Raw genomic sequence first — 285,626 nt, 5'->3', positions numbered from 1 at the left:
ATTTGCTGCTGACCCAAAAGAGGCGGGTTCGATCCCGGCCGCGGCGGCTGGAATTTCTTTGGAGGAGAAATTCTGGAGGCCCGTGTAGACTGCGATTTAAGCGCACGTTAAAGAACCCCAGGTGGTCGAAATTTCCGGAGCCCTCCACTACGACGTCTCTCATAGCCTTAGTCGCTTTGGGACGTTAAACCCCATAAACAAACAAACAAGCAGCACTGTACTTCCCCTTCCCGAAGTGCCGAGTTGCAAGACAAGGCAAGCGCGAACTTGACGCGCATCAAGCCTCCGGCTCTTTGCCGGGTAGTCTGTGATGGACATTTTGAGCAGGACGCAGGCGCCCAATCCGGGACAAGGGGACTTGGCCGACGCACCTCCCCTAATACAATGCAACACTGCTCTGCGTCCATGCTCCTTCCCTGATGACGACGCCGTTGACGATGATCACCTGAACGAGGCTGCTGGAGTTCACTTGCCCTCTTGGCTCACGTCGCTTCGGGCGGCTTTTTCCCTCCGCCCGCGAATTCGGCCCCTAGATCCTCGAGCGGCATTGGCGCCGAACGGCGCGCTAATCCCTAAACTCGTCCTAATCACCCCCGCTCCTCTCTGTGCCCGCGTAAAGTGGCTCTTCTCTTATTGTGCCCGGGTCCCCCTGTTTGCCTCTGTGCGGAGGGGGTGTGTGTATCCTCCGGAGATTTATAGGAATGATCACTATCGCGTCTTTCCCAGCCATCCCCCAGAATCAGTGGAGGATGATCGCCGGTCAGGCCTGTGTAATGCGGTAATTGCTGTTGGCTGAAACGCCGGGTTGGCGGCAGAAGAAGATCATGGGGAGTAGAGGATTGTTGGAGCAAGTATTAGCCGTAGGCGCGGTTTGATGCGGGGTTATGCAGTTAGCTGGGAGGGTCACCAGATTCCTAAGAGTGGGTTTTGCAATTAAAAATGAACTAAACAAAAAAACGGACGAGTGAAAAGGTAAATGTATAAATAATTGTCACTACCAAGTGCCGTTTCACTTAGCCCTCATAAAAAAATCTTGGTTTTCTTTTTAGCACCTATTTTATTCTCTCCCCCCCCCCCCCCCCCAACCCTTTTGGGCCGCCGCGGTAGCTCAGTGGTTATGGTGCTCGGCTGCTGACCCGAACGACGCGGGTTCGATCCCGGCCGCGGCGGTTGAATTTCTTTGGAGGAGAAATGCTAGATGCCCGTGTACTGTGCGATGTCAGTGCACGTTAAAGAACCCCAGGTGGTCGAAATTTCCGGAGCCCTCCACTACGGCATCTCTCATAGCCTTAGGCCCAAACTCTGAAAGCTTCCTTTCCTTAGAAGTCTTCCTAACCTTACGTGAGGCCGCCTTTCCGCGAATGTTCGATGGAGGAAGCCAGCTTATACCCCTGCTACACGGGCGTTTCGAATGCCTTCCAACCGAACGTCATTCGACTTGAATGCCAAACGTGCGCTGCTACACGACGTTTTTGAACGGCATTCGGTTGGAATGACTTTCCAGTCGAAGGAGCTCCGCGGAGACATTCCAGATTTTGGAATGCCTTCGAAACGCGAACACAGCCCGAACCAACCAATAGCCGTCGCCGCCGCCGTCTCTTCGCCCCGCCCACCGCCGCGCGACTGCTTTCGGCTCTGTGGCTGTTCATTTCGATACCCGCTACTCGCTTTTTTCTGCTGTTTGTTTAGCAAATAGTTCGTGTTCCGTCTAGGTGAGTGCTTGCAGATAATAGTACACCAATGAACATTTACCGCGTGAGCATGAAATTTCCCCAGGAGTGCGCCGATGAGGACGACTGCAGTCATACTGCTGTTTACATTGGTTTACATCGCTTCGTATGAACAGCTTGTGCTCGTTTGCAAGACACAAAACGAAATATGCGCTTTAGTTCTATTAAATAATCTCTTCTCTTCTGTACCGGTTGTACGCGTGCTTGTTTACGCAGTGCGACAATCTGTGGGAAGCGCCGACACGATCGCTCGCCTGAGAAACATTTGACAGCCGGGTTGTTGACATCGGATGATCGGCGCTTCTCGCTAATTTTCCCGGCTTCCTCCAACATGCCCAGTACTTTATTTTAAGCTACTTTATCCAGAAGTATGTTTGGTGACCGTTCGCGTTAACTGAAATGGCCTAACTTGTTAGTTACAAGCTAGCGACGGCGACGACTGCTGCTGGCCGTAAAGCACTGCTCGGCAGCTCGTGTCACACCGCCGCTTCCCGTTCATCGTATGCGCGTCCTGCGATGTAAGCAATAGTTGATTTCATGTCCCTGTTGTCAAAACTACACTCGTTGACCATTTGCATTCGCTAAAACTTGTGAATTCATTCTTCACAACCACCGCAATCACCGATCCAACCCTGCGGATTCGCTAGGCCTAGTCGTCGCTGAAGGGAACGGAGTCGTCGTCGACTGAAATTAATTTGGCAAGTGGTTATCGCTATCGAGTGTCCAAGTGTGCACATGTGAAATATAGCCGTTCGTTTCGCTTATTTCCAATACGGATAATGTATAAGCGCGCATGTATTCGCACTGTCCCCTCATCAGCGTGTTTTCGCTCAGCCGCCGAACTCCCGAGGGCATATGAAGGCTGACCGTCCGCCGATCGGATTCGTCGGTGTCGTTTAGCCAAAAAACTTGTCCCACTACAATATTAAAGTGAACTGGATAGTTCACTATAATCACATGATGCTGTTCACCGTGATAGTGCCGTTGTCGGACTAGTGTGACCGTCGTCGTCGTTGTACACTGAAAACGAGCCGAGAATTTCGAATGCGTTTGGAAAGTGCCGTGTAGCACCGCGGGAGTCCGTCGAGTTCGAATGCCATTCCAAGTCTCGAATGCCATTCGACTCAGATGTCATTCGAAAGTACCCGTGTAGCACAGGTATTACTCTGAAAGCTCTCCTCGCCTCTCCTCAAGTAAGGAACGCATGCCGCGTGTCTGGGTTCGAGGGTTCCTTCACATCGGCCAATAGGACGCCGAGTAGGAAGTTGCATTCCCGCGGCGACAACAAACATGGCGGCGCCCTTCGAAGCTGGGCCCCTCGATTCGAACCGAATTCGTCGTCGTTACTGCGTTTTTCAGTGCGTTCGCTGGTCATAAATGGGCCATCGGTCTCTCGCTTCCTCTCATCTCGCCTCTAAGGAAAGTATGAGTGATAAATTTGCCTTATTTTTTCATTTAGATTGGCGATTCAGCCGCTTTTAGGCTTAGGACCATCGGTTTGTTGACAGAAATGGTTTCCGTCCTAACAACCAGATGGCGCCACTAGGCTGAGCTAGGCGGAAAACTCGTCCACCAGATGCAAAGGGAATAGCCACATAAACGTCAATCGTCATGTCATTGCGTCGCTGTTTGCATAAGCTGAATTAAAAGTGGAAATTTGAGAAACGTTGTAACGTCCCGCAAAATACCTGCGTTTAGCGTACGTAAGCATGCACACGCTTATGGTACATTGACAGCGTCGATTTATGCTATTTGCTAGCCATATCTCACGCCACGAGCGGCGACGTGGTGGCCGGGAGGTGTGAACGAGGCAACATTTCGGCGGCGGCGGATTTCGCTCGCTCTCGCCGCCGAATGCCCAAGTGTGACAGAGCCGCACCGCTGCGGAATCTGAACGCAAATTCTTCCTCTGAGTGCACTTCCACTGGATTCACCGCGTCGGGAAGCAACCTAGCCGTTCGAGGATACAGGTACACTTCATCGAATGCGTATTCACAAGCACGGTTAAAAAATTGCGTGCAGTCGCCCGCGTTGCGGTCAGTCTACGCTACCATTTTCTCCCTCCTGCTCAACTGCGCTTACGCCGGGCTCGCGTCCTTGCGCCGCGTCTCGCCGCTCGCGTGAGTGTGCGGAGTCACTTGTGGCAGCAGTGAGGTGAAGCGCTCCTCCAGGGCCAAGAGCGACGTAAGGACGCATGAAGGCAGCTGGCAGCTGCCTCAACTGTGAGGAGGCACCAAGGACGACCTTACTTAGGGCTCCTCAGTAAGGAAGCTTTCAGATTGACATGAGGGCTCCTAACTGCAGTGAAGGCTCCCTTACTGAGGTAAGGAAGCTTTCAGAGTTTGGGGGTTAGTCGCTTTGGGACGTTAAACCCCATAAACCAAACCAAACCAAACCAAACCAACGCTTTTCTTTTTCAGCTTACATAAAGGCGAGCCGCTTCAGTGCGGTCGCTACTTCATTCGTATTAGCAACAGCAAAAGTTCAGCGAATGAGGACACAAAGTGAGGCGCATTCTTGTAGTGAAGGTGAAATCACTCGTGCTTCAGGAGCTTCGTCACTTTTCGCTGGCAGAAAACGTGCCAGAAGCCAATGAGCAACTAAAGGACCGAAAAGGCAAGAAAGCCAGCGGAACCTTTCTGCGAAGCGAAGGGGCCGGATTACATCACACCGTATTTGTGTGGACTTACGCAAATGCGTTAGCGACGTCGCAGAGTGACCGAGTGCCTCATTCCTAAAGCCATGTACTAACCGCATGAGGCGATATTTGTCGGAGACGAAAAGGGCGACAAGACGCGGCGCCATTCGACACGCGATTTCCTCGGTCAAGGACCCTTGTACATGTGTGTGCGCGCCTGTGTGTGCGTGTGTGAGTGTGTGCGCGCGAGCCGACCAGGCGGCTGGCGCCCGAAAGGGGATCCCGTGGCCATCCCCCCCGCGACCGTCCCTGAAACGGGCGGCAGGCTTTGAGGTCGGGCAGCGCGCTTGCCCGTCGCCGTTTTCCGGGAACTCTTTGACTGTCCAAGGTCGGAGAGGCGGGAGCGGCGGCAGAAGAGGGAGAAAGAAAGACTCGGCCCGGCATCGAAGAGCAGTGCTTTGTGAGACGCTCAAGGGAAAGGCCGTGCTTCCAGTCTCTCTGTAAAGTTTTCTTGTTTTACCATTCGGCCAATTAAAACCAGGTGTTAAGTTTTACCGGAGTTCCTTCATTGTGAACGAAACTAACGAACGCGTACGTAGAGCACGTACCCTCTCTCACGTACAATACAAACAATATTCCTTCGCGATGCGTCGCGCGATGACGACGCCGTCGCCCACCGCTGTCGCCGGCGCAAACCGCACGAAGCGACGGGCCTCAGCGTCAGAGCGGCGCGTTTTCAGTGTTGCTCGTCTGCTGCTACTTCAACGTTAAGTCATTTTGCGTTAATTAACGCGTCGAACAACGTTTCTAAGGCTCCATACAGGATGAAACACAATAAAACATTGACAAAATATATGTAGGCAATAATTTTATTTTTGCCTAATAAGCAAAGTCACGTGACATAGAAAAGTGCGCACATTTTTTCCTTCCTTCATGAACGCGCGCTTTTTGCGTCTGCTGGCGGTCTCCCACCCACCCCACCAACGTCGTTGTGCGCGATGGAACGCCGACGGAAACTCGCATTGTTCAGAACCTGCCATGGTGAGGGGTACGTCGGCTGCTGCTCCGCTGAAAAAAAAAAAAAACGACTTTCGCGCGCAAAACGGCTCGGAAGTTGCGCACCCGCAAGACCTACCGTCATTGGCTAGTCTCGAACGCCATTTCCGGGCGATGGGCGAAATTTTCTGCAAACCCAGAAACTGGGCGACGCTATGGGCGACAGTGGTTCGGCGGCCCTCAGCTCATCGCGCGATGCCATCGCGCGGCGTGTCGCCGCGAATTATCGCCTCATGCGGTTAGCGCTTTAAGGTATTTTTATTTATCGGCAGAAGCACCGGCTTTCGTCAAGTTACTTACCTACCGTGATCGACCGGTCACAGCAAGGGAAGCCTGTCAGAAAGAGGAAGAGCTTCGCGAATCCGGTCAGTGTCCCTAATTAAAGGCTGGTTGATGAAGATGCGCTCTGTTTCAGCCATGTCATCGAAACATAGCGGTGATTGCCAGAACAGAACGCATGAAAGAAAAGAAACCAGCTCTAGCCGACTCGATACGATGTGTTCAATATTTTTCCTTACAAGCAAGTTTTACACGTCTATTGGCTGGTAGCCGTCCTGGCGACGTGACGCGATGCAATAATTTTCGCGAAAACAGGGCTTTAGGATGTATGAAATGCTTGAAGGATGCCGGAATAGCGAACTTATTGACAAGATACGCATTTCAAGTAGGAGAATTGCAAAAACCGGTCTCGAGGCCTGAAGTTCCTGAGAGCTTTTACTTTTGGATGGCAGCTTAAACCGACGATGGACGGACAGAATTCTCCGTTCGTGAATTTCATTGCAATGCGCACTGATTTAAAAGCACTTGATTCTTTAAAATACCTGACCATGTCAGTGGTTTTGTAGCATGAGAATCTGCCCAACAAGTACTCCTGTGGTCATAAAAATGCCAGTGGTGAGCCCTGTATCGTCAATGCGCATTTGCCTCAGTATTGTTAGACCCACAAACGTCTCCCCTGATTCCAAGTTATTGATGGAAAGTGTGAACCACAACGCATGGCTCTTCAGTGCATTCTCATTTCTAAATCTTCGCTGCAGTCAGAGCATTGCTAAGTGCTAATGTCAGGGAGCAGGTCCTGTTGTCAAGCGAGGCAGACTGCTAAGCCAGCTGCTGGGATCAAGCATGTAAAGAAAGAGACGCAGGTGAGCAGACATCTAGGCGAGCATAGTTTCGTGCGAATGAGAAAGTATAGGTCAGAAACTTAAGTTTGGGCGGTTCCGGTGCAAGCTAAGAAATGCAGATAAATATATGCCTATTTCATTTTGCATGCACGGCAAACTAAAAAAGTTAGCGAATAATTGCAGCTGCTACAGATAAGAAATCGAGCAATTTTTTTTTCATCAATCAAGCATTATATTAGGCATGCTTGTTGAATGACCACGAGGCATTCGCCTTTGCTCGCTTTGTGAATAGCCGGTCGGTGTAGAAAGTAGTCCCTGGCGGCGGCGGAGGAACTGTCCAAGGCGGCAGTGAGACCTGTAAAGCAGCGGAGGGTGCTAAGAACCTCTAGATCCGTACATGCTGTCACTTAAAACGGAACCTGGCAGCGTTTAATTCTACAACCTCCTCAGGTGAGCTTCTAGCCTAGCTCTGCTTTTCGGGGAACTATACGGTATTGAATGAGATGCCATAGGGCTTAGTGAGGATAGGGGGACAGATCAAAAATGTACAGTCAGGTCCAAAAAATCTGGACAAAGGTTTCTAGTGTACAGGGCAGCCTCCACGGGCCGCGTGGCACTGGACACTCAAAGTAAACGCAAGAATTTCGAATCTTCGGGAACATTCCAGCCGGTTTCTATGAACGTCAGAAATACTCGGTGTGAGCTCAGGAAAGACTTTTATGGGCCAGATTTTGCAGCGATGAGGAAAACTCGGCCATGATAATCGCCATGTTCGTGTAGAATCTCTCGGAACTCTCTAGATTTGGCGAAACTGTAAGTTTAAAATACCCCTATCGAGAATGCCATGAGCAATATCGAAGAGGCATGTGTCTGCGATACTATCTTTCCATACATTTTGTGTATTGGTATTAGGTATAGCTTGCCAAAAATGAAAGCATGATAGTATCGGTATCGAAAATACATTTTTCGTGTATTGTGCTTTCTAACGATGCTAAAAAAAAAATTGGCTGTGGTTTAGCTGTGGGTAAACCTGGAGTGACGCGATAGCTACAGCTGGCCGAGTGGAACTCGCTCAGTCGAATTGCAAAGTCAGTCTTTCACCGCTCCATTACGCTGGGCGTTCCTTCTTCATCTTCGTCCCGGGACGTGGATTCACTCTCTCCCCCCCCCCTTCTGCTGCGCAGTACGTGACGCAGGTCGTGAGTTCGGATCCCACGAGCGGCATGCACTTGACTTTCCTTGTATGTTGTGCAGAATTTTCTCACACCTAAATGATTACGCTACTAATTAAACAGTTTGATTAACAACACACACAAAAAAAACTTGTCGATAATTTCCTGGTTTTGACAGACTGTCAGCTTCTTTCATATGTTGAGACCTGCGTGTGATATGGCTCTTATATAATATTGCAAGGCAATATTCATTTATATCTCCGGGGCCAGAGCAATCAAAGAGGAAAGCGCTTACAACGTAAAAAAACATCCCAATTTACTAGCATTTCCTTTCAGCATACATGACAGGGCGTGTTCTAAGAGTTTAATTGACCTTATTTTAGTGCATTGACCTGAGTTAGAAGGCTACGTTATAAGAAGGCTAACGTGTGCCACTGCGTGAAAATTTACCGGAGTGAACAAAGTTTTGATTATTATTATTGTTATACTGCGCAATTTGCGTTATACCACAGACCCTGCGTTTTGGCGGTAATGTGAAGGCTAAAAAAGCTGTTGGCAGTTAGGTCATGAATTTTCCGCACAAAAATATTCAGCTTTACGATCGCTGACGTCTCGAAAAAAAGTAAATGCAGAAACCTAAGATTCAATAGCATAAAAATTATTTTTTTTTATAACATGGTGTGTGCGAAACACCTAACGGCGAAACAGCGCTGACAAACGGGACGAGAGAAAAAAAAAACAGGCACAAGCGTTGACTAGCAAGCATATGGTTTACTGCACAAAAAAGGCGGCAGTATATAGCAGCAAGGCAAGCCAGAGCAAAGGGAAACAAATGCGGCACAATCAAGATCGTGGCGTTCATCCGGCCGGGAGCTATCAAAACCGACACTGATTAAGAAACGCGAGCTCCTGTGGAAATAGAGTCACCGATGATTGGCTGACACATGACACATATATCACCTAATTCATGCATGTGAAAAGGGCCTGACATTAGGCGTGAGGTCTGACCTTTATATTTGACCATGATGGCGGTCTGATTCAAAACCTCCTCAGAGTAACTACGTTAGTTCGGCGCGAATAATTTTCTATGTATTTCGCGTGTTCGCGTAGTCGCTCATTGACGCACCATCCGGACTCCCCGATGTAAAATCGGCCGCATGACAGTGGAATATTATAAACACCACCAACAACAGTTGACAAATTTCTTTCGGTGTTTCTTCTGACAGGCCTTCTTTCTAATTTCTTGGTTCACTCTCTTGCACAGCCTTGCCAACTTATTACTGGCGGAAAAAAGGACCTTCACGCCGGCTTTGCTCACAGTCTTTTTCAGGATGTGGGAGACTTACTGCACGCAAACGTGCAGCGTGCACGCAAACCTTCTGAATTCTGCTTTCAGCTAGTATTCACTATGCTACGCTTGATAGGATCTTTATCGGGTAGCTTGCAGTGGCAAGCCTGGTGACCTGCGCATCAAAGCTGGCTTCGGTTTTCCGCACGCAAGACTTATGCAAGTTTTTGCTATCCCGCGCTTAACTATCTTAGAGTGGGGCTGACCGGAACGGTAAAAGGCTCTTCCGGGAGCGCAGGGAGTGCACCAGCAAACGTGGTCGTACAATAGCACCAGTTGCAGATCTGAAAACCTTAATTTGCTATCAGTACAAAACTCTGTGGTCAATTTTAAACTATTAAGTACAGTACTGAACACGTCAGAAATCTCAGCAACAGTTTGTTGGGCGTCACCTTTGCTATAAAAAACTAAAAAGTTATCAATATAATCCATAACTTTAACAACGGAGCCGTCATCAAGCTTGGCTTGAAGTCGCCTATGACACGAGGCTAAGCGCTTTGCGGCAGGGAATAATACAAGTCCTTAACATGTGCCGGAAAGGCGCTTACATGAGCTGGACACACATTTTCAGGAAACTCCTATACTGTCACAGCCTTTCTGATGAGAAAAGGGTCTTCAACGTGTAGGCATGACAAGAACTTCTGCAGGCAGACTGCTTCCTCGCGCTGCCACGTCGTACCTCATTCAGGCACGATGACACGGAAAGGACAGCTTTCTTTGTGTGTTTTGGCACTGAAGAAGATAGTTAGGTCTGGGCATCGTTGACAGAAGAAGCTACTCTTGAAGAGCCGGCGCGTTCACAAAGCTGAACTGCTTGCTCCTGCACTTTCGACGGCTTCACGGATTTCGTTTCTCTGAAGTTGGCTTGGATTACAGCTTGAGCCTTCTCCTTGTCGACGTCGTTTGCCAGGACAGCAGAACCACTCTCCTTGTCCGACTGTAAGTGCTTGGCGCCAGCGTCTTTGAGGGCCGATACTAGAGCAGTGAGATGGCGCGTGCTTCTTTTCTTGACCTCCTGGGGGAGAGATTCCGCGCCTTCCTTGATAGATCTGCCAGCTTCATCCGGTCTTGCTCTCCTGGCAGCTGTCCTAACAAGGGAGAGGAGTTTCGTTTTGTCGAGTCGCGGTTGCTAATAGTATTGGCCCCAGCATGAGCAGGCTATTCACCTTCAGGTGAAAGGGTTTCCCCAACACGACAGCGTTTTGTTAAAGGTGCAGTGAAGAGGAATCTGAACTTGTCTTTTTGCCTCGGGAACTTGACCTACACGTTCCGAGCTTTCTTAGAAGCTTCTATTTATTGCCCTTTGCGGCCGATTTCCGTAATTAATTCGAATTAACGTCCGGCTCCCGCCTTTCTTTTTAATTCTCCCGCGTACGATGGGCGGAGTCGACCAACGCGTGGAGCGCCTTTCACCCAGTCGCGTGGCGGCTTGCCGCTCTGCTATCGGCGGAGTAATACGTAGTAGTCCGTAGTAGCAAATAGTCCACGCGTATTTTTATTTCTGCGGGCTTATTTTGCGGCTATATTATCTGCGAATGAAACTATTTATTCATGGAAACCTAAAAAACAAAATAAAGCGAAAGCAAAGCCTCCACGGGGCTGGCTGAAAGGCACTCCACGCGTTGTCGACTCCGCCCACCGTACGCGGAGAATTCAAAAAATAAAGGCGGGAGCCGGACGTTAATTCGATTTAATTAGGGAAATCGGCCACAAAGGGTAATAAGTCACAGTTTCTAAGAATGCTAGGAACGTGTAGATCGAGTCCCCGCGGCAAAAAGACAAGTTCAGAATCCTCTTCAGTGCACCTTTAAGGTGTGGCAGATGCTCTCTTCGGCGCAGGAGCCAAGGAAGTACCTGGCGCCACATGAATTCCGCCGTTTTTGAAGCTACACGCATGTCTTGACGGAATCTCCTATTGCCTAGTTCCGGAGGGACGTTGTTTCTGCACACACTGCTGAGGCACTCAGTGCAAAGCCTCACTTGCCACCAGGTTTCGGAGCGTATACGATGCGGCACGTAGGCATAGCGTGGCCTTCCGAAGGCATGAGTCCTCCAAATAAACGAAGAAGGTCCGGAGGCAGATCGGAATTTTTCAGCGAGAACGTGAAAAGACGTGCTGGCATGTGTCTGTAGGCAGAAGGAGATGAGCGAAGGCAAAGGGCAGAAAGGAAAGTTCCCGGTGTACAAAAAATGAATCCAATCAGAGGGCTAATTCGGGCTGGTTGGTTCATGTTGAACGAAGCAACGAAACAGCTCTGACAAATGGGACGAGGCAAAAAAAGCGACACAAGCATTGACTACAAACCATATGGTTTATTGCGAAAAAAGGCGGCAAGCTCTCCTCCCGTTTGTCAGCGCTGTTTCTTCATTTCGTTCAACATGAACCATCCAGCCCGACTTAGCCCTCTTATCGTATATGTAAAACCGTTCAGCAACGACTTCAAAATGGTTATGCAAGAATGAACGCCTGTTACAAACAACTCTGAGTTCTTAATTTCTTTTTTTTTCCTTTCAGGTGTTCGAAACTATAATGTGATCTCTTTACTGATGTATTTTATGGTAGAGTGAATAAAGGTACTTTTGCTTGTTTATAATTCAGTTTCCAGAGACTCAACAAGTTGCATTAAACTACTTGCCTCATGATGATGTGTGCTAAAATTTACCCGTCCTCGAATTAATTAGCCTTTCAGGTGCTTTGTACACAATAGTGCACACAGCAAATGCGCGGCTTTTCCTGAGAGTGTGCCATACCTAGTAGTGATTTGATTCTTTCTGTTGGATTTAGCATCATCTTGTCGCTAATAAGTTTGTGTGTGTGTGTGTGTGTGTGTGTGTGTGTGTGTGTGTGTGTGTGTGTGTGTGTGTGTGTGTGTGTGTGTGTGTGTGTGTGTGTGTGTGTGTGTGTGTGTGTGTGTGTGTGTGTGTGTGTGTGTGTGTGTGTGTGTGTGTGTGTGTGTGTGTGTGTGCCATATAGCGAAAGCAGAAAATATTTAACAAAACAGTGAGCTGGTAGCACGTCACCCGCCATTTTAATGGTGAGATATTTTGCCAGGAATAATATCCTTGATTGTTCGTTCTCAATTTCAAGCGTAAAGCGCTTCTTCGAAACGCAAAGGGACTCCACGATTCCTCGGGTGCTAACTTGACAAATGCACGGAATTTTCACATCCTTGTAAAACCTCACACGCTGGACTTTCGCGCTGGAAAACTATCAAATTCCCTTTCCTGAGGCCTGAATCTACCATTCAGGCCAAAAATTTTTCTTTACATCAAAACTAGAAATGGCGCCTGAAGAGTTTAGATTATAAGAATCTGACATTGTTGGAATTAATTAAATAATCAGGGCGTGATTAGGAGTAGCTACTATGTCGTTAATGAAAGTATTTAGAAACACAGGTCCGAGTACATTCTGCTCGGATACTGCATGCTTGTGCTAATCTTTGCATATTGAATTTCCACTATTTATCGCGAGTGGTCATTTTTATGCTTTAATATGACAGTTAGTATAAGAGCGGCACAACAAGTCCAACTAAATCACTACTGCAGAGACGGCAAATTAGTTCCTCAAGAAAGACATTGTAATAGCCAACTATAACACGACCAATATTGTTAGTTTCTTCAAAGCATTTTAATGTGCTTCGTCGAGTATTTCCATTCTTTTTAAAAGTACAGAATTACTTGCTTTGATGAGGCAAATGTCCAAATCTAAAATAAATGTGTATAAGTTTTTCCTGTCATTCATGTCGCACAACTGCCTTCACACTCAAGGAACACTTTGTGTGCTTTATTTTTGCAGAATAGCTTTTTTTATTTTGGTATTCTGGTTTTTTCAGGAAACAACCCAATATTTTTTTATATATATTTTATTCCGCACACTTGCCATAAGGCGTGATTTAGGTTCGTTGTATACTAAAGAGAACCATGTAAGCTATTTTCTTGCAGAAACCTGAATAGGCTCCTACTCTTATTATTGCCGGTCAGCCACTTCAAGAAAGAGTTGAAAGAACATTAATTCTGCGCTAATCATTAGGTTAATTTTGCGGACTCCATGCTCTGATTTAGTGAGCATTTTTATGACGCTGCTGGCTGCTTCGCACGGCATAAATGTCAAACATGCTCTTCGCGCAGCTGTTCGTTAAAGAAAGGGTGAAGTGAAATGCGTTTGTCTAGGGGACCGTCTTTTAGTCCCTTGTGTCTAAGTTTGTAAACACTTAAATTAATCTCTTTACGAGCTCTTGATTATTTAGTATTCCGTCATTAAGGAATAACTCAAACCGATCGTCCGGCTAACATTCGGCAAGCATTTAAAACTTTTTTTTTTCATTTTCCGCCATAGGAGGTCTTTCGGACGACACCCTTTCATGAAGAGATCTTGTCAACACATATCTGCAGCCTGGCTTGGAGAGCTTCGTCGAGTATTTCCATTCTTTTTAAAAGTACAGAATTACTTGCTTTGATGAGGCAAATGTCCAAATCTAAAATAAATTATAGTATATGAGAATTCATCCTTCGATTTAAGCGTTCATGCATGTCTGCAGATAAGTTTCACTCGAGCACGATTTCGATGTGAACTGGTGCACGATGCCCTGTAAGTAGTCAATGTTCCATGCAATACGCTGCAACGTTCCGGAGGGGTTTCAGGCAACAGTGTACCTTTTAGAGGCAGCACAGCAAACGCAACGTTAAGTGCGGGTGCCCGCCCAAGCGTCCATGCATCATACCTTCGCGCTTCTGCGTGCACAGAAATTCTCCGAGAACAACGTTTGCCTCCGGTCTACTTCGACACTGCGACTGCTCCTTTTATCCTGGGCCAACGGAGAGAAAACACTCCACTGCAGCACCGATTTGCGAGGGCCTAAAAGAGTACTCCCTGTCGGGGATACAGCCACTCAAGGCTTCCACACAATCCGCGGAGATTACGTCAGCGCGCGCAGCAGGGCTGTCAAAACAGAGCCTCACGTGTCAGTCGCGCCTAAGCTTACCGCGGTCCCCAGAAGCACGCGGCCGGAAAGTACACCTCTGCGTGAAGTGTTTCCGCTCGCTGCTCTTTTTCTCTCCTGTTATCGCGCATAATGGCGCGAAGAAGAACGCGTTCGAATCGGGTCCGCGCGAGCGCTGACGCGAGGTGCAACAACATGGCGGCGCGTCGAGGGCTCTCCGGATCGTGCTCAAGTGGCGATTCGCGCCCGCCTAAGGAGGGTCGCGCAATGGACGCCGCCTTTCGAAAAGAGCGCTGCGCGTCGCCAGCGCTGGAAGGGAAGTTGTTTCAGCTGATTCAGGGCAGGGCGCCGCCCCACACAGCCGCTCCGTGCGCAGAAATCGAGAGCGGCGAACAAATAACCTATGCAGCATTCTTTCCTTTTTTTTTACCTTAAATTATAACCTCACAGGAAGCGTGAAGCAAACAAAGATCCCAGAAGAAAAAAAAAATGCGTTACAAATCTTGCAACGCTGGCATTACGAGCGCGGAATTTGAGGGTTGCACTGGGTATTGAATGAATATAGAACACTTGAGAATTGAGCGGGCCGTCGGAATATGCTTTTGATAGGAGGACACTGAGGGTGTGCACCAGAGGGTAAAACGCATGTTTTCTTAGCCTAACTTGATGTGTTCCCCATACATTGCTGCGTAAAACACCTCTTTACATAGGCGTTTGTTTTGTTTGACAGAAATGCCAGGTGCATTCGCTGGAGCGGTACTGTTGTTTTCTCGTTGCTGCGTCAGTCCGCTCCAAATGAACCAGACTTTGCCCTCGACCATTTTCGACATGTTTAAAAAAATATGGTATATGGTGTCACTGTGATAAACTCTCTTCAAGCTGGCTTATGAAGAAAAAAATTTGCCGTGTGGCCGCAAATGATAGAGTTGTCAAGACTAGCAAAAAAAATGTTTGGAGAGTTTATGTACATTTTCCTGAATGAGTATGAATCTCTTTTTAAGCGATTAAACGACCTGGTGCTTTTATACATAATGATGTCAAAATATTTTTTCTGTGTTCTTTCCAAACATGAAACATCGAAAACAGTAAGCCATAGACTGAATTTTAATCATATTTACGTTCTCAAAGCAGTCATTCTATCTATTCCGTCACATTCTGCAAAAGGCAAAGCAGCTTATCAAATGTTTTCGCAATGTCGGGAATGTAAACCACGTCAGAAAAAAGTATAAACTTGTGAAAAATTGCATTTTGCGGCATATCCAGCCCTCAATTATATAGTGACCTGTTCCAAGTAAAAATACGAAAGCTAGCATGTTGCACAAAGCATCCCGTGACATGTATTGCAGAGAGTTTAATGGGTTTTTTTTTCTATTCGAGAGAATAATTTTATAAGCTGAACACCCCTGGCCTACGAAAGTAGATGGCGGCCACCAAAGGAAAGGCGATGGTAACACTTCGATACCCGGTGCTCGCGGCTCTTTTTCCCAACTTTTACCAAGTGCATACTTTTTTTCTGACGGGGTTTACATTACTTGCATTGCAGAAAATGTTAATTGGCTTCTTTGTCTTCTGCAGAATGTGTGAAAATAGTCGCCACTGTGAAAACAAGAAGCTAATTTTAAAAATTCAATTTACTATATATGCTTCTGTAACCTTCTCAGTGTTTCATACTTGAGGAAGAGCGATATAAATGCTTTCGAAGCAGGTGTTTCAGAGAACGCCACCTCCAATTTTTAAACATTGAGGGGGGAACTATGTTGACATAATAAAGTGCGGGGAGGCGAAAGCCTTAAGCGCAGTGTTGCTGCTTGTGTCACTGATGTGTGGTTAAGACGTTAAGCCTCGCCTGTAAGAGTGGAACGCGACAGCGTCTTGCAACGCTGCCAGGGAGTCCACAGAACGCCATCGCCCGTTCGGTTGTACGCCTTGCTCGTCGGTGAATTGATTTTTGAGGAAAAGAAATGTATCTGTCTCGCATATCTGGGTGGGCACCTAAACCTCGCCGTAACGGGAAGGGAGCAAGATGGGAGCGAACGAAGACACCGTATTCACTAGACGCGCCTTTGTTCATTCCAAACCATCGAGCTGGCATGCGGAGTGGTTAGTATGCTCGTCTCGCACTCCGGAGACCGGGGTTCGATTCCCGAACTCGACCTTTTATTTATTTATCTGGCCTGACTAGAAGGGTTAATCAGGCTAATTGGGTAATTAATAAATTAACTAAAGTCAGTCCCACTTACTTGGAGCATCTATCATGATTCGAGTAGCGTGGCCAGTTGTTGCATCACCAAGGGTGCTCGTCCGGGATGAGCAACGGTCTGAAGCTTCGAAGGTTGGGGAATACGAAAAACAAGCAGGTTTAATGGCAAGAAACTAAGACACTTATTTATATAAATTTACAAAAGAAGAGCAAGGAATCAAAATTAAGAGTTCATGACGTCGAGCGACTGGATGAGCCTTTTACCCAGGGCCCAGAGCCACTGGATGAACCTATTACCCAAGGTTCAGAGCCTTCGGGCTCACTTTGGGCGCAGGTTAAATAGCCCAAGGCTCCGCCCTTTCACCAGGCGGCAATTCATCCTGACACAAAAGATCGGCACTACACAACACAGCCAACGAAGACACCTGTTGCAGAGTCCACCCGTGGGAACTGGCGAGGAGGAAACGTAAGTCCACATCTCTGTCGCACTGCGAGGCAACCTTACTGTTGGCAGCTCACGTCCATCGAACACAGGTGTGGCATGATGACGTCGCAGCCGCAGCTGCGCTGGCTTCCTCTGATTCGTTCCGGGTTTTTTTCAGACGAGGGGCACCCTTTCTTCCCCTGTCGTCGGTTGCTTCTCGAAGGTCGTTGGCACCGAGCCGAGCGTGGGGTCATCGTGGGGTCAAACGACCCGTCGAATTTGCCGCTACTGTTGCCGCCACCGTGATCATCCCGGTCGATGAAATCTGCGCCTTAATATCTCTTTGGCTGGTTTACATCCCGGTCATGACACATCACTATACGATCCCTTTAATTGGTTGCATGGTTACTAGCCAAAGAACAATTGGCCCCGTTTGAAATTCGTGCACTGTGACGTCACGACCATTTCGACCAATTTAAAAGCGTGACATTTCTGTCGACAACAACTGCTTACAACGATGAGGCATTAAAGGCTTCCGCCTTAAAATAGGTTTTTTTTCACGTAGAATTCTTTTTCGAGCATGTAATACCAGCGCTGGCGGACGCCAGAAAACAGTCTATGAAACAGGCGAACCAAGTTAGCTAGCTAGTAAAGAGATTGCTAGATTCTAATAGTAAAGTTTCAGAGCATTAGCTCTAATAATCGCATTACTCACGGCAGCGTTAGTGTGAAATACAAGGTCATTCAAGTGGGACCAGTGCACTGGCACACAGACTGCGGACCAGCTAATTGGCGTGGAATGTTCGGAGTGGTATCAAATGACTTGGCACGTTACGGAGCATAAGACTACTAGTCGAATCATAGCCTAGCCTATCACAAGATTCGCACCTACGAACTTTGCTTTTACAAACCGTGAGATCTTTAAACTTGAAACGTCAATTACGGCCAAACTAATTGACGTAGGACATTCGAAGTAGTGTCAAACGACGCATCTTCTTGCGCTGTATACTTCGGCATAAAAAAAGATATCCGGATGTAACAAAAAGTTTGCAAAAGATATAGCGAACATGGTTAATGACGCAATATTCGTTCGATGTTACTAACGCTCGATACTCGTACGCTGCCTCAGCGTTTTGCTCTTTTTGTAGCGAGAGCTACACCACGGCAGCTCTTCGAGCCTTCAGCGTGGCACCCCGTGAGCTCCGTGCGGCGCCGTGGCCTTGAGCCAGTTGGTCACGTAGTGCGGAGCAGCTGCTGCTGCCGGCGGCGCGGCGCGCCAGCGAAACCGAGCTGCAACAGCTGTGCGCATGCGCCGTGCCGAGTGTGTGTGTGTGTGGGGGGGGGGGGAGGGTGAGGGGAGTGGATAGGGGGAAGTGTCGCAGCTGTATAAGTAGGTGGCTGGGCGGAGCTCTTCACTCCATGTTTAACCAGAGCTAAACAACAGCCAGTTTTATAACTATTACCGATAGCCATCTGGTTCCAATTAGAGATTTGTAACCGGCCGTTAGTGTTCGCCATATAACTTTTTAAAATTTTGAGAACGCAGTTACACTTTCCGTTGCAGCACGACCAATATGGCCATTTCTCGAGCCATTCAAAAACTGCGCGCATAGGGAGAGAGCGCTGCGACGTCCATCAAATACGTCACGCCGCGGCGCGCCGGTCACGTGACATTCTCTGCGCCGCCCGCGCTGGAGCAGTAACGTGGCGAGTAGCGGGGAGCACCGCATTGCGGGCGAGGCAGAGATTGTCAAATGGCACGTGGGCCACGTACTGACGCGATCTGACGGACATCGCTGCGTCCTCTCCGCAGGCGCGCTGTTTTCGAATGGTGCAAGAAATGGCCCAAATTGGTTTAGCCACAGCGGCAAGGGTAATCGCGTTTTCAAAATTCTAAAAGCTTATAGGGCCAACACTAAAGGCCGGCTACAAGTCTCTACTTTCAAATCAGGCGCCTACCGGTAACAGGTAAAGCGTTAACTATTAGAATTTAGCTAGTCGCTTTACTTGTACCATGATTCTCCCGTTTTCTGACGTCCGCCAGCCCCAGTATTACTACTCCGCAAAAAGCTTCGCTTTACCTGGCGACCCACGTTTTTTTTTTCTTTAATCACTGACGGGCTTCCCTAAAACGCTTGGTGTATAAAAGCACCAGCTTGGTATTTTATTCGTGCAAAAAAAAATCATAGTCATGCTTGAAATTTTTCATTTTCATATTTTTTTTTTTTGCAACAATAGGTTTTCGTTACCATTTGGAATCTTCGAATAGCGAGCACGGCACGAAACTTTTTATATTTTTTTTGCGAAAACCAAGCTGGGAAAATGTTTCTCACAGTAACACAATATAGTAACACGATTTCTTTTCAAGAATTCGACAATTCGTTCATTGTTAAACTGCGCGAAGGAAACAAGGACAGAGACAGAGACAGAGACATTTCTCCTACCCTGGGCTCTATTCTATGTTCTCTGCGCTCAGTGTGTACGTGTGTTTCTGTCTCTGTCCTTGTTTCCTTCGCGCAGTTTAACAATGAACGAAAAGAACCAACTAGCCCGCCAGAAGACTATTCTTGAATTCGACAATGTTCGAGCGCAAAATCTGGCACATTTGACGTGGATTAATCCAGTTGCTTTCTGCGCTAGGCTCGTAACAAGAAACACGATGCCTTTAGCCCATAGGCCGTTACTTTTACGGCCCCCTGCACGCGTGAGAAACTAGGAATCCACCATCAACCGTTGCTCCCGACACCGTAAGTGCTGGAAACTCTTTTCGATGCCGATATGTTCGTTTCATATTGAGCTACTTTGTCGCAAGTTTTTTTTTTTTCTACTCCTGCGCACTGAAATATAGCATACGTTGTCATGGCAGTAAGGGGGTGTGGAGTAGCAGCAATGAAAAAAAAAAAAACGTAGAAAATGAAGATTGCGCCTCATCGAACCGCCAAACTAACGCACCCGCGCCGTGCGCGTCCCCACATCATCGTAGCCTTTCTTTTTCGCTGTCTTAGCTAACCTAAAGCTCACCTCTATTTATTTATTTATTTATTTGAACATACTGCTAGCCTCACATTTGAGGCCATCGCAGGAGAGGGACATCATATACACTAAAATAACACAGTTCAAGTAAGTATAAACACAAATATAGTTTTAAGTTGACAAAAACACATTACTGGCTTTGGCTAAATTTCTACCGCTCAAACTGCTTCTAATCTGTCGCTTTCCCAACTGCTTTTATCCACTCTGGGGTGCAGCATCGACTTTCCTAATCCTCCCTATTACTCGCCGCACTTATTCCACCCACCAGTCATGAACCAAGCGAAAGAGCATGCAAGAACTGCAGATGCCGGAACTGGTTAGTGTTGAACGTAATTTTAAGTACGTATAGTACCGACTCCGAGCCAGCGGTTGTTGTGTGGACTAGTTGCATTAATTGCGCAGTTTTATCTGTGCTGAGGCGACACTTTTAACAACCCCCAGCAAGCATTACAATTTCCTTACTATTATTAAAGCAGCAACTACTAAGAAGGAAGTGATGCCGCATACAAAGAACATTTTGTGCACAAAATGCTTTTGACTCGTGGTGAAATAAATCCAGGACAAACAGGCATGCTGGACTGATTGTTTAAGGGTGCACAGATATAATATCAACAAATTTCTTGAGGCCGTGTTGGCCCTGCACTGCAAACCTATATTTAACGAATTGCAAGTTCAAAAACAAAAACACTACATCACGTCAGATATTAGCGGAGCCAGCAAGATCCCAGTTGATTCCTGTGGCAGTGCGACATCGATTATTCCTCCGTAAAATGGCAAACGTAGATGAATGCATCGGCACCGTATCGTTGAAGCTCTGTTATGCGTTGTATTTGTTTTTGAGTGTCTGTTTTTTTTTGTTGTTTCAGTTGTTCATATTCGTCAGTTTGCTGCTTTCTGCGCATATTCCTGAACTGTATATATATATACCTGCAATGTTCAAAATGAAAGCGCAGATGGAATTTTAATTACGTGCTTTGTCTGTCCATTCCTGTACCTCTACCGTCTCAGCTCCGTTTAACCTATATAATCCTTGAATCAGCTTGTTTCCATTCGCCCTTTAAAAAACTGTCCTAAAACTGCGGGCGAAAGTTCACTAACGGAAGTCCGATACGCTTTTGCACAGTCCGATGCACTGAGCAGCAAAATCAATAGTGAAGAGGGGCGAGGCGCCGAAATTATTCTAAAACACAAGTTCATTGCACACTGTTGAAGGTGTTGTTCGTAAACACGCGGTCTTGTAAGTAATGTTCTGGCGTTAATTTACTGATAAATGAAAGTACGCATGTTTACCCTCAACTGCGTTCAGGTCACTGGATTCACTTCGCAGGGAATCCAAAAAGTAATATTTTTGCAGTGAGGTGCAAAAGGGCGGTTCACAAGGACGTGAGAAGGCAGTGGGGTTCAGAAGGACGTGCGGGCAGTCTTCCAGTGGCAAAGCTTATGCTTTAAGTATAGAATATCCACTGTTTGTTATTCGCTTCACTTCTCCTCCTGTCGCTCTTTCAGCGCAGCATCATGCAGAAAGGAGAATGGCAGGAACGGACACGTTATAAATTTAAAACTTAGCCACGATTATGTGAAAATGCGAGTAAAATTACATTACATTAGGTTGCGATCTCACTTTGCCACTAAGAAAGGTTTCATGTTTCATATGCAGCCGATTCCAGGATTCAGCCAAATTGCGCTGAGGAAGACTGGTCCCTGCAGGGCCAACATAAGGCGAAAATTGGAGGGGACACAAATTCCGCCTTAAGAGTATGACGCGGTAACGTTATTGGGTGAATGCCCAAATATGCGGAATTGATTACTCTCGACTCTACATTGACATATCCCTGGGAGTCCTCATAGCGCTCCTCGCGCAGTGGTGCAGCGGTGAAGAGATCCGCCACTGCACCGAGATGGCAGGTGCTCCCACCGGTGGGGCTTGCGCGACCCAGGTTGCTCTTCCGGACGATCAATCAATAACTTAACTGCCACCTGCCACGGTGGGCAGTTTGCTCACTACCCGGTGGGCAGGCTGTGATGACTCCACAAGGTCACGTGACCTAGGCGGCCCACCTAGGTTTCTTTTCCGGAGATTTTTCTCTCACAGTTGCGATGCCGACGACCACGAATCGCGATTTTTTTTTTGTAGCTATCGCGGTTGAAATACACCCAGCTGAAGAGTCCAGTGGGGTACAGCTGAAGACCTAAGCGATAGATGCCCCTTAATCTCTCTCTCTTAAGTCTCTTAATCGTCTCTGAAAGCCGTCTCTTTAATTAAATCTCTTAATCGTTTTGAGAGTGCAGAGCCTATTCCATATTATATTCTCTTCTGAACCAAGAGTGAGCGCAGCATTAAGTTTGCACTTCAATTGGAGTGAAATGGGGTGGCACTTTAATCTAGACGCAGGAGAGTGATGCATCCCGTGTACTCTGGCTGTACACATGTTTCACGCTCCATGAAACTCTAGACAAAAAGTCCGCCACTTCCATAAGTTGTGATCATGGAAAGCGGGGAATAGCTGTGTTCATATACAGGGTGTTTCACCTAAGACTTTCTGCAATTTTTAAAAATAAGCTATTTGAGTTAGATGCGCGCTTTTTCTGGCATAGCATTGTCAGTGGTGTAGTACATCATAATTCAACTAAGACGTGCTAACTAGCAGGCTTGTTAACCAATATTTAATAGTTAACTTTTAAACTATTACCGTTGGGCTCCTTAATTATTGAGAGGCATGCAGCCCACCGTAAGTGATGTCCATATCCGTTTTTAGAATTTCGAGAACGCGATTATCCTCGGCGCTGTGTCCCAACAAATTTCGCCTACATCGCGCCAAAATGCATGCGGTTTGAGAAGCTTTCAGGCAAAGCAACCTCTCCAGTGAACCTAACTCGTCGAAATAGCCAAAATGTGTTGGGTCACAGCGCCGAGGATAATCGCGTTCTCGAAATTCTAAAAACGGATATGGACATTACTTACGGTGGGCTACATGCCTCTCAATAATTAAGGAGCCCAACGGTAATAGCTTAAAAGTTAACTATTAAATATTGGTTAACAAGCCTGCTAGTTAGCACGTCTTAGTTGAATTATGATGTACTACACCACTAACAATGCTATGCCAGAAAAAGCGCGCATCTAACTCAAATAGCTTATTTTTAAAAATTGCAGAAAGTCTTAGGTGAAACACCCTGTATATATTTCTAGCTGGAATCGACATTCTGCACTGAACAAGTCACGTCAAGCCATCTCCAGCTGAAAAGACGAAACAATGCATGCGCATCTACACGCTCTCGACTCCAATTTTGTAAATAATTACACGAACGGCTCTTGTGGGCAGTCAACACAGCCGTCGCAGCACCCTGAAGTCTTCGTGAAAAAAAGATCCTGCGGACATCGGGAAGGCCGAAGTTTGCATATGTCTTCACATAGGTGTTTACGTTATTATAGGGAACCCAAGTTGAACCGTATGTCTCGAGTAAATGTCCTAGAAAGACGCTGATCACGTGACGACGCGGAGACGTCGCGATTAACGAATGCAAAGAAGCGAGTACGGCTGAGCCGCGCTGGTGGCCGTCAGAATTGCTAGAAGTCACACAGGTGGGAATTGAGTGCTTCAGCCCAGATGTTCATATGCGCACGAGTGTGAACAATGGAGTCGGCTCTCTTTCAGACCTTCGGCGCTTAAGTACCACGTGGCTCACACACGTTCAATCCTGGCACAGAGCTCTGTAAGCCGTCTTCCGACAACAGCACAAGCAGCGCTACGGTAGTTCGCAAAGGAAGGGAAAGCACGCAGCAGACGAGGACAAATCAGAGCCTGCTCGCATTAGCTTAAATGAGGCGAATGAAAGAGAAAGAAAAAGGGGAGGTCTCAAACATTGAAGCCGGGCCTGCATGTGCTGCCTCCGACGTCGCTTACACAGAGTGGCACGCGACCGGAGGCGCGGTAAGTTTAAAAAGCGATTTGGCGGGCGCGTACACAGCGCTCCAATCAGTTAAACAGCCCTCATTGAAGATGCAGCGGCCGTCGTCCCGCCCTGACTGCGACCGGCGCCCAGATGCACGGGCCAACTTGGCGGCCCCGCGTAATCTGCGGGGCAAACAGGTCTCACCCGCGGCTGCTCTTTTCCTGCCGCCCTCCGTTCGCTTTTCGCTTTTTTTCTTTCCCTCGCGCACCACCTCTGGGACCGTCCTCGCGTTACCCCGCTTGGTTCGGTCCGCTCCCTAGTGGGGGTACAACACCGGCGCGGAAGACGGGCGTCGAACGCGCCGCGAGGTTCTGGCGTTCCGATCCGCGGGGTCGCCGCTAATCGCCGGCTGATGGTCCACGTGCGGCGGCGCGGTCGCGTGCGCTTCCGAGTGGCGCACGCACAGGCCACGTGCCCGCGTCACTCGGGCGACAGTGGTGGCGTAGGCCGCTGTCGTCGGCGCGATCTTGCCGCGACGAGAGAAGGCCCCTGGCTCGCGAGGGCATCTGCAGCCTCTTCTTCCTCCTCATCCTCCCTTTCATTTTCATGACGTTCACGTGTTCCCATTGTCCCGGTGTTTAGACAGGTCGCGTGTCTTCGCGCTGTAATCCGCGGGGAAAGAAAAAAGAAACTGACGTAAAGAAACCTTGGCCAGATTTATATCGCGTATCGCTCGCCACTCCCGCACCCGTCAACGCGTCGCGTGGCTCACCCTTCTGTCGCCCGGCTTCGCTTAAATTTCCTTCGCCCGGAATCCTACCCCGGATATTTTTCCTTTATTGTCTTTCAGCCCTTCACGCATGATACTCTTTGTTTTAAGTTTCACTCGAAAGTGCGCCACCATTCGAGGTGCTTACGCTACAGCATTTCTTTTCACAACTCCTTTTCCTATATTTTTTTTTCATATGGATCGCTCTCTCTCTCTCCTCCCCGCTTTGTCTACCTGTCGCCCCGAGCCCTTATGCAATCCCGGTAAAACGCGCCGGATTTGCGTCGGATTACGGCCGGGCGCTGCCTGCGCCGGGTGCCCCTAAGCCGCTGACCGAGCTGCGTCGGAGCCCCGGGATGTGCGCGGAATCCCCTCGGAGACGCTGCGAGCTGGGTGGCTTGGCCGCGCTTCTCGCCGCAGCCGACATTGGATCGCCGCTTATCGACGGGCGAAGCAGTCATTCCAAAGCTGATTGGTTATATTCGCAAAAAGAGTTGCATGCGATAGATCGCCCCGTCTTGTCTTCTCTGATCTCCGCCCCCCCCCCCCCCCCCCCCAAACCCCCTCTTTTTACTTTTTCAAGTGTCAGTGAGGACATGTAATTTAAGAAAACGTACTCAATTAAAACTTGCTGCTGGGTGAGTTGGTGCGCGTCGTTTTATGTTGCGCTAACGTTTAGCGAAGAAAACGTGGCTGAAGCAAACATTGCGGGCGTAACCACAATAGTACGGGCCCGATCAATCAGTCCAGGTGCGCTTTATTTGATTTATCGATCTCACAGAAATGAGATGGGGAAAGGCTGGTGCGCGCCTTGCATACACGCGTACTATCACCTGCATCTGTTCTAAACTTGAAGCTCTGCATATCTGATTACTCAGTTCTAGTAAATGCGAGATCACTAAAAGAAACTAAGCCATACAAAACCATTGAGAGCAACAGGATAACCTTTATTCCCCAGCCTATGTCAGTGTGCTTTGCTTCCGGACGGGGTTAGCCCATGAACTCCTTCGGCCACGAGCCTGGCGCGCTGCATGCTCCTGCCAGGGCTTGCGTTCAGGCCTGGGATCGGTGCGGCGCTCCTGCTGTTAGAAGAGTTTATAGGGACCGGCTGGACTCGGAAAACACGAAACGTATGTATGAGGTGATCGATATCAACCGTAACGGAAAAGAGCCTTCATGAGAAAATTACTGATGGACTACACAGGTTTGCCCTGTTCTCGCGGGATACATTTTTCTCTGCTTGTACCTGGGGTGGTGCCACGAACGGAGACTTGGGCCAGCTGTGCTCGTTTTCGGGGCTTCTAATATAATCACTCCGTGAAGGAACTGGATTGCCATCCGGCTCATAGCCAACAACGAATATAAGCATGTGTAGATGAACAAATAAAAAGGTCAACGCATATTGGAATAACCTGCACTTGGTGTTGCAAGCGCAGGCGTGGCGGCACAACGGCTTACTTTCGCCGGGCTGCACGAAAAGTCGATGCCAGGATGGCGATGCGCCCTGAAGCGGTGCGCTTGCTTATACCACTCATTCCAAAGATACAGCGTGCGAAGACGACACATAAGGAAAAGCGCATGCTGTGTGTGCTTTTGTGGCGTTGCGCGCTGGTACTTTGCAATGAATCGTTACCAACTTGCCCAGATATCCATACTAGCACTTGTGCAGTCCTCATTCTCATTCTCATCGCATGCACTGCTTCTTAGCCGCACACACACATTGAGGAGGCTTAAGAGCCATAAACAGCCTTGGAAGCATGTCCAAAGCACACATTGCGCGTTAAGTGCTACCATATTTGGTTGGACCACTTCGACACAGCTGGCAGATTCAAAACAGGCGCAAGGCGTAGGATGCGGTGAGTGGGCTTATATAACTGCCTTACTCAAAGGCTTATTCAATGGTCTGAGGGGAGACAAGGCAGGATTTTCGACGCATTCCAGCTGGCTTCGCAGGAAGGTGCCTGGAAGATGATGCATGAGGCTCAGAGTTTGGCCACTAAGATACTGTCGTTTAAAAGACTGCTTGAATTCTTGTAGAAAATTAATGTCGAAAATAAATGTTCAGCACAGTTGAGCGATTCCACTCAGAAAGATGACAATATTTACCCGCAAGCACGCTTCACGTACAGGTGCGGACATAGGTAAATGCATGATTCCGTTCCAAGTGCAACCACACCTTCCCTATCGGACATGAAGAAACGCTATAATTGTCCATGAGAAATCACATTCACGTCCGCTACCAGGCCAGCACATACCAAAGCTCCTAGTTTTAATTAGGCAACGTGTGAAAAACGTTACAAGACACTAGCGTGCTCCACTTACTTTTGCCCTCGCCTGTACGGTACACACGAAGCAAAAGTTTTCAAAATCAACGAGCGGCGCTCGAGAGCACCGTGCCACACGGTCTATCTGCCGAAGAGACGCTGTTTCAGCGAATCGCCCCGTAGAAGGTGACATACGTTTCATAGCTGCGCAAAATGCTAACAATATTTATACGCCAAAGCAATCCCGCCGCCAAGCGTAGATAAACAGTTCGTTGTCAACTACTTATTGCCAAATATTTGTTCAGTCAGAGAAGGGACAATCTGCTTGGATTATGTAACTTGGGCAGATAAAGGTAGCATCGAGTTTGTTTCGATGTTTTGAGAATTCTGCAGGAAGCTGGGAGGCTGAGCCGATTGCATTGAGCCACGATCGCAAACCTGCCTCTGCGCTCCTCGTCGCATGCGTCGAACCTGCAATGATGGCTGCGCAGAAGCGAGGAGGAAAGACGACAGGAGCCCGTGACCTGCAGAAGCTTCTTGCGGCTTCCGTCTCGCTCCAACTACAGCGCGCCGCCGGAGGAAGACACAAAGTTGGACGCGCGAGACGTGAGGGCGAGAGTGGCTGGGAGACCGCTCGCGATCCCCAGACTATAATCCCTTCCGGACGTTATGTATGCGGGCTCCCCGAAGCGAAGGACACGAAACGCGGCAGCTATCGCCCAGAGAGGAGGAGCAGAACGCCGGGCGAAGGAAGGAAGGCGCATTTGCATACGACAGGCGTCCGCCGCCAGCGGCTTTCGGCTGTATCCAGCGCGAGCGCAGGAGAGAGCGCGGGTTAGCGCGAAAACGGCACCGCTGCTGCCGTTGTTTTCGCGCGAGAACGGGAAAGAGCGCGAGAGAGACGAGCGGGCTGCGGTCCTGTAACTGTCTCCCCGCGATGAGGACAGCCCAGTGGACGCGTTGTCTCCGGGAGAGGAGAGCACCGGTGCGCTCTCTTCCACGCTCCCCTACTTCTCCGGTCTCATGGTTTCATCGTCGCCGGTCGCAGCCACCTCCTGAGACCGCCAGCACAGACGCACGCACGCGCTCGCGCGCGCATAGATACGCGCAGGCAGCGCCGCCTTTCCCCGTTTTGTGCGTCGGTGACCGCGCGCTCCAGATGCGTCGCGAGTCCGCGGGGAGGAGGGAGAGGCACGCACGGATTTGGAGGGCAAACAAGAATCTCATTACGCAGCACCGCCGCTGCAAATCCCCCGCGCGGGGTTCTCGGGCACGCCGGCCGCGGGCTTTCCCCTTTCCCCCACTCCCTTGTCCTTTCCCTTTATTCCCGTCCTCCCTGTTTCGCCCGCATCCCTACAGCCCGGCGCCACCACGCGACGCAAGGAGAGACAGCCGAGGGAGAGAAGGGCTACAAACTGCCACGCGCGCTCTGCGTGTCGCTAATCCAGGCCCGGGGACGACGTGCCCGCAACGCCATGCGAGGCAAGCTGACGGGGGAGGGAAGACCGGGCCTGTCGCGCTCGCCTCTTCCCTGTCGCGAGCTGCGCGCCGCGGCCGCTCCGCTAGCGAGACGACGGCGACGCCTCGTGTCGCGCTGTTGTCGGTGGCGCAAAAAGTTGCGAGGGACGCCGCGCGGAGGCGGTGGCGCCGCGAGCGCCGGTGCGCTCGCGGGCTTCACGTCCGGCGCGCGGAAGTCCCTTATCTCGGCCCACAACTTGAGGATCTCTCGTGTTGATGTTTCACTCTTCTGAATAGTGCTGTTTAGTGGTCCGCAACTGCGAATACGTGTTAGTATCGCGCCTCTGTGCGGAGGGCGGCCTATTCGTTGTCGCCAGCAATAAGACAGAAGAGCAGTTTTTTACGCAGAAAAAATGTACGTATACCGAAACGGGCTTCTTAATGCAGTCAGGCTGCGTCAAATTATAAAGCGTTCCAGTGACTCCGCTGCGGCGGCGGCCGAGCACGGGAGTGAGAAAGAGTGAAAATTCTCATATATTCGTAGTTTGAAAAATATTCGTCCTATTCCGCGCCTCTCGCCTGCACGACCACAAGAGCGGAGGACTAGCTTCACCAACTGATCTAACCGGGATGACTCTCAGGAAGATGTCAGAATCCCATCGAATTCACCAGCAGCATGAAACGATTGCAATCTGTTGTGTTTTAGAAGAATCGTCAGGGGTGCAGTGCACTGCAATACCTGATGTGAAGTGATCTTCGTCAGAACTGAACTACGAATCCACGCACATCCCCGAATTTTCCATGGAACACTGCCTGAATAGATTTCTCTCTGTCCCTGCTACGAAGGCAAGCGCATTGGATTTTCCAGCATGTATTTGGCGTCATAAGGGCATTAAGGACGCACGTGGCTCGTTGCTGAAGTAGAAGACGTACTCTGCGCCGTAATAAAAAAGAATAGGCAAAACCAGCCCTAACAAGGCTGTCAACGTTAGGGCGTCTGCTGCTGTTTCGTTGAACGGTGTATGTAAACGTACAAATTATTGCCAAATTTTTGCTTCAATGTTTTTTAGCCCAATAGTTTAAGATTATACTGTTGCTTAAATATTGAACATTTTTGTGGCTTCCCTTTCTGAAATACTGGAAACATTGGCACCTTAAATTGCCAGGGGATTTAATCTCTCCTAAAAGTGCAAAAAACGTAGTGCCACTTTTAGTGCGTATATAATGGTAGCACGAGCAACGATACCGCACTAATGTACAGATTTGGCCAGAACCGTAGCTGCAATGTGTTGCCAAGGACGAGGCACCTCAACCCAAAACAAGAACGAACGAGAGGTTTAGCCACTCTTTCTCACATATAACAGATTTCCTGAAAAGCAGTATTCCATTACAAAATATACATACAGTTTCAACTAACGGCTTATTGAGATCTTGATGAGTCTATAACAGTTCAATAGAAAATTAATTTTTATTGAGCTCGTTTGTTAAAACTTCAAAGCGTTCTTTACTGATAAAAGTCACGAGGGAGCCAGTTGTCTTCGACTCTTCGCGTCAAATGAATTCCAATTCAACTGGGTCAGCAGAAAGCCGATTGCCACCAGTTAACTGGATAACTGGATATCAGTTAATTTCGCAGGGCGATACATTCCCTACAGCTTAATTATCATGGACCGGTGAATAAAATGCTTATCATTAGTGTTAAAGGTAGAATGGTGAAGCAATATTTATGGAACCTTGACCTAAAGCCTCAAAACATTCCTGTAAAGCGGGAAAAAAGCGCTCCAGAAAGGCAGATGTCTACTTTAAACATCGACTATAAGGGCTGCAATATACTTTTTCTTCCACTATTCGAGCAGCAAGGACGCACTACAACTTACATAAGTTTGCAGTTCAACCTCTACGTTTGTTCCAACAACTCATTTTGTAAATGGCGCCAAAATTAATGCAGAAATCCGTGCTTACTAACATCTGAGCAAGAGTAGTTAGTGCACCCATTATGGACTGTATACAGGCCTGAGCACGGGCTTAATGTTTCTGAGTAGCTGCGTTGGCTGTAGTCTGTGCTATATGTTGTTATGCCGTCTTCACGACCTTGCAGTTACTTTCTACTTACAGGTTGCTTATGGAGGGTGTTTACTCTCACATCTGATGGTTCTGGTAACGTTACCTGGAAGTGTCAGCGATAGTTGCGCATATAAATTGTTGGCTTCGTTGATACTTAAGAAAGGATTATGCGGGTAGTTTCTGAAAGGTAAACATGCAGATATGGCATCTGCTTGACTTTTACCCGAATAAATAGTTTTATATCATCTTGGTATTGGTAACGTTTAAGTAGCGGGATACATTCACTTGGGTCAATTACGTTTCAGTTGAAACGCAGTGTGCATTTTTTTATGTAAACTCAATAAAAACAGTCATTAAAGAATCTATTCATTCTAATTAACTGTATTGTGTGAAGTCAGTAGCCTCTTATATAAGCGCGATGGACAGTTTCGTAAGGATTGGCATGATACGCTATAGGCCTTTCACAAAGACGTCGAACGGAGCCGCCGTCTTCGATACTGGGCTGCGAGAGACCCCGGCCAGCATCTTCCTGTGCGCTTCTCCACCGACTAAAAACCAGCCACTCCGAGGGTCATGAACGGGTAAACTGGCCAAGACGGCTGTACACGAGGGGCCAAATATCATTGTGCCGAGCTAGTGGAAAGACTTCCCTTACCTGCGCACATAATGTTTATACACTTCTGATCGGTCGTTGCGAGTACCTCACGTTTTCGATTTGGCGCCGATCAGCACGGGATGGCCTTACAATGCCCCCCTCATGTCTAATAGACGATATGCGAAATGCGCAGCGCCATCTCTCGGCGCTCCGAGAACTAAGTCCTCCATGCTGGCACGGTACAGAAAATGAAACCGCTGCCCAGCGTTGGGTTAAAACGGCTGCGCTTCGTTTGGAAAATAAAATGCCGATGCAGTGTTGCGCTACCCTCTCCACTGTGAAAAGACACTACGATGCGTGCCAGAACTAGGTACGTTCCAGCTTTTCGCTTTTCTATTTTTTTACTCCGTCCCAACGTTTTAGTAACACAAAACGCCATGTGAGGTATCATGTGTCAGCACGCGGATCAGTGCACAGCTTTCGCTTTCTGCGCTGATTTTTGACAAATCTCTCGAGGTGATTTGCGTTTAAATTAAGATAAGGACCACAGCCTTTGTTGTCTCTGATCAAAATTAGAAGCCGATTTCGTGCATTTATCAACTCTCCGGTCGGGAGTGAATTATATAGACGCATACTTGAACAACGTAATAGAGAAGGTAATTTTTTTGAGCGGGCCAATCGCTCGTGCCGTGGCGAAATAAGTTCACTCGAAGAACCATATGCCGATTACTGCTTGGTTTGCTACGTGTTCAGTTAAGTTTTTCCCGTGTTCAATTAGTTTTAGAAGGGCGAGCAAACTATCTGGACCATGCGCATATGTTATGCGCGTTAAGGAGTCTGTGAAGCAAGACACCCTACGTATAAAAACTCAGGTGCGAATGCTTTATTTCTTGAGGATTCCTATACCTTCGATATCTGCGGCGACGAAAATCTAAAAAAAAAAGAAGCGAATAATATAGCTACTTTATTATGAAGGAGGGACGCATTTCTAAGCTAGAAAGTACGTGCAACAGTGTTCTGAAAACGCTTCAGGCCATCAGATTTTATTATCGTTGTGGCAAGCTCCAACAGCTTGCTTCGCAACAAAGCCATTTGTCCAAGTTTGGGAGTAAGCTAATTAAGTTTCGGAAGCAACCGAACATGATAATTTCGCCCCTGCACACACAGCTTGACCGCTTGACCAGCGTATCGAGTCCGTGCATGCACCTAGAGCTGTAGCATCTTTCTCTAATCAAGCCGCCGCGGTGGCTCAGTGCTTATATGAAAAAAAAAGCTGCGTCTTTGCTTACAATATTTTGAATTATATGTGCATGCCTACTTTCCTCTTGTTATTGTCGACTGACTGCGTCTTAAGCAGGACGCGGTTTCAACGAATTGTGGCGAAAATCAACCGACGCCGGGCTCTGAAACGGTGACGTTGAAAACCGCGGATGCGCATTGCACATTACAGTAAAGGAATCGAATTACGCAGCTGGTCGAGGGTCTTGTGTGATTACACTGCAATGCACAAAGCTCCTGGCGTCGGCGCGAACGAAAGTTCGCACTGTCACTGAAGTTTGTCAACACACGTGCGCACTCACCGCAAAATAACCGCTCGCTACCCTACCAGATGAATTCGCGTTCACCTGGGAATAAAATAGCCATGATAATGCGTGATGCTTGAACTGGCGCTTTAATGCGAGCATTAAAACGACAACAGCACACGGTCACGGTTCGACTTTCCAACCCACTTTCGAGTGCCGATTATTGCGATCATCAGCGCCAGACTTCAAGCGAAGCTGAGGACGCGGTAGGAGTAAGCTGGCGCTTATTGAAAGCACCTACATTTGGTCAAAGATAAGCTGTGAAAACAACGCAGCAGCTGAAGCTTGCCTGTTGAAATCCACTCGCAAGAAGAAAGTACGCATAGCAAACGATGCACCATCTCGACGAGCTCGACCGTGCCAAGATGGAAACAGGAAGTTACATGTGGGCGCGGTGTTGCCAGACCGCCAAGCAATTTCGCATATTTATTTATTTATTTATTTAGAACATACTGCAGGCCTACAGTAGGCCCAAGCAGGAGGGGCGAATACATAATATATGCAAAAAAGAACAGGTTTAGCAAATATGAAAAATGTTAAATACAAGTTGTAACACAAAATACAGCAATAAATACAAGGCTCAGATGCAAAATACAAAAAGTAAACGTAGAAATAAATGGCTCTCAAATTAAATGCTGTGAGGAAAACATAGAGTCAAAAGAATCAGCTCTGGTTAAGAGATCTGGCGGACACCTGTTCCACTCCTCAATGGTGCGTGGAAAAAATGAGTATTTAAAGGCGTTAATCCTAGCACTGTAAGGGGTTAATGATTGTGTATGATGATTTCGTGTTTGGCGCGTAGTGTTAGGTTTGAGGAAGGGGTCTGCATTCATAGACAGTTTATGGTTTTTTAGTAAGAAAAGTAGTTTCAGTCTTTGAATTTTCCGCCGCAGCTGTAATGTTTCAATACCGTGAGTTCGCATGAGGGTCGTTGGTGAGTCAGTTACACGATACTTTGAAAAAATAAAACGGACGGCTTTGCGTTGAATCATTTCAAGGGCCTCGATGTTACGTTTAGTGTAGGGATCCCAGACGGTGCACGCATATTCTAGTGATGGTCTTATTATCGAAAAGTAGGTTAATTTTTTAAGTTCAGGTGGGGCAAGTTTTAGTTTATGTCTAAGAAAGCAGAGCATATCGAAAGAAAGCATATCGTCTATTTGGTAATTTGTCCAGATTGTATTGGCAAAGAATCAGCTAAATAAACGCGAAACTTGTCTATTATGCCGTTAAAATTCAAGAGAACGGGGCAATACAAAACTTGCGTGGACACTTTGGCAACTAAAGTGTTGAGAGGCGAAAGCCGAGGACACTATGCCGCGACGACTTCCGGTGGATGTGACGTCACACCGTTCCCGTGGCTATTATCGATACCCAAATTGTACATCTTTCAGAGATCTGAAGTGCTAATTACGCTTAATTATACATTTCTCCATTTTGTGACAATTTTCACTATGACGTGGCGACTTCCGGTCGATGTGACGTCACACCGTTCCTGTGGGTATATCGACGTCCGCGCTATTTAGACGCAATTTCGACGTTTTTGCCTATAATTAATGAACTAATTAACCTACAGTCAAAAACTTGGCTTCTAGGTTTATTTTTTTCTCGTCTATCTGAAGCAATCATTGCTTTTCCTCTATCTTTTTTAGTTGCCGAGTTGAACGCGTGTGACACGCTTTGTTAACGGATGACAGTATGAGCCATTAAAGGCTTTTTCCTTAAAAGCTAAGTAAATGCTGACTTTAAAGCATCTTCCGCTCGAACAGCGCGGACCATAAGCATTTTCATGTACTGCTAATTTCAAGAAAATGCGCATTGTGTAAGCAACTTCTAACGTTTAATCTCGGAAAGGCTTGTGTTCGAAAGCAAAGAAAAGTAAGCTTCTGCCATCCGCTACAAGATGATAATGTCGCTGTTTTTGTATAACGCGCTGTCGCATCAAAGTGTGGAAATAACCTTCTTGTAGGTGAAGTAATTCTCGAAGTGACACTCACAAGCGCATTCAGGCGACGATAATGCTTCTTACCTCGCCCAAGGCGCGGTAAACTGAACCTCGTCATACGAAGAACGTCTGCCGTCGCTTTAGAGAGAGAAAAAATAAATGCTATATAACTCTTTGGCGTAACCTGTAAATGAATGGACGGCGATGTGACCTTTCCTGCTTAAGTACCGTGTTTCTTGGAATGCAGGGAAAAATCCCTATATTTTCATCACCCCGGATTACCTGGGCTGACTGGTCTAAGCTCCGGTTAACTATTGGAAAATTGTAAAGTACTGTTGAAGGTAATGGTTCCTTCTTCCGATACGTAGAAAAATCTTTCAAAGTTTTTCCATCGTTTGCATCGAGCAGTTGAGACTGCGATAAAAAAACCAATGAAGAACGCTTTTGACGATCGCAAAAACATTAATAGCAAAAAAAAAGAAAAATGCAAGCTTGCGAAAGGGAGATCTGCGGGTATATTGATTGTTGTCGTGAAATCTTGCAATGCATGAAAAAAATTGCGTTCATGAACTCTTTCCGTACAAAAGTGCTTTTGTCCAGAATCGTTGGATATGTTTCTGACCGCCGGAGCGTTGCGGCTCATACCGAGTGAAACTGTAAACGTGTGCCATGCCTCTGTTCGATCATACAGCTTGCCAGCTGATTGGCGTTTTTCCTTTTTTACCTATTTGAAAGTGAAGAGTCATCGCGTGCGCAAAAATTTACTCATTGACTTCCTCACACGACTTGGCACAATCAAGCTGGGGTACCATGTTTGCAACACTTGCTCATTCTTCGCAGAAATGTCTTCGAAGTTTTTCTTCTTTTCTTGGAGGAGTGCGGGAGGACAATATCTCAGTTATTTGTTAAAGATTAAATGTTATTTTATACCTCTCTTTCTTAAAAGACCCGTCATACAGGATTATCATAAGAGGATTCAGGGCACACATTTTCAGCTGTTTCATGTTCTTTTTTCCTTCATCTTTGCTGAATAGTTTGCTAATATTCGCAGCTTGTAGTTTTGTAGTTCACCACGATCGGCTTTGTTTCGTTTCCTGAGATAAACGGCCCTTCTGCATTGTCAACCTCACAGGCCGTAGAGGACAAAGATCCATTGTGGAGTAAAAAAGAAATTAAAAATGCCGCAGCATGAATTTTCATTGGCCAAGCACTAACCATTGGTCATGCTTCGCCCGGCCACGTTCGCCGGCCAGGGACCGCCAGGCATCTCCCAATGCTCCAGAAGCAGGACTGGGAAGGTTACAGGCAACGTGTCTGAATGAAAACACATCTCTTGACGTTTCGTGAGATCACTTGTTGGCGGGCAGTGTATATAATTCGAGATTCGAAACTGACTATGGACGGTGCGCCGAAAAGGAATTCACTGACTCAATTCAACGACGTTGAAGGACGCCTAAAGAGTTGCTCATTGGAAGCCTTTCTTCGACTTAATTTTACCGCGCGGAACACTGTACACTGTGTTCTGTGTGCTCCAGACGAGCGCGTGCCCTTACTGAGCAATGGCAACCAATGCCCTTACTGAGCAATGGCAACTGTCTCAGCATTCATTTGCAGGTAAAAATATTGGGCCAAATACGTAAGCCGGCTCCATATAAACCAACTCTGCAAGGTGTTACAGGGGGTGCTCGCACGAATACGTATGTTCTTGTGCACAAACACACACACACGTCCGGGGTTACTCTACTCAGCTAGGTCAATGCGGCATATACCGCCCATAAGTAATCACCCCTAGCGAGGACACTGCCCGTCCCGGGGACATTACACGCCTCCTCGCAGCAGCGACCGCTGTTCGGGGAGAGTGTTATTGCAACTTTATATCGCGACGTCTCCGTATACGCGCCATCTCGCTCAACTCTCTCCCTCGGTGCGTGCGCGGTGATGAGGACGAATAGGAAGTGCGCGCTCCACTGAGCAGCTGAAGGCTGGAAGAGGAGGTGCCCCCCCTTCCCCGTCGAGGAATAACTTGCGCTCCATGGAGTCCCCATACGTGCACCGCGGCGCGGGCGCACGTTGCGGGAGACGTCAGGCGTGCCCGCTCGCCGACGAAGGGACGTCATCATTTATGAACGCATCGTTTAGCCGCTCCCCACCACGCTTTGTCTTTGCCGCCGAGGCGTTTATCGGGAAAAACAGTTCCCTTCTCTCCGCTCAGGCTGAGACCAATGCGCCGCTGCATGCGCGGTGACGGTTCGCTATCGTATATATGCGGGCAGTCGAGCGACCGGTCTCATCGCGCACGGGCTGACAGATAGCTAGCTCGTCATGTATGTTTAACCAGCGAAAATACGGATTCTGCGCTTCCTTAGTTGCAGATGGCCTTGCTTACTCCGCTATATTCAGACGCCGATACCTTGGACCCGCGCTGAATTTGATAGCGCTTCTGTTGAACCGAAACCATAGTAGTGTTCATTAATCTGTTTGAGACAGTGGAATCTGACAGTAGACAGTTGAACACATACCTCTAGAGGGTCCTGTTATTTTCCAGCAGTTTTTATTCAAATCATCTAGCGTCACCGCGCGAATGTAGCAAGTATACACGCACTATTTCGAGTTAGATATTGGTGGGCAGAGAACTGTCTCGCGGCACAATCACTTGGCTTGTTTGTATACTCAGGGGATAATCCTTTGTGTCAGGTCTTCACTGGTGTTATGTCCAGCTCACCTCCCAATATTGGATTATCACAGCGGAAGGCATCCATATGATTGTATACTTTCTGTGCCGACCATCTACTCGTATGCAACCCCCCTCCCCCCCCCCCCCCGCCCCATAATGAGATGCAGCGTTTTCCCGCTATTTCCAATTTCCGACGGATTAATTTCACCTGGACTGTTTTTCAGATCCTCTTGGCACTCGGGGCTGGGCGTCCCGAGAATGTTCTTTATGTATTCTCTGTTTACAGCAATGAAACGGCGCGAAAAACGGGGCAGGAAGACAACAAGTGACGAACACAAAGCCGATGTCGCCGTGTCACCGAGGAAAATAGTAAAACGGTGTGAATTGCCACAGTTCACATTTTTAGTTTGAGGGTTAATACATGCCAAAAACAGAGGTAAAACAAACAAAAACCCCGGTACTATAACGCAAATAATCAATAGCGTTCACATTTTCTTACATCTGCCGGTAGCTTTATCGCCTTCGGCACCACAATATCTAAATGCCTCAGGAAGTAAAACGTCTCCTGCTGATGGCACACACAAAAAAAGAAAGCTAATTGAGCAGAGCACAACGCAATGTGCTGGTGGTAGTTAAAAGTGACACACGAGTGCATTTATGAGCATGACATTTTATCGTGCGCCCCAAGTTACAAGCTAGTCGTAAGTCTGATAACGAGCGGCCATTCGCCCAGCAACGCTTCCCACCCCTCTCTAAGAGCAGCTTTTTGTGGCTGTGCCACAGATTACACATCCGAAGTTGCACCACCTTTGTTATTTATACTTCCCTCCGTGTTCGAGTAGACTGCTCTCCAGCAGTGCATAAAAATGAGAAGATGGCATACTCGCTCGTGCACTAAACAAGACTGTTTATGTCATTAATGGAAGCCGCAGCGCCATGCACACCTCATTCGTTATTTATTCTTTAAGTAACGATACTTTCACCGATCTGTTGTTTCCGCCGGCTTAGCTACGCCAAATACACTGCGCGCATCTTTCATGCAGGCGCGTACAGAGCGCACGGCTCCAAAAGGAAGTTTAGAGTAAATGAGGCTGCCTGATGTAGGCGCGGTCATTAAGGGTTACGGACACCCAGATTTTTCTCAGTATCTTCTTTCAATGGAGTGATACGCAAGACATTACTAAATTGGAGCAACATGTGTAGTTTACTTATTGCAGAAAAATAATTAACGGCTGGATCTATCCTTCCACAAAGTTTCGGTTTCAGTAACCGAACGGTGACTGTCGAAAGTAGAGTCGAGGTTACTCGAGACGCACTAAAATTGCTATACAATCTACTTTCCTCGTATTACTTCTCTCCGACTCATACGTGTATAAGCCTGCCCCAGGAGCCAAAATGACAGAAAGTGAACAAACAGCTCTCATTTCTAGGTATCTACTTGTCTCACGTCACCTCAAACCTGCTGGTGACTGCATAGCCATCGTCCAGCCACTGAAACCGGAAGTACATAGGAGAGGAAGGCGAAGCGTAAATAAATTACCGGCGTAACGAATTCCCTATGATGGTCCATGCGTAAGAACCACTCCTAAAGAAACCCGCCCAGAAAAAACCTGGTGCCCTTTTAAAAGAGTCAAGCAGCGCCGATCTCGGTGACGCTGAGAGCTGTCGCCGCCTGCCATGTTCTTGCTGAATCTGTTCGGCGCCAGTTGTGTGCGCTTCACCACGACCAAAGTGAAGCGGCATAGGATACCCGTGCTACGAAGTGCAATCAGTGCGGCTATATGAGCGCAGCGCTGCTACCTAGCTAATTTGGATGAATATGACGGGCGCGTGAGGGAAGTTCCAGGCCTTTCCCTGCCCTCTTCCTGGAGCTCGGAGCACAGCCGGCGTTATTTTTTCCGCTCCGGAGAAGGCTTCGATGGCGTACCAGGTCGCGGGTAGGGCAACAGTGGTAGCGAAGCGAAGGCACGTGCGGCTCTCCTTCGGGGACCATGGCCGTCCTGCGTTGCATCGGCAGAGGAAATGCCCGGAGGTACAGGGCCGCCCGCGAGAATGCGCTCCCGCGGCAACCTCGGGGGCCGACGGCAGTTTCACGGCTAATGGAACGATCACGGGTCGCCAAGGAGGGGACGCGGCCAGTGCCGTGGGGAGAGGAATGGGCGCTCCCAGATTTATCTTTCCTCCATCTCCCTCCGCCTATCCGTCCATCGCTGCGCCAGCGTTCGCCGAGACCGGAGCGGCGGGACCATGCGTAGCCAATTAGGGATTAGCGCAGGAAGGAGCGCGCTGTGCCTGTCCCTCCGCGTGGTTGCTCGCTTGTGTGCACATCTGTCCGACTATTTATATGCCCGGCACAAGCGCCGAAACAAGCCCGCGCAGGAGGAGGAGAAGGGCCCCGTGCGAGACGGCTCGCCAGACGAGAGGAGCGCTTCCCTCCTCCCCGCCGCCTTCTCCCGTTCCCCCAAGAAAAGGGACGCCGGGATTCGACCGACGCTCATTTCGTTGGCTCGTTCGCGTTCCCGAGCGCGAAGGTAGAGCCGGGAGCAGAGGGAGCTTGGCGTGATATGGCGGGCTGGCAGAAACAACGCGGGCGTCCCCGTCGTTACGCTCATTGGAGTCGCAAGTTTTATTTTCCCGATGGGGATGGGCCTTCTTTTCTCCCCTTTTCGCCTCTTTCCTCCCCAATTTCCCCGCGACATGCCTGCAGTAGTCTCTTCGTGCTCCTCCTGGTCGCCCGCTCAGCCGCTTCGCATGTACGAGTCTCGTGGCCTGTGTACCTTCCTTGGCGGCTTCCTTTTGTCGTTCGCCGTTCCCCGCCCCGTAATGGCTGCGCTGATGAGATTGTTGCCGATGATGGTGATGATGATGGTTGCCGAGGTGATTGCGTCGCACGCGTCAGTTTTTTTGCGCCTTCTTCCCGGATTCCCTTTTGTCTGGACGCTGCGTGTGCTTTTATTGTAGACAAAGAATGGCGATGGAGTGCATGTGCTTTTTTCTTTCAGTTCAGGCTCCAATCACGATCCCCACGTTTCGCTGTAGGTACAGCAGCACAGCAGGATACTCCCTGGCCCGTGGGCTTCTAATCTTCAAATGACAAAACTTTAGCGGCAAAAAAGCCTCCGCGGGAACAGAATTTACACCGGACACTTGTGGTAGGGGGCTGGAATTTACATGGGAGGCTAATACCTTCTTCGGACTTTTTGTCAGTAATACGAAGGTATGCGCGATGCGTGCACGGGGATCAGTGTTAAAATAGGGGCCACCAAAGGTATGAGGACGATAAGGAGTGCCTCGCCCGCGCGCAAGCACTGCTCCCGGGCGTGCTTTAGCGCTGATTCCTGAGCACATGCATACGTGAAAAACAGAAAAGAAAACCTGCAATGCAAATACGCATAGTGTTAAGGAACCGAGCGGTATTCATCAAAGAAGTGGCTTCTTCTCAACGAATCCCCCGTGGCTGTTCTCGTCGCGTGAGTCGGGAAAATGATAATACAGAACGATTATTAGCCATGTTAATCGTACTTTATTTGCCACGCAGGGCATTCAGGTAAGCGTAGAGTTCATGAAATGAAAACAGCCACGCATGTATATAATATACACAATGTACACACACACAAACACTTATGAAGGAAGTCAATAGTTACCAAACGCAAGGAGCATAGGGGAATTTTTTTTCGTGATGTGGATCATTGGAAAATTACCACTCAAATATTTTCGCTTATTTATTTCTTTTGAACATGTTGCGTCTTTATGCAGACATAAATAGGGAGGATTTCGCGCGTTTTCTTCGCGAAACACTTCGCTTCGCAGCCTGATTGAGGCTTCAAGTACGACGGGTCGCCCATGCTTCGTGCATCGGTCGCTGTTCACTGCAGCTGCAGAACTGCTCACGCTACTGGGCCTGGCATTCAGATGGTATGGCGAGCAGAGAACATGGCATCCATCGGTTAATATATGCGCGCTGTTGCTCCGCGTTGAAGTCTCATGCACGATGCAGTGCTCCCCATACATCTTCCACTGGTGGCTTGGGAAATCGAACCTTCACGCAAGTGACTATATATTAAGGCGAAAGCCTTTCATGTCTCATCGTTGTAAGCAGCAGTTGTCGACAGAAATGTCACGCTTTTCAATTGGTCGAAACGGTCGTGACGTCACAGTGCGCGAATTTCAAACGGGGCCAATTGTAGCAATTGCACCATGCAACCAATTGAAGGAATCGTATAGCGATGCTCCAAGTAAGTGGGACTGAGCTTAGTTAATGGCTTAATTACTCAATTAGCCTAATTAGATTTTCTAGTCAGGCCATATAAATATATAAAACCCAGTAGGAAATTCGTCGAGGTTGGGAATCGAACCCCGGTCTTCAGCGTGCGAGACGAGCATGCTATCCACTCCGCCATGCCAGCTCGAAGGTTTGGGGTGAACAAAGGCGCGTCTAGTGACTAGAGTGTCTTCGCTCACTCCCATCCTCCTCCCTTCTCTTCCGCCGAGGTTTAGGTGTCCTCCGAGATTTGAGAGACAGATACACTCCCTTTCCTCAAAAACCAATTTACCGACAAGCGAGGTGTAGAACCGAATGGGCGATGGCGTTCTATGGACTCCTGGAAGCGTTGCAAGACGCTGTCGCGTTCCAGTCTTAGAGGCGAAGCTTAACATCTTAACCACACATCAGTGACCACACATTAGGTCAAAAAAGTGCCCCCCCCCCCCTGAATTTTGACGAATGTCCACCGAGATATGTGAGACAGTTAATGCGTAATTTCCTTTCCTCAAATACAATTTTCATGTTGTTCATTACGGGCCCTCTTTCTCTTCTTTCACTCCCACTTCCTCCCATCTTCTAGGGTGCGGTTCAGGTGTCCACCGAGATGACAGAGAATTACTGCGCCATTTCCTTTCCTCAAAAAGCGTTGCGTTCAAAGGGCCAGGCATCGCGCCGAACTGGTGGTGGCGTTCCGTGGACTCGCTGGCAGCGCTACAACACGCTGTCGCGTTCCACTCCTAAAGGCGAAGCTTAAGCGTAATAAATTAGCAGTTAATTAGTAGTGATGCATTAATCAGTAATTAACCATTAATTAGTCCCAAAGGTTGGTTTTAGAGGCGACCGGACGGACTTCTGTATACAAAAAAAAGAAAAAGTAGAAACAACAATTTTTATTTACATTTTATTTCTAGAACAATTTTTGTGCGTTTCTTGTTGAAAAATAAAAGGCAAACGATATAGATGTTATACTATAACGCTTGCCTTGAATGTTAACGGTTACGTGAGCAATATTCATTTCGATGCCAGGGAAAACAGGTTGTCGGATTAGATATCCCGCCATGGTGGGTCAGCAAGGTCAAAGCACCTGTCCGGGCATTTCACGAGCCCGGTTGGCGGCCCCCTTACAAAAATTGCTTTTGTGATTCTTTAGAAAGTCTTTCAAATTTACTCATTAAAATGTAATGAGTTTCTTTTAGATCTGTATGGAATTTTTGTCCAGAGTTTCAATAACTAATTGGCCACCGCATTGTTATAGGAACACGGCTAACGTCCTTTAAAAGAAAAACTGTAATGAGTTGGTTTAGAAACTCCTTGAGGAGTCTCTTTAGAAACCCTTTTGAGCGCACTCATTTCATTGTAATGTGCTGCTTTTGAATCTGTATAGAATTTGGCTACAGTGTTTCAATAACTAATTGGCCACCGCATTGCTATAGAAATGTGGCTAATGTCCTTTAAAAGAAATTCTGTAATGACTTGCTTTAGAAACTCCTTGAGAAATTGTTTAGAAATTCTTTTGAGTGTACTCATTTCATTGTAATGTGCTGCTTTTGAATTTGTATAGAATTTGGGTACAGTGTTTCAATAACTAATTGGCCACCGCATTGTTATAGGAACACGGCTAACATCCTTTAAAAGAAATACTGTAACAACTTTCTTTTGAAACTAGTTATATGAATTTTACGTAAATCCATTGGAATGCATTTATTTCATTGCAATGTGATGCTTTTGACACTGTATAAGATCTGAGTAATGAGTTCCAATAACTAATTGGCCACCACATTCCTATAGAAGCCCAGCATGTACAATGTAACATATATGTAACCACTGATTGCTGTAAGCATGCAAGAAATCATACAGAGCAACAGCACACGACATACAATCAACTAACTTTATTTCACTTAGCAACTTTTACAGCAGCTTATGGAATTGAACGTTTGCAGCTCCTGGCGAGCCTTAGTAATTAGCAGCATTTATGATGAAACTGATAGGAGACATGGCACACGAACAGTACGAGCACATTTTATTTTGAGACAATCAAGTAATTTTAGATTCATTTTCTGCGCCACATGTGCAACGAAGATCACACCTCAAAGAGAGTATGTTTTCACGAAAAAACAGTGGAGTAGCGACTCAAACAAATACTGCCTAGCCTTCTGCCTTCAACAGCTCTGAGTATATGCCTGCCTTAATTTTATTCACTTATGCCCTACATAAGGTACACAATGTTAGTCGGAGCCACAGCAAAAGGCTAGCTGCATGTTCATTCTGTGAGAATTAAAAGTTAGAAAGCACTGTATACCTTTATGTAGTATTCTGAAAGGATATCATTTACAGCTGTCCTAAGGATTGCGTGCACAGCAGAGTGAATATGATGAAGGAGTCACAATTGTTTTGAAGAGGACACGTGAGATCTACTTTCCAGAATTAAACTGCCTCTTGTTAAAACAGTACACGCACCTAATTTTGGTGGCATGCTTTCTTCTCCACAGTAATGTGGAAGACACTACTACGCATGGATCACCGGGTGGTATTCAGCTGCAAACTATAAATAATTTATAATTGAATTTTTCTCTCATGCTGTTACGGTTTCAACATCCGAACAACGAATGTAACGTTAACGTGCCCTTATAGGTCACATGAGGCATGAAAAAACAGCAAATTGCTGCTTCTTCATTTGTTGTCATTCCGGCTGTTGAGGCTGCTTGGCTTTAGCATTGTAGCACATTAAAAGGACAAAGCAGTGATTATATCAGTTTCTTCATGTCTCCTAGACCTGTAAGCACACTTTGATGTCACAGTGATCGTTCGGCTGTTGAAACCGAAACAGCATGAGAAAGAAATTGAACTGGAAATTATTTAGCGGGCATACTAGAATACCACATAATAATCCATGCCTTACGAATAATTACAAAGCAGAAAACATGCACCCAAAAGTTAGGTGTCTGTACTCCTTTGAGCAGGAATAAATTCTTAATTCAAGCAAGACGCAAAGTACAAGAATGACAAAACAAAGTACATTATTCATCTCTACTCTACATGACTAAAAATCGTCCCATGAGGATGCAAATTTCAAGGAGTACTTTACGTCTGATACTGAGCAATAATGAACCAGATAGCCATCCTGCATATTACCGTTTGCTACAAGGACGTGCCTTTGTTGGCATTTTAATTCAGACTGGTTTGCACTACTCGCTATTAACCACAAAAAAGCTGTACATCAAATCTCTGACTGTGCCAACAAAAGAACTGGTTTCTTTCATTACATATATGTAACTTGTGTTTTCCTACATTGCTTCACATGTACAAATTGATCCAACCATAGGGAATACAGGGCGGCCAGAATAGGATGCTTGACAGTTGGCTGCTCAATAGTCCTTGTTAGGTGACAACATAAGCTGTGAATGTCATCTGTTACAGCCCCCTTTCTTCACTCAACTGCTGCTGTCCACAGGCAACTAATACTATACCTATGCATATGCTTTCCTGAGCTGAGTTTAAGTGTTGCCTGGATTCACAATGGTCAGCTTGCCCAACAATCTAAGAGACCATCATAAGCAGGCTGCAAAATTCACTGCTAAAGAAAGCTATGATATGCTGCAGTAATCAAGTGAACTGAAAAAAAGAAAAATGAGAAGAAAAGCTATATTCGGTTCTTGAGGAGAAACAAAACAAATATTTCGAAAACCAATCTATTTCATTCCTTTGTAGTAAATAGTAAGGAGGATAAATGTGCTGGGATATTAACAACCAACTCAAAGCACACATTTAAAATATGCAAATGCTTGATACAAGATCTGACTTCCTAACTATGCTGGTATAGACATATTTAGTTTAGAATTCATATCTTTTAATTGAGTGCATTATTCTGAAAATAAAAATTGGTCAAAAGGAGGCACTGTTGGTTCATATTGGCACTTCCATCTATTCTTTGGATGTGATCTTCATTGTGCATATCCCACAGTACAATAATTCAACTGCATAGATACCAGCATTTCCATTCATAAACTGCTGATCACTTGCAGTAAGCCAATGATGTGACATGGCCGGTAGATTATTAGGTGCATCATTCTTGTCTGCGCAGAGACGAGGAGGTGTCAGGTAGGCACCACCCATGCTTGCCAGTCTGAAGTACCCAGATGTCTGCGTATAGGCCAAAGAAAAAAAATCAGTCAGTGAGACCTAGCACACAACTGCTTTCACACTAATGCAAACAAAAGCATCAATCAGATCAGAATCTACAAGCAGTAGTACTCTAGTGATCTAGCTTTGAAGAGTACTAACAGCACAATATAGAAAGTATATGATTTCAAAATAAATGGCATGTACACTTCGAAAAGAACTATAAACACCACCCAGCTGTGACTGATACTGCTGCCAGACTAGAACATTTCATAAGAATGAATAACTATTACATTAGCCTGTAACAGTATTCATCTAATACATATTTATTGCCACTATAATGCAGAGACAATCACAATCACTTTTTTTAGAGAACTAATTCACCTGTCTTCTGTGTTTTACAAGTGACTGATTAATTGCAGTAAGTAAATTAGGTGCAGTGAAAACAGAACAGCTGTCACTCAACCTCAGTAGCTCACAGGCAGCACAAAGCGTCTACATCTGAGTCTCGGGGAATGGCTACTCAAACACAGTAATTGCACTCACTAAACATCTGACAAGATGGTGATGCCGACGATCCCCTCGTTAAGCAAAGGGATGGATTCTGATCCTGCTGCATTTAGAAAACTTTTCACTTCCCTGCTCCACTAATGCTGGATTGACACTGCTGAAATAGTTGTAGAAAGATATTAAGTGCGTTAACAATGTCACATAACTATTTTAAACTGCTAGCCAGTATAATCCATTGCATCCATATAAATGACTCCATTCAGTTACATAAATTAAAAACTCACGATATCTCTAGCACTCTGGTAGCGAGATCAATAAAGCTATATTCCAGTTACTGCAGAAAAGCAGTGAAATTACAGCCAGGCAAATGAATCAGCACCAATACCACAGACATAACAAAACACAATATAAAATAATAAGCTTTTTACAGCATGACACTACAGTGCAAGTGGGAACATCTCGGCCAAATCCAAGTCTCAGTACTTCTCTCTTTGATAAACTCTGGAGAAACCGCATGCGTCACCATAAATTCCTTCGAAATAAAATTATTTCAAAGCATAGTCGAAAACATCATGCGCAGTTTGCGATGTTACAGCCGTAAGTGTGCAATTCATTTTTGCACCAGTACGAAGTATGCTTGAAATGCAAAAAAAAAAAAAACCAAAGCCAGTGCCCACAAACACTCTATGAGCGAATAACGCCGGAAAGAGATTACCAAAAGTTATTTTCGCGGCGAAACTCATCGGCAACATTCCTCTTGCATTTGACGTGCGCAACTCTAGTCGGTTGTAGCTACATCGTCATTCCACTTCTAGGCACTGAACGGCCTGAGTACTGTGAGCATTTGTAACGTGGACTCGGCAGACCATGTTTTGTTCAGCTTGGAATTATACCCTGTACACACGCACACATACAAGCACGAAAAAACTAAACGCCGGGAACTGAGAAGCATACGTCGTTCCAACACAGTGCTTTCCGCTCGTTGGTCCCAATCATCGCAATAATGAGCACAACGATATCATGAGAGTAAAAACATGCAACTGTACTCCATGTCACAACTTCGTCGCTGCGGAGAGGAAGTTATAGGCGCGAAGCGACGGTTTCCGTGGCTGTGTGACAGGTTCGCGGTCACGTGCAAACAGCGCACTTGCGGAAGCCGTTGCATGGAACTCAAACTTCTACTGCACTCCGAAGAAGTTGTCAGACAACACCCAGCAGCATTTACAGCACTTCACGCACCCCAGTACAACATTTTGGCAGAAAATTTCAAGAACTGTACTCACATTCGTAAGCAATCACACAAGGCCGTTCGTTCTTCCACGTTGAGGCCGGCATTGTCACGGCGTGGTGCAGGGCACAATACGACGTCCAATATCTTGAGAAGAACTTCAGGTGCTTCAGAAGGTCTTTCGAAGCGCGCAGGTCACGCACCAGTTTTGTAGCACATTCGAAAACCACAGCACGAAAACACCACACAAGGCGCAACAGCAACAAAAAAAAAACTACGCCCGAAACGCCACCCGGCCGGCCGGCCGGCAACAAAAAGAACATGGCGCTGCTGCTGACGACTTTGGGATTGGACTGGATTGGCTTCGGTGTGACTTTTTTTTATTTTTTGCCGCTGCTCGTGGACGGAGTTTCGGTTTCTGTTTCCTTGGGAGAGCCGGTAACTCTGTGGTGCGAAATTAATTCTGTGTGGCAGGACTCATAATTAGAAGTGCTGGCATTTCTACCAACGTGGTTCTAGACGCATCTCCCTCCTTGAGTCGAGGATCGACTATCAGACTGCGCGGTAGGCGTCCGCATGAAGCGCGCGCACATCTGCTCGGACTAGAAAAGCCAGCATTGCACCTAACATAGAGTTAATACGCACCTAACGACTAAATACTCAAGGTGGGGCCATGCCAGCATGGTAAAGGAATTTTCGTCACACAGTGAAGTTGAATTGTAGGCCTGATAGCTGGTCTGTTGCAAAATGTGGGAAGCGCTTAAAACAAACAATATTTATTCATTTATGTCTACAGATACTAGCGAAGATAAAAAAAGCACGTTAGGAACATAATCTTAATAATGGGCCTGTTTACTGTAGCGGCTGCCCGTCTCAACTACAGGCTTACTCTTTTGCAAAACTCACGAAGTCAGCCTCTCTTTACAGCGGAAGGGGCTTTACCATTGAGGTTTTTTTTTTTTTAAGAGGGGGGGGGGGGAGTGGCAGAAATCGGGTGCAGCGCTGGAGAAATATATTGTCCGAAAAATGTCGCGCGCCTCTTGTGCACGCTTCTGCCTTGTGTTGTTGCGGCGATAAAGGAATTAGGCGCAACTCTGTCAAGCCGTCAAATGAACCGTCACCACGCTGCAGTCGCGACGGAACGGTGAAACGCAGCTTTGCCAGGCCTCAGTGCTGCACCCAACTCCCGACCCTCGCGAGCCGCAACGCCATGGTAAAAGTGTTTTTGCGATGCTGGAAAGGTGACTTACGAAGTTTTGGAGAGGTTCTGCTAAAACTGCACCGAATTACTGTCGCACAGTGCGTCGTGTGCTTGGTCGGCAAACATTGCTCGTGGTAGAGCACGTGCGCAGCGTTTATGCTATAGACAGGACGCTACGGGAAGAAGGCCCATTTTTTCGCCAAAAAAAAAAGGAAACAACTGGTGCAGACACAAATCAACAAGAACTCGAAAAAAGGCGAATGCAATGACAACGATGTACAAGGCTACTCCTATTCATGCTCATTAGTCAGTAGTGAGAGCTGATCATATTTTGTCTTTCAATGAGGAAAAAAATATTCGTTACAGGTATTTGTACGCTTTGTTGATCCAGTTTCTGGAGATTTCAAGTGATCGTAACGGCGGTGAGGTTGTTTTTTTACTCAAGAAAGCAAACGAATACATTGCCGCTGTGTTCTGCCAAATTTTTCTTGAGATCGGTCGTCGATTCAGAGGTGCCTTTCGAAAATTTAATGTTATATGCTTGTGTTGAATTATTTCTAGCTTGCTGATGTGCAGTTTGATTTAAAGATTTACCGCCTTTTAGAGCGAATTGATATAGTGAAAACTGCGAACAATATCTATAAAATTTGGCTTAAGAAGTCTTACGGAGAGAATGCAACAGATTCTGTTTTGACTGCGAAAGGAACGAATTCATTTAGCGAAGGCACGAAACAAGCTCTAAAAAATTTGACTCATTTTGAAGCGATACCGAGCCATTTCTATAGAAGTTATTTTGACTGCCAACGAAGCGAGTTCATATAGCGAAGGCACAAAACAAGCTCTGTAAAATTCGACTCATTATAAAGTCTTACGGAGGAAATTCTATTTAATTTGTTTTGACTGCGAAAGGAGCGAGTTCATATAGCGAAGGCATAAAACAAGATCTATAAAATTCGACTCATTATAAAGTCTTACGAAGGAAATTCTATTTAATTTGTTTTGACTGCGAAAGGAGCGAGTTCATATAGCGAAGGCACAAAACAAGATCTATAAAATTCGACTCATTATAAAGTCTTACGGAGGAAATTCTATTGAATTTGTTTTGAACGCGAACGGTGCGACTTCATATAGTGAAGGCACGAAAGAAGTTCTATAAAATTTGGCTCATTATGATGTCTTACTGAGGAAATTTTATTGAATTTGTTTTGACTGTGAACGGAGCGAGTTCATATAGCGAAGGCACAAAACACGATCTATAAAATTCGACTCATTATAAAGTCTTACGGAGGAAATTCTATTGAATTTGTTTTGACTGCGAACGGAGCGAGTTCATATAGTGAAGGCACGAAAGAAATTCTATAAAATTTGACTCATTATAAAGTCTTACGGAGGAAATTCTATTGAATTTGTTTTGACTGCGAACGGAGCGAGTTCATATAGTGAAGGTACGAAAGAAATTCTATAAAATTTGACTCATTATGAACTCTTATAGAACCAATTCTAAAGAATCTCTGTTGACTGCGTACAGAGCAAAATTTTATAGTTAGGTCTCGTTAAAGAGTAAATAGACTACTTAATGAGCTGACTCGATAGACAGCGAGTTTCTATAGAGATCCTTTAGAATCATTAGGCTCTCCATACATGTTCAAAAGAAACTCGACATCCATTTTTGTAAGGGCCTTCATTACTCAGTTCGGGGAAGGGGGTTTGTTCCACCCTTGGCCCCCTCCGGCAAGGCGCTGGTCGGCGCGCCTTGTGCAGCCAACAGAAGGCATGATACCCGCGCTGGCCTCGCTGTGTCTCGTGGTGGGATAGGTGGTAGTGGTTTATTTTAAAGAGAAAATAAAAAAGGTGAAGGAAAAGAATGTTACCGGCCGCGGCTGTTGCTACCTAATATCTTAAGCACCCGAGCTGCAGCCGGCAGAGGGGAAAAGGAAAGGGAGGATAGAGGAGCGATAGCAAGAAAGGACAGGGGAGAGCTTTGTACACCATTTATAAAATACAAAAGTAATCAAGTACGCGCCGCTTGCGCGGTAATGTCCAGGCTCTGTTCGAAAATAAGTGCGCGCGAACGGCCGCTGTGCACAGTCATTTACAGAAAACGACAAATTGTACGTAGCGTCCTCTCTCTAACTAACCGCGCGCGCGGCACACTGCGCTAGCGGCCGGGGTGGGGCGAGGTAGCACCCACGGAGCGTTCATGTCACGCGTGCACTACCTGGCGAAGAGCAAGCGGGAAATCAAGCCCGCCTGCTCTCCCGTGGTGGGATAAAGACATGAATGCCTGGCTCCCTGCCGCCCCGACGAGGTCGCTGGACACCGCAACCGCAGGGGAATGGCACCGCCGTCGTCGCCGCCGCGCCGGCGCCAAGGCGCGACAACGGTGGGGGCCCGGCAGGACTTTACGCCAGGAATTTTACTAGCAGAACCTGTAGAACGTAGAATTGTGTTAAATAGGACAGGCGCTAAAGGCTGTTTCACATGGTGCGACGCGAACGAAAAAATACGGCCCGGTCGCACTGTCGTTGCGACGGTAATCGCAGCCGCCGTTTCACATGCCAACGATTTCAGTCGGTGCCATCGGCACTCTACCGTCGGTGCGGCCTTTCAGTGGCCAGAAATCGTTTGGCTGCAATAAATGTAAAACATCGTGGCAGGCGTTGATTTCATAATCAAGGGTAATTATATTGAGCCGTGATGTATTATAATGTTCAATAAAACGTTTTCTAGATTTTTTGCCTTTGTTACCAGATCCGCAAAGTCAGCAAAGTGTTGCGAGCGGGTCGGCCTCCGGCGCGCGATCTTTGACGCCGAGTATTCAACCGCGGCACCCTAGAGGGACCGTTCTAGCCTCCGTTTCTTTCGCTATGGACCTGTCAGTAGCGCAAATTAGTCAAAATAACGCCGACGCCAAATTTCGACAGTTTCCCTTCCATCATTTCCTGTGATGTCGCTGAGCTGCTATTGGCTGACTACTGTGACCATCGCTGCGATCGCACCGACGCTGCGGCAGTGCGACCAACTTGTTGAAACTCTGTCGCAGTGGCCCCGCGACGAGAACGACGCGCATTTCTGTCGCACACCGGCAGAAATCGCACCATGTGAAACAGCCTTAACACGGTGAACGTACAAAGTGGGGACTACTTGACTCATCACAGACGCAAAAGCTTTCCAGTTAGCCCGAAAACGGACGTTCGGGAAGATGTGCAAGGGCTTTTTTTTTTGCGGGGGGGGGGGGGGGGGGGGGAGGCGACTGCCACCTCCGTCCCCTCTTGGGACCGCCACTGGGAGGGGATCCAAGGTGGCTGTCCCAGGGGTGCTTTGCATACGCGTTACAGCTGCGCCCTGCCAAGCTACTGAGAGGCTTGTTGCCTTTGCTTGGGCTATACAACTTCGGTGCATTAAAAAAAATGGCTGTGGCTCAACTTGGTTAAGCCGGGAAATCACGAAAGCAATACCCATGGCTACGCCCTCGCTCACATGATAGTCGTGCTGTTGTGGTGCTTGTGTGAAACTTGTTGTATACCTTGGTGCTGCTGTGGTGATCACTTGGCTATTCTATGTACAACTAGTAGTGAAACTATAATCGCTGCGGCTGTGAGGATATACTTGGTTGCTGGTGATGTTAATGCAGACTGTAGAACTGCTGTTCCTGCACTGGCTACAACGGTATGCTTGGCACTCATGGTAAGTGTCCTGGTAAATCCAAGGTACACACTAGTCACACAAGAAAACACATTGTTACAGTGGTTAATCGGTTTTGTTCAAGCCAATAAACACACTTCGGTGGTCTGTGAAGGAGTGACTCTTCACTTGTACCTCTCTTATTGAATACCGGTCTGCGTTTCTGTAGGCGACCAAGTCCAAACTGCTCCCCCATTGAGTAGTTGATCTTGGCTGCTGAGGGCATAGCATGAGGTAGTATTTTTCGTCCAAGGCCATGATGAATTTGGTGTCTCTTCTTGGGTCCTTGTTGAAATCACCAGTGCATATGAGCATTATTTTATCGGTGCGCTTCGGCAGGCCGTTTGCCAGGGTTTTGAGTACAGCATCGTCTCCTGTTTGCGTGAGATGTAGACACCAGCCACAACTAAGTCCAAAGCATTCACTTCAATACACACTGCTTCCCCATCTTCGGTAGGCACTGGGGGTGTCACTACGGTTGCTTCCAAGGGTTGCCTTACGTATATGCATACCCCTATGTTTCTACTTTGGTTATCGCGCCTAGCCCCCCCGACAAAGTTGAACCCACGTATGCAGGTGGGAGTATCCCCAGAGCACCCTGTCTCAGTGAATACTAGCACATGAGCTGACATTAAGAGTGTATCTGTGGCTATGTCGAGTTGATGCGCTGCAATGGATCTCACGTTCAATGTGACAACCGTGACCTCACTGTTGGCGATTAAGTCTTCACAACGACTGAACGCAGTGACCAACCTATGCTTTTCTAGCCTATCAAATTCTGCCACGAGAAACTTGTCGGGATTAGGCCCCTTATGGGTGAACTGTCGGCATCCATCCTTGTTTGTAAGATATAAGCCTTGTAAACTCGTAGCACGACTCAAGGCTACATACACCAATTTGTGGGGCTGGTTGGATGCATACTCGTAGAGGATTGCATCGAAGGTTCCACCTTGCGACTTGTGTATGGTCATTGCACTGGCAGGTATTAGTGAGTAATCAATGAGTAATTACTCCCTTAGTATTAGTGGAAACTGCGTCCGCTTCACCGACATATGTTTGACCAGCTTTCCTTTCAATTGGAACTGCCCCGTGGTCGTGGCCGCCGCGATCTGCTCCGGCGGCGGCGCGCGCCGTTGCTCAAAAGCGCGCTTCGATCGCGGAGGCCACGCCGTGGTGGCACCGGTGGCACCGCCGCGGCTTGCGACGGCGCGAGTCGGTCGCCCTTCTCTTCGGCGTGACGTCACAAAGCACCTGTTGCGCTCCTAGCGGAGAGCGCAGGCGTTAGGCGCCGGTGGTGGCACCGCCGCGCCACGGCAAAGGCTGAAAGTGCAAGTAGTAAAGCTTTCGCTTAAAAAAAAAAAACACCGCTTTTGAGGCGCTCTGATACCAGACCGACGCGATGGCATAACAAACACTTGCCATATTCTTAAATAGCAAACGATGGCGGTCCTCTTGCGAGAAAAGTCTGCAGAATTCATGCGTGCGATTTGTATGTGTGTGGACATCAAACTGAGGAATTTTTTTCCAGATGAAATTTGCCCTCGGGTGTAGTTACGGCAGCGCTGGCCTAAAGCTGACGATTCTGTGCACCGTCGCCCGCATCGGCAATGACTGAGCGGCGGTGCTACGCCCCGTGAACTCCCTTCGCCGTCTGCATCGCTTTTGTACAGAAAACAAAGGAGATTTTAACCAATACGAACGGGCGCCGAACATACTTGCGGCCAAAGTCAGAATAAAATGTTGGCCGATCGCAAAAGGAGGGTGCACTGGCAATTAAAGAGAAGCACTAGCTGGTCCCACGCGGAGTCAACAACCAATTTGGCATGTCTCGGCCCGGTGATTACACTCATAGGCGCTTCTTCAATACGAAGACAAGCAAATTTGCAACTGGCGCGAAAGGCACCGCCCAAACATAAGTTGAAAGTAGCTTGCGTCTTAGTGCTAACCGAACAGCAAATGATGTCTGCTTGTAGCGCAGAGCTATGAAAACAGTTGCGCAGCGAAGCTGTCCTCATCACAAGGCGGAAAAAAATGCAAGTAAACGCTTTCTCAGCGCATACGCGATTGGTCCGCAAAGCCAGTTGCAAAAGAGCCGCTCTACATCATCCATGGAAACCGACCAGCCGCATCGGCGGTCCGGTGGGCGGAGTGAAGTGAAGACGACGGGGTGAATCGACTTGAAGTAGAGAAGGCGTACTCTTCATGAATACATTGTTTGCACTGACGTCATATAGGGGCCACCATGTTAGGGGCCAGAAGCTCGGTGTGAATATGCGTGTTTTTCTGCACTGCCAACATGCACTGTCATGAGATCGAATGCGTGTGCTAAGCTTGCAGGTAGCTTGCAGAATGTGCCCCAACGGCACTTCTTGTCAGTCGGTGCGTGGCCTGACATGCGAAAATCCTAATGTGACCGAAGTTTCTAGCAGACGTCATTGGTGACTTCGCAGCGACAGAAACACAAGTTTTCATTGAAGGAGTGTTCAAGTGTTCAAATTAGTCGTACAGATTTTTCGCGACTAAACCTTGAGGTGCGACTGTGCGGAATGTGCTGCTTGATTATACAGCATGACAGACATTATTTACGTAACAAAGCTCAACGAGAAGACGAGTAAATAAACAAATCAAATTTCTCATTTTCATTTTTAGTTTAGGGCACAATATGCGATGAAATATCGAAGACCTCCGACATCGAAGGTGAACAAAGTTTATAAAACTGTTGAATCCGCACCGTGCTTTGAGATATGAAGCGTATAGATATGCGCGCGTGGCAGCTCGTTAAAAGAGGAATCTGAGCTCGGCTCTCTACCTCGGGAGCTCCACCTGCACGCTCCGAACATTCTTAAAAACTCCAAGTTATTCTCCTGTGTGGCCGATTTTCCTATTAAATCCAATCAAATGCCCCGGCTCCCGCCTTCTTTTTTTTCTTTTTGAACTCACCTTCGAAAAGAGGATGAGTTAGCCGGCGCGCGTAAGTTCATTTCAGCCAGTCGCGTGGCGGCTTCGCTTTCGCTTCATTTTTTTTTTTTAGGTTTACGTGGATAAACAGTTTCAGTCGCAGACTACATAGCCACAAATTAGGCCCACTGAAGTAAAAAATACGCGTGGACTGCTTTGCTTTCGCCGATCGCTACGCATCACTCCGCCTATGGCAGAGCGGCTGGCTGAAAGGCGTCCCACGCGTTGGCCGACTCCTCCTATTTTCGGAAGTGAGTTAAAAAAAAAAAAGGCGGGAGCCGGGAAGTTCAGTTCGATTTAACATGGATATCGGCCGCACAGGACAATAATTCGCAGTTTATAAGAATGCTCGTAGCGTGCAGATCTAGTTCCCGCGGTAAAAAGACGAGCTCAGAATTCTCTTTAGTGCACCTTTTAGGTGACATTCCGCGTGACATATTGAAAAAATGGCGCCGCTGCGCGGGGTACTGTCATGGCAGTAACGTCAACCATCTGCGTCTTCAACCAAAAAGGTGTAAACTGCGTCTGTATTTGATTCAAGCAACGCTCATTTTATCAATGCGCAACATGTGAAAGCGCTGGATACATCGAAGCACGACGCCGATTCTGAAATTTTGAAAACTGCGCTATACAACCTTGCCCCCTAGAACTAGAAATAAAAAGTTAATCTGTTATTTCTACTTAATTGTCAGGCTTTTCATTGCACTCTGTCACATCTGTAATGCGCTCCTTAGCGCAATATCAAACTAGAGACGGCATCGAAGCATCTTTCACAGCTTTTATATGAAAAATCTATACTGTATAATCAAAACAGCCGGTATATTTGAAAGTCAAAACAGCAAACACCGCCTACAAAGTGAATAGTGTGTTCTCTCTTGGTGTTGTTCACGACCAGCTTTGTCAGTATTTCAAGTTATCTGCAACCATCCATGTCGTGCTTGCCAGCGTTTTCGCCCTTTGCGAATTGTAAAGCCGAACACAAACTATTTTTTTTTTCTTTTAATAGCGTAAGCTCAAAGATGTGGCTGTCACTAAGCCCCCCCCCCCCCCCCCCCCCCCCTGTTTTTCTTTATCTCCGGAAGCTTGCTAGGGAAGGCGGGGATGGGTGAGGAACCAGCTCATATTTTCTCAATGCAGCGAAGATGTGGACACAAGAATGTCACCTACACAGCGCACTTGTGTTGCTTCTTTAGCTCGCGCTCAGAAATTCCTGCTTCTGCCACGAATTCGTCCTTCTCGCAGTCGCTGGCGTGGAGAGCGCAACTCCAACCCTTGCCCTCTACCCCTCTTCTACCCAAGGTAGTCTGTTCCCGAGATCCACCGTAGTGCTTTTCCCATGACGAGCCGATTAGGTGCTCAGACTCCAGTGAAAGTCACTGATGTGTTGACACCTCGCCACGACGTCTGCTGACCTCGGCGCCACTGTTTCCCGTATTCAGCCACCCCTGAGCGTGGGAAAGGCTTCCTTTTTCATTATATCTGCGGAAGGGTGGGGACGAGAAAAACCCCTCAAACTTGTCTCGACGACTGCCGCTGGCTTGTAGGCTCTGGGCACCTCGAATTCTTTACGTTGACGGCTGTCTTTCATTGACCTAAAGTGGCGCCTATCTAGGGGTGCTTTTTTTTTATGGTTTCGTTTTTTTTTCACCTCTTTCTTTTGCCGCTTTGCTGTTCGGTGGTGGTGGTAGTGGTTTATTTAAAAATAAAAATGTGAAGCAAAAGAGTGTTGCCGGCCGCGGCAATCGCTATCTAATATCTTAAGCACCCCAGCTGCAGCTGGCGGAAATGAAAGGGAAAGGGAGAGGATAGTGAGGAGAAGTATAGAGGGGAGCGACAGCAAGAAAGGACAGGGGAGAGCTTTGTACACTATTTACAAAATACAAAAGTATTTAAGTTCGCGGCCGCTTGTGCGCTGAAGCTTGCACATAAGCAGCCTCGTTACTTCAGGTGATAAGTTTAACACACCCTGCTGTGGTCTCGAAAATTTGTTGAGCAGAAAGAATATCCCCAGTAATTAAAGGGGTCTCGGCTGCTTTGCAGGATTGATCGCAATCGCATACCATGAGTTGCATACCACGTATGCTAAACTGCGTCATTTCTTAGGCTGGAATAGCTGGCAGTACTGATTCTATAAATATTTTTCACCTTCGTGCTGTCAACCAGATCTCCGCATGTCTTTCGTTTTTCATTTCTCTAAACCTTTGCATGTTGCCTCACAAAGGAACAGGAATTTACACCTTACAATTATTGCTTTCATTTTTTGCAGAACGCCCCTACGTCGCATTTAAATATAAATACCACGCAGGAGGAACAATGCCAGAATTTTTTATTCATTAACGCCGTCTGAAAAACAAACACATAGAAGTCGGTTAGCTTCGAGTGAGCAGAAGCTTTCTTCGCAGCGCGGCAAGCGTTTTTAAAACGCCGAAGACCATAATTTAGTGTCTCCAACATGCGTGGGGCAAAATATTCCTTCCTTCTTTTAGTTTCACCACTCACGACATTTCCCTTTCATTTCATAGGAACAAGTAGGCGCACCGGACTGCAGCACTTTTATACTGAATAGCTGCAGCAATCAGCACGCAGGCGGCGCTGGGTAGAAAAACTGTCAAAGTTTGCCTAGTGTATCATTTTTCACGGCAGTTCTTCTAATAGATCCTGCCTGCTGTCAGGCAATGGCTCGTTCATTACTTTCTTCGCTAGCACAGATTCATAGAACGCCGAGTAGATTGAAACCCGTATGGAAGGGAACGTCTATAACAAACAATAACATCATCAGACAAGGCCCATGCGTTCTCGACGTTGAGAAACATCAGTGGCGCGGATGAAATGCGGAGCCAGCACCGCAATGTCCCTCACGGGTGTTGAGGTTTATTTTATTAGTGAAAATCCTCAGATTTTGTTTCTTATTTATTCACGTGGTTGCTCATTCGAAAGTTATATATTATAGCAACTAGATTTGCCTTGATGAAGAGCCAGCTGGAAGAGCTCATCAATGAAGGACTTGTATGCGCAATTTCTTACAATTGTATATGTGCTGGGCAAAAAAAAAAAAACAAATGGGGCTGGGGATAGCAGGATACCTGCATTTCCGCTTCAGAGGCTTAATTGCGCTCTGTATGTGAAGCTTTCGGGCTGAAACTACTAATTGCCTCCAATTCTTGACACGCGAAATGCGCAGTCGAGTTGAGGATACCACCGTGACTGTCATAAGGTGCATCTTTTGTACCAGACACGAACAGTCATGGGCAAAAGTTTTCGGGAGGTGGGTTCACGAAAAAGAAAATGATTTCTATGCGACCGAGCAAATGAGAAAAAAAAAACAAAAAGCATGGGAGCACAATGCGACCAGCGTGCTCCCTCCCGTGGAAAAAATGCCAGCTTACTGAGCAGCGAGGCAACGCAGGAATTGATCTTTCCCGTGAATCCGCATCCCTCAATTGTCCATGGCTATGCATCATCAAGATGTAAACACGCTTCTGTTTTCCATCAGCTTTCAGGTTTGAGCTTTACAAAGCCTCCTCGCGTGTTGCCGTCCTGCTTTGGCAGCCCCGCAAGGTGTGACATGGCGTGGTCACTTCTTCGCAGAGCGGACAGACGGCCGTATAGGCTGCTGGGTGAATTTTGCGAATTTTGCACGCGTAAATTAGGGTAAGTGTTCGTCTGGAGACGCCTCCGAGCGGTTACCTGCTAGTTTTGTGAGCCGGCTGTGAGGTGGCGGTAGGCCCATCCTCCATCCTGAATGTTGTTGCAACCTACCACTATATGTAGGAGCCCCTGGTCTGAGTTCTAGCAGATCGATTAGTGTATCCTCGAGCTACAGTATCTGCCGCGCAGTTCCCAGCCAGGCGTATCCTGGTGTCCACATCGCTTGGTACTCGCCGATGTCGGCCGTGAGGCCTTTTCGCAGGATTTGGAGGGCTAGCTTGCTGGTCTTATCCCTAAGGTAGTTCCACTAGTGACGCCTATTGGAGAGGGAGAGAGTTGCTGCTGTTTCAGTACAGGGACCTAGAGAAGGGACTCGGCCAATCGCCAGAGAAGGCTTCGCTCGATTCCTACCTACGATTCCAGCATCTGGGCGCTAAAAGCTCGAATCAACTTACCCTGTTTAGCCTCGCACCTTAGGATAGCCTGTCTTAAAAAAATAAAATTTTCCATTCTTTGCCTTTTGATATCCAGCACATAAAAGAGCCCACCGCACCGGCTGCTCCAGCCACCGTAATGCAGTATATCTCACAAAAGCCCATGCTACAGCTTTGCAGCAGTAATTCTTCCTGAGCACAGCACGAGCCTGGAATGGCCTGCCCATCGAAGTTGCAACCACTATCGACCCACTAGCAATCAAGCGGCTCATCGAAAACATTTCATTGTAATCTTTATTAAATTTGTTTGCCTTGTAACTCCCACTCCCTCATGTACTGTGTCAACATGAGATCCTCGAGGAATCAAATAAACAAATAAACGTTTTTCATTCATTCATTTCCATCAGCTTTCGTTCGTTTCTACAAATACGATGGCCGAGTTTGATACGAAGACCTCGGTGTCAGCTCGACGAGCTATTCCACACGTTCGCTCAGTTCAGCGCAAAACTGGGCCGCAGAGCAGCGTGTCCGTGCCCGGTGTGTTTTCACGCGTGCGGACGTGACGGCGCACGGTGCGGCGCGCGGCACGGCGGTTATATGGCCCTGTGGCAACCGCTGTGTTGTTCTTTCGGTCTCGCTTGTTATCGCTGACGAGTGCAGGGCCATAAATTGTCCCCCGAATAAAATGTGGCCCCCGGGGAGCCCCGCGATAGGAGCCGCGAGGGTGCAATCGCGCCTATCTCTTATACAACGGCGACGACACGAGGACAGCACGCCCCGTCGCAGCATATGGCAGGGCCCACGTCGCCGCTTGCGCGCGGCTCCGAAGCACGACGTGCCCGCGCGCTGCAGCGCGTATACGAACAGCGCTCGCGGAGCACATATGCACTCCGTCAGAGAGAAACAGGAAGAACTGAAATAACTGCAGCCCTATAGCTCTTACGACCACTGATTTGTCCCTGAAAAGATGAAATGTTAGTTAGTTAGTTTATGGGGTTTTAACGTCCCAAAGCGACTAAGGCTATCAGAGACGCCGTAGTGGAGGGCTCCGGAAATTCCGACCACCTGGGGTTCTTTAACGTGCACTGACATCGCACAGTACACGGGCCTCGAATTTCTCCTCCAAAGAAATTCAACCGCCACGGCCGGGATCGAACCCGCGTCTTTCGGGACAGCAGCCGAGCACCGTAGCCACTGAGCCACCGCGGCGGCAAAAGATGAAATGTGGCTGGTAATCTCATTGAGCGACTAATGGTTGTGGCTGAAGACCCACAGAGGACTAACCCCAGCGCCCCTTTTAGCCCTTTCTTGCTGATTTCATACTGAAACGATTGGCTGTTTGTGCGCGGATCTTCCGCACGTTTCGCACCCCTCTGCGCGTGTTGAGTTCACCGTCGCAATACACAGGGACACTTTTAAACGCCAGCGCTTATCCGGATTCTAAGAATGGTGTTCTTGGGTGACGAGGGGCTGTCATTCCTATAGCGAAAGCATATACCTTCGGGGAGCTCCAAAACGCCCGCCTTAGCCAAAAGTAACCAAGCAACAGTGTTTCTTTTTCTACCGTATTGTGGAGCCCTTGCGGCACCTCTAAAGACCAATAAGCTTTGAAAGACGAGGACCAGGGCTCTCCTTACTTTGCGGAAGTTTAGAGCTCAAGGCGTGCCATAAGTGCTTCTCTATACACAGCTAAGAAGCAAACATCGTTGTCTGTTTACTTTTGGCTAAGACGGCCGTTTTCCAGCTCCCTGAAACCAGTCACACAAATGCATCGATGAGCACCACGACGCCATGGCCCAAATCCAGATTGCTTAGTCGCTGGCTATAACGCGGATCAAACCGCTTCAAAAATAAAAATTGGAGACACATAAGCTCCGCCTTAACGGTATGACGTGATATGCAGAAATGGGCATACTCTACTTTACATTCATGGATCCCTGGGTGTCCTCATACCAGTCCTTCCGTAATGATGCAGCTGTTAGGGGAGGCGCCCCTGCCCGGTGGGGCTTTGCGACCCACTCGCGACCAGTCACTAATTTAGCTGCCGCCTTTCATGGTGGTCCGTTTGCTCACAATGCGATGGGCAGGTTTTCATGCCGCCACAAGGTCACGTGGCCTAGGTTGCCCACTTACCTCCTAAGTTGCTTCTCCGGGATTTTTTTTTTTGTAGATTTTTCGCTAGCGTTCAACGAAGAGGACGCCGGATTTTCTGCAGAACAAACTCCTTAACGTTATCGCGTTACAATTAACTAAGGAACAGCTTAGGAGATTTTACAATATCTTCCTGCAGAAAAAGGACTCACACATACGTGACCGTCTGCGCGGTGCAGCAGCCTGTGAAGGTAATATCGCTCGACCTGGACCGTTAGGGACTCTTGCTGTAGGTTACGCGCACATTGCATCTATAAAGCAAGCTCGGACATTTTTTTTCCCGGCTATAGCACAATGAATTCTGAACGTTTCATGGCTTAAGATATGCCACATAACATTCTGTTTTACAATACACAAAAAATAAATTTAAAGACTGGCTTGGGCTTGTTGGCCGTATGTATCGGCGTCCCCCAGCGAGAACAGACGAGTACAAAGAAAAAAAAAACAACACGATATAGCACAATGAATTCTGAACGTTTCATGGCTTAAGATATGCCACATAACATTCTTTTTACAACACACAAAAAAATAAATTCAAAGACTGGCTTGGGCTTGTTGGCCGTATGTATCCGCGTCCCCCAGCGAGAACAGACGAGTACAAAGAAAAAAACAACACGATAGCTGCGCTAGGGCTATATACCGAATTCAAACTGAAAAAATGTAGCGAAAAAGACTGCGAGCGATTTTGTGCAGATGCATCTCCGACATTTAGAGCAAGCTGTGGTCGGCTAAAGCGATGACAGTTCCGTAACGGTTAGTTCGGGCGCGGCGTTCTGGGAAGTTCAGGCATGGCACAAGCCAGGCGGCTTTCACCTTTCGTTTTGCTTTCCGCTGTTTTCGCTACCGGCTGAGAAGGAGCGAGGGCTTTGCCCTCTGAAAGTGTACGGCGGCCTTTGATACTCCAGGGCCAACGGGGGCGACGAAGTCATGGCAGTGACGGGAAAAAGATACTGAGTGAGTTCCTGAAAAGAGAACCGCAATCCCGCCTGTTGTAATGCTTAGCTAACGTTCGACATAATGTCAAAAATAGAAACGCTAAGTGCCTCAAAGCATATACTGTAGAATGCGTGTAAAGCCTTTTTCGTGACGTCATTCAGAATGAGAGCAAACTCGCGTCTCACTTTTCCCTTTCGAGGCAGAGGGTGTGAGCGTAAGAAGAGAATGACCGCATCAACTCAGTATCGCAGCCAGAAAAACTATGCGCTATCGTTGCGCACTTGGAACGCGGGACTGTCTGTTAGTGTTAAAATTTCTAAGGTGTTAAAAATTTTGCTAATAAATTGCCGTCTTCCAAATGATGGATTTAAAACTGCGCGCAGGTGGAACCCACGCGCTGCGTTTCGAAGGCATTTCAAGTCGAATGTCTGCGCCTTCATCCGTCGGCTCGAAAGATATTTTAGCCGGAGACCTTTGCAAAACAGGTGCACAGGACTGACAGTTGAGTGGAATGGCATTCGATTCGACGATGCTTCCGAATACCATGTAGCCCAGGTATTATACAGTACTTTGGCTGACGTCGGGCTACACTGTAAAAAAAAAAAATGCTCCACAGTACAGAGAAACCCGCTGGTAATGCGTTGCCGGAGGGTTTTCCGCAACATGAATACAGCGACTCCGTCTGACGGTTGTCACATTCTTGGTAACGGAAAGCTACGCTATGCTATGTACGAGAATGAAATCGTTTTTTTGCAACGAATTCTTCTGTTGTGTCCTTATTAAAGGTCCCGTAACGTGTATGCATACTTCCTCCGTTCACTTCGAAGTCATCTGATCTAGAACGGAAATAATCTGCATTGTAATTACGCACCTGTAGCCCAACAACACACACTCCGAACACCTTTGTTGCTTGTAAATCGCTCTCTTTTGCCTCTCGCACGTGCACGATACAATAATGGAAAAGAAAAGACAGCGATCATGGGTAGAGAAACATATTGTCATTGGTGGTATGTACAGGAATAGGAGTCCTCATAAACAGATATAACACAGAAGTCAGAACATGATTGAGTTGAACCATTCAAGTTCCTGAAGCAAGTAAGCACTATTTACAGAGTGCACTGGCAGTGACCCACTATCGACAGCGCGAGTCACGATGACGGCCCCCACGCAGACTTCCACTTCCCGGCCATTTTTTTTTTGTTACGAAAGCTTGCGATCGTTCTTGCCCTATCGACGCGCTTGGAATGCATGTGTAAGGACAGAAGGTGCATACAGTTTGTCAGCGTTTCCCTAGAGGGAGAGATGGGGTCATGGTCACGCGAGTTTCTTAAAAAGAAAGTCATCCACCGTGGCTATATATGCTGGGAAGAAGAGGTTTATTTATTTGGCTCGGCAAGTGCTGGGCCGAAAACGTGCCTTCTGCCGCACTGTCAATGAGTGAGGCTGAGTTCTTGCGCAAATGGTCGACATATTGCATCGTCCTGCGCGGCGGTCGAGTGTCGGCTTTTTTACTGCCTTACTGACGTGCCAGCGCTGCGTCCCTGCGCATGTGCTTGACTTATCAGAGCATTGAATTCAGCAGTTTTTTTGTATATTTTGTTGACATTAGAAAAAAATAAACTTCTCTTTCTATGCCGCTGACTCGGCACCTGCGCCGCGATGCCCTCCACTGCGCGCAGACGAAACTATTATAATAGTGCGTTTGCCACTTCTCCAATAAATTTAACGCGAGTTAAGTTGCTATGGAAACATTTGCAGCATTTCTTCGAGGTTTAATGCGCGAAAGCATTACTGTCTCTGACGAAAACAACAAACAAGCCTAGTCTCATTCGCATCTTCAGGTTCAATTTAATCTTACTAGAGTCTTAACCATCGCTAGCCAATAAGTCACCTGCGCGAAAGAAAGTACACAGGAACAAGAGAGAAAATTAAGATTGAGACTGGAACCAAGGCTGCATTCGAGCAGTCTTATCCAAACCTTGCCCAGATTGGTCCAACATGGCTGCCTGGCGCATGGCCCTCCTCGAGATGCTCGCTTAGCACCGGCTGAATCGCGAACGTGTGTTTCCCGGCAGGACGAATCCTCTTGGCAAGTTCCGCCAGAAGCAGCGGCAGCGGCGTTCACGCTTGGGGCGGGACGGCATAGCCTTTCTCGCCGCGGTTTCTCGCTCCGAGTTTGAGCTCCCGACGAGTCGGAACGGCGTTCTTAGCGCCGAGCTGCAGGTGATGCTGGCGCTCAATTTTTGTGCCTCCGGCTGTTTTCTGATCACTGCCGTAGATATGAGCGGGGACCACAAGACCACCAGAAGCCCCACAGTACGCCGAGTAGCTCTCGCCCTCCCCCGTCGCAGCAGAGATTGGATGCGGTAAGCTTATTGTTATCCTGTATCTTTCCCTCGCGAGTTTTATTGCCTCTTACTTTCCTTGTCTGGGCGCGTTCTCGCACGCATTTTAAGTAGCTGCGCGGGCCGAACAGCTGCTGTATGCACGATGTCTCAGATGTGCACCTGTTTTGCACGTGCTGAACTGCGAGCGAACAGATCCAAAGTAGCGCGAAGGTGTCGTTCGCCGCGAATAACGTTTTGAGGCGTGAGCAGTTCGTGATTTTGTTATTTGAAGTCGACGACGTGTGACTGTGTGATGGTCACTACACTACACTATTCGTGTGCGCTTGCGAGTGCGTGCGATTCCGCGTATGACATTGGCGTGAAGCTAAAGTTAACAACCTCGTTTTCTTCCCAGCTGGCCGTTGCCTATAGCCAGCCACGGGAAGTCCAAGGCGGCTTCTACGCTGTCGCCGGCTTTCCGCGCGTCGTGGTTGCTGTTCACGGCGCCTGTGTGTGGATACAGGCTCCCTAGCCGCATGTCAACCGCCACTTCTGCCGCTCCATAAACGCGCAGCTGACGGCTGAAAGCCACTGCCGCATCCACGATGTCGTCACACGGTGGATGCGCAGCACTCACGGCACGCGGATGCTGGCAAACAGCAGCGTGGTCCAACGCTTCGACAGTGGTGTTTGCACCGGCGTGCCACTCGGAGACAGCGGACACCCATGCATGCCCTGCTGATGACGTCGTTCCGGACTGCGGACACTCCCGGGAAAAAACGCTACAACGCTGCACGCGCACGCACGGCAATGAAGAGGGTGATTGTGAAGTAAGTCTTGCCGATCCGGTCGCAAGCGAGTTTCGCACTTTGTGTACACGCCGTTGCTTGTACTTTGTGTTGCTTGTAAAGTGTTGCTTGTACTTTGTGTACAAGCAACACTTTTCTCGCCGCAGGTATCGATCTTTTTATGTCGTTCAAGAAATAAGGGAAATATACTTTCTTCTTTGTTACTTCTAAGATATCTTGCCTTGGAGCGCATGAATTCCCCTGATGATTTCGCAATGTTTTTGTCACAATTGCTGCCAAACCAACAGTGAAACGAAGCATGCTTTATTTTGATAGTTTACAGAAGGAAAAATTTGAATGCCAAAAAGGTAGAAAAGCACAAAAGAAAGAATGTATTGCCAAAAACAATCAAAACACGTTTAATGCTTTACAGCATTTCGGTAAAATATATTAACCTTGGGTACGAAAGACAACTGAGCCTTCAAACAGGGCGCTTCACGCTCAGAATGATATATGTTGCTAGCACATTGCTCGTAGAGCCGCCGCGGTGGCTCAGTGGCTATGGTACTCGGCTGATGACCCGAAAGACGCGGGTTCGATCCCGGCCGCGGCGGCTAGAATTTCTTTGGAGGAGAAATTCTAGAGGCCCGTGTACTGTGCGATGTCAGTGCACGTTAAAGAACCCCAGGTGGTCGAAATTACCGGAGCCCTTCACTACGGCGTCTCTCATAGCCTTAGTCGCTTTGGGACGTTAAACCCCACAAAACCAAACCAAACCATTGCTCGTAGAATTAAGGAATTGTTCCACATGAAACCTCTGTACGCTGGGGAATTCCATGCTGATAAGCACTGATTGCTTCTGGATGAAATGGTTGCAGGACATCGCAGAGATTTATGCTGAACATATATGACAAAACTACTCAGTGATAGCACCTGCAAGTAAAAAAAATTCTGCTGTAACGCCTGATATGTACATGACGCGTTTAAAAAAAAACATATCAGCGCACTTAATTCTTAATAACATTTCGTTAAGTGTGTTAATGTTCGGCACAAAAAAAATGTTGAATCTACTAACACTCGTCTTTAGGTTCAGTTTGGCCTATAAAGCCCGGGCGGCACAAGTTAGAATAAGTAATCAAGGTACATATAAACGGATGTCGTGTATGCAGAGAAAACCCGTACACTTTAGTATGGCACGCTGTTTCAAGAAAGCATAGAAGTAAGGCGACAAACACCACCCAGTAGTATGGTATTGCACTCATGTGAAATCTACACATGATGTCACGTGCTAGAAAAATACAAAACGAACTGTAATGTCTTCACATATAAACAGTAACAAAAAAACTATAAATACACTTACTGCTTCTCAGCGCTTCATATATGTTAACCTTTGGCGATAAAAATCATTGAGTTTCTTTCCCCCTTCAAGAGCTGTAGATAGTGAGACAAACACCGAGCCTTTACTTCCTGTATGGGCAATATGCCTAATTATTGTGCGTTGATTACAGTGAACACAAAAACATTCTGAACAGGAAAAAGAAGCGCCACCTAGATTTATCCTAGTGTCTTAATATTCTAATTTCTTCCTTTTTCAACTCTATCGCAAGCTTTCTTATCGCTTACTTGAGGCTTTGCTTTTCAAGCTGGAGGATTTCTTCCTCCAACTGCGCTTTGTGCACTTGTCTTTCTCGCTGCACGTTGAACCTCGAGTGCGCATTTGCGGCTGCTATAAGTGCATCTTCCGCACGGCCAAATTTATCTATTATAGTCACAGCATAATCGCAGATGCCTTTGCAGGTGTCAGCAGCATGTGCTACTTTTGCTGCTGTGGTTAGCTCAATTTCTACGGCTGTTCTGTTTGCTTGCAGCAGCGTGCGTTCCAGCTCAACGCTGCTCCTGTTGAGCTGAATGGCCTAGTGGGCTTGGCTGTGCTGGCCGTGCAGGCTGAGGCATCAGTGTTGCATCTGCCTGCTGAGTGTGGAGCTGCCTGGTTGCGGTGGCTGCTCCCTGCCCCCTCTCTGCATGGATCTTGAACTGCTGCTTACAGTTCATACTTTCCCGTCCAGCTCTGTTAGGTCAAAGGAATAAATCACAGTGGGCTCATGTCCTTCAATTCTATCCAGTGTTATTGCCATGTTCGTTGACCAAGCGACGCAAGGCCGCTCCAGTAGCCCTTGCCTCCTTCGCGCATACAAGCCGGCCGCTTCCAAGAAACTAGCACGGGTCGGCCGATTCCACGAAAACTAGCAGGGACGACACCCGACCCCTACAGCCCCGCCGACTGACCGTCTGCACTCCCATAGCACTCCCATAGCACAGGAAGTGCTTTCTTTCACACACACACACTCTCTCTCTCTACTGCAATAAACCTTTCAGACTCCACCCAGCAACCGTGTTGAGAAGCTCCTCGCATGCGGGGCTAACAGTTATCACAAATTGCGCAGCAGAAACTTTAAAAAATTATGTAGCACCAGTCGGTACACGGTGCCACCTTGTTCTATAGTGACTGTCACAATGACTGTTGGTGACTGAAGTTCACTGTGCCGAGACAGCCATTATATTTATTCGTCCAGGTTTACACCATCTGGCATGCCTTCGGACACCATAGGGTTCCCAAGGCCGATGATGACCCTGACAGCCTCCAGCAAGGCTGGCAGCTAGTATTCATTGCGACCTGCGCCTGCCCATATTCACACACGTTGTTCTAGGAATCTCAAACAGGATTTTTATTGGAATGCTTAGCATTACGAGGAATAAGCTATAAAATGCAGCACTCAGTTGGCGCAGCAAATATTCTGTATTGTAAACTTTATTCGTACACATATAAATGTCACACGCAGTCTCATAGAAAACTAACTCATAGGGGTACCAATTACGCATTTCAAACACCAATTTGTGATTCCTGTTGCGCTAAGGGTTGTTTGTGTTATGCTGATTGCACAGTTTTCATCAGTACTTTTTCTTTAATCCAGGACCACATGCTAAAGTCCTCTGCCTCTCCGATATTTTTGTTGCCTGCGTGTAATGCTCAGACAAGTATTGCTATGCATGTTACTATTCTGCTTCACTTCATTACGTTGCTGTATAAATATTCACTGCTTGTTTTTCCTATTTATACACTGCTCTACAATAAACTTTCCTTGTGTGCAGAGCTGCAATGTTGTGTTGTGGTTCATGTGCATTGACTGCCTAGAGTGGCAGTCACTGGTCATGCACTTGCAGTGAATCATGAATGTAGGACAACAAATGCCTTAAAATCTGCTACCCAGGCCAACATACGTAGGCGTTGCAAGTGGAAGGATAGCTCTGGGCGGATATAGATGTTGCCGGACACACTTTGTTGCTTTTCCTGCTTTATGAGAGTTGGAAGGAAAGGAGAAACATTTGACTAGTTTTTAGCAATTTGCTATACATAGCAACTTAATTAGCGATCATGTCGCATTTCAATGTTAAATCTTTGACGTTAGAATCGTTCAACTTGGACAAATAAACAAGAAGAATGTATTCTATGCCCACAACTATTTCGTACTTGCCGGAATGCAGGAACCTAAAATAAACGTGAAAAAAAGGTGCCTGCTACCGCTGCTCATGACTGTCAAGCTCGTTCATGAAACCGACGTAATAGCATGAATGCGTACGACGCCGCTTTCGAGGAAGTGCGGTGTCCATGTGCTGGGACGATTCAAGCGCACCTTGTTTCAGGCGGACGCGAGTGCCTGGAACTCTAGTACAAAGGCTTCGGGCGAACAGCGACGAAGCTGCAGGTGCATTCGAAACAGCGCAATGACTACAGCAACGAACGCAACGGATTTTCTGGATGAACCCCTTGAGTGCGATGCAACCAAACACTCGCTTTCTGTCCTGAATGCAGGTGCAGCAAACGGCATGTTGTGTACTCAGTCACATGTTATGTCATGATAATCTTATACGTCCACAAAATGAGCAGCAGCGATCGCTAATGCAGCAGTATTTTCGCTGTAAACAAAACAGATGGCAAGAACACTTATCGATTTGCCTCTTGTGCTGGCTTCAGCACTGATTATCCGCCTTTAGCTGCTGCTTCAAGTTGTGCACACATTTTTTTTAAAGTTCTTGAGAACTGAGTACTTTGGCAACGTCTGCCCATGCCTGCTCGCAGTTTTTTATTATTATTTTTTTGTGACAGCCGAATTACATTTACTAAACAAGGTCGTACATTCTCACTCGATTTGATTTGATTTGATTTATGGGGTTTAACGTCCCAAAGCGACTAAGGCTATGAGAGACGCCGTAGTGGAGGGCTCCGGAAATTTCGACCACCTGGGGTTCTTTAACGTGCACTGACATCGCACAGTGCACGGGCCTCTAGAATTTCTCCTCCAAAGAAATTCTAGCCGCCGCGGCCGGGATCGAACCCGCGTCTTTTGGGCCAGCAGCCGAGCACCATAACCGCTCAGCCACCGCGGCGGCCATTCTCACTCGAATGCTGGCACTTGAGTCGCTTGGCGTGCGGTTGTGAGATCATGCTTCAACGCTGAAATTTTCGCGTGAGTTGCTGTTTAAAGAGCGCGGCAGTTTGGCCGGATGTTGACAGCGAATTGCGTTCAGCAATCAATTGGACAGCGCGAATTACGATCGCAGTCGCGTCTCACGTCGGGAGCATTCCGCGCTTGATTCCCAGCCGACGGAGTGATTCCCGGCTGCCGGACAGTCCAGTCTTATTTTAGGCTTTGATGAGACTATGTACGAGGGACGCCTCAATAAGTGTGTGCGCTAGAACTTTTATATAAAGCGGAAATTGAGTGCACCAGTCATTCAGCGCCTCCCAGCGAAACGCGACCGTTGCGATGACTGTCGATCTTTATCAACATGCATGATAGCCCTGTGAAAGCAAATATGTGTTTCACTGCACCGTGTATCTAGATACTTTGTCAGTATATGATTATTGGTTGTTTATACGAAAAATAATCTTAGCCAGAATACCTTTCCTCGGAAATATATTCTACTCTTGTCGCAGCTTGAATGCCGGCAAAATGATGTCCCAAGAACAATGTTGCGCGCGTTTTTTTTTTTCTACCATTTCAATATAATCCCTCATTTCAGCATCACAAAACCAGGTGCCAACATGTTTACTTCTTGTGTTTTGTAAATAGTGTACATAACACCCCGTATAACTTCTCTCTATCGCTCGCCTCTTTGCTTCTCCTTGCTGTCCTCTCCCTGTCCCGTGTATTTCCGCCGGCCGCATGCAGCTTAGGTTCTTAACATATCAGACAGCAATTTGCGCGCCCGGCAATATTCTTTCCTTCCTTTTTGTATTCTTTGAATAAACCACTCTGCTGCCGGAACGAGAGCAAAAAAGCCGGCTTCACAGTGAGGTGCCAACCGTCAGAGGCAGCACACTTAATTGAACAGAGTTGCGGACGTTTTGTTGAACGCGGTGACAATACCGCTGAAATCCCACTCTCGACTTGTTGGCAGTGCGTCAGCAAATCAGAGGCCAAATTCCCAAATGTGTTCGCTCGCTAGAACGGTGCATAATCGGCCAGCACTTTCATTGTATGCGCGAAGCTACCAGGACATCTCAAATAAGGAACGTGAAGTCCATATCTTCGGTTACATAGTTATAACGAGGTGTGATACTCAATGTTGGTCGCAAGAGACGCTCACGTTGGCATGTAACGCCCCCTGTGATTCCGAATAGCTAGCTCCTTTATTATTATTATGCGCCTTCTTGATATGTCTTGGAGTCCATAAGCCTGTGGATTGCCAAGAATTATTAGTAAATTAACTTCTTCCACTTAGACGAGATGGAGAAAAAAAAGTAACCACGTTAAGGAGCCCTCTTGAACTTGAAACATTGCAGGTGAAACGATGGCTGTTCAATGATTCTAAAAAGAAAACTATTCCCTAATCCATATTCGGAGATTATGATGATCGACAGTAATCGGAACTGAAAAGCGGAGGATCAGCCTCGGCCGCTTTCCTCTTCACCCCCTTTTACTGTCCTCGATTTATTTTTCTGGCCTTACATCCTGCAAACGTAAGCACGCTGTCTAGATTTACGTCTTTAGAGCTTTTATCTGGTATGTAATTTCCTTATTTATCGTGCACATCCCACTCCTGCTAACGCCTGTACTTCAAAAATAAATAAACTAAATAAAATAAGCACCAAAACCCAATACTTAAAGATAACCTTGCCGGTTTTGCTCCTAACAGGTGTACTGCGTGTTCATCTGTTAGAGAACAGCAATTCTCCATCACGATGGCTGCTGTCGTGAAGCCCTTTAATGTGCATTAGCCTTTGTTCATGAGACGGGGTGTCATTTGTAAGCAAGCAACTATACTTCCCCACCCAATTTTCCATTCCACATAGAGTGGTAGCTGCAAACCACGGCTTTCAGGTCTCTATGGTTGTTTTGCAGCGCGTGTCCAAATCGTCACCCAGCTCTGGTGGCTTACTTTCGTAGATGCGAACTAAATGTGAGGCAGCGTACAACTAGAACCATAATGTTCCTATGTGTAGTTCTTGATGCCGATTTCGTTCATAAAATTTTCGGGCGCGTCCAAGGATCACACTGATAACAATCGCCTCCTTCAACGATGTATTTCGCTGCGCGGTATGCTACGTGCAAACAAATGCGGATGCCCGAGGAGCAGTCGCCGCGAAGGCCAAGTTCAAGCCCACGCTTCCAATATGCTTCGAGCAAAGCGCCAGGACCCCGGTCGGCGCGTTTTCCGCCCGTGTCTTGTGGTTGGCGACCCACTTCCGTAGTCTCCGTTGCGCCCCGTGGAGCCGTTTTCTTGGCGCCAAATAACTGTAATCTGCGCGCAGCAGCGAAACCGAGGAGGACCAGCACGCGTCCGTGGACCCTCCCCGCGCGAGAACCGCGCGCACCTGCGACACCCTCGCCGCGCGGGCCGGGAAACAAAAGCGGGGAGGGAGCCCCGGGCAGAAGATCGCACCGGCGGCGGTCCTGGCATCGAGGCAATCGCGGCGGCGCTGCGCGCGCTCGCTACCCTCGCGCCGCGCTGCGAGCGTCGCCCCCAGTTGTGAGGAAGAGGCGGAGGACCCACCGCTTGCGAGAGGCGGGCTCGCCGCGATCTCGGGGCGTGGCTTCTCCTCGACCAATGAGTTCGCAGAGACGAGAAGCGGTCGAAGAGTCCCCGCCTCTATGTGACGCGGGTTTCCCAGCGTTCCCGGGCGCTGGGTCGAAGTCAGGGGAGGAGGCGGCCAGGCGGCCCCGGCGAGCGAGGCAGCCGTCGAGAAGGAGGAAGAGGAGGGCGCCGGAGGGGAAGGGGCGAAAAAAAGAGGCGGCATGGAGGTCCAGCGTGGCGGCGCGCCTTGGGAGAAGGGAAGAGAGGCTTCGCGTAAATCCCCCCGGCGCGGAGAGACGCGCGAACCGGGTCGTGTGGCGGCGCGGCGATGGAGTCCCTAAGCGACCCGCTGTGCCTGCAGGATCTGGTGGCCGGCGGCGGCGACCCGATGACACCGTCCATGACGCTGGCCACCCTTGCGCCGCCGGTGGCGATGCACCACCACCACCACCATCACCACGCCGCCGCCATGGCGGGTCACCCTCTGGGCGGCGCGCTCAACACGGCCTGCTCGGCCGTGCTGCAGCAGCATCACGACGCCGAGCAGAAGAAGCGAGGTGAGCGCAACCACGCGGCTGGCGATGGGTCTCTCGGGCACCCCGCGCGTGTAGTCTAACCTGTTGATCACCTCTTGCCTGTGAAACAGTGAGCGTTGCATTTCCGAGTGTAATTGCTGAGTCCGTGGCGCCATTGGGCCGAGCGGGCCCTTCGGTTGCAGGAGTTGATAAGTCCGGTGGCCTGGTGTTGCTCTGTGGCTTGCCAACTCCTGCTAGCTGGCAAGGAGCGCGTGTGATGCTATTGCGGGGGCCAAGTACTCGTATTTGGGCTGTTTTCTGCTTCGTAACTGCAGTCTGCATTCGGTTACCTCCTGTTTTGTTCGCCGTACAAGTACGACCAGAGCGTTTGATGACACACGTGGGTTTGGACAGATCATTCGCTCTCATGTCTAGGCAACGCAGTAAAGTCACGTGGACGCCCTCTATCAGATATTCTAAATACCCTCAATGTTTCTAGTAGCGTGATGGCGGTGTTGGCTATCCACACTGTCAGTTTCTAATAGCTGAGCTTACGAAAGGCCTGGCTTTATTGCGCCAGGTCTGTTTACAAGCCCATTCCTGTGACCTCAAGTTCAACCCGTCGGAGTAGCCGGGGCATGTTTCGAGGTGAACCTTGGGCGGCTTCTTTACACGCCGAGTATGAAACAATGTATTTCACAAACAGGATTGGGCTGAAGTGTTTCTCAGCTTAGTCGCGGTGGGCTCCCAGAAGCGGCAATCTCATGATTGCCATCATTCTGGGCGCTTTGCGCCTAACTGCAATGTTCCTTGGAGTCATCTCGGCGCGACGTTGGGCTTATCACTATGTCAAGACAACGCGCTATTCGCTCGTCGCGAGCATGTAGAAACCGTGGCGGTCACTATGAATAGCATGCTGGATTGCAACACGCCACTTGTCGGTCGAGTCGAGAACTGCACGGCCCCTCATCCAATGTACACATGTAAAGGGAGGGGGGGGGGGGGGGGCTATTTGTCGCTTTGGCTGCCGGTGAGCTCAACTAAAGACGGGCCTTGCAGTAGGGTTTTCATGGGCCGGCAGGCGGAATTTTCTTGTGTCGTGTGTCAAAAGCCTGCGATCTGTGAAGCTTTAGAGCAATTGTAACGCTGTAAGTCATTAGGACTTATATCGGACGTCTTTTCATGAGTACGCACTGACAGTTACGGGCATGAAAGTGGCGCATGTATTTGCGTTTAACACGTGATCCCATGCAGAGCATAGAACCTCTTACGGCGCTTTGTCAATGTCGCGCAAGCGCTTCGGCTCGATGTTTCGGGAACTGTTGACTTCCATGAGCGGCGGGGAAATATGTTTAGCTTCACCTCAGTGCCCATGTCTGAAGGCATTACAACTCACACTGTGCTTTTGGATGGAGTGCGCGATGCCAATCTGTTGCCACGGCATAATGCGTTGTCCCCACCAAGCGGCACAGGTCTCATGCTTGAGCAATCCGCGCGCCGTGGTGCGCGGCCGGTATATACCGCGCGTGGTTGTGAGTTAGTCATTGCGGGATCTGTCATTTCCACCCGGGCCTCAAGACGAGCTATGCCATAAGCGCTTGTCTGCAACGAAAAGAGGATGCTTTGCAGGGATAGCAGCACTGCATCTTTCTTTCGCACCTAGTCTCTCTTACTTTTTGTCCCTTCCACACGCTGTTTTCACGGTTCGGAAAAATCGGTAGTTTAGTCGTCATGATAGCTGCAATAACTTTAGGCGAGATTTCAATTTTATTTTTATTTCATAACGTAATTCCTTACGGGATGAAATAACACGACTCCACGACAACATGGAAAGTACAAGTTGGTTTTGTGTATACATCAAAACATCCGTGTACTGCGCCATGGTTTGTCTTCTACTTAGCTAGGCTGTTTATTGAAGTCACTGGAAATTGGACACACTGGCACCGAACTCTGCACAACAGTGCTGTGAATGTGTAGCCGTTAAGCGCAAGAATGCAGCGTTTAATCACTTTGTTGTGTGCAGTCTGAAGCCAGTCGAGACACTCGTATACTCGTACATCATTCATGCTGTAGGAGATCTTTCGTCCTTTGCGGGCTTCGCACCGACGCTTCATCCGCGCTCATTTTATGGGCAGTGAAGCATTTGCACAGTAGCGAGTTAAAATCCAAGACAGAAAAAGCGCAGTTATTTTCGCCACTTATGCCCTTTGGCGTTGTGCCAGATGCACAGAAGTGTTATCTCACGCGACAGCCTCCAAACAAGAGAACGTCGGAACGAGACTGGAGGACGATGGAAAGGATTTGAATGCGAGCATGTTGCCACAAACGGTCGTTTCTATTTACCGCGTTCGAGAGGGGAGGATTCCTACGAGGCATAACTTATTCTCGTGCAATAAAGATGTAAATGGCTCTGACGCATCTGCAGAAGCATGTGGCATCACTTCCAGAGATACCTGGGCTCTCGCTTCTTATATACCAGCGACTTTCGTCCATCGCGGGCATTAACGCCCGGTGCTCTACCCCACTGTGAGTTTATTTCGAAATGCATATTGTTTCTACAATATCCCGATACTTCCCCCGGACGACGAAAGTGAGTGTTAGAATGCGACATAAACCCATCTTGCACAAGCAGCAACAGCAGTACTTGAATCAAGCTGGAAAGCCGGCGACACAACTTTCATTTTGAGAAAGAACTAACGAAGTGTACAGTACGTATGAACGCAACGATTTTGTAGTTTGGAAACGTTGCAATGGCACTGCGGATCACTTTTTCTGGAAAAAAAAGTTATACGCAGTGTTTGTGAAAGCCCGAATCCACTGTTGGTTGCAGGATGCATTAAGGCGTTGGGTATGTTTGCATTGTAAAGCATTTCTATCGGCTTCTGTGACATGACTAATGGTTAAATTACCGGTGGAGAGAAACAAACCTGGCGACAAACAGAAGAGGGTGGAAGGGGGGGGGGGAGCCAGTAAGATGCACAGTTCTGCGCTTGGAGTCAGAAAACATGCTCTCACATAACCTGAAGTTTGTGGTTTGATGCTTTTCAGTTCGGTTTACCTGCACTCTGTAGAACTTGAAGTTTTCTGTTTGATGCCTGGTATCAGCTGTCCGCATGTCAGTGCTTTTGTGTTCGCATTGTACAACTCTTTGTACAACTTTGTACAACAAACTTTTGTACAAACTATTGTGTTGTGCAAGCTGTTCCTTTGTCTTGGATGCTTTCTTTTTTATTGTGGTCGAATCATGGCCGCTGATCAATATTGGTCCTTTCAGTGTGTATATTGCGACACTGTGGCTGATGAATTGCGATGGATTTGCACCTCACCACTCCCCTCATTTATATCTATACAGCCTAGTTCCTAATGCGAAATATTGTACAACGGATAAACGCCTCACAGTAGCATAAACAAAAATAACTTTGGTTCTAAAAGCACACCCGGCATATGTCATCAATGATGTGTGTTGATTCTCGGGCATGCACATCAGAAAGCAGCCTTGAATAGAGCAACGTTTCGCATTGCAAACTGTGGATCGTGGGGTTTAACATTTCGAAGCGACACATGGGTTATGAGAGACGCTCTAGGGAAGGGCGCCGGATTAATTTAGACCGCGGCTGGGGTTCTTTAAAGTGCGCGGACACAGCACAGCACCCGGACGTTTTTTTATTCTGCCTGCGTCGAAATACTGCTGCCGCGGTCGGGATAGAACCCTGGACGTTGGGTTTAGCAGCCGAACTTGCGAAGCCACTAAGCCATTGCGGCGGGTCGTCTTCCCTTATGGTGGCAACGGTGTTTCTCCAAGGGCCCGTTGACGCGATGAAACGCGACTTCTCTTTGAACTACGTGTACTTATTTGCAATCGACGATTACAGAGGCCCGTGCAGGTACGACCAACAAAATAAAAACCCTCCTGTAATACTTCACAGGAATTTCAACAGTTAGAAAGAAAGGTGAAAGTCCCCACCACGCAGGACCTTAGAAATCGGCGGAGTCCGCACAAAGCGGTCCGCCGAAATAGCATAGGTCACTCTCGTGACTTCATTAAATCAACATTTCATCTGGCGAGCTTCCTATTCTGGCGTGCTTTCGCTTCCTCGCACTCAACTCTCTCCCTCGCAATTGCAGGACTATAGATACCAAATATTTGCTTGCGTGTTTTCTTTTTTCAAATGATGTATCAGATATTAAAATACATGGATCACCCCGTGATAGCCTACAATCACTAAATAATTCATATTTGAATTTCTTCTTGACGCTGTTTTGACTTGGTTTCATCAACCGAACGATGGCTGTGACGTGTAGCTGACATTTAGGTCACGTGAGGCATGGCAAACGACGTCAGTATTACTGTTGACACGTCGTTTGTTACCATTCCAGCTCTTCAAGCATGCATGTACAAGTCTTGTAGTGAATTAAAACAACGTACCAGAATTTATATCTCAGTTTTTGTGCATCACGTGACATCAAGGTCAACTACATGTTACAACCATCGTTCGGTTGATGAAACCGAAAAATCATTAGAGAACAAATTCAGTTGTAAATTATTTACCGGTCGTAGGCACATATCACCTGGCGATTTATGTATTCTAATGTGTAACGCATCATTTGAAAACAGAAAGCGCGCGACTAAATATAGGTGTTACACTCCATTAAGGGGCGTGGAAAAACGAAAACGCGTGCCGAAATTTAAAAAATATGGCCCTAAACCAGTTCGGAGATGGATAGCCCAACGGGTTGAGCCGATCCAGGTGGCGCGTCGCCTGGACTTCGCTGTCAAATTGCTTCCGAGGGGCCTGGGCTGTGGCGAGATTATTATCCGCCTGTTGCTTGAGGATGTGGCGCCGCCACGCGGGAGCCTCTAGGAAACAAATTAGACGGCGCGTAGTAGGCGCTGCTCACAGTGCCTCACGCTACTGCATAACTGGAAAGAAGGGACGGAGTGGCGCCAAGTACAAACGAAGACGACCACATGTCAATTGACTAACGAATGCACGTTTTGTGCACGTAAGCCATGAGAATAGCCCGAAAAAGAAAAACTCTTGAGAACAGTGCAAATCGCGGGGCTAGAGCGAGTAGCTTTGTAAACAACCTGCGAGCCAACGGAGAGTTCAGGGCAGATGTCTGCTTGAGTTGATTCCCAATAATGGCGGATTGAATCCCTGTGCTTTCTTTTTTGTTTTTGGAAACGCAACTACACAAGAAGACGCGACATATACACGGACGCGACACTGGCATCCTTAATTGGCGATATGTGGGCATAGTTTTGAAAGACCGGTGCCAGCACGACCTGCTTCTGAGTGTCGTCTCGCTGTAATAGGAGTTCAGGCCAGTGATGACAAAAAAGCCAGAGAGGTCCGAAACAAGCAGCACGTAGGTGCGGAGCGTCGTGCATCAGGCGCATCACGCAAGATGCGCGCAACAGCCCGCGGCCCGTCACTTTTGCACGGAACATTTTTCAAACACGACACTTATGAGTACTCTTGTTGCGCGCATGTCTTGTGCGCTAAAACATTGTAAATCAACGAATGAAAAAGAGCAGAGGAAAAAATGTTACGCTTGTCACATGATCGCCGCATCTCATTGCAAAAGGGTAAAGCCACGGAATTATACACAACCTGAATTTCGTTCTCAGGCCAGTGGATACAATACCACAAGAGGAACATATATCAGGTTAAAATTGGCATGCAGCTATATGACAGAACCTGTATGGAAAAGTCCTACTATACAAGCAATCTGCGCAGGAGAAGGTATCAACTGTACTTGAGGCGCATAAATAATAATTAGCTCAGCTGCACGCTGATCTAAGACTGATGAACTCGGAGATGGTGTTACCATAAAATTGAAGTAGTAGAAATTACCCAAACGGTTCGCGCACAGATGTTCAGAAAACAAACCCTCCTATAAATTATACACAGAGCTAAGTAACAAGCAATGATGGATCAGTTAAAAGCTTAAGCTGCAATACCTTAAAGCACTCGGAGATTTCAAAACCAGCGTTCAGCAGGTTACCTCATATTTCCTCGGTCTGCCGCGTTGCCACACTCTTGCGAACAGCGTCACGCCGTTCGCGCGCTTCCATTGCTACGTTACGTTTTGCTGAGGAATAGTCCATTGCTGAAAAACCGCTGGGGACCTGCGCCGTAGGACAGCTGAATTCCACAGCTTCTCGGTCTTCTGACTTCCTTCACCTTCTGCGGGCCGACGCGCACTGACTGCTCTTTCTGGCGCGAAGCCACAACTTGCACCAGCATACTCCATCACCACTGCTAAATTTTTGCTGACACCTATCCACGAAATTCTCGTGTTGCCCTTTCGTGCTGCCCCGCACCTGCGCAACCTAGAGATGTGGCTCGTTTCGGTTCGTCCGAAAACTGCCGAGCTTTTCCAAAACTGTGCTGCTTTCTACAGAGAGAGTAAGGCAAAAATGCAAGCAGTCAGTCAGTCACTGCAACTTTATTCTCAAATCAGGTAAAAACATCTCCGCAGAGCATACCCAAGTGGACCGACCAGGCTGTCGGTGGAGGACAGGGAAAATTAGGTGTGGTTTGGTCAGCGTTGCATGTGAAAAACATTTGTTCATGAAAAAAAAAATAACACAAGCAAGCACGTGAAAGAAATCAACGCTACTCACAATCAAAATTTGCAAAGCCAGAGATACAGGATGCTGCGGACCACGGCCCATATTTACCAACTGTGTTTTTTTTTAAGTTGTAGCCTACTATATATGGTGCACACAAGGTGGATTCTAAGTTGGGCAGCCACAGCCGGGTGCGCATTAAAACTAGAGCTCCTGTTTCACCGTTTAGATGTACACTCATAAATACTGACGAGAATAGGCTGCCTTCTACTGGTTTTCATCACAGGTTTTCACCCCGGCGCGTTGTCGCGATGCAGTGAGGTGTGTCCGTAGTGAAGGTGTCGGTGTGGACGCACTCCTCGCGAAGCTTCCACGTTGTTTAGCGGCCCACAACTGCCTGAGCCATCAGACAGGCATCTGCCATCGTGATCGAAACGATCGGGATTGAACACTATGCAGATCTAGCGTTGCTGTACGGCCACTTCGGTCGCGATCGAGCCCGATCCTGCTCGACCTCAAGCCGCTTCCTGAAGCGCAGTCGAGGGCTGTGACATCGTCCTCAGAAAACGATCTAATGGAAAATAAAACTGAACCGTGCAGAAAGGTTTCTATAAATGCCATCAAATTATAAAATACATGTTATTCATCCCACGCGGCCCTATTTTCAACATTCGTACCACCTGCCTGGGTAGTAAACAAATATGCACCCAGGTACACGAGCCAGTGGTACGGTGCTTGCAGTACGTTTGTGTTGGCACTTTCTGTAGCTGTATTACAGGCACGGGATTTTTTTTTTGTTTTGTAAGAAGCATTTTTGTTTACGTTTCCTTCATTACAAACGCATTTATTCGCGACCACTTAGACGAACACGTGTGCGTGCAGCGCCGCCTGTCGTTGAGCAGGCCAACTCGACGATCGCAATCGAGGCGGATCGTGCAGCAGCGTCATGTGGAGCTCGCTCGGAACTTCAATCTAGATCGGACTCGATGGGGATCGGAAGTGCCCGTGTGACAGCCGCATAAAGCACCCCTCGGGGAGGGCTGGGAGTATGTAACGATTCTTCGAGTCAGTAAGTATTTAAGCTGGAGGCACAAATTTGGAGGCCTCTCTTTGCACTGTGGCGGCCAATATAGATGCACGTACTTACGGAAGTTTCTCAACAAGGATCGAATTCATACGAACTGCATTAGCCGCTCGCAGCTTTGTTTCGGCTGAAAAGAGAAGCAGTTAATTATGTCTAGCGGAAGTAGCTTTGTTTAGGGTTTTATTTACACGTGCATACAGAAAAATCAATGATAAGTAATAAAGACAGGACTTATTAGGAGAAAGTAAATATTTATGACTTGATTGTGGGCTAGAAAAACCACTCTATTAAAACATTTCGTGTTTTATTACGCATCGCAATGGCAACCAAACAACGGGTACCCGCTAAAGCTCAGCAGGTGGCCATGTCCAGAGGGAATTTTCAAATGTACTGCATTTTATCACTGAGATTTTGCGGTGCGGATATCCTGAGACAAAGCCAAACAACTACGAGCGTTTCATTTGCTGGATACGTCAGACACAGTGAAGCATTTTCGACCGACGCCGCTGCGCAAACTTAAATCCGAGCGTTATAGGCAACCACTCTCTTTGCTGATGTTCGGTTGACGGCGGCTACTAACTCAGATCCAAACGGCGTTTGGCGTCATGCGCCCCATCAAACCACTGTTCCCGTATTTCTCGAAGTGAAACTTTATAGACGGTTTCGACGTTGATAAGCGAACCCGACTACTGATGTTGGTAGTAGTCCTCAAGCGTTTCCGACTACCAAACTTCCGGTATTGTCAGTACCGCGTCTTAAGTTGTACCGCTGCACATGCGGCCGCAATGATGGCCGTTTGTCCTTCCGCGTTCGGGGCCTGCGGCATGCGACACAGACGGCGCTGGTGTAGCTCTTGCAGGCCACAATCGCTGGACGATCGTCCGCTTTAAGGACAATTTATTTTGGTTTAGGTGGCCTGAATTACCTGTGCTAATAGTAAGCTCGCCACCATAATTAACTGAAGCTTCAGGGCCTAACTGAACACAAAGGATGCGGCGCTGACTTTGCAGCAGTTTTTCTTGCTGAAATAGCCGCCACTTGCATGAAATGTGACTCTGTGCTCCACAGATCTATAACTGAATGCAACAATCGTGCTTAATGAATCGAATGTAATATTTGCAGCCGGCTTTCCCACAGCAGAACGCTGAACAGATATGCTCGAGAGCTAATCGCCTCACCGGAGAACACCGCTATGCTCACTTGATACGCCCTACAGAGAGCGCCAGTTGATGAAGTCCAGGAAGGGTGGTCGTGCTTGAGGAAATAAATGCCAGACTATATCGCAAGTCTGTGCCGCTATAACGCATTAACCTGCCCAAGATGACAATGATCCCTGCCTTAAGAGGTTTAATTCAGCATAAATGACAAATATTCATGGCAGGAATCGTGACATGTTCCAGGATATTGAGTAATAAGGCAAACAAGTAAGCAAATTTCTTGTGACACTGATCAATGGAAACTGTATATCTCTGAATGCGTTACAAATGCGTGCCAGACATTCCCTCACTCGTAGTAAATGTTAAAAAGGCCTTACGAGAACAGCATACCGAGCTTACGCCTAGCTGGTTCCTAATTTAGGCGTTTTTTTAGGTCTTATTGCTTGGGTTACGTAATCTCTGAGAAATCGGTGAGCATCGTCAGCGAGCAATCAGCGCGGACAAAAGATCCTTGTTGTGTACTATAGCATAAAGATCTTGCTCAAAGTTAGTGATGCTTAATAATTGATCCCGTGAAAGTGGTAATTAATCACGGTAAAATGTTCCGAAGAAGGCCAGGCCCCAGAAAGTCGGCTCTTTCTATTCCTTGTACAGGATTCGCCCATAATTAGATTGCGGTGTACTCGTCGCAGCTTTGGCGTTTGACTGCTGAGCCCTATAGGCCACGGAGGCTGACCCCGGCGGCTGCACACTGATAGAGGCGGCACGCAAAAAATTAATATGTTGTGCGATATCAGCACACGTTAAAGAATCTGAGGTTGTCAGAACAGTTTCGGAGCCGTTAACTATGACGTCCCTCATAGCCCGTGAGCAGCCTCAGGAAATCGCACTCCGCAGACTACCACACACCACTTCACGTTGCAGTCTGACGGCAGAGCTTTTCGAAACGGCGACATATTAGCCAGTTTTAGAATAGGGGAACCAGTACTATCGATTAGGTAGATTCAGAATAGCGTGGCGCCTGTGTGCATGGGGATAACACTAACGCCCCTCGTGTTACTGTTCTGCGCATGCGCACGGGCTCCATGTTATTCCTGTGCATTCCAGCCCATAGGATCCACCTATCGTAAACTCGCTGCTCTCCCCAGGTTAGGCCTACCGCACGTGCCCGCCGTAAACCCATTTGGATGCACGCGTGCCGCTTTTGCATACATGCCCGGCTGGCTGCGTTATCTCCGGTGCTCGTTATCAAAGAGGCAACTCGAGTGTCGGGGCAGCTCAAGTGGCTTACTTCCGCATATCCGAAGGGATGGATGGTGACAAGGGCAGGAGGGGGAGCGAAGTGCATGGCATGCGACGAGATCAGCAAGGTTAAAAAAAGACTACCGAAACAGCGTAAGAACAAAGCGCCCTGCAAGCTCCAATTCACATCACGCCTGTCATTGTGAGTCCTGTTTGCCCACTCAAACGCCGTGCATGCTGGTCTTGCGCAGAGCCAGGAAGCTCTGAATGCCTCAGTTGACTTCATAGCACAATAGGTGTCCAAGTCTCAAGTGGAGCAATGCCGATCACAGATTCGCGCATTATACTGGTCCGATGATTAGCCCCCTCCCCTCTTCTTGGGGGCCTCCAGTATTCTGGGCGGATAAATAAAGCTATGGTGCCAAGCACTCTGTGCCCACATTACGCTTAATTGTACGGCTGCTGGTGTGCTGCGCCTGTCTTGAACTACTGCTCTTACGCGTTTGTTCTTCTCGTTGTGTGACTGCGAAGACCAAGTATCATAACATATACAGGTATTCATGTGATTCGGTTGGACTCGCCTTCGGCTCCTTGACTCACTCAATTCTTTTCCTCTTTTTAGAGAGAAACAGAAATTCATGCCCTGCGCTGCGTAAGAGATAGTCTAACAGCAGCTATAATTCTAATGGCGGCAGCAAAAAAAGAAAGCGCAACGTCTGGGCCTGTCCGGGATTTGAGCCCGGGACCTCTCGCACCTAAAGCGTGAACACACCCCAAGACTAACGGGGCAGTTTTTCTTTTCTTTACTGCAGGGAAGTACACCCACCTTGAGAGGCTTCAAGCCCGACTTGACCAGGTCGCATTATGCAACCTATCATACACAATCACACCAGTATCCTGCTCTCACTTTGCCTGCACATCAAAATTTCTGGAGACACAGACATGCATCGAGTAAAGGCAGCCAGGAAGAGGTCTATCCTGCGCAGCACATACCCCCGCACCATAGCGCACTGCTCTCTGAACAGAGACTTCGATGAACGTGGTGGTTGTGTGTGGCGATCTGTCATGCGGCTCTTCCACAGGCTAAACAGTCCTATGAGCACTGAAAGATCACACGGAGGGTTAGAACCTGCCATTGTAGGCAAAAAATCTTATAGTATAAAGCGCAATCTCGATGTCCTTTTTAAGAGTCCGTTGAAGATTGTCCGAGAAAAAAAAAAACACGGCATCACTACAAAACTCAAAGCAACGATCAATAGTTTCTGGCTGCTGATAGAAGCTACAGTTCACAGACAATTACACAAAAGTCCCTTTTTCACAAAGCCATGCTTTGACAGTTAAGCTTGGAGTGTGAAGTATAAAAAAAGGCTTTGCGGCTGATTGAACACACATCTGTAGCATCCGCTTTAATGCACTGTTGCCTAGAAAGGAGAGGTACGGCTGCTAATACAACGATACAGGAAACGACGTCTCAATCAGAACTTTTGTCATCTGTCTTCTGGATAGAGAGTCTATACAGAATTCTGAGGTAAACCGTACAGTAAGGAAATGGAATGTGTCGGCGACTTCTTTAAGAAAACTCCCACAAAGGCCCCTCACTCCTATGACCAGTGGGCGCAAACAGAATAGGCAAATTAGCAATTAATCGTCTGTTAAACATAGCTAGCAGGAAGGGATGATTTGCTGTTTTAAAAAAAAGCAAAACCTTGGAACAAGCTGATCAACAAACAAGCTCTGAAGACCAGCTCCACCAGCCTCCAGAGGGAGACACAAATTGTCTCGACGCATAGGGTCCCATTGAGAGTGGCACACTAATGTCGCAAAAATTCCATGCATTGCCTGTATGTACTTTTTTCCTTGCACAATGCAATACCTGCATGGCACAGATAAGCTTCGAACCCAAGAAGATATTGGAAACTTGTGCTGGTGCAAAAATGTAGAGTTTCTTAGATCCCCAAGACTGGGTTTGTCGCCTAACTAACGAGATCTGAGAATCCCCGTGAGGCCCACTATTATGTTACTGATGCAAGGGAACTCCCAAATACTGTAAATATTCGGAGTCCCGCCTGATGCCGCCAAAAAGGCTTGGTTTTGTACCCCAGTGACGTACCCACAACCCCTATGATTTATCAAGGTTAAGAGACGCACCAGAACTCTCACAAAACTGCTGAATTACATAAAAAACCTCAAGCACACTGTTTTTATCAAAGCAGAAAAGGACAACGTCATCAGCATAAACTAAAATCTTAATTTCACATTGAGAGAGTAATATGCCACGAATTGATGTTTCCTTGATGATACTACGACATAGGGGCTCAAGATATAATGCAAATAGCAAAAGCGGTAGCGAGCAGCCCTGTCGAACAGATGTTTTAAGTGGAATAGGTTTGGTAAACTTTTGATTAGCAATCAGTCTTGTAGTAGCCGCTTTCTAACATAGTTCATGGCTTTAAGCAAGACATCATCAATGTTTGCACTCTCTAATACAGCAAACGAAAAATCATGGCGCACCTTATAGAAAGCTTTTGCCAGATCAATCGGAATAAGATCCACTTGACTGACCTCGTCTGACACTGTCTCTAACACGAAAGTGCGATATGAATATGGATTTGGATACTACGGCCTTTGATACCGCACACTTGGTGCGGCCCTAATGAATCTAATGCCAGAAGTTGCAGACGAGAAGAAAAACCCTTAGCAGATATCTTATGATCCACGTTGCATGAAGATATCGGGCGATACCCTTCAGCAGTTTTCAATGGTTACCTTTGGTTAACCAAATGGTTACCTTTCTACCATTGTGTTCTTGTACGGCGAGCTGACTGGAAGTGTATCCATGAAAAAAATTGTGTATATAGAAAACTGGCGCTGGCTTGAATTGTGCACTTAAGTCGTATTTACTGCACTGTGTTTGTGTTGTATAAAAAAAGTCATTGAATTCCCACCCTGTATCGGCCCAAAAAGGGCTAACAGTATAAATAAATAAATAAATAAATAATAACCGATCTGCGTCTGTGCTTTTCGGGATTAGTATGGTGTGACCAGTGTAGACGTGGGAGGCAAAAAGGCCACATAAGCTGTACTGAAAACTGCCAGGTGCTAAGCTAGGCAGGTGCTAAGCTAGGCATAAGCGCTTTATAGAACTCATTATTTAGACCCTCCGGGTTAGGAGACTTCTGAGTCAGCGCTATAAAGAAATGGCCGATTTGACTTCATCTAAAGTAATCGATCCCTCAATGACTGCACGCTGCTGATCTTGAAGACGAGGGAATGCTTCTTTGAAGTTATTGAAATCGGACCCTCTGATCGGGTTACTACACAAAAGAGCCGCATATAATAGTTAAAGAAAGCACCAAGAATACCTGGCGTGTCAGTGTACGTATCACTTCCGCGACAAACTTCTAAAACCTCCTTAGAAAGAGCAGAATGCCTTTCGTCATTAAGCGCGCGGCGAGACGGTTGTTCATTAACGAAACTCATTGTTCGCGACCTAATCAAGGCGGCCTGATATTTTTCTGCGCTAAACTGCTGTAGCAGTGCTTCAATATTATTGATATAATCAAGATACTATCCTGGAACAATTATTTTCAACTCATGCGATTAGTTCAGGGTGCGCTTAAATTCACGAATGTAAAGGCGCTTCAAGAATGTGATCCAAGATGGTGATTCAATAGCAATATTCTTCACCTCTTGCTTAAAAAGATCCCACTTTTGAAAAACAGAGATCTGTACGTGCCCACGTATCTTTGAAGCAAGCAGCTACAGCACGCTGAGAAATTTCATCTGAGAGAGGGAATTATTTAGCTTCCATAGCTCCCACCGCGGTTGGAGAAGGCGCCAAGGATACCCTCCTATCTGAACAGACGCCATGCAGTGATCGCTGAAAAATATCGGCCTCACACAATATCTATGCACAGTAGGCAATGTTCCAGCAGAAACGCTAATCGTGTCAAGTCGATCATTCGAAGAAGATTGAAAATGCGTGAAATGCATGCTATCGCTTTTTAGCCTGTCAATGCCAACAAGGTTGTGCTCACAAACTAAGTCGGTGGGAGCAGCAAAATTGGGGTCATAACGTCAGTGATATAGTGATCGATCCTCATGGTTAAAATACACAATTGAAATCCGCCAGTACCAAAATTTCGACATCCATGCGCAGGAGGTTTGCCAATGACAAGAAAAACACTTTTCTATCTTCCTGCTTTTCAGGCGCATACACAAACAATTCGCACTGCTGACCCGAAACGGTGATGTCACAACATATGGATCGCCCCTCATCATCAGTGCAATACGACAGGGCAGTCATATACCCAGTGTGTTGCTCAAAAAAGGTATGCAGCCTCCAGACAAGCCTGTCGAATGGCTGACGATAATAATATATCGCGGTACAAACATCTCTAGAGCAGTTTCTGTATCCTCATCCGTAGCCACCTTAGTTTCCTCAATTGCAGTTACATTTAACGCTACAGCTTTCAAGCAGGTGCGTTATCTGGTACTGCCGCCATCGATTCCGCAAGCCTCTAACGTTAAGGGCAGCGACCTCAAAAGGTTTGACCTCCACCATTTTTTGTATATGCAATATTAAGCTCCATCCGCCTAGGCGGCGAGTGCCGCCGGCGAAATGGCGGCCTGTTGGGCTGTCATTGCTCTCTTTGTACAAGCCAACCTTCCTTAGCCCTCCGTCACTGATACCTTGCTCGGATCTCCGCTGACACCGAGCTCCGCATCCGCGGGACGCTTCAGAGGCGCGCTGCTGTCCATGGAGAGCTCTGAGGTGTCTGAGGCTCCCGCCCAAGAGTTCAGGAGCACCACAGCACTCGCAGCTCGAAGGTCGGCCGGCAGCTCTTCGCTGACGCCGGTGGTCGTGTCCAGTCATGACACACTACAGAGCAGCGGCGCACCACCGTGGGAGCAGCCTGGTCGCGCATCCGCTGGCTCCTCGGAAACTTGCAGTGGCAGATCTTGAGATACTTCTGCCGGCACAACGCGGCTGTTAAGCCAGCTCAAGATCAGGTGCGCCATGCTGAAGTAGTCCAGAGGCTTGAGGTTGGGAGGTTCAGTATGTGGCGGCTTGATGTCTTGTGAGTTATTAATGGACACTGCTTCACATGGAACCTCAGTGTTGAGCTCTCCGGAAGCGTCCAAAATATCCGAAATGTCCATGATGTACTCTGACACTACATCGTCTTCTTTGGACCAGGAGCCCTGACGTAACCTATCGGCATACGTCATGACACAAGTATCCACTGTGTGACCAAAACGACGACATTGGGTGAATCCCGGCGTACGGCACTGCCGCCTGACTTGTGCAACTCTGCTGCACCGAAGACACAAGTTCATCCGGACATCAGCTCTACGACGTGCGCGATAACCGGCCCTTTAGTTTTGGAAAGTTGAAATTCGTTAACTATTACTTTCATGCTACGTTATTACGGGTGCAGCAGCTAAGGACAAGATGTCTTCAGTAACTGAGATTTTCGCTGCGATCTAGAAGTGAAATAACAATTTTCTTTAATGAAAACTAAGCAGTACCATAGTCCTTCAATATCTTTTTTCTGGTCACGAAACCCCGGCCAAAGTTCCATGTAGGGATAGCGCGCGTCGCTAGAGGCGCGGCTGTCGGAGAGGGGGCACGATGGCTGCGCGAGCCCTGTTTGCAGCGGCTGTAATAGGCTCGCATTCGCTTGGTATTTGTGCTTTCTGGGGATCGGTATTTGTGCTTAGCATGGACGCTACTTTACTGGTTATCAACCGGATGCTTGGCTGCAATATCGAGACACTAAAAACCCTCTGCGATCGGCGGCGGCCGCTAGTAAACCTTGCAAGCGGCTGTTTTCTGACCAACAATTAATGCGCTTATTTTCTTTCGTTGCTTTTCATAAAACAGCGATTTTTGTGCATGGGTCCAGCCTGCGCATTCATTTTCGCAGCAATTCGCCTGCAATGTTACTCTGGAAAGACTACGGCAGTACTAATGAACAAATAATTTAAAAAGGGTGGTAGGTGTAAAATTTGTATGAGTTGTTTATCTAGAATGATGGCCAAGACAATAAATTAGACCACCGCGTGGAATCCGCCTGCAGCCAATAAATAATTTATCATTGAATATCTTCTGCAATGAAGTTTCGGTTTCAGCAGCCGACCGGTGGCTGTGACAGTACGAGTTTCTGCCATATCGCCTCAGGAATAAAAATGCTGCAATGTGATCACGGCTTCATCGTTTAAAATTCCAACTCTTACACTAACCTGCCCCTGAAACCGAAATGAAAGCGACGGAGAGCTATGCTGCTGGAGCGTTTGTATGCGTCACATCACCTCACGTGATCGCAAACGTACTTGTGACGTCATTAACGGGCGTTCTGCGGCTGAAAGCGAAACAAGATTTAAAAAGAAAATTTAAGGTCTTAACTATTACCAAGGGCAGGCAAATTCCTATTTGGGGTTCTTTTTGACTGCTTTGTACTAAAAAAGAAACACAAACAGGCAGAGATTATTCGTGTCTCCACACGTGTGAAGTAAAACTGCAAAGTGCACAGCATTTATCGCAGTGCACATGTAGAAAAGTTTCTGGTGCGTACAGGAGCCAGCGAATACATTTTATGTGCTGCACTGAAGGAGAAAAATTTGGGGGGAGACTTAAGCTCCGCCTTTAAAGGTATGGCGCGACAGCCGTTCCTCTTGCCCATGCGGATATGGACACTGCTTCCTCTTTCACAAGAACCATCATCATGTGGAGAATCGCACGACGTGCATATGCAGCTCTGCTTTAACCAAGCCGTACGAACATGCCTGCGTGGGGTAGCGGTAGCGAGTCTGTCAGGATATTGTGGGCGGCTTGATGTTTGGTTGGCGCCGAAATTATTATCAATCGGGCCAACCTGCCCTGCTCGCGGCTTTCCCGCCACCGCGTTCTCGTGTCGAACAACAAAAACAAACAAACAAACAAACAAATTCTCAAGGCCCAGTGCACCAACGATTTGCAGGTGTTGAAAACGGGGGGGGGGGGGGGGGGGGGGAGAGAGAGAAACACAAATAGATTGATAAGGGACGCGAAGGAAAGCTACGGTCCTAACGAGAAGCCCTCGAAGGTCGGAAATAGTGCTGGGGCATTCGAACGGCCGCCTCCCTTCCCTACATCGTGCACGCGTCCGCTTCCCGGCGATAATCCTGGGGAGGGGGCGGAGTAGCCTTGACCCTCCAGCGTCGCGAGGGGTCAACCGTCCACGCGGGGCAAGGCAAAATCATCGCCGCCGCGGCGCGACATGCCCGCATACAACTGGCGCCGTGGCCACTTCGGTCGCAAAAGAAAAAAGAAAAATAAGGCACGCACACACTTTGTGACAGAGTCTGAATTGAAACCGAAGATCAGACGTTCCATTCCTGTGCAGTTACTAAGAAAAAAATTCAGGAGGCACTTTGACTGTCTACAGTGGCGTAGAGGCGAAAGCGTTTTCCGCACCACTTTCACTGCCTCTGTGGTACTGGTGACGTCACCACTGGATGACGCCACATATAATTAATGACTAATTACTGAATAATGACTAAATAATAATTAACTGCTAATTGATGACGCTTAATCTTCGCCTTTAGGAGTGGAATGCGACAGCGTGTTGTAGCGCTGCCAGGGAGTCCACGGAACGCCACCACCCGTTCGGCGCGATGCCTTGCCCTTTGAACGGAACGCTTTTTGAGGAAAGGAAATGGCGCAGTAATTGACCATTTGCGGTAAACTTTCTGCGCGCAGCCAGCGCCCTCTATAGGCGATTTGGTTTTGGTTGGAAAACATGAGCCGGCCGTGCATTCCCTCGCTGTTGTGCGGCGAATGATGTGAGCTCCTTGCCTCGCTTTTGCAGCGCGAATGAAAATGCCAGCTCACTGCTTGGCCTACGGCTGCACGAATTACTTCATTCAGAAAGGAAGCACGAAGCTCAGGCTCCCGCCCAGCTCGTTTCGAAACGGATATTCCTGCTGTATTTGTGCTTGCTGCCAAGTGCACGCAGCTCGGTCGTTCTACAAGAGTTTTGCCATCGACATACGTGCGTATTCGGTGGAAACCGAATGATATATACTAGTATGAAGACTCACCGTAAATGAAACAATGTCAAGCCGTGCTATCTGAAGAGCGGGAGCACGGCAGAGCGCAACCTCGCGTATATCCGTTCATTCTAACGCTCCTGCGGCCCGTCAGCACTCAAAGCAACGCTCTGCCGTATCAGCACGAGCCATGATTGAGATAGTACAACGGGTCGGTTACTAATCAGTTAAGTGTGCCCAGCAGCAAAATGTGCTTTACGAAGTTAGCACAAACTCCTGCCCTATCAAGAAAGCGTACCAATGACGAGAAACCAACGACAAGGAAGGCCCGTACTAACGACGAACCATGCCGTTGTCACATGAACACCGGTATTCACTGACTGCGCGCACGCGCCAATCCCACGAAATCTTGGTTGTTTGAAGATTCATCATCAAGTTTCTGACGTAACCTTCCTCCTTGAAGGACCAGCCGCGATGAGCCCGGCCAACAGCTGAGGTAGTGGAGTGGAGGTTTTGCCACACATTTCCGGCTACCACGCGAAAAATCTTCGCTCCACCCCGTTTCCAAAAACGCAAATTGGAGGTTCTCCTCCTCTATCATCCTCTTACCTTACCAAACGCTCGTACCCGGCAAAGAAACAACACTAAAACAACGAAACAAGCGCACGAGAACTGCTGAACGCTGCCTTGCACATGTCTGCTCGGGAACAACTTTCCAACCAAAAGTTCTGGTGGAGCTTCCCTCTTTACACGACAGGTGGCGTTCGCTTTTCCGCAAATGGTCAATTCTCTGTTATCTCGGTGGACACCTGAACCGCACCGTATAGAGGAAGGGAGGAAGTCGGAGTGGAAGAAGAAAGAGGGGCCGTAATGAAGAAAATGAAAATTGTATTTGAGGAAAGGAAATTACGCAGTAACTGTCTCACATATCTCGGTGGACACCCGTCAAAAGCGTGACACCTCTGCTGACAAGCTTCTGCTGACAACCTGCTGTCGACAACGATGAGGCATTAAAGGCTTTCGCCTTAATAGAGCGATGGGTCGGCTGCATGGCAGCATTAAAGGCGACGCTTGTAACGTGAGTGGTCGACTGCTCGGTGTTTATATGAGGGCGAGGAGGAAGACGGCCCGTGCGCTTGGCGCATTGCTCGCGGTTGCTCCGATCGCAGCGCTAGTGTGGCTGGTGCCGCCTATAGGAGCCTCTTTTAAACGCCACCGTATTGGCCAATCCGGATTTTCCCGTCACACCGATAGCAACGCCGACACCGGCTTTTCTGCGACACGTGGCCTTATGCTTTCGCGTAAAAGAAGCTCCAGAAAGCAACCCACCATTAAGACGGCCTCACATAGAGCGGCGCAATAGCTGGCACCAGCTAGGTAGCAGAAGCACTGTTGGATGCGTTATAATTCATTTTTTTGTTTATGCCTCGCATTGTTTTCTTTCGTGCCATTGTAATTTTTCGTTTCCTGTTCTGTTTCATGACTGAGTTCTATTTCTCGCATGTCACGGGATCTTTTCTGCTACAAAAACTCAAGGAGGCGTGAAGAGCTTCAACCCGGGACTTTTTGCTCGAGACTGCGGAAGGCACTGATACTGAGAATGCGCTGGCTTTTCCATCGGCTACTAGCTAGTCACTGCCAGTTGTTCTGGCTTTCGAGGGTTAAAACGTTTGGTAGAGTTGTCACCCGGTCTATGCAAAGCCTGTGATAAACTCTGGCAGGTCTGCAGCGAAAACTTTTTTTTAATATGAAACCCAGCGGTTCAAAACCCTGGCAGTGTTTCGCACTGCCAGACGCAGCAACGTCGAGTAGCAAATGGAAAGAGAAAGAAGGCATCGGACCTGAACCTCATAGACAAGGTTGATATTTATTGGAATAGTTGTTAACCGTGCTCAAACGTCATGTACTGTTGCGGACAAAAGCCTCCAGGGCGCGTCATCGGGAACCGAAGTTGATAGTTCTGTGATTAACCGCTAGCTGGAGACCACACTTGTCCAGGTGAAAGTCGGACTGGCGTGCTATGATGTGTGCTACTGATAGCAGGCGATCGCTTACAAACACGGCGGCTATTAGCCAAAATCGCTTCTCGTGCGATCTGGTGAATTTTGTCCCCTTTAATACGTATACGTTTCGCGCTTCCCATAGCTCAGGCAACAGTGGAAGCACAGTTATGCAACACAAGTTTCAGGGAAGCCCTTCACTATTCTTGAAGCTGCCGTGGCGGCTCAGTGGTCGTGGGGCTCGGCTGCTGACCCGAAAGACGCGCGTTCGATGCCAGCCGCGGCGGTCGCATTAGAAAGGAGGAGAAATGCTAGAGGCCCGTGTACAGCGTGATGCACTGCACATGAAACCCAGGTGGTCGAATTATCCGGGGCCCTCCACTATGGCTTTCCTCATAGTTCCGCTTTGGGACGTTAAACCCCATGCATGAAGCGCAATCCGGAATGGACACTAACTTTTTTTTTAAACAAGATCTATTGCCTCAGGGCTGTCTCGTTGCCCTGAGGCAAGGAGACAGCCAACAGTTTACAATAGAGCTATGCTTATCGAAACCAAGCCTGAGGAGCTGGAAATGACTATAGGAATGGCTTGGGATAAGATAAGAAAAAGGCAAAGTCATCGTTATAGTTCCAGACAGGAGCATTTCCGGTCACCCGAGCAAATATGCGGCCAACATTCTTTGCCTCTTTAGCCACGTTCTCTGGCCAATGGACTCGGAGGCCACAGCTCACCGTTTCGCGCTGCGTCCCCCTCGTCTACTGCATTAAAAAACACTCTCGCTGCGGCCAAGTAATACCGGATGATGCTTTGCGATGAGCGATGTCCGCTTCGCCCTTGTTATGTTTTCTGCCAGTAAGGTGAAATATATAAAGGGCCGCATTTCCAAATACGTGGCTCAGTTTTGACAGCAGCGAGTTAGCGAACGCAAAACAATGCTTGAAGACGCGCGCTTTTCAACACGGCACGTGGCGCGCATCTTCTCTATGCCTGTACAAAAGAAGTTCGATTTGTGGTTTTTGACACCATGTGATGGGGCCGTTAACAAGCCCCGAAATGTCAACACAATTTCTACGCTTATCCTTCATCGAAGTGTTGCTGGCCGTGACCGCGATCAAACCCACCACCCTGTGCTCCACAGAGACATCTCTTTTGGTACTGCAAGAAGTGACAAGTCAAAGTGAGTAGGTTGTAATCGGCGAGAGATATTTCGCTACACATGCATGTACAAGATACGCAGAGACACGCCAGCACACAGTTCAACCTCCCCATCGTCTACAGTCGCAGGCGCTCAGTCATGGCCATGGAGCAAGTAATGCTGCGCACGAATTTAACGTGAACGGCAGGACTGACAGAAGTATATATATATGAAGGGCGTTTCTGGACGGAGGTCGTGAGGTAGCGTGTTCCAGTTTTTCTCTGCAAGCCTTGGATTACCGCTCTAGTTCGAAGTGAAAACAGGCATAGGCATTGTGATGTCTCAATTGAACATGGTGTTCTTGCTTATTTCCCTCTTTTGAATTTCACCTTTCGCGTCTAATTTAATCTCAAGAAGAACGAGGAGTCACATGTCCACAAGAGCTCGAAACTATGGATGTATGTTTAGCCGTCTTCATTCACCCATGGGGGATACATGGAGGATGTCGACGTTTTGGGATCTGAATGTTTCTGTGGCGACATTCAAGAAGAGGCGGATAATGTTTTAGGTTCTAGTGTAGCACCGTAAAACCTTTTCATTGTAAAGATGTTTTTTTTTTCTTATCGTTGTGAGCATTTGGATACTGCAAGCGCATACTTGTGATTATAGGGATTCATTAACCACTTTTGCCCTAAATGTGCACGTCCTGTCAACATATGCGAGGTCCTCGAGTAAAGAAACGGATTTCTATGACGCAAATGTCCGGAGAAGAATGTAATTTAGCGCCCCTTTCTCGTTTTTTTCTGCAACTAATCATAAACGGCTGACTCCTGCAGAGTGAAGCAAAGTGAGACACAAAGAGAAAGCTCTTCACTGGAAAACATATATTTTTGCCCCCGCGTAAATGAGTACAGGCATGCAAATTTTGGTTGCATGTTCTTTGTTACACCCTTTGAAGTAATTTATGATTAAATTTCATCTCTCAAGTTGCTTTGGTTGCGATTTTAGCTGCTGATCTGCGATATGACGTCAAATGGGGCTGCAGGTCACATGAGGATAAAAATGTTAGACATTTTAAATCCTGCTTTTAAATACGCCTCTTCATATACAAGTTGTCATTCCTGCTCTTGGGACAGGCTTTACTAAGAAATGAAGTGCATTAAAACGACGAAGCACCATTTTTATGGCAGTTTTTTTTATCCCTTACATGGCTTAAAGTTGAATCTGACACCACAGCCGCTGCTCGGCTGTTGAAGCCGTAGCCAGAACAACATGAAAGATGAAATGCAATTGTAAATAATTTTTAGGGCGTAGGCAAATCCTTGCCGTGGTCACGCATGTACGCTAATGCTTTGCAATCACTGCGGAGATGAAAATGTCCGATCAAGAATTCGCTGACTCACCGACATGAAATTCAGCTTGATAAAGGCAGGGGACCAACAGAGATGTAGGAAATATTTAAAAAGCATGAAATAAAAATACAATCGCGGTCATCGAACTGTGACGCAGCCATTAAAAAAGGGGGGTGAGTAGAAAATTACAGCGTGTGACAGAGGGCAATATGTTACAGATAGAGAAACAAACGAGTTTGCCCCGCTGCGAAAGCAAGAACAAAAAAAAAAACAGTTATTCCTACATTCGTCGGTCAACGGTACTTACTCAGATCCCTGCATTTTGGACGACGAAGTTGCTCTGTCATTGCTGAATTTCGCTGGACATTTGCGACAAAACATTGCATTAAAAAAAATAAACTACAGTGGCAAGAGTGCCGACTGATGACTTGTCCCTATCGGTGTACCCACATCTCTTCGTGAATGCGGCGTTCCGACGGAGTAGATGGGAGAGATTTTCCAGTAGACGAAGCAGTCGTTGAGCGGAAACCTTGATTTTAAGTGCCGACTGATTAAATTAAGGTGTCAGCTAGCATGATAGATAAACACAGGACGCGATCCATTAAAGCACAAAAGCGCACATCTTTACCATTAATGACGTACCAGGTTTCAGCAAAGTCTGCCAATAATCGATACCAGGTTCGTAGCGGACAGATTGGAGCAACTTTGGCGCGCGCAGCGAAGCGGTTAGTCTCTTTTATGTCGATGATTTATTGATACCATTCTTAATTGGTCCGGAAGCATGTGCAAGTCTAAACAAAGCCTACCGATATACCCCGAATCTCAGTGCACTTCTCCGCTGGTCGATTTGGTGCTATTGCCGGTTGCTTACAGTGCATGGACCCGCTACGCTGGCTGGAGGAAATAAGGCGTTTCAAAGCGACAGCGTCAGATCGGACGCCGCAAGAAAATCCGTGCGCGTTGGCACATTAACACAGGACTGGTCGAGAGGGTGGTGACGTCACATGTTGAGCTGTGGAATAAACACGATTAACACTCTAGTTAGATTGAGGCTATGAGGCTGTTGGATGACTGAACCATCGTTAATACATACTGGGATGCACAGTAAATTAATCCTATTGGATCGAACCCGCGACCCTTCGGTTGCGAGTTAGGCAAGCTACCACAACGCCATTGAGGCACGTTGGTTCGTCTTGGTTCAAGAAAGACCTTGCGTGTCTTGTGGTGTATCATGTGGTCTAGAATACCTACTGATGTAAGCTAATAACTGCCTGTAATTAGAAAGGATTACTAATTAAGAAAGGAAGCAGAAACTATCCGTAAACGCCATCGTGTCATACCCTCAAGGTGGAGCTTTAGTGTCCTCTTAATTTTATTGCTGGTGCTCAACACAAGATCGTGTCTGTACTCGCAAACGCCTATGTAAGTGTGGTTTCGATGCACATTAAGCAACCCCGTTTAGCCTTTAGTGGTCGTTAGCCATACGGTATGGAAATGTGTGGCCCGCGTCACGAGTCAATTGCCCCTGTGTAATTCCGAAGCGCTCCTGTTGCACATGGCGCTGCTGAAAATGAGATTATGGCATATTAGTTTCACTGATCGGTAACCGTTGGAGCGCTCTGTGGCGGATTCGGCAACTCTGGCGCGGATTTGGAATACCGCTCTAAATTCACCAATGGAATTTGCTACACGCCAGTGCAGATTGCAAGCCTCAGATAGCCCTGTGTCCTGTGCACTGGAGGACGCGTTGAGTTTTGTTAGCCATGCAGCAACCAAACAAGAGGCCAATTTCTGTTCTTTATGAGCGCCAAGATTCTACTAAGAACACTGACGCAAGCCACAGTTTTAATCATGGCTCTTGACAACAGAAATTACCGCACCTTGTCAAATTTTCGATAGCGTCAAGTGAAGTGCTACGAGTATAATGGCCCAGACCGGACACCACCGTGCTTGCGACCATGAGCGCGCGAGCACCAACGTCTTTAGCTATCATAAAGGCTTGCTGGTACCGTGATTACAGAACTCATATCGACAAGCGACAATCTTCTGTCTTTATTTTCTGTGTTCTACATGGTATACGGCGCTCCATTACAGCGAGATTTGTGCGAGACACTTTCTTCGAAAAAGACATTATCGGCATCGTAGTATGTGCAGGCCGAACTTCGGAGAGCTCTTCGAGTCACTTTCACACCAACCTATTAGCCAGCGGTACACACACAACATTACATAAAACCACCGACTGCGCGTTCATGTTATAGATTTTTTACCGTCGTCTCTTTAGACCCATTCCTTCTGCAACTTCTCAAATTCCTTTCTAGCACAACCACTTGCTTTATGCTCTAGTTAGATTCATGCGTTTGTTCATTTCCGGTGACACATATCGCTATTTAGATAGTGCGTTACATGAGAAGTTGGCAAGCGCTCAACACGGCAGGCTGTGTAATTAGACAGCTTGTTTCGAAGAAGGGCCAAGATTTTGGTTGAATAATGACCTGTTTAGTTTTACGACGATTCAGTTTAGACACTTGTGAGATTACCCGCGCGTTTCACAGTCGGGGATTTTCTGTGCACGCCCGAGCGCACGTGTGTCTGGGCAGGTTCCTGAACGTAACCAAAAAGATCGTACGACAATAACAGGAAGAGGCAAAAAAGTGCCAGCGCAGGCAGTGTCCGACGCTCACCGCGTGTTGCGAGACGACAGTTCAATGGTAATAGCCAAGATCTCCACACTCATGTTGCGAATCCTTAGACAGGATGAGGGTGGAAAAGCTTTTATTTAACCAAAGGTAGGTTGGTATTTTGTCCCAATCTTTTTCTGGCGGTGTCCTTAGTCAAGGACTCCGTTGCCTGTCGCTATCCTGCGCACCAGCTCGGCTAGTGGCTGCTGGTCTTCTGGGTCTGTGCTGGACAGAGCAGCCTCCGAAGAGGAGAAAGTGGTGTGGAGGGTGGGTGGTTGGCCCCCCGGTGGCTCGGGGCATTCCCATAGGGAGAGGAAGTGTGGGTGTAGGGTTGCTGCATGTGGGGCAGTACCCAGGATGTTGCATGAGGAAGAGGTGTTTGTGGTAGTGGTTTAGGAAAGTTTGCGGTTCCCTGGTGCCAGACAATGGCATCCACTCTGTTGAAGGATTTGCATGTGGGAGGTGGGGGTGTCCTTCTCTGCTGTCTGTAATGTTCAATGATGAGTGTGTAAGTTCAAGATCCTGTGGGTGGTGAAGATGTTACGTTGTTCTCTTCGTCTGTAAATCCTCGGTCAGATGTCCTGGCCTCCCCCTGGTGCCATGCGGGTCAGGTCTCGGGCGTGCGCGTGAGCGCGCTCGTTGCCAGGAAAGGAAGCGTCGCCTGGTGTCCAGGCGATTCGAATGAGAGGAAGCGTCTCCGGGGAACAATTTTGTGGGATGTGCCGCTCCTGTTTTGATAACAGAGCGTGTACGCTCGACATGCCGCTTGTGATTCGGTTATGGCTGTCCGGATTTTGAGGTCCTCATTCTCGTGGTCAACAAAGATGCATCGGATTATAAGAGGAATAGATGACTCTTTTGCTGTCCTGCTCGAGCACGCGTATATTGAACCTGAGATTTGTTTGTCTCCGGTCCAGTTCGTGGTCCCTATGCTCATGGCTTCAGGGTTGTCTGGGTAGCTTGCGGCGTCCGTGCAAACGACAAATGGATCTTCTCCAAATTGTCGCTCGAGCGCCTCAATTCGGACTTTCCTCCTTCCCGCATTGTGCTCGGAGTGCATGTTTCTTGGAATTGGTGCCACCTGGATTCTTGCTCGGATCGCAGGGTCCAGGTCTGCTGCCTTTGATGACAGTGGAGTGTTTGCTGATGGGTACCCCAGTTTTTCAAAGGGGGCTCTGCCGGTGCGTGTGTTTCGGACACTGAGTAGTTGACCTGGCCGTTGGGCTTCGATCAGTTCTTTCATGCGGCTGACAGCACCTTGCTGATGAAGACATTGCGTCGACGCGTGTGGAGGGAGTCCCAACGCCGTCTGCCCGTAGCAAGATGTGTTGAGCCGTCTTAGCTCGGTTTGACTGAAGTTGTTATATGGAGCGTGGCATACGACGAGGCTAAGTATCAGAGCTTGGACAATGCTTAGTGTGTCTTTTTCTCGGAAACCACTGCGGCGACTGGAATATGCGTGATTTGAGTTATTTGCTTCTTGAGGAGTCGGCAGTCAAACGGCCGTGCATGCCATACGGTGGAACCATCGCTAAAGTTGGTATGAGAAGGTGAAGGTAAATAATATCGTTCGTCCAACGTATAAACCACAGTTATTTGCCTGGCATCTCTGCTGTGTTACCGTCACATACTCAAACGCGATCCGGAAGAAAGTGCAGTCCATCTCGTCCTCGAGAGTATTTGTAAACATGAGGTGCGTTGCAGAGCTGGAATAACGAATCCCATAGGAACCGTCATAAATGCTAACCGCACTGTTTAAATGGCTACAGCCAGGTTCCCTGGCATACAACTTGACGTGTCACAGGTTTTGCACACGTCTGTGCTTCAAGCCGGGTATATTGCGCCTTTGGTCCCCCTGCCTCCTTTAGCGACGAACAGCAGCCGCTTGTTTCCTGCTGAGCAGCACGTTTGGCGCCATTCGCCGCTTGAATCGCCTCAACGCTCACTGACTTTTCTAAAGGCCTTTGTGACCCATTCGGCCGCCTTCTCACTTTCGTGTGAAGCTACAAAAAGCTGCCGGTGACGACATGTGCGAGCGCCTCTTTTCTCTAGCCTCAAGCCCTGGTTACCTCCGATGTTCCCTTTTGCACTCGGCTCATCCGACTCCATTGTATAAGGCTACAGCTCCACCAAGCGCGTGGATGCGCAGAACTAATGTCTCAGGCGTATGGGATGAAGACTGACGATGAGGACAAGCCCTCATGCACTTTCCCCTCGCAGCCAAATGTGCACTGTAGAAAGAACGTAGCTATAAAGCATCAAGAATAACCACGACGACTAGGGTGATAATGGTTTATGTCCTTCTCCTTTGTGTCAGTGTGGTACAGGCCACACAGCACTTGACTTCACGCAGAAACTGTATACCATAGCGCCCAAAGTGGCGGCGCCTGCTACAAATGCGTCCATTTTTTCGCCAGCGGGCTGCATTGTCTGTGCTACCAGTTCATACATGGCAATATTAAGTTTCACTTCTAATTAATGCCACGAAAACTAGAAGAATATAACTAAATTACATTGCAAATTACTGCTCACAAAAGTTATGCAATACATATGAACTGCTTTCTGAAAATAAATGAACTGGCTTTCAAATGACTTTTTAATTTTCACGATTACAAAAAACTACTTGGACGCAGCTCCTACAGACGCCGTCCGGGCCGTGATCGTTCTCCGAACGCTGCTGCCTCATCGCTCAGCGAGCGCGTCTCGCCACCACGTCCTCTGGTGGCCAGCCGTAACCGAGGGGAAACGTTCACTATAGACGTTCGCTGTTGGGCTAGTTGCTCTTCCGTGATCTTTGATGAACGAGCGCGAAAAGACAATGGGGCGAGTAGAAGGAGGACGACGCGGTCGTTCACGTCGTACGACATTCTCTTACGTGGCAGAGCAGCGAGATTGCGAGACAACTGAGACTCTGTTGTCCTAATTTTGCTCTTACTCCGCTGTTCACTTGCGCCTCATGGAGGCTGTCATGGCGCTCAGGGTAGCGCCATCAGGGTAGCTCGGGGTACGGCGGTCAGTTTGGTAGCGTGTCTGAGCCTTCGGGTTGAGGAAGGACTGAAGCTTTAAAGTCGAGAAAACGAAAACAAAGCGGTTTAATGGCACCTTTACGAACTTATTTAAATACTGAAAGGTTTGAAGAGCAAACGTTTAAGAGTTCATAACGACGAGCGACTGGATAAGCCTTTTCGCAGGGCTCAGACTTTCCATTCCCCCTGAACGCCGTCCTAAAAACCCTTCAGGTCCAGCTTCTCCCTCAGGGTGGAGGTCAATCAAACACATGGCCCACCCCTTCAGGACGGCAGCCAATCAAGCAGCACAGCCATGCAGCAGAACGAATGATGCACAGACTGGCAAGGATTTAGCAGAAGGAGTCGCTCGTGGCCCGAGTCACACCGTGGGAACGGGAGAGGAGCTAACGTCTGTATACTGCAGCAACTGTGGTGCAGGCGGTTTCCTCTCCTTGAAAAAACGTGCGGCCCGTGCGACGCTGCAGGCGTCAACTCAAACCAACGGCGAACTGTCCGCTGCTAACGGGTACGGGTAATGGCTTTATCACCACGTCCCGTTCTCCCGAACGGCCGCCCTTCCTTGCGTCCGACGCTCCGCCGCTGCCCGCAGGTATCCCTCTGCGGGAAGGTCCTACTTACCCGGAGAAGCGTGAGAAGATCCCTCAGGCTTTTTCTGAGCTTGGGGCGCCGTTGTTTGGGATCTTCGGCTAGTGAGACGACGCGTTGCAGCTGTAGTCATAACAAGACGAAGCATAGCTCTGAGCGAGTGTTTTGAGCAATTATATTTTCATAAACAAATAACGCATTCCAAAAAAGCGAAATCCTCGCGAGTGATAGACCTAGACGTCAATGTTTTAAGGCAGCTTCTGAAAGCTAACTGATGATGAAAGTCAGTGGGACGGACTAGTGCTACCCGTGCGTTCGGTACCTCCGCAGTGAAATATGTCCGCGGAACGCAGAGTGGAGTGGACATTCATATCTTGCCTGTAGAAGATATCGGCGATATCAAGCGAAGGATTGCGACTGCACATGTGTCTACGTTGAAACCGCCAAGTTCCGCAACTATAACTGAATTCCCTTCCAGAGATTAAAGTCGCGGGGTCGAATCACAGCCGCTTTTCGATAAGAGCGAAATGCCAAAAACTCTGGCGCCGTGTGCGTTGTCAGTGCACGTAAAAGAAAGCCAGGAGGTCGAAATTATTCCCCAGTCTTCCACAAGGGCATCCCTCATTACTCATGCCCAACTTCGGCACATTAAACACAGCGTACCATATAGTACCAAAAAAAGAAAATGTTTGCATATTTCACACGTCGTATACAGTGTAGTCACGGCGCCGAGCTTTGCGCAAGGTATCAGTGGAAGGGCTACAACTGCTACAGTGCGAAAATTATGCAACATGTTTTGGACGATTATGAATATTGCTACACAGAAGAATACGAAGACAAAGTTTTAAAAATATCGACTTTTTTTTTTGGCCAGAAGATTTTGCTCTTCTGTGTTTTTTCGAATTTTCGCGTCCATATCTAGTTAGGAATAAAGCATGTAAACATGACCGTGTTCATATGAATAGGCATATGCTTGTGTAAAACACTAAGTATTAATATGGCAGCTCTGGAACATTCCTTTCTTGACATACAGGTCATAAAAGTAGACAAAAAAACGTTACTTCAGCCAAGTTTGACAAATTTTAGAAAAAGGACCAAGTTTCTGAAGCAAAAAAAAAAATAACTAGGCGCTGACTACAGTATCCATAGTTTTTCTCTAAAAAGTTTCAGTCATCGATTATTATGATATTTTAATTTATTCACAACCACAGTTTGCTAAAACAGCAGAGGGTTTAGCGCGGCAGTCCACGTCTTTGTTGTCAAATATTTTATGCGCTTTGGAAAAACTTTTTGGGAAAAACCAATTGCAGAACTCTTTATTGTAGCCGTTCTACTGATGCATTTTAGGGCAACACTGCCTTGTTTTCCTTGTTCATGATTATCAGCTTTTAAACCGATAGCGTTACTAGCCTAGCGGAGCCGATTTCGTTGTGTCTGCACGAATGACCTTGAACAGGAGGAGCGGAGCTCCGTAAGTAACCACGTGACATACCACGTGACTGCCAGCAACTGCAGCCGCGCGCTCCGCTGTGGCCGCGGCCACTGCCTATCCAGTGTCTCGCTATAGGCTGAAGCAAGCCAGCCGGAGTCGACGTCCTCGAGAGTGGGCACTCGCAGACGTCGGGCCGAGTCTGATCATCCGGTCGACATTGCCAACCGTGCGAGGGATTTAGAAATCGATGAGGAGCGTAACAGCCGAAACCGATGAAGAGCGGGAGCTTCGAAAGCAAAGGAAAGGTGCATAACTGGCCCTCCGGGATAGTGGACACCTCAGTCGTGCTTTAAGCTACGTGGAGGCAGTGACAGATATCCTCTGCATGTGTGCGAATTGACAACATTGTGGCAGAAACGCAGTACTGAAGTTATATGCCGTGGGCGTTCATTGTGTTCATTAGCGCTGGCGTTGACGACGTTCTAGACTGCGATGAATTTCAGGAAAGGAAGGGCGCATAACTCAGTGAACGCCTCAATCGGGCTTTGAGGTGCGTGGCGGTGGTGCGAGAGATAAACAGCCAGCCGAGGCTTAGGTGTGGATGTCAGCATGTCTAGCCAGGACTAACCACAGCTAAACAGAGGCTTAACCAGGTGATACCAAAGCTTTCGCTTCCATAACCATGCTTAGCTGAGCTAAGCCGTAGCCATTTTTTATTTCAAATCAAATCGCAACTCTGGAGGCTATGGAAACGACTACTAGAAGGTGTCTCTGCACCTACACCCTCATCCCTCCTAATTCCCCAACAGCGGCCGACAGCTATCCCTCCCCTGAAATAAAGGCTTTATTCATTCATTCTTTGAAAAAAGCCTTGAGTGCAACTAAGGAATCGTAAAATCTTGTGTCGGTATGTCTGTGTTTATGTGAAGCGCGAGTAGCTGAGTAGCTGTCCCTTTTATCAGCTCCAAGGAAAGGGCTAACGCCCTGGGCGCAGATCGCTACTCGTCCATGTTTGTGATTTCGCTGGCTTGCTGGCCCAGGCTTTCGAGGTGCCCGACCAGGCAAACCAGAGAGCAAATCCTTTCCGACAAGAAGATGAGTGGCGCACTCTTTCTTAATAAGCGTAATTTGGAAGTAATTAATTACTTATTTTACTAAATTACTGCTCAAAATTAATTCGCTAGATTGCTAAAAGCTCGAGCAGATTAGTAGTACATAACATTACAAATTGCCGGGAAATGTATTTAGATTATTGTATTTTCATTATAGTAATAATTTTATTACTGCCATGTCTGTACAAGTTAAAAAACACAGGCTATGGCAAACTTGGCTGAGATGTGAGGTGGTGCCTGTGTGTTTCCATCGGGCAGATACGATTAGGACGGGAATTATGACAATGGAATTAGCTTCACAATGATTTCTGGACGATGTTCGACTCATGTTGCGGAAAATGGAAGCTTAAAAGTACTTTATGCTTGGAAAGCTCCACGTGCGCTCTCATCCGAGAGCAGTGAAAGCTTGCCCCCCCCCCCCCCCCTCCCCCTTTAGAGAGCCTGAGAGCATACCCACTCCACTGCTTGCCTGCAATACAGAACCACACATGCACGGCGCGTTCTTGATAGCGGCCACACCTCGGTATATATTTTAACATCCTTATTGGTCAGCGGCCCAAGGCATAAGTTTTATGTCACGACGGTCAACGCTTATTACCCCGGAGAAAAGCAGCCATGGAAATAACGCTTTAAGAACTAAAGAATATATTTTCTGCTTTATTACACTGCTCAGACACAGGACATCCTTGGTAGAGATAGTTGTTTGTCGTATACCTGGCATGCATAAAATACCTCCGTCACGTTTTCTCCGCTGTGGGCGAACGCGCAAACGAGAGCGCTTCTTTCTTCCTGTTGTTCCTATTCTTCTCTCACATTTAAACGTATTTCAGTGGTTTTTATCTACAGAGAGCCACTGACGCGCGGTCTCCGGTATGCGGGTGATGCCGCATGGGTTTCTTTGACCAATGGCGGCAAGGAAGCTCGTCCAACGTAGTCTAGAAAGCGTTCCCTTGCAATTTCTCACCTCCACTCCTATCTCCCGATGATGGGCGGGAATCGAAGGGCGCTGCTTAAGTTTCTCGAAATGACCGCAAGTAGCAAGCCTTTGCGGTTACATGCAAGGAGCTGGAGTGTTGAGGCTGCCGCGTGGCAGCCAGGCGGCACGGAGCCTTGAAAGCGCGCCCACCAGCGGAGAAGCCCAGTCGTACTCCCTGCCCGGGATTCCCGAGGAAGGCCGAGCGGCGACGAACGCGCCCCACCGGCTTCATCGATCGAGGCCCACCGGCTTCATCGATCGAGGCCGCTCGGCGGCGCTCTCGGGGCATCCACGCGCCGCTGCTGCGTGCGTGGTGCGGGGCGTCTTTTGTTGTCATTTCGCTACCAAGTGCTATGCTGTGCTCTAGGCGATGGAGGCGAAGACGCTGTCTCTTCAGTGGCTACGGCGCTCGGCTGCCGAGCAAGAGGTCCCCGCGACCGGGGCGGCCGCGTCTCGATGGAGGCGAAATACAAGACACCCGCGTGCTGTGCGGTGTCGATGCAGGATCAAGAATCCCAAGGTGGTCGAAATTAATTCGAAGCGCTCTGCTGAGACGAGTCCACTGTCCCTCTTTACATCCCCTCCTTCGCCCTTTCTCTGGCCCTTTCCAGTCACTGGTTCTTTCCTTTCCCCTTGACCACCCGAGCCAACCTCAGGGCACTGTCTATTTCTTCTTATTTTCGTGTATGATATTTATTTCCTCCTAGCGTTTTTCCACTTACCCGCATTTCTTTGCGGGAGACATCGGAAAGGAGCTTCGCCTGGCTCTGGTTTCTTTTCTACCTTTCTGCAAATCTCTCTCTCTGGTTCGTTTTTAGCGTTGCACGACACGCAGGGGCATGTATTGCGTCGTAGATCGTGGGCGCACTGAAATTGTGTTCATGAAGAGAGGCCTGCATATGTGAAGATTAAATTTTGTGGCCGACGGTAAAAGGATAAAGGATAATTTTTCTGGGGGCTGAAGGCAGGCGGAGGTCGGTCTACAGTGGCGATAGTTTTGGTGGTCAGCACCCGAGCTAAAGGGGTGGAGAGCTGGTTGTAAGGTGGTGTTTCTAGAGTGCAGCTGCCTTTCCCACCGCGTCTTTGAATTTGATTTCGCCGTAGCTTTTTCGTTCCGCGCCTGCGTGGGCTTCTAGTGGCTGGAGGCCTTGTGGATGGTAGTGGTAGTGTATAGCGTGGGGCCCAGGACGTACCCCAGGAAAGGAACACATGGCTCACTGGTCGAGTGTTGGCGAAGAGCAAACTTTTATTGGCGAAATGTTTTAGGGGAAACCCCCAAGGTGGAGTAGATTTGTAATAAGGGAGTAATTACTCATTGGTGTCCGCAGCCATACGGCTACAAAGGAAAGCTGTATAGCTTTCCTTTGTAGCCGTATGGCTGCTCTCGGGTGGATGTCAATGAGCAATTAGTCCCTTATTACGAACGTTTATTATACGTGGACAGAGGAATTTCATCTTTCGGTCACAGGACACTCAAAAGCCAATACGAAGTGCATATCCGCAACAGCAGACACCGACAGGCAGTAAGAGGAAGCCTAAAGAGATAGGCCTCCACCCGCATCACTGCTGTATCTCAATTTAGAGAAGGCGCAAGACATTCTCAGAAACTAACCAAAACCTACAATACAACAAGTATCAATGCTTTCGCAGTAATTTGACACTTGATGACAACCCGTCGCGGGGCTTAGTGGCTTTGGCGTTAGGCTGCTCAGCGGATGTTGAGAACCCCAGGTGGGTTGAATTAATCCGGAACCCTTCATTACAGTGTCCACCATAAACCACGTGTCACTTAGGGACGATAATCCTCCCAATCTGCAAGTTCACACTGGATGCAAGGGGAAGCAGCGCTGCTGTCGTTTTCGACAGCAGCGCTGCTTCGAGAACTGCTGTGCGCCTCCGTAATCTGAGGTGTTAGTGACTGGCTGACAGCCCCTGCGATATAGGGGTCTCGTGACGTCGCTCGGTCGCGCGACTGTTTTCGCCGCGACTGGGCGACCCAAAGTAATCGCGCCATATCTCCATTAGGCGTCGTTGCGCAGGGTGCATGATTCAGGACGATAATTAAGATACCAGTAATAATAATATACCTAGTGACACAAGTTCATCATAAATGTGCAGGCCTGCTGAAGCCACAACTAAGCTTGAAGGACAGTGTTCAGCTGTTTAGAGCATGCAGCGCGAAGATAATGAGACTCATCATCCAGGGATGAAGAGATATATTCAGCACAAAATATAAACCCACAACAACTAAATCAACACGCGTAACAGCTTCGTTCGCAGAACCGCACTGCAGATAATCTGGCAGATCAATTCAAATAAGTACTGAGTCGCATCATTCGTTTTTCTTTTTTTTCCTTGTTGTGCAACTTGTTCAATGAGGCAGCCTGGTTAAGGCTAGTGGGGCAGATAAAGGCCCCAACGCGCCGGCCATATCTTGCGCGCGTTTTGACCAAGACGAAACGGGTCCCTCTGGCGCAACGCTAGTGCAGCGTGGTACTGAATGCGAAGCTTCCTTTTTTCCCCCAGGTATTTGAGCAGAAGCGTTCTGTGAATAACGGTGGCATCAGGCCATCGCGCTCGTAGACCCTCGTAGACCCAATGATCCTAACGAGGTGTAAGAGCCGGAATAAAAACGTCGGCTGGACGGCATAGATTAGTGATGGAGGACTCCCTCACACGCGATTTCACGTCCGCTGCGCGTCCGCTGTCCCTCTCACGTCTCCTGCCAGGGCACACAAGATTCCCGCGCAATCCCTTGTAGTGACAAACGCTTTCTTCGTAACAATCTACGCGGGAGCGCCTTCGGCATATCCAGGCAATTATGCGAAACGTCGATAACGCGTCGTTGGATACATTGTACTACGTGCACAGCCTCACGTTCGTGCGCCCCGTAAACACAGAGGACAAAGGTTATGCAAGTGCGCGATTGCGGTTATTTGCCTGGCGACCGTCCACCAGTGCTGCGGCAAGTCTGGCCTTGGACACTGCGGGCATTCAATGCCACCGTTCGGCTTTGTCTCCTTATCTCAGGCGACAGCCTGCTTGCGCGTGTTTTTGGCGAACGAGATGGCGCTGTTTTTTTCTCTGCGCAGAAATTAATTTTCTCTATACATGTGCCCCTTAACTGCAGGTGTAGCGACTACGTTGAAAAACTGTTGCGTGTGAGATTGAAAGTGCAAACGATGTTGTGTTGACACTGTTAATGCACTGGTCGGTAAAAAGAGAAAAATGTGCCATTCATGTTCAAAGGCACCGACAACTGATCAAAATATTGTATGAGATTAAGGCGGAATGAAAATATCGTGCCCTGCATAGACTGAACCTGCCGTGACATTAACTCCGACGGAAGAATGGATTTATTGACATACTCTTTGAATCGGGCAGGTGGCTGCAGCCACCTTGCTTAGCAAGTTTGTGACTAATTTGTTATTGCCCATACTCAATGTGGAATAGGGACATAAAGAGAAAACCTTGTCTAGCACGTGTCCTAACGTGACTAATCATCGCGTCGCTTAAAGTGACGTGCTCAGTTTTATTGTGTTTTAGGCCAGTTCTGTCACGCTTCCGACTTGTTTAGTTAAAATGACAGTCTGCGGTGAACTTTCGCACTGTCGATGTATTTTACAACTAGCTCACGTATGAATACATGATCTAAGTGTTTTTGTAATTATTCGCTGTTTTAGAGACAAAATGAAAATATTTATTGTAGCCAACATGGTTGCACGGGGTTGAGGGCGAAAAAAGAGGGAAAAAGCTCCTCAAAGGCAACTTTACCAAGCCCGAGGTCCGCGACAATGGCTGCCGGAAAGTGGTTTATTCTTTTTAAATTTCTGTTACATTTCATTCGCTCTTACACTGCATACAACGTGCTTACGAAAAACTGCTCACTCTCGAAACGCGTTGCGCTACTTTTGCGTCATCGAGGCGAACCTGGGACAATGACATTCCACATAGTATGGTGGCCTGCATCGTGGTTTTGTTCGCATCTATTTAGGCAAAATAAACAAGCCACCGTGTTTATATAGGCACATAACAGCTCTGAAGCCACATGCCATGCATGGTGAATAATGTATGGCCAATGCAAAAATTACCTTTTGTAGCTGTGGCCGTATTTATTTTCGCTCTCTCACTTCTGCCGGCGTGTCATCGATATCGCACTCGCTTATCTTTGTTTCTACAGCATCGCGATCCATAAAATAGAACGCTTTGATTGACACCAAAGCTGTTGTTAACAGCACTGTAATACGCTTCTAAACCAACATTGCAGGACCGAGCACTTCGGATCCCAAAAGTTCCGTCGCAGAAAAAAAAAAAAAGTTTCCTGAAAACTTAGTTGTCCATCGCTTTAACCATTTCGCCAAGAGGGTGAGAGCGGCTTGCGGCTCTAGCGAGAGCGTTTCTCGCGACATGTGAGCATTAGGTTGGGAAACGCGTCATAAACGTCCTTCACAGACGTATCGTCGTGTGAGAACCATCGTACTACGTCCAGTGAACCGTTTTTTTATTATTTTGTCTGTTCTTGGGAAGGACACCGCGCATGGCCTTTATACTGTTCCCTTATGAACTGCTTGCTTCACCGAGGCCGTATCAGCGGTTATCTCTGGAGGAAACAGTCTAAAGTATCTGCAGTTTGCGCGCTTTGCACCTACGAATTGCCCTTAAAAAGGGCTCTTGCTGATGTGTTATTACATGCATACGCAGTTTAGCTAGCTTGTTGCTACCTCACTGCTGCAGTATTGCGCATTTATTTTCGCAGTCATCACCGATCGTTGTTTTTTTGCTGTCAGCTGTCCCGCATGGTCCTGGTTACACCGATCGATTATCATTACGCAGCTGGCTAGCATGTGTGTGACTAACCTCCGTTACTCAGCGTTGCAGGTTGTGTTTGTTTGGCCGTAATAAGCCATTCTGTATTGTTGACAAGAGGCTGGCCAAGGGCATTAAAGAAAAAAAAGACTCCATGTTGAGAAACGTGATTGTTACGAAAAGCGATACCGACCCTTTTGTGGTTTTGGTTGTCCTTTTTTGTCGTCCTTAAGAATAAAATGCAGGTCTGAGTGCAATGCCAGAAATTAGTTACTACGCTAATGAATTTTGCACGACATGTCTTCTGGGATGTTCTCTCAATTCGTTACTGCCGTCTCTCTACATACAGAGTCTTCAAAATTAAGCCTCACAGGTTTCTTAAAATTAGCCTTCGAGTGGTGCGTGAAAACTACCACTGCACATAAGTTATACGGCCAGGGGGGACACAAAATGAGACGATAACTGTCATCGTCACACACCTAATTCACAAAAATATAATAAAGGGGCTCTGAAACACCTGAGGAGAGCACATTAACAGGCTAAATCTCTGCATTGCGTTGTCATAAATACCTCAGCCAAATAATACACTTCCAGGCGCAGCACAGAACCCGTAATCACACGTGGAAGTTGGCGAGCCCTTTCCGGAGACTTGTTCATACTCGCGCCCTCCTCCGTCGCTCGCACCTGCATATACAAGTTGAGAGATGGGTGTTGGTTAGGTTCTTTCAGGCGTCAGGCAGCTACCGTGGCCACGGCCAATAAGTCACGTAGCTCCGGCGGGTCAGGAAGCTCCGCCCCGGAGGTGGGGTCGGCGGAGGAGCGCCGACCTTCCAGCGTGCAGAAAGTGACGAGAGGAGAGGGAAAGGCGCGAAGACGCGTAAATTCAAATTTTGACTGCAGATAACTCAGCTGCTACAAAGCGCAATAAAAAATTTCTTGCTGGACGATATTCGTGAAACGGCGTGCTTTAACATCCCAGGCGTACCGCAACTTTATTAGAGCCAATTTCAGAGTCCCTTTAATGAAATTTTCAACTACAGCGGCTAGCGTGAATCTTTATATTGGAAACGTAGAGAGGAGGCCGCATTTCTAGACTACTCCATTTAGTAGAATTCTTCTAGAGCGCGCGTATTCCGAGATATACGCTCCCAAAGTTTCCACTGATTTCGCCATTTAATTACGCATGCAAGGCAGCGGCAGTAGACGCGAAACTCCTTCCTAGTGTGACGCAACTGTTGCGTCGGGTTTTTCTGTCATTTCGATAGCCGAAAGTGAAAGGGAATCAATTGTCAGCTTCACCGGTCGCTCTGTGGCGTTGGCTGACGAGTAGGAGTTTCGCACCTATCCTCGCCGCCTTGTAAACAATTACGCCGATGGAGCTGAAAACTTGGACGCAGATATCTCGGAACACAAGCGTGCAAGAATAATTCTTCTAAATGGCACTGTTTAGGAAGACGAATGCCTCGTAGTTTCCTATATAAAAATGTCCGCTTGTGGCAGTCATTTTTTAAAAAGTTCATTTTTGGATTTCAGTGAATTCAGTACTTGACGATGGCAATTATCTTATTTCGCGTTCTCGTGGCCGCATAACCTCTGCGTAGAGGGGGATTTCACGCACCACTCAGTGCCTAATTTAAAGAAAGATGTAAAGCTTAGTTTGAGCTTCCTGTATATTTACTTCCATGCAGCTTAAACCAGGAGTTCACTGCTTACAGCTTCACTGCTTACGACTGACACTGTATACGAATTATGTGTAGATGAAAGCAACCCACAGCTTGTGTGGTTAGCAGAGCAGACCGACGTACCGTTTCCTCTTACTGGTAGTGGCGTAGACGTGCGCACTTGTGATGAAAGAAATCAGGGGGTGATTAAGGCTCCCGGGGCTTAGCCATCGACTCCACTTCGTTATGTATTAATCGCTTTTTTCTCGTATCCTTTCAGACTCCTTGTCCTTCTACTCATCGAAACGTAAGTCCTTCCAGCTTTCTGCATGTTCCTCGCACACACGCGCTCGAGGTATCACGATGCCTTGTCCTTTGAAAATGGTGGGAAAAACAATTGCCTGGTGATGCCTGATGTGAAAAGAAACAGCTTAACTTAGTGTGATGCGCGCTTCCGCGCTTCGAGAGGCTTTAAGATCCCACATAAAATGTTCAAATACCCCCGCACAGCCACTCAAATCATTTTCATAATGCCCAACGGATACGAGTTGGTGACTGCCCAGATACGAGGGTCGCACCGTATCCTGCTTCGCAATTTGCGTACACTGAAATGGAAGCTGGATCGACTCCAGCTTTGGGGTGTCCCCTAAATACATTGGTCTGAAGTGAAAGCCACAGCTGGCACCAGCCAGTCATGGGCAGAGCTGTCAAAGTTGCTCACCAGTTCAAGCGATGAAAAACTGAGCGAAACTTTCGATACCACACACTGGGCTATCACGGTTGCCGAAGTCGCAAACCGTTCTAACGCGCGAACAGCTTGAAGAGTACGGCTCCCGATTTGATGGCGTCATCTGAAGAAGTTTAGAAATGCTCTGCGCTGGTAGAAAAGAATTTCCCTGGTGGGAAGCAATTATGACGTTCCGATGCACTCTTAGAATTGGTGGAGTGCTATAAGGGCGCCTTTGAATGGAGCAGACGCTGACCCATATTTCACTCCCTTTTTCCTGAATCCCCTATTCTTCCTAAGCCCGAGTGCAGCCACTCTCTATGTAAGAGTGGATCTACTCCTTCTGTTAGGAATCTTCAGAAAGAAAAAAAAGCACTGCTGAGCGGGGAATCAAACCACGAAAGTCTCAGTGGGGATCAGGGCGTGCTATCGCGCGACCACTGCTTTCCCCCTTTTTCTTTTTCATTAAAAACAACTTCATTCACATATTTAGCCATAAGGGTGCACATCGGCCACAGTAGAGAACACAGAGTGAAAACCGTGTTAACATCGCCTGGCCGAACCAGGGAGCGACACATATATGAATGAAATAAACGTCCTTATTTGAATAATTGTTTCACGGGAGGACGGGTAATAGGAACAGAGAAAGTAACTTCGACACGTTGGACACCTGGCTTCAAAACCTTCCATGCCCCTAGCGGCTGCTATGGGCGGGGTTGTGACTGTGCCGACTACAGCGATACCTGAACCGCTTTTGCTGTCGGGCCTTGAACAGGGTGGTAGTGCGGGACCTTCGCCGCAGATTCTTTTGCAGGCAAGAAAAAGTAGTTGACAAGAGTGCGAAATCACGCCTAAGGTGTGAAGGAGGGAGATGTTGGGAAATCAGCTCTTGCAGCGAATGCGTCTTTCGTTTGTGGCCGCCTTTGCCGTCACCGGCGTCCAAAGGGGCGAAACGAACGCGGTATACGTGCTGGCTGCCAGTGGGCGCTTTGAGGCAATGACTCAGTTATATCGCTTTTGATTTCCTCTGCTTCTTTCCCGATCCAAGCAAAGTGGGCATGCTAACCACAATTGCGGTAAGGCGAACCACGGTCGAGAGGAGCTCGCGTCATTAGTTGCGTGACACAGAAAAATTCACATGCCACTTTTTTCATCTTGATTTCGCTGTTTGACCATGTTTGGCAGCCGAGATCCTCATCTATGCATACTATCATGTCAGGTATGGCATGTCGAGTAGAGCCATGGGCCAGCAGACAGCCTCAGGACGTCGAATACTTCCCAGAAGTCCCCCTACAGGGTATCCACAGTCACGACTCCAATAGCCGCAGCGGTGGGGCTGAGAGGTATAGGCAGATTATAAACGACGGTAATACAGGCGTCTTTTCTACGCGTGGATAAAGGTTTGGATGGTTGGTTTGTGGGGCGTAAGGTTCCAAAGCCACTCACGCTATGAGGGACGCCGTAGTGGAGGGCTCCGGGTAATTTAGACCGCCTGGCAATCTTTAACGTGCGCTGACAACTCACACTACACGGGCCTCTCGCATCTTTCCGGTCAGCAGCCGAGTGCCATAACCACTGTGCTCAGCCTGGATAAAACGATAAAAGGAAAAAAAATGAAATGGGGAGGGGGGGGGGGGGGGAGGGGGCATAAAACCGCATCGTTCAAATGCACTTAATATGGTCCAGCAACACAAAGTGCAGCCTTGGAAGAAAATGAGTTACATAAATTCGTCTTTAGCGTCCCTCTAAGCAGTCGCTTATTATGGCAAAGCATGGTAAAAAACATTCGCTATTTATAACGTATTATAACATTCGCAAAAACTTGGTGGGACGCTTAAGCTTCGCCTTTAAAGGCAAGACGCGCCAGCGTTAACGAGTCCCTCATCTGCCCAAGATCCTCAGAGTACTCACACAACCGCCACTCGCAGTATACTGCTACGGTAGCAGTGGTACCGTGACATTTTTCGCTAACAACGCTGACGTCAACGACACCGGCGGTGCAGGATTTTCTGCCCAACGGGAGCCTCAAAGCTCTCACTTTAAAATATCCGGTCTCGTACGTTCGGAAAAGAACACGCCGAATGAATGCCCAGCGTTCGCCCGCGAGCGCTGCGTCGCCTCCAATCGGAGTGTACTCCGTCACCAGTGTAGGACGGGCTTAATCGGCGCTGACACGCTTGTGTACAAAACTGCGAGATAAAATCTCCAAAGCGGGCGCGCGGGGTCTGTGCGGGGTCTCGCGACGCAGGCAGCAGGGCAGCGTGACGCGGGTAAAGATTAGGCGAGCCTGTGGTCCCGCCGCCGCCGTCGCGTTTATCAAGCGGCGGGCTCCGCCGCGCGCTGCGATAGGACGCCGGAGGATACGGTCCAACCTTGGGCTGTCGTGCCGACAACTGTCGTTGCACGTTGCACGGAGCGAAAAGGTATATCGTCTCGTTCATACCGAGCAATTCTGGACACAAGCATTTTTGAATTGGGAAGACTTTATAAACGCAGCTTTTTAATATATTAATATATTGTATAATTGTATAAGATTCCACTATAACAATCAATATATCCGCAGATGTCCCGTCGTCAAGCTTGCATTTTTTTTTGCTATTAACGTTTTTTGCGATCGCCAAAAGCGTTCCCCATTGTTTCTTCATGGCAGTCCTAACTACTCGAAGCGAGCGATGGAAGAACTTCAAAAAGAAAGATTTTGCTGCGCATCAGAATAATTGAACATCACCTTCAATGTTTTCGTAACAGGACCTTACAATTTTCCAATATTCCAAACTTTTGTCCAAGAATGTTTAACATGCAGCGCCCTGCGGTTCGCCGTCTTCCGTGCGAAGCGCGATGCACGCTTTCCTGTAAACTTGTCGGTTTCATCGCTGTTAAGTGGACAGCAACAACTGACATAAGTATTGTCGCCATTATTCTTGGCGTCGTTGAAGAGACGCTGTGTCGAGCTTTGGCTTTATTTAGGAGTGCTACGGAAATAGGGCAGCGTGCAAGCGGCAATGTGCCACTGTGATGCAGGGCCTTCAAAGACCGTAAACCCAATGCACCAAACATTCCTGCGTGTACCACAGTGTGCAGGTATAGTATAGCGCGCGTAAAGGGATTTTCAAATGGTCCATGGCTTCTGCGACGGGATGAATAAAGTTCTATCTTTGGGTTTCTCGGTGCCTCAGACAGATACTACGATGGGAGAGAAAAATTTGGAAGCGTTCTTAACCGCGATACGGTAAGCAACCATGGGGTTCGCCCTTCCATAATTGCAATTCACATGCAAGCTGGAAAGATTCGCAAAGCAAATCTGAGTATTACTCATTTTACAAAGTCGATGCTTGTATATACATCGTTCTTGAACGCGCTCGAAAGCCCCAATACAGAAGCTTTTTTTTTTCGCTACTATCAAAGCGAACCCGTGGCAGGGATCGAACCATCGAACTCGAACGGAGCAGCCGAACGCCGCCATAGCCATTGAGTGACCGCTGCGTGTCGCAATTTCGTGGAAGTTCCCAGCTACCCTCTCATGCAACCACGACTGAGTACTTCGTTTCCACAGCATCCGCCGAATCTTGTGTACACGCCGTAGTGATCGGAACTCTTGTTAAACGTCTGCTTCGAACTGACATGATTTATGACAATAATTTACTGACATGCACAGTTCACGGCGAACGGACAATAGCGTTCAGTAATGAAAATCATTGAAGAAAACGCTGTGTATAGCTGTGGTCATTCCAAAAAACGTGAATTTCTCTCTCTCTCTCTCTCTCTGCCATAATTTCTATAAGCAGTATCCATAAGTTTCATCCGCACCGGCGCATGGACTGGTGCGGCACAGCGTACGCGGTGATGACTGCATTAGAGCGAAACAAAACTGCGCGAAGACGACGGGACGAAAGAAAGGCACGAATACACACACACAAAGCGCAGACTCTTGACTGGCACGTTGACAGTGCGATGAGGTTAACACAGGTAGTTGCCGCTTGTCCCTTGTTCAAAGGAAGAGTGGTAGAGCCCAGAGTAGAAGAAATGTAGAAATACATTTCTTCTAGAGCCCAGAAGAGTGGTAGAGCCCAGAGTAGAAGAAATGTAGAAATACATTTCTTCTAGAGCCCAGAAGAGTGGTAGAGCCCAGAGTAGAAGAAATGTAGAAATACATTTCTTCTAGAGCCCAGAAGAGTGGTAGAGCCCAGAGTAGAAGAAATGTAGAAATACATTTCTTCTAGAGCCCAGAAGAGTGGTAGAGCCCAGAGTAGAAGAAATGTAGAAATACATTTCTTCTACTCTGGGCTCTACCACTCTTCCTTTGAACAAGGGACAAGCGGCAACTACCTATGTTAACCTCATCGCACTGTCAACGTGCCAGTCAAGAGTCTGCGCTTTGTGTGTGGGTATTCGTGCCTTTCTTTCGTCCCGTCGTCTTCGCGCAGTTTTGTTTCGCTCTAATCATGAACCGACTAGCCCAACATCATGTCTTACTTCGATACATGACTGCATTCTTCGCAAGAGGCCCCAGCGGCACGTCAGCGATAACATTCGCTCAACGTGCCGTTTGTATCGACGTCTGCGCTCAATCATTACTTTAATTACCTGACGAAACTCGACCGCCCCCCGCGTTTCACCTCCCCACCGACAGTGGTACACATCGCTCGAAACTTTACAGCGCGGAGCTCCCCTCTGCCCTTCTTTTCTTTTCTTCTCCATCCTCCTTTTTAATCTCCCTACGGCTCCGGGATCGGGGACAAACTGTCCCTGCAACTGCCTCTGTGCCCCCAATTTTTGACCGCTCGGGGAACATTACAGACGCGTTAACTGCCCCCCCTCGCGTTCGTGCTCGACCGAAAACACTATTTTTCTTCTTCCTCACCTCCACGTGAGAAGCGAAAACGCATGCACGATTTTTTTCCCCTGCTCTCGTACGCACTGCTCGTCACTTTTTCGTTTACTTGGGTGTCCATATAGCGAGCGCGGTTAAGGGATGCCAGGCGCCGGCTCCCGTCCCGACCCGCCTGTCAAGTAAGGGCCGAGCAGTGGCGTGTTCAACGAACCCCGAAACACAAGCAACCCTCAGCGACACCACTCACCCCACCTCGTTCCCCGGCGCCCCATGGGAGGGTCAGCAGGCGGGACAAGCCTCTCCCCGGGGACCACGGCCGGTGTCAAGCGCGATCAGGTTGGGCAGGCAGGCGTGCCCCCGGTAAACTCATCAGCGCCCGACGACGGCTCAGGTTTCGCGCAGGACGCGACCGAACGACCGGAGGAGCGCGCAGTCGTGTCCGCGATGCCAGCGTCCGCGATGCAACGCCCACTTCCTCCCACGGTTAATTTTACCTGCGTTCAGTGCTTGAGATTTCGCTGGCGGAAACGCGCTGGGTCGAAGGCTGCTTGCGTAGACTGGGTGGCGCAATAGACTCCAGTAACCTGCGTTTTGTAGTCATGGGAGTAATGTGAAGCTCGAAAGCTGTCGTGGTGTGACAGGGAACGTAGGCTGCAGTGGCCACAAAGGGATGAAATAAAATAACGGTGTCAGAAAGTTGGAACAAACGGACTAAACAGAAAAAAATTGCTGAGGGGATGTAACGTAAAAAGAAGAGAGGATAGCAGGAAGAGAGGAAAGGATGAAAGGAAAACAAATAAAGGGTGAGAGCGAGAGATAGGGGAAAGAAAGGAAGGAAGGAACGATGGAAGAAATAGAAAGAACAAAATAATACCTAAAAAAACGAAAAACTACTGAAGGAAGGAAATGTCCGAAGGTCTCCAGTTGTTTCCGTGGGCAGACATGACAAGGCAGAAAGCGGCTGGAGGCTGATAATCCGGTCTTTTGAACGCCCAGATAGGGGCAGGGGCAATGACCACTATTAGCGCGCAATTGACATCACGAAGTTCAAACCACGCTCCAGTCTTCTGCGAGTCGCGTTCTGTTCTCTTTTTCGCCGCTTTCCGAACTTTCACGGTGAAGCGGCTATAGTGGGAGTTGCCGCGTATACTTTTTCCCCAAAATTTACGGCGAAGCCTCACTTCAAAGATTCAGTACCAGCCAGTGAAACTCGAAACACACTTAGCCAATTGATAAAACACTACCTCGGAGCTCAAGTATGGTTTTGGAGAACAATCTCTTGCTTGGATCAAATATCACACATCTGTTTCAATGAAGCCCTAAGCAGCGATCAGAACAGTAATGCAGTAAATTTTCCAAATGATTGTTTCAACCGCAGCTAGTTAAAAGTTGGAAACGATGGTATAGGGTACGGCATAGGGTACGGTATGGTACGGTATGGTACGGTACGGTACGGTACGGCATGGTATGGTATGGTATGGTATGGTATGGTATGGTATGGTATGGTATGGTATGGTATGGTATGGTATGGTATGGTATGGTATGAGTGGTTATAGTCCCGAAGCGGCGCGTGGGATACGACAGACGATGTAACTGGGGGCTCTGGACTAATTTTGACCAACTGTGATTAACGTGCATTGAGGTTGCACACGTCGCAGGCAGTTTTGCAGTTCGCCTCCATCGACATGCCGCAGCCAGTCTCCCTGAGGACTAAGCCACCAGGCGACATGGCCAACACGAAAGTGATTGAAAAGAAGGGAAATACGTTGCCGTGGGCGGTAGGCAGGGGCAGGCGGGAAATGCCTGCAGTTTATGGTTCTAGTAGCAGAAAGAACTGCCTGCGGCCGAAGTTACGACTCATATACACATGACAGTTTATAAACGGCTAATTACACGAGACCTTACTGTAATGCTGTAACAAAACATAGGAAACCCGACCCCTCGTTGCTGCCGGAACGCCCGGCTGTTGCAGCGTGCAATAGCTACTTCATCTTTTATTTCTTTATAGGCCAATAAAGAACTATAGAAGATTGCACCTTTGGGGCTGTGTGTATTGCAGGCACACTGTCCACCGAGTATTCACTGAAAACGTCAATTAAACTTTGATTCACTCAACACAGCAGCTCCCCGCGACACGCACGTCAATGTGACGAAACCGGTTAACGCAGTACACATGCACCTTACTTCAGCGAGCCTCTCCGACGTTCATGAAGGAGAGGGAAAGAGGAAGCTGCAACGCACGCAACAAGTGAGGTCCGTTGGTTGAAGCGTTATTTGAGGCTTGATTTCAGGCAGGCGCGCTGCCGCCAGGAATTCAGCTGCTGCCGGTACACTGCACTGGGCAACTGGTATTGCGTAAGTGGGGCGTACAGGAGGTTCTGGAGCCCCCTTGATAAGCGCTGCGTACGCCGGAGCGCCTCTTAGCATCATGGCGTATTTTCGGCGATCTTCACAGTCGTTTTACTGAAACCAGTTGTAGCAAACTGAACGTGATTAATCACTGCGACCAGCAGCAATGAGGTTTTATACAGTAATTACAGAAAATAAAACGAATAGAAGCAATAAGGCGGCAAAAAGGAAGCACAAAATGTTTGCGTCAGTGCATGCTTTGAAGAAGACCCGTGCGGCCGGCAACCCCCGACATACAAGCACACTGATCTTGAAGCAGCTTGCATTGCTTAATGTTTGCGTTTGTTTTTCGTGCAAAACCAAACACTGTGCGATGACGCGCGCTGTAGTTGAGGACACTGGATTAATTCCCACAATTTGTATTCCATTATCGCGAACCGAAAACTCGGTACTTGTGAGTTTTTGAATTTCGCCTCCATCGGAATACGAACGGCGCTACCCGAACGGGCTTGGTCTTGGTAGCGATCTCGATAGAACCCATGGTCCAGGGCTTAACAGCGAACAGTATAAGCATTGAGCCACAATATCAGGCAGCGCTTGCATTGTTCGACGAGCAAGTTCTTACGGACAGCATAAGCCGTTTTGCTCGGTTCACGATTCCGGGCAGGTTATTTACAATTGTTACGACCTCTGCCGTCATGCCATTGCGTTAAGGTAATTGACAGGCATGGGCACTATCGAAGATACATGTATATTCGATACTGCTTTTCGATACATCCTGTGTCGGTTGGGCGCTTGTCCCTTTTCTTTTGAACTGGTTTTGCTTGGCATAACCTCTGGTTCGGTGAGGGCTTCCTCTCACATTTTTTTAAACTTTTATGTATTTGTTGAGAGTTTTTCAATAAAGGCTATTATAGCTATGGCTTGTCAGAAATGAAAGTATCGGAGTATCGATATCGAAAAAATTTTTAGTGTATCGTGCATTTTAATGATACTGGCTACTAAAAAGCATGTGCCGCAGATTCTGAGGCTGCTTTGTGTCAGACTTTGCGCCGGCGGCGCTCGCTCAGGTAGCAGAACAGTGAAGAAAGGGAGAGGGAGTATAATTAGAGATGATGCCAGCGCCGTTGCCGCAGTCAGTCCTCATTCTTCTTATGTTCATTGTCTGGCAGATAGAGGACGTATACGTCGCTCTCCTGCGCACTCGGTGACCGAAGAAATGAGGAGAGAGGCTCACTGTTGTGGTGTATACAACACTCTGTCGCCCCATATTTTAGTTTACGGTCATTGCCAGCAGAAATGGACAGCTTCCGCAATTATGCTCCGTGCTTACAGAGCATTTGTTATTTACTTTGTCAGCCCGACAAAGGTCATGCACTCTTCAACACGAGGGTCAAAGGTCTTCAGCACCAACAGCGTCAAACATCTAACGAATTCCTTTCCTCTGCCGAAGCAAGCGCCACAAAAAGCCGTAGTTCTAAAGAGGCATTCGACAAAACTTAGCTTCCTAACTATACCCGCAGAATACTCGAGTCGACACAACTATATGCTTCCCTCATGCGTTGGTAAAATGCACCTTCACAAAACCTTGAGGGGACACGGAAGCACCGCCTTAAGGTTATGGCGCGGTAGCGAAAATGGGCCCCTTCAACGGCCTGGGGTCTTCTTTGCGTATCGCTTCGCAGACACGGCCATTCTTTGCATTCATAGATCGCGGAGAGTCCTCATACAACTCCTGGCGCAGTGCCACTGCACTGGTAGATGGCTGCTTCAAACACTGTTACTGGGGCTTGTGAGACCCGCAGGTTGCTCTCCCCGAGCACCTTCTGTCGACCATTCATTTTTGTAACTGACGGCTACCAGAATGTGTGGTTTGCTCACAGTTTTCTTGGCAGGTTGCCACCTGCCACGGTGGATAGGTTCCGATGACCTCCGAAGGTCACGTGACCTAGGTGACAGGTAGGCTATCTGCTTTTTCGATCCATAACGCCGACACCGGATTTTTTGCAGAATGAGAGCCTTAACGTGATCGCGTTAAAACAGATCACGGCGTCTGCTCCAGTACAGAGGCTTTTTACATTTTAGTATGGCGCATCGTGGGGCTCTGTTGGACGGGCGGTTTCAGCAATTGGTGTAACTTAATTGCGTTAACCAGAAGTAACATCGAAATAACATAGATTAGGAAGATATGTCCTGCGTAGTAAACACTTTCCTCCCTTTATTTTTTTCTTGTTTTCCTTCTAGCTTTATTCAGAGAACGTTCAACTTCAAACGTCTGTTGAACACAGTGCTGGGGGGGAAAACCGTTCGGTGTACCAAGCGTACGGAGCTTGCACCTTTTAGCACATAGCAAAAACAGAGACAACCCGTTAAATGCTGTAGTGCCAAACGAAAAGCAACAGAGAAAACTTCATGTTTATTCGCATGCAGTAAAGTTCTCACAGACAGGTTTGTAGAACTTCAGCGTAAAAGAAAGTTTTGCTAGGCTGCTTGTGGAAGGGACAGTGTAGAAGTAACCACAGTAGAACGCTGTAAGCGCTAAACAAATCAGCTGCGCCGTCAGTGGAGCTTAAAGGAATCCCTGTGGCCGGATTTGTTTAAATCCTTTCAAAAACAGTGTGGTATATCGAATACACAAAGATCCCTGATATCGCCAATTTTTTATTTAACTTAGCTAAACATATCACCACCTTTATTCATAATGGAGATTTCAGCGACGTATCGAAGTATCAACGATCCAGTATGGACTACCTGCATCAGAAATCAGTTTCGGTTTTGTATCTTGTATAGGTATCGGAAATTCTGTTTTTTAGGGTATCGGGTATAGGTATCGAATATACTTTCCTAAAGTATCGTGTCCAGCCCTGGTAATTAGCATCTCCAAACAATGCACTGCATGAGCCGAGTGCAGCTGCTATGAGTGCAGCTGCAGCTGCTCGGTTGAGCGCAAAATCCGAAGCGAGCTCGCATCGACGCCCCGAGGGACCCACGGCCGAGGAAGCAGGAACGGGCAGTGCGCTGCGCTGCCTCCCGCTATATTCGCGCCGCGCCTGAAGAGGTACGCGATAAGACGCCTTATCTTCGGCGGATCGTAAAAATGACACGCCAAAACGACACTGCAGAAGCACACAACTCACGTCGCACACGCGGCGGAGACGGCAAGAGTCCGCAGAGCCCGGGCGCATTCCCAACTTGTCTCGCACCGCGGGACCCAGTTCTCGGAAACGCCGCTAATTGCACTGTTTCGCTGCCCTCCTTGGCCGCACGCACGGCGTGGAGCTAACACCCCCCACCCCCTCCGAGCACTTTGTTTAACGAGTGTGTACACTGCCCCCCCCCCCCCCCCCCCCCCCCCCCCGGTCACTGTTCTTTCCTAGGCCGCAGTCGGTTCGTTAATGGCAGCTCAAACAACGAGAACCTCTGGTCCTTTTCTTTTTTATCCTCGGGCAGTCCTGTCGACTTCCGCCGAAAAAAGAAAAGGGGCGAACAGAAGACCTAAGGCAAAACGAGCTGCCGAGGGCATTGCTCTGCCCCACTGGTTTGCGCCCAAATCGTAATCGGGCAGTAATAAGTCGCGGCCGTCTGCCGCGCTGCATGCTGTTCGTTTTGGCGTATAGTGGAGTACGGAAAAAAATGGGAGAAAGTGAAATTAGTGCGACTGTCGGGGATGTTTCGCTCGCGCCCCGTCGTGCCCCGTTACGATGTGCTGGGGCGATTGTCGCCGGCTTCAGCCAAACAACACCAATTCTCTGACCATCTCGAGGGATCGTCTGCGAAGTACTGTGGTGAGCGAGGGAGCGATAAAGTGTAATGAGAGGAAAGACTGAGAAGTCAGTCGGCGGAAAAATAACACTGGCCTGATATTACACACAAGAGAAAGGGGAATGGAAGGAAAGGAAGACATCGAGTGCAAATCGAAGGTGATGTCATATACTGTCCACGCACAAACTGGCTGACAGTCGCCTCTCGCGAATACATGGCACTCGCGGTCCATGTCTTGTACCAATACAGCCGCATGGCTTACACAATATAGAGGTGTCAATATAGTGAAACAGTATTGCGATGAACTCCGGTTGTGACTGCAGGGGCTTGCTTTTTTCTTTGAGCCTCCCCAGTGAGTGGCACATTTTCCCAAGAGGCGTCATGGAGTTGCGCATCCTGGGATGTGTATATGTTAATTGGCAACCGAGAAAACACAGTGTTGAATGAGCAATAGCGACTCGAAAAACGTTTGGCTCGAAAAGTGATAGGCTTGAACAGCTTGTTGAAGGCTTCAAGCCTGGAGTACTAGTACTCATTCTCATCTGTTTGGAAAAGAAAAAATAGCTGACCCTGCTGATTTAACCTTACCTGCTTTTTGTAATACGAATGTTTGAAAGGAATGCTGAGCACAAATTGAAGTTGGCCTGTGTCAATAGAATAGGCATTATAAAGACAAAGATGCTACTTTCACTGAAAACGGGGATTTTATGAGCTAGAAGAAGCCAAAATTTTTTATAGAGATGTCGCCGTCACCGGCCGACTTCATAAGTTAACTGCGATGTGAGGACACGGTGTCAACACAGATCCCAGAGGAGTCTACGCCGCCATTCGCTTCCGTATGGTGATCACGGAGTTCTCGGGGTAAACAAGTTTGAATCGAGCGGGGAAAATTTTCCGAAACGCAATTTTTGTTGCAATGAATGCGTGCTTTTGTGCTGGGTGGCCACCAATATAGCCGGAAAGAGTCATATAATTTATTACTGGCCAGGACAAAGACAGGAGTATCCCTTTAATGTCGTAGGTAAGCAGGGGAACGTTCTGTCGCGCGAGCAACATCAAAGATCCACAATAAAATTATTGCGGAACGTTCTTACGCATAAAAGTAATCGTTGATGGATGTTCATTTATTATGGGCTTACAGCTCCACGCAAAAGAACACAGACACAAGAATGAAACAAAGCGCGACGCTGCTAAATTCATCGAGAGCTCGAGCACACGCATATATGCGTACGTTCGCAAACTCAGCACATCGTTTCATCTAACCAGCGGAACATTGACAACGGACACCCAGGACTTATTTTGCCCCTCATACAGCGGCAAGGAATTGCACTGCGCATTTGCGTTGTTCCTTACAGCTGAAATCATCTCTACTTCTGTCAAGAAAATTTGCATCTAAAAGCAGTGGGTTTCAAGTGGAGCTCGATCAGTGCGCAAAGTTATGCCGTTCCGAGCCATATTTACTGAGAGGGTCTCATGACAGCAAATCCCAGGAAGTTTTTCATAACTGATCGAGATTAAAAACTCGTTGCAAACAGCGCAGTCTAACCGGGCTTGCAGTTTTCTGTGTACCAGCCAACACGTTACAAGAGCTTTTTCTCTTGATTTGGGGTGCTCTTACTGGATACCGCTAAAAAGAAATGTTATATGCCGGGAAGAACAGAACACAGGACGAGTGGACTACTTTTTTACGAGAATGCCGTAGTACCTACATAGCCTTCAGAATTGATTAGAAGCCCACATTTATTCTAATATGAATGATTGAGTTACTGACTTAATCATTTATTCAATCACTGAAACCTTCATTTAACTCCTATTTGTTTTGAAGAAAAACCCTATCAAACAGTTTGTGAACGAGTTGTTGCATGGCATGAACTTTATTGATGACTTTTTAATTACTTTAACAAAAAAAAGGCAGTTTGTTCTAGCGTGGATTGTTTTATCAACCCTGCAAAAACAAATCTCCTGACTGTCCGATGGACTGTCTTCAGCGTGAACGGTGCTTGCAGTGTACGCAATTTCCATGTTAGGTTGCGCAACAAACGCAGCTTGCGACACATACAAATGAACCGCCTAGCTATACATGCGTTTCTTTCTCAAATTGAGGACCGCGCGCCTGCCGTTTGACTTCGTTCCCGGCGGCCCGTTTCTGAGCACGCGTGTCCCATAATCGAGGAGGAGGCTGCGGAGTGGGCGCTCCTAAAGAGGTGTACGCGCCTTGCAGAAGTGACGCGGATCGAGAAGGGGACAAAGTGGAACAAACTGCCACCTCCTCTAAAAGAGACGGCGGCAGCGTCGAATCTTAATAGCGTCGCTCTCCAATCTTCTCGATGGTAATTCGCACGGCAGGTCCCGCGGCGATTCGTCGCGGGGGGCCCTTTCTCCTTCGGGAGAAAAGGAGTCGGCGCGAGGAGACTTCCATTGTCTCGCCGCTTCCCTTCGCCCGCGACGGCGACGGAGGCGACGACGACCGTTCGTTGCTCCGGCAGAATCGGCTCTTCCCTTCCGCCGCCCTTCCCAGTGCCTGACGCTGCCGCTTCGCGCGTGCAGCGCGAGAGAGAGAGGGGTAGGGCTCGGAACTGCGTGCCCATTTGGTTGCGCGCAACACCGTCAAAGCCCTCTGCGATGCCTGTTCTACGCGTCGCGGTTTCTTTCGGGGCGAGCGTTACCTGCGGGATCCCGACGCGTGTGTGCGGAACCTCTTTCCGGGAAGGTCAAGGGGGGCTACCGAAACAAATCAAAACAGCCGTCGCTGCGTCATAATGGCTGCGGTGCTTCACACTGAACGCAACTGAACGTGGTTTCCACTGAGTGCTAGCTAGGTAGACTTCGCCTGCCCTGCAGTTCCAACAGCTGGCCACGGCCGTTGCCCATGAGACCTGGCAAAACGTGTCTTCGCAGTGCCGTAGCGGGTAGGCCACTGGTTATCGGGACCTCTGCCCAAATTTCGAAACTCAGCCGCTGCGTGCGCAATTAAGCTAGGCGATCGAAGTCGCTGTTTCCGTTGTCCCCGACGCCGCCGCGATCCATCGCGTTTCGCGCATTTCGCTTTCTTAGCTCACGACCTGCTGCGCGCAACTGTGCTGGGCCGTCGGCGCTGCTCCCGTAGGGTTCTCTCCCGCGGCGCGCCATTTGAAGCGGCGCCTCGCAGCGTATATACGAGGCGCCGAATGGAGATGAGAATCGCAGCCTTCCCTCGCCGCACCGGGAGGGCGGCGGCCAATAAACTCCAGCCCCCCCCCCCCCCCCCTCCCCCCTTCGGGCCCGAGTCTGGGCACCAGCGCGCGAGACGCAGTCGATACCATGGGGAAGCTACAGCGGCCGCCTGACAGCGCGCCTCCCTAGACTCCCTGCCTGCAGTTGCCGCCGTCGCTCCCTGCTGCTGGTTCTCGTGGCCCGGGTTTTTATTAAAACGAGGCGCTGCCCCTTCACTGCCGATATTTCTCCTCTCATTTTCAATGGGGAGCTGTTGCTCAGGTGAGCGCGTCCTCAGCCGCTTCACCACTGCCTAGGAGCGCGCCTGTAAACGTCGAACTTGAAGGGGCCGAATAATAGGCAGTTTTGAGCTTCGAAAGAAGTCCCCCGTGGGCTAGCAATGAGACGTTTGTGTTCGATCGCTTCTGATTGATTTTTGGGGCACGAATAATTTGGTTCGCCGTTGAAAAAAAAAATCATTTCGTTAAAAGGAAGAATAAAGGCTGTAGTCAAGGCCTTGCCTCAAAAACCACAGCCATTTCCGTAGTCTATATAGACAGCCAAAAGAAAGGAAAAAGAATGATGTTCCCCGCAGAGGCAGGGCTAGCTTCTGTAAAAGTGCACTTAGCGCATGATTACGGCCTCTCGCGACTATACTTACACGTCTGGACCTGATTTTTGTGGTGACATGCACGTGCCTGCATACACACAGGGCTGGTTTGTGCGACAACGCAGTTACAAGAGCAGGCAGAGCAGTGGTTAGAATTATGCGGGCATATTTAAGCCCTATTGTGGAGACCCCTCACCGCACCCCAAGAAGCCTTGAAGGTCATATAACATGAGCGCTGCGGTTGTTGTCACCCTGCACTATCTAGAGCTTCAGGGGTTCCATGATATACCCACTGCGTGGCTGAAAAGGAAACCACATGGCCTGAAGTTTCAGTTGTGAAGCTTCAGATGACGTAAGGTTAGTACGCAGGAAATAAGCACAGACAGAGGTACAGTAGGAAAGAAATACCGTACTTGGTCATTGATGCAGTACTCCAAGCTTTTAATGCCCAACAATTCTGGTCAAAAGCATTTTTGAATGGGAAAGAGTTTGTGAGCGCAGAGTTTTCGTATACTGCAAGACTTCAGTATAAGAATCACTAAATTCTCAGATCTCCTGTCGGCAGGCTTGCATTTTTGTTTTCTTGCCGGTAATGTTTTTCTGTCGTCAAAATCGTTCCCCATTGGTTTTCTATGGCTCTCTTAACTGTTCCATGCAAGTGAGGGAAACACTACAATAGAAGGATTTTGCTACATATTGGAAGAATGGACAACTACCTTGAATACTTTTATACTAGCACCTTGCAGTTTTTCAATATTCAAAATTTCTGTCCGAGAATGCTGGACACGAGTTACGTCGAAGGCTCTGCTGTCTGGTTAATTCTCATTAATCGTGTGTCCAGGAACCAAGGTTGACAGCTTTGTAATCTTGTTGCTTTTCCTCTTTTTTGCTGCTTGCAGATGCATACGACCGGAAAAGCCCATGTAAGTATATAGTTTGTTTCTGCGCTGTGCACGCTTGTTTAACGCACTGTTTGAACGTGCAGCAAAAAGCGAATCTAACGCAAGTGCTCCCACTGCACGCTTTTAAAGTACGCTTTTTTATCAAATCAAGTTTATTTCATATTTACAGTACATGGTTATGGGGTATATATATATATACAATATATACATAATGAGAATATTGTGCATTGGCTAGCACAATCTCCAAGAACCTATCCCAAATGTGGCTAAATATACGAAATAGAGAGAAAAATTGATCTTAATGTGTTGATTTCTTCTGAAAAATGGGGAAAATTGACTAAACATTACACATTAACGTTTGCGCATTGTGTACCGGGGGAGTATAATGGCGGATACAGCTACAGGTCTTGATGCACGCCTGAATTCAGTGAGAAAACAAAAGTACAGCTCCTATTTGTGGAGCACCGGAGCGGCGTAGATGGGTGTGCTTGTAGATACAACGCACGCCGACGTTAAATTCAAAGCACTAAGACCGAGGACACGTTGGTAATGTGCAATTGAGGAAGTTTTAGATTTAGACGAGCTTAACTGGATCGTATGTGGCAGGTAAACAATGCCAAGTCTCTTTTGCTAGCATTTAAAATGGTGACGCAATGGCCGAATAAATCCGCGACCATGTTCAGGGTTCTCCGCAGCGCAGAGCGCCGGGTTGTGGGCCCGATCATGACGTCATCGACGGCGGTGGTACATTTATAACGCAGAAACACTTGCTCCAAGGAAGAACACCAACGGCACCGAAGGAAAGCTCGCGAAGCGTTATTTGGCTGCATCAGAAGACGCACTGCAGAATGTGCTCGAAGGCAGCGGAAGTCTGAAATCTCACGTACAGTGACTTCATCATCTACCTTCTCCGCACAGCTTCGGTGCAGTGAGGAGAAGCCTGAAGATCATCGCGGCTTTAATTGGCGAATATGTCCGCATCCTAATTGCTAGCGCAAAGAAAAAAACTTGGCATGCTTTATCTACAGGCTTCATACATTCGAATCCTTGAATCTCGTCTAACACTCGAAGGACGTGTCTGGTTCCCTTTAGGGACTCGCACTTGAGAAGCAAATCGAAGAGTCGAAAAATAACTAGATCTGGCTGCGACAGAAGGCGACCTATATACGCTTATTTTGCCGTCGGCTGTGGTATTACCTGGTATTCGTTGTACACGTGCGTTTTCCGTTTGGATGTGGGTTTTCGTGCACACAAACATCTGATGGTAAGTGTCGTGGCACAAATCGTTCCTACTAACGGTTGCTGCACTGCGGACTAGTTGGCATTCTATATCGGTACGTAACAGGCGCGCTGCGATGTTTTGACTAGGAGCACGGGTGCCAAAGTTAAGGGGCAACTCCGGAGGAGTTCCGAAGATTTTAATTTGACTATCGCATTATACTTCTTGCACATCATTGTCTTAGTGACAATAAAATGTGCTTCGAAAGAATGTTACAAACAATAGTAAAACAGCAAAAGACCAGGGGACGGAAACATAAACTTGGTTTCGACGAGGTATGACGTCCCGAGAGACCGACATAAGACGTCACAAATACTGTCACAAAATCTCTGTCATGGCCGTCGACTGGGCAAACTGGCGACTGTGGCAGCTGCTATTAACATTTGTCTGAAATGAACAAAATAAGCTCGAAATTTTGCGCAGAACGAATACCGATGGGCGTGCAGCTCGTGACGTCACATAGGCAAGTCTTCCCGCAAAATTTATCCGGTGCAGGACAAAAAATGAAAATGTTTGCAGCCAGCACGCGGGCCACTTCATCATCATCATTTATTAACCCTTAAGGGTACCGTTAGGGACATTACATAAGGGAGGGGGGGAGGTGGTACAGGGGTGTTCAGCAGTCATACATGAATATATAAATATAGAAGGAATATAGAAATACAGAAAAATATAGAAAATATAAAATATACAATAGAAAAAAAAGTAGAACAAGAATAAAAAAAAACAAAAGTAACAAATTCAGATAATCACGTCATGACAGAGTGTAGCAGAAATATAAACAAAAACAAATTACAACATTGGAAGTAGAACAGGCTGGTCAGTTAGCAGGGCTTGGAAGCTTGCATAGGGTGCAGGAAAAAAAATTTATTTGTCGTTGAGATGGTCGATTAGGAGCTGCCTGAATCTGGAAGGATTAGTCTCAATGACAATGTGTTCGCAGTCCTCTCGTTCCACGTAAAATGCAACCAGAATATGAGCGCCCAGATTTTGGAACTAATCTCCCATTTACGTTTTTGCCGCACGGCCCGATAATTTAACTCGACATTCGTATTTTTATTCTGCGTCCTTCGTTGTATAAGCCCGTTGGCTCTATGCGGTGCGAGCTGCGCAATTTTATTTTCCTTTGTTTTTTTTCCTCTCACGCTAATTTATGCCGTTCGTTCCAGTAGCACGGGCAGGGACACTTAATTTTGTAATTTTTTTTACAGTACCATCATACTCCTTGTGCTTTAGCAAGGAAAGCTCTTAATTCGACCATTCATCTGTTAATTACTGCTACATGAGCTGAGCTCGTACAAAAAAAAAAAAATATTTAAACTCTGCTTCAGATTTGAACGCGCAGGGAAATCATAAATTAGACCGGTAAACGCCGAAACATATCACGCATAAAATAATGTACGCCGAAAAACAAAAACACGAAAGCTGCGTTCTGAGATAAACATCGCAAAAAAAACGCGTCTAATTCTCAAAAAAAAATAAAAACTTAAAAGTCGAACCACTGCCTATAACTGACATGTTGGATGCATTGCCGTGAAGATTTGCTCTGTAACACCATAATATTCCCCAGACACACTCCTGAACTGTGCTATAAAAATATTTTCAGGCAAGTATTAAGCTCGAAAGAGCCAAAATCGTGGGATCACAATATGCCAGGCGATTGCAGTAGGAATAGTGCCATGACCACTTCAAAATAAACATTCAGGTGGCAGTCGCTGCACCAACAGAAGACAGAACTTAACGTTGAAGTTCTTCAAAGCTATCATTCGCAGTCACACTGACATACATCAGAGAAAATATGTTTTTCAGCCCCATTTCCGCCCCAACGGTTGGCGGGTTTTTTAAGGAAAAGTACGCTTCGTCTTTCGAAGCTATCTTTTGAAAATGCAACGATAAATATGCGTTATGAAGCCAGACTACCCGAAGAGGCGCTCTATCCGCCGGATGTTTCCCTGAATAGCGTAAGCGTCTCGTGTAGTCTGTCAAGTCTGCTGCGAACGCTGTATTCCCTCGAAAATATTGCCGTTCAAACGATAGCAAGGTTCACATTGAAGACAGTCCTCAAACAGCACGATAAACGAACTGCGCACTGTAGCAGATGACTAGTACCGTCATTAAACGTGATTAAAGACATTTGTGGCGCTGGCAGATGCCGGCGGGCTTTACCGGAGGCAGCCAGGGGTATCGTCTACGGCGCCGTCTGCTACAGTGCGTGTTTATATTTCGTGCTCTTTCCATGGCGTTTGAGAACTGTTTTTAAAGCGCAGCTTTAATGGGTTAGCGACGCCTATTTCGCTGTGTCTGCACGAATGACCTTGAACAGGAGCAGCGGAGCTCCGTAAGTAACCACGTGACATACCACGTGACTCGCAGTAGCTGCAGCCGCTGCGGGGACCGCATGCGCGTTGCCTATCCAGTGTCTCGCTAAGGACGAAGCAAGTCAGCCGGAGCCGACGTCCTCGGGAGTGAGTACTACACGTATACGTCGGACCGAGTCGGATCATCCGGTCGACATTGCCAACCGTGCGAGGGATTTAGAAATCGATAGGGAGCGTAAATGCTCTAAACGGGCAGCCGAAACCGACGAAAAGCGGGAGCTTCGAAAGCAAAGGAAATGCGCATAACTCGCCAGCTGGGACAGTGGACATCTAAGTCGCGCTTTAAGCTACGTGGCGGTAGTGACATATGTGCGCTGCATGCGTTGGCGTTGACGACGTTGTGGCAGAAACACGGCACAGAAGCTATAGGCCATCGGCGTTCATTTTGGTCATTGGCGTTGGCGTCGACAGCGTTCTAGACTCCGATGATATGGAGGAAAGCAAGGGTGCATAACTGGCTCCCTGTTCCAGTGGACGCCTCAATCGCACTTTGAGGTACAGTCGCGGGCAAAAAATATTAGCAGAGATCATTGGCGATTAGGATTCGTATATCTCACCACGCGGCGCTGCGGTACGCAGACCTGCCTAACGGGCCGTTTCCATGTTTGCAGCGTAGGGGGGGGACGGCATGAAGTAAGCTTTATCACGCGTGCACCGCCCGAGCGTTGAAGTGCCGACCCTACATGACTGTGCTTGCGGCATTTATTTTGGTTCGGTTATTATGAGCTGAGATGGCTTTTTTTCTATTACTGTTTCTTTTTTATGTCCGCGATGGTCTATCAAAAAGAACTCGCGGGAACAATAGATGGTAACGCTGCTTTTAGCCAGTAACTTTGCTGTCCGTGGCAGTCCGCTGAACCCCCATTATACTGTAGAATGGGAACGGCCCGGCACTCTCGTTATCAGCCTCTTCGCCACCCGCAGCACCACGCGTTGTCATTTCGGCGCTCTGGTGTTCCGTCATGTGTGCTAATATTTTTTACTCGCGACTGTACAGTGGTGAGCAGCCTTGTCTAGAGCGCTTGAGCAGTGCGCACTTGGTAACAAAAACCGAAATTAGAGAGCAGCCCCTCATTACAGGGCAAAGTTTTCGTGCCTACTTTGTTTACGAGGCTATCTGGCGCTACTTCCGTGCAAGCGTTGCAGCTGGACCCTAGAGGCTGCCACAAAATCTGGATTTGTTTGCAAGGAAGTGCACCGCCCGAGCGCTCTAGACAAGGCTGCTCACCACTGTACGTGGCGGTGGTGAGAGATATATATGGGCTGAGTGCGTTAGTGCTGACAACGTTGTGTTAGACATTGTGTTAGACACGCGGCACTGCAGCAATAGGCCGCAGGGTGACTTCACGCTGGTTATGCTAGCGTGACTTTCGCCTGCATAACAAGGGTTACCTGAGCTAAGCCGCAGCCATTTTTTCAGGTAATGCTGTCTAGGCTCTCTAGTTTGAACGAGTGTATTAATGAGCAAATCTAGCGGACGAGGAATCATGTCGCATGCAATGTCGGACTACACGAGAAGCTTGCTCGATTCGGGGAAACACCCAGTGGACAGAACGCCTTTTGGGAGCATGGCTGCCTTCATACACACGTTTATCGTGGCGTTTTAAAAAGAAAACTTCGAAATGTCTATACTCTCTCACATTATTCTTCAAAGCAGTCGACAACTGGTAAAAAACAGCCACTTGCATAGGGGACTATGTGAGACGAGAAAAATATTTATGAAAGTTTTGCTTTCATGTGTTCTATTGGCCCTCGCTCCCGTTCTGTAGCCCCAGCCGGCAATCACCGCACGCCCTCGTAACGCGGTGTTATAAAAATAAATATCCTTCGAAATGGCGCTTCATACTTTTAGAACCTGTTCTAGGATGAATTTCATTGTCCTTATGAAGAGATGACATCGCTGGTGCACTGTAGGATCAGAAAACTGCTGTGAAAACTCTTGCTTCCCTAACATTCCTATGGGAGCCGTGCACACTTTTCACCGCCAAGCAAACCTGGGCACCATGAGCGGTGGCTCAATCACACTCACGGCCACTTGCACTCGCATCCGCTCAGTCACAGTCACACTCATGACCACTCATCATCATCATCACCATCATCATCATCATCAGCCTGATTACGCCCACTGCAGAGCAAAGGCCTCTCCCATGTCTCTCCAATTAACCCTGTCCTTTGCCAGTTGCGGCCACCGTATCCCCGCAAACTTCTTAATCTCATCCGGCCACCTAACTTTCTGCCGCCCGCTGCTACGCTTGCCTTCTCTTGGAATCCACTCTTAAGGACCGGCGGTTATCTTGCCTTCGCATTACATGCCCTGCCCAAGCCCACTTCTTCCTCTTGATTTCGAGTGGGATGTCATTAACCCGCGTTTGTTCCCTCACCCACTCCGCCGGTTTGTTACACCTATCATTTTTCTTTCTATAGCTCCCTGCGTTGTACTTACCTTAACTTAAGCTGAACCCTCTTTGTTAGCCTCCACGTTTCTACCCCATAGGTGAGTACCGGTAAGATGCAGCTGTTGTAAACTTTCATCTCGAGGGATACTGGTAAACTGCCATTCATGATCTGAGAGAACATGCCATATGCGCTCCACCTTATTCTTATCTTTCTAGTTATTTCCCTCTCATGATCCGGATTAGCGGTCACTACCTGCCCTAAGTAGACATATTCCTGTACTTCCAGCACCTCGCTACCAATTGCGAACTGCTGCTCCCTTGCTAGGCTGTTGAACATTAGTTTGGTTTTCTGCATGTTAATTCTTAGCCCCACCGTTCTGCTCTGCCTGTCTGACTGATTGACCATGCTTTGCAGTTCTTGTCCAGAGTGGCTTAGCAAGGCAATGTCATCAGCGAATCGCAGATTTCTTAGGTATTCTCCATTCACTCTTATCCCGAACTGTTCCCTATTTAGGCCTCGGTATACCTCTTGTAAACAGGGGGGTGAATAGCATTGGCGAGATCGTGTCTCCCTGACTGACACCCTTCCTTATTGGAATTTTATTGCTGACCTTATGAAGTATTATGGCAGCTGTGCAGTCGTTATAGTAATGTTCGAGTATTTTCACATGACTCTTCTACACACCCTGATTCCGCAATGCCTGCATGAATGCTGAGGTTTCAACTGAAACAAATGCTTTCTCGTAATCAATGAAGGCTATATATTGGGGTCGGTTATATTCTGCACATATCTCTATCACCTGATTGATAGTGTGAATATGATGTATTTTCGAGTATCCTTTACGAAAGCCTGCCTGATCATTTGGTTGATTGAAGTCTAAGGTTGTCCTGACTCTATTAGCGATTACCTTAGTAAAGACCTTGTAGACAACCGACTGTAAGCTGACCGGTCTATAATTTTTCAAGTCCTTGACGTCTCCTTTCTTAAGGATTAAGATAATGTTAGCGTTCTTCCAAGCCTTTGATACGCTCGAGGTCACAAGGCCTTGCGTACAGATGATGGCTATTTTTTCTAGCACAATCTCCCCTCTGTCCTTCAACAAATCTGCTGTTACTTGATCCTCACCAGCTGCTTGGCCGCTTTCCATTCCTCCTAAGGCTTTCTTTACTTCCTCTTTCGTTACCGGCGGGATGTCCCATTGCTGTGCTCTACTGCCTCTCTCATTAACGTTCTGATTGCATTGGGTACTGAATAGATTTGTGTAGAGCTCATCGGCTATTTGAACTATCTTTTCCATATTGATAATGGCATTGCCCTATTTGTCTCTTAACGCATACATCTGGTTTTTACCTATACCCAATTCCCTTTTCACCGCTTTCAGGCTACTTCCGCTCTTTAGGGCATGCTCGATTATCTCCATATTAAACTTCTTTATGCCGGCTACCTTGAGTTTATTTATTAACTTTCACAGCTCTGCTAGTTCTGTTCTCTCGGTAGAGTTAGACGCCCTCATGCTTTGGCGTTTCTTAATCAGATATTTCGTCGCCTGAGATAGCTTGCTGGTATCCTGTCGAACCATCCTACCGCCCACTTCTACGGCGCACTCCGTAACGATAGCTGTGAGATCATCTTTCAATGTTTGAACATTACGGTCGTCTTCCTGAGTTAAAGCGGAATATCTGTTCTGTAGCGATATCCTGATTTACTCTACTTTCTCTCTTACCGCTAACTCGTTAATTGGCCTCCGCTTCACTAGCTTTTTTCGTTCCCTCTTCACATCTTGAAATCATGACCACTCACTCACACTCATGTCCACTTGCACTGCAACCATTCACTCAAGCTCATGTCTGCTCACTGACATTCACGGTCACTCACTGTTTCCTTGCTTGCTGACAGCGGAGGGGCTGAGAGATTCACTGCCGCGGCCGACTGCGCTCGTGGCTCCCCTGGCAGAGCCTGGGTCGCACAGATGCGGTGGTGAGCCACCTGGGGCTCTGTCGGGCTCTCTGGAGAATTTCCGCAGTTTCCATGCTCAAAGAAAGTGGTCACTTATCACGCATCTTCCATGTCCCGAACAAATTTTACGCACGTGTGCTCCCGCGCTTGCTGCTGAGACGATGCGTGCTTGGTTGGCGTGAGCTAGAATGCTGAAAATATGACACATGTGTCTTTTGTCAACTGCACGAAAGTACCTGACAAGATTGCCTCTAAGTGACCCGACAAGTAAACAGTTCTTGGAACGCAACATCATGGCTCCTCGGCCGCCAATATCGTCAAATAACCTGCGCGGTCATAACTATGCACTGTAAACAATGGCGGAACAGGTTCAACAGAGTAAATTTATGGGGCAGACTTGGTGGCCCGCTTAGAAGATTTGGGGGGGGGGGGTCCGGTCGAATAAAAAAAGTGCTGAAAAATGAGAGCTCTCCAATGCAAAAACCCGGACAGAGAAAAAGCCTAAGCGTCCTCTTCAGTACTCGGGATCCGACCTTACGCTAGTTATTGCTGAGAAGTGTGCAGTCGTTGTATCAGCAGCAGGAATTGGAACTCTAAGTATGTGAGCCCAAGCCGTGTAGGAGGCGTGACAAGAAACATCTGCCTTTCTGCGAAATTTGATCAGAGGATATGACACAGCTGGCAGCTGCGAATTGCACCCGCCAAGGCCGTGCGCCTATGCCAACGATCTAAGGCGAACAGCAATGAAAGATGGCCGTTCCCGCGCCAGCGGAATCCTCTGCTTCGGTCGTCCAAAGACACCAGCGTTATGCCTTATGCTGTCTCCAACGCCCTTGGCAATGAATATTTGCTTCCGTCAGCGGTCAACAACATGAAAATAGCTATGCGGATACTGTGGTCGCGAAACACACGCCGCCACAAACTTCGCTGTCGCGTCCACCCGTCACTCCCATACGCTCGCCACTCACGTCCACTCGGAACCACTCACAGCCACTCTTCACTCACGTCCTCTCACCACTCATCTCTACTCACAATCATCTCTACTCACACTCGTCTCCACTTATACTCACATCCACTCACATTCATGACCACCCACACTCACATCCACTCATTCGCACTCACACTCACGTACACTCGCATTCACAGTCACAGACGTGAGTGTGAGTGAGGCGAAATTAGTGCACACATGAGTGAGTGTGCCGACCTATGCCGCCAAGTTTTTCCCCAGTCGTTCCAGCCGGCGACAATTGCGCCGCAGAATCTTCCTTACGTCAGAGGTCGGTGTTGGTCTATACATGTTGTCGCACAGACGGGGTTGGCCTAATGCGAGTTCATTGTTGTATTCGAAAGAATCTGAGCGAGAAAACACCACTTTCGTGTGCGGGCCCTAGCCCACGTTAATCACGAAAAAAAGTGCGGCGCTTCCTCGACTGTGCACAGCATATATTACGTGCGACCTTGTAGTTGACTGTGATCGTAGCCATGCCATTTTTTTTGTTCAACAGCTCAGAACAATGACTCCGCCTATAATAATCATTCACTTTATTTCCATTTCTTCCACGGCGTTACGACTGTTTTCTGCTGTACTGAAAATATTCGGTGGAGCAGCAAAAGCTCTTAAAACATAAGGCGTATGCGGTAGCCTTACGCTGGAAACGAAAGAAAAAAAATGGACAGGTGATCATCCGATGTGATGTGAGAAATCTGCTTTAAAAGTATTAGATTTACATTTCGTTTTTACACTGACCGCCTTCCCATTGCACCTTTGAATTTGCCTTCACCGTGGGCTTCTCTTCGATGGTGGGTAAAGCTTCCTGGAGTGTGGATGGATGACAGGTGGAGTTGGGTGGGTGGCGGGCAGAGGCTTGTAGGCAGGAGAGTTGTGCACCTCCGGACACCCACATTCCGGGTTAGCGGGTGCCGGAAGGGGCTACGATTGACGCACACGGCTTTTTTCGCCGACAGAGGACTATAGTGCTAACGCGGTATGAACACAGCAGTTAAAACCCCTCACAACGGTAACACGGACATGTTAAAATAAGATAGGCGTCAGCATTTTAATTAGAACTCTGACATTCTTCCAATAGATTTACCGTAATAAGGTTTTAGCCACCGCGGATGACATTACACGCAGTTTTCCAGCAAAGAGTTTCACGTGGCTCATATGCCAGCAGCAGCAGGCCAGAAATTTAACGAGAGGTTTGGCTCGTGCTTTTTTTCGTATCGACCAGAGTTGCCGACCCTTGAATCCACCTCTTCATGCACCTCTTGTAGCCTCTTCACGACCTCGAGACAGACTGCCTGCTCGAGATCGTCGCTCCCGTCTGGCCGTCGGGGCTTTAGCTTGCCTCCGTCTCACTCAACTTTGTCGTGATTTCGCTCTCCATAGCGATCCTGCGCTGTGGTTCGTTTGAGGCCGGAAAAGAAAGCGCAAGCGCAGAGTCAACAAAGACACGTCACAGAGCCAAAGTGGCGGTCCGAAGCAAAGAATCGCGAGAGGAAAGGCAGGCTTTAGACGGAGTGTGCGCAAAGAGAGAGTGCGCTTGGGAATGAGAGCGAAGGAGCGCAGAGAAGAACAAGGAAAACGTGGGCAGCTGGAACCGGGGTCCTGCCATCAATACTTCGGCTAGCACACGCCGCGGCCCGTGCGGGCAGAGAGGGGGAGAAAAAGACGAAGCCGGACAAGCGGAGTAGCGGCGGCGTGGCAGTCGCGAGGAGGGCGTGCGCGCTGTGCGCGCTGTGCGCGCGCTCGTCGCGCCGCCCCTTAAGCCCGCACCATAAAGTTCCATTAGGAACTGATGGGGACAACTGGACCTATGGGGAAATAGAGCTAACAGATTGACGATTGCCCACGCCGCTTCTTCGCCGACCGGCCGCCGGGCAATAACCATCGCTGTCCGTTTATGGGGGCAGCCGGTCCCTGCGCTCGGGTGCTTCCTTTCCAGCCCGTGTTTGCCTGCAGGAACGCTGCTTTCGTGGAGGAGGGAGGTCGAGTCGGAGGGGGGCGGTGCGTTCAGGCCGAACACAACAATGGCCGCCGCCAACCTCTGCGGCAACGGCCGGGGCGGATGGAGGACAACGATCAGTATATTTAGTGGCCCGAGAAACCGAGACGAAAGCACACGCAGCGCCCCCGTTGCGGCGGCGCAGCGCGAGCCCCGTGGGCGTACTGCAGCAAACTGGACGCGACTCGCTGCTCGTTCTAAGGCCTCTTTTTTCTCTATCATTCGGTCCCTTCTCGGCGTAAGTTGTGGATGTCCGGTTTACTGTCAAAAGGCCTCGTGACGTGCCCGAATGAGTGGAGAACCATTTTTGTTGCTGTATTTTCTTTTGCTGCGTGACACACGACCGCGCAGTTTGTTGCCTCCATGTTTAGGTGATTATCAGAGATGTTTGAACCAAACAGTAGTGAACAATAGCGATATTTGCTTAGTGCACCAATAAAATGAAGTATCATTTTATCGCTACTTCCAATACTCTCCATCGCTTGAAGGCCTAACAGAGCGGATGGTTGGGTACAGACAAAAGTATCCACTAGATCAGGGGTTCTCAAACTGGGTTCCGCGGAACACAGGGGTCCCGCGGGCTGTCTTCTTGTGTTCCGCTAGAGTTCCTGTATATACAGCATATACAGTAACTCTATGTTCCGCGAGAACCCTCACGTTCCCTGACCCGGCAGCTGATATGAGACTGGCTCTGAGTGCAGCTGAGCCACGCTTTGACTTGCTCTTAAAAGGGAAGCAGTACCACCCATCACATTAGTATTTGTATTAATGTGTACAATAAACATTTAACCTCTGCAACTTTCCCTTTGCAAAAATGCACTCGACAACATTGCTGGTAAGTGAAAGCGGGGGGGGGTTCCTGAAACTCATTGAAGGCTTTTGGGGTTCCTCCAAGCAAAAAAGTTTGAGAACCCCTGCACTAGATCTAGGTACGAATTATCAAGCATCGTTAACAGCGACGAGGAAAGCAGCAAAATGGTTATAGTTTTCTGTTTGTCTTGGCATGACGGTGCCACCATAAAATATTATCTCGAATGACGGCGGGCCAATTTTCAAGAGGTGGCCGGTCACAAGTACGACGGTGAAAGGAGCAGGTTGTTACAAGAGAATAGAACTAGAATGAAATATTTTATAAAAAGGTGTCAGTGAACATACTAGAGCCATGAGGTATGCTTAAACGAGAGTTAGTCTGCACCGAGCATGATCAAATCTTTCCCCACCCCCATCCTTTTTATATTACACTCCTTCTGGCTACAATTGTTTCGGTGGTTTAATAGCATTGAAATTTATTACCCTACTGTTATTAAACGCATTTTTAAATTAGAGCAATGAAGGGCTGTCGAGGAAGGCATCCAAATTCATAACCTTGTATAGTATAAGAAGGCGCAGTCATGAGTCTCGCAATAATGCGCGTGATATGAACCTTAAGATTTGTATACGGCACATGCATTCCCTCCGTACTCTTATTTTAGGTGCACTTTTCCATATCCTAACGATAAAAGAATTCATGGCCATCTGTGGCACAGCTTCACCAGTGGTTTGTGAAGTAAGGCGAACAGCTGCTTTTCTCGCCGCAAGCAATTAGAGAAACTGACACACATCAGCAGTCCACATGACATGACATCCACATACATAAGGTCCACTAAGCCAGAGCAAGGCGCGTTCGAGTAACGTTGACGACCTCCCCACCCGTGCCTACTCATCGGCAGTTCTCGTCTGCTGGGCCGCGTTAAGTGTATTTGGCGTTCAGATAATAGGAACAAGGTCGCGGAATCGAATACCGGCGGCGGCGGCCTCATTTCGATGGAGACGGAATGTAAAAAACGCTCCTGTGCTGTCCGACGTCAGCGCACGTGGAGCTGGTCGAAATTTAACGGGAGTATTCATACGGCGTCTCTCTCGGCTCTCATGCAGCTTTGGAACGTTTAACTCTGCGTACCACAGATTGCATAGATGAATGCCACTGCTGTCAGCTGTGAAAAGACCTTGGCGCATAGACGTAGTCTCACGTTGCGACTCTGTCCTGCGCACGCCACAGCTGTCTTTGCAGCTAAAAATTTTGTGTATTGGAGTGACGTCTTCTCATGTCAGACTTGTCTTCCGCTGCGCCAAACATTACTACGCTAGTGCCACCGGTGGCCTCTGCCACAATGCACACACTGTGGTATGCACGTGGACCTATACCGCATGGTATGGGTCTCCCAAAACAACACATAAATAGAAAGGATAAAAACGAAGCTGACGATTGAGCGGCGGGAGGAAATGCTGTCTAGCTCAGACTCGAAAGTTCAGCAGGAGCTGACCGAAAGGACTTGAGCGACTGCAAGATCCAATGGACTCCTGAAATAGTGAGACCGACCACCAATTTTAGTTAGAATTAAAATGTTTTCATCATCATCCTCTTCTTTTTGTTTCCCTGCTCGAGCACATGATGTTTGTCTTGGGGTGGAAGGTACATATTTGCGATGAGTCAAGTTTTATACACATAAGCGACCGCGGCTATAACGCGCCGAGCACAATATCGGCAATGCTTTTTTGTAACTTTCATATAAAAAAGAAGGCGGGTTAGCATGGCTCTTCAATACAAAACTACTCACCAGAGGGGGGGGGGGTGCCTACGTTCTACCTGGCTTGTTAGGTCCAACACTTGCTGACACCTAATGGAGGGAAAGAAAAGAAAACGGCAGAAACATGAAGAAAAAAGGAGGGGGGGGGGGCGGGGAGAACAAGAGGTGTTTGTTCTTTCTATATTCTCTTCCTTTTCCATTGAGGCCTAAGAGCCACTTCACCGAAATAAACACATGCTCAATAATTCACTTTTTTTCGTCCTTGTCTTCCTACGCCTTTGAAGCACGTGCAGAAGCACACTTAGGAATTCAGTATTCCCCCTTACGTGCACCACCAAAGCAGTCATACGCGCTGCAAAATACGGAGATTAAATTCTAACTGCGTACTTTCAGCTGTTGATTAAAAAAGCATGCCTCACGGCCACAGCCCGTGCACACGAACAGCGCATATTTTGTCATTCCGTCGCGGCGGTGGGTATAACATGGGCTGAAGGCTACATGTGGTAGTCTGTTAGTTAAATCAATGGCCGCCAGTCCCTCTTTTTTCCGCTTCGTTTCCGCGTAGCTTGATTGAGCATGTCACGTTCAAGGCTGTGTCTCTGGTCTGGTGCGAAAATTCGCCTTTTGCTGCACGGATGCGAATGAAAAGCTGCCTTTCACGTATCTATGCCAGGGCTGCTATCGGGCGCTGGCAGCCACTGCGCGCGGGTGCAGTGCGCCACCCCTTTGCGCCCATGACACGCAGAAGAAGGCGGCACGTTACAGCAGTGGCGTTGGCGTTTTTCTCGCAGACTCGATATCGACGTCCACCGTGCTACCCGACAAGGCGGCCGGCAGCAACGGCGTCGACGGCGGCGGCGGCCACAACGGCGCCGGCGGCGGAGGGGGCGGCGGAGGCGTGTCTTCGGAGGCCGACGAGGACCCCAAGAAGAAGAAGCGGCAGCGGCGCCAGCGCACGCACTTCACGTCGCAGCAGCTGCAGGAGCTGGAAGCGACCTTCGCGAGGAACCGCTACCCGGACATGTCCACGCGGGAGGAGATCGCCATGTGGACCAACCTCACCGAGGCCAGGGTCCGGGTGAGTTGCGCCCCCACTCGTTACCCTCACTCTTCTGAAGCTATAGGGGCAGTCATCGGGCTCGTCTGCGCGAACAGCTTGAAGCCCGTTCATCGATCCCTGCTCCCTCAGCGCACGCGGCGGAGAATTCACGGTTTATAGCTGAGCCAGGATATGAAGCGGCGAAGAGCAGGCGCAAGGGCAAGAGTTACAGAACCTTCCGTTGTCTGGACCCCGCAGGATTGTCGTGCCGTGCTGTTTTCGCCCTTCGCTTTTATTTGCGCGGTACAGTTTAGCAAGCACGTTAGCGCAAATCTTACTCAGGTTTCTGTGGCGTTGGGTTTGATATCACCCACAACGCGCCCGCTTGAGCTCTTCGCCGCGCAAGGCCAAAGTTTATTTACGTTCTTGGACCTCAGATTGCTACATGATGAAAACGAACTGTCCACACTTCCTGTCGTGCACAAATAATAGGATGCCGGCTGGGATGTAGCGTTCACACGCAGCAAACTGCAAGCGCCATATGTGCACGATCGCGTTATTCTCAGCCTTAGGCGTGAGTTCGGACCGTGTAGCACCCATACACTACAGTCACCGTGCGCCTGTTGTGCAGAAAGCCTCGCTTTACAGCCGACACTTCGCCAAGACAGTTTGGCCGTGGATGCGTCCCACCAAACGAACGACGGCTGCAAAGTGTTTCTGTATGCACGGTTAACCAATCCAGATGAGAGTCGTTTGTCCTTCCTGAAGCTGGCACCAGGACAGTTCTGCGCTCTAAGAAAGAGTCTGCGGTTTTGGCGCGGGTTGAATGTGCCGACGGCACAATCAGTCCACGCCCTCCGTGGCAGCACATGGGATAGATGTGTTACGGCGGGCGACGAAACGTGACGGCTATCTGCGCCAGAATGAGTTCACTGCTTTGGCGCCGTCCTCTTCATGCGACCTGTCATCGCTATCGTCAACGTTACGGCGCAAAACGTTGTAATCAGTTTCAACTGAAAACAGTCTCCGACAGTACTGTTAGCATGCCTTCTCGGATAAGTCATGCATCATTCAACACCAAACGCGGCAGTCCAGTAATATTTGCATTAGTACTTAAGAGAGCGTTTAATGACAGCCACCGTTCCCTACATTCTGCCTCAGTCATGTCAGAGGGTTGATCAAAAGCCCCCACTTCACAGGGTTTAAGTTGAGCCCTATAGTGAGGCATTTGCGAATCCTCTAAAGCTCAAAATCTGTGCAGGGAGAGGAAGATTGTCATCCTCACTCCAGAGGGCATTCGTAGCTTCTTAGGCACCTCAAGTGCCTTACTATATTGCTCAAAAGCAGACGCTGTGGCCTGGTGCTTTTTGAGGAAACCTTTACATGCATTGCAATACATTCCCTTGCGGTCGTACAAACCACACTCAATATTTTCAAGCTTTCTACGATGCGATATTTTTGGTTCAGTCTTTCATGACTTTTATATCGGAAATGTGCATAGTGTGTAGGTTGGCAGCTCAGTGACACGCGCTTTTAGTGCATTTGGCTTGCGCGAAGATCTGACTGTTCGTATAGTGTGCCAAAATCAGATTGTCGTCTTTGAAAGACTGAAAAATGTTAGTGTTTTGCAATGTTGTGACGTTTTTCGCACCCCTAAGAATCATTTTTCGATTACTTTGCAACGTTTTTTCAATTTCGTTTGACCACCATCGCTTCCACTGGAAAACCGCTCTAGAAGTGTTGATCTCATGATTATACAGGGCCTGTTCTGAAAGTAGTAGGACTCATTTTATTTTGTAAAATTTATTCAAGATAATAGTACAAACGATTAGAATTTTTCAAAGTAGCCCCCTTCCGCACCTATACGCTGCTGCCGATGAGTTTTCCAGTTTTCGTACGCCTCCAGGAACGCCTGGACCGGAATGCTGTTTAGCTTCCTCATCATGACCTTTTGAACCACCTCTACCGATCCGTGATGCTTCCCCTTGAGCGTCGATTTTATTCTCGGGAATAGAAAAAAGTGTGGCGGGGCCAAGTCTGGGCTGTAGCGGGCCTGAGGTAGCGTTGCCGCCTTGTGCTGAGCAAAAAATCAGGGTCCTCATTCACATGATGAAGAAGATCCTGGCAGATCGCTTTCCGGTTGGCCTTTTGCTCCTCTGACAACACTCCCGGCACCAACTTCGCGAACACTTTCCTCATGGCTAAGTTTTCTGTCACGATCTCAAAAACTTGGGTTTGAGGAATGCTCATGTCATCAGCAATCATTCTGATACTCATCCTGCGATCACAGTTCAGTAAACGTTTCACTCGCTACACATTTTCGTTGGCCTTGCTGGTTGAAGGGCGTCCAGAGCGGTCGACGTCTTCCACTCTTTAATGACCTTCTCGGAACCGCTTGTTCCACACAAAAAACACCTGATCTACCCATGGCAGCATCACCGTAGGCCTCCTTAATCATGTCGTGAGTCTCTTTGCCCATTTTACCAAGATTTACACAAATTTTATCGCGTATCGCTGATCCAGTAAACGCTCCATGATTCTGCGTGACGAGACGTTTCGACAAGGCTTCACGGTACAAGTGACCTACTCTCTTTAACGGCCGAGAGCCGACTGCCGATTTTCCCCAGCAATCCCAATATCCCCCTTCAACGATCCTGCACGCGCAGACCGCCTCTCGTCCGCCCGTCCGCCCAGGAAAAAAAACAGTCCTACTACTTTCAGAAGACCCTGTATATGCGTGGGTGCTTGCGAGAATGCACGGAGCATCCCGCCACTCAGTTTGGCAGGTGTTCGATGGGGGTTGTTTATGGAATCCCCCTGACATGCGGAAGAGTACGCATAGGCCAAACGGGCCGTTGTATAAACCAACGACTGGGGGAACACCAGCTTTCAATGAAGAACGGTAAAGGGTCCAATTTGTCCTTACATTATGGCGCATGCTCTTTGTCTACGCCTGGTAAGCCATGCCGGCCTTTGCTGGCTAGAAGCAAAATCTGGAGGCGCAGTCTTGACCACACGGCACGTGAGCTGGCAGAGGCTTTCTTCATTGAGGGCAAAGTTCATAACTGCGTAAGTAATGAATCAATCAAATTGTATAAAAAAGAAAAAAAGGTTGCTGCCATGTGCGCTTCAGGCGATGATTTGGCATGCGAAAAGTTATAAATATGCTTTTTTCTGAATAATGTCAGTCGCGAGTGTGCGCCCGTCCTTGTGCTCTTCTTGTCCGTGTCTTTTGTTTTTTTTTTTTTTTGGGGGGGGGCATTTTCCTTGCTTGATTATATAGCACGTTCATACAACTAGAATGGTGTGATGAATTAATACATGAAATGCATTAAACACAGGATGTGACCTGAATGTCTGCTGCAAAAGGCACATATGCACAGCACTAAATCCGGATGGTCCTCCTATTTCCGATATAAACAATATAATCCGCTGGGAGTCGATGTCGGAATATATTCTGTACCTCCACTCCTTTTTCTGCATTGCGAGCCTAGTTGCGCATAAACATCGCAGCAGGAATCGGGCTTCCGTCGTCTAATATGCGTATGAACAGGTGTTCTGACAGATCGAGTTTCATCACGCAGACTGACCGACCAGGCGCGCAGCCGTTTGATAGACAGACGGCATGGCGCAAAAACAAATAGAAGACGAAGCTGGGCAGCCCGGCGCTTTGTCGCCCTCTCCGCTTCGCTGCATGCGACGTCGGGCGCCGGCGTTACGGACGTGCGCGTACCGGCAGGGCACGCGCGGGCGCCCGCCCCGAAATTCGCGCCGCACATCGGGGCGGCCGCGTCGACGTGGCGGCCCCCAGGCGCCGCGGGAGACGCGGGAGGCCGCTGTCATCGCCGACGGCGCTGGCGCGGAACGCCGCGCGTATACGTCTTCCCTGCCTGGCGCCCCGCGGGGCCATACTGCAGGGTCGGATGACGCCGCAGTCGTCGCTGACTGATGGCGACTCCCGGCCGTGCCCGCCTGCCGGTCGCCGGAGTTGCGTGCAGCGCCCGCGGGAAGCGCCGTCGTCCGGCTTGACGACGCGACATATCCTGACGTGTTTTTAGTTCTCACCGGACGCCTCCTGCACCCAAAGCCCTCTTCTATCGAGAATGATACCCACGGCTCCGAAGGAGCGCCGCCGTATGCGTCCTCTTTGCCTGCACAGATGAAGCTGCGGCCTCTGCAGTGCTCCGCAGGCTGCACGTAATTTTACAGACGAGGCGAGTATACGCCCGGTGGCGAGCGAACAGCTCGACGTGTCCGTTCCTCAGGCAGCGACAGGGGCTGAAAGAGCACGGCGCAACCTATTTTTGCTCTTGGTGCGTCGGGACGCGCGTCAGGGCGGAGAAATGATATGTGACGTGCCGTTTGCCGAGCGCACGTGGCGCGCGGTAGACGGCCGCGTGGCCGCTGGGAGCGCGGACTCGCCCTGGCTGTCGCCGCGGCCCAGAGAGATGAGAACGCTCTGCTGGCGCGTGGGCGGCTATGAATTTCGCTTCCGGAGCAGCGGAGAAAGGATGGACGCTGCGGTAGAAAGCATTTACTGCGGAGAACCGCGAACCGTCCGGCTGTGCCTTGTTCTGCGCTCCGTTGCCAAATCTGAACTTTAGCAGATGAACCCCCACCACTGACAGCCTCATAAAGATGTCTTCGGGGCTATAATTCGGATCGCATGATGACTTTGAAGAGCGTCTGACTACTTCAAGGAGTAACTGGTGAGGTCAAGGTGTCCTTGGCGAGGCGGTCCTCTGCCTACTTATACCCAAGTCAGAATACTCAGCTTTACTGGAATCTTTAGAATTTTTGCAATTAGGTGTCATGCAAGGTGTTCGTGCTGCTCACGTGTGTTGGATTAGTCGTGGTCGCGAACTAAAACTCCGCGCATCGAGAGATAAAAAAAAAAATTCGAGGGGAGGCACTTTGGTGATCTAAAGTGCGATGAGGCGAAAGCACTTTGCCGCAACGCTCTCCAGCGTCCTACGCTAAGCAAAGAGAACTGCATATCCGTTGTCAGGAAGTTGGCGTAGCATAGTGCAATAAAGAAAAAAAAAAGTCGGCGTAGCATACTGGTTAGCACGCTTGGCTATGGAACGGAAGGATGTTGGTTCGATTCTCGCCGTGCGCAAGGTTTTAGAATTTTTTTTTTCTGGACTTTCACTTCAGATGTAACGGACGGACGGAAGGACAGACAGAGTCATGGCCGCGAGTATAAGCCATTAAAGGTTTTCGCCTTAAAATGGGGCAACTGACTATGGGGCGACACAAGCATTAACAGCTGCCGAATCCTAAACGAGAAGCATGTTCACTGGGAAGCTTGATCGGCTGCTCTAACTAGCGTCCAGTATGCGTCATCATCCCCTCGTTTTCTAGCCGTTACAATAACAGCACCCACTAGGCAATGAGAGCCAACTATCTATCAGCGTGAATACAGATGAATGCTCGGACTACATGGCGATGATGGCTGCAGCTCTCCTGCGCTGGCATTTGCGCATTAGACTGGTATTGCATCGCTGGTAGTGGCGACACAGCACCAGCCTATTAGCCGCTCACCAGCGCGTCTGCTGCATAGTGGAAGGTTAGCTCTTTGCACTCACGGTGAAATTAATACCGCCGTGGTGGTAACTCTTGACTCCACAATTCACAACATTTTGACTAGAGGTACTACGCCAAATAGACTCTTCACCAGAGCGGTGAGCTGTTAAGTCGTGTACGTCGCGTTATGTCACCGTGGTCAAAACCATGCCTTTTGTGCACGTCGGAGGCGCACATTCAGGCTTCGCCGAGCCAGAGCTAGCTGATCCCTGTTGGGGCGTCCTTGGGCGGCGCAACTTTTGCGAGATCGTTATCACACGCTATCAGGAGCGACGCTCGAATGTAGGCGAAATGCGTGGGGAGTGAGCTTTCTCGCAAGTAACGATGTGACTATAACTGCAAAGCTTTGGCGAACGTCCTCTGCTCTCGCTATATTCGTAATTAGCTTTTCGTCGACGAAGAAAGCGCGTTTCCTTCGCGGCTAAACCGGTACAATCATAAACGTGCGTCTGTTGCCACCTTTCCGTGAATCGCTGTTGCCATGGGCCTGCAGGCACGGTTCCTACGCTCCACCACTTCAGAGGTTACGCAGTACGACGCAGTATGCAACTAAAGCCATCAGGGCGAAGTCGCTGCAGATGTGTAGGGGATAAAAGTTCTCTCAGGACATCGGAGAGACCTTTTACCAGCGTGTAGCTGCTCTAATTTCACGCAGCCGGAACGAACAGAGTGTGGAAGAAGTTCCTAACTGGCACCAGCTTATTGATGCACCCTCTAAGAGAAGCATTTCGGTCACCACCAACGCCCAGTGGTGGCGCAGCACCTTTGAAATGCGTGGAAGCACGTGTAGGCAATTGGGTATCTGGTCGAACTTTAAAGAGGGCCCTGCTGCGTAGCGGAGAGTGGTAAGGTGACTGCAGATTTAAGGGCGCTACCTCGAAGTAGACGTCGTTTGGGTGCGGTCCATACTTGGTGGAGAACTCGCGCGTGGAATAAAGGTGGAAACATCCGTCTTTGTATGAAGTAAGCATGGTGACAAGGTGCCGAATACTGAGAGATGTTCTATCTGGGTTCAGTATCATCATCACCACCAACCGGCCCCATCCGCTGCAGGACAAACGCCTCTTCAACTCGTCTCCAGTCATCCTGACCTGTGCCAGCCGCGGTCACCCTCCACCTGCACGTTTGCTAATCTACTATGAGTGCTACGTACAAGTGTGCCGGTGAGCTTTAGAATAGGGATCTCCTCTACGCAGCGGGTCCAGGCTTGCGTTTATCGATTGCAGCGCCGCTACGGCAAACCAAAAAGATACTCTTAAAAAATATTTTAAAATATGCATTTCTTCATCAGAATCTGTTATTATTGCAAACACACGGTTTAAAAGTAGAAACTGTAACAAGTGTGTGTTTTTACTCAGTCGAGAAACCCCATTCGAACGTCCCTCCAAGTCATCTCCATCGCGACCAAACAATGCGTTCTCGCTAGGCCTAGCAGCTCTGTAAACACGGAAGCAATCTCAAAATCTGAGCGGTTTTATTGTTAAAATTTTGTGGTTCAGGCAAGTTCACACAAAGCGAAAGCTTCGAGCACCTTTAGTTTGCCGTGAATGCGGGCGCACAGGCAACGACGAATCGGCGGTGAAGCGAGAGGCCCCGCTTCGACGAGCGCCCCCATGTTGCCTGAACATAGAGCTGCGTGACGCAAAGCGGACCCTTGCGCTCTGCGCATGCGCACTTCGACACCCCAAACTTCTTGGGGCCCCCAAAGCTTGGGGCCCCCTATTCTAGAACTCCCTAATTCGGAGCACCTGCCCATTCGAAGCCGTAGTATATTCGGCCACTTAGTTGGTTGCCCTCGCGGCAGCTTTCGGGCTGCTCGGCGAATGATAAGTATGTACCTTGGCCTAGTTGGTGGTGATTTAGTTTGATGGCTGACCATTTTGAGGGCTATAATTCGCGGAACGTGAGACAACTTTACAAAAAAAAATGCTGCACAAGAAGCAGTCCATCACCTTCCCTTCACCACCATTTCGTGCCGACCGATGTCGGTCCCGCTGGAGCCTACGGGACCCAGCCTTGAATGGCGAATTGCAAGAGAACTCCTTTCTTAAAGGGACTATGGAGTAAATTAACTGCGATTACGTAAAGTAGACGAGAGATAGGCATTCCATCACCCGTCACCCCAGCACAAGAATTCTTGAGCTAGCATCAATAACAACGAAGTTATAGGCGATTAAATATCATGCTCCTTCTCTCCCCCCTCAACTCGTACGAGCGGAGCAACAAGAAAAAATAAAGAAAACAGCTCTGGGACTGGGCCCCGCCCATGAATACGTCATTCGCTGACGTTCGGTTTGCGACTGCCGGTTGTCGCACCCAGCCTCACCCCAGCAGCAGCGTCGGCAGAGTCTCTCCGGTCTCTCTTCGCCTTCCTGGATCGCGGCGCGCGTCGGATTTCTTTGCTTGTCACTGCGACAAGGGCACTGCGAGTGGTTCCGAACTCCAGAAAGAAAGAGGCGGCTGAGGTAAATTGAAAACATATGCCTGAAGGCAATGCCCTGGGTCGCGCTTGCCCGAGGGGGTCGCGCGGCGGCTCGAGCAGACGATTTTCACGGCTACCGGAAGCGGGCCCGTGACGTCGTGACTGCCGTGGCTCCAGCGAATGACAACGTGTAGTGGCCTGCCGACGTCACAAGACTAATGACGTCTATTTCCCCGATTTCTGTTTCGAAGTCGGTCACTACGAAGACACCAATCGGCCCGCAAATTTTAAAAAACCCGGTTTTTAAAAATTCATAATAAATTGTCGGCTCAGTTCCGAAGACTCATACTTAGTGCCAATGCTTCTTAGCATCATTTCTAAGCATTGAAAACATTTACAAGTGACTTTTAATTCATTGCATAGTCCCTTTAAGGAGGGTTTGCAGTCGTTTGTTTACCGCAATTGCTCTCGAAGACACTGTGGTACAGCAATGAACAGCGAAATATGAAAGTCTCGCTCAATCGCAGGCTCCGCACAGTGCGTCGAGCTTCGAGCGTAAGGCCGCGCTGTCTTCGAGCTCTTTCTATAACTCCGAACAGTGCAAAACGGAACGCAACAAGAAAAAAAAATAATTAAGGGACAAACATGTGGTCTACCAATGTGCAAGATAAAAAGAAATTAAGACATGGAGCGCCTATTTATAATCACTTCCTATTCTATTTTGCCCCCTTTTTTCGCAGTCTCGATCTCTATCTTCAGTCACCTCATTAGTGCGCATGTTTACATTTTTAAAATGTTTAGCTGGATGTGAAAGATCTGTGTCGCTGCCATGCTCGCAGGTTGTGAAGCTACTTAGCGCGTTATTCCAGTAATTTATGCCCTGAGCGCCGTCTGCACAACGGTGTAAGAATAAGCCGGGGTCTGCACCAAGGATTAGGAGCGCTAATATAGTAAAACGGACAGCTGTTGTTCTGCGACTTGTAGTTTCCGAAGAGGTTTGATACGGTCAGTGCGCTGCACTTCAAGTCTAGAAATATGCTGGCACGCCCAACAGGCTTGAGAACACCCTCTGAACAACGTTGTTGTCCCGTGCGAGCATGTAGCTGCTGCTGGTACATTTGCACGCAATCGAAAGAACAGGAAATAGCTGCGGCAACACACGTCACGCCAAATAAGTTGGCTAGTTAATGCGCGTGTCGGTTCGTGGTGGAGTGTTTAGCGCTTCAGCGCTAACCACTACACCACGCACCCACATATACACCCCCCCCCCCCCCCCCCCCCCCCCAGAATATAGCTCAAGCTGCAGCTGCTTCGTCCAGGCTTTTTGTCACCATCTATGCAGGAGCAAGCGTGAGACTTTTTGAAACGTTGCGACCAGTTTGAGGAAGCCACTTTCGTGTTTCTGGTAGAGTTGCTACAGCGCATTCGTTCCTTATAATTGCGCTCTCCCGTATGACGCCTTCAGGCATTCCAGCTGGATTGTGGGTGGAAGAAAGCGGAGGAAGGACAATGTTTTCCCGTTCGGCCGCGTATCTCAGTGGGAGACGCAACGCTGAGTTGGATTCGGGATGAGCGGCGCTCTGCCTTGAACATAGGAAAGCTGCAGCGAAGCTTTGCTGGTTGTCCACCGGCAGGCTGCGGCCTAGAGCAAGCAAGGGCCGAGTAGATGCCCGGGTCCCGGTACAGGCATGCGTTGGGGGCCACAGAACTCGAAACACTACGCGGTGAATAAGAGCTGCTCTTGCGTCTAGCCCAGAATTCCTGGCTGATACGGCAACGTGTCGTAGGTCAAGTGAGCCTTCCCAGTGCCGGCTGTGTTCGCCTCGGACACGGACGGCGCTGTCTTTGTGCTTACTGTTTCCCCTTACTGTTTTTAGCCAGTTTGGACAGCTCGCTCTTAATACATTTGAACGATTTCTTTAAACTTACGTACGAGTGTCGCTCCACTAGGTATCTCCTCGCCCACCCTGGTAACCTTACTGAGGTACGGGTTGAAGCTGTGCGTCAGTTGGTGGCTGAAGACGTTGCCGACAGCTCTTTTGTTGACCACTTTGGACATCCCATCGTCAGGAACGGTGCAGCGATGATGGCCGAGGGGATGATCATGATGTGGTGCACGGGCACGTAGTACGCGTGCACATCGATCATGTTGACCGGGGCGTCCTCGCTGTGCATGACGACTCTTTCGCTCGGCCTGAGGAGCTGCTTGTGCTTCTCCGATCGACGGCGGCGTGTTTCCAGGAACGAGGCCAAGAAGAGCTGCGAGAACTCCGGCAGGTATTCATGGTATGCTTCCGGTTGTTTGTCGCCCTTGTGGCGTGCCGGCAAGGACACGACCGAAAGTATTAGGCTCGCGAAGTGCTCTACGGCGCCTGCAGCCGTCGAACTGTCCATTCCGGTGAGGTTTTGCTGCGCACGGCCATATAGATCTTCTCGGTTGCGGAGATAGCTTCGGACAAGAGCAGTTAGCCGGTCAGCAAGCGGCTTAGTGCCTAAGCGGTGACCTGAAATTAAGTGGAAAGCAGGTTTCAGCGATCGCACGTGCTGTTGCATTTCAACTTCTGATCATCGAGACAGTGGGTCTTGAGATTGCTGCCGTCTGACCAGCCGAAGATTCAAGTGCGGTGCCGTGCTGGGAAAGAGGCTGTGGGATTTTCCCACGCTTCGCTGCGTGGGGATGACCTTGGACGCCTGGGGACAGCGAAGGACGTCAGACGGAAGCCAGGGCGTCCGTTCGGGGGAAAAAAAAGGGGCGGGGGGGCATCAAACAATTACTCGTTTCCGTTAGGAACTGCCCCCGCCGTGGCCAGCTCGCTGTCAGCATGAGTTGACGCCCGTGGTGTCGCACGGACCACGTATGTTTTAGTGGTGTCGAGGCCGCCTGCACTGTTGCTGCACAACAGAAATTAGAAGTGGACTTGCGATTTCTCCTTCACGGGTTGACTCGGCAACGAGTGACTCCTCCTGCAGCAGTGCTGTGCTATTTTGATCAGCTCCCATCTTGGAGGGGTAGGCCCCTGTTGGAATGGCCACCTCCTCAGTGAGGGGCTGGACCTTAGGGGTATGAGGAACGGTGCTGAGTGTGAAAGGTCGCTCAGGGCCCTGAAAAAGAAGGCCCATCCAGTCTGTGTTCAAACCTTGCTATTTGTAGATAACTTCGCAAAAGACCCCTTTTATCTTGTCTTCATTCGAATAAATCCCTCTTGCGCTTTCTCTCCTCCTCGGCCCGTATCTGCTTCGGCGACAGCTTCCCGTTGTCCGAGTGCCCGTAGCCCGAAATCTGACTGGGCCCCTTGCTACCCTTGGGTCCGCTATATATACCGGAGAAGACGCAACACATTAGTATAAAGCTGATAGATGCAATGAGCTAAAATGCATCAAGGCCTCACCAAATAATGACTAAAAGAACAAGTGCACCGAAAAAAAAATCGCGCTCAGAAGGAACAAACGAGAGGAGTACGGCAAATTAACCTGGACCTAAAATGGATAACTTCGTGTCACATAGTCCTGTATAGTTAATATGTTTACAACTGTGAAGACAGCCCTCGGGTACTGTAGCCGGGATTTTTGACGAAATAAAGAAGGAAGTAAGACAAGGAAACCATCCGGCACCAGCTCGACATATGTTCTTTGGCACGTCGTGGGCCAATACGGTTAGCCTAGTACGCCTGGTTCCACGCACAAAAAGTAGACCATTTCATCCATTTTACTTAACTCAAAAACTAGACTGCATGGCTTCTGCTGTTTCTCTACCCGCTTTCGTCATCTGTAAAACAAAAAACCAGGAATTGGATTTCAATTCAAGAAGACTAAAGTGAAATCTCGAGCTGCAGTCTGTTGTAGAAGCTAATATGGTAATTGATCTACCGTAGGAATTGTGAGAAGTGCATGTAGTTCGCATGCAAAGTCCTTGTGGCTTCTCATTCTCAACCTTTGAGGGCAGACATATCAACAGATTCATTCATACATTCACATATAATTTATTCATTGCCCTCTTCCCATTATTACTTCATTGCTTGCAAAGCTGCCAGGGGGATTTATGATCAGAAGAGAAAAACCAGCACTGCCATACCTACTGGCATTGCTTAAGCATTGAGTAAAAACAGGGACATGCCCAGATTGAGTTCACTGCCGTTCAGTTAATGGAGTGAACTCACAAACACTCAGAAGCGAGAGGAGAAGCTCGGCTAGAAACAAATAAGAAACCACAGGCACGCTCGAAGCTATTAAGATCGACGCACTTACAGTCATTCTCCTGTTTCCCCAACGATCGCTGCGCATTATTGTCCTCTGGAGGACCTATCCGAAAATCTCTTTTGAGCGTTGCCGTTGAACTGTCGGGTGCACCCAGTGAAAGCACGGAGCAAGAGGCAGTGCGAGCTTTCTGCACCTGTTCGCAACAGTCCAAACATGAAGTGCTTACATATCTACGCGAGCACGATGGAAAGGTCTTATTATTAGATTCATGGTTGAAAAACAGCGCACAAAAGACTCGACACAAGAGTAAAGGCGACGACAGGACAAGCGCTGAACTCACAACTAAGGCTTTATTTCGAAAACCTGGGTATATAAGGAAGGCATAATCATGAAAACAAAATTGAACAAACAAAACTATGACAATGATAAAGCTAGCGTGCGCCCGAAGCCCAAAATCTGCCAAGAAACGTGATCTCGTTATCACTTAAAGCAACCGAAGGTTTGCTAATGAAGCCCCGTTGCTCCGTTGCGATGAAGTATGCTTCTGCTACTTCCCGCGTGGTTTGATCTCTGTGAGAATACAACACCATTGCTTGACTTAACAAAGCAGTGCACTTTTTCTTCTTCTTTTTCATCACTGCGCATCGCAACGGAGCAACGGGGCTGCGTTAGCAAACCTTCGGTTGCTTTAAGTGATAACGAGATCACGTTTCTTGGCAGATTTTGGGCTTCGGGCGCACGCTAGCTTTATCATTGTCATAGTTTTGTTTGTTCAATTTTGTTTTCATGATTATGCCTTCCTTATATACCCAGGTTTCCGAAATAAAGCCTTAGTTGTGAGTTCAGCGCTTGTCCTGTCGTCGCCTTTACTCTTGTGTCTAGTCTTTTGTGCGCTGTTTTTCAACCATGAACCTATACCAACTCGCCCAACTTAATGTTCTACTAAGTTATTATTAGAACTTGCTTAATTCCAGTTTTCGGTTTATCAGAACGGGCAATCCGGTGCCGTCAGCGTCGCGTGTTAGGAAGGCTTCTTTAATTCCAACTTCGTTCGATGCCCTTGGACTTGGCATCATCTTGAGTTGAGAGTGATATGCGACAGTCTTTGTTTCCGGCCTGGTGGCAACATAAATTAGTGTGGGCAGTTAAAAAAGAAATAAAAATAGTATTGCCCAGCCTGCACCATATAAAGAACAACGTACAGAGGGCAAAACGCACGTCTAGAACACGCTCTGAGCGTGTTTCGGGCGTAACACGCGATAACTAGCGATTAGATTTGGTTAAAAATGGGCTGGATGTAAACATGGGCTGTTAAACTCTTAGAATTTCATCATCATTTTTTGCCTTCTTGGTTGCAGCGGCTTTGGGAGCTCCGGAACGCAGAGTTTGGTTGTTCTAGGCATGTGTTTTGCCCTCTGTACTTGCCTGGTGACAACAGTGGGCAACGAGCTGAACGGCCACGCAGTGGTGCTTTGATGCCGATTGCTAGATCTGATCTGAGATTTAACATGGCGACGAAGAATACCGCTGTTGCTCTTGAGCTGAAGCGCACTAATGGACGCGACCGCTGCTTTAGAGGGGCGCGCACGGCCGCTTCTATAGTATACCGCGAGCGCTTTTTCACCGGGAACCGCTGCGAGAGACGGTACTTTAAAAGCGCTGATAACTGCCCAGAACGTTTCGCCCGATCGTGGCGAAATATCAAAACCCTGCCTTCTCATGTTAGGGCCAAGGATGATGCTTCCACTTAAAAGAAAAGTCATATAATCCAGAACCAGGAGTCAAAATCGACTGAAAAGAAACGCCGTTTTGCGGTGATCCGGAAATGTAGGCTGTAAATGCTTCTTGGAAAAATGGCGTTGAGTGCGACATCAGAGGAAGACGTGAAGAACGAGAGGAACAGGACGGACGCTCCCTGGAGTTCCCTGCATTAGTCCCCCGCGTTAGTCTCTGTCATTACGTCCTAGACTTATGTCACGCTAAACTCTATTTTTCCAGTAAGCAATGACCCAACTAGACCAAAAATGTACCTTGCTGAGGTAGTCACTGCTGATGCCCATATAGGCAGGCGCTTACGCTCATGAAATGCACAAATTAGCAACATACAGGAACTGTAATACTAATGAAATATTCCCTATAAAGTCCAAGTTTTCATGCATGCTACCGGCTGGACAGCGCACCTTTGGTCATATTGAACGAGTAAGGACGGATGACACTCTAGAAAGCACTCCCCAATAAACAATATGCAAAGTCTCATTCTTGGATAACTTTGATGCACCTATTCGTACAACCTTAAAACATGAAAACACATGAAGGCGCATTAATTCAATTCACGTGGCCGCACCCTGTCCATTTTGCGGGCGCCTTATCTGAAGCTTTTTGTCTATTTCATCGTCCACAGTTTATGTAATCATGAAATGTATTCCAGGAAAGGCGTAGCACAGGGCGCTTTATAGATGGCGGTAGCCTCACTATAGATATTCGCGAGTTCATTTGACTGCTGGAAAAGCCCCTGGCTTCGGCCGCTCTTATTCTTCGACCCGAGTAGCGCGTGATTGCTCTGGAGCCTTGAAAAACCACCACCAGCAGCAGCCGCTTCTCTACCGCCTGAATATCGCGTTTGGTGTCCTTCCCCGTTTTTGGTGTCGTAGCCAGCAATTCTGGACAAAAGCATTTTTCAACGCGAAACAGTTTATGAACTCAATTTTTTCATATGTTGCAAGATTTCACTATAAAATTCAATATACTAGCAGATATCCACTGGGCAGGCTTTCACCTTTTGCCTATAACGTTTTTGCTATCGTCAAAAAAGGGTCCCCATTAATATTCTGCGGCAGTCTTAACTACTCGATGCCACTGATGGAAAAAATTAAAGAAAGAAAAGATTCTGCCACCCATCGAAAGAATGGACCATTTTCTTCAATAATTCCATAATAGTACCTTACAATTTCTCAATATTCAAAATTTCAAACGAGCCGCCGCATTCAGGTGCTTATCTTTTTTGCTCCAGACAGCGTGCCGAGCATCCCGGCAGCATCCCTGGCAGCTTGAGGTGCCCAGTGCTTGCCCGTTCTCTTTGGCCTTCAGCGATGAATTAGGTCATCTAGGTCGGCTTCTCGCCTTAGTACGCACAGCACTACTGCGGCCGAGCATTTGGAAGCATTCCGGGCTGTGTTCGCCGAAATTCACCGAGAATAGGAGCTAAAAGCATTTCATCCCCCAAAACAGCCGCAGGATACGTGTTTTGTTTACACAAACATTGCCTCTAACCCCGCCCTCTACTAACTGTCCCCCATCTACTCCACCTGCACAGTACGTGTGCTGTTGCGTAAAGCTGGCTTCACTCGTTTAGGGTTTTTGGGGATTTAACGTCCCAAAGCGGTCAGGCTATGGGAGACGCCGTAGTGGAGGACTGGGACAATTTCGGCCACCTGGGGCTCTTCAACCTGCACTGACATCACACAGTACACGGGCCTTCAGCATTTCGACTAGAGATATCGAAATGCGACCACCGCGGCCGAGATCGAACCCGCGTCTTCCGGGTCAGCAACCGAGCACCGTAACCACTAAGCCACCGCGGCGACGTGCTGGCTTCACTACCTCGACGCAGTGCAGCAGTTGCTTGCTGTTGGGTTGCTTGCTCGCTCGACAGTTGACCGCTAGACAAAGTCCTTAAGACCTGAATCTCTCATTCGGCCATTCCTAGGAAAATGCCAGACGTTTCGGGCCCTAATAATAATAACAAATGATAAAAGCATGGTCCGAAATGTTTTACACACACGCACACGCTCACACGCACACGCGCACACGCACACGCACGCACAGACACACACGCACGCACGCACAGACACGCACACACAGACACGCACGCACGCACACACAGACACAGACACGCACGCACGCACGCACGCACACTCAGACACGCACGCACGCACACACGCACACACACACACACAGACACACAGAGACAGACACACAGAGACAGACACACACGCACACACGCAGACCGACACACACACACACACACACGCAGACACACTTTAGAATTTCCAGTGTCTTCGGTATTTTTTTTCAGGAAAGGAAATGAATGCGCAGTATCTGTCCCACAGCTGCGAAACCAATATAGAGCGGGGGCTTGGAAAGCAGAAGGTAAAATTTGGAGGTTGGTTTTTGAGGAAAGGGAATGCGCAGTATCTGTCTCACACATCTCGGTGGACACCTGAACCAGAGGGAGGGCGCATAACTGCCCTCTTGGAACAGTGGACACCTCAATCGTGCTTAAAGCTACGTGGCGGTAGTGACAGATGTGCGCTGCATGCTTTGGCATTGACAACGTTGTGCCAGAAACGCTGCCACCTGCCAGGGTGGCAGAGTGGGTCGGGACATTAATGTAGATATAAAGATAAGCGGGAATTTCTTAACACTTATGCGGGAGAACATCCCGTTCTTCTCGCTCGTAACGGCTCCCACAGCTGTGACAACCTCGCGAAATACTTGCCCAGACCTGTTCTTTGAGAACCAGGCATTGGTGCAGCAAGTCGAGCATATATCCATCTATTTCCCCGTCCACAAAGCTTCCTTCATGACAGTCAAGAACTGTTAGTGGAGTGTTTCTTGAAGAGGGAATATGTGTGAAAAATAACAAGTTGTCTGTGATTGTACATACATAACTTGCTCGAATTCCTTGCCTTAATCTATCGAAAAGCTGGAACAGCTGATGAGCTGCGCTCAAATTTCGCATTACGAAGTAACGTAATCGTCGGCAATTTTTTTCTGCCTTTCTGTTTACTTTTACTGCTAGGCAGTACTGCGGCTGCTTCTGCTAAATAAGCACCTCCGTACTGCTTTTTCAGGTATGCAGAGCGGAGTCGCACGTCCATCGTGACTGCAGTGTGCTTCACTCCAGGCAATGTCTGGGAGCATTGTGCGCGTCCTAGATTCAGTCTGGCCCATGACACGCGGTGCAGGCACGCACGATAGCTCACAGTACACTGCCTCGATGCGAAGAAACGAAGCAACGGACCACAAATAGTGGCACTTTTTGATGCCTGAAAGAGAGCGCAGGGGCTTATTTGAGCGACCCGCTCACGTGCGTCCAACTGCTCTACCTAATTGATGCATAAGGGAAAGCGGCGATATTTCTTTTTGCCGTTTTTTTCTCGGTGGTTAAATCGGAACGGCATATGCGCATAAGCAAACTGTGACAGGGATGCGGCGGCGTAGACCCAGCATAACCGTAAGAAATGTGTCCTTGGTAGAGAGCACAACGGTGAAATTTTTTGACCTCGCTGGTGCACATTATTAGCCAAATACAGTTTCAGAAAATGTCGGTGCGCCCTCGTCTCAACTCTAAGACCAGTAAGAGCAGCCTTCCGAGAGACGTTATCCGTGACACCCCTCAGGAGACTTTCGTAACTCCATAGGCGCACGAGACACATGTGCGACGCGTCAACAATGGCGCTAGAAGATTTATTGGGAGCAGAGGGAGTGGAATGGAGCCTAATCTCGGAAGGAAGTAAGAGGGAGGCTTACGTTCAAACATGCTGTGAATGAAAATAAGTATGATATGCGCCTGGAGAATGGAGGAGAGACAGACGAAAAGCAAGAAAAACTGAATGGCTAGTCACGGAGTGTAGACAATGCGGAAAATACTGCTCAAATTTTGCCCCCGACAGGAAGTAAATATACTTAGCACTGAATATAAAGGAGTAGACGCCAACAAAGAGTGCTAACTTGCCACATGCAATAGGCGTCGTCTTAGATTATGTCGCGTTTTGTCAATACTGTCGTTTACCTGAGTGTTTCGTGGGCTAGGTCTTTTGGACAAAAGCGGCAAGTCTCGTTGATGCGAGGTTTGGTTTTCAAGCAGCAACACAGCTTTTGAGTCCCGTCTTTTGCAACCTGCCTTTTACACGCATGTCTCACGACAAACTGGCCCAGTGCGTCGCGAATCTACCGAGGGACCAAAAACAAATCTATGCGAATTGCAGGTACTACATTCCATTGGTCCTCTTCATCAGTTGTTAGGTTTCGCCGCCCACTGCGCTGAGCATCCAAAATTGTTCCGTCTTCGTCTCGGTAAGCTGTAATAATGCGACTCACCGTTGCCGTTGTGCTGCTTAGGCGGAGGCCGATTTCACGCTGAGTTACACTTTTGAAGATAATCGGAACATGCACCCCCCCCCCCCCCCCCCTTTCTTGATGTGTGCCCGTTGCGGCTATAGCCTGTTTTTATACTTTTCAATGTATGTCAGTGTCCAGTGGCCAACCTGGGATCAAGTTCTTGCGGCTATAGCGCGTCGTAAGCCTATGGCATTCATAAAACTGCGATCCGTCGTGAAAATGTCGACTTATGTTTCATCCCATCTCACTTGAATTCTGGTATGGTAACGGCCACGGGCTGTTTAACTCCACATTTTAGGCATGACTCGCACTTTTATTAACCTGCTACGTGGAAAACACTTCTGAATACAATAAGGGAAAGTTGGAACCATATTGTGGCGCGTCCTCAAATAATAACCAGCTTTAGTTTCCAATGCCGGACGGCAAACCCACCACGGTGGCTTTCACTTTCAGTTACTGAACGGAGTTCGTAGTTCGAGGGTTCACTTTAATTGGCTTGTTATTGGAAAATCAAAAACAGTTGCGATCCTGTCCACGGCATCACCGCTAAGCTGTAGTCGAAAAGCAACAGCGCCTGTGTATTAAAATTACAGGGCACGTTAAACATCTCCAGGTGGGCTCCCACTGGACGAAACTTATGCGCGCCCTCCGCAGTGGCGCGCCCCATTGCTTTCAATGTTTAGGAACCGTTGACATCGTCGACCTTTTGAGCCTGACGGAGCAAGAGAGGCGTGCATCTCTCACATCGCACCATCGAGCGATTGCATCGCAGCAGGGACATGCAACCTGGACAGGCGACGGTGGCGTTTTGTTGCCGCCATTTAAAGGGCAGCTGCACCAGTTTTTGAGAATTTCGCGATATTCAAGGATTCAAATCTGTATCTACTGTAGGTTAAGCGTGCCAAGTTTTTTTTTTTTTTGCACTAGCATTTAAAATAGTGACGTAATCAACGATTGAATTTCGCGTTTCTCCTCATAGCACCAGAGGAGTGCGAGGAAGTTTAGTGTGACGTCACGGGAAGTATGACTTAAAATTACCGCTGCCGTCAGCCACACCCTGCCGTGCCTCGTTGCATGCTGCCGAACAACGTTCGGCGGGCTTTGCCTCAGGTGGAGTTTTTTTTTCCCTCTAAAGCAGGCTTTTAAGCGTTGGAAATGTCCTGATACCCCTTCGCTGACTTCATCATGCACCTCCCACTTGGCGTTGTGCGCTGCGGAGAAGCTTGAAGGCCGTAGCGATTTTAATCGGCGATTACTTCATTTCAAATGCTAGCCCAAAAGGACTTCGAATGCTTTACCTGCAAGTTTCACACATTCGACCCTTTTAAGCCCGTCGATTTCTAAAACATATGCAGTTGCCCTTTAAGTCAAGGCCACTGCATTGCGCCCCGTTTGCATTGTATCCTGCTAGACGACGGACGTCCTCAGCTAACAGCCGTGACAAGGTCAGTAGGCCTAATTGCTGCTGCCAATGGCTTGCTACGTGCCAAGACGGGTTGAAAAACAGCGAACGTCGCATCCATTCGCGTGGTGCGACGAGCGGAGGAAGTTGGTTCGCTCCCACGGAGCTCCAGCCTGACCGAAAACAATGGCCGTTGCAGCACTAAAGATGCATTCTTCTCTTCAACCTCGATCAGCGTAGGGTCTTGGAACCGAACCCACCCCGACTTTCCTATGGCAGTGTCGCTCTCTCCGCCAGAAGGGCTGCGAGGGTGCGGTGGTGACGCCTCCTGGTGTGGGTAGCGCCTAACTTACGAGTGACTGATTACGAACATAAACACGCCTTTCCTGGGAACGTTCGCTCTGCATATGTGCACAGCGCGTCCTCATGATCGCCCCGTCTGCCCTTCCTCTTTCCTTCCGGTGACGCTGTGCGGCATGGACGCTTTTTGACGGCGACGATGAAGATAATCGCGCTTTGGCCGAGAACCTTCGCAATCAACAGCTGGCGATATAAACAGGTTTCTTCTCGGTCCAAATTTTTGTCTCGCGCACCTTTTTGATTGCCCTTTTTCACGCAGTCTTTTTTCCTCGCTTTTCACAGAAAGAAGCGCGCTTTTACTCGAAAATTACATATTATTTTTACTAGTACTTGTACCCATTTTCCGTGGGATCGATGTGAGGAATGTTGTTTAATGTACGAGTAATTGGTTTGGTTTGGTTTACGGGGGTTTATCGTTCCAAAGCGATACAGGGCATGAGGGACGCCATAGTGGAGGGTTCCGGATAATTCGACCACCTGGGGTTATTTAACGTGCACTGACATCGCACAGTTCAGGCTCCTTTAGCATTTCGCCTCCACCGAAATGTTACCGCCACAGCAGGAATCGAACCCGCATCTTTCGGGTGAGCAGCCGAGCACCATAACCGCTGAGCCACCGCGGCGGCTGGATGTGCAATTGAATAGCTATGCATGAGATTCAATATTTGTATTCGACCCATATTAGAAAATTCTGGCTTCCCCGTTAACCTTTAAATAAATCAGTGCCATGTGACAGTCGCAAACATTAAACGCAGTTCCGTTTTTTATGTTTCGCCTTAAAACAGGTTTCAGTTGTTCATTTATTCATCATACGGCAAGTGTCAGTGATGGGGACCGGCTGAAAGTCATGACTAACAAAAGATACCTGAGCAGTGTAAGCGGAACGGTCAAAACGACGTCGTGGAGAGCAGTGTACACAACATGGCTGGCACCGATAATCGCGTTGGTAAGTAAAAAGCGCGTCATAGTGGCTATCGAAACGGTGCTTGGTGCTATATCCTGCAGCAATGGAGTATTTGAGACAGAGGCGGGGTAGCTACATACAGCCTCCGACGATAGTTCAGTGCCCGAGGGATTTTATTGCGAAAGCAATACTGCTAGCACTTTTCTGCCGTCGGTGGAGGTCGTTCCTTCGCTCCGGCGCAGCTGCGGCGCACGACCACGTGACAGCGTGACGTCACGACCAGAGGAGAGCAGGAGTCCCAACTCGTCTCTTCGGCCGTAGTCTTTCCTTCGCTCCGGCGCAGCTGCGGCGCACGACCACATGACAGCGTGACGTCACGACCAGAGGAGAGCAGGGGCCCCAACTCGTCTCTTCGGCCGTAGTCGTTCCTTCGCTCGGCGCAGCGGCTACCACGTGACGGCCTCCTCGGCCCGCCGCGTGAGGGCGCTCGCTAGGAGAGGATACACGGGGCGCCGCAGGCGCGCTCCGCTTAGTCATGTCTGAGGAGTTCTACAAGGCGTCGCTGGAGCGACGTGCTGCGCGCAAACGCCGGCGCCGTGCCGAGGAGACAGATGAAGAAAGGCAAGAGCGGTTGGCTAAGCAACGCGCCTATGCCTGCCGCAGAATGGCGAGCCCGGCGGCGTTCTACAAGTTCAGTAAACAAGAGTAGTTTCATGGACTCTCTGAATGCGGAAGAATCGTCTATGAGTAGTGCAGAGCAATATAATTACCACAGAAGAAAGCGCCGTATAGAAGAGCCATGCAATTACCAGTGTTCAGACCAAGAGTCACTACTTTACGGACCACCAAAGCGTGTTCATTGGAATAAACAAACAGTAGAAACCATGTTGTGTTCAGAGTAAATCCTTTAGTTGCACAAAAGGCGAAGCCATGCCAAACCACCAGCAGAGCCAAGCGCAGCCAGGGAGCTATTGGTTTCGCAATCACTCAGGCTTAACCAGAGCCAGAGCTAAGCCACAGCTGATTTTTTATTTTGGTATATGTAGTGTGGATCGGCTTGGTATGCATCACCTGCACTCCAAATCCCTTGAAGGGATATGGAACTGGGCGTCGCCTATTTAACCTCCCTGCCTTTCCGTACACCATTCTCCCTCTCTCTTGAAAGGGAGAAGGACTCTTGTCCAACCCTCCTAGACGTGGGATTGTTGCGGATGATGGGAACACCTTGGGCTCTTTACTTTTAAGGAAGGCTGTACACGCCGACGAACAAAAAAATAAGGACGCACGTGCACTCCACAGCTGCCCGGTTTTAAATTTACGCACGGTTTGGCCTGAATTTGCTGCCCCGAGCGCCGAGCGTAACCACGCTTTCTAAATTCTAAAAACTGGTATGGCTATTATTGACAGCCACTACAAATCTAAATGCAACCGGGCCGCCGCGGTGGCTCAGCGGTTATGGCGCTGGGCTGCTGACACGGAAGACGCTTGGTTCAACCTCGGCCGCCGGGTCGCATTTCGATGGAGGTTAAATGTTAGAGGCCCGTGTGCTGTGCGATATCAGTGGATATTAAAGAAATGCAGGTGGTCGAAATTATCCGGAGCCCTCCGCTACAGCGTCCATCATAGCCTGAGTCGCTTTGGGACGTCAAACTACATAAAACCAAAACCAAACCAAATGCAGCCGAGAGCTTGAAGGTACTAGTCGGTTAACTATTGTAAACCAATTAACGAGCCAGCTATTTTGCTTAATTTTCCTGCTTTCTGACGTCCGCCATCACTGATATTGCTATACCACGAAAGCTCGACAAGCCTGTTTAGATATACTACAAGAGGGCTTCGCTGAAAAAGTCTGTGTACTGATGTGAAAGCTTCCTCATCGTCTCTAAAAACAGTACATTTCAACCAGAGGACCTCAGTACTATGGTGCATCAGTCACGGCAGATACAGTTGAATCCCATTATAACGAAGCCGAAAGGGCCCCGCGATTTCTTCGTTATAGCCGTTGATTCGTTAGAGCGGGACATGACCTTGGTTGTAATGGTCGCATGTGAATGGGCCTACCTGCCATTGTGTATACCGAGAACAACACTGCCGGCACTTGGTGTTCCACCGATGCGCGTTGCAGGGAACCTTCAACACGCCCACCCGGCCCCCTTCCAGGTCGCTGAAAATACATGTACTATCGCGCTCAATATGAGTTGCAACGCGCGGTCATCGACCGGGGCTCGTTCCGTGGTGTGCCTCCTCCAAACAGTCGCTCGGAATTCTGGGAGAAACTGCTGTTCCAGGAAACAACAGCACCCCCGCTCAGGAAAAAGTTTCTCCCCGAATTCCGAGCGACTGTTTGGAGGAGGCACACCACGGAACGAGCCCCGGTCGATGACCGCGCGTTGCAACTCATATTGAGCGCGATAGTACATACCACACCTAGCCAAATCTTTAACCACTTGCATATTAATGCTGTAATTTGACGCGTGTGATGGCATTTGGCGACATATTTTTTTCATATTATGCATCAGTGGAGTACTTGCCTGATCAGGTCAAATTATTAGAAATCGGCGTCGTCTGAAGATACGAAGAGCCAAAACAAGCGGCACACGCAGCAATGGTTCTGGTTCATCTCGCTTCCCCCTCTGGATGAACTACCTTTCCTCCCATGCTAGAAAAGTCTTTTACCCAGATTAACGCGCAGTTGCGCCGCCAGAAGCACTGCTAGGTGTCCCCCATGTTTCCGTGGCTCTTCCTAGCAGCAGACGAATGCTTTATTAAGGCGAAAGCCTTTAATGTCTCATCGTTGTAAGCAGCAGTTGTCGACAGAGAATGTCACGCTTTTCAGTTGGTCGAAACGGTCGTGACGTCACAGTGCGCCAATTTCAAACGGGGCCAATTGTACTTTGGCTAGTAACCATGCAACCAATTGAAGGGACCATATAGTGATGCTCCATGTAAGTGGGACTGAGCTTAGTTAATTGCTTATTTACCCAATTAGCCTAATTAACTTCTCTAGGCAGGCCATTTAAATAAATAAAACCTAGTAAGAAATTGGTCGAGCTCGGGAATCGAACCCCGGTCTTCGGAGTGCGAGACGAGCATGCTATCCACTCCGCCATGCCAGCTCGATGGTTTGGAATGAACAAAGGCACGTCTAGTGAATACGGTGTCTTCGCTCACTGCCATCCTCCTCCCTTCCCTTCCGGCGAGGTTTAGGTGTCCACCGAGATATGAGAGAGAAATACATTTCCTTTCCTCAAAAACCAATTTACCGACGAGCGAAGCGTAGAACCGAATGGGCGATGGCGTTCTATGGACTCCCTGGCAGCGTTGCAAGACGCTCTCGCGTTCCACTCTTAGAGGCGAAGCTTAATATCTTAACCACACATCAGTGACCACACTTTAGGTCAAAAAAGTGCACCCCCCCCCCCCCCCCTGAATTTTGACGGGTGTCCACCGAGATATGTGAGACAGTTACTGCGTAATTTTCTTTCCTCAAATACAATCTTCATTTTCTTCATTATGGGCCATCTTCGTCTTTCTTCTTTCACTCCCACTTCCTCCGTTCCTCTACGGTGCGGTGGTTCAGGTGTCCAGCAAGATGACAGAGATTTACTGCGCCATTTCCTTTCCTCAAAAACCGTTGAAACGGCAAGGCATCGCGCCGAACGGGTGGTGGCGTTCCGTGGACTCCCTGGTAGCGCTACAACACGCTGTCGCGTTCCACTCCTAAAGGCCAAGCTTAAGCTTAAGCTTAATTAGCAGTTAATTAGTATTCAGGCATTAATCAGTAATTAACCATTAATTAGTGATTTGTCATCACTTAGTAATTAGTACTCAATTACATGTGACGCCACCAGTGCCACAGAAGCACTGAAAGTGGTGCGGAAAACGCTTTCGCCTCTACGCACTTTAGACAGTCAAAGTGCCCCCTGAATTTTTGGAGTATTTGATCGATTAAATCAGAAATACTAGTGTATTTCTGATTTAATCGATCAAATACTCCAATAAAGCATAATATGAAAAAAACAATGGACCACCAAATGCCACCACACGCGTCAAATTGCAGCATGAATATGCCAGCGGTTTAGCCGAGAGATGCCTTTTAGAAGGCACAGTTAGCGATCCAAAAATCACGCCAGATAAGGATTTGGCCGGGTGTGCACCAACCAAATATGTCAGCGTTCCCAACACGCAGCTGTGTTTTCCGCAGCCCGCATTAGCTTCAGAGCCTTGAAGACGTGTCCAGGAAGAAAAATGTCGCACAGGAGAGGAAGAGACCTATTACAAATACTTAGCTATGTTTTCTCGGTGTTGAAGCCGATACGGGCTGCTGCAAAAGACGCGAGAACCTGAGACATCGTTGCGATGATCCCTTTTCGTTTGGCTTTGCCGCACAGCTCAAGAGCACGCTAACCAGAACTCTCTTCGCTTCACAGAAGACCTTGCGGAGAATGCGTACGCCGTATGCCAAATGCTTTGATGATGGCCACCTTCAGGTCAACGGAGATCGGTGTACTTTTTCGTATTCCGCCGCATGCCCCTATGGAATGAGCGGGACCTCCTACCGTCAAGTGCAACATGAGCACTGGCAAAGTGTTTTAGCCATTCGACCATGCAAAAACGCCGCGAACACTGAAACTAAACTGCAGATAAAACCAGGGAAAGAAAATGAAAATGGAAAATCGGTTTTGACGAAAGGAAAGGCGCAGTGACGGTCCCACTTCTCGGTGGACACCTCAACCGCGCGCGCCATAAGGGAAGGGAGAAAGGAGACAGTGAAAGAAGGGAAAGAGAAGTTCTCTCTATCGAAGCAATGGAGTACTCCGGATAAATTTCGATTACCTGGGCTTCTCCATCGAAATTTCGATTACCTGGGGCCTCCATTGAAATGCAGCCGCCGCGGCCCTGGATTCAATGGATTCAATCTGAGTCCTCGGGCTGAGCTGCCGAGCGAGCGCTTTAGCCACTGAGCCACCGCGGCGATAGCGCACTCGCCGTGGGCTGCGTGGAACGAGGTGATTCAAGAACTAGACAACTGCAGTTTGCCACATGGAATTAATAAAGAAGTGTTAGGAATCATTACAGGTTGACATACTCACGCGAAATGGCCAGTGGGGTTCTTTGGAGGCTCGTAATACCCCGTTGTAGAAAAATTTCGCGGCATAAAAACGAGGTATCGAATACATGGGCTCCTATAGAACTTCCAACGGGTGGGCAGTTCATTCGTTAAATCCATTATTTCGTTATAAACGGTTTTGTTATAACGAGGCTTGACTGGATATGTTTTCCTGTTAATTCATGCAGATAATATGAGAATAGCAGTGAAAAAACAATAAAAATTTGTCAAGATGTCGCTCTTGAGAAGGTTCTTTGCCAGTCAGAAAAGACGTACACACAAGGAAGAATAACGCAGGGCAAGGGCTAGACTTACAACTCGAATTTTTACTAAACACAGACCACTCGGTAGCTCCCATGTATGCGTGAAGCCAGGCCAGGTAATATGCACAAAGTCATTCAAAAAAATTAAATTGCTTAGTTGTGAGCGCTAGAGGTGGGGACTGATGAAGAACAATTTCGCTGTATTCATCTAGAGGTAGATGCAAGCTTAGTTAGCATTTCTGCTGTCTTGTTACTTTGGGATAGCCTGAAAACTGTGAATGAACCTGTGGTAGAACAAAAGAAAAGACGAATACGGGATTTCTTGTGCGCAAGCAAGCAAAACTTGCAAACAAGGGTCGTCTCAGTTGCTTTATCCAGGTTTTAGAATAAAGGAAAGAAGTATTGAGCGCATCGTTACAAAGAACCACTCGTACCAACTAAAAAAAATAGTAAAAAAATTAATGAAATGAGTCTCATGCGCCACTGCCTGTTTCAGTGAAAAGCTTCATACGGTGCATTCAGTTCACCATAGGAATGGATATCCGTCCAGTAAGCGAAGCATATTATATCGTTGAGAAGCTATGGTTTAGACTCAAACCTTGCCGCAGAGGCGATCTATGAGCAAAGCAGAGAGAGAATTCAGTTGTCAGCGTTATACCGATGTCACACGAGCCTTTGACGACCTTCCAACCGATAGTCGAGCGGCTTAACGGCCTATATACTGATCACTGTTAAAGGCCTGGCTCCAATGGCCATGGAGTCAAGTCTATAGTGAAACGGAGCAGTGTGAAACTTTGTCGTGGTCTCGAGGGTCTCGATCGGCTGCATCATGCTTTCTCGGACATGGCGTCCTTGCAGGTATGCCCTGAAAATAAATTAGACCAGTATAGTCGCTGAAACTTTAGTGAACATGGAAAGATACCCCACCTCGTAGATATAAAATACGGCCCCGCTAAAAAAAAAAGAAAACAACGCAGTATACGCTGAATATCGATGCCGCCAGTGAATAATATCCGGCAACTGCTTGTTCAAAAGTGCATAAGTATTACTGGAGTTTGCCCAAAATAACTGCAATCACTCCAAAAACAACTTATATTGCTGTGAACGAATAACAATTACACTTTTAACCCGTTGAGGTCATATCAGTGTGCATGTCCGCAAAATTATTGGCGGCGACTGTGGGGCCACAAGAGCCTGGTGGGAGATAATGGAATCTCCTGACAGCGTTCGGGTTTGCCTTGTAGCAGTGGCACAACATTGAGGTTTCATTTATTTCATTTCATTTATTGTTTCCTTAAAGGCCCGAAGGCATTACATAAGGGGGGGGGGGGGCATATTGGATTACAACGGCGATGATGGGAACATGTATAACAATAAAAAGAACAAACATACAAACAAACATAACAGGGGTTGTAGCCATATCAGGGTTCCCCAGCAGGTGATACATCATTCATTAAAGATATATCAGACAATCGTTACAAAGAGCGTAGAAGTGATCAATATCTATGTGAGGAGAATTTTTATTTTCTCGCGGAATGTTTTGTGATCAGTGCATGCAGCGATGTCGTCAGGCAGCGAATTCCAGAGTGCTATTGTGTTCGGAAAAAATGACTTGTAGTAAGCAGACGTGTGGCCACTGATGCGTGCTATCGGGTTACCGTGACTGAGCCGGGAGGACGTTCCTAGTGGGGCGGTTAATAGAGCGTGCCGTGATCTTGTGTTGTGATAAAATGTATGAAGTAAGCATAGCCGGGAAACGACGCGGCGTGATTCTAGTGTTGAGAGACGGAGGGACTGCTTGAGGGCGGTGACACTGGCTTCTCTTGAGTAACATGAAGTGATGAACCGAGCTGCACGTCAATCATGTTTCAGAGAATTGAAGGCCCTCTACTCAATGGCCACTTGGCAGTGCCCGCGAAACGTGGGTATTAGTCAGTGGTTAAGTGTTACGAGTCCTTCTGACGGAGGGGCGTGGAAACCGTATAAACGACTACATGCGCACCATATAGACCACGAAATCAGGACAACCAATCAGCGTCATTCAGGAATTCTTGCTCCAGACATCTGCTCTGACAGAAGTCCATGCTGAACGATTAGAGACCCGCTGAAGTCACGAGACCAGAAAATGCGTACTAGCGCTTTCAATTTGCGCGGCTGCCACGGACTGCCGCATGACGCTTTTGCAGCCAGTAGGAAGAGTAGGCCATGACAATCAGCTTGTTCGCTCATCATGTGAGCGCGGCTTTTTTTCTTCCCCTTTCACACTTGTAAGGTAAAATGTCCTCCTCGAGTTACGTGGCGTTCGCTACTGGCGACCGACGGATGGCGCTAGTTTGGAGCCTATCTAAAGATGGCTGGATTTGCCCTCTCGAGCGGAAGCTTAGTTCGAGCTCACCTATCTGTTGTGCGTGCACAGGCATACGCCTGCAGACCATTAAGATATTCGTTATGCTGGCAGAGCGGAGTGTGACGTTTAGTGTGAATCCGAGCAGGTGCGCTGGCAGAAACGTTCGCAACAAATCTTGGGGCAAGGGGAGTGCTGACACGTCATTTCGATGGATATTGAAAGTCACTGTAGTTCTCGAATGCAGATTTAGGCGATCGTTGCGGCAGTCCAGCTTAGCCTGAAGAAAGGAAGTCCCTTCTCAAGTGCGTCTCGACACGGTTGTTTTGACCCATTGTGCGAAACGCCTCACGCTGTTGTCCACTGCTCGTGAGGCAAGTTTCTGGCGATTTCGTCTCGTGAGGCGCGTAATCTAGTGCAAACGAGGGAGGACTTCTCTGTCGCAGGGCTGGTTGTATCAGGGACTCTTTGCGAGGCTTGTTGCTTAGTTCGCCACACGTTGTCTGCAGCAGAGCGATATCGAGGCGCTGAAAAGAACGACCCATCACATGCAGGGCCGTACTCTCAACTTTTGGGCCGAGATTCGTACGCGCCTCTTTCACCGCAGTGGATGATGATTGCGTTATCTGGTGCATGCTCATAGTGCAGTTAGTCATGGGCAGGCCATGTAATGCGAATTTAAGATAACCAATGGTCCTTCAGGGTAACAGATTTGATCCCAAGGGAAGGGAAGCGTAGCAGGGGGCGGCAAAAAGTTTGGTGGTCGGATGAGATTAAGAAGATTGCGGGGATAGGGTGGCCGCAGCTGGCACAGGACAGGGTTGGTTGCAGAGGCATGGGAATAGTCAGGTTGATGCTGCTGGTGATGATGATAAACAATCGAAACAAATGCCAACAGCTCAGGTGCAAAGGATTGTTCGGGACAAGACCGACGCAGGCCACTATATTTACCTGCACAGCGTCACGTAACAGGAGGTGGTGGTTCAACGTTTACGCCTAACTTTAGAGGAATATGAGGATGCCTAGAACCGGTCAACGACGCCAGTGCTGCACGACAGACAAGCGAATGTACCGGCTTGCTCACTCATTATAGCATTCGAGGAACTATAGCTCCACGGGCTCGTGGCGCATTGGCAGGCTTGATTGGTTCAGAAGAACGCTAACTGGAGCTCACGGCCAGCTGGCCAAGCCTTGGTCCGGCAAGGATACAGCTGCCTTGGTGTCTTCCAAAGAGCTTCTTACTCAAGACTAGAAGACAGGCCAGTTTTTCAGTCCTTTCATTTGCGAGACGGGGTAGAATATCGCGGGTTTTTCCAGCTCCAGCCACTCCATGACTTACTCTATAGAGGGCCAGTCAGCCTTATTGCTGGTAGTCGCGGCAGAAACAGCCCTATCGCCCTACGAGCGTCCAAAGCCATGTAGATCGAAATGCAGAGTAGTAAAACGGCCTTCACGCCGTCCAATAGTTTCCAAGTCGATACAAAGGGAAACGAGGGAAGCGCTAGCGGGTGCCCCAGCGGACGGCGTCTCTTGACTGGCGTGCCATCCCGCCGCCGACCGCCTCTCCCCACCGCAGCAGGCGCGAAAAGACGGCGCGGCAGCACGCGCGGCCGCCGAGTCGATCGGCCCAATATCCCCGGGCTGCGGGGGGTCGCCGGACCCGCGCTTCCTGTCAGCGCCGCGGCGGGCGGTCGGTCGGCCAGCGCCGCCGCTGCGGGACACCGCGGGTGTCACGCCTGCGCGTGGACGCGAACACCGGCCCACAGGGAAGGAGGCATCCCGCAGCTGCCGCTTGGGGGAGCCTCGGCTGGGACGAGGTGCTTCTTTTGACGCTCCTCACCGACGCCTGTGGCCGCGCACGGCACGCGGATTGTGCATATTAAAGATGAAATTCAGTCTGGAGTTTGGATGCCAGACTCGCGGCTGGACTTTTGCGTCCGCACTGCCAAGCTCACCTGGCTAACGATAAACACCACCACGTACACAATGTACGTCCACGTACAGCGCATGCATGTTGGCGTAGGTAGAAGAATGTGTTATCAATTTTATCCCGGCGAGCTCGCGTGGAAGAAGAGCACGATGAAGAAGTAGATGAATTAGGAGAGGGAAAAAATAGGTTGCCTCGATTGGAAAGAGGGGCTTTTTCAGGCCGTTGGGAACGCATTTCTGCAGCAGTTGCCCGAGCGATTCACGAGGGAGTCTCCATTTTCTCTGTCTTTTTTTTTGTGTGAGTCTCAAGCACCTCCGAAGGTCTGCACTTCGGGGCTACCATGCTGACGTTGCCACAGACTAGCCGGAAAGTGTGCGAGGTATTATGTGATTAGTTTTAGTAAGCAAAAAACCAAAAAATAGAGTCCAACCCGACTCCGGAAAATCCTACCTATAGGCCCTCAACTCTGTTCTAAGACACTATTCGACTCCGTCGTGGCGAAGACCCATAGCAGCGCCCTTCAAGCATTTGCGAGATCCGTGTGGTTTCCTGGCTGTCAGTTACGACACAATGGTTGCTTTGCTTTCCATGGTGTATTGGCGTTCCCGAGTAGAAGCTGCCGTCATTTTCTTTTGGACGCCCTCTTGCTGCGTGCACGAGGTTCGAAAACCATGTTTTTCAAGACGCCTTTCTTGTCTAGTTGTAGATCGCTTGCGCATCTCCCCGGAGTTGTTCTTCGAACGAGTGTGAAGTAGAGCACGTTCTCTCCCTCACAGCTGTACAGTGTGAAGTAGATAAACTAGTGCTGAAAAACTCGGGAAGGGGGTGGTGGCCGTCCTCCCCCCTCACTCCAATGTGATCAGTTTTGCATAGGAAAACCGCGCTGAACCGTGGGTTTTCGACGAAGAAAGTCCAAATGCATGCTTCAGTTGTTACCTATCATCCCCCCCCCCCCCTCCCCCGACTGCGCGCTCCAGGAGTGGCCCATGATTTCGCTCCTGAAAGAACCTAGACAATCCCCATCAGCACCACTGGCCACATCGGCACTGGTCGTAGGGCTAGGCTCGGTGATGTACCTGGCTTTAAATCGACACGATCGCTGGGAGAATGACCTTCCGCACAAAACTGTCTGGCGCTACCTCGCTAATGATTAGAGAATTGCACAAACACTTCCGTACAAGCCGCATTTCAAGGAAACTAAACGCAGTTCTGAGATCAAAGTTCACTGAGGCGCAAACTTGCGTATATCAGCAGGCACAGTACGTCAGCATGTGAGAATTTCACTATGTCATACTTACAGCCGCATATAAAGCCTCCTAATTTCCAACACTCCGCAGGAGGCCAGCGCACTTGCATCACGGCACCGCGCTCCGTTTACATTTCGACGCTACCATTCGCTGCACGAGGCGCGCGGGGTCTTTTGGCGTTTCGTCAAAAGCGACGATGACGCATGCATGCTCGCGCACCGCACAGCACATAGGCGCCATCATCGCCCTCTCTCCGCCGCGCGCACGCTGCCGCCGCATGCGCGGTCAAAAGGCGGGCAACGCGGTCGCGCCTCCCGAGGCACCTCAGCAAAGGAACGACCGACGTCAGTTCCAATAGGCGAGCCAATATTTCGCACCTTGGGTTGCCGACAGTCGCCAGGCGCGCGCCGGCGTGCTCGGAGGGGGCCACACGTGTTGGAGGTTCGGGCGGTGTGGGAGTTGGGAGGAGCGTTAGAGGGGAACCCCCCCGCGTGTTTGAAAAGGTGCGCGGGAGTTGTGACGGCAACGCGATGCGGCAGGCTGCGTGAGAACGCGTGTTTTTTTAATATATTTTTTTTCTGCTTTCACTTTCTTATCTGCCCTCCCGCTCACGCCTCCATACATAGAGTACATGCTCGCAACGGGATGCGTGTGAGCGCATACAACCGGGCCGCGTAAGCTTGTTGTTCCCAACGGCATACCGTATAACAAGCTTTTTTTTTTTGGTTCTGCGCATCCTGGATCCGTATCGCTTCGCAGTATCGACATGGTTTTAGCTTAGCGCCTTGGATGCACAATTTATTCGACGAATGGATAACCTTTCTCCCGAGAGACGCACAAGAGCGAATGTAGTTCGCCTGTAGCGGTAGTTCCACATAACACCCGAACGTAGGCACCAAGGAAAAATAAACTTCGATACGCTCCACCGTATTCCTGCTACAGTGACTGCACCCGCTCCCCAGCTAACCTAGACCATGCTATCTTTGTTATTTGCAGCTACATTTTTCGATTTGCATATGCAGATACATATGTAGTCGAACTCGCTTATAACGACCTCGTTATAACGAACGCTCGCTTATTGCGAACAAGGTTCAGTTCAGTTCAGTTTATTTCCTTAAAGACCCCTATTCTGGGGTACTACATAAGGGGTGGGCTATGGATATAACATGAGGTTTGCTTTAATCTAACATCAGCTGCGTTAACTCTTGGTGGAATCCTGATGGACAGGTAATGGATGCGACTTGGTGGGAGAGGCCTTTCCAGTCAGATGCTGCTCGGGCAAAAAACGAGACCGAGAATGCAGTAGTACGGGAGCGTGGACGAACAACTTGAAGTGGATGACCAGTGCGCTGGGATATGTGCATGCGGCGTACGATGTAGGGTGCTTCGTGCAATGAACTGTTGAAGAATTTGTGAAAAAGGCAGAGACTAGCAATGCGCCGGCGATGGGCTGTTGCAACTGCCAAAATATGTATTAGGGCAATGGCACTGCGTCTGAAATACAACGAACAAGAGTGGCGCCGCACCACTCGGTTGGAGCGAATGAGGAGGTGCCGTAAGTTTGGTCCCACATTCAAAAACCTCGCGCTTACTTCGTAAGCGGAGACCGAAGAGCGTCTCCCAACCCTGCATGACACTCCGAACTCCTCTCCGGAAACAACGTGGCTATTCGATAAAGCAATCAAGAAGACGGCGCGTATACAATGCACACAAAGCTTTTTTACCAGACGCGGCCGTCAAACGTGCACGCCTTCAAAACGGACAATTGGCCTGGAGGAAAACACAGAGCTTCGCTTTACCCTCCTCCTGTGCATGGGCATGTACGGTCATAAGCAGTGTTTGTCTTCTGCGAAGCCGTATTGCTTTGGGAGCTCAGTTCTTGAACGCTACAGCACAACACAAAGGGCTGGGTGACAAGCGACCTCTTTTATTCGACGAGTGTGTGTCGCTATAGACATGAGTTTAGAACAGAAACGGGGGTGACGCGCGACTTATTTGCTTAGTGGCTTCTTGACTTTATATATATCTCTCTATATATATATTATCAAAAGTGATTTCTTGGCAGCTGATTGATAAATATCCGATAGTCACCAAAGATTGAAAAACATAACAGGATTTAATTCACGACGGTTCGTTTGGAGGTCCAGCCTTTTTCGAGTCTGGCCCTCCATCCGAAACGTTGTGAATCAAATCTTGTTATTTTTCAATTTCTGGTGGCTTTATATGCCTCTCCAGTGCACGTAACTCGTTGAAATAGCCAAAATTTGTTCGGCCACAGCACCAAGGGTGATCGCTTTTTATAAATTCTAAAAACTGATGTGGATATTACGGTAGGCTACACGCCTCTCAATTATTAAGGAGCCTGAATAGATAAAACGTTATCTATTTAGTATGAGTAAACCAGACTGCTAGTTAGCACGCCTGAACTGCATTCTGATGTAGTCCATCGCCGCTGACAATGCTATGCCGAAAAAAGCGCTCTTCTAACTCAAAGAGCGTATTTTAAAAAATTGTGCAGTCTTCGGTAGGTACCACACACACACACACACACACACACACACACACACACACACACACACACACACACACACACACACACACACACACACACACACACACACACACACACACACACACACACACACACACACACACACACACACACACACACACACACACACACACACACACACACACACACACACACACACACACACACACACACACACACACACACACACACACACACACACACACACACACACACACACACACACACACACACACACACACACACACACACACACACACACACACACACACACACACACACACACACACACACACACACACACACACACACACACACACACACACACACACACACACACACACACACACACACACACACACACACACACACACACACACACACACACACACACACACACACACACACACACACACACACACACACACACACACACACACACACACACACACACACACACACACACACACACACACACACACACACACACACACACACACACACACACACACACACACACACACACACACACACACACACACACACACACACACACACACACACACACACACACACACACACACACACACACACACACACACACACACACACACACACACACACACACACACACACACACACACACACACACACACACACACACACACACACACACACACACACACACACACACACACACACACACACACACACACACACACACACACACACACACACACACACACACACACACACACACACACACACACACACACACACACACACACACACACACACACACACACACACACACACACACACACACACACACACACACACACACACACACACACACACACACACACACACACACACACACACACACACACACACACACACACACACACACACACACACACACACACACACACACACACACACACACACACACACACACACACACACACACACACACACTATATATATATATATATATATATATATATATATATATATATATATATATATATATATATATATATATATATATATATATATATATATATATATATATATAGCAATTTTTATTCGTGCTCGAGAAGTCCGCGACGCACTATCTGCTAACTTCGCTGACTGCGGTGATAATGTTACTCTGCCACCGAATGCCACAAGCAATACAGGCCACTGGACACGCGGATCATTCTCGCACTCCATAGGTGTCCTACCGGCGGCACATCACCAGAGCGTGCTGCTAATTTGATAGACCACGTGACAACGTCCCTTTTCCGCATCTGTTCGTTCGCCGCCGTGGAGTTCATTAAGACCACGTGGACTGAATTGACAGCAGAGGGCATTACGAACTGCTTCCCGGGGCTGAATTTGTGGACCCAGGAAAGACGGAGGACGCTGCAGAGCACGTGGTCAGACGCATGTGGATTCGTAGCAGTGCGTCGTTGACGCACAGCTGGCCAGACCTGATGTCACCTCGGATGGCTTTGTTGTTGCGGATGAGGACGCCGACATTGCAGAGCCGTGCACTGACGAAGCCATTGTACGCGAAGTACGAGCGCTCTACGACGGCCAGGATTACGAAGACGACGGTGACGAGGAGGCCGACCTGCCACCAGCTGCCGTGAACGCTTGAACATATCGCGCCCCTGAAGTAGCTTGGTGGCAGAAAGGACCACGGCGAGGAATATAAGTGTATGCGCTAGAGAGCTTGCTTGAAGCGCCATGATAGGGTCGACTTTGAAGAAGCAGACTCGGATAAACGTACTGGTAATAAAGGTGGCACATCAACACACAGGTCTGTGCCGACGCATGATCTGTTTACGTTAGCATACTCTGAATCGGACGACGGGTGAGGGGACCTTATGTCATGGTTGGCTCCAAACCGGCCTCACAGTAAACCTTTAAACATGCTTCTGCACAGAGTTTCGCTGTCAGCTACCGCGCCGAACAGGCTGGGACTCGTGAGTGAGTGACAGTAATTAAAGGAAAGTTGTGCGTGTTTCCATCTGAACGCCTCCTCTGCATAATAATAATAATAATAATAATAATAATAATAATAATAATAATAATAATAATTAGCAGCAGCAGCACCGGTTTCCGAGAAAACGTCTGATGCTGCTCGAGGGACTTATGAGGGATAAGTGACATAGCCAAACCAGAGCGAGGTGGGTTCGTTTTATTCACCCTGTGACAATTTGTCTCCGTGTGCAGCAGCACGCTTCTAGAGCGAACGCACAGTTAGCTGCCCGAAAGTCCGCTGGCAGCCAGCTGTTTGCAGCAACACCACGGGCAAGTGCTGCCATCTATGCTGAGTGAACAAGAGCGCTGAACGTGATGAAGGCATGGGTGCAAACACGCTCAGAGTGGGAGCGTTGGAGAGGGCGCTCTTAACAACTGTCATTTATTCTTCGTCAAAGTACAGATGGAAGGCAGCAATGAAGAAAAATAAACACCCGGTGTTAGCGAGTTACTATAGCGTATACTTACGCCTCACCAACAACAAAATAAAGGAAATTCGTTTGTCGCCAGAGGTGGGCAGATGCACTCATTTTTGCCTTTCCTGCCTCACTATTGCACGCTTGGCCCTCCCTAACCCTCGCCCTCTTTTTGCAAAATCTCCCTGGTCCTCCCTCGCCCTCACTCTCGCTTTAGTTGTGCTCTCTTTCGACAGAATTATAGGCCGCTACGAGAGTTATACTTGCGGGTTGAATAGAAAAGTTTCTCAATCGGCCAGCATACAAACTGCGCTGAAGAGTGCATTTTGATTTATGTTAGAAGGCCGGTTACCGGATGGCGTATTCATTACACCATTATAATTTCGTCTCTTTTTTACCGCTTTAATTTTCTTCTGAATATTTCACCCGGCGTAATCCCCCCCCCCCCCCCCCCCGCGTTTTTAATTGTCAGAGGTTTCCTGGGGAAAAAAAAAGTGCGTGCATTATGCGAGCCAGTCTGATATTTTTCCTTATTTTTCTTGCCAACGCACTGTTGGCCGATATAATTTATAGCTTATCATGCGAAGCCATGATATTTAGTTAGCGTACATATACCGGACGATTTTTTAAAATCTTTACAGATTTTTATTTCAAAAACACTCAGATACGTCGGTGCGGTCTGTGCATGCGGATTGTACAGTGAGGCGGAGATTGTGTACGCTCAACTAAATAGGAGTAATTAGCTAAAGCTTTTAATTAATCAACTTATTGACAGTTGCTTTAGGACGTAAGGTTACATATTGCGAAATTGAGGGTCGTCATCATCGAAGCCGAGCTTACTTATATAACCGGTATTTGAGGGAAGCCTGCCACTAATTTTTGAAAATAGGCTTTCCGAGGCAACAGTTCGGCTTTCGCGGCATAGTATACCAGTGTTGGCGGACGCCAGAAAACCGGCGAATCGCTTTAACTAGTAAGCTGGTTAATTGGAGTCCAATACTTAATTTCCAACTATATCAGAGTTGGGTGTCTGGTTTTAATTAGATTTTCAGCCGCCTGTTAGTAATATCCATGTGAGTTTGTAGGTCATGCGTATTTCACACCGGTCTGCTAACGAAAATCTCATTCCCTACAATATTTCAGGTTCTCTCCTTGAGCAAGTTACCACATATAAATATTTAGGGGTTAATATAACTTCTAACCTTTCATGGCAGGCACATGTTGATTATATTGTTAACAATGCTAACCGCATGCTTGGCTACTTGCGTCGTAATTTTTCCATGGCTCCATCTTCTTTAAAACTGCTACTTTATAAAACCTTAGTTAGATCTAAATTAGAATATGCGTGCTCTGTGTGGGACCCGGGACTTGAAACTCTTACTAATCAGTTAGAGTCAGTACAGAATCGTAGCGCCAGATTCATTTTGTCTAACTTTTCCCGCACTGCTAGTGTAACTACAATGAAAAAATACTTTGAACCTTCCTAGCCTTTCCCTTCGTAGAAAACTCGCGCGAATACTAACTTTTCACAAGATTTACTACCACAATCATCAGCTAAAACGGGATCTTCTATCTGAACCATCGTTCATATCACCTCGCACGGATCATCGCCACAAGGTACGCATTCCATACTGCCGAAACAATGCATATTTTAACTCATTTATACCAAAGACGGCTAGCGATTGGAACCACCTGCCCACCTTGGTTGCCGACATCTCTGACAACTGTTTATTTAAAAATGCCGCGGAAAACTGTGTTTGACTAGGCTGTTTTCTTACGTAATCTGGTTTGTATTTTGTTCAAGCTTACGTTTTTTCATTCCTTGCTGTATAACATTATATTTTCCGTTTACTTTTTGTTTTCATTTTGCTGCATTGTTTTTACTTTTTTATCCACTCTCTTCTGTAACGCCCCACTGGGGCCCTGAAGGTATTGTAATAAATAAATAAAAAATTTAAGGAATGAAAATTCCGATGGTGCAGGAGCTCAAAAAACTTCAATAATTTCTCGCGCAGCTCGAAAATCTCGCACCTGCGGTGAGCGCTCAGCGACGTCCATCAAATCGCGCCTCTACATGGCGCAGATGCCACATGACCAGCTCTGACATGCCCGCCCCGCAGCGCTCACCGCTGCTCGCTGCTGCTACTGCCGTGGCCTGGCGCACATGATATAGTATAAGAGTTGAGAAGAACGCACTATGAGCCAGAAGCTATAGGCTTTAAACTAGGCTGACGCATGCTTAAGAACATAGCAAGGCTTTATTGACGTTGCGACTGGGGACTAGTCTTTATGAGACTGAGGCTGAGCAGATTGAACAGCCGCCGCCACATCTCAGTAGCTAGAGGACCGTACGCGAAATGCGCAATTCGGGGGTTCGGATTCGACTACAATGATATTTCGAGTTGCTGGTAACTCGTAATCTGGTGCGGCTTGCTTGACCTATGCTACGTTGCAGTACATACGGTGCTAATCACTGGCAGTTGTTTATCACAATTTTCAACGGCGGTTTTTCCGCATTTCCCTTGTGAACACTTCATTTTAGTAGCGACTCTTAAACATCACCTCGGTGTACGCACGGGAGGGAAGAGCTTTGCTTAATTTACAAAGACTTTGCACACAACCTCGAATTTACGGAAAGCTCCGCGCTTGGCCGTTGTTCCCGCTATGAGGGGATATAAAGCCCAAGCTCACTTAATAGCTCACGCTTAGCCGCGGTGAAATGCGAACCGCGGAAGACGGAAGCGGACATCTTTGTGCGTGCGGCTCCCCACAGCTCGACCATTCTCGTTCCAACGCCAGGAAATTCAGTGATACACCAGTGTTAGCTGCGGAGTTGAGTTTCTCGAAGTTTTACCACTGTTTACAACTTGTTTCTGGAAAACAAAAAAAAGTGAGATCATGAGTAACCTATTACAGAACAAATAATTGGATTACCGTAAACGTTGCACATTTCGAAAAGTAAGAAATACATTACTAAATATAAAATGTAATTTGTTACAAGTAATCAAGTACATGTAACGCGTTACGTGCGGTCTGGTCTACAGGGACATTGCGCTGTAGCCGCTGAAATCTACAGGAGCGGGAGAGGGATCCAATGTTCTGGAGGGCGGTAACTGAAGGCAAAGTTCGAATGAGCACTTCGGCAGTTTTCTCGAACTCTGCTTCATAAGGAGCGCTCGTCGGAGCAAGGCACGGAAGTTGCGAGAGGCCTCGACCTCACCGAATGACCGTCTCACTCAACCTCTTACTCACGCATCAGGTTGATGTTCGATTTGCTGACCTGACACACAATGTTTATAGCCCTCGCCGACCTGATCTCAACCTCATCTCATTCCCTGAGGCTGAGGTGATGTTGCGGTTGAGGGCGACCTCATGAGGTCGAAACCTCATGATTTTTCCTACCTCTGCTGACGGGTACCCTTTCGGTGGGAGAGCCGCCAGGTCTTGACAGTATGCAGTGCAGTATCATTGTGTGCTAAGCTCCGTGGTGGCCACTTCAGGGTCTGGAAAAACTTTTTATTTTGATTAAGAATAGGGAGCGCTTCAAAATGTGTTCAAGTGTGCAAGTATTTGCTTCTGCATGCGTGCTCACCTGCAGCCGTATCAGCGGTGCTGTCTCGGGGAAAATACAGCCTTGTGAATGGTATGTCTTAGCAGTCGTCTTGACCGTGAGCAGCATCAATCGCTGTGTGAACAAGGCGTCCGAGACAACTTGCCGCCTCTCTGAAGCCCATGACGTGTATTACGCGGGCCACGGAGGGCTCCTTTAAACTGCTGAAAATGGTCGTTTTCATACCCTTCGTGCGCTTTAAATACGCACTGACGTAACCCAGAAGGAAGAACCGCTAGGGCAAATTCTGCAGTGCTTACGTCACCGCCTCGCCGAAACCAGTTGCGATCGCCTCGGATCGCTTGGACGCACAGGAACGTTGACAGATGGAGTAACAACCGGCAACGGCTTTTTGTACTTGCGACCTGGTATTTTTAAAAATAGACCAGCTAACAGACGGCTCGGAAAAGTGTCCGTGGATGACTTACTCATCATCTTGTAAACAGGGTACACAAAGTCCTCTTTAAAATACTTGCCGCACATAGCGGCTGATGCTTCCACATTCTCAACGTAATCATCAAAACGCTTTTTAATTTTTTTAACGCTTTTAATTAGTTGCGGAAACAAGCAACTTGCTGCTTTGGGGGTTTGAGCTGCGACAATGAGCATTATATAGGCAGGGAGGGGGGAAGGGCGCTCGCCCCAAGCGGGAAGTTTTACACAGGAAAACCATGTTTAAGCCCTTTTTTTTACTAAAAAATTCGGAAGAAATACATGGTTCAAATGGGATCCCTCCCCTACCCAACAGCACTCTCCAGCGCCGGTAGATCAGTTATCATGGCGTTCGGCCGCCCAGCCCAAGGTTGTGGGATAGTACACTATAAGAATTTTACCACCCTAATAGGCGTAAAAAGGGTATTCGCTTGTTCCAGGGCTAACACCTTTTGAGATAGAGAGAGAGGAAGAGGGAAGGCGGGCAGGTTAACCAGCAGGGTGCTCCGGTTAGCTATTCATAACTGGGGAAAAGGGAAAATGAGCTTAATAAAAAGAGAAAGGGAGAAGTGTGGCTTGACAGCCAGAGGTGGCTCCAACAGTGGCTTGCACACTGTGAACCCGCCGCAGTGGTTCAGTGGTTAATGCGCTCTGCTGTAAGCCGGAGTACCCAGGTCCTAACCCGGTTGTGGCGGCCGCGTTTCGATGGAGACGAAACGCAAAAGGCGCCCGTGTGCTGTGCGATGTCAGCGCACGATGACCATTTCCCAGGTCTCGAAATTATTCCGGAGCCCTCCACTGCGGCACATCTTTGCGCATTCTTGCGCAACTTGCGCATCCGAAAACGCGCTTTATGATTCATTTGTTGAAACCTTCACGCTGTTGTTGGAGTCGTGTAAAAAAACTATATCCATAAAGCAATGAAAGTCTGGTCTTCCGTGGATTAACTACGACGTTTTATCGGCTATTGCAGAAAGGGAAATGGCTTGGGCCCGTTGTAGGCGCTCGCCGAAGAACACTCAATTGAGGGCACTGTACAGGGCTGCCCGCAACAGGGCTAATGCTTTACTCCGATCAAAAAGACGTCAGTATTTCCAAGCAAGGTTTGTGGCGTTGAAAGGGAAGCCAGATAAGTCCTGGGATGTTGTTAATCGCTTACGTGGCTGTGCACCTAGGAATGTAGCTGATTCCATTTCCCGTAACTTTGGGGCATTATCTCTGACACTTGCTGATGAATTCAATGCTTTTTTTTTCTGCTCCCGGTCTGACTGCGCATTCAAAAGTTCCCAGTCAACCATCTCGTAGCATGCAATCTGTGCTTGAATCAGCATTTCTGCCACCTTGCACTGAAGATGATCTACGTTGCATTCTTTCTGGCTTCAGCAGGCGAAAGTCTCCAGGGTGGGACGGTATCTCAGTCGATACACTGTTCAGAAATTTTGAACGGGTAAAGCATGTTCTGCTCGCGATTATCAATGGTATAATCGCCACCCAAATAGTACCTGAGGGCTTGAAGAGGGCGGTGGTTATCCCTATCTATAAGAATGGAGTAAAAAATAAAGTTGAAAATTATCGTGGTATTTCGATCCTACCATGCATTGCGCTTGTTTTAGAAAATTACATTTCGACGGTGATGTTAAGTTTTCTCGAAGCTCATGACGTGTTCGCTGGCAATCAGTTCGGGTTTATTAAGGGTCGTGGTACGCTGAACGCACTTGATGAACTATGTGATCTACTAAACAGCTGCATTGAAGAAAATGAATTTGCCTGTGCTTTATTTTTGGATGTGTCCAAGGCGTTTGACACGGTTAATCATGTTGTGTTGTCAGACAAACTCCACAATTATGGGTTTAGGGGTCCTTTTCTGTCACTTCTTGTTCACTATCTTTCCAATCGTTCACAGCTCGTTGCATTAGGTAAATTTAGAAGTGGTCTGCTGCAGATTAAATCCGGCGTTCCTCAAGGATCTATACTTGCACCTATTTTGTTTAATTTATATGTCAATGACTCGAGCTCTGTCTGCAAACTGTGCCGTGTTTTTCAATATGCTGATGATACACTCTTAGTTGCTAGACATAATGACTTTAAGACAGCTTTATCTCTAATCCAACACGACAGCGAGCTACTTATGGAATGGTTCAGCAATAACTTAATTGATGTTAACAATAAAAAAACTCAATTAGTATTTTTTCACAATTATTTAAAGAGAATTCCTAATGATCTGTCTCTTCGTTTGCACAAACCAAATTGTGCCCCGTGCAAATGCCCTTCAATCATACCTGTGTCAACGGTGAAATATTTAGGTGTATTCTTTGATTCTGACATGTCTTGGAATACTCATTTGTCGTTCGTTTGTTCCCAGCTTCGCAAAATTGCATGTTTGCTGCACTCTATAAAGTCCCTTTGCCCTATGTATGTACGCAAGCAAATTGTATACGCCTTAGCCTACAGTGTGTTACGTTATGATATTTGCTGCTTTTATTTCTGCTCCGCCTTTTGGCGAAAGAAGGTTAATAGCATACTGAAATCCATCCTCAAATCAGTTTTATATGGTAAGGCACGAAATGAAGGTAGTAGTGTTTTTGATCTGTTACACATGCCTGACTTCTCTCACCTTTTTCCGAATCAGTAGTGTTTAAGCATATCTGGACAGGCGATTTTTGTACACAATATATTCCGGTCAAAGATCTGAGAACTCATGATCGTTTTCTCGTCCCTAGAGTCCGAACTCGATACGGCCAGCGTCTGCGAAAACATTATGTTCCTTCTGTGCTCAACCGGTTACCTAAAGAAATGTTTTCTGCTAACTCCAAAAAAATAGTTAAAGCTTTTCTTCAGAAACTTCGTTGTTAGTTCCAGCATCATGTTATGATTCTATGATTTTACGTGTTTTATTTTTCCGTGTGTTGCATTTTTGACTCCGCTCTTTGAATTTATTTTACTTTTCTTATCCCCCACTTTTTCTTTCTGTTTTTTGGCACTTTGTGTGTTCGGTGCATGAGTTGTGTGCCGTCTTCTGCCGGGCGCTGCCACTCAAGCCTTCTAAGGCTTTGGCAGGCCCGCATTTGTATTGGAATGAATGAATAAAAATGTTATTATTATTATTATTTGTCCTTTCGCTCCCACCTTACATCTCTCCGTCAGGCCGTGGTTGACGTGTCCACTAGAAGTGAGACAGATACTGCGCCTTTCATTTTCTTATAACCAATGGTCAATCATCTCCACAATGTTGTGGGCTACGGAGCCCTGCGGCGTCAATGCAACACTGCAAGCCTCCTTCGTCGCCAAACACCGGACATAGCTTAAGCGTCCCACCAAGAAGCAAGGCTACTAAACTCACAGGGTGTTAGCTCTGGGACAGCGTTGCACCTTTAAGGGTGTAAGCATTTTATAGTGATATATCCCAGCCACGGCAGCCGTACTTAACGCCCATGAACTCTGCAAGGTGTTAGGAATTATTCTGGAGCCCTCGACTGCGGTGCCTAATCCTTTTTGCCTGTTTTAGCTTACGCCTTCATCTCTTCCATCGCGGCGCGGTTAACGTGTCCATCGAAAGTATGTAAGACAGCTACTGTTCCTTCATTTCTTCAACAAACACTTGCTCTGTTTTGATTTTTTTGCGCGTTTTGATTAGCTCAGCCAGTGATTCGTGAATTGAGTATCAACCATTCTGATCACTACGACTTTTAAGGCGTGTCCCATCAAGCGGATGCAGTAAGTCAAGCTTGAGTACAATACATCGGAGTTGAGTACCACTGCGTCGTTGTCGAAGGAGCCACTATTTGCTAGTTCGCTGCCAGAGACAAACTGCATCCTCGAAGACTGCGCACGTTTCAGCGCCTGCGGCCCAACGGTCCCCCTTCTCCTTCCCCGCGCACTCCCGTGTGACACCCCGGCCGTCCAACGGTTGCGGGGCGGCGTACGCACCGTTGGGTTTCTCGCCGGCGACGCACCCATCGATCATAGCGGCAGCAGCTAATGGTCTCTGCCGCCGCACCGAGCGCGCCCTTGCCGGGGAATCCCTCGCCGCAGAGCGCGGGAGGGGGGCAGGCCGCCACCGCGAGCATCCCCGGCCTCCCGAATCAACCTAATATCCCCCATTCACGGGGTGCAGCGAGCCACATCAGTGGTTTCTGTCACGTGCCTCCTGCGGTGCAGGCGCCACACAGAAACACGCAGGAAGAAACGAGGTGTGAATGTCCCTTCTCTGTGCGTGCGTGTTTGCCTAGCGCTATAAGGACGCCCCAAGCACCACCGCATTTGGCGACCGCAGCTAGTATTTTCGTCGTCGGGTGAAATGATTAGCCCCCGCGCATATATGGCCCTCTGTTGGCCCCGCACTGCTGGCGGGCCGCCAAATGGGCTCGTTACATCGCCCATCCTCACGTTCCGTCACAGGGGCGCTTTGTGTAGTGCGAGCATTCTTCCGTGATCTCTCTCGATGCGGCCCCAGAGACTCGGAAGAGGCCCGCTCCCTCGTTACTGCGCGTCACACGCGGAATGATCGCCGAGGTGCGCTCATCTCCGTGGAGCAAGTGGATCCGGATTCAGGAAGTTTCCGCGACGTAAAACTACTCTGTGATCTGGCTGCGCTCGAGTGTTGGCCACGAAAAGACATGCCAGTCGCAACGCTCAAGGAGAAAGACAGAGACCAGAGACTCTGTAGGAGCTTTTTCCAATACCGCGTGTTTAATTACCCTCTCTGGTGCGCGTTACGTATGCGTATACGGATATATGTGCTTCTCTCCCTGGCGCAACCTCTATCCGTTGAATTTGGATCTGTCCGGCAGCTCGCGCTACACATGGACGCAATATCAGACTTGCAGCTCGAATAAAGACACTTACACCTTTGCTTTAAGCTACGCGTGCCTGCATCTGACTCAGGACGAACTGGCGGGCTAGTTGGTTACACATCTACGGCGCTTTGTGGTGTGTATCTTCTTTCAGTCCTCGTTTCATTCTCGGGCGCTCGGAAAATTTTTTGAGATGCATCTGACTGCCGCCGACAACAAGCAATACATGAACAGCGTGCATACGTTTTGGGAGCGTGCTTGGGAGCGTGCAGATGAAGCGTTTGGAATATTCGTGATATTCTACCTAGTTCATCTGCGTTATAAAGCTCCAGTCACATTCCAAGTCCACAAAATGTTTGACGGTGAGCGTGCTGTAATCTTACCTCTGTTTATTAGACTCTTTACCTAAAAGTTTTGTAACATAGCTTGCTTCTCATACGGTTCCTCGGTGCTTCATGGCCGTTTCGCATGATGTCGTCACGTGCTCTGCTCGACAGCGTACATGTAAGCTTTCTTCTTGAGGCCTATTTGCAGTAGCTCAACTTAAAAGTTGTAGCGAAGGCTGTAAGGTGGAGATACGAGCAGGCCAGGAGCACGGGGAATACAGAGAAAGAAATTGCTAATATATAGTTAGCACAATATTCTTCTGTCGGCCTCAAATTTTCCCTCGTCTTGATTCAAGCCGCTACGAAGTAGATTTAGAGATACCCGAACTACTTGCTATGAAAGTGCAGAAGGCATGCGCTGAAACACATGGCCTCTCCCTAGAGGTATACGGTTTATGGGAGTTTAACGCCCCAAAGCGGCTCAGGCTATGAGGGACGCCGTAGTGAAGGGCTCCGGAAATTTCGACCACCTCGGGTTCTTTAACGTGCACTGACATCGCACAGTACACGGGCCTGTAGCCTTTTGCCTCGATCGAAATTCGACCGCCGCGTCCAGGGTCAAACGCGCGTCTTTCGGGCCAGCAGCCGAGTGCCATAACCACTGAGCCACCGCGGCTGCTACGTTGAGGTATACGATGGTCCAGAAATAAAGATTGCTGAGACGAGGGACCTGTCCTTCGGGATCCCGATCCTTTCGCGCTCAAGTGACGGGTCCCTGATGAAAACGTCGCTTCACGGCAGGTGGTTGTGATGCATGATGCACAGCTACCAACCGCAGTTTCACTCACCCCAAGAGAGAAGCTCGTGTCCGGCGACAGCACAGCCGAGCACAACGACGCCGTGATTTGGAACGGTGCATATGAGCGGGCCGAGCGCTGCTCCCACCACGACCTGCACAACGGTCTCCTTTCCCTGGTCCGACAGCTTTTCCCGCCGGCCCGATCTGCGTGTAACGCGCGCCGGCTTTGCCAAAGTTTTGGCAGCTCATTTCGAGAAGCACATATTGATGGTCACCGCGGCCGACCCAGAGAACAGTGCAGGTTTCTTCTGCGTGGACCTTTTCCCGCGGGGCATGGCCGCGGGATTAAAAGTCTCCGCGGTCGGCCAGCTCCGAGCCTCCTGCTGAGAGCCACGGCTGGGCCGCGTGCGCGCGCCCAGTGTCCGGCGCGGTGAATAATGAAGGGCCGAGCCACCCCGTTGGTCACTGATGGATGGACGCTCCGAACGGACAAGCGCCGTACGGGTGGCAGCGCCGGCGATGGGCTTTGTGGCCCGGCGCAGTCACCGCGCAGAGCGGAAGCGGGGACGCGTACTTCGTTTGGGCGACGCAGATTCAAAGTGACGCAGAGATAGTGCGCCTGAAGCAGGCCGCAAAGGTATGGTAGACAGGAGGAAACTGCTGATGTACTTGCTTGTCTTATCTCGGCTCCTTGAAGCCGGTAAGAACTCTATGTAACCACTCCCTCCGATCAGCACTCGTCACCATGATGGTCGTCTTCCTCAAAGCGTAGGCGATACATTTTCTTTTGAGTTGCACTTCACGCTTAGATCTCACGCTGGTTATGATGGACTTGTGGTTCAGTGGGTATAGCACCGGAGTCTGAAGCGACCAGTCGGCTGTTCGTTTGCTAGCCCCACTTTCTTCCAAATTTAAGTCTCAGCATGCAGTCCGCCTGATGCCGCCATTATATATCTAAGGGTTTGACTTTAGGCTTTTTATTCCTTAAAATTGGGTACACTTTCTTCGCTGTTAATTTCCCAACGCAATTTTCGTTTCTTTTTTCGGCAAATAGCATTTCCCGCCGAAGATTTACCTTCCTTTTTCTTCTTGGTATAGACGGCACTCCCTTGAGTTCGAAATTCACGTATAGTTTATTTTGGCTCCTTCATTAGGAAGAGATGGTTGCGTAGGAGTAATTAACACTCACACTGTCGTGTTTTGAATAGCGGTTGCAGTAAGAAATAACACAGTGCCGCTGTAAAAAGAAAGTAATGGTGTGTGCGATAAGTGATCGGGCCGCAAGAGAGAAAATAAATGGAAGTTTATTTCTAAAAGCTCGCTTACGGAAGCACTATAAAGATAAGAAAAAAAAAAGAATCGAATCAACGGGTGCAACGCACCACGAAAGACGTGCCTCTTAGGCAAGTGTAACCCAATCCCTGAATATACTTAAAGTGCTGTCACGGAAACGCTGGGGGTTCGATAGGTTGTTCCTATTGCACATCTATCGGTCAGTACTGCGCTCTTCCTTAGACTATGGATGTATAGTATACGGCTCTGCGAGGCCATCGTACCTTAAAAAGCTAGATCCAGTACAGTACCTTGGTTTGCGCCTCGCAACTGGGGCGTAAAGAACATCCCCTGTAAATAGTCTTCACGTGGAAGCAAACGAGCCGCCTCTCAACAACAGGAGAACAATGCTAATCTGTGCATATGTACTCAAAATAATGTCGTTGCCAAAGCATCTGTGTTACCCCGTAGTTACTAAATGTCCATCCAATATTCTCTACCAACAAACCTCAAGCTGTCAGACCACTCCTCCTCCGCTTCGAGAAAAAATGTCACGAAATAAACATACTAGACGCACTTCCCGATGTTGCACGGTGTTAAGAGTGGACAACGTGGTCCTGAGAGCCGGGTGTGTCTCATCGCAAAGCAAGGGATATGACGAGGCCTGGCGCCGGCGGCAGAAGCATTGACGACGACGGACGGGGTTGTTGCACTCCAAATCACCGAACCTCCGAACCGATCGAAGGGCGCTGTGTCCCACGGACCTGGGAGAAATTACTGTCAGACGAGTGTCGTCGTTAGGCAAAGATGCGGCGACAGCTTGCGACGGCAGCGGCAACGGTGAAAGCAGAGATGCACAGCAGCACGGCAAGCAGCGGTATACGTTGGTCGAGTCGGCCTTCGGGTCACCGGACTGGATGATGCTACGCAAGGTCACGCTGAGCGAGGCTGCTAATTGAAAGACGCTGTGTCGAAGGGGTCTCGTGCTTCGGCCATCCGGCGGGGGAGTTCGAGAAGGTTCAACCACCTGCGAGGAGACTGCGGGATTCTGCTTTCCCACGGAGGCAACGCACAGAACACTTGCGGCAGTGGTCAAGGTGACGCATCTGTGTTTGATGACTGTCTTCCCCTTCTCATCCCCCGAGCTGTGAGAGAGCGAGAGCTTCAGCACCGCCCCGTGCCGTGGGTGGTACCGCCAGCGTCATCAATGGCCCATCCGATTGGACAACGTTATTCGAACCAAGTTCCCCAGTCAGGGATCTAGGGAACGCGAACCGTATTTAACGGGATGTTGTTGTGTGATCGGAGCATTGCATTACATGGCATTCGGCATTGGATTGCATTCGATTCGATTCTCTTCTGTAAATATGTAGAATAAACCCTTCTGTACAGTTTCCTCGATAACGCAGTCCGACATCGTCATTCGGAGCCGGTACCTGCGAGGCTAAACGAGTTAGTCATCTCCAGGACCCCTCCGTCTTCAACTCTGGTTCCAGCGGTGGGATTGTGGCCCGTTCTCAACACTGGTTCCAGCGGTGGGATAGAAGCCCCATCTCTAACACTGGTTCCAGCGGTGGGCTTGTGTGGCTCCGATCCCAACACTGGTGGCAGCGGTGGGATAGAAGCCCCATCTTTAACACTGGTTCCAGCGGTGGGCTTGTAGGCCCCGGTCCCAACACTGGTTGGCAGCAGCTGGGATGGACCGTGCGACATCGTACTTTCTCCACGGGTGAGCGTTTTGGCTTTTGCTATGGGATTCACCAGGCTGTAAGATTCAGAGAATAATCTTGACTGGGAATCAGGGCTTTGTCATTTGAGAGGGGTTATTCTCAAGGCATTGTGGAGTTAGCAGAGCCAAAGCGGAGAAGGCGTTGTCATGGAACTAATGGAATTGTGGAGGTCGGACTTGCTGTTGATATGCGAGGAACTGTCTTTTGAAGTGCCGAGCAAAGTAACCAAAATTGAACTGTGCGAATTCATTCGTGAACAGGTCAAGAATAACGATCAACTGCTGGTAGATACGTGGAATTTGGTACAGGGGGAAAAAGCCCGCAAAGAAAAACACGACCAAGAGGCTAAAGAGAAAGCCGAGCGGGAGAAAATAGCAGCTGATCGAGAGTGGGAAAAAGAGAAGGAACGGCAACGGCAACAGTGGAAGGTTGAAGATGAAATAAGGAAACTAAAGATATTAGAACTTCAAAATGAAATACGAAGAAAGGGCGGTAGTGTGAGAGCCGGAAGTCCTGAAAGAGCAAGCGATGCTTATGAAATAGGTCCGCAGATAAGACCCGAAAAGTCTGTGACCGTAGCCGCGTTGGTAAATCGCGACACCACGAGGGAAGTGGCAGAGAACGCGTTCAACCGGTGCGGTAGTCCAAGGAATGCCGCAGAATCCGAGACCGTGTCCAGTGTAGTTGGACGTAATGCTAAGAAAGAGCATTCCGAGATAACGTCTCAACGACACGAGTGCGAGGATTCTCCTTCAGGTGAGGTAGGAGTGGCAACGGACAACTTTGTCGGGACAGTTGCGAGCGCGACACTTTCAGTAGAATCGATACAGGCGTCAAACCGGCAGGACCGCGAAAAGGGAGTTTTTAATATCGGAAAAGGTTTCGAGGTAGAAACAGCGGAAACCCCTTTTGAGAGTAACAACCGCGGTAAGAGCGAGTTGGGATGTCACAGTGGCTTCAGTGACAAAGGCTCCGGAGAGGCTACCTTGGTAATACTGGCACAAGAAGAGTGCGAGGCTGCCGGGGAAAAGGATAGCCATAAGAGCCAGGCGGGCTCAGTTGTAGCTGAGCACTGCAGTGCAGAGAATGGCGCGCAGAGCGACAGCCAGGCGGGCTCAGTTGTAGCTGAGCACTGCAGTAGAGAGAATGGCGCGCAGAGCGACAGCCAGGCGGGCTCAGTTGTAGCTGAGCACTGCAATGTAGACAATGGCGCGCAGAGCGACAGCCAGGCGGGCTCAGTTGTAGCTGAGCACTGCAATGCAGAGAATGGCGCGCAAAGCGACAGACAAGCTGCAGAGGACAAACCCCAAAGGAATGAGCTGGGGATCTCAGGGGCAGTTTCATGCCCGTCTGTCAGCTGCGTGGAGCTGGCACTCTGCTGCGAAGGCACAGAGGCCAGTTTGGAATCTGAGGAAAATTTCCAAAGTGCGACGGAAAAACTAGAGATAGCTAGTTATGATCAGGAGACGCACGCGGTACAGTCTAGGCGCAGAAAAAGAAAAAGGGCAAGAACCAAGAGAAAACGAATCAAATTCAAAGCCCTAAATTCGGTTGCGCGCACAGGTGCGAAAGAAAGAAATGCGGTGGAAGGAAAGGCGAAGCCTTCCCGCGTTGCGCCTCATAGACTTGCAACTGCAGTTAATGATCTGGCGACATGTGCAGCTCGTTCGAAGGCTGACTGCAGCAACGAAAAAGGAAGTATGCGTTTTCCGACCAGAACCGGCGCGAAGTGCTTCAAGGGGCATCGGCCTGTAAGAAAGAATAGACCGCGCCGTCCGGACAAACAGCCAGTTAGGAAAAAGGCAAAGCGGCCCAAGAGATCAGAAGGCGCAAGGTGGCGCGGTACTCATCGCATGCGAACGCAGGCGTCGAACAACCGCGACGACACATGCAGGCGTGTTCGGCGGGCGCACTTGAAAAGGAATCGTCCTTCACTTTTGGCCCCGCATTCTAAGAAGCGCGCATGGCGAATGAGTAGCCGAGCTTCCTGCTTGGGGCGGGAGAAAGGGGCACCTTCTCGCGCTGGTCACTGCTTGTCGTCCGGAGTCGGTTATCGACATGGTAGGAGCGAGCAAGGTTTTCGGAGAGCCTCGAGGGGGCGCGGAAACGACAGGGAGAGTCGGGGATCGTTTTTTTCTGCAGCCTTTTGTCACGAGTTGACCGCAGTACAATCAGTCAAAGCGCGACCCCGGCGGGCGCGTCTGAAAGACTAATCCTTTCAACTCGGCGGCGGGGAGTCAGCTTTCCCCCCCGCGTGGCGATTTGAAGTAGCTGTTTTTTTTTATTCCTCTTTTTTTTTTCTGTGTGTGTTTATGAAATCAGGCAGGGAAAGGCTACTTTTGAGTTAAAACGAGTTGATCGGAGGTTAGTTTTTTTCCTTACCTTAGACAAGGGCTATGGCGTCACTTAGTTAGAAGGGCTAAGGTGTCACTGAGTTAGAAATCACAGGCGTCGATTTCACATGCTACCAAGAGATAACGGCACTCACAGGAGTGCAGCTCGAGTAGAACTACGCTTAGAGTCGCGTAGACGGAGCGTTGATCCCTTGACGAAAGGGAGCCCCACTGACGTATACTGAGATGACCTAAGAGGGAACTCTTTAAGGAGCCTGAGAGATGCGCTCGGGTCCAGACCTTTGCTTCAGGCCTCTTATTTCAGTAAAGAGTTTTTAGTCCAGTGTGACGTCAATGATAGAGGACTGGGTGCTATTTTAATTAAGTCAAGTTGGCGACGGTCACGAAGAGCACCATGTTCAGTACGTCAGCCGCAGGCTGACATGTAGAGAAGCGTTAAGCGCTTTAGACAAAGAGCGCGCGTTCGGTTTAGGCGACACAGATGTTGTCGGGTTACCAGAGTTACTTGAACGGCGCGAAGTTCATATTTGAGACTGATCATCGTCTCAAACATGCTTATGACAGTTTTGTCCCCCCAAAAATGGTCGCTTGCTTAGACGGAGTCCTGCTCTCTAAAAACAGAATTTCTCGATGCGTTTCAGGAACGGAAAACCGCACGGAAATGCTGATGGATTCAGCCGATTGTTGTAGACAGGAGTACTTGGTAGGACCACCTACTGTGTGTGGGTTTTTGTTTTTAACCTTGGTACAAGCAGTCCGTCTTTGGCGATTTCAAAGGGGATATTTTGCGCTTTCTCGGCACCAAAATTGCGCCAAAATTCTGTCATGATTTAGTAAACATTTGTTGTCATTGTGGGAAGCCTGGTGGGTCTTTGGCAAATTCCGAGCGCTTGCTTGTGGGTCAGTGCCCTGTCTCGTGGAACAGTCCACTGATGCCATTCTTTGTTGAATGTTCGAGCTTGGATGCCATTTCTGGAAACCAGCCCTTCCACCCGACTCCGGCCTCATCTCTTCCTGCCCAGCGGTCGTGAACGCTGGCCATTCGAGATTTTTCGGGCCGCGGACGAGCTGTTAAGAGTGGACAACGTGGTCCTGAGAGCCGGGTGTGTCTCATCGCAAAGCAAGGGATATGACGAGGCCTGGCGCCGGCGGCAGAAGCATTGACGACGACGGACGGGGTTGTTGCACTCCAAATCACCGAACCTCCGAACCGATCGAAGGGCGCTGTGTCCCACGGACCTGGGAGAAATTACTGTCAGACGAGTGTCGTCGTTAGGCAAAGATGCGGCGACAGCTTGCGACGGCAGCGGCAACGGTGAAAGCAGAGATGCACAGCAGCACGGCAAGCAGCGGTATACGTTGGTCGAGTCGGCCTTCGGGTCACCGGACTGGATGATGCTACGCAAGGTCACGCTGAGCGAGGCTGCTAATTGAAAGACGCTGTGTCGAAGGGGTCTCGTGCTTCGGCCATCCGGCGGGGGAGTTCGAGAAGGTTCAACCACCTGCGAGGAGTCTGCGGGATTCTGCTTTCCCACGGAGGCAACGCACAGAACACTTGCGGCAGTGGTCAAGGTGACGCATCTGTGTTTGATGACTGTCTTCCCCTTCTCATCCCCCGAGCTGTGAGAGAGCGAGAGCTTCAGCACCGCCCCGTGCCGTGGGTGGTACCGCCAGCGTCATCAATGGCCCATCCGATTGGACAACGTTATTCGAACCAAGTTCCCCAGTCAGGGATCTAGGGAACGCGAACCGTATTTAACGGGATGTTGTTGTGTGATCGGAGCATTGCATTACATGGCATTCGGCATTGGATTGCATTCGATTCGATTCTCTTCTGTAAATATGTAGAATAAACCCTTCTGTACAGTTTCCTCGATAACGCAGTCCGACATCGTCATTCGGAGCCGGTACCTGCGAGGCTAAACGAGTTAGTCATCTCCAGGACCCCTCCGTCTTCAACTCTGGTTCCAGCGGTGGGATTGTGGCCCGTTCTCAACACTGGTTCCAGCGGTGGGATAGAAGCCCCATCTCTAACACTGGTTCCAGCGGTGGGCTTGTGTGGCTCCGATCCCAACAACGGAGACCTGATCCGTTGCCACCTTGGTACACGTTTCCTTATGTATGCGATTTTGCACTAACACACATTCACGAAAGACAAACCGCACAGGAATACATCCAGCAAGAGTTTTGTGCAGTACGAGAAAAATACAAGAATTATGCCGATTTCTACACGGACGGTTCTAAAACAGCACTATATGTAGGGAGTTCTATAGTACAAGGTAAATGGGAGAAAGTAGTGGGGCTGCCCCAGTGCGCTTCAATTTTCACAGCAGAATGCTTCGCCGTTGCTGCAGCTGTAGATCACATAAAGAAGAAAACATAAAGAACAGTGTTATCCACACTGACTCCCTCAGCGTAATTACAGCAATAAACCCAAGAATGCAGTCGAACCCGTAATAGGAAGCATAATACATAATGTGATAAAAGCTGTGACACAAGGACGCACAATAAAGTTCTGCTGGGTTCCTAGTCACGTGGGAATCAGCGGAAACGAGAGCGCTGATGCATGTGGCGCACTTGCCCGCAATCGTGAGGTAAAACAAGTAAACATTCCGCAGAGGGACTGCATGAGGTTTGTTCAAAATAAACTTAGAGAAAAATGGCAGGCTTCATGGGACAACGAAGTTAACAACAAGCTGCACTTGGTAAAGTCCGTCTTGGGTGAATGGAAGACCTGCAGGCACCAGGAACGCTTTATGGAAATAATATTATGTCGTCTCCGCATTGGACACACGCACATTACACATAATTTCTTACTAACGAAACAAGACAAATCTCTTTGTGAAAGATGTGGAGGCGAGCTCACAATAAACCATATTTTACTCTCATGTTCATACCTCGGAAAACTAAGAAATAAACACTTCATTAATCCTTATAATGAATGCATTCCTTTACACCTTGCGTTGCTCTTAGGTGAAAATGCCATTGTTAACTCGTCTTGTGTTTTTAGCTTTTTAAAAGAAGCAGGTGTTCTTGAGAAACTGTAAATTTTAATCCACTGCTTCGCTTTATATATTACACCTCAGCCTTGTTCTCGTCCTCGAGAAGAAGACTGAGGTGTTTATTTAATTGGCTGGGAACCTTAGTTTCCTTACCCAGCCAAGGACCGCTGATGAGGTTAACCGGCCTCCTTAAAAGCATTTACTTGTAGATAGTTCTAAAATTTCTTCCCTCTCTTATTACTCGGTACAACAAACTTTAGACCCTCTAATCCATTTTCTCACATAATAGCAAAAATCTGCATAAAAGAAATATCCTATACCTTGAGCTTGGCGCATGATAGCCTTAGCTGCTTATGAGCCATTAAACCCACCACAACAACGCAAGTGGAACCAGCCCTTTTCGTCTAGTCCTCCTCATGTCAGAATGGCTTTATCTGGTTGAGGGGATGAATGCTAGTTTATTTGTTCCTCGCGACACACTGCACACTCCTGGATTCACGGCAAAGACTGTGAAAGTGCCAAAACCTTCACAAGAACAAAGTTTCGGTTTCGAAAGAAAGAAAAACAGGAACCGCGGCCGAAATCCAGGACGAACCGAGGGCCTCCGATCACCCAGTCCGCATGACGACGGAAGCAGGGGAAGTGCCGCTATAAAAGTGCCGGAAGACAGATCATGCCTTTTTTCGTGACGCTTCTGCATAGATTCGAGTTAATGCCCGCTTATTACGGTTACCAATGTTGTCCGTGTCCTCATATGACGTGCGAAAACTCCTTAACCAAGTAACGGCTCTGACAAGGTGATGACAGTCTGTGAGGAGAAGGCGTTACGCTCGCATACAAAGCTTGACGAGCTATAGTGCAGCCTCTCGGTCTGCGCCTGGCATTTGCCTAAAGTATACCGCGCAGTGTTTAAAACGCACAACTGCGCTACTTAATTCAACGGTCCTGGCTTCCACACTCTGTTAATTCTTTCATGTGACAAATTGTAACTCGTATTCAATAGCCAGCCAACTACGACGTTATTCTGAATGGTACTCACCGTTTTAGCTTAAAGCCGAATTGCTAAAAATAAATTTGGCGCACTTTTTTTGGTTTCTTTTTCGGTTTTAAACCGGAATCAACCCGTTTTTTAACTTTACAGATTTTTATTTTAAAACCTACCAGAAATACGTCGGCGCAATCTGTGCAGGTGGATTGTACAACAAGCCGGACATAAAGTACACCCCCCGTCAAAGCTCTTCAGGCTACAGCGCTCATTTGTAGTGGAATGAATTTTCGTTTAATTCCCCCTGTAGCAAAGCATTCGAAGACCACGTCGAGCAGCAAGCTTCTCAACCCCGATAAGAAACATTCTCCTAATATTTCAAGGCCCTGTGGTATGTAATGGTGCCGCCATGGCTCCATAATGTGGGCCGAACGAAGAGACTTTTGCCTGAAGAGTTTTGACCAAGACGTGCGTTATAGAGATCAATAATTAGACGAATATAAAGACCTAAAATCAACTAATCAAGTTTTATATTTCAAATATTAAGGGCCAAGAATAGATTGCAAAATTGAAGGCGGTCAAAATCGAAGGTTTGTGCTGTTTTTAATTCTCTTAATCGAGAATGTGATTAGAAATATCAACGTCAAAGAAAAGCATTTGAAAGCTCGTTGAGCTATCTTTCCCGCATTGCATATTCATAAACTGGCTTCGCTGCACGTGGTACCGCCGCTACTACCAAATTTACTTTTTCTATACCATATCTAGTATACAAACTGCGTCTATATTCGATGCATAAGAAATGGCACTGACGCCATTTTAAATACATGCTATGCGGGAGAGACAACTCAACAAACTTTCAAATGCGCAGTTTTAACGTTGGATACTCCGAACCACATTGCCGATAAGAGCGTTCAAAATCTGGGCGCATCTTCGATGGTGACAACCTTCAATTTCACTATATAATCTTCCACCTAAAATAAATATAAGAAATTTAATTTGGCAATTTCGGTTTATTAATTGTCTAACCACTGAGGCGTATCACGTACGTGATGATCGCCTTGCTGTACAACCTGTCTACCTGCGCAGAGTGCAGCTGTGTATCTCACAAATTTCAAAATAAATCTGTAAATATTTTCTTGCAGAACGTATGCACCGCGGCTAAAATAATCGTTTATATACGCCCTGTGGCAGCGAAGCGCGTAGATAGCTCTCGAAACTATGGTCATTGGCCTCGACGGGAATAGCGATTACCCGTAAGTGTAAATTAAGGTGTAGATTAGGCGAGGCAGTGGCGGTCCCAGCGAGTGGTTTTAGTGGTGGGCGGGGGGGGGGGGGGGGGGTGAATTTTCCTACAGCAAAAAGAAAAAAAAATATAAACGATTTTTTTACTTCTTTTATTTACACAAAAAATTTTGTGCGCTTTGTTGTTGAAAAATAAATGGCGTAGGATACACATGTTATACCATTTCCCATTCTTTGAATGTTAACGTTTACGCGAACAGTATTAATTTCAATACCGCGGGTAACAAGCCGACTGCTGAATTATCCCGCCACGGTTGTCGCAGTGGTTACCGCGCCGGCGGCATGGCAAGAAAACGGTGGGGGCAGGGCAGGAACACGATACCTCGACAACCACTACGAATTGTGCTCGTATAACTACCAACGTGTAGAACGCGGAATGGTGTGAAAGGGGCACCCCCCCCCCCCCCCCCCCCCTAGGACCGCCACTGAGGCGAGGTAAGTTAGTTTAGGGTGAATGTAGGTTTGTGACTGGCCGCCGCTTATGCGCTCTGACCAAACACGATGACCAATGCGGTGGCCAGTCAGGAACCGATGTGGTGTAAGCCACAAGCATACTCGCCGATTTGCTTCCCGTAAGAATTTCATCATTTTGAATGCTGCTCGTCTTGCTAAAGATCACGCTGCCAACGCAGAAATTAAGATGCACGTCTCACAAAGCACTCCCAGGCGAAATCTGCTGCCTTGCCCCGAAGACTGAGCTTGCCACAGAAGACACTTTGAACCAGGAGTAGCCACCTGGTCGTCAACTATCCGCCATTTAAATGTCATTCACGTCGCGAGACTTAAGACTGTCACGCCTACTGGGCGTTTCCAAATGCAGAACAGGCGGGAATGTCGAGGCATCCAAGGCGCGAGCGCCCCAGAGTTTGACGAATGTCTCGTTTACTAAGCAGAGCCGCGTTTCGATCAGCAAGCGTAGCGGGTGTGCCTGATGCTTTATGCCGCGACAAAACACCGGTATCGTAAACCGCATAGGTGCACTCGCAAAGGCTATTTTCGCAGTTTTTTTTTCTTCGCAGCAACTGTACGCATGAATTGCCCCTGGGTTGTTTGCTTCGGAGCTGTCTGCGTATGCATCGCGCTATTTACCGAAAGTGTGCTCTGCATCCCGTAGAACGCGGGGATTTCCTCCACCCACCCTCCAGCGACAGCAGCTTCCTTTCTCGCCCGACATCGTTTGCTCCACAGGCTGAGTGGCGTTCTGGTCTCGGGTTGTCTAAGGCGGCCGCGGTTTGAAGTTCTCTCTGCCGCGTTTGCTCCAACGCGTCCGCGGAAGCAGACAGGCGCACAAGTAAAGCGCCTTGGAACGCTGAAAGCATCCCCCCTAAACACGTCTCCCTTTCTCCCGGGCGGCACAAGGGGAGAGGCCGAGCGAGGGCGCCGTTACATAAACGAAAAGTTCGCGCGGAACCAGCAAACACAAAGCACGCCGGCGGGGCAACGATGTTCCCGATCCCAGAACGCGCGCGAAAGCAAATGAGCTCACGGCGCGTGGTTCCCCTAGACGTCGCCGCCGCCTCGCGCGAACCCCTCTCCTAGATGGCGGCAGCGACCGGAGAAAGCGCGCACAGTGAGGAGACGCTGTAGGGGAAAGAAAAAGGAAAGAAATCCCATTCCTCAGGAGCAGGCGCCAAATCCTTCGCGGCGCCGCGCGAGCAAACAAGAGAGCGCCGGTCGGAGCGCGCGCGTTGCGGCGCCCAAATCCTTCCGAGTGCGTTTTTCATCCGCCTGTCGCGAGCAAGAAGGGGGAAGAGGGGAACCCCGCGGGGGTGGCCGCTGCTGCAAACTCGGGAGGAGAAGGCCCCGCTACGCCGCGTCGGCCCACGCGCCCGAGACGCCGTGCACGCGCGGCCGACGTTCTCCGCGCAACGCTGCGGAAGAGAGCGGCGGCGGGAAGAAAACGACCGTGGCCAACAAAGTGTTTATGCAAGACGCGTCGTCTCCCGGAGCCCCACCGCCGCGGCCGCTTTCATCCCTGGCCAACCAGAAAGCCCCGAGACGTGGCGCCCGCTCGATCACGCCCCATCCGCCGCTTCTCGCGCTGCGGCGGCGGCCAAAACCACGGCCGAGGCAAACGCAGCGTCTCGTTACTCTTCGCGACGGTTTTTACGTTGGAACGCCAAATGAGACGTACAACGAAGCGAAACCTTTGAATCGCGCACTACGCCCGCTTTGGTCACACGGCGAGTCAGCACCGTGAGTCTGCGGAGGCCACTAGGCTCAGTGATGAACAAAGGAAAAAATGGCTGAGGCTTAGCTTAGGTTAAGCCTAGTCAGATGCGAAGCATATTGTCGCCGAGTTGCATATCGAGGACGCCGCTTGGCTAGACGTTCTTCACGCTCTTCGTCAGTCTCTGTAGCACGCCGCAACTTTTGCTTCTCATTCCAACGGCAGCCCTGTCTCCAGGAGGCATCTCTATCCCGTGTACGCCTAGCAGAGGCAGGCGCACCCCCTTGTATACCGCCGCTCCAGCATCACGTGTTCACTAAAGCGCACCTAGCGGCAGAAGCAGGAAACACATTGGTCGCGACGCCTCGCGCGACGGCGCGAGCTGGGCCCCCGTTTCTCATCTGCTGTGACGTCACGCACCACGTGGTCATCCTTGGTCACGACGCCTCGCGCGACGGCGCGAGTTGGGCCCCCGTTTTTCATCTGCTGTGACGTCACGCATCACGTGGTATGACATGGAGGTCACGAAAGGTCAATGGTAACGACACCGCCGCGCTCGAGGAGCTGGGTTGGGCTATTTTAGTATGCTTCGCATAAAAGGCATCGCCGACAGATGCCACCACATCGAGGCAGAGTGTCCAGCTTGGCAACATAGCAATCCGTGCCCGTTGCATGGAGCAGAGGAGATGACCTCCTTCGTTCGAATTCCCGGATAAAGCGGATCCTTATATGGTCACGCAGCTTTACGACCTCGCTACCTTCATCCCATAGCTCACCGTACTACCCGCATGCCTAACCTATCTCTGCGCTCATATCCAGACGACCTTCGCTGCATCAATGGCATCAGAGTGCAGTCCAGTGCCGTGTGAAATGTTAAAAGGCTATGAAGCAACAAGCGAAGCACTCACGTACACTTGGGTTCGAAGTGACTGTTCGCCACATCTAATAGTAGCTACGCGCCCTCGACGTCAGGACAGATCGCCAGCAGGCATCGTCCGTCCAATGAATCAAAGGCAGGACCGACCAGTGATGACAGAGTGAAAAGCAGAAATCGTGAACAGAATCGTTGCAAACTACGGCCACAGGTTGACAAATGCGAAAGTAACGAAAATCGTACCAAGGGGCGTCGCAGCGCCCGGTTATTAGGTGCCTAAGCTTCCGGGCGTGGACGGCGGCACTCGCGAGCGCTTCGGTTGTGCCAGCGGCGCGGTGCGGCGTCCGGCCACATAAAGAGCCTCGCCCCTGCTCCAGCCTTCGGGCGTACTTCGCCCTCCCCCACTGCCTTGTCGCCTCAACGATGCGGCGGGAAACGGCGGCGTTTGCTCGCTACATGAAGACCTACTGTTTTTTTTCCCCGTTTTTTTTTGTTTTCGCACTTGATGCTGCGCACAGTTTCCCGATTTGCGCTCTGCGGGGGCACTGGCCACTGCCTAGCAAACCGAAAAGCGAAAGCAGAACGGGAGCGAAGCAGTTTTCACACTGGTGGCGCCATCTCTCGATAGCTGTCCGCAAGACGAACGAGCGGTTTCGCGGTCGTCCGCAAGTTTTTTCGCGCGTGATAATCTCGCTTTTTTTTCCCTTCTCTCCTTACTTTTATCTGGAAGGCCGGCCCGCAGAACGGAAGCGCCCAGGCTCAGCGTCCAATATATCAGGCGCGCCGCGATTCCTTTTATGCGCCACGCGCGGGGCGACGACGAAATACGACGTAAAAAGTAAGCGAACCATTTTAAATTCATCCGAGGGAGGCCGCCAAGTGCTCGTGCGGCAGAATCGATGGACCCCCGATGGCTCTTCTCGCTCGTCGCTTACACATTCCTCGCTCCTCCTCCTCTCGCCGCCCATTTATACTGGCGGCGCAATCAGGAACCTCCCTCGGCCAACGAGATGCGGCGAGGAATTTCATGAGATGCTCCGCGAGAAATAGGAGCCAAAGAAAGCCACGAAACATACGGCGAGAAACGAATAAAGATTCGAAAAAGAAACGGCGGAGACAAACTCTCTCTCTTCTTTTGATCCGGAGCTGATACCCGTGGCGTTCGCGCATTGAAAAACCTCAGCAGCCGTCGACGCAGCCAGTGAGTTTAAGCAACGCTCTGACGTCTAACGAGAGTTTAAACCCCCTGTCGGTAGTGTGCCCGCAGGTAGCGCCGTGACGGAAGCGAAGGGTGCGGCTTGCGTGGAGGGATCGGCGTTTCTTTCCCTCTTTTTTCCTTCTCGCCGTGCTTCCGGTTCGGGCGCTTATACTTCCGGTGCGAAACGTCAACTTCACATCGCTGGACCACCCGCGCGCTTTTTCGAACCTAAATCGCCAGCGAACCCGCCGCCACCTCCAGCTTTATTAATATTAAGCAGGCTGCCGGGCCGCGGCCGAAAAGGACACTGACGCTCTAAAGCCCGCCGGCAAAGAATATTTTATGTTTTGCAACGTACGAGGCTATTCTTAGTTTTCGATGACGTCAAAAGGCCCATGATCGCTCACTCGCGCCCAGAGAACTTCGCTCTCAAAATCATGGCAAACAAAAGAAGCTAAAAGAGAATGCCAGAGAAGAAAGAGAAATGGGGCGCCTTACATTTAGATGTAGGTGTATATGCGTTCATTTGTCTTCTTCCATCAGCTTTTTTGATGCGCCGTGCACTTGTTTTCGTTTGTTCAGGTAACCTTGCGCTTCGGGACAGCCCGAGTTTGACCGCCTTTCTCCTTGCGGTAACTTGGCACTTGAGCCCCCGGCCGCTATCGTAGCATATACACTTATATATAGTGCCCACTTTCATGCTGAAGAGAAGCGAGAATAACAGCCTCTATTGCTGTAAATTCCGTTCTTTTGGTGCTGCGCTATCGTAAACTTTGATGTGCAAGGAGCGACAAGTCTGAAAATGCCCCTTGATAATCGAAACTTGCTGACGTGAAGAATGCTTCCCTGGCATTCGATGTCGACGTCTTTCGTCTAAACAGGATGCAAAACCCATTTAAAAGTGCTTACACTGAATATTTATGTGTGGATAAGGGCTAAGAGCACTTTTTGGGGCCACGAACAGGGTACAGCATAGTGTGTGTTGACTTGCGTGTAGTAACGCGGCGGCATATGTATTCACGCGTGGCCATCACCACAAACGAATCGCTTCCTTTCAAGAAGCCATTTCATAGTAAATCTCTAGGCGGTCACAATTAAGTGCATAATGCATAGTCGTAAACGCCACACAAGCCGCGAGTCCGCTTCGCCGCTCTTGTGACGTCACGTTCATTTGATGTTACCCATGTCCTTCAGTTTTTATTGCCCTTTGATGCGTTGAGTGAGCCGGTATCACATTTGGCTTTGATTATCACCCCTAAAACATTCTTCCCCGTGTGCCACGCCACAGTTGTCAAAAGAGCCCAAACCGTTGCATTTGTGACCTGCTATAAGATGACTCACTCGCAGAGGGGAATGCGAAATTTTCAACAAATGCGGTGAATCTGTAGCAAGTAACTAAAGGAAGACGAGCAAGAACAAGAAAGAAATAAGCGTGCCTGTACCTCTTTTGCAGCTTGCTACCCTTATTATGAGAGTTCGGTCTTCAAAATCATGTCCAACATTCTGAGAGAAAAATCTTGAAAATTGGAAAATTGTAACACTCTTATGAAAATATTTAGGGTGATGGCCCATTCTTCTGAAATGTAGCAAAATCTTTCTTTTACAGTGTTTCCATTTCCGCAGCGAACATTTCAGACTTCCATAGAAAAGCAATGGGGAAAGCTTTTGACGATAGCAAAAACGTTAATGGAAAAAAAAAATTGCAATACTGTGGTTGCGTGATCTGCGGATATATTGATTGTTATAGTGAAATAAGATACATTATATGAAAATATTGCGTTCATAAACAGTTTCCAGCTCAAAATCAGTGTTTTCCAGCATTGTTTGGTAAGAAGGAAAAAAAATTTGAACGCAGATTGCTGTTTTCCAGCATTCCCGTTGCCTAACTGACGTCGTATCTTAAAAGATAGTGTCCTAATAAGCGGTACAATACGGGATATTCCGACAGCGCAATCAGTGAACGCCTACACGGCGAGATGCCGCAGACTTGACATCAGTGCCGCTGTCTTGGACACCACTTTTAATTGCATGGTAGTCGGGGAATATTTAAGTATATTGTTATGAATGTATTGATGGGGATGGTGTAATATTCCCATGCGTAGCAAAATCTTGCTTTTAAACTGCGTCCTGCGCTCGCAACGCGTATTTAAGACGGCCATAGGACACCAGCAGGCCCGTTTTAAAGAATGAATTGCAGAACACTACACAAGCGTCCTGAGGAGTGTTCTGCAGATGCATTGATTGTTATAGTGTAAATCTTGTGATATGCAAAAAAAAGTGCGTTCATGAAGAACAAAAAATTCACTTGTCCAAAATTTCTTGGCGTGATACGGTACATCGGAGACGCTGAAGAAAATCAAGAATTCATTTTAGTAGTCAGAACGCAACTCTTCCTCCAGCATTCCGGTTGCAGAATAAAAATTAAAAACAAAATAATAATCGCTATATATGTCGTTGGAAAAGTCTGGCATGATGCGTAAAACCTCTCGGTACATATATATGCGTTGCCAAAAATTTTCTCATGCAACAGCAACCAACAAAAACAAAAACTGAAATGGGCGAACCTCGCAATAAATAGTCCAGCACATTACAGCAGAACTTCATGACGATATTCATGTCCGTGTTTCACAGCACGCATTGAGAGTTCATCTCAGCACCACAAAAATAGTTCACGCTTCAAAGCCTCCAAAGGGGCTTTTTTTATAAACTCCGCGGCGAAACACCCATTCAGAAAACTCCTTTCAAATTCAGCAAAGTTCTGTCTCGAAAACCGTTGTTGGGCTACATGACTAGCGCACTGTAAACTACCCCAGAGACCGAGGCTGAATGAAGACGCTCGTTCTTACTTTGACTTAGGCTCTCCTGCGACCCCGCCTGAGAACAACTCGTCGGAATGGTGGTCACAATTGGATGCTTTTCCCTGAGACATCACTTGTTCGGATGCTGTGAGAGCATGTTCTCGGCTGTGTAGGCTGCCGAAAATTTCTGTGAACTCTGCTAGCCACCCTCCGATTGCACGTCCTAACATGTCTCAAAATGCAACACTTTACGTCCCGTCCAAAATTGCCAAATTAGCCTATATTGTGGGCCACTTGCGGAATTCGAGCGACTTTAAAGATTGAGAAACAAAGTTTGCGACGCAGAACAGACGGCGCGTCTTCCTAATGCTGTCGTCGAGAATCTGGCCGGAGGACATTCCTTGGTCCCGATCCGGTGTTTGGGCAGCAGAAAAATTCTGGGCGTAAATTGACGCTGACGCTTCATCGATTCAAAGCGAGCGCAAGAAGCTCGCATCCCGGCGTCCCCACCGCGTGGCAATCGCAGTCGCTCGCGGAGGCACTTTCCACTCTCACGAAGACAAGAACTGCGCATAATTAATTTTTGATCGGCCCGTGGTCAGTGTTTCCGCCTTTGATTGCCCTTTGATTGCCCTTCGATCGGCCTTTGATTGGCCTTCGATCGGCCTTTGATTGCCCTTCGATCGGCCTTTGATCGACCTTTGATCGGCCTTTGATCGGCCTTTGATCGGCCTTTGATCGGCCTTTGATCGGCCTTTGATCGGCCTTTGATCGGCCTTTGATCAGCCTTTGATCAGCCTTTGTTGAGTGTTTGATGAGCGCTCGATGCTTGATGAGAGTTTGACCAGTGTTTGACCAGTGTTTGACCAGTGTTTGACCAGTGTATGACTAGTGTATGACCAGTGTATGACCAGTGTTTGAACACGCCAGAAAAGCTAGTGCATTCCAACAAAAAGAGCAACGCAGGACGGCATGCTGGCTTGAGATGATAGTTGCACTCAGTGGGACGTGATGTGTGTGTCACGGCGCTCGTTCCATTTGCGCTATAAACATGAACCGGCAGTGCTAAGCTGCCTTCAACTCAGGCGCCAACAAAACTTTGCCCTGGCCATCAAAAGTGTAACGGGGACGATAGCCTATGAGCTCAACTCGTGCCAGTCGACACCCAAGGTTTGAGCTGTTGTAAGCAGCGCCTACCTGCGCTGCGAAGAGCCAAGTCAAATAAGGCCATTCTCAACGCTATGAAACTATGCAGACACACCGCGGCATGGAAATATTTTCGAAAGAAGCACGTCAGGCCTCCGTCTCGAGCCCTTACGTAGAGGCCTGACGTGAGAAAACTTGTCGAGTCATATTTAAGGCATGATGGCATTCACGTGGCGTCACAAGCGCAATTTTGGCGAACAACGCGCAGCTTCATTGGTGCCGTACACCCGAAACAGAAAAGGGTAAAAAGGGAGTAAACTATCCTCTAGCGAATTCCCTTTTATTGAAGGTAGTGCGCTAGAAAGCAGCTTACTCCATTTTGCTGCCATATAGGCGCATTCGTGTTTACTGTGTACGGAGCAGCTTCAGTGGTGCCTTACGGCGTGCTCCATGTACACGAAAATGGCGGCCACTGTAGCTTTTTAAAACTGTAGGATAATAAAATCGTCTTTTAAGTCAACACACACCATTCTGCAGTTGTAGCGTCCCAAGTACGCTTCTCGCTCTGCTGATCGGAAGGGACCTATTTCTTGATTGATCGAAGCACTGATCGCGCGACTTCTGTGTTGCGAAACAACGCTAAATCCCCCGGTGATTGGTACTAATGAGATTGCGCAACGGAGCCCCTGTCAGCACTTGTTGGTTCTTCTGCTCATTTTTCAACATCTGCCGTGTCGTGGCAGCGGGCCAGCAGGGATGTCGCAAGCTTGCCCATTATCTTTATTGATCAGCCATTCTCAGAAATCCCATATCGGTCCACTATCAACTTGGCACTGACGTCATTGATATATGTTTTTTAAGCCGCCTTCTAGAGAAAATTCATTTTTTTGTAGTCTGGAATATTTGTGGCTCTCTCTTGCGCTGACGTAAAATATTGCAGCATGTGTGTTGCAGACATTGCAAACAATGCAACATTGCAGACTGCAAAACACTCAACGTTTTATCGGATGAGGAATACATATGCAGAGAAGATGAGCCACAGGTTTGGATAACCGAAATGACAACTTCGTCGGATGTTCTTTGTCAGTGTGGTTGTTTTTCACGCGCCCGGACTGTGCCTTCTAAAGTCTTCGATTATAGACTCACATGTCGGGCAAACATAACCTAAACAAACGTCGCTTTACAAGAACTGAAAATGTGAGGGAAAGCATACTATGCGCAAGTCATGCAACGAAGTTTTGTGTACAGGCTTCTCCACAGGAAAAGACGTTAAGCAAAACTTTCTGTTGTACCTATTCCAGGAGTTCTGCACTATTTCATCAGAGACGGGGTGAGGGTGGGATGGCGGTGAGATGGGGAGATTAAACTCTACGTGGGTATCGCGCCTCTGTTGCTCCTTAGAAAGGTAATATAAATAAAATAAACAAAATGCAGCGGAAGGGGCCTAATGTATAAGGTGCATTATGAGGAACTCTTTGCAGCATCTGAAATCACGGTCACTTAGTTTTTGTGGCGCAGGACAAATTTCGGGGTGGTGCACCCCTGACCTCTAATTGGTGCCGTCACTGTCATGCGTAAAGTGTGAGACGCCGGTGAGGGTGCGAAGAACGCGCTTCCTGCTTTAGTCTTACAGCGGATACCGCCCCCGTGAGCCATACATCTCAAAATAATTTTGTTGAGTAAATAAATTACATTGGTTATTAATTTTCTGAAAAACGCGCGGATGTGGCTAAATTCCATTAGCAATTACTTCTCCCGCAAAGTAGTGCCATTACATTAGAATTACTCCCGAAAAGCAATGCAGTTATTCTTAAATTACTTTTTGGTTTTCATGCATACAAAAAGTAAACAGTAAAAGAGAAGCACTGACCCCTCTAAACACTCAATCACTGCATACCTACTTCGGTTTTCCCACCGGATTTCGTCCCAGCCAACTATTCCCTCATGCCCCTTCTTTCCTATATAGCACGGGCCATTACAAAGATCAGACAACACCAACAAAACAAAGAAAACAGAAGTATAACGGAACACTGGACACTTTCATTGCGTTCAAGACACAAACGGTGAACCTTGCTGCCCAGAGCTGTCTGCAGTGTTTGAAGCCTGCGAAGCAGGTTACTTATTGCTTCGGTGGTCTTTAGAATCGACCTTGGCAGCTTGCACATGGTAATGTTCGCGCCATGCACATTTCCACGGTGCTCATGGTCGATGCGAAAATGATCACGTGTAGAAGTTTCCGTGCACGTTAAAGTACCCAATTGGGCGGAAATAAATCCATAACCGTCGAAATACGGCGTGCCTCATACCGCCACGCAAAAATCCATTAACTAATCGCGAACGGCGGCAGGTTGGATAACGGCTTAGTAAGACGAATTTCTTTAGCTAAGTTCTCGACTTCCTCTGGCGAAATGCTCTCAGTGCTGCAATCGGGCGATATTACGCGAGAAATTTTTTGAAGCCAAGAGACTGACGCTCAGGTGGTTGCTAGCCACAGGCGGGACTCTCCTTGCCATTGCTGCGGGGAATTGCCCGGCAAATAATATAATATAATATAATATAATATAATATAATATAATATAATATAATATAATATAATATAATATAATATAATATAATATAATATAATATAATACACCTCCGCACCTCCACCTAGGCTGTTACGCGGAAATACTATTTACATTTATTTACAAGAGGTACGAGGTGTAGAATAAATAGCTCCTAGCCGGGAGCACCAACATGAACAGGGAGACCCATCAACCTCTTCTACTTCGTCCCTTTTCACGCGGGAAGCCACTTCGTCTTCCACTTCCACTTCGTCGTAACAATGTAACAAAAATGCAGGCTCTGTCTTCGTCGAGAGCAGATGTAAGCATGAAATGTTTGCATCCTTCATATTCCTCGTATTCTCCCTCCATATTCTAAATATTATTTAGTCCTCCATACTCTTCAGTGTCCTTCATGTGCCGTCAAAGTGCGTAGAGCAGAAACCTTTCTAGTTGCCGCCCATGAAGCATGGCGGAGACGATGCCAGTTCTGTCTTGTGCATCCACACATGAAGTCCGAGTCAAGCCCGTCCGGATGCAGCGTAATAATGTGGTGTTTGCTTTCTTTACGCTACGGGACACACAGGGCTATACCTGGGCGGAGACCACAGAACTTTAAAATCGTTGATCGCCTTTTCTGCGAATTGTCTCGTGGCGTCGTCAGGCACTTTGTCTGTAGGCTGAGCAGACAGCACTTCACGAGTGACGCTGTCAGTATAACCTGACTGCCGAGAAACATGCTTGATAGGCCCTATGTTATCTGTACTGTTGAAAAAATAGGTACTTAATAAATAGAGCATGCTCAACGAGGAGAGCCCGGAAACCAGCCTGGATCATTGAGCAGCAGGATGAAAAATTTTGTTCGAGGCCAGTGTTAGGCCCCTGGAAAAAGAGCTCTTACTCCTCCAATACCTATACTGCTCATCTACCCAGTCCAAATGAAGCAAATCCAGGAAGAATGGTAAGGCAAGCGGAGATAATGGCAGTGTTACATGTGAAAATAACGATGTTGTCATCGAAGAATAGGCACTTGCGCTCCTGTGCAGGAATTTCAATATGGTTTTTTCCTACGTCGATAAGATTTTCTATCCGCCGCGTCGTCGCATTACTTGGTGTATTTTGAAGCCATTCTTGTTCTCTATCTTTTCTTTCCCTCTGCTCCTCCTCCTGCATCTGCCTGAAACTCACGACAATACGGTGCGCGCGAGACATAATAGTTCTTTTAAAAGTGAAAACTTGTTAGCCATTCTGCTAACATTCGCACCCCTAATTTCCCCTCTTCATCAGCACTTAAGTTTCTCTCGTGGCACGTCCTGTCCGCTCCATCTTTCAGTCATTCGAACAGAAGCTCTCCGAACACGTCTTTCCCAACACACGTATACGTGTCTGCAATTCTCGCTCTCGCAGCCGCTTGTGCTGAGCGTTCTCAGCTCGTAATAACCACTGACGCGGACCAGCCGCGGCGCCCCCAGCGCAGGCGTGATTCATCTCTATATACTATATAAGGAGGGCGGCAAAACGATTCCACAGCCACGCCTGCTGTCCATTTGTATGCGTCGAGGTGGCGAAACGTCGGCGTTCGCTTGCAAGCAGCAATATATATAGCTTTGGTGGCTTAGCCCTGAAAGAGGGCAAAATAAGGGAGCAGAGAGGAAGGCGCGGTGCATGCTCTCGATCAGCTTTTGTTTTGGCTCGGACCGGCCCGAGACATCATTCCTTTTCTTGCGGCGCGGCGCCCTTTGCTCGCGGGTGTCGTCACAGCCAATCTGTCACGGCTGCCGTGAAGGCCGAGCGGTATTCGTCTTCATTGGCTTCGCCGCGGATGGCAGCTGCAGGCTGACTCCGGTGACGACGCGACGGCGCTTTGCAGACGCCTTTTCCTCCGCCAGATGCTGGACTCCCTTTTCTACTTCTTGTGTACGCATCCGCGTGAGCGGTGCCCAGCGCACCAGCCGTGCGCTGCTTGAAGTTAGGTCTCGTGCATCACCGGGTGTTTCGCTTAACATGGAGCATGATAAACAAAGTATCCCCGTTCGTGTCAGCGCAATGGCATCGGAGTATTGTTCTCAAGGGAGGGTGCGTGACGACAGGGCTTAAGGAAGAAGGATGCAGACGGGATGAGCGGTGTACCATAGCAACTATATTGCGCATATTACCAATGGTGTTATTAGCGGCCACCTTACTGGCACGGGAGGATTCATTAATCTTGAATTGATGGATTCAATAGAAAGGCTAGTTATGAGGTTTTATAACATAAACGTACATCCTCCAGGGAGCGGATTCTCCTAAACGGCATTCCTTTTTCTCAACGTCTCTTTCTTTTTTTCACATTTCTAACCCCCGGTAGAAACCTGGTCCGAGATTACGGCTCCTTGCTGCGGCTAAGATTTTTTGACTGTTTACAACTTGTTTATGTCAGCGTGCATTTCGGTCAGTGCTGCGCAAGCTCAGCAAGCTTCCTCTATGCAATCTGCCAATCCCAACGCTGCTATCTTTAGGGGCAATATAGCTGCGCCTGCGCCTTGCCATGGCAAGGACCGGTAAATGTGCGCCGCGAGAACCGATGCTCCCAAAGAGGGCGCGCAAGCCACTGATATTTGACTGCGCGTTCATTTTTTTTTTGCATCTATTCCTCGCTTTCTATGTTTAGTTGCCGTCACAAAAATTTCAATAATCTGGGTTCCGTTGAAAACTTGTTGTGCACTTTGTGTTATTCTATTGAAACCAACAATTTTTCATGAAAAAAATGTTATAGTAGTAATTTCTGACGAATATCGGCTGCAACACCATCATTTGCGCTCGTAGCGACAGCATAAGCATCACAGGATCTCCCGTCCCCTCTGCAGAGCTATCTGTGTGGAGTGGGCGGAAAGTATTTAACGCGAGAATTGACGAAGACTGGATAAATTTTTCGTGTATTTCGTGAGACTGAACTTGAGGACAATTAATAGGGTTTCAAATTGGACTAGTTGGTAGTTAACATGGTCAAACATAATTGAGCTTTTGAAAAGACTTGGGACAAAACAGGGACTACACGAACTCTCGTGTGCAACGGCGTAGGTTAGGGTTCTCTACGACATCTTGCTTCGGCGATGAGTTCGATGAAAAAACGTATGCGTGTTAGCGGAGACACTGATGGTATGTTGAGGCCCGATGTTGAGGCCAGTGTCTCCGCTAACACGCATACATTTTTTCATCGAACTCATCGTCGAAGCAAGATGTCGACGACTAGAGAACCCTAACCTACGCCGTTGCGCACGAGAGTTTGTGTCGTCCCTGTTTTGTCCCAAGTCTTTTCAAACGCGCAGTTATATTTGACCATGAGGACAATATATATATATATATATATATATATATATATATATATATATATATATATATATATATATATATACAGGACATATAAAAGCTGGCGTGTATCGCCAGGGTATTGCGTTCTAATCACAAATAGACCACCCTCACCAAAAACGGAGCTTTTTGTCAGCTGGAAAAGACCAATTAAAGAAAAACAGTTCTCGTCATCAACGGTCCAATTCCCGAGAAAAACGCGCATGCCTGCACAAATTTCTGGTGCGTATCCCAGAGACTACACCCCAAACACCAATACACCTATATGGGAGTAAACTGTCCTCTAGCGCACAGCTTTCTATGAAAGGGGTTGCGCTAGAGGACAGTCTACTCCCTTTTTGCCCCTTTCTGTTTGGGGTGTACGCTACGACGCCATTCACTTCAAAACGGCGGCAAAAGCCCGGCCTGTTATTACTTATGAAAAGAGACCATCGCACTCGATCAGATAAAACAAGTACTTCCAAGTAAATAAAAAATATTCAAGTAGCGAGCAGATTAATCTCGACGCCAGCGGTACGGCGCATTCATAAGTCACATGCGTGTGCGAGCAACCAAGCATGCACTTCATAAGGGGTAAGAAAAATTTAGTAAATCATAAGAAACTGCCCTGCTTGTCTAACATGTAACCTTCACAGTCTTTGCTAGTGTTTGAAATCCACAGAAAAGATAAGAACATTACAACAGTGTGTAAATAAACCGTTGAATGGCTTTCGCGCACGCTGAAGCAGCGCCAAATCACTGCAGTTGAAAATCAGGCCTCCAGGGAATGAGGTTCTGAACTCCTCTTCATCAGCGTTAGCTCCAAAGATGCACACGCATCTTCTCTCAGGACGTATGCTGCGGCAGAAGGAAAGAGCAAAACGCACTCAATAAAGACTTCGCGATTACAAGCACCGCGAAGTTGCTTGCCACTTCTTTGTCGTGACAGTTGTGAGGTTCTATGCAGAATAAACTGCTTCAACAAAGCCTAAAGTTTATGGCCGTTACCTTCGGAGCAGTTCCTGCATTGGCGGCTGCTACATTTGGGTTTACTCGATGGGCGATAATGATTATCCAAACTGATTATTACCCAAACTGATTCAATTAAATGACCCCGCCACCAACCTCACGGTAGTAAGCCGTCTGGCAGTAGCTTGAAAGATAGCATCATTCGATAGCATGATGCACTGGAACGTCGGAGTTTAAAAATTTGGTGTAATCGCAATGACACCGGCACTGTGGAAAGCTTTTCCAAACTGTTGAACAATGATTGCTTTCAGGGAGTTCACGTGTTAGGCAATTCATATTCGAGTATATCACCATCCCTAATACTGCGTAGTAGCTGAGCTTAAGCCCGGGTGTTCCGTTTGGAATCCCTGAGTGCATGAGTTGCGGATGATTTAGCTGGGATAGCAAACTAAACAAAATGCTTAACAAGAGAAAAGAAGAGCATTCGTTGCAAGGTTACGTGCATTATCCTCCTGCTCTTCTAACAAAGCTGCGAGCAGGCTCGCTTTCAACCAAATGCACTCTCCTATGGTATAGAAGGAATTACTTTCCACGTTCCCTTCGTCCAACATAAGGACGCGGGAATCAGAGCAATTTTTATCCACGTCGTGAAGCAGTGTTCATTTCCCTACTGATAATTCCCGCATTCGGGCGTCCAGGATGCCATATCTCCCATATCTCTTCGAGGGCTGGAAAGGCTTATGCCTTAAGCCAAGCGATAAGAAATAGGAAAAGAACTGAAAGCATTGGCCGATTAATACCCCTGCAGAGCGGCACCGGCCTATCGCCATTGATTTGAATGGATATTGGGTCAATGGACACTGCAAGTGCCCATCTGACAGTGGCATTAGCTTCGTGGGAGACCGAAAGTGGAAACGTTTTCAGTCTACAGTTACGGCTACTCGAGCGGAAAAACGCCCGTGGCAAGCTGTTGGCAGGGAGGTGTACTTACGTAGGAGAGGCTGCATTGGAAACGACACGAAAGTTACGTGACAGTTCTTTGAACTTCGCTCTAGGGCCGTTCTGGACATGGTTCTGTAATATGGATGTACAGCCGGCCAAATCTTTAGCTTGCGTGCGCGACGGCCGCGTTTTTCGTGCTCCTGCAGCTTATGACGGCGCAAAATTGCTAAGATATCAAATTTAAGCAGAGACTCACTAAACCCCTGCTTAATATTGAGCTTTCTCCAAGTTTGCTTCGTCACAAAGCGCACGAGCGCTGAAAAAGCGGCCGTCGCGCACGCCAGCTAAAGATTTGGCCGGCTGTACGTGGCGGTGGTTGAGCGCGCCGCGTCCAGAGCGGAGTGCGGAGTGCTATTGTGCTATGCCCTGCAATGACTCCTAGAGCGTCCAAGAGGTGGCGGCACCGACGCTCGGCACAGGTACTGGATGGAGCAGAGCTAGTCGTTGGCTTCTCCATCCCGCGCAGCTGAAGAACCTTTTAAAAGTTCGCGACTTTAACGGTGCGAAGACTATTACGCGATCTTAAGTGGAATCCAGGTCTGATTCTTCATTCATGGCTTAGATTATGCATCGATAGTCACTTGTGCGAATTTCTTGGCCTTCCCTGTGTGCACACAAAGGCCGCGGCATACTTACAAATCGCCGCTGTGCCAAGCTTCGTCTCTCCGCACTTACACGACTAGTGGACTTGTGGAAGCGATTCTTATCTGTCGCACCTGTTTCGCAATTGCCCATTCAGACTGCTGCGGGAAACGAGAAGGATGCACACGCATAATGTCCGAAATGCCGCGTGTGTTCTGAAGGCGCCATTCTGCAGCCAGAGATAACGCTGACCTTCCGAAGCGTAGCATTCACGCGCAATGAGCGAGCTCGCTTCAATCTCGGCGCGCCTAATAAGGACGCGCTCTCAGTCATCCCCGGGCACCTAACACACAGCATGCATACGTGTACAGCGGATAATAACGCTCTCGCGCGCACCGCGGCTCCCCGGGGGACACTCGGTAAAAACGAGAACAAAAGAGGGCCGACGACAGGGGCCGCTGCACAGTGCCGCACGCACTCGTAACCCGCACGTAGGCAGCAGCGCGCGAGAAGCAGCAGCAGCGGTGGCTCGGGACGCCTGCGCAGTGTCTGCGTATTCGGCGGCGTATTCTTTTGAGCGGAGCCGGCCCGCGCGGAGCGGGCGCCAGACCGCTGTTCTTCTTGTTCTCGACAGCGTTCCTTGGGCGCTGCTGCCAGGGGACGCCAAATGAAGACGGATCGCGGCTCCCGCTCGGCGCAGCACAGGCGTGCCGGTGAAAGCAGCACGAAAACGCGGCCTTGCCGCCAGAGGGTGGCAACGACGGCGGCGCTGGGGATCTGCCTTGCGCCCCTTCCCCACTTTCCCGCTAGCTCCCGGAGAAATCTAGCGCGCTGTGTCAGAAACAACAGAGCCCGCAGCTGCACCGAGGCGGGAGCAGAAGTAGGGAGTGGGGCTAGGTGCTGCCTCCGAGCGCGCTCTCTGCGAAAACCGCTTTGCTTTTGCTTCGGGCCGTCGGCGTATCGTGCCGTTCGTTTGTACGCTTTGAGCGCCAGTGGTGCGGCCGGCGGCAGTCGGCTCCACATTGCCGGGCATGTGCCTCGTTGAGATTTGGCTTGCCCGTGAGTGCGCCATACTGTACAGGTACGAACGCACGCCTGCACTGCGGAACACGCCTGACAAGGGTGCGCTGTCGGCGACGCTGCGACAGGCGTGGACGCAAGAAAAAGAGCGCGGGGGGTCATATATATCAATTACTGGCCGAGTGTTGCGCGAGCTTCGCCGTGTGTTCGTATGTACGTGGCCGCGCGCTCGTTGAAAATTAACACGAGCCGGTGGTCGGCGCCGACGTGAGCGAAGAGGGAGAGCGCCGGGAAGGGAGCGGACGGCGCCGAAATCGCCTCATGAAAAATGGATCTCCGCCACCGGCGCCCAGGGGAAGAGCGTCCCGCTGGGAGAGACACGCCGAAGAGCAAAATGGGGCGCAAGAAAAGGCAAAACTCATTGCGCCGCGCGTAACCCTTTCGGCCGGAGGAGTTAACGCGCACGAGGCGAGCACAGCCGGAGCCGCGTTCTTGATTCTGCGCGCTCATCTTGTTGCTGATCATTGCCTGCGCCCCTTTCTCTCCCGCTGGGCTGAAAAGTTCGGCCGAGAGACCTCGTTGTTCATGCATGTTGATGGGTTTCCCAGCGTCGCGTTGAGCTCGTGTGGCTACGCGGTGCGCGCTATGCGCGAGGCGGCGTGGTTATAGCGGCACCTTACTGCACAAAGCAGAGCCAGCGAAACTCTCTACACGTGTGGCGAGAACTGCAAAATCCCGTGCCATCGCGGCTCAGGAGTCGCGCTTGGAATCGCCGTCGTGTTTACAGATGACCGTGGAATCTTTTCACCCTGAATACTTAAACTTTCAGGCCAGCTCCTTAACGCCTCCTATGCGCACTCTATAGGCCTACTGGTGTTTTTCAACTGTGTATTGCGTTCCTGTTACAGGGGTATTTTATGCGAAGGGATACAGTGCGGAAACACCATAGGTGTTTCCATGCAGAAAAGTGCGTGCGTGTTTTTGTGTGCAGCGTGCGTTTTTGTACGTGTGTGCTCATGCTGGTATCACACGGATTCATACCTGGCGTTATGTTGCGATACCAACGGGATCAAGTCGGTCCACCCCGCGGAAACAATTTTCCACGGTACTTGCCCGCAATTTCGACAAAAAGGAAATTCTAGAAGAGCTGTAATGAAAAGGACCAAAACTGCGATCATAGCACTAAAACAACCATAAATCACACCCGTGAACTGTGTTGCGGGAAACAGTGCTTCAGGTTGCAGTATTTTAAATCCCTTTCAGCAAGTTTTATCAGAGTCTTTAGGATTTTTATGCGCTCTTCTAACAGGAGGTTCCCTGTTAAGCTGTTAGGTTTGGGACCTCCTTCGGTATTTACCAAATATGTCTGAGTATTTCGTGATCGATTGCAATGAACTGATTCTGATTCTCAAATGTCATCGTGTTTTCCAAAGTGTTAAAAGTACGAGTGAGAACATCCAAGTTCAAAAATAAAGCGCGCTTTGGTTTGGGAGGCGTGCACGGCAAAAGAAGTGCTGTTTTGTAGTTATTGCTCGTAATTATAATTGTATAAGGAATATCTTGAATGCGCATCACTTTATTTTCCTCACGTGTTTTATGTGCAATACATGCAGTGTTCTGGTTAACTTTTAGTACGAGGGAGGTGCAGGCTTCGGTTTCCAGTGCCGCCAGGTATACTCGCCAGTTTTTCAGTCGACGCCAGCTTTTCCCTGGCCTGGCGCTCTGCTCTCTGCTTGCGAAATGCTTGCGAAAATGGACCCTTTGACCCCAGCTCCTACAGATCAAATGTGTTGGCCATGACACTATTTGGGAATGCCGCCCTTGCATCACTGCAATGAAATCATCATCATCGCCTTGTTTACATGTGAGCACGCTAAATGTGTTGACTTCACGCATTGTTTGTAGCATAGAACGTGCTGCGCTCATAAGAGTAGGTCAGCTACGGGGCGTATCTTGTGCGGAAATGGGCAGAGAAACAAAGACCTAAGCAAAGAAGGGTTGGACGCGAAGCGTGCGCACTAGACAAAGCTAGCAATTCTTTCGTACAGGATAGCCCCTTCTCCCATTTCTCAGATCAGTACGGCCACTTAGTAGAACGTTTTCGCGGGATGTCCAGGGAACTTGGCGCGAACAGGACGAGGACAAGAACAACAAAACAACGAAAAAGACCCCACAGGGCGCAGGCGTCGTTGAATCGCTCTCATAATTATCAGCAATTTCAGTGATCAGCACACACAACGTTGAAGAGTGTGCCTGATGCCCGATCTACATGAGTGCTCTCCTACAACTTACAAGAATAAACAGCGTTGTGGGCAGCAATTTCAAATGTTGACACAGATACGAGCTGTACGCTTTCGAGTTGTGACAGTTGTTTAGACAAAGAAATTCTCAAAGTTAACAATTCTTCAGCACCAGCATTTCAGTTATTGAAATTGCATAAATCATTGTGCTATACAGTTATTATTAGTTCACTTATGCAGTTACAGGGGATCACAAATGAATTTTTCTGTGCGGTTGGGCGTTGTTTAAAACTTTTGCATACAGTTTAGCGGTGGCCATTAATGAATTGATTGGTTAATTGGTCGCGTTGACTTACACGTCTAACAAGGAAATAATAGTACACTACGTTTTTTGCTGCCAAGTGAGGCACTCTTCTAGGTTTAATTTTGACAACTACCCTTTGCCCACCTGACAAAAGTTCCTAGTACTCATGCTTCCCGTGCATAATCGAGTGGAATCAGCTAAATAACAAAATTGGCTCGGAACCAGTTTTAACCTTGCTCTTGTCATGACTAAAGGGACAGAATAATTTCTTTAGTTATCTTGGAAACGTTCTACTTAATTTATAACTTTTTTTGTGCTTTGAGCGCGAATTTTTCTCAATTATTCTCAAGTTGCTCAAGGCGGCGTGCGAAGCACTGCCACTGAGAGAAGCGGAAGAGTAAAGTATGGAGTCCCATGAACTTCCCATATCCTGACAGATCAGCAGGCGGTGAAAAGATGTTTGTGACCGCACGTGACACCGCCTAGCATTTCTTCGCTTTCTCTGCAAGACTGCGGGTTGCATGGTTACCTTCTCTGAGCAAGCTGGCACGGGATGGAAACAATTGTTCGCAATGTGCTGCTGCTACAGAAGTTGGCCTTCTGAGAGGCGTGCAGTAGAGAACCGCATAGAAGAAGGGTGCAAGCAACTCATTCGGCTCATGCGGCTTCATGGATTAAGCTGGTTACCAGTCACGGCTATAACATAGACCGATTAATTGGAAACTTGATCGAGGATTGCCCCAGCCCTACTACAGGTAGACATGTAGTCGCCCCTGATGTGTATTGCGTCATTAGCCGGATGCTGGATGATTGGTTAAGTGCTGGGCTGAGGTGGGCCCTCCAGCCAATGGCGTGTACTGATTGTCATGATGCCGTCGTTAATCCGGCTGATCCGGGCTTAATCTCCTTGCATCTGCCACGTTGGTACGCTAGCAGGTACCACGACGTCATGCCAGTCGGTCGACGCCAGTAACTAGAGAGTAAAGGTCTGTATCCCACTGCAGACCTTTCCAGTAAGGGACCCCTGGGCGTGGCTGTACTGCTCCCTGGACTGTTGTGCGCACCTGGTGCTAGGGGGATGGAAGCGACAGCGGAACTAGTTTGCAACAGTCCCGAGAGGAGTCATCTCAACATCTCCCTCTCCCGATGGAAAGGTCTACAGTGGGACATGCAGCGAGACTGTTCTATCACTCCTAGCACTTCCAAGCTCCATATTGGCAACGACGGTTGTTTCCGCTCACTGTCGCGTGATTTAGAGCGCTTGCAACACAAAAGAAGCCGAAGTCGCCGGCCTGAGTACTTTTGACAAAACGCTGCAGCCGTTGCGATGACAACGTGGATGACAACCTTGGAGCCGCCCAAGCTGTGGAAGACCGTACATATTAAGGCGAAAGCCTTTAATGCCTCATCGTTGTCGACAGCAGGTTGTCAGCAGAGATGTCACGCTTTTCTAGTCAGACCAGAAAAAAAAGTCTGTGCACGATGGGATTCGAACCACCAACCTTCCGTTCCGCAGCGGAGCGTGCTAATGGCTAAGGTATACTTCCTGCCAACGCAATGTAGTTCTCCTTGTCTAGGACGCTGGAGGGTGTTTGCAGAAAGGCGCCGAATCAGACGGATGCCTCCCAAACGACCCACAGTGTCTCCAGCTTTTAAGATTCACAAACAGTTGTGTACTTAATTAACATCTTAACCACACATCAGTGACACAAGCAGCAATACCGCGCTAAAGGCTTCCGCCTCACCGCACTTTAGGTCAACAAAGTGCCCCTTCCCCCCCCCCCCCCCCCTGAATTTTTTCTGCTGAGTGCAAGCGCTGACCCGTCACGTCAGGTTGTCGTGCAGTGAGGATGGTAACCTAAATGCATAGTGGATATCAGCACCAGCACGACGGCAAAGACGGTGAACCAGTCATACCAGAGGCATAGGCAGCGCTGCGTGCGTCTTTTTATTTGCTCACTTGCTCATTCACTGTGCGGAAACAACTGGGCCGCATTCTACTTCGGGCGATACCAGCCGGCATGCAGACTGCACAGGTGCTGTGGAGCTACTCTCCGCAGCTTCATTTCCACCTCTTCACGTTATCACGCTTCAGCGACCTACGGGCAGACGCTTATCTCCCATAAAAAAAGCACCTCTTTACCTAGTGTTCACACGTCCGCACGTCTTCTACCAGTCGGCTCCTTATGAAAGCAGCTTTTTGCCGACAGACGTCTTTGGGTGGCAGTCGCAATGCAGCGGGCCTCTCTTCCGTTGATTGTCTCGCGCTCTTCTGTATGTTCAGTTATCTTTTTTCTGTTTTTCTTTTCTGCTGTTCCCCTGTTTCAACCTCGGTTATTAAGGCCCTGAATGCCCCTGCTATGGGGCACTGGGTTACGGATGGCCACATCGCGTACAAAATGTCGCCCAATTGATTTGCGCTCGAAGCTTACGATTTTTTTTTGTGTGCTATAACGACTGCTGCTAAAAAAAAGAAAAAGAAATCTCCGAATTTTTCCGCTGCCATGCGGCTGTACCCACTGACCCGTCTGGTTTCGCTTAGTTTCCTTCGCGTTATCGGTAGCCATGTAATCCATCAGGTAGGTGGAAACGAGAAGCTGTGTGCAAGCTACCGCAGGAAAAAGTTCTGACGTCTAATTCTATTCAAAATATCGTAGTGAGGAAGCAAAAGTAGGACTTTGTTTGTCAGCGATTGGAGTCCGCAGAGGGCGTAGTTCTTGAGAAATAAAAAAAAAGGCGTTTGGATTCATTCCGACGTGGTTCATAGATCGCTCATTCTGATATGCTTGTGCTCTCCTGTGCTAAACGCGTGTGTGCCTTCTGTTCCCGCAGGTGTGGTTCAAGAACCGGCGCGCCAAGTGGCGGAAGCGCGAGCGCAACGCCACGGCCGAGCTGAAGAACGGCTTTGGCAGCCAGTTCAACGGCCTGATGCAGCCGTTCGACGACACGCTCTACTCGGGCTACTCGTCCTACAACAACTGGGCCTCCAAGGTGCCCTCGCCCCTGGGCGCCAAGAGCTTCCCGTGGGCTAGTCCCCTGGTGCCCGGCGCCCAGGGCATGGGCTGCTTCAACTCGCCGCCCGCACCGCCCGGAATTTCGTCGCCGTCCATCGTGCCGACGCCCGGCAACGCGCTGGGCGCCGCCGGGGCAGCCGCGGCCGCGGCGGCCCCCTGCCCCTACGCGACGCCGGCCTCGCCGTACGTCTACCGCGACCAGAGCATGTCCTCGTCCATCGCGTCCCTGCGGCTCAAGGCCAAACAGCACGCCGCCTCCAGTTTCAACACGTACAGCCCCCCGCGGCAGGCGAGCGCGTTGTCGCCCTCCTGCCAGTACGCCGACCGCACCAGCGTCTAAACACAGGGGCCCGGTGCGTGGGCTGTGCGCTGCCGACATGGACACTTTCCCCTCTTTCTCGCGCCAGAGGCTCGGATGGCGCTGCCTCGGCTGCCGGCAACGGGAGCCCGAAGACAGCACGTCGGCGCTGGCGCGCTCCTACCTCTCTGCTTTGCGAGTCCCGATCAAACTTCTCACGTGGACATACGCGCTCACCTCACCTTCCTTACACCCACTTTCTCCGCTGGAACGCGGGAAACGGTTTTGGCGCTCAAGGAACGGATAACGGAACTCAGGCCAGACATGCACCGTCACTGCGCGAAAGGCTTGGACGACGCAACGACGTCGGAAAACGAGCTGTAGGAGCGAAAAACGAGCTTGAGGTTGACTGGGGCCCAGTGCAGATGTTCATTGCTGCAGAAGGCCACAGCACTAGGGTGCAGTTCAGTGCAGAACGACTGCTGCACTTAATTGCGCCTTAAGCTGCCACGCAAGGGGCAATTTCTCGATCGGAATAAGTGATATATGTGCTGGGCGGAACATGCCTGGAATACAAATGAATAGTAAAGTAAGCTGCCGCTTCCAAGAGGGAATCAACGGCAAGGGAGTGGGAAACATTGTCGTATTTTGCAGTTCACTTTTTTGGAAAAGCCCATCAGAACATTGCATTCCGCCGAGAGAAATAATGTCTTAAAAATTTGCGGCTATATCAATGCAGCACATCTTTGAGATGGATATAATTGGAGAAAGAGAATCCTGGCCCCAGTTGCATGTTTTGTATTGGCCATACAGCGCTCGTGGATGTGTTGTAAATACCTGTTCCATTTTACTTAGCCACTTGTAACAAAATGTACGCAGCTTCGCCTCGTACATACCATCTGTTGCACCAGTTCTCACTTCAAGGTGGCCACAGTGTGCAGGCGACCGCACTGCTACGCAGGCATCGCTGACACTCGCTATTTTTCCTGTTGTAGGCATCGATGAGGAATTATGCTATCCCTCATGAGCTCACGCGAACAAATGGAGTCATTTTACCAACATGCGCGTTCAACCACACGCTGCCTCGGGCGTCTTAGCGTGGGCGTGTTTGCAAGAGGTGGTACACGGTGTACGGTGCGGCGTGAGTTAAGGCTTAAGTAATAGGGGAAACAAAAAACTAGCGCATGTTGCGGGAAAAAGCAGCATTGCTGGCAGTCTCCTAGATCAAGAAGGTTTTCTTGAAGTCATAGAAGTTATTTCATGGGCTATAATAACTGATATACTTTTGAACTGTTGGAGTAACGCTGACAGTTTCAGCTGGAAAGTAAAAAAAAAAATCTTCAGGTGAAGTGCAGCTATGTTGTACAAGTGGGGCGTGCGCTCTGAACAAATGGTGTAGAATTCGAAATGCGCCACGCAGCGCCACCTACTGGCTTCGGGCACGATGGTGTGGCTGTGGCCATGCTGCCCACCAAATTTCTGGCACCTAAAGAAGCTATCAGCGCTCGCGAGCAGGAGCAGTCGTCTGCTGCTCTGGAGCTTCGCATAATTCCTTCAAATAATAATAATAAAAGTTGAATGGAAAGTCCTTTTACCTGAAATTGCCTCGCTTCTTGCTTGCTTTGAAGCTCTTGAACTGTCCGGTTAAATTTTTTTGTGTGCCTACAGCGGTTGAAAAGTTAAATGCGTAATCTGAAGAAATCAATTGGATAAGGGCGAATTAAAAGCTCCTGTTTGCTGTGTACGACCGCCGGAACCATCTATATTTCATTGAGTTTTTTTTTTCTTATCGTTAAAATGAATGCGGGGTGTGTCCTAACAATAACCCCATAGTTATTTCAAGTGCCACATTCTGCACATATATTCGGTCCAGTCCAGTCCAGTCCAGTTGATGCGAAGTCGCACGGCAAAGAACGGATTCAAGTTCCGCCCTTCCTTGAGCGCAAAGCAGTTTCCAGTCGTGGCGCCACCTTCCCCCTCTCTTTCTCTCTCTGATCCGGCACGCTCGTTTGGTCCTCGAGGCAGGGGCCCACGGACGCTCTCTCGCAAACAGTCCTGGATGTGGCGACGACGATGGCATCACACACGGTGGACTTGTCCGCGGCCCACACCGCAGACGTCTTTGGACTTTTCCACGGTCCCATTTCGCAACGCAGCGCACGGCACCGGAACTCTTCCTGCCTGCGTCGAAAAATATCGCCCTCCCTTTCCTGGCGGGCCTGTGGCCGAGCACAAGTCCTTCTGTGCCCGGCGGCGGGACGTCGTCAGTCTTCGTGTGTGTGGATGCATGACTTTTGGGACACGCAAGTTCGCGTGCCGAATGAGTCGCGTGTGTTCCTCTTTTTTTTTCCTTTACTGTGACGCGTGTATACGCTATCTGCACGCTTTTTTAGAGCACGCTGCGGAGGAAGCATCATTTCAGATCACTGCACCTGTGCGCTTGCAGTTATCTGGAATGACTGCAGCACGACCAAAGAATGAAACCAACCTGTGCAGCAGCTCCGGCAGCAGTGGTTGACGAGTCCATGCCTGCTGCACGTCAGCACTGCTACGTCCATACGGGTGAATCACTTGAGGTTAACGCGTGCGGCTGCTCCGTCGTAACCGGGCCTTTAGTGAGAACCGCAGCGTGGTGCCGCTGTAAGAGGCTTGGCCGATGCGTGTCGTCGCACGTAACGACGCTTCATGACTTTCATTTTCTGGTCTCCGCCATAGATCACTACGGGTTCGGCTTCGCGCTTGGCCTGCGTGCGGAACACGCTGAAGCATGTGATTCTGGCCCTCGAAGCACGGCCGGCACGGTTGCCCCCTCTCTGTACGTGCGCCATCATGTTCGCAGTGCCGAGACCGAGTGGCAGTGACTTCTGAAACGATGGCTTATCCATTTCGAGGATTTACACTCTTCGTCGAATGTTTAGCCTCCGGTGCGCTCGTCAGCTGGACGAACCGGCTTTCGCGGTACAAAAGGATGCTTTGCTGTTAGTAATGATAATAAACAGGCAGGAAGTCAGATTCGAATTGCTTGTGGTGATTGATGGTCGCTAGCCTGGGCCAAGATTTTGTTTCGTTTTTCAATGTCATAATGTCAGGCTCAGTGTTTCATAAACTTTTTCCGAACGTGCGGTATTGGAAGTAATGTACTACAGGGCCGATACAAAGAAAAGCGAACAGCGCGGCGCCTACGCACTCTACTGTATGCATTTGCTTTTATCGCGCTTATACCTGGGCGGTAACAGGAAAACGTTAGTCATCCATGGTGCAATCACGGACGAGTTAAGCGTCTTTTTCTTGCCACCAAGGTGTGTACAGTCGTGATGAAAATAAATCCGAAGAGCGGAGGGTTTTGTTTGGTTTTCTTTGGCTTGGTTTTCTGTTTGGTTTTCTTTGCGTCGCCCCTGTACGGGAAAGAAGACTTTAATCCTCTTGCTGCAGGCCGAAGTTCAGCAGCAGCGTGTAAAGCGCAGGAGTTTGTAGGGCGTATCCGTGGTAAACGTTACGTCGATAGCAAAGGCACCGCTCGCACTTTGCAGACAGTTGCTTGCAGCGAACTTGTTTCTCGCTCCGCTGGCAGGCGAAATATTTATATATAAAACTTAGGTTGATGGGCCACATATCGAGCTTTTGTAAGAGGAAGCATTTTTAACCAATATGTTCTACCGCTTCATCCGATGCACAACATAGTCACTTACCCACAAATCTCTGCCAGTGTGATTCCCCCCTCCAGTGCGGGCACCATTATTTTTTTCCGAAATGTTCGCGTACAGTCGCTAAGACACTTATCTCTCGTGTGCACTTCACCTGACAGTGCGAACGCTGTGACCTTGCAGCTTGGCCGAGCTGGCGACCATTGTTCGGGGATGTGGACAGAATGTAAGGCGTCCGGGAGGATGCAGGCCTTCACGAGACGTGGCATAGATAATGTTGTTTGCAGACTTGTTTGAAGGCGACCAGAAACACCATATACAATCTTGGATAACCTAACCTGAAATAACAGAACGATGACATTTAACCCTCGATTTTAGCTTTCAATCTACCAGATGAAATAAGATAATGAGAGAAACAGCGGCAACTGAGCCAATAAGCGCCTCGACACGTTGTTGGTTCGTGTTGTTATGGCTGCATTGCGCCGCTATTGATTTTGCCAGCGCCCCGTCATTTCAGGTTAGGTTGTCGAAGACTGTGCTTCTGCATGAGAGCCAAGCAAAAATTGGTAAAGCTGTGAAAGTCTTTCACTTACGGTTCTCATTGTAAAACCATGTCCCGTTCCTGTTAATCCATATTCATTAAACTTTCCAAGGCTCTACTTTTGCAGTTCACTAAATGCCCTAGCTTTATGTCCGTAATTTTGATCTGCTCTATCAATTCACCTCCATTTATACTGAAATATCACTGTAAATTACTGGCACAAGAAAATCCACTTCGTTGCGACTACTACTGTACGTTGTCCTGCCCAAGTAAATTGCTCACAGAGACAATTAGGTTTTAACGTCGAGATCCGCATCAGTTAAAAGGAAAACTTGTATACCTAAACAGCAGACATCCTGAATTGAGAGACATTGCGCCGTCTGGCACCAGGGTGTTAGGCATGAAGGGTGCAAATTCACCAAAATCAACCCTGGTGCGACCGACGACTGAACGGCTTGGGTTGCCCCTTGTTAGTAAGAGCATCGGAAAAAGCGCCAGATGACTTCGCTGTCTCTAAAATAGCTACCCTTTTCAAATGTGAACCATTCGTTTCAAACGCGAGTCGGGAGTGGCTTTCTTGAGCGCGGTGCCGTTTGGCTGAGCGGCACTCCCTTCTTCCCAGGATTTCGTCACGCGCCACGGGACACAGCGCAAATGCAGAGTGCGGCTGCAGCACGTCGCATCAGAATGTAAATGTCGCGTTCCATCCCTTAGCAAGCCAAAGAGTTCACCTGGTCTGGAGTCACTGTCCAGAAATGACGACTCATGCGCAAGGTGGCGCACCTTCGTTAGTCACAATAAAGTTCCTTTAGTTTACCTAATCGAGGCAGTTACATCCCGTGTGACTGAGAAACAACAGAGAACTTGAAAGGGCAAAGAAACAAGTCATGATTTGCCCAGCGTGTACAGTGCAGAATGAAGAGCGGAAAGCATGAGCAGATCGCGAGCGCGGATGCGCACCACATTTGCGCCTAGTCATGACCGCGAATGCACTTCCGAAAGGCACTCCAAATGTCGGAAAAACCTACTAAGCGAAAAGGAGTGACCGTTCGTTTTGCTGTCTTGTGTGTATGACATCGTCTGAATTCTCTCGTGGCAAACTAGTGCTCGGAGGCGCGAAGTCTGGAACATTGTATAAAGCTCTTGTCGCGATCGCGTGGTCTTCGCGGCCCCCCTCCCCCCTTTTTTTCCTTTACTTCTTTCGGACGCAAGTACGCAGATGTAAACCCGTGAAGCGGTCACTAAGCGTCACAGAGTTGTCTTGAAGCTCTTTTCATGCGAATAAAAACAAACATGCGCCCAAAAGCCGTGTCCGACTTTATCCTTTCACAGGCCGTGCCAGTAGATGCGGCCATCCACCTGCGAGGTAAGTCTTTAGCACGTTTTGCCGCGACATTTTTCGTCGCTGCCCATTGGCGGAGCATAGAATCGTCTATGGGCTGCCGGGGCCGGACACACATGTGTGAGCACAGCAAGCACTCTGAGTGTCAAAAGTGCACGGGGCTATTCACCAGTAGCGGCGCGGTAGGGCTGCAGGGTCGTCGTTGATGCCGCAAGGCACAGTGGAAGTAACTGTCCGGGCCCACAGGGAAGAGCAGCGTCAGATAGACTCCGCAGCAATGACCGCAGATTTCCGGTCAGTCGCGAATTTGCACGCACTTCCGGCGAGCACCTTGCACGTGCGTCTCTTGTCTGTTGTTGACAGAGTGTCGAGTGGTGAGATGCCGTAAAAAGTGCGATAGGTAAGCGCTGCTTGGTTTCCCCTCAAGACTGGTCAAATAAAAAGTTTCGGCCATCTTTATCGCCAGCCTATAGCCAAGCCAGGGGTGGTCATGTGGAAGTTTACGAGATACTTGCGCCGCGTGCGAGGGACGCCGACACGATGCACTACTGCAACTGTCGACGGAATGTCAGGATTAGGTTCCATTATTACTGATTCTGTACATCAGCAGAAAAAAATTAATTGACTGATGCAGTGACTGATAAGATATGCAAAATGTTTTGAACTTTTGGTGCAGACAGAAGCTAGATATCATTCCAAGGATTCGTAAATAGATAACAGCGACGTTAATTTAGGTTAATGAAGTGGAAAACTACAGAGTAGACAAACAGAACTGGGGATGTCAAAGGCGGGCGTATGGACGAGATTACGAAGTTTGCAGAGATAATGTAGTCCCAGCTGGCGTAGAACAAGGCTGATTGAAGGCCAATGCGAAAGGTGTTTGCCCTGCAGTGAACCTATTTAGTTAGGCAGATGACAACGACGATGGTGATAATAGTATGCGCTAGTGTACGTCGGTACACGTGTGTTATAATCGAATACAAGTCTGCAGTGAAGCTCCGCCTTAGAAGGATATGGTTGTAGGCCGTTTGGTAGGACATCATTTTCACGGGTACAGGTGTTATTACGCAGGCAGAAGGCTTAATCCCTGGCTCTGCACGTCGAGGATGCAATAATGGCAAAACCCAAAGAACACTGATCCTCAAGCGGTAAAGAACACGAAAAAAAGAGCCTACATTCGGTTTGGTTTGGTTTATGGGGTTTAACGTCCCAAAGCGACTAAGGCTATGAGAGACGCCGTAGTGGAGGGCTCCGGAAATTTCGACCACCTGGGGTTCTTTAACGTGCACTGACATCGCACAGTACACGCGCCTCTAGAATTTCTCCTCCAAAGAAATTCCAGCCGCCGCGGCCGGGATCGAACCCGCGACTTTTGGGTCAGCAGCCGAGCACCATAACCACTGAGCCACCGCGGCGGCTACATTCGGAAAATGGAATTAGAAGGGCGTGGTTGTAGACCAGTTGGTAGGACATCGCCTACCGCCTACATCCACGACCGCCGCGCAGAATTCTTCCACGACAAGAAAGTATACCGCCGTGAAAACTCTTCTCTTTACCTAAACAAGAACTAACCCCCACAATAAACTATAAGCTCAAGAATTTTGATGCGCATGGCTTGTTTTGAACAAGCGCATGGCTTTTTTTTAACTGTATTAACAAGCGGTTACTAGAGCATAAAGCTACTGCTGAGGATAAAAGGTCCGGTAATTTGGCCATCCACTGCCGTGATTGCAGTCCTTGCCGTCGCATCTCCCCCACTTTCAAGGAAACAGATATTCTGGCGAAAAACTTAAATCAACTGACCCGAGAAATCATTGAAGCAGCCACTATTATCAAGCTAAAAGATGAGTGCGTTAGCACGCCGTCAGTTGCCCTGTTAGACAAAGAGTGTTCATTCATCTCTGCTTCGATTTGATTCAGCGCATTCTTTTGGTTTTATCCCGTGTTTTTTTTTATTACGATGCTTTTTATCCTAAACTTTTCTGTAAAAAGTTTTCTGTTATCTCACCTGTTTTATCGCTCACACGTTTTTACGATTCATTGCTTGTTTTTAGAGATCTGTTGTCTGTTCAATTTCATTTTTTTAGTGACCACCTTTCCTGCTTGTTTTTATTCTCAGCGGCTTCCCAGGTTTTTGCTTTTATCTGTTTTAACGCTTTTAATTCCGTCATCTTTCAGCCGTGCCGATTTTTTACATCTTCCGCAGGCTTTTCCTGCACCTTTTATGCTTCAGTCTGTTCAGTTTTTAGTGCCTTTATCTTTGTCACCTTTCATCGTCATTCGTTTAGCCGTGTTGGTTGTTGGCTTCTTCAGGATCTTTTAGATTTTTTAGAATTGTTTCTTAACGCTCCCTGCCTTTGTCTCCCCTGCTTTTCTCGCTTGTTTTTTGCTGTGTTATTGGTTATCAGTGACAATAAGAATACTTGGTCTATGTGTTGGCACTTTCCGTGCTCCCACTTTCCTGATCTTTGCGCATGCGCTTCACTCCCTCCAGTTCTGTATAAAAGGTGCGGATCGGCTCCCTTCCCAAATAAAAGTTGTTAGTCAGCGCAGTTGTGTGTCCTTCTTGTTCTGGTCCTTTGTCTGTAAGCGCTGTTTGTTCTCAAGATGTTCCTCAACCAACTCGCCCAGCAACACACCTTGCGCATGGCTTGTTTAACACAAACATTAAAAAGCGATTCCGTTTACTGTTGCGATTGGTCAGCGGAGTGGCACAGCACACCATGGACTATGGCCCATTGTTACCAGCTGCTGTTTTGTTTTAAGTTGTATCCTTCTACAGAACACCGACCAGGGTGCGATAAGAATTCATGAAGGACAGCTGAAAAGATATTTGCCGCGTGAAGATGAGAGAGCGTACGGAACGATGAAGGGCCGCCGCGGTGGCTCAGTGGCTATGGTGCTCGGCTGCTGGCCCGAAAGACGCGGGTTCGATCCCGGCCGCGGCGGTTGAATTTCTTTGGAGGAGAAATTCGAGGCCCGTGTACTGTGCGATGTCAGTACACGTTAAAGAACCCCAGGTGGTCGAAATTTCCGGAGCCCTCCACAACGGCGTCTCTCATAGCCTTAGTCGCTTTGGGACGTTAAACCCCATAAACCAACCAACCAACCAACCAACCAACCAACCAACCAACCAACCAACCAACCAACCAACCAACCAACCAACCAACCAACCAACCAACCAACCAACCAACCAACCAACCAACCAACCAACCAACCAACCAACCAAAGATGAAGCGTAATGGGCGAGGCGAGTTCGGGCGGCGTTCAAGGGTGCAGCACGAGGCGGAAAGCTCCGTAACTCCTGTGAAGTCGGCTATCTCTGTGAGCAGCTTCAGTCCCGGATAAGACATAAGGTGGCCGGAACACTAGCACAAAGGGAACGTAAGTGCTCAAAAAGGACTGTCACGAGAGAAGAGAACGTATCCCAACAACGCCCAACAACGTATCCTGCTGGACTAGCACAAAAGTTAAATATCACCAAAAAGTATACAATATCGAGACCACATGTGCACCGCGTGATCAAACCCGCCTTTCGAAGAATAATATAAAGAATAAACATAAATATGATATAGTAAAATTATTTATCTCATTAAATTCAGAAGTGCTACATCCCATCTCTGGTTCACTTCCTTTCAATAAAGACAAAGAAGTGATGCTGTCGCCCCGAACATTTGCATTTCGAGGAGTGTGCGTATCGATAGAAGCAAAATTGAAAAAAAAAAACGCACATGTGTTACGATTTTTATGCACGCCAGAAAACTATAGGCGGTAAAAATTAATCAGAAAAACTGCACACTGCAGTGCATAAATATTGCTTTGATGCGCTCATGTCGTAAAGAATGGATATTCTCATAGAAGAATGTTCGTTTCTTTTTTTTTCCCATGCCTGTTTTTAACTGCTCTGCCAAGTGTTATCCTGGCGTAGTGAGTGAGATCGCGTTCCGTACTACCGCCGATGTGTCTGCGTCGGTGATGTCTGGTATCACTGTGCGATGTCAGTGCACGTTAAAGAACCCCAGGTGGTCGAAATTTCCGGAGCTCTTCACTACAGCATCTCTCATAGCCTGAGTCGCTTTGGGACGTTAAACCCCATAAACCAACCAACCATCTTTCTTTCCTACTCTCTTACCTTTTGTGTGTTCACTGCTGCGATGAAAACAAAGCAACCAGAAAAACAACAGTAATAATAACAGCGATAATAATGACTAAAGTTAAATCTTTCCAGGTTCCAAAAAGAGATCATGAAATGCTCTCGGGTTGGGGAACGAGTGTAGTTTTTTATCCAACCGCGCTGGCGAAAAAATAATGAAAGATACCTTCAAGAAAAAGGCACACATTTAAACCTCAAATACTACTTGAAACAGCTAGTTTAAGGTGATGTTTTGGTTCTTTTGTTTAGTTTACAAGATTTAGCGTGTACATGGACAATTAAGAACACACTTTCGGAGGGCTTCCATTTAATTTCGAACGCCTGGGGTTCTTTAATGTCCGCCAAAACCGCACAGCATATGGACGTTCCTGCATTCTGCCTCTATAGAAATGCGGCCGCAAGGATCGGGGTTCAATAACTGCGCGAGCGTGGGTTCAACAGCCGAATACACTGAGACACCGCGGTGCGTAAGAGCGTGTTTTCACGCAGCAGATGTATGTCCGGGCTTTGACGCAGACCCCAGTGAAAGGCACAGTTCTCATTTTCTGCACGACGAAGAGGTTTATTCAAGTGCACAAAAATATAGGCGCAAGGGCATTATTGCATTTCGCCTGTAACAAAATGCCTGCGAAGTGGTGCTGAACACGGACATGCTTAGGGCACCTGTCTTCAGTACAACTGAAGCAGCAGAGTAATGTGGAGTGTGTTTATCTGGAGGTATCCCTATGGCACCCACCTACCTTACAGCACTGTAAATGGTGCACGCTACAGAAATGCGCCAGTATTTTAAACAGAACTCATTCACATAAATATAATTTATTGTTCCCCTAAATGTCCCGTTAGGTACAATACATAAAGGGGTAGGGGGAGGCAGGGGCGTCAAGCTGTCATACATACACACATATGCAAAAAGGGAAAAATTATAGGAGGAAAAAAGTTAACAAGGTAAAGATCGAAAATGATGAAGTAATATAGGTAAATTGAAGTGAGTAAACAATACATGGCTCAACATGTAGCAATGCAGAAAAATAGAAAATAACGCAGTAATACAAGCCGATCGGATTGCTGGAAAAGAAGTCGGAGGGAAAGAACGTATTGCAGGTTGAAGTGGTCAGTGAATAGCTGCCTAAATCTGTAATGATTAGTCATTGGAACAAGGTACTCTGGATGATTATTCCATTCTTCTATGGCAGATGGAAGGAATGATTTGTTGAAGGCATTGCTTGAACCGTTCAAACGCTGTATGTTCAAGGGCTAAATAGGTGGCGAGATGAGCGTAAAGATCATCTAACAAGATTTTTGCGAAGTGCAGGAAGCAAAACATAACTTCTACAAAAGACAAAGCACTGAAATTTTTCGGTGCAGCGCTAAGAGTTTAAGGCTGAGGGATAATTTTATGCTGGTAACCCTGAGCCGAAATGTATGCTGATAAGCGATGAAGCGGACTGCCCGGATTTGGACGACCTAGAGTGAGTGAACATTTAAATTAAGCTTGATGAGGGTTTCATATCGATGACGGGTATTCCAGTTTAGCGTGAAAGTATGTTTTGCAAGCTTGTTCTCCGATGCATGCAGGTAAAATAGCAAGTAATGAAGCCAAGTGATCAGGTAGTACAAGCACGAAGTTCAGTGATGTTATCTACAGGAGTTCATTTGTTCGTTACCCCGACACAGATCTGCATGTATTGATTCTTTGCGACAGCTCCACGGAATTCGGGGAGTATGGCAGATGCATAATGAAGCGCTTGCGTGAAATGTGCACGCATTTACATTACCAAATGTTACGCTGCCTCAGCCGGTCGGTACACCATTTCTGAGCTCGGTTTAGGTCGTCTTGTAATATTTTCTGACTGGTATTATTGGAGATGCAGTAATAAATGAGGCAATCGTATCCAAAAAGACGGACACATTAAAGAGGAACAGATGGCAGGTTGTTGATGAAAGTCAGAAGAGTAGCGGAGCAAGAACAGATCTCTGGAATATTTCAGAGATTTCTCTATTAGTTTCGGACGCACCACTGGCGATGACGGTGAACCGTGAGCGGTTAGTTAAAAAGCAGCGTACCGAGGATAAGATCAAAAAGCCATATATAGGAATTAAACTATGCATCGCGCTCAATCTAACGGCCGCTACCAAATTACGGTTAGTACCTGTGTTGTGGCCGCGTTAACCAAGGCTTCAGTATAACCTGTAAGCAGTGTAGTTGCCGGTGGTTATTTCTGAGAAAAAACCAAGGCTGCTTTCCCGCATTTATTTCTTTTGGGAAATAGTATTTTGGTTAATTATTCAGTGCAAACGCTACTAGTGATCACGGGCGAAAAAGTTCTCAAACATTACAAAAGGGGCGACAGAAGCAAATAGCGCCAACTTGTTTCATCTCATTAGTAACCGCGCTATGCACAGTTGATTGTAGTAATAGACTTGTTGACCTTATTTACTTAATTGCGCTAGAACGTTTGTGTTGACTGCACCCAACTTAGAAATTGAGTACATGAGATTTTGAAAGGCTTTTGGTACCATGCGGGTTAGGCGCACGCATGTAGTTTCCAGAACAACGAAGCGACAACAGCACGGACCCTTTATGCAGGGCAAGTTTGGACTAACAGTTGAAGCTGCTTCAGGATGCATGCATCCTACACAATGTTATATGTAGGCATGTTCATGGTGCGAGAATTTCTGTCGCAGCACAGTTGCTCAGTTTTCCACGAGTGCCAACAATTTGGACGTCGATGTAGGGTTGCCTGTGAACTGTGAGCCGTAGTGGGTGTTTCGCTGGGTGTTCTTAAGTAGCTTGTCTGAACACATTACAGAATACTGCAAAAATGCTGCGAGCTGCATTCTTTGGTCCTCAACTAATATGTTGAACAGGCTGTCTTCGCCTAATATTGGACCATGTTCAACATTCTTGGGCGCAAATCTTGAAAATGAGAAACTTGTGAGATACTATTATGGAAATACTGAAGGTAATGTTCCGTTCATCCGATGTGTAGCAAAATCTTTCTTTTAAAATGTTTCCTTCGATCGCATCGAACATTTAAGACAGCTTGTTTCAGACAATGGGAGCAACTCAGTTGTCTTCCAATCACCTCAGCTGTGCGCCAGTAATCTGGTGTGGTGGATTTTTCAACTGCACGTAAGTTATATTGATACATTGGTTAACTCAAGGACACACATCTGATTGTTTGCTGATGATGGTGTGTTATTTCATGAAATTATGGGTATAACTGCTCAAAATGAAGTGGGTAGAGTGAACTGGGCTCGAAAAGCCGGCACCGGAGCATGCTGCGAGATTTATCCGACTACAGAATGTTCGGCAGTTGACAATACTGCTGCTTTGCTGGAATGTAGGCTACCATCCCAGTGTTGCGCGTGAAATGTTCCCAATGCTCGGCCACTATAACGTCGATGCAATCGCCAGCTACGTGGCGCAAACATTTCTTTTTTTTCGCACATTGTTACCTCATGAAACGTATTCACTGACAGCAGTCTCTGACGTCTGCTGCCGAACTGCCTCTTCCGTGACCTTGTCGCCGCTACTTCAGCTCAGTTTGGCTTCAGCATAGCAGACATGCACTGGCGTATATCGGGGTGTGTACCGCCGTCAGCACGCTTGACACGAGCCCTTGACAGCGTGGCTTGAACTGACGCCAGCGCCGCGAAGGGCTAGCCGCTGGAGCCGAGTCAATGCTCTCGATACGCTTGCGGCGCCTCACAATAGCTGGGGCGCAGTTCGATTTGACTCGTCTTTCACCCGTGTCTCACCTACGGTGAGAGCGCAAGCTCTTAACGTGCGCGTTTCGCTGCGTTTCTCTCGTGGTTGCGGTCACACGTGCGCACAGAAAACGCGTCGCAGTTTCCTCATCTCGACAACCCGACGAGGCGTGCGACAGCTAGAACACTTCGAATTTCATCTCAAAACTGCGTGGCTTTCAAGTTTGACCCCAAAGCCCTCGCATATAATAAATAAAGACAAGGAAAAGCTACGTAAACACGCCTTCGTGCTTTTTCACGCTCAGGACACGCACCACTATTCTGCCTCGATACGCCAGAATGTATTCTCGTCCGAGCAGCGTGAACAAAGAGGGAAACCGGGCACTAACCCACTGTGAGAACACTTATGCGCGCTATATGAGAATGAAGCAATCGAGAAAAACCCGAACAACTGTAATCGGCAGATTTATTTGTTATCCAACCTTACCTACACCACGAACTCGTGTTTTCTCAGATTTCCCTAATCTATATTTCTTTCAAGCGAGAGCCTTGAGACCAGACTCGGATGGCGCGTGAGCTGTCGCACGCCATGTCGGCTTTCGAGATAACCTGCAACATGCTTCTGTGCACACATGAGACCGCAATCACGAGCGAAATGCAGAGAAACAGGCCCGCCATGAGCCTCCAATCCACCCTTTGGTCAGACACAGGCGAAAGACAAGTCAACTGAGCTGCGCGTCAGCCGCCGCAGCCGCCGCAGCCGCCAACGCTTCGCGGCGCCGGAGTAAGGCCAGGACGCGCTGTCCAGCGTTCGTATTAAGCGTGCCCCTTCCACCTTTCCCCACTACCCCAAAGAGGCACCGAGCAGTGCTTGTGTCATGGGAAGCAGATGCAGTGCTTATATCCCTCCCCCCCCCCCCCCCCCCCCCCCCTTTAAAGTTTGCGTAGAGATGTGCAAAATTAAAAAACTACGGTCCCTGGAGCAAATCTGACATCTTGGAAGGAAAACAATTCTAAAATAAACAGTCAGTCGGGTGCAGTTTACTGCAGCAGTAGTGTTATTCAAGAAATATTCCAACACGCCCTTATACCGTCGGTTTTTATTTATTTAATACCAAAGTTGGTGAAAATTGCAGTCCACATGAAATCGCGGTAATTCAGTCCTGCGAGCTTTGAGTTTGAGACGATTTTTTTCTTACCAAACTAAATGAATATACTTTCATCTCACTAGCCAAGGAATAATCTTTACCAGCTGCAACATCTTCGAGCGTGTGGTCAGCCGATCCATGATTGAGTTCTTAGAAGCCATTCATTTCTTATATGATGTGCAACCGCTGATTACTTCTTGCCGTCATTTTTTTCTTGCAGTAAAGAATGGACAGCAGATCGATGCAGCCTTTTTGGGTTGCACAATACCCTTTGATAAGGTTCGCCACATAAAGTCATAGGAAAGCTTCACATTGCCATAATGCCTTCTGACGTTCTCGATATTAATACTAGCACACCCAGATGACAGACTGCAATACGTCCACGTTGACAACCAGTGTTCAGATTCCCTTTCTGTCTCATCTCGAGTCCTGCAGCGACTTGTTCTTGGATATTATTCTATTTTTAATCCATGTGAATGACATAGTGTGTTTTTTACATTCTGAAGTGAAAATAAATTATGTTCAGATAACTGGCCTCTGTATACAACAGTTAACTGAACATGCTATAAAAGAGAAATCTTGACAAGGATGTGTTCAATAAGAATGGCAATCGAGGTCCCATGGCCATTTTTGTTTTCAATTAAATTTTCAGATCTGATGGGCAAACGGGTTGAAACAAAGGAATGGTGGTTAGATTTGCCAGAAAGACGGTAGTTTTTTCAAGAAAAAAGCTGTATACTACACGAGATGGAAAACGACGCTTTGCGATTTCTCGAAATGGATTGTTTGGATCTCTCCAGAAAGAAAATTAAAATCTTGTGAAACGTGACTTTTTTTTCAGTAACTGTATGCAAACATATGTGTTGAAACAGTGCAAAAATATTTTGGCACCAGTAATTTGGCGGCAAAAAATCGCAAACTCTGTTCAAAAAGTAATGCATTCCAATAGGGGCAGTTTTTAGGACCATGATGGGACAAGGAGGAGTAAGAACTTGACGCTGTCATTTTTTTCTTCTCAGTATTAATCTGTCCTGCTTACTACCGTCGGACTAAATGTGTACTTATAGACTGGTCAGATTACTTTTCATTAGGCTTTGAAATCATCAGGAATTCGACAAATTTGAAAAAAAGGTGCTCAACTAGATCTTCACGCGCGTGCGACTTCTACATATGTTACTGTGTTAATATCTAAATAGATTTATTGCCCAGTGTACCTCTCCCCTTTTCCTTTCTAGCTATCCCCACACCTCTTTCTTTTCACTTCTACACACTGCCTGCTATCCTTTATTTCCGCTGCCCCAGCTCAGGTGCTTCCAGCAGCGATGGCAGATGCCGGGGCTAGCAAAAATCTTTTCCTTCCATTTATTATGCTTTTATTAAACCACTTACTACTACTTACTTTGACGCCGATTTAAAACAAGATGACCCGCCGGTATTGACCCGCCGACAACCCGAAGGCGCTTCGGGTTGTCATTTGAGAGTGTATAACCTGTTTTTTTTTTCAAATAAACTTTCAATTGTTAGTAGCGCTTGTCCCTGTCCTTCCTTCTCTGTCTTTGTTCCTCGTCGCAGCGCGGGTGAAGTTGTGTAGAAAATTACACGCTTAATATAGAATATATTTTGTTTAGTTACCATTACTGGATAGTGTCCGTTAAAAGGAGTAACGGTCATGAATTCGACTTTAACCTGAGTGCATGTGGTTGTGTTTTAGGTAGCACAATGGCAAAACCGCAGAAAATACCTGAAAGGCATGTTTTGCATGTAAGCTTTTTTTAGAGTCAAAACAATATTACCTTTGCTTCTTCGCGTGGCTTCTATACGTCTGGCTATGGGAGTCGGAAGTCAGAATGTTACCGATGTTTAAAAGTATTGTAATGCAATTTGACTTGGAATGAGATTTATAAAACACTCACCTCAAATTTTCACAGCGTTTCGATCAAGCGCTGTATCTCCTTTAATTATACTTAAACGAAAGGTCCACGAAATCATTTGTCCTTGTGGAATCACCATATGCTCCAGGAAGGCCCCTTACTCCCCGAAATATGAAGATTCTGAGCGCATGTCAGTAAGCTAGTGCCACCTGCGCCTTGAGCAAGGAAAGCATTGCCGAAATTTTGTAACATTCGTCATAAAGAAATTTGAATTCTGTAGTCATCACGAAAACCAAACGGCAACTTTGGAGTCAAATGAGACGGTTAAATATCTGAGTCTTCATTATTGCTATTAAACTAACTTTGAAGGAAGGCCACGGAATTGCACTCCACAAATACATGATATATGTTCCAGCAGGATATATGCATGAAGGAAGGCAGAGCTATAAGTAGAAAATTTTGTTCCGCATTTTCGCTTTGTTCCGTACTAAACAGTTAGGCTTCCAAATACAGACCTAGCGTACCTCAGGCAAAAGAAAAATGGCATCGTTTTTACATGCGTTTCGGCCTCACAAAGTTGGACGTGGTGATTCTCCATTACTTTCGACGAACTGTCTGACGGGCAGGCTCATGCGTGCCTTGCTCCGTCGAAATTAGGGCGCAGCATGCATCAACACAACATGGCCGTCTATATGCCAAGACAACTTTTGGCAATGACAGGACTCCCACTTACTGTGAGAGGAAATATTAGTTTCAATAGCGGCAACACAAGCTATGCCAAATAACAAGGACAATGTTTCCGGCCACAGGGCACAGCAAAATTGCGTGCAAAGGCGATAGCGGGCAAGTTAACAAACGCTACGCATCTTTACCTTGATTTTTAATGAAGGGATAGAAAGACCCGATAGCTTCGTAGGCGATCTCAGAGGAAAGCTATCAACAAAGGAATGGAGTTACCAGGTGGGAAAAGTCTTTCATACACATTTTTTTTTTTAAATCTCTGTCAAAGTTCGTCTTTTTTTTCGAATTCTCGATGATTTCAAAGCCTAAAAAAAGTCATGTGTCAAGTCTTTCAGTAAAAATTTTGTCTGACGGAAGTAAAAAAAGGCATGAATAGTGAGAAAAAATGTCCGCTTCAATTTCTTTCTTCTTGTCAAATATTTCCCTTAATGGAATGCATTACTTTTCATGATTTCTTTACTGTGAAATTACTGGAGCCAAAAAATGTTTTTGCGCTTCATCCAACGAAAAAGTTTGCATTCAATTACTGCAAAAATATTCAAGTTCCACAAAATTTTTGTTTTCTTCCTGCAGGGATCCAAAGAAGCGATTTTTCGAAAGAGCAAACGCGCCTTTTTCTAACCCTTGTGTTATTCGATTTTTTTTTTCCTAGCAAAACTACCGCGTTTCTTGCGAAACTAGGTACCATTCTTTTGTGTCGACACATAGTTCCATCACATATAAAAACTTAATTGGAAATAAAAAATGGCCATGGGACCTCGATTACTTTTCTTATCTGAACACACACATAAAATCTCGAACTGATTTATTGAATGAGGCATATTCCTCAACATTTAAAAGTGTTTGGCAGGCCGCATATGTTAAAAGAAAAATTTTCTGCAACATCCCTAGTCTACAGATGCAGTGATGCGCGGAGAATGAGCAGTTGTAAAGTATGTTGGAGTTCAAATCCCTGATAGCTTGAACTGGGATACGTATATTGACTCCATTTGCACGAGTGTTCGTAAGTTCGTCTGGTGATTGAGGCGTAAATTGCCAAGCGCTACAATGCAGGTTAAGTTGGCAGCGTCTAAGGCTTTCTGCGTCCCAGTCTCGGATTCCTATCTTGCGTATATGGGACCCATTCAACGAAAGAACATTGTAAAACATCAAAGAGAAATTACCTCAGCCCGAGTTGTTCGCAACAAATATAAAAGAACAGATAGCGAAACAAAATTGACCAATTTTCTTGGCAATTTTCTTGCGCCAGACGAGACGCGCAGAAGCCAGCCTGAAATTTTTAATGAAAACCAGAAGTGATGAGCACTTCTGTTTCCTGCGGAAGTACACTTTAAATTTAAAAAGATTCAGGAATATCGGGCACATACCGATACATTAAAATACTCATTTTTCGCCAAAACAATTAGCGACTAGAATAAATTACTGAAGTTTGTAGTAGATAACCCGAATGTGAAAACGTTTGTTCCTAACTTGAGAGCCTCGCGTTTCTGACGTTCGTTCATATCACGTGTATGTATTTGTACGGAGTTCCTGCATGATGTCTTAGCTTATTATTTCTTTTTATTTTGTTATTTCGCGCTCACCCCTGTTAGGAGTCAAGCGACTGCTCAGTATCAATACATAAAATAAATATAATCAAAACGCAAAGTAGATTAAATACTTCAACGAATAACTCTTTTCTGCGTCTTATCTGAAGCCCCCTCCATCCTTTACAGCGAAGCAGGACGCTGCTGACCCCTCGGGAGGGGTTCCCGTATGCAGTCTGTCGCGTGTAAGAGAACCAGTGTCAGACTGACTGACGCATCCCATAAATAACTTGGCGCGCACAAGCCTGGTTTCATTACCGTTGACGTAACGAATGTGGCTGTGCACACTGATTAATAACCCAAATTCATTGTTAATAGCGATGAGATGCACTGCAGTTCCTTTTTCTGTTAAATGTTGGATAGGAGACTTTGAAACTCATTGAAGAACTCGTTCCTTTGCGTGAATCGCAATTTTTACAAAATGGACTCAAAATCAAAAAGCATGAAAGGCGCAGTAAACCAAACATTTCTCGAGTTTAATTGTAATGCCTACTTGCTACGCTCTACGCTTTTCTAAAATAGAAAATAAATGACAGCCCACTGAAAAGCGGCACTGCACTGCAAATACAGGACACACGGAGGAAATGTAAGTCGAGTGCTCTCACACTGACACACAAGCGCTGAAAGTTCCATTTAAATGCGTACGAACACCTTATAGTTCAGCACTGCTGCAGATATTTGAAGAATTCTGTTAATGTAGGACGTTCCCATAATTTACCGCCGGGATGACATGCAATGTACCCCTGCCAACGGTTTCCTTATATACAGCCCCTTGACCGACACAGCGCGCAGCTTGACCGGAAGTTTCTGGAGATGAGGAGCGTGAGTGAGTGAACAAACGTCTTCATTTTGAAATGCGCCGGGTGTTTTTGGCCTCGGCCGAGAAGCGTCTCGTATTCTTTGCTGATTAATCACACGGAATTCTTTGACCTTTCGGTCTCTATTTTACTGTGTTAAAAACACTTAGTGCACGTCGCGCGAGATGTAAAGTCTGCATTTCCTCGACGTAGCTGATAACGTTGATCGCATGAACGAATAAGGATTTCCTTGGCGCCCTGGTGGAGCGCAAAGTGATGCCTTATTTTCTCACTGTGCAATATGTACCGTACCATAAATTGCTACATCCAGAAATTTTGTCATATGTGAGAAGCCATATGGCTTTATATTTATTGAAATAGATTAAGCCGACCTCGGTGCTTTGCCTAGCTCAGCGCACACCTCTTGCACCTTGCATTCTAATAGACTCGCCTTCGAGTCTGCTGATTTGTTTTAGTAGAGCATGCGAGGCTTGTGAATCGCTAAGGGCTGGCCAGTGAAGCACACTATATTTCTAAGCATTTGAACCTCAAGGCAGACAGAAAAACATTTTGCGCTCATTTAAGGATTATGTAGTACACGCTGTAAATAGAAGACTCGTACACGGAAATTATATTTATCATATTATTATCTTGACCGCAAATGGATGGCTGTAGAAAAAAATAATGACGAATAAAAAAAAAGCCCTGAGAACCGTTGACTCAGTGGAGCAATGCACTGCTAAGTAACTCAGGGAACAAAGTCCAGCGCATCACAAAAGAGCGAAACATGAAAGCAGAAGCGAAAGCAGAAGCAGAATAATTCCGGTGAAGAGACCAAAATTTATATTATGAGAGGTATTGAAGCGCTGGAAAACTGAGGTGGTATATTTATCTGCGCCAAAAAGTGCTGATAGACTCAGATCACTGAGAAAAATTTGAACTTGAAATAGGATTATGCTAAAATCCATTTGGCAGATGCCATACTCAAGTCATGAGCAGCAGCTTGCGGATATACCTCAAAAACGAAATATTTAACAGGTGTATCCTGTTACAGTATGGCGACGCACAGAGAACACTAAATGGAAAAGTGTGACTGAGCGATCGAAGGACGCGCGATTAGGAGTTGAAGCATGCTGTCGCGTAATACGATGCTTTATTGTAGAAAACGCGTCCATCTCCTCGTCAAGGCACGAGTAGCACTAGCAAGGACTGCTAGAAAGGAAAGCATTACTGCATGCGAGCTTGAAAATGTCTTCCAGGAAGTCTACTGGATTTTGAGGCTAGCAGCGCATTCGAGGCTAAACACACATAGAACAAACGTAGGTTCGCGGGTTTTTGTTCGTTTTGTTGACAATCGTCTGACCATATCCCTACTATCATAGAAGGCTATACCGACTGTGCGCGAGGAAGCAGCTCTGGTGGAATTTACTCAATTCAATGTATATTATACACATATGGAAGTTTAACGGATCTACAGGAGGACACTAGCCCCGTATCCATGCAGAGAAGAAGGATGTAAGATGACCGATGAGGACGGAAAAAATGCACGCATGCACGCCCTTGAAAGCTTGAAATTCCAATTGATAACGATCAGATTGAACGTGCGCACCATTTGGGTCGCTTCGAGACAGGCAGAAACCGTCCAATCATTGTCAAGCTAGCACACTAAAAGACAAATCGAAACTATTGCTTGCCGGGCCGAAGCTAAAGAAAACATTTTCTGTTCGCGAAGATTATTCAGCTAAGGCTCGATTAGCTAGAAAGAAACTTTTCTCTTACGGTCAGCAAAGCAAAGCATCGTTCAAGATTCGCTTCGACAACATCGGCAAAAAGCATTTCGTCTATCATGCAGATACGGATTCCGTAGTTGAGCTGAAACAATAGCGATTACCTCAAGCACCGTGGGACCCGCAATCTCATCTTTCAAGTCCTTCTCAGTGCCCACGCCCTATTGCAGCCTATCAGAAAACCTCGGTTTTGCTAACAAATATTCGAAGCTACTTGCCTAGAAAAGAAACAGTTGAAGCCCTTCTTGATGACCACAGCACAGACATCGTATTATTCACTGAATCTTGGCTGACACCCGATATTCAGGATTTCGAACTACTTCATGACAATAAGTCATTTCACGTGTACCGGCGAGACAGAGTAGACCGCAGGGGAGGCGGCACCCTTGCTCTGGTGAAACCAAGCCTTTCTTCCGCCCTAGTTAGCATTACCAGCCATAGTGAAATATTATGCATTAAATTCTCTTTTCCCTCTGGTACCAACATACTAGTCGCATGCTGCAGAGCCCCTGACAAAGATGCCTCGTTTGTTAATGACGTGCACTCTGTTCTCCACGACTTAGTCTCGTTTCACTCACGCCAATCTTACACTCTGTGGGGACTTAAATTTTTCTGACATCGATTGGGAAAACCTGACTGCATCATATCGGCAATCCAAAGAATTTTTAGAACTAGTCCTTACCTTCAACCTTTCTCAAGCAGTGTGCGTTCCAACGCGAGGTTCAAACTTTCTCGACCTAGTCCTCGTTTCCAACTCTCAATTTATCGAATCGCTTTCGTGTACAAGTGGACTAAGCGATCACTGTCTAATATCTTTCAACCTTTCCATTGAAATTCCTATCCTCCAACCGTCTATTAAATATATCCGAGATTATTCAAAGGCTGACTTCGCGAGCATTAACGCCCATCACGAAGATTTCCTTTGCGCTTTCCGAATTTCCAGACACACGAAATCGGTGAATGAAAACTGGTGCCTTTTTAAAGAAAAACTTTTACCTTTTATAGACACTTATGTCCTGTTTATCTGCATCCGAGGGGACGCCGGTAAACCATGGTACTCAAATGCACTGAGGAGATTATCTCGAAAGAAGAAACGCTTTTCCGCAATGCCAAGAAATCAGGATACGCTGTGAGGTGGCAGAAATACGTCGATTGCCTACGCGAATACACACAGCTATTACGGTCTTCGAAAAGAAAATTTTACTGCCACGACCTCATGGACGTAATAAGGCTGAACTGTAAAAAGTTTTGGAACCTACTCATGCCCAATAAAAACCACTCCTACAATATTTATTTAAAGGAGCGAGACGGCTCAGATGTTACACATTTCAAGCGCTCCGACGTATTGAACACATATTACACCTCTGTTTTCACCCATGAGCCCACAGAAAACAGCAGCTTTGCCCTGTCTGACCTTAATTATGCACCTATGCCACCTATTGTCATCACATCAGAGGGAATCTCGAATCTCATTGACAATCTGAAACCATCCACTTCTCCTGGGCCAGACATCTCAGCCAAGATCCTCAAAGGAACAAAATACGTTACAAGCGAAATCCTACTACTGATTTTCGCTGAATCTCTCGAAACTCTTTCATTTTTGTCGCACCAACTACGGCAATCAAATGCTACGTTACAATATGCCACACTTATTAAACCAATTACAGTCCATGAATATCGATATTTCCAGAAGCAGCTTGCGCGAAATTAAAGCTGTCTTTAAATAAGCAACAAAACGTTGTTAAGTATATTCTTTTTTTTGTGATGTATAAAATGTATTGTATGTATAACTGTGTCTGTGTAAAAAGTTTTTGTCTAGCGTTTGACCATCTTCCGATGTTTGTTGCTGTATGCCATGTAAAGGGGGGTCCGGGGGTCCCTCAAGTGATCTGCGATCACTTTTTACCCGGACCTACCCACATCTATGATGTAAATAAAACAAACTTCAAACTAGCCAACTTCCGGAATACTGGAAGATAAGCGGAGTTGTGCCAATTTTCAAAGCTGGAGATCGCACCGAGCCCTCGAATAGCCGACCGACTTTACTTTATCCTGGATCACTGCTTCTTAACTAACCGCCAACAGTTCACAGTCATCGCCGGTCATGCTTCCGAAACTACTAGAGTAATATCCGGAGTACTCCAGGGATCGGTGCTTGCTCCGTTGCTGTTTTTAATATTTATCAACGATCTACCTTTTGGTATCTCATCAACCGTTCGTCTTTTCGCGGACGATTGCGTCATCTATCGCCGCATCAGCAACAGCAGTGACCAGACAATATTACAGGAAGACCTCAGCAGAATCCAGAAGCGGTGCTTCGACTGGCTAATCCAGCTCAATGTTTCAAAATGTAAATTCATGCACATTTCGCGCAAACGCTCCAATCTTTATTTTCCGTACACCCTGAACTCCATACTAATTCATACAGGTACCTCGGCATTGAGATAACGACCAGTCTAACATGGGCAGATAACGTAACGAAATAGTGCTTCCACGTCACTTGGATTCATCAGGAGATCACTTGCCATGTCTCCCCCAGCCATCAGAGAACTAGCATATGAAACATATATTCGCAGCAAACTAGAATAAACCTCAATAAAACGGAACCCTCACCAGGCCTACCTGATTGAGTCACTCGAGGCCATCCAGAACCGGGCAGCACGTTTCATCACCTCGCAGTACAAACCCCGGCTCTGTGTTACTGTCATGAAATCATCTCTCGGTCTCAAATCATTAGCGCTTCGCCAAAAAATTTGAATTCTCTGCCTGTTCCACAAACTCTACTTTAACTTTCCATTACTTCAGGAAAACCTTCTGCGCACTCCGGTACAATCATCTCGCCGCTTATATAATTAATTTAGCATACAGCGCTTGCACGGCTCCACCAATGCATTCAAGAAGTCGTTTCTTCCTTGCGCGATCGAATTTTGGAATAACTTGCCCGAAAACGTTGCCGGTGAGACTAACCCTTCCAACTTTAGACAGCTACTCATCGACCATTTCCAAGAAAAATAAAACTTCCCCTGTATCTGCTGCGATGCACTGCAAAACGATCACTTTACTGGGCACGTTTTATTATTGTGGTGTGTATTACTGTATGCTTCTTTTTCACATTGCTTTTGATTGTCTATATTAATGTGTTTACTATTTTGCTTCTTTTTCACATTGTCTTTGATTGACTTTATAATTTGTTTACTGTTTTGCTTTGCCTAGTTTTCCTTCTTTTTTTTATGCCTTTTTTGCCTTTTCTTATGTATGACCGTCGGACACTTGAATCCCACCTCCCTTATGTAATGTACCCACGGAAGCCTTCAAGTTTAATAAATGATGATGATGATAATGAAAAAAGTGAAATGACGAATTTCTCATAGAATTGACATTATAGCATAATTAACACAGTAAAGCAAAACGATTAGTTAATTTCTTACGAATGAATTATAAGAATATAGGGAATCATACACTGTACATTCAGAACAGCAAAAAGGACAATATAATCTAGGAACTACATCACACTTGTCATACCCGATGGAGCGATAGCGCACTAGTAGTACATTTTATTATTGTGCTTGCATAGTCAGACCATTAATAAATTACTTGCGTCAAAAATATTTCTTCCGTGCTGCTGTGTTTCAGGTATGAAACAAGGGAAGGATACGTTGAGGAAGATCATTCCAAACTTTCACCCCTTTGTACTTCAGACGTCGTTTTTTATACTGGTACAAAAGTTTTCCTTGAGATGTAGCGCGTGAATTAGGGACTTTGGAGGCAGCTAAATATCGTTGATGAAAACGGAGCGTGGTTATGCATTATTTGTATACGTTTAATTTGGTGCGGTAATCATGCAGTCAGGATAAAGGCGTACCTCCGGAATGCATGAACAATGGTCCTGATGCTCTACCAGATGCTGGAGGGTTAATAAGCCGCATAGCTCTCTCCTGTAAAACTAACACAGCTACAAAATAGGTGCGATATACAAGCCCCCCAAGCATCAATGCATTGTGTGGCGTGCGACTGAATAATGCGGAAGCAAAAGCCCTTAACGTTACAATGTCGAAATGCCTTCGAGCTTTCAGACAAGCAAATCTGATTATAAGATTTTACATATGTTTGCTAAATGTGGTTTCTAGTTCAATTTAGCATGCCTAGATAAGAAGTTTTTAAGACCTGTTACAGTTTTTTTATTTCCTGCGTGCATATTAGAAGACACCATATTTCTGCGTTCATAAGCTGGTTTGAAGATGATATATTTAGTTTTGTTAAATTTTAAACAGAATCTTTGTGACAGAAACAGATCACTATATTCGGGAGCTCTTTGTATAGAATAAATTCAGCTGAACATCGGGTGGTCAAAATTAAAGTTAGCACTCTCTCTCTTGCAAATCTACCGCGGCTCGAGGATCCACGTGCATATGGAAAGGAAAAAATGGTCGCTCCTTTACTGTGGCAGACTAATGCAGAGCGGCGGACTGTCACACCTAAAATTGTAGTTTGACGTTAGTATCGATTCCTAGTAGTTACTTGCTGCTCAAATGCACTATCATAACTTATTAACCATAAGCGAAAACGCTGCTTAAGCAACGTAAGTACTGCAAATAACGTCTGTGTTGTGTTATCGCCAATCCTTAGCATGCTTAAAACGTCCATCATTCTGTGATGAGTGCACACACAGCTGGCCTACCGCCGTTTATGAGCCGCTGAAATCAACGTACATCAGGGAAAATATTTCCACTGATAGATTTGGAGCAGGTTGTGAAATGCGCATGAGAGTAGCAGAATCCGGCACAGAGTTTCCCAAACGTAGCCTACCTGCGAAGAACAAAGAGACGAAAAGACTGGGAAAAGAGATACGCAACTGGTTTCAAGTGTTCGGCGTAGCCTGCGCCCGCCACATGTTTCTTTTCATGAATACGTCATGGTGAAAAACGGCATTCGTATCGTGAAGCTAACCCCTAAAATGTGCGCTCGGCTTGAATCGTCTGGGTATGCATGCATGGGTACGCAGATATGCCCGTATCTCTCTGTCCGAATAGTGCGGTACGGCACCGACGCAGCCAGTGATTTTTGGTTCTTTGTATGGTGTTTTAGGCAATAAACATCCCGTAAAGACAACATCCCCAGCAGCACAGGCAGTCAGCCCAATACTGGGAACGTATTGTCCAACGCCGGTCCTACAAAGGACAAGAGTGAAACCATCCATTTCAAAATATTGGGGCTGATTGCCTGTGGTGCTTCGGGTGACTCTCCATCCTGGCTGCAGTTGCTGTTGCTCTGTGAGCTACTTCAACCGCTCTCTGAATTGAGAAAGCTACAGTCGCGAACAGAAGAGTATGACCGCGCTTCCGCGTTCAGGCTTTTCTGTCACGTTGCGTATGCGAAACAGAAATGTTTGCTGCCTTTATGTGCAAGGGCAAAAGAAAATATTACTTGCGTATGCACGAAACATCGATTACTTTTCCCTAGGTAACCCTTCAGAAGACTGACTGTCGAAGCGTCGTCGATATTTTTCTGTCCGCGACTGTACGTAGTCACTCCTGAGAAACGTAACTACTCCATCAACTACTTAGTCTTGCTTTCGTCGCGCCATTCCTTTCTGTGAGACACTGTGTACATCGCTGCGCACGGCACTGCCTCCACACCTGACCAACGCTGCTGCACTGAAGACGCAGAAGAGGCCTACCCGTTATAACAGCCATGGCCTGGATCCCGAATACGTTGCTGTAGTCAGTGTATGCGGGATACTAGCAGTTGAAACGCATTCCTAAAACCTAAGCGAGATTCCACGGTTTGCCGAGTTGCATCCCATGGTATCGGCACTTTTCACGCTGCACTCATAACCGTATCGGTGCAGAGATTCCCCAACCCGGTGGTGCTGCACGTGAAGCGGAAGCCAGAGCAGCTTTAACTAGATGTTTCCCGTTTCCGAATGCAATAGACTACATTTGAGTCCTTTTATGTGTAGTTCCGCCACGTCAGCGAGATTTGGCATAGAAAGGCTGCTTTCACAAGTCACCATCCAAGCTGACTCATCTGGTGCTGTCCAATGCATACGACGCCAAGAAGGTACATAACGAGGGCAAGGGCGTCCCGGAAATAAGGTGATGTCGGGCCTGCATGCAAAAAAAAAAAAAAGTGTTGTTGAGGAGATTACCGGTCGGGAGCCGAGGGAGTGTAATCTTGCAAATGTCCGTATCGATTCCAAAAGTAGCGAAACCTCAGCAAATGAGTTGATTCTCAGTGACGGGCATAAAGATAATGCTGTTGTCATACTCTTAGCGAATGGCACATACCCACGTGAGGGCTAGCCACACACGGAAGAAATGAAAGTTTGAATTTACTGCGTAGAATTCAGGCAAAGAGAAAAAAAAAATTAGGAGCGAGGCGATCAATTGGATGGATGCGCAGGAAATGCGACAACATTCGCCCTTTCGACTTCGTTCATGTAGTAATGAGCGATACTTTAAAGAGGCTTTGGAACCGCTTTATTATGCTGTGTGTTGTCAATTCTTGATCTCTTTAGACGTTTTCAATCATGTCGGAACTACAACAGCCACTGACTATCTTTTCAGAGGGTGGTTTTGGTTTCAATTTCGCAATCACTGTGGAACGCAGTATCTGTGCAGGTATTCCGCTGCGTTGACAGGGACCCTTGAGGAGGCATTCTTTGTCACCTTTAATTTTGCTCAGTTATTCTTAGACTGACTGCTCCCTTTCTCCCATACAAGTTGAGAGAGGGATTTCCCTTCCTCTGCCTGCCACCTGCCTAACGGGGCAGATGGAGAGAGGAAAACCTCCTTAAAAACACCTTCCATCTGTCACGGTTGACAGGCGGAGGCATCACACAGACATCGACGCCGCTGACGCCGGACAGTTTGCGTCGTCATTACCCTCGGCCTCTACCTCCTCTCCTCTACAAGTGGCGATGACGATTCCCCCTCTGCCAACTGTGTCAGGGGACAGGTGCGAGAGAGATTCCCTTAAACACCAAATGCCACCTGGGGCAGGTGGTTGCTTCACACACTGGGGGTTTACGTGAGGCCGAGAAAAGTCGGGTCCAGTAGGCTGTCGGGCTCATGTATACGCCAGGGGGCCGAACTAAGCGACCGTAGAGTTGCGCTGCGCCAGCCCGACTGCAGAGAAGCATTTTCTGCAGGGGAGAACAGAAGCGGGCGCCGGTTTACTACACGTGCAGTCGCGCCTCGCAGGGCGCACCGCGAGAGTCGACTCACTAGTATCGAGCTCATGTAAACAGACAGTCATCAACTTAGGTTGACCTTGCTCAACTTGACCCCCTACTCAACCCGCAAAGTCGGGCTCATGTATACGAGACTACAGACGCCGACGTCAGACAGTTTTCGCTTTTAAGGTAATCGAAAGGGCCAACGAGTTCCCTGCAAGAGGAATGACGAACGTAACCTGCACTTAAAACGAAAAGATGAGGGGCAGGGAGAGAAATAAAGCAAGACAGCGTGATAGGCGTAGCTAAAGGAATCCTTCCAGAGGAAGAAACAGTGAAAAGGCATAATCAATGAAGTGTGGCCGTTCGGCTCTTCTCAACCATCGCCAAGAATCTACAAGTGGCGTATATCAGCAAACCGAAGAATAATAAGTGATTGGCAGAAGGGTCTGAGAATAATTTTAACGGCTCCGCCATCAGCCGCCACTGCCCTTTTCGTTGTCTTCTATAGTCCGTGAGAATAAGCATGAAACGCATCCATGTGCTCGGTGGCAGCAGTACTGAAATCCGTTGGTCGATTTCGGGGATTCAGGAGCAATCAAGCCTCTTCAGAATCCTGTCTGTGACGCCGGTATACGATGGGGCGGCTCAAAAGCGTTCAACCGCTCGGCAATGGTAGCATTAAGGCCGACTGACATTAAAATAATTTCCCATAATGAAGCGGTGAACCTTGTCGACGGCGTTGTGGTAAAATACACCAGCCATCGCCGATCTCTAACTGTTTGATATCGACGGCCGGTGTCCAACGAATCTTGAAGTGAGGCAGACGCGAGCCACTGGCAGCGTGGAAAGCACGTTCTACTTCCGTTTTGCCTGTTTTCGATCGCCGCCCGCCGCCATCGTGGAACCCATTCCCGACGCGGTACGCATTGAATCGAACACTTAATTGTGGCTATTGTGAAAGTAAATGATTCCTTAACCAGGGAACGATGGTTTTTTTTGACAAAACATGACCTAACCTCGGATAGAAATGGCTGTGCTTGCAACGCGAGGCAAATCGTGACGCAGAAAAAACAATTTGGAGGACACTTCTGCTTCGCCCTCAGGAGTGGAACGCGACAGCGCGTTGCAGCGCTGCCAGGGAGTCCACGGAACGCCATCGCCCGTTCGGCTCGACGCCTTGCCCGTTGGACAAATTTCTCGGAGTCTCTAGGAGGCCTCTCAAAACAGACCATCAACCGCCCGAAGAAACCACGAACGGGCTGCAGTGACTCCGCTCCCTGAACTTTCCGTTTTCCGTCTCCGTTGTGGTTATGATTTTAGAGGAAAGGAAAAGCGCAGCAACTGTCCCACATATCGGTGGAAACTTCAACCACGCCGTGAAGAAAAGGAGGAAATTTGGAGTGAAAGAGAAAAGACTGAAAGAGAGGCCGTAATGGATGCCTGCGTCTCCGCTGGCGCCGCATTCATTGACCACAACAGCACATGGACGCGTACATATCAGGCGCTAGGGCGGTACGGGTTTCATAACATTGCGATGGTTCACACCCGCACAAAGCATAACGCACACGGGTCTGGTCGCCGCTGCCTGCCCGTCTGAAGCCCGAAGAGGTAGCGAAGGGTTGCACCCACGCTGCCATCCGCAGGGACGAAAACTTCGTGTTATCACCGGGATCGGCGTTCGGACCAGTTGACGTCTTCAAAGGTGTCGTCTGCCGGTCCTCCAAATTCAAATCCACAACCCCTGTGCGATGTCACTGCACGTTAAAGAACTCCAGGTCGCTGAAACTATCGAAGCCCTCCACTACGGCGTCCCTCATAGCCTGAGTCGCTTTGGGACGTTAAACCCCATAAACTCAAGCTCAGACCAAACACGGTAATAACACCACCTATCTTACCTCAGTGCAAGGTATTCTCATTGACTGTCATCTCTGTAAAATAGATGGCGCTGCTTTGCCGCAGCTCATGACAGTAAATTGAAGTGCTTTATAGAGTAGAACACGATATTTATTGGGTCCCGTTTCAATATTCGCATCAGTACACAAAGACACGTCAAGAAGTCAAAGAAAACAAGGCATTCACAAGGTCCACTTTTATTCAGGCGGAATCAGAAAAAAAAGAAAAAGAGCCTTCTCCTGTGTTCTGTGCGTGCTCGCCTCGCAATCTGAAGGATCTGGGTGCGATTCGTTGTAACTCGGCAAGATTCTTTATTTTGAGGTTCTCGTCTACAATGCCGACAACGCCAACAACGCCGACGCACCGGCTTTTTTGCGACACGAGCTCCTTAACGCTATCTCTTTAAAACGCGCCGATGGAAACCGCGGCCCAACGGGCATCCTAACGCACGTGCCAGAACAGCAGCTTGTGCGTGTTGGTTTTCCATGCTGTGGTAACAGCGCAGGACGTAGACGGGGGCGCGAAACGAGAAGACGACACAACGAGCGCCGACTTTCAGCAACGTTTATTTTGAGAAACACACACACCTTCACATACCCTTGCATAAAGGCACCACACGTGCTACAGACGCCTGAACTGCACACAGTGTCTGACACGCACTTCTGCACACCCATAAACGTGCAATGATTTTCATAAGTGCGCAGAAATGCGTGTGGCATGGTCTGCAGTTCACGCATCTGTCGAACGTGCAGTGTCTTTATGCAAGGATACACGAAGCTGTGTGTGTTCTTTTCAAAATCAACATTGTTGTAAGTCCGCGCTGGTTGTGGAGTCTTCTCGTTTCGTGCCCCCATCTCCGTTCTGCGCTATTCCTGCAGGACAACGGATGCAGGCTAAATCGCATCCGTATATATATATATATATATATATATATATATATATATATATATATATATATATATATATATATATATATATATATATATATATATATATATATATATATATATCGTCGAGTCGAAACGTCGAGTCGAATAAATGTTTCCTTTAACGAAGCGTATACTTCGCTATATATATATATATATATATATGGTTGGTTGGTTTTGTTGGGTTTAACGTCCCAAAGCGACTAAGGCTATGAGAGACGCCGTAGTGAAGGGCTCCGGAAATTTCGACCACCTGGGGTTCTTTAACGTGCACTGACATCGCACAGTACACGGGCCTCTAGAATTTCTCCTCCAAAGAAATTCTAGCCGCCGCGGCCGGGATCGAACCCGCGTCTTTTGGGTCAGCACCATAGCCACTGAGCCACCGCGGCGGCATATATATATATATATATATATATATATATATATATATATATATATATATATATATATATACATATAGCGAAGTATACGCTTCGTTAAAGGAGACATATTTATTCGACTCGACGTTTCGATAGGAAGACCGATCTTCTTCAGGAGTGATTTTACTTTGTTACTACATCCCCTTTTATAGGGGTGGGCACAGAACAGGTGAGAAACACAAAGCACTAAGCAGAGAAATACACATTAAAAAAACTATAGAGGGAGTGTGACCCACAAAAAAAGTGCGATGAACACTGCAAACTATATATATATATATATAGGGGAATGAGGGGCTCGTTATAAATGTGAGAAAAGCCAACAGCCACAGAAACCAAGGAACAGAGGTGTTTTTTAATTAATTTATTTATATTGTGCTGTTGTTCGATTTAGAATATTACTGAATGTGTTGTCGCTTAAAGCTAATTGATTAGAAAAGCAGAAGAAGAAACAACCACATGCCGCCGGTGGGATCCGAACCCACCACCTCCGAATTACGCGTCCGGTGCTCTACCGCTGAGCTACGGCGACGGCTGTCGAACTTCTGTTTTCGGGGGTATTTATGTTTACAAATAACCTAACCTTGAGAGTGTTCATCATGTATCCTAAAGTTGATGTGACTGCGTCGAGCTGAACGCTGTTTTTTTATTTTTCTACTTGTCTATACTGCCAATCTCTTTGCGGATTTTGCAGGACTTCGTTTGAATTGTGCCTGGAGACACACAGTCGACCAGGCAATCACTACTGAAAACTAAAATAAAACATTACAAACTGAAAAAATATCAAGCGATGAAAAAGTCATAAAAAGGCACCCCATAATCAGCAGCACAGTTTCTCATTGTATATGACATTCGAGAAAGTATGCGAGATACATAATAATCACAATGGAAAAAAGAAAACCGTCGCGTCGCCGCTTTGTGGTCCTCCGCGCCGCGCGCTATTTATCGCAACATTTCATTCTATGCGCGTCGGCTTCTACGCGGCCACACACGATAGCGAGAAAGGGGACGAACGCATTACTAATTCCAATGAAAAAATGCAGACGAACGCCTCCCTAAACACGTGCCGAGATCAGTTCTGAGTACAGCTGGCTGCATCTATCACCCGTCCCATAATGTGCGTCGCGCCCCATGGTAAGAATGGCTCGCCAGCTATCGCTGTAGAGCATCAGGCGTATCTTCAGAGGGGTCAGTAATTATTTTTCGAGGCCTGATAGCGATCATAGTTTCTTTCGTGGTCCGGCAGTAACGTCTGACGTGGGCACACGCATCCCATGAATGGACCAAGATGAGTGCGCTCTTGTTTCAAGCATTAGGAATATTCATTTCATTAACACTGTGGTTCTTCGAAGGCGCGTGCGGTGCAGCCTTACCCTGTGGCGCCTCTTAATCCGACGTGAATACCAAGACAAAAATAGTCATGAGTCTGTAGAGGAGGCATATAAGATCAATTAATCCGCTTTGATAGGGTTGCCCCGGCTACAGGTTACGGCTATAATTGAATATCAAAGGGAGAGGTGGTGGGAGAGGTCTTCGCTCTTCAGTGAACATGACTTCGCAGACGCTACTGACAATCGCGGTTATTTAATGCTCCTATATGGCGTTCGCGCAGTATTCAAGTGGTTTACACTGAATAGGTAGTGACCATCGGACAAATATTGAGAGCATTTGGTATCAGCACACGCCATACTTTCCTGGATATTCAACGAACAACGCCATCTGTTCGCCGCCATTGCCGAAAACCGCGTAACCCAATACGGATATTTTAAACTTGTTATTCTGAGAAAAGTAGAGAGCCCCCACAGATTCTGCGCTAACGTGGTGATTATCGTGGCGAACTTTTATTCCTCAGGGCAAAATATGACCTCTATATGCTTCCTGCACTAACACCCACAATCAATAGGATGTACAGAACATTCTAAATTCTCGCTGTGGTAGAGCTTGATAGACAATTATCAGCATATCCCCTTTGTATCGGGGGGCGGGGGGGGGGGGGGGTGGAATGTGTCAGCTAGCCAATTACTAGCGTTCACAATATCTTCGGATTAACTGCCAGTTTTCTTTTCACCATTGCTACGCTACTTTCTTGTCCTCCTACACCAATCCTCTAGTCGCCTCTTACTTGCTTCTACTTTCTGAAAATTGAGCATGCCCTAGCTGTTCCGAAACCCCCGTGCTTTTCGGATTTTTCGGCGGCATCGTGCACTGAGGACTGGAGGGTCTTACAGTGGTTGTCTCGTTTCCCTGTCTTACATTCAGCAAGAACAAATATTATCTGCGGTTTCAATTTTTTTCCGGTAAGACTTTGTCCTCAAGCACTAAGCCTTAGCCTCAAAAAGTAGACCACTTCCCTTGGAACTGCAAAAGAAGTTTTCTCTCTTAATGTTAGTTTCAGCTGTCCTATAGAGGTCCAGCGTCGGCTTGTGCTGCATTCTCTTTTGACAGGGTGGGTTTTCTGAAGATAGACCTTTGTTTTTTTCACAGTTGTCTTACTATCGCTATCTTCCCTTGGCATTTGTATTCATTAGCAAGCCATGCCGTTCCTCTCCATGTAGTATCAATACTGCATCGGCATAAGCTCCTGAGACTTTCTGCCACCCATCGCTTCTAACTCACTTTGAGTGTTCAGCCCCACAAGGCACGCGGTGGTAGCCGCGTAAACTAGAAGCGTTCGTATAGGTTTGGTTCGTGGTTTATGGGAGTTTGACGTCCCAGAGCGACTCAGGCTATGAGGGCCGGCGTAGTGAAGGGCTCCGGAAATTTCCACCACCTGGTGTTCTTTAACGTGCACTGACATCACACAGTGCACGGGCCTATGGAATTTCGCCCATCGAAATTCGACCGCCGTGGCCCGGATGGAACTCGCGTCTTTCGGGTCATCAGCCAAGCGCCATAATCACTGAGCCACCGTGACGGCCGAAGCGTTCGTATAGATTTCCTGGGCTTAAAAAAGTGAGGTACAGGTGCGGGCAACAACCAAGCTTGGAACACGCTGTTTCTTTCTCAGTGCAATCATTCCTTCCCTATCGGAAATAAAGAAATATGGTTTGCCCGTGAGAAGCGTACTATAGCGTCCTTTAGCGACATGCTGCATGCACATAGCATAGCTGGCAGTTTCAATTCGGGAACGCGAGAAAAAGTTTAGAAGCTCCATTTTCTTTTGTCCGAAGCTGTAGTACTTTTACACGGCATGCCATTCGTTCGCGCGGGTATATGCCGACCACGCCTTAACATCGCGTTCTCAAAACAATGTCATTTTTCGCGGTAGGTGCTAGAACCAACATTTTTTATTTGCCTCTCTGTCTACTAACGGCGCCAGGTGGACGCTTGGTCTTTCTTCGTCCTCTACGCATCCGTACAGCACAGTTTTCTCCGGTTGTTTGTCAGACAATTTGCCACGTCCGTCGCTCTTTGGCCCACAATATACTCATCGCCCCATAGGCCGAGCTCTGCAGCGTCCTGTACGACGCAGGTCAGATAGCGTGTATCGCCAAGTGTAGCCCGGGCGGAGAGAGAGGCGTCGTTAATTGCCGCGTTGCCCGCTGTGTTTGCGTCCGCTAGTGCTTCGCCATCTTATCAGAGAACCGCCCCGCTGCGGAGCGCGGGTCCTCTTACGTTGTTTTAGCGCGAACTCAGGTCGGGCTGCAATGGCCATGACGCGAGGGCGGTCGCGCTGGCTTATCAGGACTTGCGGCAGGGCGGAGTGCGCCCATGGACATTGGGGAACAGCTACACGGTTCCACGAAAAAACAGCGAGAAGGCAGTTGAGCGGAAAGGCGTCAAAGCCAAGTGGTGAATAAATTGCCGTCGTTGAATAGAAAGGCTGCATAACCACCGGAAAGTGTCCGGATGCCGTTGAGCAGGATCTCAATAGAGTGCATGTGAACAGGTCTTCGCTCAGCTCGGTTTCTGATCCTGCCATGTTCTCCGTCTTCATGACCCAGATAAGACAGGTAGGGGCTTAAATGAGCTAACTAATGTTCATGTTTAGGGAGGCAGCTCACGAAGGCTGGAACGATGTTTCCTTCTTCTTCTAACCCTACTTCTGTGGAATCATCATACTTCCTAACTGAACCAACAGCGGATAGTGGTTTCTCCAGCCCTTTTTTTATTGTTATCTGTTTACAGCCCATTTAACTTCCTCCTGTGTCCTGTTGCAAGGAGTTTGGTCACGAGGCAAAGACTGGAACACAAGGGGAGGGCAGGAGATTAAGTACAAGCTCAGCTATAGACCTCTGGTGGCCAAGGAAACTGAAATGAAGCTTTGGAAGTAAAGTTAATTAAAGAAAAAAGCAGCCGCGAAGGAGCGTGCACTCGCTCGCTTTGTCTCTGTTCCTCACAGGATAAAGAATCAATAAAAAGTCGAGCCCGCATATTTAGACTCCGTTCTGGTGGAGATTATGCCCTTGTCCAACACCCACGCTCAGAAATCTCAGCATAGGCGCGGAAAATTGAGAAAAAGAAGAAAGGATGATAGAGACTTTGTTAGGTTTTGGCAGCGCAAGCCGATAAATTTGTTTGACCATTTCTTGAATTCGAACCACACCATATTTCTTTTCACCTGAATATGGCCAACCGCGCATATGTGTTCTTCGTTGTACATTTTAGTCTTTTTGACGAAATAATGACCTGGTGATTCACCAGAATAAACCTCGCTGTTCATAGCCGACACACAGAGGGGGTATACGTGCAAGCTGCACACCTCTGCAGCAGCAATAAGTGACGCAGCGGCCCAGGCTGTGCTCTTCCTACTTGATGATGAAAAGAAAAAAAAGCTATGTAGTCTTTTTTTGCTCTTTTCTTTCATATTATATTCCGGTTTTAACCATCGGCACCGAGAGCAGCTCATCATACATCATTCCAAACGCTAGGCGCTCATGTATGGCTATCCCCTCTCTTATCAATAAAGATGCGAGCCCAACATACATGTATGCTACGCATCTTCACGAAGGAGCGATCTTTGCTAAAATAAAGCCAGTGGAACTTGTCACTGGCAGAAAAAGATAAAAGTTATACACATGGCGCGGTACGTGCGCCATGTGTATTTTCTTCTTTTTATAAGTTACCCAACACCTCTAGCTTGGGAGAGTTACGCAAAAATTCCTGCATTGCTGATAAGGGGCACGGTTACCGCAAAAAAATATGTCAAGATTGAGCACAGTGCACCTTTGGAAATCAAGCCGTGGTCTGCTTTATACCGAAATACGAAAAATACTTTACAGCATTTAAAACAACGTCCCTTTTGTACCGCATCGCTCGTGGTAAGCCGCGTCATGGTGCCCCGCATGTCATGATGTGCACAGCAGCGGTTCAGCTAGTATAACTACCGCACCACTTCCTCCTCTGTTCGGAAGTGCTGCTGCTGTCAGTTCAAGACCTGCGCATTTGCAGTTGCCCTCATCTGCGCTGTCGCATTCGTGAACAAGCGAGCCAGTGCACACGGCCCTGCCATGTAAAGGCCGGCATTCTGTCACGTTGAAGCTGCGGGTTGTGTGAAACACCGCTACTCGTTGAGCTTCTATGCGACAGCAAGCCACCTTCGGCTCACCTTTTCCACTTTCAGCCGCCGCGGTGGCTTAGTGGTTATGACACTCGTATGCTGACCCGAAGGACGCGGATTAGTATATTACCTTCTCTTGCTCACAAGTTGTAGTTTTAATCATTTACACACCACGATAACTCTGCAATAAGCGCCGATGATGCTGTCGCCTGCTTGGGAAACGCTTCGCGTAGGACCGGCGCCTCCCGCTAATTGTATCTGCTTCCTACAATGTCACGAATACTTAACTTTAAATCGATTTCCCTAAAAATGCATTCGGAACCCCTTGCATCAATAAAAACAGCCGAATTTGTTTTCCACATTCGGCGCCGACACGGAATACAAAGGTAACACTGAAGACTGTGCGGGCGCTGTTTTTTGACCCATAGCCTCGCACAGACTGGAGACTAAGAAAGGTGAACAGCCGGCGGAGTTAAGGCGTTGTGCTTATTTATCAAAGCATGTGGCGTCCATGTGTTCGCAGCTCTTGTTTAACTCTGTGTTACTCAGTTTAACTCAGTGCTACTTCTGTGCTCCATGTCGTTTAATGCTGTGCTCTCTTCTGTCTAAAGTATGAACCAACTCGTGCAAACCCAAATTTCAATCCAACACTGGTTTGTGAGTTCAGGTCCTCAGTCATGCGTCCCAGCTGCTCCTCTGAGATGCTTAGCAAGACAATCTCATCAGCAAATCAGAGGTTACCAAGGTGCTTGCAAACAACTTTTACTCCCAGCTCATCCCTAATAAAACCCTCTGAATGCTTGCAAATACGTTGTGGAAGGCAGCGGAAAGATTTTGTCACTGTGCATCTCACACTTCCCGGCTGGTATTTTATTGCCTTTCTTGTCGAGGGCTATATGGTCGCTGTACAGCGTCTATAGATATTCTCAAGTACTTTTATATATCCCACTTCGACAGAATGGTTGGGAAAAGTCTGCTTGGCTGCCGAGTTTCATTTCATTTCAAAACATTTCATTTAGTCAAATGAAATGCTTTTTCGTAATAGTACGAAGGTAATATGTAGGGGCTGCGCATTTGTCTATGGCCTTATTGAGACGGAAACTTGGACTAGTTGGAAAGCGTTTGGAATCATATTTGCTAGCGCTTAGTGAACACACGGGACAAGAACACAAATACACAGGACACAGGCTGAGCTGTGTATTTGTGTCTTGTCCCGTGTGTTCACTAAGCGCTAGCAAATATGAGTCTATGGCCTGATTGACAGTTTAATTATGGTTAATTTCGGAGAACCCTTTCCAAAAATCAGCCTGTTGCGTTGGTTGGCGGAAGACTAAGGTCGCTGTGAATATATTAGTGATTGCCTCAGCAAATATACCCGTAAACAACTGAGAGCGTTCTAATCAGTCAGTAATTTTCCGATCTTTAACATCCCCGTTTCGCGAATTATTATGATGTTAAAATTCCTCTAGCCTTCCAATACACCGCAGATTATGATTCATTGCGTGTAAAGGGGGTGGACACTTTTTCTCCTCCTCCTTTTTCTCCTCCAAGAGACAAAGACTGACCTCCTTGTCTCTTGTGTGCACGTCTTATTATTGCCCATTACCAATATTCTATTCGTGCTTTGAGACTACCTACGTGCTCAAGAGCTTCCTCTACCCTCTCCTTATTATACTTTCTTATGTCGTCTACGTTATGCGCACTGATTAGCTTTTACTGTTCACCCAGTTATTATCAGTTTGATGATGAACGTTCAGCTTCCCAGTTTATCATTTGTTCATAATGACGGCCAAAGTGCTGCGAATAGGCAGATTGTGCATAGATCCGAGATCTAACTCAGGTCTCTTGATGTACCATGACAACAGCAGGCAGCAAAGCTCCCCTCCCCCGATTCACACTCCCCGAAGAAACGCCACCACAGCGTTCATCGAATAAACTTTGAGCAGTGAAGAAAAGCACCGAAGGAGAGCTTGCTGCTACCAAGAAGAGATTCGCGAGATGGGCAGTGCTTACCAGCGTTGAAGGCACGAAGGATATTTCTTTGAATGGGTTAGTGGTAGAGCAACATTAGAGAAAGCTGTTCGTGGTCGAGGAAGTGACGAGGGTGCGCACACCTTGCCTGTAATGCCTTTTCGAATGTGCCCAGCTCGTTCCCCTTCCTCCGACGGCATCAGGGACACTGAAATGAAGATTTGATTCGAAAAGTCGCGAGCGGAGCCCGGCTGGCCGGAAGCACTCTTGCGCTTCATTAGGCGCGAAGAGTGCTCCCGCGCCTCCGCCGTACAGCGCACGCCCAGGCGCTGCGGGCAAGGGCACGCGCGTACAGGTTCGCGCCGTGCTGAGGGAGCGGCCACATATATTGAGAACCGCGGCCGGAGCTTTGCCTCGAAAGCCTCTCAAGTTTTTCGTTGTCGCCGGCCCGAGCCCTTATAACCCGTGGGGAGAAATCCCGTGGCGCAACCGTGAACTGGGGAAGACAGAAGGGGGTCCGGGAGGGCGGAAGGAGCGCGCTGGCAATTTCCGCGCTCAAAATTGAAAGAGACAGGTCCGGCTGGACCGATTTGTTGCCGCGTCCTTGCGAGGCGAAACCGCCGCCACACGTGAGCGTGCACAGCGCACAGCTCGCCCGGAAGGCGGGCCTCAGTTCGCGGCACCGCGCAATCTTGTTGAACTCGACGCCGCGCGCAAACTCCTCACCGCCGCGTCCGAACAAAATGCGGAAAAGATTGTCCCTGACCAAAGCCGCGGCCCCTGCGCGGGCGCAGCTAGACAAACAAAATGAACGAGCGCGGTGGCTACACCATATGGGCTGTCCGCGGCGGCCATTCGAGTGGTTTGAGGGAAGAAAAAGAGTGATTTCGAGAGCGCGCAGCGGCGGCGGCGGAGATCTCCAATCCCGAAGCCCTTAAGCCCGTCCCGGTGCGCGCGGCCAGTGCCGCGGCGCGCTCTCTTTAAAACGACCCTCGGCGGCGGTAACGCTACAAATGAGATTGCTCGCCGCGCCGGAGATTGCTTCGCCGCGCTCGGCCGCAGGAGAAGCGCGCGCGACTTTCGTGGCGACCGAGCGTTCCGCTCTCGATGGCCTGCTCTTGCGTCCTTTTGTTCTTCGTTGTTTGGTCAACGCCGGCCCATTTCTCCGCCGACCGCACGCTTCACCGCAACGCGTGGTGCCGCTTCGCCAAGACCCGCCTACCCTCTCGCTGAGAGCCGTGCGGGGGTCAGTTGAGCCCGAAAATGGGGGTGGAGTAGCCGCCCCGCGCTGGACCCCTCCTCTCCTGCATTCTCCCACAAGTCTCAACGTCGCGGCCCTCTTGACCTACGGGTATCTCTACGCGCAGGTTTCACGTTCTTGCCCTTTCCTTTTATTATTTATAGGAAGATTTCACCGTTCTGCCCGCTTTGCACCGGTAGACCCGCGAAAGAACATATATGGACCACGAGTCTAATGCGCAGTCTGCGTCCAAGTTCCGTCCCAGCGAAAGCGACGCGTCGACCTGCGCGCCATGGCCTCATTGTGCGCGAGGCCTGTATTCCCAGTGCCAACTCTTGCAGTGTAAATCTTCGCGCTCGCGGGGATTGCTGCCGAACAAACGCAACAAACGGTTATGGCGATCTCGTTAGCCTTGTTGTAAGTATGCGCCGCCTAGGCTTTCGTGCTTAAAGCCTCTGATTGGTGGACACACTGAACGCCTAGCCTTACATAGGGCAAAGCGTAGCGACAGGTTGAGCAGTTGAGGTAGGCTTCGCTTGCAGAAAAGCCCTATGTTTGTGGTTAGGGAAGGCCTCGCTGCTGTATTTTAGAGGTTCAAACCTTGTTTCGGCGGTTTAGCTCTAGCGGTCGTCGGGGATATTCAGATTGTTTACGACAAACACCCGCAAGTTTATGGATTTGTCTGGATTAACAAAATAACCATGCTACAAGCTCTGGCAGGCTCTTTTGAGCCATGCTCTCTCGCGACCGCAGGAGTGACCGGAAAGGAGAACAAAACGAGCGCATTTGTTTGTGACACTTAAAAATGTGAGTGCTTACTTAACTTCCTTTGCTATTGTTCAAGTAGGTTCAGAAGAAAAAAAAATTCAGAGTGTACATGTTTAATTTGATGCTTTCCCTAAACCCGAAGAGTGGTATAGTTGGCTGCCATAGAGGCAGTGGCGGTCCTGGGTGGGGGGGGGGGGGGGGGGGGGGGGGGGGGCAAAAGCTTTTGCACATTTTCCCGAACGTCCGTTTTTGGGCCCTCACAGGGCGAGATATAATTTTGACGTAGAACTGGAAAGCTTTTTCGTCTGTGATGCGTCAAATAGTCTCATACTTTGTACGTTCACCGTGTTAGCGGCTGTTTTATTTCACACAATTCTACATTCTACAGGTTGGTAGATATACGAACACAATTTGTAGTGATTGTCGAGGTATCGTGGTTCTAACCGTGCCCCCTCCGTTGTCTTGCCTTGGCTCCGGCGCGGCAACCACAGCGGCGGCGGTGGCATACACCTGCGGTCACGGTGACCAGTAACCTCGTCGGGGCGGCAAAGAGCCACCCATTCATGTTTTTATCCCACCATGAGGGACAGCGACGCCAGCGAGGGGATCATCCCTTTTTGGCTTGAGAAGGAGCGCCGACCAGCCAGCCGCCTTGTCGGAGGGTACCAAGGGCGAACAAAGCCCCTTAGCAGGACTGAGTTATGAAGGCCGCTACCAAGCTCATGAAATGTCCGGGCAGGTGCTTTGACCTTCCTGGACACGCCGTGGTGGGATATCTCAGCCGTCGACCTCTATTCCCCTTGTATCGAAATGAATATTGCTCACGTGACTGTTAACATTCAAAGCATGACTTATGGCATAATATCTATATCGTTCGCCGTTTATTTTTCAACAACAAAGCGCACAAAAATTGTTGTAGAAATAAAATGTAAATAATATAATCGTTGTTTCTATTTCTTCTTTTCTGGTATAAGGAAGTACGTCCGCCCCCCCCCCCCCTAAAACCAGTCTCTGGGACCGCCACTGCATAGAGGTTAGGGACATGCTGTCGCCTCAAAAAAAAAAAAAGCACACACAATACCGATTAACAAACACAGACGAAAAGGTGTGCTCTGGGCACGCAGGTAACAACTAGAAAAAAAAAATAGAAAAGAAACTGAAGGAAGAAGGAATGCTTGTTGACGGCCAAGATGTCCACAGATGCTGACGACTAGGGACTGCATGCGATGTGTAAGTTTGCCCCGCTGAAGAATGTTCGTGTACAGCGCTTGTTGCCATCGTACAAGCTTCTATTTACCAAAAAAAAAGGCGAAGTTTTCTATACTAGCAATAATAGCGTGGTATGGAATGGTAGGGCATTTGGGGCTGAACGTCTCGAAGCTGCAACTGGATTATGAGAGACCCCGTAATGAATTTCAGCTACCCAGGGTTCTCTAGCGTATACTCACTTCTCTGAGTGCGTGCGGTTTTTCGGTTTTCTCCTTCCATTTGAAATGTAGCCGCCGCGGGAGGCATTCGGTCGCACGGTCTCGTGCTCGGATCAGCGAAGAGCATTGTCAGGTATTCCATGAAGCGATGGCGACAGGTGGAGGCGCAGAAGGCAGGTGTTCAGGGCAAACAGGTGTACCAGTTACTCGATAAACTAACCGTTTATCGAAAAATGGGAACGATAACGATAAGCATACTGATCCGTCGTCTGGATCTGACTACCCATGATTGTTGGCGGTGCTGTATTGAAAACTTAGCTCGTAACTCGCCCTGATAACGCGCTGACATATCCGCGAACAGTCCCGAACATCATAGGACCAGCGCTGGATTGTCCGCGCGTGGTCGCCATCCTTCGCGAGCAATCCAATAGCTTCCGGACGAAAAACGCAAGACCTCTCGCCAGCGAGATACCGAAGCATAACAAGGCAGGATGCGAGCGGTGATAAACACAGAAACCGCTTCAAGAAACGAACATAACAAAAACATATGAGCATAAGGCGAGAGCCCTACAGGCGACATATTCTGCATTACAGCTAAACGGAAATCGATACAGTTCAGTATAATGCATACTCTTGAGATCCGGGTATGAAGAATTTTTCTAATATACTTTACTGAGCAAGGGAATCGAAGGCGTGGAAGTCATGGAAGGACGTTATGTTGCACAATAGGTAAAATTTCGAGGGGAACCTAAGCTCCGCCTTACGAGTATGACGCTGTAGCATTAATGACTCCCTTCAGCGGCCTGAGGTCATCTTTGAGCATCACTGCGAAGACACGTTCATTCTCTACTTTACATTCAGAGACTGCGTGGAACACTCACACCACTGCCCGGCGGGTGGCTGTTTCAAACATAGCCACCGGTGCGGCTTGTGAGACCCAGGTTACTCTCTCCGAGCAGCTTCTCGCGACCAGTCATTAACTTAACTACCACCTGCCACGGTGGGCAGTTTGCTCACAATCCGGTATGTATGCTGCCACTTGCCGCAGTGTGTCGATTGTGATGACGTCACAAGGTCAGGTGACATAAGTGGCAGGTGGGCCTCCGGCTTTTTCACTCACAACGATGACGCCGGATTTTCTGCAGAGGCGGAGCCTTAATGCTGCCGCGTTACTATTGCTCATTTTACGGTTCCTTATAGGGCCTGCGACTATATGGCCAAGGTCGTATCGCTTCCTCCCTCTTAAGGAGCCCTAAAAAAATTGGCAGTGGTTTATCTCTGGTTAAACCTGGAGGATTGCGAAAGCAACAACTGCGCGTAGCCATATATTGTTGCGTGAGCTACATCGCCCACAGTCTCGCCGTTTCGCGTGCTCTTGCACGATCATACTGCGCATGCGCGAGGAGCCAGTGACGTCACCACGCACAGCTGGTGTGCCGGCGGCCCCGGCACGCTAGCTGTGCGCCGCTACTGCGCATCGGAGAGGAGAGAGAGATGCGATGGAGAGCGCGCGGCAGCGGCGGTGGCCCCGGCACGCTAGCTATGCGCCGCTACTGCGCATGCGCAATTGGCGAGCGCGGCGGCGGCACCTCTGAGTCACCCGCGCAGATACAGCGGCGGCGCGCCAGCTGTGCGCCGTGTGACGTCACTGCTCCTCGCGCATGCGCAGTATGGACTTTCCTCGGCTACGCGAATTGCCTCAGCGACTAGCGTAGTGTTGCTTTCGCAACAAAAGGTGTGAGCCAGTGCGAGAACATTTCATGATGAGTGTTAAAACAAAATTCGGCTGAAATACTTGAGACTGCTTACGTGTAAGAATGCGAAGCATTACTGTCCCTGGGGGCATTGTTTACGCGTAATATTTGCGCATCCATAAAAGTTTTTTGCTACGAATTGATGTGTTTGCGTATCGGTTGCGCACCAGACCGCAAACGTTCGGACCCTCTCGCTGCACTGTGATAAGGGTGGCCCAATTTGCATGTCGTGGACGCAAGACGTAGGTGTTTGGTTGCGGTTTGCGAACTATATTTATTTCAGGCGATGAGTTCTTCGACACCACGCACGATTGACACTACCTGCAAAACTCCGTACCGCGCACAGCTGAATCATAATTTCGATACGAAAGTCTGGGAAGGCCTACAATTGAAGGTGCATATGTCGCCGATTCAAATCCCTGTCGCAAGGTAGCCTCTAACGTGACTAGCACATGTAAGCTATATGCAAAGAGAAATCGTATGATACCATCCGGAACGCTGTACTACAAACGACTGTGTCACAGTTTTGGTACGAATGTTGCCGGGAAAACTGGCGCCATATGGAGTCGGATAGTGGCGAGTATATATAGACGAACGAGATGTATAGGATTGTCGGAAGTGGCGGTGCTCGGCTCGCTGTTATATACATGACTGCATCATGAAATTACCCATTTTTCTCGCCAACGCTGGGATTTACTGTACCATGTGCAAGTGCGAGTACACACGCACGCACGCACGCACGCACGCACACACACACACACACACACACTCTCGCACGCACACACACGAAAGCACACACAAACACATCCGCACGCACACACACACGAATGCACGCACGCACATTCGCACACACACGCACGCACGCACATTCACGCACATACACACACACAAACACACACACACACGCACTCACACATTCGTTTCTCCAACATTTCTAGTCCAAAAAATGGGGATCACCATGGTTTTTCTATGTCAGATTGCTTGCATGAGGGGGGGGGGGGGAGGGGGTGATTAGAGGCAGCCCCTCCACTACCCGTTCGCCCCTGGATGAGATAAGGAAATTTGTTGGCGTAGAGTGGAACCAGCAATAATAGGGCCCTAGTGGGGAGGTCTTCGGACTGCAGTAGGCGCAGCTCTACTGGCAATGATGATGCCAAGGCTGTTCTGAAGAAGCACATTACTCAAATTTTATGGCGTGGCGTTCTCCGCGCGCCATATAGGTCTGACACCGCGGCCAATTCTTACTGTGAATTCAAGCCACCAAACGACGTTAGCGCTACAAAATGACGGCTGCTGCGGCATCGGCGAATGCACCTCTTTCTGTCGTGGAAACTATCCAGAGGCGCCGTCCCCGTAAGTTCAGCACCTCTCGTTACTTTCCTGTGATGACACGTCTTCCCTCTAATTTAGGTGTCCTAAATATAAAGGAAGTGCGCCTACGGCGCCACAACACGAGCGCCACCAGCACAGTGAGTGTTGCGAGTGCGTGGGGAACAGATTCCTGCCTCTTCGACACCAGAAACTTAATGGCGCACGTCGACGCTCCGGCGCGGCTCCGCTCGCCATGCAGCAAGCTACCTCAAGAGCTCGTACCTTGGGGCCCCGAAACGTCCCCATGCCGCGGCATGGGCGAACACTCACCTACCAACCTGCAGGTGAGTCCGCCGGATGTCCTAGATTCCTGAGCGCATTCCTTTCGAGAAACTTCTTGCCTGTTGACAGCCGGTGTCATTTTTTTTTAGCTGGACTATAATCTTCTTTAGGGCTATTCAATGTCGCACTCATACCATTGGCGTGGAAATTAGCTGAAATACCGGAGGTGCAGTTCATTATTCACGCAGACGATGTCACGGTTCGGTTTACTCATAAACAGCTTGAGACAGAATTTTCGTCTGTCAGAGGCCTTAAATGCACTAGATGAGTATGTCCATGATGCAGGCCTGGAACTGTCACCACAAAAGTGCAGCTACATTCATGTTGCAAACAAGAATGGAAGAAAGCTATTGGCAACTAAAAGAGTCAAGCTAAAGGTTGGAAATGAGGTATCACAAGAAGTAAACGAGTTGAGAGTCCTTGGCCCAGACATTCGTAAATCTGGGAAAGGAACACAATGGCTCCATAGGATGAAAAAAGCAGCAACGACTTTTGCACTTGATCAAACGCACTTCGTCTAGGGGAGGAACAGGCCAAACGGAGATGGGAAGACGTTTTACACTCGGTGGTTCATCCCAGGATACTCTACCAGGACCGCTTACAACGATTGATGAAGCGACGATGGGCGGAGTCGGAAACAATAAATAGGAACGCAATGCGCTCCTTCACTGCCTCACCAAAACTCACCATCATCCCGATTCTCCATGAATTTGCACAGCTGAATACACTGACAGAACTAATTTATCAGCGAGAGGCAAGAAGAAATCTGACGCAAAAGCACGTTATGCCCAAGGCGTCCTTGTGCATTGCGGTGACAGTGCAAACACCTGCAATGGCTGACCCGCCTCCATGGGAATTCACGACTATTGCGACGAACAAGACGACTAAATTTCGTCGTAAAGAGAAGCCTAGGAACAAGTATTGCATATACGGGTGCGTCGATTATAGAAAAGGGCGGTACAGCAGCCGCCACTAGCTCAACACACAGAGTGCTAAATGTACAACACGAGTACGTAAACCAGACCATCCGGACCCGCTTGTGATGGAACTTCATGCAATGTGCGATGCTATGGAGGCCATAAATAAAATACAGTCTATAACAGAAGCCCATATCTATACAGACTCCTTAGCCGCCATAAAATAACTAAAATAAGTGACAAAGACACTAAGGTTAACGCAGGAGATCCATGCACTCGATAAGAAAACAGATACTCATCCAGATACACTGGACACAAGACGATGCTGAGAACGCTGAGCCCAGAAAAGTGGACAACCTTACACACCAAACTCCGAACACTAATGAATCCCCCACCAGGCTCCCTTTTGATGCCTGTTCCGCTCTTCCCATTTTAGCATCCTCTTTAAGGAAAAGTACACGTGTCCTCATTCCCCCGCGCACTTTCCCCCTCCCTCATAACCTAACAAGATTGGAGATGTACCTTAAAAGGATAAGGGCTGGGGCAGCCCTTACCCCGCGTATCACGTGCCGATTCTGCTCTCAAGGAGACGCAGGACCCACCACCTACTCGAGGTGTTCCACTCCGGCTGTAAAGGCGGATGTTCGCCACCTGCTGTAGACTTGCTCAATGACAAGGGTTTCAAGGACACGTATTTTATACCTCTCTTTGCAGACAGTTTTAATGAACATCGAGTCGAGAGCCTTCGAGATTGTCAATTGCTGTCGAACTCGAATGAGATGTGTCGCTGCTACACGGCAAATCTAGGTGGCCATTGAAATGGTCCTCGTGTTTTATGCCAATCTTGTTTGGTACCACAATCGCTATTTTCGATTTTGAGCAAATAACAATAATATTTTTATGAATGTCAAATAAATCTTGAAATACACTTAATTGGAGTTATAGCAGGTTTCTAGTTGCTATTGAAGACCAGTTGCTTTGTCTTGAAAGACGCTGCCTTTTGTACGATTTGCTGTTGCAACACTGCTGCTACTGCTAGTAGCACTGCTACTGCTGCTAGCAGTGTTGCTGCTCCAGCACTGCTACCGGGGTTTTTGTCTTCGCGCAATGGATAATATAAAATTAATGTGCTTTAAGCTAGAGAGACACAATTTTTAAATTATGTTAGAGACTAATATTTCATTGCTTTTATTAAAGTTTAGGAGAATAATATTTGCTCATGTTTTGCTCCGAGAACGTATCGCGTACGAAAGTGCGCGTCGGCGCCGCTCGAAGCAACGCTAGCAACCTTGTACAACGCTCGAAGGCCCTCGAAATCTCGACAGTTGCGCGTTGCTCCGTTGACTCGATAGACTGTTGACTACATGGTCATTCAAACTGCCCGTGTAGCAGCGCTCGATCGCCTTTGAGTCGATAGACTATCGGTCCGAGGGCCTTCGGAATGCCCGTGTGACAGGGTGTGGGACTAACGGCGACAAGGGAGGACGATTTCTCCAAGTGGTTTGCCCACCACAATAAGAGCGTGAGCCTTCGCCGGTTTCAGGCACGAAAATACCTTACATGATTTACTATAGTATACAAAGAACCCAAATTACGCCTTAATGGCAAGCGTGCAAAAAAAAGTGGCATCTCTGCCAGCACATGTACGCCACATTTATTTGTTTTCTAAGAGAGCATTCCTCGCCGTACTCTACTTGCGCTTCGGAGCGGCACGATCACAAGGTCGAGACGGCGGTTTGACTGTCAGCCATGGATGAGCAGGTGAAACGCACTTCCCTCATTTCTAACAGGCCACACTCTCTCGCCTCTTCAGCCTCTTCTTGGCGCCGTTTGGCTGTCCGTTCGGTGAGGCAATTACTGCGCCTTTCCTTATCTTCAGTGGCGTCTAATACGTCGCAATCTTCCTGTTTTGTGGATACTTCAGTAGAGTCCTGTTTATCCAGGTCCAACATTCATGGACAGAAATTATGAATATTGCAAAATTGTAAGGTACTGCTATGGAAATATTGAAGCTAGCAAATCCGAAGTGTAGCAAATCTTTCTTTTATCGTGTTTCCATCGCTTGCATCGATCAGTTAAGACTGCCATGGAAAACCAAAGCGGAACGTTTTTGACGATAGCAAAAACGTTAATAGCAAAAAGAAATGCAAGCTTGTCGATGGGAGATCTGCGGATATATTGCTTTTTATAGTGAAGTCTTACAATATGTGAAAAAAGTGCGCTCATAATCTCTTTCCCGTTCAAAATTGCTTTTGTCCAGCATTGTTTGGTATGAACAGAACGAACGAACGAACGAACGAACGAACGAACGAACGAACGAACGAACGAACGAACGAACGAACGAACGAACGAACGAACGAACGAACGAACGAACGAACGAACGAACGACCGAACGAACGAACGAATGTGTATTATAAAGGGAGACGAAATTAGCTAGAGGTGAAAGGTGAATTATGAAAGATAAAACATTGCGATTTTTGAAAGAGGAAGACAGAAGACCCTGATAAGAAAGGTGCAGTCCTCCGAAACATTCGTCTCTTCACAGAGAATGCACTCAGTCAAACTGAATGACCGCCAGCTACGTCTCCAAAATGAAGTTTCGAATCGAGCAAGCCGCACTGTGCCCGCATCAATCGGCTGAGGCAACGCACCATTTACCTCAGCAGACCGGTATCGCCGTATCCGGATGCGGCGCCACCTTCTTTTTTGCTTTTTTTTCCCACCTCGTCCCTTCCTCACAGCGGGATGCCGAGGCCCTATAGCAACGCAGGAGCGGGAAGCGGCGACGGAAGAGCCGAGCGCACTGGCGGCCAAAGTGCACGGTGCCGCAGAGGATATATACCGCGCACCACGACGGGGCGCGCAACCGCTCGCCGATTGAAATGCAGATCGCATCGCTCGCACCCCGCGCAAGCTCGCCGGCTGACTCTCTGCGGGACAGGGACGGTCTGAAAGGCCCGCACCGGGAAGGCAGGCAGGTGGCGCCCCTTTTCCTTTCAGCCTCTGCGCGTCCCCTTGGGCGAACCGATCGCTTTGACTGCGCTGGTCATTCTTTCGCTCGCTTCCCAACTTGCGTGGGACGTGCACGGAAGAGGGAGGGAAAGGGTCCCTGTTTTACGATGCGCCCGAGCCTCCCTCTGCCTAACCGCTATTCCTTCGTCGGCGCTGGTCCGGTGCATACTGCCGGTGGGGGCTACGCTGCCCGCAACCTCGCGTCGCTTGTTTTCCATCATCGAGGTTACGACCACCGTACGACTCCGTTACCATTATCTGCGCGTAACAAAGTGCCAACATTTAGCGGGCCAGACCTCTCACGCCCCTACCACCCACTAGCCGCTCTTGGCAACCCCGAGTTCGCTGTTCCCTCTCGGCTAGCGAGCGCTGCGTCCCGGGAGTTTATGGAAATGTGATGCCACCCTCGTTATGGTGGTGACCGGTTGGCTCTGCTATCGTTTTCGCGGCGAGAAGCTGAGAACAAAAGAAAAGCGAAAAGAAAAAAAAAGGAAGCGCCCGCGACACTCGCGAGGCAGTCTCTGCACGCGCCCGCCGCATCTGCGGATGGAACAAAGAAAAGCATCTGTCTCCCATTATTCTTCCGCCGCGTAATATTCTAGTCCCGCCGAGAGAAGCGGGCATGCATGGCTCCTACCCCTCCCCGGTTTAGATGAAGTATCGTCAGGGGATGAGCAAAGCCGGCTATCCATCTTGAAAATTCCCAGCCGTGTTTTCTGCGTAGCTTCCGTTGTTTCGTTTTATTCGTGGCTATCTTCTGTCTACGCTTCTTTTTCTCAATTCTTTTTCGTTTCTCTGCGGCTGCATTTTGCCCATGAGCGTTCCGCAAGCGTCCAGACGCGTTAAATCCCGTCGTAATTAAGTGTCCGGTAGGGATGGCTTTTGCCTTTGAGCTTCTTTAGTTATTTTTCTTTTTCCATCGCTAGCTGCGGCCGGGAGAGTGTGGAATGACAGTTTTGACGATGTCACAACTTTCAAGCTAATTCCAGACTCGAAGGGGGCTTTCTGGGAGCTCCTTTGTTATCGTGGCCAATACCTCTTGTGGTTATAAGCACAACATGAGTCCTGTAGACTTAGGAAGATTACTCGTGGCATGAGCAGGGTGAGTGCGCAGTAGTGCCGTTTTGGCAACATCAGGGCTGCCCCCGAACGACCGCTGAGTTTCGGTTGATGATCTTGGGAAGTTAGTTTTGGGGGTGCTCATAGGTGGGCAATTGATTAGAAACAAGACGAAGATGCGTTTGTCATCTTTAGCCAGCTTACAAGACAAGTGGTCTTGCTTAAGTCTGAGTGAACCCCATGGGCGTCGAGCACTCGCTTTTCCACTACCTCAACTGACGCATACACGCGCCCAAAGAAATTGGTAGCCTTGACGAGGGTACTGACGCTCAATTCGGTGCCGGGCCGATAAACTCGTTTTGGTAATGGATGATTCAATGCAACAAGTCGCGGTCTAAAACGTTGCGAAGGCTAAACTATTATGGGAGGATGTATACGCAGGAGCGAGCAGCCAGACGGACGTAGCTTTTAAACTAATTTTGATTTGCGAAATTGGCGCCCAACGCTAGCAAAGCGATGCTCTCTGACTAGACCTGAAGCCTAACTATGGTTCTTAAAAAAAAAGGATGGCAGGGCGTAGAGAACCTGCGAGGCTTTTATCCATCGTTCCTACGTGATAAATACAGAATGGTGTCGGGGGCAACCACGCAGTCAACTGTTCTTCATCGCGGCATCAATGTATGGCGCGCCGAACCTGGCGATAATCCCGAAGTTTAGGAAGTTGCGAGCGTTTGCCTCATGGCTCAGATATTTTAAGAGAGCAGGCGAGTTGGAACGAGCGAAAGAAAATCATGCGGCAAACACGGCACCAGAGGGAGAGGAAACAAGCTGCTTGTCTTTGTCTGGGACTTCTGTACTGCCTTTTGTGCGGAAATATCTTTCAGCCTCTCTGACGTTTTCTTTTGAGCTTGAATCTTACAAACTACCTAAAATAATAATAATCATCATCATCATCATCAGCCTGACTACACCCGCTGCAAGACAAAGGCCTCTCCCATATCTCTACAATTAACCCTGTCCTGTGCTAGCTGCGGCCACCCTGTCCCCAAACCTTTTAATCTCATCCGCCCACCTTTCTGCCACCCCCTACCTAAAATAATTATGCCGAAATCACACCGCCTTTGCTATTCAGCGAATAGTAATCTAGAATACTTGCTCATGGGCCTATCTCGGGACAACGTTTCAAAGCCCATAATATAACCACATTCCAAAGATTGGAGGGTGAAGTACAGTTTCACGACCACGCTTCAGGAGTAGAATTAAGTGATGTTCTGCTGATCATGCCTAATGGAAACTGCACCGGTTTGTATTCAGGCGTGAGAGCTCGCTGTGGGCTACGAGGCATACGTAACGGAGAGTTCCAGATTATTTAGAGCCTTTGGCGATGTTTAACATTCACCTAAACGTCGGAGTGCAAAAAGAGGTCAGAGAAACAGGCGCCGTATAGTGGTGGGAGCTGCAGATTAATTTCGACCGTTTCTTTAACGCGCACTTACATGGCGTTTTTTCACTTGACCTTCACCGGAAAGCGGCCGCCGCAGCGAAGCGTGTCCTCGTGAACCGAGCGGCGAATAGAGCTTCGTATTTTATCTTCGAGGACTTACCATATTAAGTGACAACTTATGATAAAGTCGGACGAGGCGCAGCATAGATCTTAGATTCTTTACATGCTCCGGGTGGAACTGAATGTGTTGGAACTTTCCGTGTATGTGGACGTACGATGAGTTCCTCATATTCCGAAATAATCTTATTCGATTCCTGTACAGGATTTGGCAGAATGCGCTACGGTATTGCAAAGAGATTTACCCTCTTCTTCGACTAGTAAGAGGATGCTCTTTCTAACCACTGTAGATTGAGCAAACGTCGCCACTTGGCGGACTTTAGGAGCTGCGCTTTGTCGCTTGCTAGCCAGGGTAGTGCGTAGGTGAGTGTGTAGGGCCTGTGTTTCTGGTGACATTGCTTGTCAAGCGCGTTTGATGCACTGTGGCGCTCAGGCTGCCTGTCTGCCTTTTGCGGAGAAAAAATATGAATTGAGCATCAAGTTTTCATCTATATATGTGCTGCCATGGAACCAGCTATTGTTCATCGAAACGGCAACGCAAACGAACTTCCCATTGTCGGACGTAAAACTGCTTAGCGACTGCACACCCCCATTGGCTCATTATCGGCAGCTTTACCCCCATGGTGGCGTGGAAATTGTTCACGAGAGCAGTGGAGTTAAACTATCCGCATCTTGCCCAGCAATATATATATATGTCATAAAGTTACGTTTTTTGAGCGCGTGTGAGCGCTTCTTTAACTGCCTTTGGAGAAGAGCGCTTATTGAGTTTGCTTTTGTCTGGCTAGCCTCGAAAACCGTGGCTGTTACGCTGCCGCAGAGAACAAATTTTTGAGTCAACCAGAATGGCCTTGTAGTATCCATCATTGCCTGTATCTAAATGCAACCGCATTACGTGGTCAGAACAGATATGTTACTTCATTGATTTTTCTCAGCGAGCCCAGTCTTTCTGGCGCATGACAATTTTTTTTTAAATTAAAGAACCAATTGTAGCTAGGGATTTATTATATTTACACAGGGCATCATAGTGCAGACTACTCTTCCTTCTCTTTGCCTGTATGCGGAGGCGTTAACTTTGCAAAAAAACTGTAGCCGTTATAATTTTCGCGAAGTTGTGTACAATGAATATTTTTTTTATCATGGTTTGTTTTGGACAATGCTTGCGAAGATTTTGTTCTGTTAGCTGTGCGAATATTACCAAAAGGAGAACTGCAAAACGTTTAAACTGTTCTTCTTATGATGACACAAGTGAAAGAACAATTGCACCCGAGCTCCACGCTCGGTCTACTATACTGACATCCATGAGCTACCGTATAAAATACCATCATTAGGCTTGCTTAGCTATTGCTGCGAAAGGACACAATACAGTAAGAGCACGAGCAGGTAATGAATGTGCATACTGCATAGTACTCTCGGTTTTACCTTACAACGTGTATCTGTCATGGCTGAAGTTCCAACTACCTTGTTATTAGAAAAACAGGATATGACCGGTTGCGGTACGTAATTGCTGAACAAGTTTCTTGTCAACGCACGCAAGTGTTGTCTGAAAGTTTATAGCAGCATGGCCGTCACTGAGGGGCTTTTAATCACTGGGGAGAAGGAGGCGTGATTCCAGGCAGACTCGCGGTTTTCGAGAAAAGAGCCCTGGCGGCTTCAGGAAGGCTTAACGAGGCATCTTTGAAATTTGCTGACTCGAAGTACGAACATCAAAGAATGAAAGCGCCAAAATCTGTTCTCTCCCGCTAAAATCTAGCCAGACTCTTTAGGGCAAATGCCCTTCGGTGATTTCTCGCTAAAGGAACCACCAAAAGCACAAAATTACATCTGGGCCGTATATGCGCAGTTACTTTTAGGACAACCCGACATTCCACGACATACGAGTCTTTCTGGGGTTGGTAAAAGATAAACTGCGAGTTAGCGCGGAAATGATACGGGCGAGGAAAATGCTGGACTAGTCGTATTCCACCATGCTTTACGCGCGTCCGGCTCGAATCGACGGGAGCCGAGCAGCGGTGACTCCAAACGGCGGGGCGAGGTGGCTGTGCATACTCCGCCACGCGTGTTGTTAACACTATCTGGCACTAAGGGTGGCCCCATTCTTTCCCCATTTTGTCAGCCCCGACGACACCTCGGTCCCGGTTGTTTGATAGCAGAGGATGGGGGAGTAAGCGGGGAAGGAGCGGGGTCGGGGCTGTGCGGTGGGGGTGAACCGCGCTGCATGCAGCAGGCAGGGCACGACAGAGCAGAAGGCAAGCGACGCTGGAGGCGCGTGGCGCGTCCTCATTGTTGCCAGCGGCTGGAGTCGCGTGGCGTGGGGCAGCGCCCCCTCCCTTCCGGCGCGGTTAGCGGTCCTGGTCGGTGAATTCCGTCGGCGCGTGCGTGCAGAACAGGGGTGGAGGGGCGACGGGTAGTTTATATTCTAAGCGGCTCGCCGGCACCCGCGTGTTGGAGGCTGTTCGATTGGTCCAGTGTGTTTGCCCAGCTACTCGAGAGCGAAGCCAAGCGTGTCAGTCGCCAGCCAAGAAGAACTTCGGAGGCTGCGTGTCGTCCCCTGGCACAGCCAGGCGCGCACAGATGCGCTCTCTAGCTGGTCCCGCGGATGTTTGCTCGAGCGTGTCCTCGCGTTAGCTGCGCCTCGGTGGCAGGTTGGCGACACGCATAAATTGGTATTAAATTCGGGCTAGACGGAAGGCGTGAAGCCGGCCATCAGACCATGTTTGTGCAAGCGCACATTGAGCGTAGACCGGCCTCTGTAGACCGGCATCTGTCCCCCGAAACAGGTGCCCGAAAGCGGCACCGTCATTCTTACGGGGGTGCCTTTACGCACGGCTTTTCCTGCGGTAAAAAGCATCAGCGCTGGCCAAACCGCAGTATGTGGTAACTGAAAAGAGTACTTGCATTCACCTACTGACCATTCATTTGCGGTCAGTTCCTTAAGGACACGTACACCACATGGTTTCCATAATACGCCATTCGTGGCCATGTAGTTGAGTTCTGCTGTGGACTAGGAAATCTCGTGGATACTGCCATCTGCGGATTTTGCAGCCACCCCTTCACTGATTCTACACAATGCACAGTCAGGGAATTTTGTTCAACACCCCATCAGGTTTCGCACAGAAGGATAATAAACGGGCTCACGTTTTCTATTTGCGATGGTCGCTCTGATTTCGCTTTCCTTACTTGATACTTTTTGTTTATCAGAACTACATAGTTGCATAGCGAGATTCCTGCGTCCTACATGGCCACAAAGTATGCTTCAGCCGGCATCTGCTGCGCTCATTGGCCAAAGACAATGTCTGCTAGGAGGCCATGGTAGAGAGCACTGTCGACTATTCGTCCTGTGACATGATGCCAGCGAAGTGTCGTTGCTATTGGGGGTACGAATATAGAAGTTTCAAGCGGACCCAGCATAAAGGCGACAATTAATGGAGATTCTTGTTCTCCAACTGAATATTTATATCAGTGCACTGCGGCATAAATAGACCGCGGCGTTATGGAGCTCAGACCAGCTGTCTTCAAACTGCTGATTTCATTATTAGCGACACCTGGAGCAACAAACGTGTACTCACTTTATGCTAATGTATTTAATGAGTTAAAACTAATCTGCGAACATTTTAACCCTCATGAGATAGGTGGAAAATATGGCTCACAGAGTTAAAAGGCTACAAAAATACTGCGAACGGTGTGATTTTTATAACTTTTCCTACGGCAATTTTTTTTCGAACTTTCAATAAAGTGCACGAAATACATAAATTGGGAGGCAGAAGCGAGAAATTTGAATTTGTGGGACTTGACAAAGTTTTCGCACTGGCTGTTAAGGCGGCGCGCGAAAGTTCACGCAGTTGCCGCAAGGTGAGTTGAAATCCATAACGATAAACGCGGATTAATGACATCCTAGTCGAAATCAAGAGGAAGAACTGGGCTTGGATAGGGCACATAATGCGAAGGCAAGATAACCGCTGGTCATTAAGGGCAACGGAGTGGATTTCAAGAGAAGGCAAGTGCAGCAGGGGGCGCAGAAAGTAAGGTGTGCGGAGGAGATTAGGAAGTTTCCGGGGATAAGGGGTCCGCAATTGGCGAAGGAGAGGGCTAATTGGACAGACATGGGAGAAGCCTTTGGCCTGCAGGGAGCGTAGTCAGACTGATGATGATGTTGATGACGAGCTAAAATAGGTCGCGAAGGCGAGGCCTGAAGGTGGAAGATATTCTTGGCAACCTTGTGCCAAGTCCTGGTTCCTTTGTATGCGAAGGTACTGGTGGTCACACACGACTTATTGTTACGCATCAGGCATGCACTAGCCATTAATGATGCCAGGCAAATCTTTGAAAGCTTCCTGCTGCAGCCAGTTCTCAACCGAGCGCTCCCTTTTTGTCGCAGCGACCCACTATTCTTACTTTTTGTCATCATTTTCTCACGCCTTCTTTTGTTCCTTCAGCATTTGGTTGCATTTTGTCTGCGTAGCTCTCGATCATGCTCGAGACGACGCCCCTCCTGCACATGCTCGACACGGCTGCCATGTTCGTACGGGGAAAGTGCTCCGCTATTTAGCCCACTCTGTCGCCACTGGCACCCAGCGGGCGACTAAGATCATCGTACGTTGCGCATGTATACGTGGGCTACTTTAGCAACCATTCTGGCACCACTATTCTTGCACTAAGTTGTGTGTTTCGTCGTTTGCAAGTCATATATAGTTATGAATCAAGTTTCGCAGCACTGGTTCTATATAAGCAAAATTCGAGCAATTCAAATTTGTCACCGTTGGTTGCTCGGAAGGTCTCTTCCTCATAAAAAAAAAGCAGCTCCCAAATGGGAGGTCTTGGAAATCATACTACTCGGCATTAAAAAAACATTGCGAGTTGGTACGTTAACATCTGGGAATCCAGTGCTGAGCACGAGGCGAGGACGAATGAAAAAGATACAGCTAACGCTATCTAAAGAATTGTGTTGATAATAAACGCTCGGTCCTCTCCTCTTCCTTCGTCCTTGTCTCGTATGCCGTCCTCAACTTAGATATGTCAGAGCATATTCTATTTCTTTTTTGGCCGCATGACCCGTAAAAAAATCGGTAAATTGGTAAATTGGTTTTTGAGGAAAGGAAATGGCACAGTATATGCCTCACGTATATCGGCGGACACCTGAACCTTGCCGTAAGGGAAGGGAGGAAGGTAGGAGTGAAAGAAGCAAGAGAGAAAGAGGTGCCGTAGTGGAGGTCTCCGGAATAATTTCGACCACCTGGCGTGCACTGACATCGCACAGCACACGGGCGCCTCTTGCGTTTCGCCTCCATCAAAATGCGGCCGCCGCGGTCGGGTTCGAACCCGCGTACTCCGGCTCGGTAGACGAGCGCCTTACCACTGAGCCACCGCGGCAGGTGACCCGTCCGTTCTCACGTCTCGTTTTTGTTTCTTAGAAAACGACATCACCATGTCCAACATTATAGGACAAAATTTTTAAAAATTGGGAAATTGTAAGACACTGTTATGGAAATTATGAAGGCAAGGATCCATTCTTCTAATATGTAGCCAATTCTTTCTTTTAAAGCGTTTCCATCGATCGCATCGAACAGTTAAGAAAGCCGTAGAAAACCATTCGGGAACTTTTTTGGTGATACCAAAAACGTTAATAGAAAAAAAAAATACAAGACTACCGTCGGGTGACCAGCGGATGATACATCGATTGATATAGTGAAATCTTACCTTATAGGAAAAAACTGCTTTTATAAATGGCTTCCCAGGGTAAAATACTTTTATCCAGAATTGTTGGGCATGCTCTTGCTTAAATACTCGCTGATCTTAAAGATGGTGCCGAGTGATCCACATGAGCTTCCCCATGCTTTGAAATTGCCGGCTTCTATGCAACCTTCGCTTTCAGACCTCCTCAGTGGCTCAATGGCTTTGGCCTCCAGCTGCTGGACCAATGATCAGGGTGCCGGAACTTGGCCGCAGTGGCCGCATTTCAGAGAGGTCGAAGCGCAAAAATGCCCATATGATGTGCGATGTCGTGCACCCTAAAGGACCTCGGGTGGTCGAAATTAATCCGAAGCAGTCTACTACGGCGTCCTTCGTAGCCCACGTGCAGCTTCGAGATGTTAAACCCCATGTGCGGCCTATGTCAAAAGTATAGAACCCAGGGGGTTTTATTCTTAGCCGTGTAGTGCGGCTTCTGCAGCATTTGTAGAAGTCCTACCCATTTGAGGGGGCAGAACCAGGGACCTTCTTACTTCGAGGAGATTGGGAACTCCAGGAATGCACAACTAACCAAACAATGTGGCGCAGAAGTGAATTCCCCGGGCTGTAAACTTTTGAGAAAGGCTGTACCTGCCAATGTTCTTTACCAGCGCACGTTTACCTTGGTTGCCGTCACGACAGAAAACGTGCGCTTGAAGCTTGGATCTCGATCGCAGTGCCGTAAATCAAATTGATGAGGGAAAGGAGCAAGCTTTGATAAGGACGATCAGCGCTCCCATGACTCTGTACAGTACTGGATCACATCTTGAAGCACGAGCGCCAGCACTGTGCCGAAGCCGTAAGTCGTGCGCTACTGCGTGGCCGACGCCTCATTGATTTCAATGCCAGCCAGATCAGCCAGTTTCGTCAAATCAAGCTACTTACTTTTCTTCCACTCTCCCATTCACCAGTCTTCGTACGTACCGTCTTTCTCAAAAATAACCAGGCTTTAGGGCTTGCTTCTAGCTTGTATAGTGGAGCCCTTGTGGCTTTACTAAAGATAAAAAGATGTTGGAAGGTAAGAAGACCTCCAGTCCTTACCTTTAACGACCATTTCAGCTTCACGGAAACTGTAAGGGCTCCACTGCACCAGCTAGAAGTAAACCATGCAGCCTGGTTACTTTTGACAAAGACTGTACTTCTCCATGCCAGCAGCAATGGAGAGAGAGCGCCCAGTACGAAATACCACGGCAAACGGCCGCACAGATTTCTCTTCTTTTTCTTGGCGAAGTGGCGTTTATACAGAAAAGCGTTAGCAGTCATGCCAAGGCGGTTTAAAACTGGTGCTGAAGGCGCGGCCAAAATCCGGGCGATAACGATTGTTGAAAACCAAGCCGGGTAATTCGGCTACTAATTCTGATGCTATATATGAATGAAACACGACTAAATTTAAAATATTTGGTATTATGAGTCAGATGCACTATCTTATAAAGAATGATATGACAGAAGCCAACAGCCACAGAAACCAAGGGGCACAGGGCATTTTTTATTTATTTATTTATTTATTTTGTGGTGTTGATCAATTTTAGAATACTACTGAATATGTTATCGCTTAAAGCAAATTGATTAGAAAAGCAGAAGAAAAAACAACCACATGCCACCGGTGGGATCCGAACCCACGACCTCCGAATTACGCGTCCGGTGCTCTACCTCTGAGCTACGGCGACGGCTGTCAAATCTTCTGCTTTCGGGGGTATTTATGTTTACAAGTAACCTAACCTTGAGAGTGTTCATCAGCGCCACCCACGTTCATAAGCGGCGGACGTAGAACGTCCTGAGTTACCGCAGAGTGTGACGTAGACCGTCATCGAACGGAGAGGGTGGAAGCTGCGTGAGAACCCTCTTATGCCTCCTATGGCATCAAGGCTGCCAGAACCGAGGCCCTCGCTAAGCAATTAAGCAAACAAGGGAAGGGGAATGAGGGGCTCGTTATAAATATGACAGAAGCCAACAGCCACAGAAACCAAGGGGCACAGGGGATTTTTTATTTATTTATTTATTTATTTTGTGGTGTTGATCAATTTTAGAATACTACTGAATATGTTATCGCTTAAAGCAAATTGATTAGAAAAGCAGAAGAAAAAACAACCACATGCCACCGGTGGGATCCGAACCCACGACCTCCGAATTACGCGTCCGGTGCTCTACCTCTGAGCTACGGCGACGGCTGTCAAATCTTCTGCTTTCGGGGGTATTTATGTTTACAAGTAACCTAACCTTGAGAGTGTTCATCAGCGCCACCCACGTTCATAAGCGGCGGACGTAGAACGTCCTGAGTTACCGCAGAGTGTGACGTAGACCGTCATCGAACGTCATCGAAATTGCTTTTCTAATCAATTTGCTTTAAGCGATAACATATTCAGTAGTATTCTAAAATTGATCAACACCACAAAATAAATAAATAAATAAATAAAAAATCCCCTGTGCCCCTTGGTTTCTGTGGCTGTTGGCTTCTGTCATATTTATAACGAGCCCCTCATTCCCCTTCCCTTGTTTGCTTAATTGCTTAGCGAGGGCCTCGGTTCTGGCAGCCTTGATGCCATAGGAGGCATAAGAGGGTTCTCACGCAGCTTCCACCCTCTCCGTTCGATGACGGTCTACGTCACACTCTGCGGTAACTCAGGACGTTCTACGTCCGCCGCTTATGAACGTGGGTGGCGCTGATGAACACTCTCAAGGTTAGGTTACTTGTAAACATAAATACCCCGAAAGCAGAAGATTTGACAGCCGTCGCCGTAGCTCAGAGGTAGAGCACCGGACGCGTAATTCGGAGGTCGTGGGTTCGGATCCCACCGGTGGCATGTGGTTGTTTTTCCTTCTGCTTTTCTAATCAATTTGCTTTAAGCGATAACATATTCAGTAGTATTCTAAAATTGATCAACACCACAAAATAAATAAATAAATAAATAAAAAATCCCCTGTGCCCCTTGGTTTCTGTGGCTGTTGGCTTCTGTCATATTTATAACGAGCCCCTCATTCCCCTTCCCTTGTTTGCTTAATTGCTTAGCGAGGGCCTCGGTTCTGGCAGCCTTGATGCCATAGGAGGCATAAGAGGGTTCTCACGCAGCTTCCACCCTCTCCGTTCGATGACGGTCTACGTCACACTCTGCGGTAACTCAGGACGTTCTACGTCCGCCGCTTATGAACGTGGGTGGCGCTGATGAACACTCTCAAGGTTAGGTTACTTGTAAACATAAATACCCCCGAAAGCAGAAGATTTGACAGCCGTCGCCGTAGCTCAGAGGTAGAGCACCGGACGCGTAATTCGGAGGTCGTGGGTTCGGATCCCACCGGTGGCATGTGGTTGTTTTTTCTTCTGCTTTTCTAATCAATTTGCTTTAAGCGATAACATATTCAGTAGTATTCTAAAATTGATCAACACCACAAAATAAATAAATAAATAAATAAAAAATCCCCTGTGCCCCTTGGTTTCTGTGGCTGTTGGCTTCTGTCATATTTATAACGAGCCCCTCATTCCCCTTCCCTTGTTTGCTTAATTGCTTAGCGAGGGCCTCGGTTCTGGCAGCCTTGATGCCATAGGAGGCATAAGAGGGTTCTCACGCAGCTTCCACCCTCTCCGTTCGATGACGGTCTACGTCACACTCTGCGGTAACTCAGGACGTTCTACGTCCGCCGCTTATGAACGTGGGTGGCGCTGATGAACACTCTCAAGGTTAGGTTACTTGTAAACATAAATACCCCCGAAAGCAGAAGATTTGACAGCCGTC

General features: G+C 48.2%; 1 protein-coding gene and 1 long non-coding RNA gene across 3 annotated transcripts; one reads left to right on the top strand and one right to left on the bottom strand.

Annotated features, from left to right (window-relative positions):
- Positions 1–43,043: 43,043 nt before the first annotated feature.
- LOC149358080 (uncharacterized) lies at positions 43,044–47,325 on the bottom strand. The gene is made up of 2 exons (XR_016291921.1): positions 47,082–47,325; positions 43,044–45,309 (listed from the first exon to the last, which is right to left on the bottom strand). It is a non-coding gene; the product is annotated as an uncharacterized LOC149358080 (long non-coding RNA).
- A 25,102-nt stretch (positions 47,326–72,427) lies between these two features.
- Positions 72,428–225,453, top strand: Ptx1 (pituitary homeobox homolog Ptx1). Of its 2 annotated transcripts, XM_089585042.1 has the most exons (5): positions 72,428–72,787; positions 111,887–111,913; positions 127,977–128,000; positions 142,353–142,639; positions 223,097–225,453. In XM_089585042.1, the coding sequence occupies exons 1-5, from the start codon at positions 72,559–72,561 to the stop codon at positions 223,616–223,618; spliced, it is 1,089 nt and encodes a 362-aa protein (XP_089441168.1). In that variant the 5' UTR covers positions 72,428–72,558; the 3' UTR covers positions 223,619–225,453. The 2 variants fall into 2 exon arrangements, with proteins under 2 accessions (XP_089441168.1, XP_089441169.1); XM_089585043.1 differs by lacking the exon at positions 127,977–128,000.
- Positions 225,454–285,626: the final 60,173 nt, after the last annotated feature.

Source organism: Amblyomma mixtum, chromosome 3 (assembly GCF_055824585.1).
Source record: "Amblyomma mixtum isolate Tamu chromosome 3, ASM5582458v1, whole genome shotgun sequence".
Classification (NCBI taxonomy): Eukaryota; Metazoa; Arthropoda; class Arachnida; order Ixodida; family Ixodidae; genus Amblyomma; species Amblyomma mixtum.
Note: the sequence above shows the minus strand (reverse complement) of the source record. Positions and strands in the feature narration are given on the sequence as shown.

What these genes read in the sequence shown, in the direction of transcription:
- Ptx1 (XM_089585042.1), top strand. Translation starts at nt 72,559, where the DNA reads ATGGAGTCCCTAAGCGACCCGCTGTGCCTGCAGGATCTGGTGGCCGGC. An exon ending in ATACGACCGGAAAAGCCCAT is followed by an intron (nt 128,001 to 142,352) that starts GTAAGTATATAG and finishes TTTTTCTCGCAG; the next exon opens with ACTCGATATCGACGTCCACC. An exon ending in TCACCGAGGCCAGGGTCCGG is followed by an intron (nt 142,640 to 223,096) that starts GTGAGTTGCGCC and finishes CTGTTCCCGCAG; the next exon opens with GTGTGGTTCAAGAACCGGCG.